Here is a 277,381-nt window from a genome sequence, read left to right as displayed (position 1 = left end):
AATGAGTAGTAAAGTCCTCTCTCGACGAACAAAACTAACACTCTACAAGACTCTCATCATGCCCGTCCTAACGTATGGCGCAGAAGCGTGGGCAATGGCAACATCCGATGAAGCGACGCTTGGAGTGTTCGAGAGAAAGATTCTGCGCATGATTTTTGAACCTTTGCACGTTGGCAACGGCGAATATCGCAGACGATGGAACGATGAGCTGTATGAGCTTTACGACGACATAGACATAGCGCAGCGAATAAAGATCCAGCGGCTACGCTGGCTGGGTCATGTCGTCCGAATGGATACAAACGCTCCGTCTATGAAAGTATTCGATGCGGTACCAGCTGGTGGTAGCAAGGGAAGAGGAAGGCCTTCTTTGCGTTGGAAAGATCAGGTGGAGAAGGACTTGGCTTCACTTGGTGTGTCCAATTGGCGCCGGTTAGCACGAGAAAGAAACGACTGGCGCACTTAGTTAAACTCGGTCAAAATCGCGCCAATTAAGAAGAAGAAGAACCTAAGCTGCATGACATGTGCACTGTCTCCCTGGCTGAAGCTTTAGCAATTGACACTGCAGTGAAGTGGGCTCAGAAAGAATTGAAAACGGAAAAACTAGTCATATGTACTTATATAGCGACAGTCGCTCGTGTTTGGAAGTTATCCAAAATCGGAGCTATCCTAATCACTTAATTGCATCAATTCATCAGCACCTGCACCTTCTTCACCAGGGACACAGAATTGAATTTTACTGGGTCAAATCACACATCGCTATTGAAGGAAACGAGCGCGCAGATGAGCAGGCAAAAGAAGCTGCATATCGCGGGGTCGATCTAGTATACACTGCTCCTTCTTTCTTTAAGCTATGCTATACGGCAAATACATCTTAAAATATTCGAGTCATGGCAGCAGGAGTATGCCGACGATACCACTGGCTCCATTACAAAGACTTTCTTCCCAACACTTGAAGATACTCAACTATACCGACAACTCTTTGGGATACCATTCAAATTGACACAGCTCTTTACTGGCCATGGTTTCAATAAGCCATACTTCAAGCGATCCAAAATCATTGACGAAGACTGGTGCCCGTGTGACCAACTCACTGTGCAGAGTATGAATCATCTTTTGCACGACTGCTCACGCTTTCACAGTGCACGACAGAGTCACGAAACATTTTGTGAACAATATGATATTCCAGCATTTAATATTAAACAAATTTCAAAGTATCCTGGTTTGATAACATCAAATTATTGATAATTTAAAAGACTTCAATACTTCAAACATTCCTACGTCATGTCTTAATCATAATAGCAATATAGTAGAATAATTTCATTTCTTCATTCTTTCATTTTATTTCAGTTTGTTTTGTTAACTATAAATATGTAATTGAAAAATAATTGTAATCTGTCTGAATGTGATATTGCACATATGTATGAAAATATTTGCCCTAAAACACAAAGTAATTGAAATAATAAACTACTCAAAACGCAGTAAGCGCGTAGAGAGCAAGGAAAAAAAACCTAAGCTGCTATAGTGCCGACTGGTGTTCGCATAGAACCTTCACAAATGTGTTAAAATTGCTTCGGTTTTCAGCCTTTGCCTTGACTAGAGATCACGTCCTGCTTAGCTCGGCTGCGCTGATTTCATCGTTAAGACCCCATAAGCTTCGGGGTGTCCACTCCTGCACGTTCGGCAGGAGGTTTCAGTGTATGGCCTACCTACCTCCATCCGTCGTCCGCAAGTATAGTATTCGTCTCTGAAAGCATTCGGTGCGATACCAGACTTGGTAGCAGAGGAAGAGGACGTTGAAAAGATCAGGTGGAGAAGGACTTGGCTTCACTTGGTGTGTCGACAGGGGCGCTTTGTTAAATGTTAAGCTGGGTCAAAATCGCGCCAATTAAGAGGAAGAAGAACAGATTTTTTTTTATAATTATTAGATTATTAGTTTGCTAAATATATAATTGCCACTGCCTACAAAATTACGTATAATTATTTTTGTTTTCATTTGTATTTAATTTTTTTACTACCTTCGCTGGCATTCATAATTTCTTTACGATATTCACTACAAAAAATATATCTTATATTATAAATTATTTGTCTCTGCACTTATAATTGAGCGATGTAGTTTATTTTGTAAATACGCCTGGATTTTTTATTAGAATATTTTTTTTATGGCACTCGTTCGTCGGTGATTTCCCTGCAATTATACTGTCACACTTCATTTCAGCGGCTAAGTCAGGGCATCAAGTTTTCGGTAATTATTAAATTTATTACAACATAAAATTACAGGTTTTTGAATCCAGTTGAAGCCAGAGAGCATTTATTTTGACATTATTTCATGTACTAAATTTTTGTCGGCAATATAAAAAGGCATATTAGCAGAGGGGTTTTTTCTTAGGGCGGCAGTTGTGCGCTTAACTAAAATTTTAATTTATTCATATCTTCGTAAAAATAATTAATAAAAAATTTTCTTTACTGGTTTCTTTGCTTACAAGCGGAGCAGAGTGCATTACCAGCGCCTGGCAGTTTAGGTTAAGTTGGGCTGGTTACAATTGGCCGGGTTTACATGCATGTCCTTTGCTTTATTATAGTCGGCAAAGGGTTTCACTACTCGGATCTGAAGCCCTCGCGCTTATACATTTTCCTGTTAAGTCTAAGATTCACTTCCGGTCTACTTGAGATCACTGTTGATCAGCCAGGATAATCCAAGCTAAGCAGTGGCCTAAATTGCAAGGGAAGAAGATGTACAACGACTAGAGAAACAACGCAAAGAAAGAAGAAATATGTATGAGTCAGTGCCATCAATCCGCTGCCAGAGATTGATTTAATTATCAGTATGAATTTCTCAGTTGTAGCCGAATGGTTGGTGCGTGACTACTATTCGGGAATGCAAAGGTTCGAATCTTCGTGCAAGCTGATAGAAAAAGTTTTTTCGAATAGCGGTCGCCCTCGGTAGGCAATAGTAAACCGGGTGCATTTCGGCTATAAAAAAGCTCCGTATAATTAACCGTTTGACGTTCAGAGTCGGCTAAGGTGAATCCAGGGGCGATTTGTGGGTTTCCAGGATTACTTTAAAAATATCTCAAAATTTTGGGATTACAAATTTTCGCTAATGAATAATACACTAGCAACAGTATATCAATGTGCAACTCAGACAGGCTTGGGGATAAACGCCGATGGAACGGAACCGATATGATACAATACTTTTTACTAGAAGGTACAACATTCCGAATTGTCACCCCCCGATGCGAAACGGCGTAGTACTTTGGAGTAATTTTGGATAGCAAACTATCATGGAAGCACAATATATTGGAGAGGAAGAAAAAGGCCAGTAACGCACTATATGCATGTAAAAGAATGCTGGGAGTTACATGGGGTATATCTCTTTCAATAATGTATTGTAGCACCAATAGCGGTAGTAAAGCCAATATTACTCTATGGTGCTTTAGTGTGGTGGACTGAATTGAGAAAAACGACACACAAAACATCTATGGAAATTTACAACGTCTTGGTGCACTTCGCACGACAGGGGCAATTAAAAGTACTCCTACGGCAGCACTTGAAAGAATACTCAACCCACCACCGATTGACATTGCGGCAGAAGGTCTAGCAGCTAGATCTGCCGCAAGATTTAACTCAACGGGTGAATTTACCTGTAAAATATTGGGGCATAGCTCAATAGGTATGAGTTATCGAACCAATACGGACTATATGACTCCGAAATACAATTGGGTGAAGAGATTCCAAACAACAAATGAAGGGGTGTGGAAAAGAGGTATGAAACCTAGACCCAGTACACTTAATATATTGACGGCTCGAAAATGATGGATGGAGTAGGTGCAGGGATTTATTGCGCAGAGCTGGACATCTGGCAGCCAATTAAGCTCCCTGACCATTGCAGTATTTTTCAAGCTGAAATCTTTGCGGTAGGAAAGGCTGCAGAAATAGCACTAGCAAGGACGTCGAGCAACTCCAACATAAATATGTACGTTGGCAGTCAAGCGGCAATAAAGGCAATAAACTCATATGAATTTTCGAATAAAATCGTTCTTAGGACCAGGAAAGCCATAGAGAGACTAGCCGCAGACAGACGGTTACACATCTGTTGGGTATCTGGACATAAGGGCATTGCAGGAAACGAAATTGTAGATGCGATTACCAAAAGCACTGTTTACATACAATATAATTCGAAAAAGAAAACGACATACTGAGACCTTTAAATACGATGACATACACAATAACATCGCTGCGGACATGAAAACATGGATAGACAGGAGGTGGAATAATCTGGCCATTTGTAAAACCGCGAAAATGATGTGAATACAGAATGCAGATAAATACGCCAGATTCTTACTAACCCTGTCTAGAAAGGAAAGAAAACCTATCGTAGGTATACGGCCAGGCCACAATTTGTTAGCGGCACTCGCATGCAAGATAGGAATTACAAACAAGGATAGCTGCAGATTTTGCAATGAACTGGAAAAGAGGGATATGCTGGAATACCTTCTATGTTCTTGCCCTGCGTTAGATAGAACCCGAATGAAATGTTTAGGAGCTCTACAATATGAAAGGTTAGAATGTCTCTCGGCCGCAGGCTCATTACAAGAAGCCTACTACAAGGAAACGTAAGGGCCAATCTCCATCTGGTATTACTAAGGACCAATAGGTCTATGTGATGGCTTTCAGTTAGCTAGGTCAACCTAACCTAACCTAAACCAAGGCGAATTCTTTCAATATGACGACACCAGAGCAGCTGATTTTGCGATTCTGTGTGTTTGTTGCTGCTTTAATTTTTCGTCTATATTCACAAAATCACTTTGGCAACAGCAAATACATGGAGAGGTGGTTGTTGCTTAAGTTATATCCTTAAAAAATTCCCCTTGGTATAAGTTATCAAACTGCAATAGAAAAAATTTATAAAAAAACAAAAAAAAAAACTAAAAAATAGTTATATACGAGTATGTTATACAGAGAAGGGGGGAATTAAACTTTTATACAGACGGCTCCAAGCTAGACGATAAGGTTGGCTACGGAGTTTTCTCGAAGGAATTAGGACTGGAACTATCCGTTCGACTACCAGACTACTGCAGCGTCTATCAGGCAGAGGTATTAGCTATAAAAGAAGTGGCTACATACCTAAATACGCACGCCCTAACAAAAACGATTATAAATATATTCTCGGATAGCCAGGCGGCCATCAAATCAATGAATGCGGCATTACTAAGATCGAAGGTTGCACAGGAATGCCGGGCAGCTCTAAATGATATTAGTGACGTATTCAAGGTCAGCCTTATTTGGGTTCCGGGACATAGAGATATTGAGGGAAACTGTAAAACAGATGAGCTAGCCAGAAAGGGTACCGCTCTCCAACTGCTGAGTGATAAAAGTACCATTGGAATACCCATGGTCACGAGTAAACTAATAATAAAAAACCACTTTATCCAAGAGGCCAATAGGTCATGGAGAAATGAAGATACGTGTCTAACAGCTAGGCTACTATGGCCGCAAATAAACAAGAAAAGAACAAAGGAATTGCTTAGTCTCTCAAGAGACAATATCTCGAAGGTCGTGGCTTGCTTAACCGGTCACTGGCTATTTGGCAGGCATTCCTCGAGGCTAGGAGTCTTCTCCCATGAATATTGCAGAAGTTGCAGAGATGAGGAAGAGGAAGAAACAGTTGAGCACTTCCTCTGCAATTGTCCAGCCCTAGCTAAAATCAGAGCAGGTTGTCTAGGTAAATACTTTTTTAATTCTCTTACAGAACTGTCTGGCGTGGGGTTGGCATCAATACTACGCTTCATAAGAGCCACGAAATGGTTCCACGAAGGAAGATAAACGAGGTTCCCGTGTAGCACAGTGGTATCACAACGGACCTGTAAGGTCTAAGTGAGTTGGTCGTGCAGACCGACTACCACCATAACCTAACCTAACCATGTTATACATAATATTAAAGCTATCGAAAAGAATATATGCATAGGCATATCTGTAAGCCACATAATTAACCATAGAAAATCATCTTATTTTATTGGAAAAAAAGAAACAAAATATTTGCACGAAAAACTATCTGCAATTGCATGCGCTCCATTAAGAATCCACACCCCTTTTTAGGCTACCATTACTTGTTGTGTTGTTACATACTCATGCAGCAGAATAAACATGTAAGTATGTTTGTGAGTGCCTTTAACCTATTTTTAGCACCTTAATGCTGCTACCTGGCACAGTTGAATTGGCAGCAAATCACAGAGTAGTCAAGATATGTATCAGGCACAAATTGGCAGCACAAATTAAATCAGACGCCATTGTGTCGCTTCACAGTCGAGTAAAATCAGTAAAACAACATAAATGACGTGTTTATTGGGTTGGTTTGTTGGTGCCCTCCAATACGTACTATAATTTCTTCGCAGTTTTGCAATAAATGCAAAACGAAAAAGAGCTGATGGAAGAAATACTAGAATTAAGCCTGCAAGAATTTCAAGCATTCCGTAAATTAATTTATACATTTACAACGGTTCTGTGTTTTACTCGTTTTGCTGCATTTTAATCGATCGTTTTCTTACGTATCATTTTAAAATAGTTTTATTCAATGTTGCATATGCCCACTTTACAGCCTCACTATTAGTGCTTTAGGATTGCAGTTCTTACAAATACCAGCGCAACTCACTTCAGATGGAAATCCTTAAACGCGATGAAACTGCAATTTGCGTACACAAATTTCATAAATATTTTTCAAAAACTTTTTTCAGCGCGCTCTATATATTACTAAGTTTTTATTTTATTTTTTATTTTTGACACTTTAGTGGATCTGCGCAATGTACAGCTTGCGACAAACGACAGTTTTGACTACTTTTCAAGGCGCAAATTACTAATTCCGAAAAAAATAATTTCATGAACAAAAATATACGTGCACACGTGCACACATACATATGTACATATATTCACATTTTTATACAACCACATTCACATACAATTTTTCAAAATATTATTAATGACCTTTTTGAGATGCAAGAAATAGCGACGTAAATTTAAATAAACAAAATTAATAAAAAAAAAAATCAGTGTACGCTTAAAACGTATAAAAATGAATAAGCTTACCTATAAAACATTTTTTTTAATCTGTCTAACATGACTTTGACACGACTTCGAAAAATACAGTAGCCGTTAGAGTATTTTCTTGTTAAATAATTAATTATGCTAGTGATTATAGACCGCAAAGAATCTGCATTCCTTTCCAAAAAAAAGTTGTACTTGATATACTGGTATAAAATATTTAATCAAGCAAGTGCTAAATTTCTTTCACATACACATATATATGTATTTAATGGGTGTTTCATTCAGTTTACCGACTTAGAATTTAAGGGGACCTGTATAATTTGGAATAAACAAATTTTTTTTTCATAAAATGTTAATTTTAAGTATTTCTTGTATTATAGATCGTCAACCGCGACGACTCTATTCTTGGCGTTCGAGCGCTGGGAGAGGTATAATTACGTTGTATTCAAACTTTAGACACGTTGTTTTCAAAACTATATTTTTCGAATTGGTGAACACGATAACTCGAAAAGTTATTGACCGATCTCCCTGAAATTTTGCACTCATGCACACATCTTTTTTATGATATTACTAAAATGAGAAGTAGCATGAAAAAGAAAAAGAGAATGCCGCTTCGTTAAATGAAAGAACAAAAGAGTGAATAGATAACTGTTGATACAGTTAGATTTTTTTTTTGTTTTTTGATGCATCATTTTTCGATTGACGGTTCATTCATTGGTCATTGAGAGTGAAAACGAGTTATTACGTAGAGTACCATTAAGGGCTTACATCGTAAAGTTTTGAAATAATCAGAATCTGTGAAATAAAATCAACCCTCAGCAGCATAATTGAAATAATTAAAATTAGAATAAAAGCATCTGAGATTTTCAAATTAAAACTGTGTTTATTAACCCGAATTCCATGTGGATGGGTCGTTCGTGTCCGGCCAATTCATTGAGAAATCATGAAGTTTTTATGTTTATGATAAAATATTATTAAAATAAAAATTTTGGAAAAAATATCTTCGGATATGTTTAGTTAAAGCTTAGAAAATACTTTATGAATTTTTTCTAATTTTCTGTTGGCGTTATATAGTAGAAATAAGCGCTGGGCGCCAATAACCCATCGACATGGGATTAATCCTTGTTAATGTGAACATCCTTGCTTTAGATTAATGACACCCATAGTCTTTATTCTCACGGTCGCTTTATTTTTCTGAAAGTCGTAGGCATTATTTTCCAAAATTTGTGCTCTCCTATACCCACAAAGCAATAATTAAAACAGAGTTTTCACCCTGTGTCGGCCATCTTGAACTACTTAATAAGTGCGGGATGTTCTCTTGGAAAAGTTTTTTTTTTCAGAGCAAATTCAAGTTAATTCATAATTAATTAAGTTTATTCATGCCCCGAAAGACAAGATGAAAAGAAAAGAGTAGGTTGCATCGTGCGGCACTTCATTGAAACTAGGCGAACAAATTTGCGTGACTCACCTCTCGGCAACGCTTTTCGAGATCAGGTTAGTTCGGTAGAGGGCGAAGTTGTCCAGTGATGTTTTTCCGATATCTATCGGAATTTTGCAAAGCTGGAAGGAAGCCGAGACGGCCCATCCTTTGATTAACGCTTCTACGCAAAGAAAGGAACAGAAAATCGCGTTTGGAGAAGTCAAAAATCAAGTCGATGCTCATTTAGTTTTACGATTCTAAGTGAATTGTCTACAAGGAGTTCGTGCAAACGGGTTAAACCGTCAATGCAATTTTCTATCTTGGTGTTTTGAAGCGTTTGTTGCATCGCTTCCGTCGAATTCGCCCTGAATATCGCGAAGACGGAAGGTGGCACTTATTGCATGATAATGCACCATCTCATCGGTCCACTCTTGTGACTGATTTTTTGACTAGAAATTGCATTTGAACCATCAATCACTCTCCGTATTCGCCTGATATGGCTCCCTGTGACTTCTATATATACAGGGTGGTCCAAATAAGACCTACTAAGGAACTTTTTCGTGGCAGAAATATAGTCGAAGGTTTGCCGCTATTAGAAAAAACGAGTTCTTCATTTTGGTCTCTCACCGAGATTCGAACCTACGTTCTCTCTGAATTACGAATGGTAGTCACGCACCAACCCGTTCGGCTACGGCGGCGCTGCGACTCTATATATTCGGAAAATTTCCATTTGAACATGAAAGCGAAAACGTTTTGCGTCCGTAGAGGCCAACCAAAAGGCTTGTACCGACATCCTGAAGGACATTCCGGTCAATGACCTGAAACACTCTTTCGAAAAGCTTTTAGATCGCGCAAAACAGTGTATCGAAGCCAGAGGGGACTATTTTGAATAAATAAACTCGAAGTTATTAGAACAAAGCTCCAGTCGTTTCTATTTCAGCTCAGTTTTGTTTATTTTGGATTTCACCTTGTAGTTAGCGGAAAATTTCATTAGGGGTCTTCTCAGACAAAAACACATAAAAGCAGCGTGCGATAACGGTCAAAAGTACACCATTCATTTGTTCCACCCACCCTGCCCCTATAATTTAGTTAAACATAAAACGAAACTCTCAAGGAAACCGCAAATTGCACTGCCACCAGTTGTTCGTTCAGAAAACCAGAAAAATGGCGAGAGATAATCCATCAAAATAGCACATATTTGGTTAAAAAAAAACCATAAAGATTAAATAAAAATATTTATTATATATAGTATATATATTATAATATTATTTTGCTCAAATTTTCAGCGCTGCTTTTGGACACACCAGTCTTCAGAAATTAGCAAAGTAATAAATATTTAGATACCACCAATTAAAAAATGCGAAAAAAGCGACACAAGAAATCAACAAAAAAGTATTTACTAAACGCAAAAATATATATGTGTGTGTGTATGGTAATTATGGCCACTCCACTATTTTGCTGGTAGGTATTCCCCAAACACCAGCCACCAGCCACAAGACACCTCTCACATTTTTCCATTTCTCCCTAACCACTCTTTGCATAGTTAATTTATTTACTAAGCGATTTTAGCATACAATTAGTAAGTAAATGTGACATTTCGCACTGTTTGATTAATAGTTAGCGTAAGTCTTGGGCGCCAGATCCCTGTGCGCTCCACAAAATCGAAATACTTGTGGATTTAGGCGCATCGTTGCGGTTTTACGATTGGGCGACCGCAATTTAATTTCTTTTCGATGCTGGGTTTTTTGAATTCTGCGTTTTTTCTAAGCAGGGAAACGATTTCAAAGCAGAAAAAAATAAAAAAAAAAACAAAAAATAAAAATAAAAATTTGTGGCGAAAACGCGCTATGCAAATTTGTCAAAAATACCTGGTTTAATTAATTTTTGAAAGATATATCGATTTGTATGTAACCATAAAACATCAAAAAAAGTGCAGAAAAATCTCACAAAATTATTTGTCTCATGACCAAAATTTGTGTTGGGAATTTCCTGAACTCACAGTTGGCGGGACTAATAAATGATTTAATTGATATCTGGGATCTTCGCTCTTTACGAGTTGTTATAAGTGTGGCGGGGAGTACAAACGCAATGAATGGAATGATAAATTAACCATATTAGCGTTACAGCTTCATTATCGAGTGCTTGTTGAAATTTTGTTTATGCGGGAAAATACCTACAATAGTTGGGAGCAGACCACAAAAGTTATGCATTTGTTGTTGTTCTTTTTTAGAAACTGAATTAAATTTCTAATGGTTGCTGTGTCTGGCTGTGAAATGAAGTAGGCTCTAAGAGTTGCTCAATATATTCTTAATAACGGGTGTTTTCTTAGAGTTGTAAACATTTTTCTTCGCGCGAAATACAAAACTTTCAATTGAAATTGCCAACATTTTGGCTTTATGGGCTGAAAATTTCTCGATATTTAATAGTCCAGCGTAAGTGCACTTGCTTGCCATCCCAGAGGTTGTGGGTTCGTATCCCACGTGAAGCACGGTCCACGCACTTTTCCATATTTACTTACTTTCCCTCTCTCTAATAATTTTCCATCACAAAAACATTTTCAGACCCACTCCTCAAGCCCAAACTTATCCTTTCCATCCTATGGCGACGCTATAACTATTATTTATGTTTGGACATAGGTCCTTGCGACGTCTACTACAGCTGCCATGTAAAGGAACACATTTCGGTGTCGGATTTATTGTGGGGAGAAACTTCGTCGCCAAGTACTATCGTTCACTTCGATGGACGAGCTCTTCGCAATAATCCACATCAAAGCCCGATTTTTTAACATCTCGCTCATTTGCGCCCACGCGCCGACGGAAGAGAAGGACGATGAAACTAGAGATGCCTTCTATGAGCGTCTGGAACGTTCCTATGCTTGGTGACTTCAACGCCAGGGAGAGAATTTTTAGTCCCACAGTCGGAAAATTCAGCCTGCACAACGAAACATCCGGTAACTGACAGAGGCTGATCGACTTCGCCGGGGCCCGAAACATGGTAGTCTGCAGCATCAAATTCCAGCATAAAAAGATTCACCAAGCCACCTGGCTGTCTCCTGATCGAAAAACACGAAACCAGATCGATCATGTTGTGATAGATGGAAGACACACTTCTAGTGTTTTAGATGTACGTACGATCCGAGGACCCAACATCGACTCAGATTACCTTGTTGCAGCCAAACTACGCACACGCCTCTGTACAGCAAAAAACGTACATCTACCTACACAAAGAATGTTTAATATCGAAAAGGTGCAATCACAACAGACAGCCAGAAGACTCGCCACTCGACTCTCACTCCTGCTCCCAGAGAGTACTGCCCAACAAACCGACATGCACGAGCAATGGAGCAACATTTCTCGTTCTCTACGTACCGCCGCCGAAGAAGAATTATGAGAATTAAGACTAGTTGCCAATCCGCATTAGTTGCACTTTATCCCCGACATAATTCCGGTTTAAGTCGTTAATCCCGATTAACGCAGCAGTTCGTCTAGGCTATAACATAGCATTGGCAGTTAAAGCAAAAACACAACGACGAATATTTTAAACTCTCCTGTGAGTGAACTGTTTGGAATTTCGTAGTCAAGGCAACAAAACAGCCAACTGAGACCCTAATCTCAGCTGTGCTGCTAGTTAGCTGAATACTTGTGCACAGCAAAGCAAAGTCACAGAAGTTTTGAAAAGAAGAATTGCATTCGCAGCACATCAATAGTAGATATTTTTTAAGAAAACAAAACAAACAAAAAATATATATATAATAGATAATTACCATTTTCGAGTAAAAAACATTTTTTTTTTAATATAATATAGTATTGTAGAATAATTAAATTTTGATTTTGGAAAATTAAATAAAAAAAAAAAAAAGAAAAATAATATAAAATGAAATAAAAAAATCGAATTATATCAAAAATAATAAAATAAAACAAAATGAACTAAGAAAATTTAATAAAAAAAACATATAATAATTAATATTTTTGAGTAACACGAAAGAGTTTTCTTTAACATGAAATATTTTAATTGAAAACTGATTTTTTTAAATAAAAAAAACATAAATAAAACAAGAAAAATCAAATAAAATGCTGTAAAGTGAAATTAAATAAAATCGAAGTAAATAAAAAAATAAATAAAACTAGAGGTATAATACTTTGTAATAATAAAAAATAAATGAATTTGGATAAAATGAAATAAAAGAAAAGAAAAGAAAACACAAATTAAAATTGAAGAAAAAAAAATAAAATCGAATATAAAAAGAATTCAATAAAACAAACTATAATAAGAAAATTTATAAACAAAAACCATATGAAATAATACATAAAAATTATTATTTTTATACTTAAAAAGAATTCTAAAAAGTATTACTTTAAAAACAAATTATAAAAATTGTTTTTATACATATTTAAAAAAAAAATTTATTTTTATGTTTTTTTTTAGTATAAAAAAAATAAGTTCGTAATGAAATAATTAAATTTTGTGTGAAATTTTGTAATGAAATATATAATAGATAAAAAGTATTATTTTTATACTTAAAAAAATTATTATTTTTATATTTGTCAAAAATTATTTTTTGTTTTTGTACTAAAAAAAAATTTTGTAATCAAATGATTAAATTTTCTGTGAATTTTTTTATACTTTTTTATTTATATAAAAATTCTTTTTTTTATATTTTTTAAAAATTATTATTTTAGTATCTTTCGAAAATTATTTTTTTTTTTTATTTTTCAATAATAATAATTATTATTATTATGTTTTTTTAGTATAAAAAAAATAAGTTTGTAATGAAATAATTAAATTTTGTGTGAAATTTTGTAATGAAATATATAATAGATAAAAAGTATTATTTTTATACTTAAAAAATTATTATTTTTATATTTGTCAAAAATTATTTTTTGTTTTTGTACTAAAAAAAATTTTGTAATCAAATGATTAAATTTTCTGTGAATTTTTTTATACTTTTTTTATTTATATACAAATTTTTTTTTTATATTTTTTAAAAATTATTATTTTAGTATCTTTCGAAAATTATTTTTTTTTTTTATTTTTCAATAATAATAATTATTATTATTATGTTTTTTTAGTATAAAAAAAATAAGTTTGTAATGAAATAATTAAATTTTGTGTGAAATTTTGTAATGAAATATATAATAGATAAAAAGTATTATTTTTATACTTAAAAAATTATTATTTTTATATTTGTCAAAAATTATTTTTTGTTTTTGTACTAAAAAAAAATTTTGTAATCAAATGATTAAATTTTCTGTGAATTTTTTTATACTTTTTTTATTTATATACAAATTTTTTTTTTATATGTTTTAAAAATTATTATTTTAGTATCTTTCAAAAATTTTTTTTTTTTTATATTTTTCAATAATAATAATTATTATTATTATGTTTTTTTGAGTATAAAAATAATAATTTTGTAATGAAATAATTAAATTTTAATTATTCGTATGCCTGAAATATGCGTAGTTTCTTGCACCTATTTAGAAGCATTTTATTAAAGAGGCAAGAATTACAGAAAATCTTCGTCGTGTCAGCGAAGCCCCTTTTATTTTCGTTTTTTTGCATGAAAAGAAAGAAAACACAGATGTAACTTATTCATGAAGCTTTTTTTATATTTTTTATAGCAATTTGCTCTAGTGCATTTTTTTTTTTAATTAACAAAGAGCAACAGTGTTCGTGGAATCGACGAATATGAGACCCCCCTCCCCCGGTCAGGTTTAAACCTTTGCTTTCAGTTTAAATTTCAAAGTCTGAACTATTTCACAATACAAATATGTCCTAAAGAATTACTTAACATTTATTTGTAACCTTCATTTTTTTTACATAACTACACCGCTTCATTTATACAAATTATGGCCCCTATTATGAGTTGGATTCGATCTTCGATATTCGTTGGTTGTCGAAGATAGAAAATCGAATGTCAATTTGGTATTATGAGCGGTGCAACCTTGTCGAAAATTTCGTTGCATACCGAATTTAGAGTCGAATGCAATTTTGCTATCGATTGTGTAGCGTATTGTGGGAAAAGTTGTTAAAATGTAAGTTGTTTGCGACTATTCATTGTTTTATAGTAACCAAATAATAAAAATATACTAACTTTGTTAATTCGCAATTCGCAAAAGGGATTTGCACCCCAAAGTTCAAGCAGCAAAAAAATGGGAGGAATTTACAACGGAGCTGAATTGCTTAGGACCACCAGTTAGAACGGCAGCAAAATGGATTAAGGTTAATAATGGTTTTTTTTGTGATGTTTATAGAAATACATTTTTATTTTCCCTTGGCAGGTATGGGCTGAAATACGTAGAGGAACTAAAATACATATTTTTTTTGAATGACGAATAATTGAATAAAGAAAATTTATAACAAAAATAAAACAGAAACTGTGGCGTAAAGGTTTCTAATATATTTAATACTTTTTAGATTTTTCTATAATATTCTAAGAATTTCATTTCTTATGTTTTCTGCTTCTCCGTTATTTGACTCCACTTCAATATCTTCAGCTTCATCGTTGAGGGTCTCATCGGATAACTCTTCATCCGTAAGTTGAACATTATAAAACAAGCAAATGTTGTGCAAAGCTGCACACAAATTAATAATTTGTGTTGCTTTTTTTGGAGAATAGTGAAGAGCTCTTGGCACGGGTGCACTGCTGCAACTGGTTTTCTGTACTGGACAGTAGGTTCATAAACGCCTCTTTAGATAATCTAAAGATCTTTAAAAAACTCTAAGGAAATTTCTGTAATATTAAGTACGTCAACACATTTTGAAAATACTAAACTTGCTCAGTGGAAGCCATTTCTAGGGGGTTGAATGCGACCCTCAGCTGTTTTCTACTTCGAGCTAGTTCCACTAATCTTTCATCGTCTGATGAATCGTCGAACCACAACTCCGTTGTACTCATTTTCACAAAAATACTTTTTTTAACTTTTAAAAATATTGTTAGCAAAGAATTTCAACACAATCGGTTTTTCTTTTACTTAGATTTGCTGTATCAGCTGAGAAAAAATTATCTATTGTAAATGGGTCGAGCGATCGAAATTCACAATAGTCCTATTCTTCAACGAATGAGCACCATAATACCAAATGAAAATTCGTTCGATCAGCACTTTCGACTATAGTCGAAGATCGAATGTTGCTCATAATAAGGGCCTATATTCCGTTCACTTTTAATTAAAAAAAAAAAATGAATGGTAGCCAGTTTGCGCCTAAATGCAGTAATATTAGCAGGCATCCGCTACTTGAAAAGCTTCCGCCGAAGACAAATTCCAACCAGTCTCCATTGCCTGCTTTTAGGCTGCACTACTTTAATTGCAAATATTTATGCTGTACTATAAATGGTTTTAATTATTTCCTAGAGTTTTTCGTGTAGATGTGAATAAAAGTTATTTCAGGATAAGACACCGCAAAATTGAGAGATACAAGATTTTTTACGGTTTCAAAATTATTAAAGCTGTTTATTTCGTAAAGCTGTTATAGACTATATAGCAGGGTTGGGCCCAGTGCACTAAAATACTTAATGCAATAAGCGGTTAGTTAAAACATTGCAAAAGTGAAGATTTAGTGATAATGAATCGCTTATTTTAACTACCACTAAAAATTATTGCAATTTAGAGGTAGCGCAAAATGCTTAACCCTGCTTTATACTGACATCGTTTTTCCATCTGCAAGAAAACTTCCGGTTTTCGTTGGCAGAGTATGCCAATAATAGCTATATTTTTGTTAGTCTTTAAAAAAAATTATAGTTCATTTACTTTAGTTTTAGCAGGTTCACAAAAGTGAAACAAAGTGGCAAACAGTTTTTAGAGCTTAGAAAATAAATGTAAAGTTAAAGTAGTTTCCAAACAGCGTCAGCCAAAATGAGCGTAAATACAAGTACAACAATCGATCTTTGCTAATTTAGTAGTTAAACAAAAGTACAATAAATGTGTGTCCCTTGTTTTGTGTTTTTTTAGAAACAATAAAATGCTTTCATTAAATTTTATAAATGTAGTTTTACAGCATAATTTTAAAATGCCAACAATTACATAACTCTCGCTCACAAAAGAGCTATAGAATTTTAAAAAGGCAAAAGATCTATAATACAAGTAAATACAAATAAAAATCTTTTTCAGTAAGCCGTAATACAATTCTAAAATGCAAGATATGCGATAATACATTTTGTAGTTGAATTTTAAATTATATGAACTCAAATAGTTTAGTTGACTCGTCTGTTAAAGTGCAAATCATATACACATATATATATATACATTTGTGTGTATTACATTTTCATAATATTTTATCTACTTAACGTTATATAAAAATATACTATTTTTTTCGTATAACATTTTAGTGCAGCAGAAATGTAAATTGAAAATTATAGCTTATTGCTAGTTTAACAAATAGTTAACAATGGTTCGCGCAAAATTGCAATATTTGTGCACAGCAACAAAATTATTATGCTACCATTTTTACAACGAGCTAGTAATTAGTTATAGCAATTGCCTAGTTAGTAACCCTAGTCACATATCAAAGTACAAATTACAAGTCTTTGTCAAACTAACTAATGTGTTTCGTCTACACAGCGCATTTACATACATATCGATGTTACTAAAATTTCCTTTTCAACATTTTATAGTTTTTAAGTTTATATTAATTTCGTGTTAATATTTACTTGTGTGTCTCACTTCAATATATAAATAATTTGCTCATACACGCTTACATGCTAAAATCTGCTATTTGGCTTCATATGTTCAACACAAATTGTGCATTATGTTTTCGTTTTATGTAATAACTGAGTCTTTTCAAATGCGGCTTGTACTACTCATGGTGGTGATCAAATGGTTTAGAGTTTCTTGAGTTGTTCGTAGGTAATGAAAAATATGATATTCCACGGTCCCATGCGCACCCATGTGGGTATAAATCCCTTGTAGAGCGCTAATATACCTTCATTGCGTACAGTCTGAATGTGCGCGTGTGTATAAATGTAATGCAAATACAAAACAATTGAAAAAGAGATTTTATTATGTTATGTTAACAGTGAACCACACCGCGGCGTGTTTGGTACTCACTTGCACCGCACAATCGAAACTGCCTTTGTATAGTTTTTGCGTGCTCGTCGCCACCGCCATGCCATCTGCAACCGTTAAGTGTCTTTGATTCATCAGGCGGGTCTGCAATATGCAAAACAAATATACATTGCAATTGCTTAGCTGTGCAGTTTACAAAATAAAATAAATATAACTAAATGCATACCCTTATCACATCTATGGGTGTCGAAGCAATCGCGCTGCCCAAACTGGCTGTAAAGCTGGAGCTGCAATTGGTAAACAAGAAATAGTTGAAATATAAGAGCAACCATTTTTCTTCAAACTATAGCACACTCACATAAAATGATTCGCCACATGATCGCCAAATTCATGCATCAGCTGCATTTTGCAGAAATCATAAACAGGCAACTCCACTGAGGCAATAACAACGGCACGTTGCGCGGTTGGTCCGACGCCACACCATAGGCCACGCACACCCTCATACCGATAGATTTCCAGGAATGAGCCAAGCAAACCATGCTTATGGGTACCCTTCCCGTGCACTTGCATGCGCACTTTCAACACATCGGTGGGATTGGCGATGGCCGAGGAGACTGCACCGCCTGTTGCCGCACACAATATATTCGCCCAAACGCGCTCAGCGCCGGTGTCACGATCAACCAGTAAACCATAATCATTAGCGTACTTTTTCAGTGTGTAATAAGTGCCGAATTTAATGGTGCCATAAGTAGCCTGACGCAGTACAGCAGGCCGGATGCTGTTAATGACAGAAGAAATGATTAGTTTATTTAAATGTATGATTAATGTCAGCATAAATTATTAGAAACAATTTATTGAATTGATAGTTTTTGAAAATTTTAGCAACTTGTTCACAAAATTGCTGCTGTTGTTGTAGCAGTAACTTTGCCCTGTCAGTATAGTGTAATCCCCGGTCGTGTTCGCCTAGCTTATCTAACGATAGGCCCAGGGAACTTGCTGTTTCGACAGGTTGGGTCCAGAGGGAGAGGGGTGTTAGATTAGTGGGTTTGATGGGCATGTGAAAAGGCGGTTAGTGTCGTGCGGCTTCCTTCACAGGCCGGACATATGTTTAGTATGTCGGGGTCGATTCTGGATAGGTAGGAGTTTAACCTGCTACAGTATCCAGAACGTAATTGTGCCCATACAAAATTTTTGTTCTTCTATCTCACCAAAGCCACAAAGCTGAAAATGAGTGAGTCTTTGTATTTATTATACATTTGATTTTATTATGAATGGTTGCAATTAGCGGCGCAACCAAACCTCCCATGCGATAGGTGCGCTGATTTATGAAGGCGATAATAGAAATTAGCAACCGCTTGGGCAGCGATAACAGATAAATCAGTATAATGAGTAGCTGTGTAAATCAATTTTATTGCTTAAAACGTGCTTGTTTGTAATCGAAAATTAATCTCGCCGTAATTACTTGCAAATGGGCATATGAAAATATGAAAAAAGATAAGATACAAATAATTTGAATGCATTAATTTATTAAGGCTCATAACTTTCGTTATCTCTACGGGCATTTTCCACATTAATGGCTGGAATGCGAGTATTATGAGTAATGAGCGGCTGCTCTCATGATTAATGTAACACGTGACACATGCTTTGCAAGCCTTATCTCAAGTGCTTAATGCCCTCAAATGGCTTATTGTTAGATTACCGTTTTACGCATCTTACAGTCATATTATTTATAAAAAGCCAAAAGCCAATGAGAATTGAAAACATTTAATCGCTTTAAGCATAGACTGGCATAATTTTACCCGCTGCGTTATCAACTGTGAAGTATTCATTAGGTAAACAAAAATACCCGCATGTGTTTATACTTATTAAAAAAGAGTTGAAACAATAAATAGCCACACAACAAAAAAATGTATAATGCAAATACATCGCAACTGCAAACGGAGTATTTACTTTAGAAGAGGCTGATTTGCGTTTTGCTATTGTACATTCTCAAGTACAAAAACTTGATTTCATACATTCAAATTTTGTCCACAAACATATTTACATATGTGTGTATATGTATACAAGTTGATAAAAATTAATCCATACTTTCTATGCACGCTCACGAATGTACATGTACTTACCCCGAGTAGAGTGCACGTAATCCCTCTTCTTTTGAGATTTTTATGAAGGCATCGGTCATGCCACGATATCGCAGTTGCGAAAATGTTTGATCAATTTTTTGACCTTGAATTTGGAGGCGCGTTTTGGTAGTGTCAATCGGAAAAGTACCTATAGGATGTAGTGAGAGAAAAATATTTGAAACAAATATGACTTATTTTGAAGTAAGTATTCACAAGCATATAAATGTATAAATAGCACAAATGAACAGAACACAAATAAGCACGAGATAAGCGGTGTGTCGCTCAATTATTCTAGCAACAACGTCAATTATCGTCGCGCAAAATTACAAAATCAACTACCTACACCATTGCCATCCTGCAATGCTTGTTTACACACTTGTATGTAACTTGAAGATGTTCACTATGCACATGTAAATAAACACAGCACGATGAGCAGTACTAAACTGGAATAAACAGGTACACAACCAACTGTGCACAACTGCATACTCCTTGGCTATTGACTGTTTATTTACAATTACCTGTGGTTCTAAAACACCCCAGCGCGATGCTAATGCATTGAAGCGACAATTTTCTGCACTTACCAAATTCAGCTGTTATTGATGCTATCCCACCATAAACGAATGGCTTCCAGTCCTTTACCTCATTCATAGGCACTTGCTGCTTCAGTCGTGACTGTGTTTGTTGTTGTTGCTGCTGAAGGTGATGGGGTTGCGGCTGTTGAAAATCCGTCGTCGCTGTCCCTACACCTTGCATTACACTTGTCGTATATTATTTTCTATTTTATTAATATTTAGCTCCGCTTATATCGCCGCTTTGTTTCCATTTATAAATAACCACTGAGCACGTTCGCAAATTTTCAATACCTATACGGTTAAAATATTTTCGCAAATATTCTTTTCAGTCCGTTCATTCACGGAAAATACCATCAGCTGGTTATAGTGTGGTATGTTCACTGAGTAGCTATTGCATAGGGTTGCATTTAGGTCTATGAATTAGAATGTAATATGCCAGTTTTATGTGAATGAAAATTTGACAATACGTTTAAAAATAACTTTTTATATAGGTTTTATATAAATGAGAGTTTGCTTAAATATTACTAAGGTTATATAAAAAAATACACATACACATATGCTGTAATTTAGGAACTATTTTTCAATGCAAGTCAACTCTTCTTTCAAACGAAACAAAGTTCTAATGAGGATTTATATATATATGTATTTAATTGTCGCGTACACCCTTTTTGGATGTTTGGCCGGGCTCCTCCTCCTATTTGTGGTGTGGGTCTTGATGTTGTTTCACAAATAGAGAATGAGAAATTATACAAGGTTAAATTCGTGTTAAGAATTCACAACATTTATACTAGTTCTTTTCAACGTGTTCTGATTTTGAATACTTTTTAAACGTTGCTCGCTCCTTATTTTCACTATGAGAAAATTTTAAACCAAGGCCAATCAAGACAGGTAATAGCAGTAATACAAAAACAAAATTCACAATTTTTTCTGCAATCTGGTGGTTTAAGTGTCCAAATTTCAATCTGATTGTACAAAAAAAAATAATAATAATAATATAATACCACATACATCTTGATATGTTTTGACGTGATAACGTCTTATAATTCGATTTAGCCGGCTGCACGCACGAAAAAATGTGTCGTTACCTTGCTCATTTGTCGTTACCTTGCTCATTTGTCGTTACCTTGCTCATTGTCGTTACTTTGAATGAACTGCAAGCGCGGAACGAATGACAAAGCAAACAGAGCAAACGAACGGCAACGTTCGACATCTTGCTCTCTCCTACTTAAGTGAGCGTATATATGTATGTATATGCGCATATGTACATATATAAATTCACATATTTGTATTTGCATATGCCTTCTTATTGATTATTATTAATTTGATTTACTTGAATAATTTAAAATAAAACCGAGTTTGTTAATAATACCTGTTGTCTTAATGTTATTATTATTAATTTTTTTATTATATATGAAGGAAAAAATGTATGGTAATATTTACCACATACCTTATAAGATATGTTGTATACTAATATATGTATACATATATGTACATATACAATTTCGCGCAATTCTCAAAAAGAACAAATCTATATGTAAAGATGCATACAAATCATATGGACATATCAAATATACGAATCTATTCCGTACGCAAGCAAATGTAAGCTAAGTGCTTGAACTGCAAGCGAGAGCGCGGAACGAACGACAAAGAGCACAATCGGCCCCCGCGTTCGGCAATGTTCGACATCTGGCTCTGTCCTACTTGAGTAAGCATATATATGTATGTATATGTATGTATATGCGCATTTGTATATAAATTCACATACTTGTATTTGCATATGCCTTCTTGCTGTGTGCATGGTAATGAACCATTTCTCTGTTGAGAATAGGACGATGATAGGAAAAATAGGAAATGAAAGGGAGTGTTTCGAGTGTAAAGTGTCTTGAAAAAGGCAAATCGATGATGGTGCCTCTTAGTGTTGTTGACTTATTAACGTTTGAAGCATAATCGAAATTGAAGATATCTTTCATGAATTTGATAAATGTTTCGTCATTTTTCACGTTTGTGTAAATGTAACTTGACCTATTCCATTGCAATTCCATTTACCTCCTCCTCTATATCCATACAAAATATCTATCAAACAAATAAAATTAAAATTTTGTTTTGAAAATTGCTACCCTTACATCAGTATTTTCTTATGACGTTGTCACGTTAAACTATCGTCAGTAAACCGACTTTACAGACAACCTCTTTTTTCATTTCATTTCGCCCCATAGCTGTCAAGACTTGTCCTCCAGAGCAATTTTCTATCTATTGATATTTACTTACTTAGCTACAATCGATGGCCGTTTTTGCTCACTACTAAAATGTTGACGGCGGTTAAAACACCAAAGACAGTCATGTCAGTATGTCGATGTCGGCGTAAAGTTCGTGGTTACATCTTATTCTATATGCATCATTCACTCGAAAAAGTTGCACTGACTGCTCGCATCTACCTTTCCACGTCCCAACCAATCACATATGAAACGAATAGTTTTATTTTTAAATATTTTTTTGGTATATTTTTCACAATTCTTTATTGTTGTTTATTTATGTCTGTGTGTTGTTTGTGTTGTTTTATTTCATTTTAATAGTATTCAGTTTATATCGTTTTTAATATTCATTGTTACTTCAATTGGTACTTATACATTTAACAGCAATTCAACACAAAGCTAAGCAATTCATTTTTATTTGTTCTTCATTTCTATTCTCTTTTTGTTGTTGTTTCAGTTAATCCATCCACTCAAATGCATATCTCAATTACATATCTATGCTTTATAACTGCTCTTCAAATACAATACAATTCAATTTAATTTGTTTACTTTTATATTTTATTTTCATTAATAATATTTATTTAATTTATCATATTCAACTGTATGTATACGATTCTTTATAATAATTAGCGCGCATACAATAAAAATTCCTTACATTTTTGTGTTTACCCTTACCCTTACAAATGTTAAAAATTAACAGTTAATTAATTAACTTTTCACTATGCTGCGGTTTCCTATATAATTTCTTAATATCAGTGCTTGCTAGTCCTTTGCCAACTACCAACTACCAACGGCGATCTGCCTTATCGACTTGTGCGCGCCTATTTTTCTACTACATATTATTCAACTACACTAGCGCGCATAAGTTGTGCATCCAACTACCTTATCACTTAGCTGTCTTAGCTTAAAAACTAACAAATATGTATGCATGAGTACTTGCTAACGCTACAAACATACACACATCTGTAATCTTGAAATATGCATGCATGTGTAACCATGTGATTATTACTTTTTGCCCCGCCTATAACTTTTTATCGCAAATAATACGTAGTATTGATACGCACTTTGTTTACGATATTTAGTTTTTTTCAATTCTTGCATGTATTTAGTTGAAATAATACTTTTTTACTTTAATTCTTAAATCAGTTTACTAAAATTAATATTTTTTTTTATTAAATTTGTTAAAATTGTACAAATACTTCTTTTATTTTTCTATTGTACACTCTTACACTGTAATTTTACTTACTTTTTTTTGTTTTTTGAAAGAATTCACTAATTAAATTTAGATATAATCATAGGTTTTTAATTAAAAAACAAAATAAATGCAATTAATCGCTTTTTCTCAGTAAACGCTACATCACTGTTTGAGTCGACTGACGCACACATTTTGCGCTTACTTGCAGCCACTTACATCATCTACCAACTTCATGCCTTATGCTGCTAGTTCAGTACAATAAATTTATTAGAGTTAATTTTCTAGCCGCAACTCAATGCCATTTATTTGCCATTTTCCGTTCCACTCGTTCAAGAAACGTGACTTTTGCTTTCATTTTTTTTCCACTTGTTTACGTGTACGTTTCACATTTCATTTTTAACTGGAGATGCCTTTTTTTCATACATTTTTTCATAGTTCGCCTAATTATTTGTCTAAATATAATATATGTAAGAGGGCAAATACACAGAAGGTAATTTTTTTCGGTAATATAATATTTTGAAATTTTTTTCACATTCATTATTTTCTGCAATTGGTACGTTGATATTTCTTTGGTAGTAGCAGCCATCTCAAAAACTACTTTCATTTAGTTCGTTTTTATTAATTTTTTCATTTCTTAATTTGGTAATCTTAATCATGAAATAAATGATTCAACGATTACAGATGGAAAAAAATGTATTATAGAAAGCTGAGTAGAAAAAATGGAGCCACTGTGATTAATAGGATTTTAAGCAATTTTAATTTCTTTAGCTGTAGTGTAAGAACATACAGATAGTTTTCTTTATCCCTACTTAAATAAAATTTCTAATCTGTATAATTAAAAGTTTTTTTACGAGCTGGAAATAAGTTTTCAAAGGCAAAAAGTAGAAAAAATCGCCGTTTTTTAGTCTTTCACATCACATCTTTCAAGCGAATTTTACTGAGCTAAAACATTTAACTGAAATTAAGGTAAGATGCATCTTACTTTGACAAAAACAAGAAAAATATATAAAAAAAAGACGAAGTTCAACTGTAAAAATTTATTTTATTATAACAGATTATTTTTATATTAATAATTGATCAGTTTTTTCGGCAGTTTTCTTTTTTTACGAATGCGATATTCTGGAAAACGAATGACATGGCGATTGCGCGGAAGAAAAAAATAGAAATAATAAATTATTTTAAATATAAAAATTGATTGCTTTCATTTCTTTCAAAAATGAAATTCGAATATCAAAATCAGTTGTTGAGAAATTCAAGAAATTTGTTTATTTTAAACCATGAGTTTAAAAAATCAAACACTTTAACTAAATATCATTGCCACAGAATTTTTTTGACGCCTAAAAATCGCACATGTAAATAATAAAGTTTGCTTTGAAAAATTAACTTGCCTTTATACTGCGTTTACACTGGCGTAATTAAACATCTTTTTTGATTTTTTTTTGGGTATCGAATGGAAAGCATTAAAAGAAATATCGTATTTTCCGCAGATACTAAAAATATAAATTAAATTATATTTTTTTAAGAAAAAAATATTATAATAATAATTCGAATTTACGGGAATATTTTAAGATCGCTGATTTCTTCAAACCCTAAAGGAAGGCGAATAAGTTAGAAGTCTACGTATGAGTTTTTTTTTGTTTTTTGTCAGGACAGACTAGCAAGTACAGTATTCAGACACAATTAAGCCCATTGTACTGCACTACGTATAAATCCCGTTTTTCAATTATGAGTTGAGAGTTAAGCACGAAAACGTAGATAATCTACTTATTTGTGCACCTATTTTAAGAATAGCAATCTTTGTCAATGTATTAAGCCCATAGAAAACACGCCTTCCATCCAACTTTATAATACCATGTGCTCATATATGCACTTTCTCATTACGTAACTAAAAAAGCGGACTAGCCATACAACGTAACATACTATACAACTTTACGACGACATAGACATAGCGCAGCGAATAAAGATCCAATGGATACAAACGCTCCGGCTCTGAAAGTATTCGATGCGGTACCAGCTGGTGGTAGCAGAGGAAGAGGAAGACCTCCTCTGCGTTGGAAAGATCAGATCCTTCTCCACCTTGGCTTCACTTGGTGTGTCCAATTGGCGCCGGTTAAACTCGGCCAAAATCGCGTAAGCGGTTATCGCACAAATTAAGAAGAAGAAGAAGCCATAAAAAATTGCTACTTTGGTAATCCAAGTTTAAGAATTAATCTTAGATTATAACTACAACTTGGAGTGTGCAACTCTGTATTATAGATTATTTTTGTGTGAAGTTGGGGAGAAACTTTAGTAAATAAATTTGCGAAGTAAAGAGATCCAGTTGTATTTACTGCACAAATTTAGTAAGAGGTTAGCAAAGATTTCAGAAAGGTTAACAAATATATTTCTAATAAAATAATTATTAACAACTTCGCATTTCTGACAAATTCTTACTACTCGCGCAATTGCGAAATGAATTACAGCGTTTCTTTGGCTTTCTTCGGACATATGTATGTATGCCGGATATCATATTCCAAAAATAAATTCCGTGAAATTATCACCAGATTACAATAAAAAATAAATTCATTTCAACAATATTTCGGCCGCCGTAGCCGAATGGGTTGGTGCGTGATTACCATTCGGAATTCACAGAGAGGTCGTTGGTTCGAATCTCGGTGAAAGCAAAATGAATAAAAAACATTTTTCTAATAGCGGTCGCCCCTCGGCAGGCAATGGCAAACCTCCGAGTGTATTTCTGCCATGAAAAAGCTCCTCATAAAAATATCTGCCGTTTGGAGTCGGCTTGAAACTGTAGGTCCCTCCATTTGTGGAACAACATCAAGACGCACACCACAAATAGGAGGAGGAGCTCGGCCAAACACCTAACAGAAGTGTACGCGCCAATTATTTATTTATTTTATTATCATTTTAAGTTCTCAAGCTTTTAAAAGAAAACACCCGGTGTAACAGATAACTGTCAAGGTTGCATTTAACCCTCTGTTATGCACCTGGGTCTGGCCAGACGGGCTTTTTTGATTTTGGACGTGAATTGAACATATTTCTATTATAGCTAACAACTTCAGCCTCCAGGTAGGTGGATGAGACGGCGGACCACTTTCCGGGTGCCCAACCGAAAGATTTAAACAAAGTGTCCAATGGAGGGCTAATTAGTTTTTAATCTGATTGTGTAAACGGGTAAATTCATTTTCGAAATCAGTGAATGTGAACATACTATTAGCCAAGGAATCTGCGAATTGTATTCATATGGTGAATTTTGGTGAGCGCTTCCCAAATACACATGTAAATATTTTAAATTTAATTTAAATAAATTTCAGAAAGCAAACGCGTACATATTTATTTAAAAACAAAAAAAAAAAAAACAATCATACTAGTTACTATGAGACCACTTTCGGGAGGCGTGTGTTCTGGGTAGGCAATTGAAGGATGATGCATTTATAGTTTTACTGAGTCCAAACCTTTGCTGAACCAGGCTTGAACTATGTCCCAATGTTCTCTTTTAGAGAGACTTAGACTCTGATATTAGAGGGCGTCCTTATGCTCAGCACTTTAACTGCAGACGCCTTGCCACATGCCTTAAAATTTTGTGTAGTGAAAAGTCAAGAAAAAATCACAATCTTTTTTGGATGGATGTTAGTTCGTAAACTTCTCGGTGAAAGGTAAGTAGATAAGATGATAGAAAGTAGATAAGTAGATGAGTTCGAGAAACTAATGGGTAAAAAGTTAGAGTTCTGGAACATCGAGCTCGAACTTCTTCTACGCTCCAAATGGCTACACAGAGATGTGTGGATGGCGAACTTTAGGTGGTTTGACTATTTGAATGCAGCAGTTTTGAAAAGAGTTCGAAATGAGATAGAAATACTAATTTTTTAACGCTAAGCACTGAATTAAATATCAACTGAAAAATGCAAATCCACAAAATAATAATCTTTAGCTCATTACTAGTTGCACGGTTTCATTCTTAGTTGCACTGTTTCATTCTTAGTTGCATTGTTTCATTTCTAGTTGAAACATGCTTGTAATAAAGTGGTGCATGAAAATTTAGTGGAAATATTCGCGAGCATTCTTTTCACTGAACGGTAAATAAAAATGTACGTAATCATCTGTTTAAGGCATTCGACACACGCCAGTGTAAACGGTTCATTAGTGCTTCACCATTTCAATGATATTTAATTAACAACTTGATGTTAGCCTGGTAATTTATTTGCAGTAAAGTTATAAATCCTTGTTTGGAAATCATTTTTGAAAGCAACACATCACTTTAATGTAATTCATATTCATTGATATTTATTCCATTTGCAAATTTATTTTTACCGGAAATCACGTACATACATACATATTTTTTATATTGTATGCATATTTTTAACACAGTTGTTACATTTATCTACTTAATAATTTAGCAAATTTAACTACTTTTTATGGTTTTATTTTTAGTAAAGTGTTAATTATTTGCATTTACTACTTTGCCTTATGTTGCCATATGCCTTTTGTTTTTATTATGGGGTTTAATTTTAATATTCCTGTAAGTAATTTACTTTTTTAATTTATGCGATTTTTTTTAAATATTTACTATTATTTAATTTGTATATCCGCATGCTAATTGATTTATGTTTGATACAACAAATATTTAATAATTTTTTGATGCTCATTGACTACTGAAATTTCGCATAGAGCGTAGAGCTGTACCAACATATGTACGTTTTTTTTGAAAAATGTGTCCAAAGCTTTATTTGTTTTTATGAAAACTGTTTTGTAATTTTCTATATTTGTTTATGCATTTTCGAAAATGTTCTTTTTAGTATTTCAATTTAACATTAAAGGAAACTATGATAAAGTATGACGCTAAAAAATGTTTAGTAAGGAATAAGAAATATTCGAAAATTATTGCTATTAAATATGCAAAAATACCTTACAATTTACCCAAAAATATTCAGAAGTGGAATTCTAACTGTTCAATGTATTGGTTTTTGACCCTGTTTCAAAAACAGAGGGTCTTCAGTTTCACTATTTTTGTTTTTTTTTTCTCTTTTGAATACGATTTATCAAGACTTTCTTAGCTTAGCTTACGCCCTTATTTGATTATTATAAGTAGTTTTTCTTGCTTTCACATTTATGTACCATTTTTTCCATTACACTTAAAATTGACATCCCACTGATATTTGGCTTTTATTCAAGCTCCCTTTTAAATGCTCCATGTTTGAAGGAAATTGACATTTAAACAGATAATTAATATTATTGACAGCTGACAACACCTACATATGTATATTGAAGAGCGAAAATTGACAAATTATTGACAGCTGTCAAAACGACGACAGAAGGTGTAGGTATTAAAGCGAAAGAACAACTTTTAATAATTTAATTTTTTTTTCAATTTTTACTTGTTTTCTAATTTGAAGAAGTTGGAAATATACTTGAAAAAAATATATACAAATATTTAAAAACACATTTTGTTTTAGTTAGCAATAAAAAAAATTTAGCTAAATTTATATGCACTGTAAAACTGTTCGTCACATCACACAGCACTCCTGAACATCCAAACTAAATATTCTTTTTGATATTTAATTTTTTAAATTATTTATTCATCTAAATTAGCGAAAACCCTAAATAGTCTAGGAAATTATGAAATCGTCGGGCTTAAATTACGCCTGCAAGTTTATATGTATGTGTTTACGCAACATTATTTGAGAATGTGTTAGTTTAATAAATTTTTTAGAAATATAATTTTTTATCATTTATTTAGTTAACAATTACATTAAATTGTTTTTTTGTTTTGTTTTGTGTTTTACAAAAATGTTCTAACGGCGGGAAGTACTAACGTTTAAGCTTTATTCGCAAAAAATTTGAGTTGATTCAGTTTGTATGTATGTTTTAGTTATTTTTGCGCTTAAGTTGCAATTTTATTGTTTCAGTAGTTTTAGTTATTTATTTACTTGTGGTTTTTGTTTTTGTTTTGGTTTACCTGGATACATACTTTTTATAGCTTAGACTAGTTTGCTTTTCCAATATTTTGAAGCTTAGCCACTTTGTTTATATTATCAGTTATCGAGTCTACTATCCTTTAGGCTTTAATTTTTTTAATACTTGTATGAATATTGTTTAGTATTTAGTAATTGTATGTCATTTTAGTAGAAAATAGTTTATTTTAAAATATTGTAGCGTATTTTTGGAGAGCGCGATTTTTTCGTTTGTTTGTTTTTAGTTTTATTTGTATGTCCGGTTTTAATTGCCTCTTTGGTTGTCTCATTCTTAAAAATGTTTTGGTTTTTGTTTTCTTTTTTTGTAAAAAAAACTGAACTTGTATTGTCATTTGTGTCTCATATTTCCCTTTTCTTATTTTAGTGGTGTTCATGTGACTGATTTGCTCGTGCCCAAGCATGATTGATTTCTTTTGTAATAAGTGATGTAATGTCATGTGATGCGATTATGATTTGTCGCTTGTATCGAGTAGAAGCAACCTTTGATAACTTTTCTTATGAATTTATTGAATAGAATATATTCGGCCGTAGTCTGGTTTTTATGAATTGAAAATCTCTTGTCGTACTTAGTGCATAAGCGAGGCGATATTTTCGATTCGTGGGAAAACAAGAATATGGCCTATTGAGTTGGGTTACTGAGTGATGTGAAGAACGTTTTTCATTAGTGCGATAAATAAATAAATGCATGTTGCGACGACGATCGTTAATGGAATGTAATTTAGATTAAATCATGAATCTTGGTGTTGTTGTAAAGCTCAAAGGAATAAAGTAATATTTTGAGTTTATTTTAATTACCCAGCTAGCAAGTTGTGATGCCGAATATAGATGGTATGATGCGCTGGATGGCATTTTACTCTATACAAATTTTGAGTTTTCTTTTGTTTTTTTTTTTTGCTCTTTTGTTTGCAGAAATGTGGTGATAACAAGATGGTGTGATATAATTTTTAAGTGTGATATCTAAACCAGATGGCTTGCTAAACCAAAAAAAATATTTCAAGAAAATTTTGCAAAATCTTATGAAATTAAGTTAAGGTGAGTGATACATTGACCCAAAATTCATGAATTTAGCTTTTTTAATGAGATGAGTTACTTACTTACATACATATAAAGTATATGCGAGTATACCGTTACGAACACTGAAATCCGGTTATTGTTTGACGTAACCAGGAATTAAGGAAATTTAAGTTTGCCAAATACAATTTTTTTAAACTCTCTTGAAGACAGCAGTTCATTGGGCAAAATACAGTACGCGAAATAATTATACCACCTTAACACTTTGATCAGTTTTGATATATTTTTTCTCTTTTTTATGAAAGCTAACTTTTTATTCATTTTTTAAAAATAAAAAAAAATCCTTCAATTTTTTATCCCAATTCCACGGCTTTTAACTAGAATTTCGAGATAATTTTTTACAATACAGTTTTACAGTTAATTAAAATTTAAGATAATAAAGTGCAAGTTTTCATCAACAACAACATCACATCAACACAGTTCGGGGCGAACCATTGCTTCCCTTACGATTCGCCTCCACATCGCTCGGTCTACTGCTTTGCTTTTGATATCAGACATGCCCATAGTTCGTGTGCCTTCTTCTATGTCATCTTTCTGTATTTTTCTTGGCCAACTTCTTATTCTATCGCCTTGTGGATTTGTCTCGAACATCATTTTTACAGTTTTATTCTCTGCGCTTTAATGTCTTTGATAACAGCGCAAGTTTTAAGTTGCCAAAAAATCTCGTTGATTTTTTATAATCTTTTTTCCTGACGTTGTTGCATGTTTTCTCCTCACCAGCAACCTCAAACTTGTGCTTTATTACACTAAAACTTAATGGGTTTAAAAACTGTGTGCCCTAATTAATATAATTTTAAACGTAGTTCGCTTTAAATTTTGATGAAAATTTGTCTAATTTTTGTAAATCTTATGCAAAGTTTGAAATTAGGATTAATATGACCTTTGTCGAATGAACACTGGTTGGTTGGTTGGTTGAAGTAGTGATTCATGCAGAATCCAATTAGCGCTCGACTGAACGCTATTTGTATAAAAAAGGTAATTGAAATAAAAAACAAAATAAATAAAAAAGTAGTCAAAACTTGTCAGTATGCTGAGGTGCTATAGTTTTTTCGTGTGCTGTATAACAAAAACCAGTTCAACGGAAGTGCGACCGTTCGAGCGTATCAAGTGTATTGCTCTACAGGATAGCTTCAAAACTATTCTTTACTAGATCATTAGCAGCGTGTTCATAGAAAAAGATCGTGTGAAGAAGTTTCAGGATATTGATTTGAATGAGTGCTGATTCACCAAAAATTCACTTTTTATTAAAAAAAAACTGCGTCAGAAGCGAGAAAGAACTACGGAATGGGATTCGAGAACTACGAAATATTGAGCCAAAGGCATTTTAGGCTTAGCCATTTTTATTTAGAAAAAGTCAAATAAAACCTTATTTTTTCGTTCTACGACTGTTGCCCATTCTATGGTTGCCATTCCCGTCAGAAATAGTACGGCTAGCGTATAACGGCTAAGCTGAGAAGTACTAGAATGTCAATGGGGTTACTAAGAAGTTTCTTCTTTAAATGCAGAAGAAAATTTAAAACCTTCAATTACATGCAGGTTTCGTAAGTTAAAGATATTGTGTGATGATGCTACGCCTTGTATTATACTAAATAAAAATGTTGTTGTTGTACTGATTTCAATGCCAACAACAGTATGCAACTTTCTCGTTCACATAATGTGCAGAGATTGTTGAAGTTTTATTTGTTATTTAGCATTTCAATTGGCCGTGAAAAAAATTTAATGAGGACCTGAAATTGCCTTTGAGATTGCTGTTAATTGAACGCCATGTGGCCGATAACGATAATAAAATGTCACACAATTATAGATATCAAGTTATGAATAATGCGCATTTGTAAGCAGGCGATATTTGCTCACGTGATATGCAGACCTGTAATGGGCTAATGAGCGATACTTGATCGTGGATATCATTACGTGATGTGAAAACATGTGGTGATTTATTATGCGATATTTGATATTGTCATACCATTATTTGATGATGTTTATGAAGTGATATTTGAGCATGCGATGCCATTTGATAATTTGCCTCAAGTGTTAGTTGATTATGTGATGTCATCATGTTATGTGAAAACTTGTGATGTTTTATCATTTGATGACCTCAATCGATGATGATGATGTCTATCAAGTGATAGTTGATCATGTGATGCCATAATAATACGATGTTAATCAAGTGACACTTGAACATGTAAAAACTTGTGATATTTTATGAAGTGTTAAGATCATTTTTAAGCGCATTATGCAAGAGAATTTTCAATAATCGATGCTTGATGACCTATAATAGTTTAAAAATACAGTTACCTGGTGCCCCTATATCGGTAAAATACTACTCACGATGACAGACTGATGTGAACGTTAAATACTATGAGTTGACTTTTTTCCCAACTCTTTTAATTAATTATTTTGATATTGAACTGCTATAAAGCAAAGTGTTATGAAGTATATGGAATATGGATCAAATTGAGCTGTGTTTATTACTTAATGCCCTGCCATTTATTTTGCTGCTCTGTCAGGTGCCATGTATGTGTGTGAAATACATAGATTTGTTATGCTATTTGATCACATGTAATTGAATAGTGTGATATTTAGTCATACGGTCGTTTACATATGATCTTCTAGATGTCATAACTATAGTTATTTTGCATCATGCGATTTTTAAAATGGCTATTGATTTAAAGATAAGGGTCACATGACTCATGAACCAGGCAATTATTTTATACATATTAGTTTGTGACATGGGTATGAATTGGATTTTGGGAAGTTTTCTAAGCATCAACTTAATTTTTTAGAGTTTTCATTTGTGATGTGTTGATTTATGAAACTATGTAGAAAGAAATGCAGAAAATGTAGACATCTTTTTGAATTAACAGAAAAAGCTCTACTCTTGTGTTTTGTATGAATCGAATGTACCATAGGTACAACATGGCTTAGGTACATAGGCATGTATGTTATACTAGAATGGCTAAACAATTTTTTTTTTTTAGATGTTACCCCCTAAATTTGTTGGATGGCTAAAAAAAATGTCTATATTTTTCTATTTATTTTATATTTACCCATTCCTCCAACGCTTTGAAAATTACCATTGAATTTCCATGGGGAAAATACATTTTATCATAAATTTGGCATAAAATGTTTGCAGTATTAAGCACCTCTTTTAATTTCTCTTCTTAAACGCCCAAAACATAATGATCGAAAAAAATTATAGGGGCCCTGATAAACACCTAAAACTAAAAAAAATCTTCAAAATTAAAAATACAAGATTTCTTTTCTTTTTGGTAATAATTTTTAAACTCAAAATTTAAAAAAATGTTCAAAATTAAATATAAAAAAAAATTTTTTTTTGTTTAATTTTTTAGATATTTGTGAAGGGAAATTAAACGCCTTATGCTTTGTTTGAAAACATTTATTTACTATGTTTTTTAGGGACACTGAGAAATACTCAAAATTTGAAAAAATGTTCAAAATTAAAAATACAAATATTCTATTTTTGTTTTGGATATTATTTTTTAATTTTTTTTTATTTGTATAAGTTTTTAGATATAATATATAAGAGAAATTGAACGCCCTATGCTTTGCTTGTAAACAAATTTTACTATTTTTTATAGGGACGCTGAAAGCTACTCAAATTTTAAAAAATGTTCTAAATTAAAAATGCAAAATTTCTTCTTTTTTTTTGGTATCATTTTTTAGATATTTGTGAAGAGAAATTAAAAGAGGAGATAAATAAAATCGATTGGAAAATTTTTGAATATTCCAAAGGAGCTCGTTTGGTCATCTTCAAATGTTCGCGTGATGTGTAAATATTAAATTAAAAAAAGGCCATAGAATTAATTTAGGGTGTGGCATTAAGAAAAAAACATACTGTTGGGGTCACTCTAACTTATAATCGGTATGAATTTTTCGATTTATATGAAGACAGGAATAACACCTAATTGGAAACAAAGTTAGAATAAGTTCTGATACTAAGTTGAACGAAATTTTAGATCCGTAAATACTTAAAAATATGTATTTTTTATGTGTTGCAATTCTCTTTTACGGTTTCTTTCACGCAGCAAGAAAATTCTTTATGCAAATGTCTATTAAATATTCCCTCAAATTGAAATAATAGACGACTTTATAGAGCTCTTATGCAAAAAATTAAACCTTAACATTTTTGATGAAAATGAATAGTTTTTTCTTCTCTCTGACTCTGATCATCGATTAGGTTTTCATATTGTTTTTTGTTTAATTTTTTTTTGTAGCTCTTTATTATTTTTAATTTTTAATATTTTCCTTTTATGTTGTATTGTCAACTATTTACATCCCTTGTTTGTGTTTTTTATTATAATATTAAATTGAGTTTTTGTTTCTCTCTGTTTAACATTAGCCATTTCCTGTCTGCTACTGTTAGGGGGTTTATTCAAGTTTTGCACTATGTTATGATATCCAATAACTGTTTCTGTAAATTTGCAGTGTAAGTGTTCATTTTCGAAATTATTGTTGTAGCTAACAATTTCGTAGAAAATTTCATTATTGCACTGCCCTGCGTCATATCCTCCAAGTGGGATTTTTTACAATTGTGATTTTTGTTTTTTAGTGTCTTATGCTTTTTTTAATTTTTATTTAAAAACGTTTTTATTCTTTTGGAAGTGGCTTTTTATATCATTGCCGTTGACATTGAATTGTAATACTATTGGATTCGATTTTATTGAAATATTTCCTGATTTAAGCCGATTTCGCTTAGCAGTTTTCATTCTAAAAATCACTTCTGAGCTTACTTTTTACTTCTGAGCTTAGCGTTTAGGTTGTGCTTTTGTTGAACTTTTATTTTGGCATATTCGCTGCTTTTGTGCTTTCATAACTGTGAGTTGTAGTTTTTTTTACAGCAAGTGAACAATTGAAATTTCGAGCTTCTAAAGAGAAATTAAAACAGAAACATAAAATTTAGAATGAATAAAAAATATGAAATTTGCGTCTTTTGACAATTCAAAGAAGTTTTGAATATAAACTTTTAAAAAGTGCTTGTGCCCTGCCACAGTGCAAAAAAGTTTTCGCAAAAGCTTCCATAGTTGGTTCATTCAAAAGTTTATAATTTTAAGCTTGAAATTTAAAACTTAGAATTTAAAAAAGTTTCCCTTATAGCAAACGCAAATTTACGTGAAATATGTGTTGAAACAACTTTTTCCTCTTTCACTAAAGTACCTAACCAGCAAAAGATTTTGGATTGAGCTTTGAAAGTCCTTTTTAACTACTTTGACCGTTCCAAAAATCTCTCAACAACCTCGCTTTTAGTGTAGTAATATATTTGACCTATTAAAAATCAAGATCGCTTTCACCCTATAAACAAGCTTCCCGCCTAGCAAGTAAATATGTGCCTACAGTTTAATAAAATAATGATATGCTACACAGCTCTAATATGTCATCGAAGGGGTTTCTCTATTTGCTCTTTTAAAAATATATGTTTTCCAACCTTGAAAGCTCAAAGAAATGAGTTTCAAAACAATCATTAACTGTAAAGTTTTCTTCTGCATGAAAGCTGATTTGCATCTCTTCTTTCTACTTTCTTCAATTTTCTGCTTGGAATATAAAAGCACAAAAGCTCCAAAATGCGCTTTCTGTTAAATGCGAACGCTTTTACTGATTTATTTTAATTTTCACGGATTTTTGAACCCTGCTTTATAAATAAGAAACTTTTTTTAGTTGAAAGATTTCAAAAACCTCTAATAAAATTTCAAAATGTTCTAATAACACTGATTGAAGTTAAGGGTTTGAAAGTAGCGAAACAAAATATTATTAATTTATTTTTATTTGAAATGCATATGTTTTTTTTCTATGTCCATATATATAACAAAAGCTCTGCTTGAAATAAAATCCTATTCTTTAAACTATTTTAAGAATTTTCTTTACACAATTTAAATTATATTAATTTCTCAATTTATTTCATTGCTTATTGTAAAAAAGGAGCAAATCTTAAACTAAAACTATCTGCTTAGCTTTAAGTTTACGACGCTTCATTTCATTAACTCAAGTATTTTGGGCTTACAATTAAAATTTTGCGGTACATTTTTATTACACCTTTTTCCTAATACATTTACTGTTAAATATATTTAAACCAGAAATGTTTCAATAAAAAAAATTTACTTCAATTTAAATCAATTACAATTATATTTATTTATTATTATTTATTTATTTAGTATTTTATTTATAGTTTATGTACAAGTTGCGTTGATTATCCGACGAAAAAACCTCACGCTTCATATACTTGCGACAAGTACTTGATGAAGTTTTTTGTGCTCAACGCCAAGAGATTTGGGTACTATAAATCTCTTAACGATCACCCTGCGCGTAGATGCCCACTAAATTTGTTGTTGATAATTAGTATACAGTCCTGCAATGAAGAAAATTTGCCATTAGTAACAACTAAAAGAAAACGTGTAGATGGGAAAATGAAAACAAATTAAAAATCCGAAAACTGCAGCAAAAGTTGAATATGCGTGAAGATTTTCACAATTTGTGGATTTTCACCCGTGCACAAGTTTATATTTCTTCAATAACAAAACATCCATGTTGGAGCCACTTGTCTCACCTAATAGAGTTTACGTGCTTGTACACAAATGCTGTTATTATTTTAGGTTTTCATAAATTTGTTCATCACTTCAAAGTGCATTCCTCGAGCTTTTGCATTTTCTGCGTAAAATTCGAATTTTTGGGGAAGGTAGAAAAAAAAGTGGTTTTTCAAGGAAAAAAAAACTCTTCAACTGGGTAAAAAAGTCGCTTAAAAAAGTTTTTGGATGTTTTTTAGTTTACATAGAAGATAATTACATCAAAATTAATAATCTTTTTTTTTTTTTGTTTTCAGATGAAAATTGCAAGTTGTATCTTGTACAGAAGTTGGATACAGGCGCTCTGGGAATCTATTGATAACTCGGCTTACAATATATTGTTGGAGATTGTACAAATTTTTTTTTTTAGTTCAAATATATATTAAACTATCCCCAAAACTTCATTTGGCTAATTGTTTTTTTCTCATCCTACAACGCTTCGCGAAAACTACTGAATTTAGGACATCTAATTGGCCCGCCGGCCTTAATGTATTGCTCTTTCTTAGTTTCATAATTTTACTTCAATTTAATTAATTGTTTTTTATGCCCTCAAACTTCAACCTCTTATCATACTTACTTCATTTAATGCCATGCAAAATCCTTGTTTTAATTTTAAATTAATAAAAAAATTCTCCTGATGTCTAATTGATCATTCACTTATGCTGCTTCTTCTCAGCCTCCTACTCCTTCCCCTAAACGAACCACTCATCCTTCTGTGCAGCACCGACAGCTGCTGCGGCTGCTGCTGCGGCCGCTGCATTTTGATTACCCACAGAGATGTTCGTTTGATTGAGACCCGCCGTTGCGACGGCAGCGGCTGACGGATTTGTGTGTGAAAGATCTTGACCTAATTGACGGAATTTGCTAAGCACCAAATGGGACGGACTTTGGTGGCCATCTTCGATAAGTTGCGTAGAATGCGGTGGTACCCGTATGGTCCCGCAGGGTGATGCCAGTTTCCCGACGTCGGTGGCAGTTGTGTGTGTTCGCGCGACAATGTGCCGCCATGATGATAATGCAGATGCTTCGATGAGCCATTAGTTTCGGCGGTATGATGCACTGGAAATCATATTGAAAATAGGAGTTATATGATTTTTCTTTCTACCTTTTTCTATTTTACATCATATGTACTATACTTAGTGGAGGCAAACGACTTACTTTGTATTGCTGTATTTTGGTTGAGATTTGTCTCATCCTGACGCCGGCAAACGCATATCGAAATGCCTACAATTACGGCGCTCAAGACTAGTACTATACCGACTACGATCAGCACAAACCATGTCATATCGACACCGAAAACTGTGGCAGCTGTTTCGCCTAAGAGTTTGTAAAATAAAGTTTTAAATTTGACTAAAAATAGTTGGTTGTAATCTTAACATTATGTATACATATAAATGTGATGTATGATGTATGCCAAAAATTCTTAAATTTAAAGACCCACATAGGAATGAGAGTATTAAATTTCCCATCTAAAGAAATTAGTTTGGTCTGCTATGAGAATAACTGCCATCTGAGGGTATATCAGTGCATAACACAAGTAAATCACTTAAAAATTTAAGAGGTTTAGGAATTATTGTAATTATATTTGTCAAGAGATCTATCAAATTGATGGATTATGGTGTTCCCTCCCACCAACTATGAAACTAATGAGAGGCCCATGCAAATCAATTCTCACCACCGTTCCGTTCCGTAGTATCGTAGATTGTTGTTTCATCTTGTCAGCTGATACAGACGTACGGGCGTACGTTTACGTTGGTAAGTGTGAGCACCATTAGGCGAATATACCTGTACTCCTGTACTATTCAACTATATAACTTTTTATGAGATAGCATTGCGTTCTTCGCGAAAATTCTAGCATCATTGGCAACATCAAGCATTCGGTCAACAACAAAAATAAGTTGTTGGTCAGGTATTTACTGTAATTTTTAAATTATTTTGATTTTGTCATTGCCTTCGTCCATTCCCTAATCAGTTATTAAATAAGTAAACATTTCCATACTCCCTTTTATCTCCCTCAAATTGTATATATATACATATTATTGGCGCGTACACCCTTTTTGGGTGTTTGGCCGAGCTCCTCCTCGTATTTGTGGTGTGCGCCTTGATGTTGTTCCACAAATGGAGGGACAGTTTCAAGCCGACTCCGAACGGCAAATATTTTTATGAGGAGTTTTGCCATTGCCTGTCGAGGGGCGACCGCTATTAGAAAAATGTTTTTCTTAATTTTGGTGTTTTCACCGAGATTCGAACCGACGTTCTCTCTGTGAATTCCGAATGGTAGTCGCGCTACGGCGGCCGCCGTATGTTCTGTGCAAAATAACTACGGCAATAATGCAGCAGGTTATCAGGTGAGCATCAGCTAGTGAGTATCAAGCCAGTAGCAAGGGGTGTTTTCAGCGCACTCAATAATTACAGGATTATTGCGTGAGACTGTCACCTTTTTAAGTTTAACGTTAAAATCAAAATGTCAGAAACATCATCACAGATACCGTCGCACCAGTAATAGGTTGGGCATGCTGCCACTAACACTACAACAACCCTCCTTCTCGGCTGAATTCTACCCTATAACCGTGGCAATATTTCATCAAGGTGGAAAAGCGTTTATGACTTTTGACACAACAGGTATCTGCGTCCAGGTTACGCTGTTATCTTCCGCAATGACCTGTTGCTGGTACTCAGCTGATACATACAACATATTACATACAAAATATGGACATAAGGATTAAAACTTCGTTCCATTTGAACTTAATTTTGCGTTAAAAACAATAATTAACCAATATCCAGCATCAAAGTATTGTAGTATTTATTAAGCCAAAACATATGTACTTTATCTCTTCCATTTCTACGCCGAAGTGACAAATTTTATACTGCGCTTGATTACTAGTGATGACCATCAGATTGTCAACAATGTACTGACAGAATGTGACCTTGGCATTGGTGCTGCAATTGTGAGACAGTAGATGATGCTATCTCATAAAAAGTAACTCTTCCGCAATTATCAAAGCTCGAACACACAGCTCCAGTTCACCCATGTTCTCCTATTCACACAAAGAAGTTGTCCTACGTTTTCTTCATTTTTCGTCCCAACAAAATTTCTACATACCGCAGAATACTCTACAGGCAGTCAAGATTCATATCTCTCAGAAGAAAAAATCTTTAGCTCCTGTTTGTAGCTACATTGTAATGGCTTGCTTCAGTAAAGTAAGTATCTTTCTAACATCCATATTCACACTTGAATCGTTTTCTAGTCTTAAAGAGTACTTAATCAAGACAAGGTATCCCACTATGATTTTATCTGGAAGGTTTTGGGTGGGTAGTAGGATCTATTTGTTAAAATTTTCATAGCATCATTACTTTGGTGGAGTCTAACCTGCGAGTGCTTTTACAGATGAAAGCTTACTTATACCTATATTATTAGAGCTTTCATCGTTTTTTTGTCGTTTGTTTTTTTTGAAAAAAGGGTTAAAGCTTGAGTGCTTAAACATACAAATGCTTGTGAGCTTTCATAGTCTTTTTTGGTTTTTTTCCGCAAGGCTCTTAAATCTTTGCCTTTTATTTACCTACTCAGCTCAACTTTATAGCAACCCATTAAAGTATATAACCTGCTCAAGTGTGCATACTGCCTCTTATACTCCTCTTTAGATAATACGAGCACATAATGAAGACTGCTTAAAAAATACCCATTCAAACAAGCTTCTATTTTTTGTATTTAATTTTGCAGCTTACTCACACACATCCGATTTTCATACTTACTTTGGCATACCGATTCATCAGAATTGTCACCACAATGATTAATGCCATCGCAGAGTAAATCCGGACTTATGCAAAACTCGCGCGCTGCACAGGTGAAATCATTGCAGGTGTGCTCTGTGCATTTGCATATGCAAAATAATAGAAAACGTAGCGAAAGAAGAAAAGACAAACAGTGAACAAATCCGATAAGAAATTTTCATCAAGTTTTGTTTGAAAAATATAAAAAAAAAACACAGAAAAAAAGGAGAAGTGGAGATTGCCACTTCAGCTCTAAAGCTAATTAGCAAGTTGTATGAGTTAATTTAAAATGAAATTTTCAAATTTAGCCAACTTTTAAGTGTTTGTGATTGTGACTGAGAGTTTATTAAATGTACGCACTTGGATCCTTCACCGATGTTATAACCAGCTTGAAACCGTTCGCATCAGTACCCCAATTGTCCGTAACATATTTTAGTGTGACAAAGTTTGTGCGCGTCAATATGGAGCTGACCGTTTGTTTAGTATTGCGGCAGGAGATATCAACCTGAAAATAAAAAAAAGAGTAAAATTAATATAATTTAATTAATATAAATTATGCAAGAGAGAATTGGCAGGCAATTTGAAAAACATATATTATATCATTGGGGACTAGCCTGAAAATCTTACGGGGTGTAAACCATATATTAAAAGTTCCTACTCAGGCCCTTGGAGTGTATTCAAGAGATAGATTTTTCGAGAGGTTAATGAACCTTTCTGTGTTAGCGGCGTATATAAAATGCACTAAGCACAGATATATATACGAGCTCTCCCTCCCCCACAAATGGAGGGATCTACAGTTTCAAGCCGACTCCGAATGGCAGATATTTTTTTATGAGGAGCTTTTTCATGGCAGAAATACTCTCGGAGGTTCGCCATTGCCTGCCGAGGGGCGACCGTTATTAGAAAAAACTTTTCCTTCATTTTAGTGTTTCACCGAGATTCGAATCTAGGTTCCCTCTGAATTCCGAATGGTAGTCACGCACCAACCCATTCGGCCGCCTGAGTACAGATACAACGAGTAAATACACTCTAGCCCGAAAAGTATGCTTTGCGGTTTATCCCGGTGGGTATAAAGGAAGAAGATGACCTCCTCTGAAGGACTTCAGGTTACTAATTAACGTCGGTTAACATGACCTATTTGCTACTTCTCTGCTCGGTTCACTTAAAATTCACAAACAATTTGTCTTTGTAAGCAACAACAAAGTTATGGAGCAAGACTCGCCATTTCTTTTTTCGTTTTATATGAGGTGTAAAAGCAATCGAAAGCGTTCGCCTACAGGAATACCGGTTTGGTAATTACGTCTGGAGGCCGTTGTGAACAATAAGCTCAATCGTCAGTTACATTCGTCTGCTGTTCCTCTTGCTGCATTTTATCAATACGGCAGTTATTCTTGCTGCTGCGTTCGTCTAGCATAGTTCCTTCGGCTCCAATCAATGTCGCGAAGTTCCACGATAGTTCGTGTTACAAAAGCTTGTACCGCTTTTCACTTTTCATGTGACTCCAGCTCTTGTGGTACTAGATTGTTGGGCTTTAGAAACCCATCAGTTTTGTTTGCTAGGCTATAGGGTTCCTCAGCGAACCGGATGCAATAAAAGCCCACATATTCGACAGCCTCCTCTTCGTCCAAGCATCTTGGGCAATAAGGACTGCCAGTAAAGTCTAGGCGATGCAGATAATTTTGGAAGCATCCGTGTCCGCTTAAAATCTGCGTCAGGCAAGCATCAACAATCAAGATTCGCCGCATACCTCATTAAATTGGTATAACCCACTATTATACAAGCAAATGTAATTCTAGACAGGTCTATTCCAGCGCTTCCAAGATATGTTTATTTATTCCAGCTACTTCATCTATTCGCCACTTACTAACGTTTGACGAGAAGAGAAGATAGTATTTTAGCCTTAGTCCCTTTTCGTTCCATTTGGCACCTTAATCAAATGTTGATGCGTCGTTCGCGAAGAGATTTTTTCAAAAAATGTTTATTTTAATAATATCTTATCATAAAAAAATGGTATGAAATATGTACCGTGCAGTAGTTTCATAAAAAATTCATGATTTCTCAACGAATTGGCAGAACACGAATGACTCATCGACATGGGATTAGGGAAAATTTAGTTGAAAGGCAATTTTTTAAACCCATTTATCCGCAGACGTAAGCTTTATTGCCCTTGTCAAGATTGGTGGATATACAGTCTGTGTCAGAAGAAAAGAACCAGTTTTTTCTTATGACTTCAAGATATATTTCGTTGTGCTTATTGCTGCGTAATAGTCCTACTCAAAACCACTGTTCTCATAAAATCACATTGAGAAACAACAAAACAAGAAAATGGCGTCACAGTATTAGACTGGCCTTCCCAGTCCCCAGATGCATGTGAAACTATGAAAACGCATCTTGCCGGAAGGCCAGTCCATGATTTAAAGCAACTCGTGCGTGAAGTTCCCAAAATCTAGTTCTGTTTGTCGACGAGCTACACAGAAAAGCTGGTTCGAAGCATGCCGAAAGATACCAGGCTATACTCAACACCGATGGAGGCTAGACGGCTTATTGAGTAATTGGGATTCGTAGTTTTGTACATACTTTCATGTAAAAAATTTTTAAATATATAAGTTTTATACTTCATGAATAATCGCGGTTCCTTTTTTTTGACACAGACTGTATATTATTGATGTAATTGAGAAATAATTTTATAGAAGTTGAATTCAGACCATCAGAAGGGCACTGAAAAAATATATTCCGATATTCCCAATAGTGCTACGTATTTCTTGTATCGTAGATGATATTTCACGTATATTCGCAAGACGACCAGTATCACAGCAATCATTTCTTAGATCAATATTGCATCACTCGTAAAAAATGATAAATCGCATCATTTGCTGAGGGTTAAAATTCGACCTACTCTTTACCAGAACATTTGCATTTTCGTGCCTTCATTTTGATTTCTCATAGAGAAACTTAAACTCGTATTACAATTCAATGACCAATCGTTTGACTCTCTTTGATTCATCAAAAATGCATTCAAGCGAACTTTTGTTAGTCCCTTCTTATAAAACTACAAACTGCCTGTTAGCATGGCGCAACAGATTAACCTGCTCGCTTGCATCTTTTCATTTTATAGCCGTAAAATATGCAAAAAACAAAAAAAAAACCAAAAACAAATTAAGCAGTCGCTGCAGAGTGCGCTTGACAGCCGAAAAAGATACTTTAAATGTACGTACATATGTACAAATTGATTTTCATCGCATAGCTTAACGTTGCCTTTCGGCTTTCACTTTTGTTCCAGCTACGCTTTGATGGCTTCCTGCTTCGCTACATTGTCGTCGCCGGGTTTACATTTTAAATCATGTCAATGGGGTTTTCACAATGATATGAGTTCATCTTTTTGCTCTACTATCCCTCATACACACACATACGCATAGAGAGTGTTCACCTCTGTCTCTTTCATGCCAACAGTATGTATTCCATAACAATGGCGAAAGAAATTGAATCGAATGAGGAAGAATATACCCAAAAAAACCTTGAACCAAAAAACGTAAAGCACATAAAACTTGGCCAACGCCAAATGGAAGTAATAATAAAAAATCATAAAGCTCACAAAATGAAAATGAAAAACAAAACGGAAGAAAAACAAACTAACACACAAAATGAAGAGCTGCAAAAAAAAAAACAAAAATGGGGAAAATGTATTAAATGAAATTGTGAACATAGACAAGCAGATGAAAGGGGCGAAATTGGGATTAGAAAATCTCGAGCCTGCAACTGTCATAAAAGCCATAAAGGGATCAGCAGCAGCGTTCAAACATATATAGGTAAGTATACATGCGAAGCACAGCTAGTAGTGAGCGGCGACAAGCGAAATGAAGAAGAATCTGCCATTTTTACAAAATACACTGTATTTCACTGCTTTAAATGAGTACTAGTTAAGAGTATCCAAATGAACAGGCGCATACTTGTATATGTGTAGAAACAAATGTATGTATGTATGTGAAGCCACCAGGACGTACATGTGTATGTAAGCACTCACGGCGATAAACAGCAGTGACACAGAAAATTGGGAGACATAATGTTTTTAACACAAATACACATGCATACAGACGTTTACTACGAGTAAGGAAGTGTGCGTGGGCGTGTGCTCACCTCGTTCTCTGCGCTTGTTGAGCTTAGCTGTATGGGCATTTGCGGCTGCTGTGACGAGTATATAAACAGCTTAAAATTCTAATTATAAAATAGGCGCACACACATAAATACATTGCTCACATATATGTAGAGATGATAAAAGCATAGCCACAAATAGCCGCACGATGGTGGACAGATCATATAGAAAGATACATACGCACACATTTGTACTTGTAATTGGGTAAAAAGGCGAACGACCACAATGCAGCGGGAAGCACACGAAATATATCACCGGATGACTGAGAATCCACAAAGATTTTTGAATCATTAATAAGCCACAAATGCAAATGCTATAAAGCGAAAGAAAATACAAAAATGATAGTTACATACACATAAATGGCAAAGAGCAAAGAAAAAAAGGAACATTTTTGAAAGAAAAAAATTAATTAGGATTAACTGAATCAAGAATAAAGCAAGTCGAGTGTCAAATATACAAGAAAATAAATGCTAAATATATCAATTACAAAAAAAAACAGCCCATTGAATAAATTAAGACTCTAAAAGTTTGCTCTAAATGGGCACAGGCAAGCGAGATAAAATAGCCTTTTTTGGCTTGCCCAAAAGCAGCTGCAACCGGTTGAGGTCAACGGAAAGCATTATAGCGCCAACATTGACTAAAAATTTTAGTGGCTTATATTTAGGTACTTCCGTGTGACAAGTTTATCATATTGTTGAGCATATAAGTTAGCTTAAAAGTAGTTAAGCAGCTGACAAATGCTAAGTTTATTCGGTTATTCAAATTCCACTAAAAAGGAATAAGAGTTCTACTAGTCCAGCCTAGCAAAGCTTGGGCAATGATCATATCCGATGAGGCGTCCCTTGGACTGTTTGAGAAAAATATTCTGCAGAAGATTTTTGGAACTTTACAGGTTGGTGACGGCGCGTATCGTAGGCGATGCAACAATGAGCTGTATGAGCTTTACGATAACACAGTCGTAGCACAGCGAATAAATATCTAGCGGTTTCGTTGGCTGGGCCATGTCGTCCGAATGGAAGAAGAGAAAGGCGTCCTCTACGTTGGAAAGATCAGATGGAGAAGGACTTGGCTTCACTTGGTGTGTCTAACGGGAGCCGGTTAGTACGAGAAGGAAATGGCTGGCGCACTTTGTTAAACTCGGCCAAAATCGCGTAAGCGGCCAATCAAGAAGAAGCAGTCAAGGCTTATATAATAATTTTAGATAGCTAGGTCAACGTACGGTACCATCATCACGAGTTTCTGTTTATCCTAAATTCCACCTTGAAAACATAGAGAGCTGTAAGTTTTCGATTCCTATACTCATATGTTATGTATTTTACGTAAATTGAGAGCCGTCAGAAAATCATGCTGCAATATGTTTTTTTTACCTCCTCCAAATATGCTCTAAAATTGATTTTTCTTACAAATGTAAAATATACATAAGCGCATTAAAGCGATAATAAAGGTAAAGCAAACAAAAGAGGGGAGAGTTCCAGCGCTAGTTTACTGGGACGGCAACCCTTGGTCGGGGGAAACCGAGTCATTCCGGTATGTAGAACCGGCTGCCATGGGAATGTTATATCGAAGGCCAACCACCACCTATTGTAGATGAAAAGATTCAGCTGCCATCGCGAGACCCGCGTAACTTTAGCTCAATTACGATCTGGATATTGTAGAACATAGGTGAAACTCCTACTTATCCAGCATCGGCGCCGACATAGTCAATTTATGTGCGGCATGTGAAAGCACACAACGCACAATACTAACCAGCTATTCTCATGCCCTCTCAAATCCACTCAGCTAACTCCCCTCTCCCCCTTGGCCAAAACAGCACGTTTCCTGAGCCTTCCGTTAGATGAGTTAGACGATGACGATCGGTGACTACACCGCGACAACAATAACAACAATAAAACAAACAGACAAAAGAAACAAAGTGTTGTATATATGGACGATGAAAATTACATTGGTGCATTTCTGATGACGTGCTGAGTAAAAACCTCTAAGTTTCTATGAACATTAAATTAAGGGGTCTAGAAATTTCAAAAAATCGAATTTTTTGTTTTTTCGATATTTCGAAAGATAGTATCTTAAAAATATACTGTGAAATTTTCAGGCGGAAATTCTCAATATTATAGCTTCTACAGCTGCTCCTGAACTATTGGGTTGTTCGGAAAGTAATTTCGTTTATTTGTGGATATATCGAGCTTCGAGGTTAAACCCAGGCCTTTCAGGTGGTCATACAAGTTGAATTCCATAAATTTAACCACTAACCGATGTCACGTCTTGTTATTCGCCGGTTTGCATCAACTTTATCGCGTCTATATCAGCTTCAACCGGCCTTCCAGAACGTGATGCATCTTCGACATCAAAATTGCCGGATCGAAATTTTGCAAACCTGTTCTGGCACTGACGTATTGTGAACACATCTTCTCCATACTCATTGGTTAATTTATTTCTTGCCTGAACAGCATTTTTACCTTTTCTATGTTAAAAATGTAAAATATGACGAAAATGCTGCTTATTGGTCTCCATATTTAAAAGGGCACTGTCAAAACATATAATGACAATGCGAGTTAAGTGTGAAGTTAGCTGTGAAAAAATACAATTAAATCCTCTGTCGAGAAAAAACGAAATTACTTTCCGAACAACCCAATAGGTAGAGAGCGGTCCGCGCTCTCTTAAACTCATTTATTTCGAAACGACTTTTTCGTCCTGGTGTTGTCAAAAAAAAAAAAACTATTCAACTGAATCGTCTGAAGTTTTAATATGTTGTTCACAACATCAATGGCTATCGCCCGTACTAGAACCTTATTATTATTTGAATTATTTCGAATTTTTGTGATTAAAAAATTGGAAAAAAGCTCGAGTTTTTCAAAACCGCTCCATTTTGTAATTTTTTTTTATTCTAATAAAGGGACATAGCTACAGTAAAAAAACTTCCTGAAAGTACCTCAAATTTTCGAGTTCTAGACCACCGGGACCCCTTAAGTCTAAGTTTTATTTAAGAAAACTTTAAGTAGGCAAAGCAAAGATGAAAAATGTCCGCTCACTAATTCTACTGATTTGTTATATCTGCTGATTTGTTAATGTGTTGCTTACTACTTTTTGGTCTATACTTTAGCCTTAAGTAGACTATCGCAGCCGCTCTTGGTGGCTCTGATAGCACCTACTCTATTACTTCTGAGATTTCAAATAATCCACTTGCAGGCACTTAAGTCACGCATTTTAAATCATCTGTCGTGCATAACAACCCCGGCCTCTATTAGAATGAGTCAGTGTTTTTGTGACTGACTCCACTTTATTTTGTATCAGCCTTGCAAGCGTAGCTTAGTCGAATCTTAAATTGAAAATTTGTGAGTTCTTACCTTCAAGTTTTCTTCAATTTCCAGAATGAATGTTTATATTTTGTTCAGAATTAATATTCTCTGCAGGATATCTATGCACCAATCATATCCTATTACCCACCCACTGAATAAACATTGTGGCTAATATTTCAAATCCACTATCACCTCGAGACACACCCCGTAAATCTTGCAAGCGACAACAAATTGTCAGCTTCGTTGGCGCCTTTGAAGTTAAACGAACATTGCAAATCACCAGGAGGTTATCAGTGTGAATACTTACAAACACACACATGCATGAGCATACAAATGCATATGCATATCTAAATGTGGCAATGTAAGTGTGGAAAATACATTGCTCTACATTTGCCGCCATACCTCCTATACGTACATACATGCACATATTTAGACATGGTTGCAACCATTCGTCATTGGCATAGTAGTGCAATAAGTGCCATGGCCTGACTGCTATGCTGCTTCCTATGCATATTTCTGTTGCAAGCAAGCATAGCGCAGAAGATGACAGAAGGAAGTAAGTAGGGATGCCTTGTAAGAAGAATGGCTTAAAAACAACAGCGTAAAAATGCAAAAACAACAAATGCACGAACGTTCGCTTGTGTGGTTGTGTGTTAATACGGAAGCTGCTGCAATTTGTTGCAACAAATATACGATCTAATGTGGATTTTATACTGCACCCACAGCCTGCAGGTAATATTTAGAATGCGGCGTCAACTATGCTGTTATTGCGTATGTATACATGTGTGTATGTGTGTGTGCAAGTGATTTTGTGGATTATGATGAAGGAGATAATGATCTCGTTCAAGTATTTTTGTTTCTGTTACTGCTACTGCTATACCTGCTGCAGCATAGTGGATAGCTGAAAATAATCAAAGTGCAATGATGACTCTGTCTCAGGCGGATGCAACACGCCACGACAGCGATGCCCGTTGTTAGTTGTTATTATGCAAATTGTTGTTGTTGTGTTTATTTTTCTCGCTTCCCCATTCTTAGAAACTGCTACTGCTGTGCTGCTACTGTTTGCTCAATTTCGCCATTAGATTGAAACTCATATTTGTTGTTACTACTGCCATTGCTTGGTATGGTGGCGCTATAATGGCCATGTCTATGTAGATGTGAAGACTGACACAACGCTATTGTGCTCGCTCGTTTATCCTGTTTGACTGTCTGTAAGCACGAGAATTACTATGTATGCAATGTAATATGCACCGTTGCAATCTCTCCCACTTTCTTTTAGTTTTCGTGTTTTTTTGTTTAGAAATTTTTATATTCTGGTAATACCGCAAGGATGCTGTATTGTCTATACTCGTGCTCGCTTGGGCTGACAGCTACAGCACTGATTTGTTGCTTCGTAGAATTCGTTCTATTTCAGGAAGTTAGTGTTCATACTTACGCTTAGCGGCAACAGTGTTGCATATTTGCATGTGTATGTGTGTTGCTCTTTTATATATTTATAAGTGATATTAATGGCACGCGACAACCACGGCAAAAACTAAGTTAGAGCAGCAGAGCTATACAAAAGTGTTGAGAGTTGGAAGGCATTCAGTAGCGCTACTTCAAAAGTTGTGTTGTGGCATTCTTTTATGTAGGTAAAGAGTGATTGTGTAGAATTAAAAATTAAAATAAAAACAAGTATTGAAAAGGCCGCCGTAACCGGATGGGTTACTCCCTGACTACCATTTGAGAGTGCGTAAAACAGCAAAATGATAGAAAAATTTATTTTCTAATAGCGGTCGCCCCTCGGCAGGCAATGGCAAACCTCCGAGTGTGTTTCTGCTATGAAACAGCTCTCCATAGATCACTCCATTTGCGGAACAATGTCAACATAAACACCTAACAGAAGTGTACGCACCAATTATTTATTTATTTTTTTGGTTTTTAAGGAAGAGTCTAAGCTTGGATAAAATCTAACTTTATGCTTGCCCTAACTACTATTAATTTAAACTCCTACTTTTATGATTTCTTCCCATATGCGCTCCGTTACAAAATTATAAATATATCACTATTTTTTGGTAGAAATATAGTTCATATTACAAGAAAAACCAGAAATTGCAGGGACTCAAACTGCGGACAAAATTTTTAAGATTTAGAAAAAAACCATTGTTTTTTTAAATTTCATTAAAATTGTTAACTTTTTGACCAGAATTTTTAGAATTTTTCTGAATGTGTGGTTTTCAAGCCTATTAAATTTTAGTGCACATTTTTCTAATAGCGGTCGCCCCTCGGGATGCTTGATATAGTAAATATTACAATCATTCTATTGGCAACTACCTATGTACAGAAGGTTATGAAAGTGAAGCAAAATGCATCCCACGCTTTTAACTCTAATTTGAATTATTCTATTTGTATCTTAATTTTTGTTATAATTCTGTTCTGAGGTAGTTGACTATGACTGATCGTTTGATTTGCTATTACTTCATTATAGGTCTCTTGATCATTATTATTTATTTTTTACTTTTTAGTTCGATTGGCAATAAAAGCGTGTTTTTAGTTTTTTTAAACTATTTTTTATTTTCTACTTTTAATTCGATTAGCAAAAAAGCGTGCTTTTTATTATGAATGAAAATTATTGTTATCATTGCAGCCAGTGAATTAATGATTCGATATATTCGTGTTATATTTAATTCCTTTCTTATCGACTGTGAGTCTAAAGCTATGCAGTTATCGGCCGTGATAGAAAAAGGAGACCGTGGATTATATTGACACAATCAAAACGAGATGTAAAGTTCCAGTTTGGTTTTTTTAGTTCATTTTTGTTGTGAATTGTACTTTAATCGATAAAATTTTATAAATGAAATTATGGTAATGATAAATTCCTTGTTTATTTGCTAAAATTTTGTTCCGTAAAATAATTTCAAAATTTATGTTTTGATTATTTTATTGTATTGTAATTAACAAAATTACATCTTATATGAAAATTATTTCCTCTTATATGAACATTGAATAGAGTAAATTTGCGTGTATGAGACTTGTAGTATCTACGCATGTGTAAAGACTATACAAAGTGAGAATGCAACTACCCTGAAAACGTTTTAGCCTTCTATTCGTACTGCAGTGCCGCGTGCCCGAGCAAGTTCGAATTCGAAAGAGTAAGTCGAAGACTCCCGAAATCAGTAAGAGTAACTCGGAGAGTGCAGGCATGCGCAGTCCGCGCGTTAGCTCTGTCCTTCTTACTCTTCTACAGAAGATCTAGTAAAAAAAGAAAATATTAATCCTGGCAATCCTAATAAGGATAATGGAAAACTTTTATCAAATTATTGCATTGTCATCGGTCCTTGATAGGTGTGCAAAATTCCAAGTCGATCAGATTTTTAGAAGCCAGTGAAAATTAACCTCAAAGATTCCGTTACATACATACATACATACAACCCGAGCTAATAAAATGTGTTGAAAATGACATTAAATGTCCACGATGAGCACCTCTACAGGTAAAATTCGCCAAACAGTCGGTGCATGAATGTCTAATTGTTGAAAACGTCGAGATATCGATGTTGAAGGTTGTCCAGCAACACTTTACGCTACAAATCCTCCAATTTGTGGTCTACCAGTCCTTTTTCTATCTTTGACAGAACCAGTTTTTTGAAATTTTTGACCAATCTTTGAAACGATTATTTCGACACAAAAAATGACATAAAAAAGGTACCGTCTAGAAATTTTTCACTACTGACATCTAGACATTACTTTTGAAGGACCCTTTATGAATAAGCAGGAAGCACGAAGTGGAATTTTTCGAAAATTTATTCCTTTGAAACTAAAAAGTTATTTAAAAAATTTAATTGATGAGAAAAACTGAGTATGAAAAATTATTTTATAAAATACATACTTTCGCACGCATATGAAATTTTTCCCGGTATAACTTTATTGTACGGTGTAATAAATTTGAGTAAATTTTTCATTTTTCTTTATTATACAGAAATATCGCGTGTTGAAGGCAACTTTAAAGGCAACAGCGAACGAGGACTGGGACGGCACGTTTTCACGGCGCAAGATTCAGCTGTTCAGTAGTTCCAGCATCAAAAAATATTAAACAATTATTTCAAAAAAGCAAAAAGACCAAAGGACTTTCTCTCACAATTTCACAATTTTTCATACATCAATAGGTTAATAGGAAGTTATACAAGGTGGCGCAATATTTAATTACCCTATCGGAAGGTTTATAGTCTTGGAAAAATGGCGTAGTACGTCAATTATATTTGACGCTTATGAACTAGACAGCTGCAGTATGCAAAGAAATGGAGCACGTAAAGGCCAAAATAAAGATTTCCATCACTCAAAATCATTTATTGTATTCAGTAAAAAAATTAAATTGGATTATTAATTTTGCGCCACCTTTTATGTAAACGTTATCAAGACAAAACATCCTTGATAGTAATTAGTTAGTCTTGTTACCCCAGATGTGTGACCATTTCTTATAATTAACTTTCTAAAATGCATCCGTTTTTAATAAATTTTCGTAAGAGTGGAACAATCAATCATCCATATTCGGAGCCCAAATCACGATTCAAGTTGTGAAATTTGACTAATATGCATGGAAAACAATAAATGTTGATACTCATGTGTGTAACTTGTTGAATATCTTGTTCGTTTATGCACCTCCTATGGTGCCCATCATTAATTCACTGTGCAAAGCAGTGAAAACACTAACCACAAACACAACGAAACTAATAGCAGACAGCGAGTCTGACAGCCAAACTAGTTCGCATAACCTAAATCTTTTATGCTTTGTCATGCAACAATGGCAAAGTAGCAGTGGTTCTGTTAACAACCGCTGCTGTGGCAGCAACAAGAAAGCAACATTAACAAAAAAGTAAACTACAAAAAAAAAAACCAGATCTGTATTTTCAGTATGTCGAGTAAGGTGCGCCACCGGTAAGAGAAAAAGCCTTGAAATAGAAACTAAAGAAAGCAGAAAAAAAATTAAAATACAAATCAGAAAGAATATCTGTACGCTTAATGCAAAAATTTAAGAGAAATAAATGCACTGCGAGTACTCGTACTTTTTTGCTATTATTATTTGTTGCTTTTGTGCTTATTGCACTGGTTAATATTTTTTGCTGCTGATGTCGTTGTTGGGCTTGTTTCTTTAGCCTGTGTTATTATTCTTTTACTATTGCATTAAAATGGAATTCATTTTCAAAGCCACATATTGTGTTGCGGACATGACACAGTGGGCTCGCAGGTTATTTGAACCAGTGTTTTTTTATATAACATATTAAAAAAATTTAAAATAAATATCAATAAATATTAAAAAATAATATTAAAATGGGCAAATAAAAAACAAATAATTCTCCCTTCTTGTCACAAATTAATATACAAAATTATTTGGCGCATTTGAGTTCTATAAAGGGGTTTCCAATAAGAGGTGCTATTCCCGTAAAAGATAAATGGTTTCGTTGATTGTATGGCACGTAGCGCCGTCCTTTTGAAAATAAAAGTTGTCCAGATCAATACCATCCAATTCCTGCCATAAAAACTCGTTAATCATCTCTCGATAGCGAAATCCATTCACCGTAACTGTTGCTCCAGCTTCATTTTCGAAAAAGTAAGGTCCAATGACTCCGCCGGATCGTAAACCGCACCAAAAAAATCACACGTTGAGAATATAGAGAGACTTTCAACAATAACTCTTGGATTTTCTGGGCCCCAGATCTGACAATTTTGCTTGTTGACGAAGCCACCGAGGTGGAAATGGCCTTATCACTCAAGATGATTTTTCGATGGAATTGCGGATCATTTTCATGCATTTCAACGACCCAATCAGCAAAGTCCCGACGTTGTTGATGATCGGCCGGCTTGAGTTCTTGTGTTAACTGGACTTTATAAGCCTTACGACCCAAATCTTTATGCAAAATACGGTGTAATGACATTTGTGGAATGCCTTATTCCAAAGAACGACGAGGAGTGGACAAACCTGGGGTTTCTTCAACACTTTCGGCTACAACAGCAATATTTTTGGCTGTTCTTGAGCGACGTGCACGGGTTTTATTCTTCACATCACTAACTTGTCCCAACAGCTCGAATTTTTCACCAATTTCTGTATTGCGGTCCGACAAGGTGCTTTACGATGACCCAAAAATGTTCGAGTTTTACGAACCGTCTCTGGCAAATTTTCACCATTTTTATAGTGAATTTTAATAATTTTAATGCATTGTTTAAGCGTGTATCGTTCCATTTTTATTAATGGCGTAGTTTCTACTTGTCAAATATCAAAAAATGACAGCTTCAAAAGCTATATCTACCGAAATAGTGGGCTATTCAAAATAACACCTGTTAGTGGAAAACTCTTTATAATTAAACTAATGGTGGCACCGAGAGTTCGCGCCAAAAAACGGTATTTTAAGGTATTTTTTTTACTGCATTAATAATAAAGCCTCAAATGAAAAGCCAAAATAGCAAATATTGATTCCAAAGTCAAGCGACCACGTTTCCCATCTTTCTGACACAACCTAACTATTTCATGTCTTGGGTAAGCCTCTGCAGTTCAGACCCCTCTTTGCACAAAATCAACTACTCAAAAGTTCCTGGGTTCCTCGTCCTCAGAATAACTGCCATGAAGTCAGTGAGAAACTCTAAACTCCTCGCTACTAAATACAAAACACTAACGCTAGAAAAACAGTTCTTGGTGCATGTGACTCGACTTTGGAATTCTCTTCCACAGTTTAAAATTGCATTTAGTATCTACAAGTATACGCGAACTTCAGAAATATATAATGTTAGCTCTAAGAGAGATAATTTTAATTCATAAGTAATGTAAACTTGATTTGTTTTTCTATGTAACTTAAAATATATTTTTAAATTTCATCATGAAAACCATAGCCTAATGTGTGATAATTATAAGGTTTACCCTTTTTTTGTTAGGATAGAATCTCTAAATACATAAATAAAAATCAAAATAAAAGCAAAAGTTAATTAGCTACAGAGCCAAATTGTCACTTAGGTAAGGCACACAATGATGAAAATGTTGTACTCCACATAATTTCATGGTAGAGTGTTTGTTAAGCGGAATTGAAATTGATATTTGAATAGATCGAGACAAGTAGCACCAAGAGATTTGATGGTTTCTAAAACACTCAGGCTAAAAAAGCCTGGAAGGAGGGTAGAAGGTAATGAGAAAAGTATCAGAGAAAGAGACAGAGATAAAGGTAATTAGTCCTGTGAGAGTTTTCCAGATTCTTTGGCAAATCTGTAAATATCCTCCAGTTTTAAAGAACGCATATTAATCATTCTTTCAAAACTCGTTACCTTGCTCTAGCAAAGGCCTGACACTCACAGAGAAAGTGCTCAGTGCTATCCGTCTCCTCCAAGCAAGACAGACACACACACATTGGCTCCTCAATGATTCCAAAGGTGGTCATATGCTGACCCCATGGGTTGTGTTCTATAATAATACCGACCATCAACCGAATGTCTTTACTTCCAAGTTTTATTAGAAAGTTTGAGAGTTTTCTGTTCGGACTTGACACAAAACACTTTGCAGTTCTGCAGCATTCTAGATCGGACCATCGCTCTTTATGTGAATTGCATAAATAATCTCTGATCCAATTCATGATTCCTGCGGAACGGATTCCGATGATTGGTTCTGGGTTCTACGGATGGCCAATTCATCGGCAATTTCGTTTCCTTAAACTTCGGAGTGTCCTGGAACCCATATAAGTACAAGCCTGTTCTGTCTTGCGACAGAATTAAGCTTCTTCTTACATTATTGAACAATCTTTGAGGTTTGCTTCGCATTCTCCAGGGCTCTCAGTGCAGCCTGACTGTCACTGAAAACTCCAATCTGTTTCCCGCTACATCTCTTCTCGATTATCGATTCAGCTACTTTCAGGATGGTAAAAATTTCCGTTTAGAAAACAGTTGCCATTTCACCCATGTTAAGTGGAAAAAATCAACCAACTGCTCGCTTTTAAATTTTTGGAAGATCTTCATATTCTCCAGTGATTTAAAATGTGATATTTAGCGAAATCACAATATAGAGATCCACGACAATCGGTTCTATGGTACCGGAACTACCGAGATTTATATCCGGCCAAGAACTATTACTCCAGCAGCATCCCCTCAAAAATTATAATAACTTAACTCAATTAAACCAAACGCCAAAGTTAACAATCTGCAATACGCTGATCTTACCCGACCAGACTGATGCAGCCATTCTTAGAGTATTCGGAATATCTTCGGTCTTCTACGTGTTGACGATAACTACTACCGCCGAACGGACCACGAGCTGCTGAAGCTAAACGACTATGTAGACATAATTAAGCGCATCAATATTCAGCGCTTGCGTCGGTTGAGAAACGTCGAGCGTATGGTTGCAGAAATTCCAGCCAAGTAGGTGTACGGATAGTAAGGTAAAGGACAACGACGCAGGGGAGGACAGTACCTGCGATTGAAGGACCAAGTCGAGGTAACCCTATCTTCGCTTGGTGTAACGAATTGGAGAAGGCGCGCGCAAAGTAGAAACGCCTGGCGAGACTTGTTGCAGTCGGCCTTATCCGGTAACGGGTTGTGATCCTTGATCGGGCCATATAAGTAAGTATGTTAAGTAACACTTTTTATAAAAAATATTTATAATGGCTAAATTCTCGACCAGTTTGTTAACCCCGTTTTCAAATAACAATCATTGAATGTCCGATTTTTTTTGGATTTCGGGATTAAGAATTAACGCTTCTTTAAAACTAATGCTATTTTTATTTTTAGAGCGGAAATGTTTACAAACAAATACATTTTTTTGTTATTGTGATTATTTCGATGCTTAAAACAGCAAATACCTGTTCCCGATTTTGTTCGGCACTTCGGGATTAATGATTTCCGTCTTCCTAATTGAAAATGTGGTTCAGAGTGTTGTGCGCTTTATATCATTCATTGCCTATAACGGCCAAAGTATTTTTTGAGTGTTAATAAAATATCTAATTTGCCAGCCTACAGCTTAATATTAAACTGATTTTTATTTTCACAATATTAACATTTACTTTCGTTTAATGGTGATAATTCAAAAATTCATATTCACAGCATCTTTAGCTAGTCAAACTACGTTCATAATCAGACAAAATTTGTTAGCTAAATTCGATTTAAGTATTCGATCACCTAAGAACGACGTAAAGTGGGTAACGCATACCGGTTCAAATAAGCTCGGTTCCACTGTACATACATACACATACGTACACGTTTCTATATTAGTAGTTGCTTGTTTGTTGTCATAGTATTTGTTTGTGTTAAGTATTGCAGTAGTTACTATTGCAGTAGTTACTGTTATTTTCTCGCGCTTTTATTGTCATAGTTTTGTTGTTTGCATGGCGAAGCTGGTTGCTCTCAAATACTTAGCAAAATTTTTACTTCTACAAAAATGAACTATAAAGAAAACAAAGGCTTAACAGTGCATGGTTAATACAAAGCCGACCGAAACGAAGGAAGTAAGATTTTTTGGTAATTTTATTCTTTTTGTTTACTTTTGTACGCATTTATGTCTTCTTGCAAGTTCAGACTTGCTTCCTCCTGCTTACTTATTTCCATATTTACGCGTGAGTGTGTCTCTGATGGCCTTGCGCTCTTCCTGGCCTGGGTAACTTGGTTGCAGATGCAGCGGACTCTGTATTAAATTTTTTTGGTTTTCTTTTACGCTAACTTATTTTGTTTTTTCTTAGTTTGTTCATATATCTCTTTCCGATGTTTATGCTTATTCGGACGTTGAAAATAAGCAACTTTTGTGTGAGTACAAAAGAAAAAGTGCGAACACAAAGAAAATCAGTGTGTAATATTAGTGTTTTACTTCCACATAAATTCCTTGTTTTAATAGCATCGCTAAACAAAGCAAGAGGAAAGAAAATCCTTAAACAAATGTAAACAAGTAACTAGAATACTTATGTATACAGACATATATTTATAGTTGTATAATATAGAGTTGTAAGTTGAACGAGCTTAATGGTTCTAAAATGTTGTTAAAACAAGTATACACAACTTTGCTTTGAAACTGTTGCAGGAGGGCCTTAGTAAGTTTAATGATGTTGCTGTGTAGCAACTTAGTATTTAAGGCCACTATGATTGGACAGCTTTTAATCAATGAACACGGTATTAAATCAATGAATGCAGCTATACTAAGATTAAAGGTTGCACAGGAATGCCTTGCAGGCCTAAATGATATTAGCGTCGTATTCAAGGTCAGCCGTATTTGGTTTCCGGGACACAGGGATATTGAGGGAAACTCTAAAGCCTATGAGCTAGCTAGGAAAGGTATTGTTCTACAACTACTCAGTGACAAATAGCCACGAGTAAACTAATAATGAAAAAAAAAATTATCCACGAGGCAAATAAGGGATGGAGAGATGAAGGCACTTGCGAAACAGGTACGCTACTATGGCCCAAATAAACAAGAACAAGACAAAGGAATTGCTTAGTCTCTAGAGATGATATCTCGAAGATCGTGGCTTGTGCCACCGGTCATTGGCATTGCTTCACACTAGGAGTTTTCTCCCATGAGTATTGTAGAATTTTTAGAGATGAGGAAGAAGAAGAAACAGTTGAACACTTAGATTTAGCTAAAATCAGAACAGGTCTTCTAGGTAAACTTTTTTCAGGTGTCTTACAGAACTGTCTGGCGTGGGGATTAGACCAATACGCTTCCTGAGTTAAGGTATTCGACAAGTTTTTTTCAAAATAAATTTTTACATTGCATGGTTAAAAGTGCACTACACAAACGTACATATTTAAAACGCTCCATAAGAAACAAGCCGCATAACAACTGCCAAAGTTCTCATGTGGCAAGTAAAGATAGAGCTCCTTGTATGTTGTGTTCAAAAGACCTAGCAGAACAATTTTATATTTTAACAACGTTTCAAAATATCGACAACATAATTTCAAGCCAGTGCACAGTTTTATTCAAAATGTGAGTGTATTGAAAAAAATGTATGATGAAAGGCAATTTCAGAGGTATTTGCACACAGAATGACAATTTTATGCCAGTTTAATTAAAAATTAATTAAAAAAATGCGCTTCTGCAGCGCTAACTGAAACAGTCATTGGAATTAATTCATGCTTCACAGCTAAAGGAAATTTTTTATCTTTATAATAAGGCAAAAATAATTCAACAATATTTATTACACACTAAATGTATAGAGCATTAAAAAAAACCAGTCCCCCTTTTTTATTAAAAAAAACTAAAAAGCCAAATAAAAACGTCTCCTAACAAGGGCAACGGCAGAGTGGACCAAAGTCAAGCATACATTTATGAGCGCAGCGGCTTTTAAGGCATCAATTGAAAGTAAGGAAAACTACGCTCGACAAAACATAAAAAAAATCTGTATACTTATAATATTTATTTTTTGCTTATTTTCTTCTTACATAAAACCCACTTGCACTTGGTTGCTTTTAGCTGATATTCACATTATTTTTCCCTATTTTGTTTTGTTTTTTTTAATACCAACTACTTTGCAGTTGCTTTCCATTTTCTCAACGCAGTCACCCCTTGCTCTGAGTGCCCTTCATTTGTGCATTTTTTGTATCGTAACATTTACCTACTTAACACTTTCGCACAATGTTAAGTTCAAGCACATTTGCTTATACACTTATATTATTTTGTATGTATTGTGTATGCGTAAAAATGTTAAAATGCATAAATATGCAAATGCTTTCGTAGACAGTTACCAACTGCCATTTTATGTTTTGATATTTTTACCCCAATTTTTTGCTGTTTCCCTTCAGCATGTCCCTCGCTTCAGCATTTTTATACAATATTTTTTTTTTTTTTGCGTTTCCTAATGCAAAATACTTTTTCATACTTTTGCAATTATCCGAAAAATCTGCAGCAACAGCCGCAAGTCGTTTTGTAGCTTTTAAAGCTTGGAAGAGTGAAAATTGTATAGATGAAAAAAGAGTTAAGACTAAGGAGGATGAGGTTTGATTACCTGCACATTATATATGCAAATGGTGTGAATGGTGGAATGCATAAAAATTAGTATTTTTTCAAATGAAACTTAATGGCAGTGCTAACTACTTGAAATTCATTTATGAAAGGTTCTAACGAAGATAATGCTTATAATTATAAAAAATTATTTTTGTAGGCAGTTGGGTTCAAGATAAGTACATTTTGTAGCTCTTCGAATATATAAATATCATTTTTATTTTATTACAGGGTCAAAAAGCGGGCTTCAAGCTTTTTAAAGAATTAATTTTATTATTATATATTTTACAAAATTAAACATAAAATAAATCACTTTACTAAATTACTAGTTATACAGTCTGTGTCAAAAAAAAGGAACCGCGATTATTCATGAAGTATAAAAGATATATATCTAAAAAGATATTGCGAAGTCGACGTTCAATGGTGTTGCTACTCACATCTATTCCCTTTTTAGCAAGAATTGGGTGGGCTTGACGTAGTCGCAAAGAAGGATCCCGCTCAAAGAGTTGGAAAATCACTTTATTCTGCTTTTTTGTCATCACTCGCTTGAAGCCGCGCTCGGAAAAGTCATCAACATTTTTGTTATACCGCTAATTCTACATCACAACAAACATTTCTTGATTTTTTAATTACTTTTGCAGCCGCCTCAAAACGTTTCGCGTACTTCTCACTCATTTCTGTTTGGTTGCGCTTACGGGAAAGTTTCGAACGACACTAACCTGGGCTAGCACTGGGGTCGTAGCCTTTGAGTGGGCCTACCTGTATTATGCAGCAAAAAGCAGAACGAAATACATCTTGAAGTTACAAGAAAAAAAAAGACAGTTCTTTTTTTCTGACACAGACTGTAGTTATAATTTATTTTATGTAGATTATTATTAACGACCACAATTTGGGGATAATGGGGATGATTTGTGCAGTTCCTTCTTAATTCTTTAATTTTTCGGAGTTCCTTTCCTAACTTAACAGCCATCACGCCAATTTATGTGGTTTAATTCGGTGGGGTCACCGGGTTAGGCCTGAGTTGTTGAGGAGTTTGCTAGCTTCCTCATTCTCGTGCCTTTAAAGCCTGAAGAAGTAGGCTTCTGCTGGCTTTTTAACTTCTTCAGCGAACGAAAAGTTTTTGAGGTTACCATGAATATCCTTATTCTAAACGAATGGCCGCCGTAGCCGAATGGGTAGTGCGTGAATACTATTCGGAATTCAGAGAAAACGTAGGTTCGAATCTCGGTGAAACACCAAAATTAAAAAAATGTCTTTTTCTAATAGCGGTCGCCCCTCGGCGGGCAATGGAAACCTCCGAGTGTATTTCTGTCATAAAAAGGCTCCTAATAAAAAATATCTAGCATTCGGAGTCGGCTTGAAACTGTAGGTCCCTCCATTTGTGAAACAACATCAATACGCACGCCACAAATAGAAGGAGGAGCTCGACCAAACACCCAATAAGAGTGTACGGCCGATTATGTATATATATATATATATATATATGTATATTGGGGCACGTCGCAGTATTATTGGATAATGTTTCACTTTTTGTTGGTTTACATGAACCAACTTGGTATGATTGGTCCACCACGACATATTATACAATTTTCACTATTTAACTATTTTTTATTTAATTTTTTTATGGCCTTATAAAAATGTATTTTTAACTAAAACAAAACCATAAAACTTGTATACAGGAGATTAAGGTCTGGGGAGTTCGACGGCCATTAGTTCGGTGTTATGTGGTCATGGACATTTTTAGCCCTCCAATCTCGTCTCGCCCTCGCTTTGTGTGAAGGAGCAGAGTCTTACTGATAGATTTATGGGCTGTCATCGCGTACACTATAAGTCCTGGGTAGATTTCACTCCAAATCCTTGAGTAAAGAAGTTTGGTTGCATGACATGCCCTCTGTTGCTCACAACATTTAAAACCGAACAGTGGCTGGCAAAACAAATTCAGCTCAGATACTTGCCTAATGCTGAGGCAGCTGGTAAACCAAAGTGTGTAGATATATAAGAAGCTCGTTTGAAAAGTCCGTGCAAAGTCAGAGAGATGGTACTACTGGCACGTATAGAGATTAGAGATTATGTTTAGTTAGTAGCATCATTGAAGAACACACACCAAGTTTCAGCCAGATTGGTTTATCTTTTTGTGTGTGGCATTCGTTTGAATCGAGTAAGTCGAGTGATTTTCCTTTTCCATCTGCTCAACGCACGAGTTCACGCCTCAGTAGCCGTGGTCTCAAAATTAATAGAAATAGGGTTCCAACTTGTTCCACATCTCCGCTTTTCTTCAGACTTGACTCCCTTGGACTACTATTTGTTCCCCAATTTCAAGAAACGGCTGGCGGGAAACAATTTTTATTCAAACGAGATGGTCATTGAAGAAGGCTTGGAGAAATTCAATTATTCGAAAGTGATGAACAAACTATAACAGCTATGGATGGAGTGTTAAAACCTAAAGGAGACTATGTCGGAAAATAAAAAAGAGTTATCCCAAATAATTAAGTAGTTTTTATTTCAGCTTAGACTTTTCAAATGACTCTCGTATGTTGAAAAATAACTTACCGTGAGCCAAAGTGGACAAAAAAGTAAGAAATGCGGTTCAACTGTATATATACCTTTATATAACATAACTCACTCTCTTACTCTTTGAATTTGGCTCCATTGGCATACTTTGCTGAGCAGACATTTTACTTTCACTTCCTATGCAAATTTAATTAATTTACACTAATATATTTTTTTATTTTCCATCAGTCTGCTGGCAAATTAACACGCTTATCCCCATTTCAGATTCCACACATAATATTTTAATGCGGCTACAACATATTTCAAGTTCCACAAATACTTCTTAACTCATACAGATGTCAATAAACCTAAATATTTTATATACATTTGCAGCTTCATTTGTCTTACACAATTAAGTCAATAATGGCTTAACTTTTTCTAGTAGTATTTCCAAGTACAAATACATTCGCACATGCATATGCCATACATGTAAATCTACGTATGTAGCAGCATTACGTAGCACTCAGCGCATCAATTTTGTTATGTTGCGGTTGCTGCGACTGCTGGCATTCTTAAAGTGGCTTTGTTGCGCACTAGAAATAATCTTAAAATCACACAGTAACAGTCAACTGAGCGCGCATGCATATACAGGGTGGTTGAACATATGTTTCAGGTAGGTCGTGTTTGCTGATATTTTAGTTTGGATGGAATTTGTTAGTTGACAGCTGATAGTCGAAGCCGAAATTTTACTAAGGACTTGGAATTCGAAAAGTACAAACTTAATTTTATCACTCTTTAGAGAAGACTGCAAAATATTGGTTGGGGTACTGATGGGACACAGACACTGGGATTAGTCCATAGCGATGCGTGCAACACATCGTGCGAATAACATTTCTTGGTCGATTTTTAATATTCCGTTTGAGCTTCCTGCCTAGAATGAAGTCAATGATATTACACTTGTTTTGAGGTTGTGAGATGCACACCGCTTAAAAGAGGTGTCTGTTGCGCCAATACTAATTTACTATGGATAATTTAGTATCGTAACGGCATACATGCAAAAACTATTAAACTAAAAATAGCCTTATTGTGCGATTGCTGATAAAATTGCTTGAGGGAGCTTCCTTCATTTCTCACTAGAAGTGGACACCTGATCGACTTAATTTTCAATAAATAACTTACAAAATTATGTTCAAGCAAAAATATAGTAAAAACTATCCTCCTGAAATGCACTCTGTATAAATACATGTGCAGTTTGTTTGTGGGTAGCGTTCCGGCCCCTACGAACAAGTCAGCAGACGATGAATTTGCCCCTTTTGCTTGTCAGGAAAGTCGCTTTCACCTTTTGATGTTGCAGTGGCTGCAGTGGTTGCTACATATGTGCCGGTATTGTTATTGCACATCTTATTCTTATTCTTCGCTGTTTTTAGTTGACTGCTGCTGCCACCGCTGTGTTTTGGACATAACACCACACCACACATGCGTTGTGCTGTGGATTGGTGACAGACCGCAACACTAAGCTACTTGACTGTGTGCGGTTGGGGTTGGCTTAGATGTGGCCGAAGTGCATAATACATACATATTTACGAGCTTATTCATACACGTTAACATGTAAGTACTAGCACAGGTTTGTACTGCTTATGTGAGTGTATATTTGCGTGTGTGAGTGCATATTTGTATGCTCAAGTGCTTTGTTTTTATCATTATTATTATCAGTTATGCTCGCTTGCTCTTCGACGCGCTTAAGTATACACATACCCAAAAAACTATAGTTTTCCAGATGAAAAATTATTCAAGTCATTATAAAAACGTAATCTTTTGAAGGATTCTATGGAAACATTGTAGTTTTTCCAATGTAACCAAAGGTGCTCAGAGTTTCTAATTATATACAAATATATGGCATTCCTTTTTCAGGACCTTTGAGGTAACTCACGTACGTACATAGATGTTGAAGTACAATTCTCTTATTGCATCGCCCTTCTTCAAGATTTGAAAAGGATTATAGTTCTTAACAAAATACTGAATTTAGGGAATTATGTCTGGCTCTGAAGGTTGAACACATTTTTTTTTTAACTTTTATAAGTTTAAACCATTTGAGCCGTTTTGAAAAACCCTTAAGGATGCATATTGAATATTTTCAAAAAATAGTTAGTCTAAAGTTGAAAATAAAAACGATTGCCACACTCACATCCAACCGACGCCAGGAGCACAATTCGCTGGTAATGTTTTGGCGCTGGTTCAAGAAAGACTTAAGCTTGTTAAAGGTGTGGATATAAAACTGTTCCCTCCAGAAAAGGTGCATCAGCTAAATAAAAACTTGAGGTATACCCTAATCGGTATTTTATTGGCAGGCGATAGCCTTGAAAGCCGCGAGGAAAGAGTAAAGCTAATTGCCGCTTGGCTAGAAATCGAATAAGTTTAAAATTGTATGCCTAGCAAAACTTTTTGCAATATACATTATCTGGTGCTAAGCCACAATTTGTAGCATAATATTTAAGTTTGTATATACATATATATATATACATATATAATTGGCGCGTACATCCTTTTTGGGTGTTTGGTCGAGCTCCTCCTCCTATTTGTGGCATGCGTCTTGATGTTGTTCCACAAATGGAAGGACCTACAGGTTCAAGTCGATTTCGAGTGGCAGATATTTTTTATGAGGAGCCTTTTCATGGCAGAAATACAATCGGAGGCTTGCCACTGCCTGCCGAGAGGCGACCGCTATTAGAAAAAACTGTTTCTTCATTTTGGTGTTTCACCGAGGTTCGAACCTACATTCTTCTCCGAATGGTAATCACGCAGCAACCCATTCGGCTAAGGCGGCCGTCCACATTTTAGGTTATAAATTTTAAATATTTAATAAAAAAATGTTACATACAAAATTAAGTGGTAACTCTCTTATGTGAGTTTGAAAAGTCAAAATGTTATTTAAATTATTAAAATAATGATTTTCATGATCAAAACTTGTAAATAATTTAAATACCTAATTGATGAAAAATTTGTATAGTTAGAACTAAGTGGCCACTCTTTAAAAATAGTTTTTGGATTAAAATTTTTCAAAAATTTAGTTATTAGTGAGATAAGAAAAGTACATTTAAAACTAAGTGGCAACCCAGTATAAAGTATTATTTCGAATGCAACTTTTAAATTATTTAAATACTTAATAAAACAAAAAGTATTTAAATTAAGTAGCAGCTCTGTATAAATAGTACCAGAATCAAACGTTTCAAATAACTTCATATAATTAATAAAAACAAGTTTAAAATAAATAATAAAATAAATAAAATTTAATATATTGTAATAATACAAAACTTTTGAATAATTTAATAAATAATTGAGAAAAACATTTAATATAAATAATCTATTGAAAAATATTTCTAGATTAAAACTTTTGCTTATATTAAATCATTACTAACCAAAGTTGTATATTTAAAATTTAGTGGCCACTCTGTTTACTGGTTAAAAAATAGTTTTTGGTCCAAATAGTTTTTGGATTAGAAAAAATTTAAATATTATAAAAAAAAATGGCACGTTTAAAATTAAATGGTAACCCAGTTTGAAATAATATTCGGGTTGCAAATTTTAAATTATTTATAGTTTAGTATAAATTTCAATTAAGTGGCAGCTCTGTGTAAAGTAATACTTGAACATAGCCCTTTAAATAATTCAAATACATAATTAATAAAAAAAAACTGTACATTTGAAATGAATTGGCAACTCCGTTTATAATATTTTTTGTAAATATACATATAATTAATAAAAAAATTTAATTAATAAAAAAGTTTAATTAATAAAAAAATTTAATTATTGTAATAAAAAAATTTAATTAATAAAAAAAATTGAATTAATAACAAAAATGTTTCTAAAATTAATTAAAACTTGTAAATCATTTATTAAATAATTAATAAAAAAACATACTTTTAATATTAAGTGGCAACTCCGTTGAAAATTGTTTATGGATTAAAACTGTTAGGCAATTACATTTTTACTAAAAAAAGTGTTTTATTTCAAATTAAGTGGTAAATCTGTGTAAGATTTTTTTTGGATTGAAATTATATAAAATACTTCGCATTTCACAATGTATACACATTTGTTCGCAACCCTGTTCAAAAATATTTCTTTCTAACATTCTCAAAACCTTTAGTTGGATAAACATTTTGTCGACTCTGATTTACTTTTAATGCAAACTCCACATGAATTATCTCAGGGATAACAGATCTCGGGATACTGAAGGCAAAATTGTATGTATGGGGTTACGCCACTCTAGCTATTGTAAAAAAAAGCAGTTTTTTAAGGATTTTTTTTACATTGAAAGAAAGGTGCTAGGAAAAAACTTTTTAAGTATATTATTAAGCATGTATTTAAGTGTAATTACAAATATTTTTATTGAAAAATATTACAAAATGGCGCCTTTGGAGTGAATCTCTGAACGCGCCCTGCGAAAAAGGCACTTCACGGCACGCAGTACAACTGACGTAAATGTCCACCTAAACCAAATTAAAAAAATTCTTCTCAATCGACGTGAGTATAGCTGTAGAAATACGTACGGGATTTTAGAAATATTGAAATTTGTGTATTTTGCAGATGTTTGAAGTCAAAAGTAGAATTTTTCATCTAAAATGGAACCGTTAATTGTTTATAAAAATTTTTCTAATTAATTAATAAAAAAATCCGTACGTATTTCAGTGCGGAATAATGTTCTAAAGATCCTTGTACAATTATAAGTGAAAATATTAAAAATTGTTTGTGTTATGCTCCGTGCAGTTTTGAAAAATGAGGTTTTGAGATAAACACGGTTTAAATTTGAATAGTCGTGTCAGAGACGTCAGAGGCGCTCGCGCAAAAGTGCGAAATATTAGAGATAAACATTTTTTTCACGCATAGGACTTTTTGTTTTATATTCTAAAGAGTTTAAAGCATCCTTTAAGCAAAAAAAAAAAATTTCGATATTTTGAAAATCCTAGAGTGGCCTAACCCCTTAAATCTATATAATCGTTTACGAGAAACCAAATACTGCGAGATAAACGGGGCCTTATTTGTATTGCTTTTCTTTCAAATATTTTACATTCAATGCGGCCTATCTGGTTGAAACTAACTCAACAACCATTCGCATAAGCAATGCAGTTGTTTAGAGTTTCTCAACGCGAGTGCGCTTTGCGGATTCATTTTCAGCAATTTAGAATTAGAACAAAACATAAGTACAGTTTTAAATATTCCAACTCTAGTGCTATTTATGTTAAATAAGCGCTTTTATAATTTAAAATTTTTGTTTTCATAGATATATTGGGTTGGGGAATAAAATCATAGCGTTTTTTATTTTCGTTTGTTTTACAACAGCAAATAAGTTTGGCAAAGGGCAAGTATTCATTCGATAAAACTCCTTCGGCTCTACAAAACTATGTTAATTGTGGTAAAAGTATTTACTAAAGTAGAATAACGTGAATATTTTGAATATTTGAATTTTAAACATATTTTTTCGATTGAAAGAAAATTAAAAATTATTATGTAGACTATTTACCAGCAATTATAATCACTCACTAATCATTTACTCAAATTCGAGATGATCGTGTGCAACATAAATTTGACAATATATGTATGACCCATACACTGAAGGGATGGCTAAGCTCGCATTGAGGAAAGACCTTTCTTAAAATTAACAAAACAAGAAAAAAAAAAAAAATATATAAAAATAGTTATTGGGTTAAAGTTTTAATAATAAAAACGAGTTTAAGTAAAGCATATAAGTTTTGAAGTCATGCGGGGAGCGTCCTAAAAATAGGTCAGTGATTTTACCGTAAATAATATAAAAACCTATGTACTTACACTTAAAGTTTTCTTTTATTCAAAGCCACAGCTACCTTCTTACCACTAAAACCGCATCATAGCAAAGTTACAGTTTCGTCAAAGTCAAGCGGCAACTTTTGTTTACTGGGTACCTATTTTCTTATTCATGACACACATACACACACACTTTAAAATATTTGCATGCAAAAAGGAGCTCACCTTGCGGTCGAGGGCGTATTAATACAACAAAAACCATCAGAAAATCAGAAGCCTTAGCTCACAATAGGCAATATGTGCAAGAACATATACATCTAAACATACATATATGTACACGTGAGTAGGTATGTATGAACGCATATTAATGTAAAAAGTTCTTCGTTGAGGCCGCCAGTCAACTCTTCGCTAGTCAACTAGTCAGTAAACCAACCGCATACACAATCCGTTTGCATTATTGGCGCTTCAGTTGTAGTAGCGTATATGGTGTTGTTGTTGATTTTTGCTTTTACTGCTTCCTTCCATACTAAAAGCTGCTGCTATAATTCCACTACCATTGCTGTGCGGAGAAATGCTTCACTATTTTCCTGACTTTCTATTTTTTTTTTATTTTCTACTTGTTGCTTTTGTTTTTATTTCCTATTACTTTCAGCGTAATGTTGCTATTTGTTTATGTGTATGCTGGTTTTTGTCTTTGTTATTGTTTTATAGCTACTCCCGCTTGACATAGAAAACCGCAAGCGGAAAAGGATGTGAAAGTATTTTTTGCTTGTTGTTGTTGCTATGGAATTTATCAAAAAGATTTCTGAATAGATTTACCTGTAAACGCACACATCCATATACCTGCATAGAGTACATATTTATACAGACACGCACACACGAAGCTGAGAAATAACAGCTAAACCAAGTTGTGTTGAGATTGAATTAAAATTGCATGTGTGGTTGCTTTTACTGTTATCCTTTATTATATCTGCAGTTTGCTGGGGTGTACGGTGCGTATGATAAACGTGCGTTGCCAACTATTTGCAAGTTAGGCGGTGGGTGAAGCGCTATTAAGCAGTGCTGCTGGAAGTATTGTAGAATTATTTCAAGGATGTTATGTGTATGTGTGCGCGTATGTATTCATATTTTTGTACGTATACATTAAAATCACCCATGCATAAGTGTGTGTATTTGTTTTACGAAGCAGCTTGGGTATCTTAAGCACTTAATACTAAGCTGCAAATGAGATTATGCATTACCTTTCGCAGTTTTGTTTTGCTTTATGGTTTTGGTAAAGAACCAAAGACTGAAATGGACATGTATGGAGGATTAAATTAAGCTAGTTGGGTAACAAAAGAATGGACAAACACTGAAAACTAGTAGGGATTTTTCCTTACACAGATAACACTTCTCTAATTGCCCATACCTAAAGCCTTTTCCGACGCTTTAATGAAAACTTCGTTAGTACTCCCTTCTAAAATGCGAAGCATTAGCTATACGGGTCTTCGATAATATCAAATTGGACACAGAATGCGCTGGCAACTCCCAAAATTGTTTTGAGATAATTCGCGTTACTCCAGATATAGCCGGCATTAAGACTTAGTTGACACATCCATCTGAGGTCGATCATGACCTATGAGGTAATTTGTGTGCTCTCTTCAAGCGGCTTATCTTATTCTTACTTAGAGGCATCCGAAAAGTTTTCCCAAAAAGCACACCTTTACTTAACTACTTAATTCTTAGTATTTATTTAATTTTTTTATTTATTAGAAATATAATTCTGAATAATTAAATTACATTACAAAAGTAGCTAAGATTATCGGCCTAAATTCTGAATATTTCCATTTATTTATTAGATGTAGACTTGCTAAGCTCACAAATGTTTCCGGACTATCTAAAAACCCACACCTTCTGCGCTCTATCTAGACGTAGACTCGCCATTTTGGCAAATCAATTAGAATATCTCGGCTCTGTCGAAATTAAGGATCTTACAAAATTTTCGAGAAGTACACATTGGTCGACCATGGCGGCCGCCGTAGCCGAATGGGTTAGTGCGTGTCTACCATTCGGAATTCATAGAGAGAACGCAGGTTTAGATCTCGTTTAAAAAAAAAAATTAAGAAAAACATTTTTCTTATAGTGGTTGCCCCTCGGCTGGCGTTGACAAACCTCCGAGTGTATTTCTGCCATCAAAAAGCTCCTCATAAAAATATCTGCCGTTCGGGGTCGGCTTTAAACTGTAGGCCCCTCCATTTGTGGAACAACATCAAGACACACACCACAAATAGAAGTAGGAGCTCGGCCAAACCCCAAAAAGGGTGTACGAGCCAATTATATATATATGTATATATAATATATAATTAAGGAGGGATAAGGGCTAGTTTCCCACGCGGCATCATAATGGACCATGAGCCTGAGCCTGAGTGTGTCCTATAGTGGACAACTCCTGCAACCTTACCTAAAACCTTTCACTAGAATCTCAGTCTATAATACCGCTATATGACAACCGAGGTAGAGAATTTAGTATCGGCTTCATATAAATTTACGACGATTTCCTCATCTATTCTCGATTTATATATCAGTTTACATATCAAGGTTCAAATGTTGGGAAACAATTTCTATAGCCTACGTGGTGTGTTAACCTAACTAGGAATTTTATGCCAATTAATATTTTTTTATTTATTGAATCAGATATGAAACATTTTTCGAGTACAGGGTTTATTTCAGCGTACCTTTTTCGAATTTGCCTTCTTATAAGAAGAAATAAAAGAAATTGAAATCAGAAATTCCCTTCGAGACTGCCAGTACTTGCATAGCTACTTGGAGTTTATTTATCATTTACAATGCAAAGACTGCAATCAACTGGGATGAGATGCTATTCACTGATAGTGGTAAATTTTGCGCATTGCGGGTGATCATGCCGCTATGTCGCAGCTCAAAATCTTCTATACCAGTTTTTAACTTATTTTGTGAACATTATCGACGTGATAACAGTCAATCATAAATTACCTCCTGATCGATTTCGCTCAACTGTTCGTTTTTATAGGGGAAGAATGACCGGCTATGTATGCCATTCATGGGATAAGTAGGGGACTTAGCGTTGATAACATGAATTAAGCCCTATTAAGCCATATTTAATGAGATTATGAATCTCTATTTGGAAAATTTCGAGTTTAAGTGGAATATTTCTGCCAAAAAGACAATAAGCTGTGCACTGTTTATATAACGGGCAATAAAAATTCATCAAAATTTGAACCTCTTTTTTTATACAAATTTTTTGTACCATTTTTGATTACAAAAAATGTTTTTTTATTATAATATAGAATAAATATACAAGACCGCAAACAAGAAAAAAAACGTCATAAATCAATGCGATTTGTGAGTCACTTGAAATTTGCATTGTAATAAATGTTTAAATTAATTAATATAAATTGAATGGGCTATTAAACTACATACTGCAAATTTTTCTGATTGAAAAGTGTGAAATTCTGATGAACATCTTTGGGGTTTTTTTAATTCACGCAAAGTTAAAAACTTGGTTTTGTAGATTTTTTTAGAAAAATGAACTTTATTTTCCAACAAAAATTATTATAACTAAATGAGAAACAATTAAATTGTCAAAACTTGCCAATTAGTTCTCGCCCTTTAGTTGTTTAACGCAGTGTATTTTTATGCAAAATGTGCACGTTATATGCGCGAGTAAAACTATTTGAGTGCTTGATTTATCATTTCCGATTGATGATATAATTTCGAATTATTTCATTCAATATTTAGATGCTAAATTTGACATGACGAATTTGATTCTATTATTTAACAACGACAAAAACGTCCCTTGGGCTTCCAAAAAAAAAGAACAACGAAAAAAAATTAACAAAAATTTCAAATGAGCGCCACTATTCTATGAAATTCATTCATGTCCATTGCTCATACGCCCGGCTAAATCCAACTACTAGAATTTTCGTCGCATTGGGTTTAGCTAAATGAAGCTTAATTTATGACATCAAAATAGTTAAAAATGTTTTAGTAACTATAATAAATTTGCTAAATACTGATTAGTGACAAAAAGATAAGTTTAAAGAAAAAATACAGAACATAGCTTAAAATCAAAAATATATAAATGGTGATATTTTAAGAGCTACAGCAAAGTTTTTAAAAAAAAGTCAAGTAAAATTCAGAAAAATGCATGAAATGTTTATTTATATCGATAGTACAGTCCATATAATTTAATGTTTGAAGATTCTTTTAAGCAAATGTTCCATCCGCTTAGTCCAATTTTGGCATACTCTTTCCAATGTTTTGGCCACAAAAAATAATCTAAAGGCGTTATTTCGCACGATCTGGGTGGCCAATTGACAGGTCCCGAATGTAAAATAAACTGTTCACCGAACTCGCCTCTCAACAAGTCCATTGTTACGCGTGCTGTGTGTCATGTGGCACCGTCTTGCTGAAACCACATGTCATGCAAGTCAAGCTCTTGCATTTTGGGCAAAAAAAAGTTGGATATAATTTCACGGTAGCGCTCACTATTCACAGTTACGTTAGGATTCGCAGAATCTTTGAAGAAGTACGATCCAATGATACCTCCAGCCCATAAACCGCACCAAACTGTGACCTTTTCTGGATACATTGGTAGCTCTTGCAATTCTTCTGGCTGATCTTCACTCCAAAATCCACAATTCTGCTTATTTACGTACCCATTGATCCAAAAATGAGCTTTGCCGCTAAACATAATTTTTCGACTTTAAACTTTCTTAACAGAACTAACAGAACACGCAATTTTATAATAAAATGCAATGATTTGCAAGCGTTATTCATTTGTAAGACGATTCAAACAAAACTTGTAAACATTCGTCGAATTTTCATCAATGCTTCAAACTTTTTACTCAGAATTTTTACAAAAATTTCAGCTACGTAGTTTTATAGATCATCAAATTTCGATATAATGAAGTGCAAGTTTAAGTGATTCAAAAACCGCGTTGATTTTTTTTAATTTTTTCTGCTGACGGTTTTCTTCCACTATAAAAATATGTGAAGTAGGCATTAAATGGAGAAACGGCACAAGACCGCGACCGAAAAAAGCTCTCAAAAAAAAGTGGGATTCTTGACTAACTTTAAATTTGCACTTTTTTGTAACAAAATTGAATGACTATAAAATTGCATACTTGAAAATTTTTCAGAAATTCTGATTAAAAAGTTTGAAATTTTGTTGAAAATTTGCCAAATTCTTACAATTTTCCGTACAAAGTTTGAAACTTTGCTTTATATGGTTTTTGTTGCAGTATTTGTATTTTTTTAAATAATAATTGAAATTAAAAAGTAAATAAATTAAAAACTGTGTATGGAACATTGCAATCATCTGTTAGTGTACACATCATAAGTAACGTCGAACGTCCCGGTCTCGAAAGACTAAGCGCTTATGACATGGATCAGTAATTTCAGTTTATTTGGTTCTGACAAAGCTATATCCAAGATAGGTGCAGTCAAGAAAGTGTCGAGTCAGTTCCTTTTCGCGGTGGAGTGAAACCGAAAGTTGGGTCTATCGACTAACAAGTTCATGGTAGTAATTGTGTATGAGGTGAACAAAGTGATTTACTATTTTTTCCATCTAATTTGTCTTTGGTATTATTAATGGGATAACTGATTGCCACTTTCTTCTAGAAAACATGCATTTTCACATCCCTCAACGCTGTCTTCGGAATAATGCATTTTTTCTTGAAATAAGTTAGAAGAGCCTTAAGAGAACTAAATTCCTTCTCAAATTCTCTTACTATTTATTTATTTCGTCTAAGCGATCAAATCGTGCTACCTAAACCTTCAATTAAATCAACCTTTCAATAAGTACAGGCAGGGATCGTTGGATATATCCCTGTATTCTAAAATTGGAATATTGAACAAACATATTTACTACCTAAGGCCCGAGAAAAGCTTATACAATGACTGTTGCGCAATTGGTGATAGTACAATCAAGGAAACAAATCACAATTTGATGAAAAGTTTTGAGCAAAATCTTTGATTGGTCACGAGCTTCGATTTTATAGCGACTTAGAAGTTGGGAGCAGCATAACATATTCACTTAATCGCAACCTCTTTTTATGAAGAAATACCAGGTGGGAGTAGCATAGGCAAAAGGTCAATACTATAAAAAAAGAAACTGCTAACGTGTTTACTAAAAATCGACTGAATAGCTATGAAAGTTGAATATGTTGGGCTCTCAGGCAGGTTAATTTAATTTGTTTTTAAACTAAACACAACACTCTTAAGTTTTCATTCAAAGTACATCTTAAAGGTCCGTATCACTTCAGCTTTGTCGGCACATCAACGATCTATGAGGACGACCCGGGAAAAAAAATAAATCTAGTCGTAGCAGATTCGCGGCCAATTGGCATTACCACCAACACCGTTACTCAACATATGCAGTAACCAAATACCTATTGTCTGAATATGTGTATTACACTATGCGCCATATAGCAAGATCCGCAGATCAACTGAATTCATAACATTAATTTTGAATAAAAACCACCTTCAATCGCTACTTGAATATTATCACTCAGCCCTCACCTGCATTAATCTCATTCTTCATACTTACGCTTAGCCATTTGCTGATGATTTTTGTTTCTAGTTAGGAAAGCAGTAGACTGCTTCTGGAATTTGTGCCCATGCAATGCTACACAGTATCGGTATTTATGCAATATTCTCAACACCATACTAGAATTAGCCAGCACACCTTTGAAGTAAACTCAGATATAGAATATTTGCAGGAATGCTTGTCCAAATTGTGTTGCCTTATATATGGAGCAGCTGTTGTTACCTTTGCACAGCCGTACCAAATCACTTTTGCTTTCTATTACTTATATCCATATGCAACCAAAGGCGCTTGTATCAAAGTGAAATATTCAGCTATTTTTGCTGCGGCATTGACATCGGCATCGTTTTGTTGCATATTTTCATCTTACAACATACAAAAAGTTTTCTTCTCGACCAAAACATGCACATCCATTCGTGTGAATGCTACAGGAAATTCACCACTTCACAGGCATATTTGCGTTGCAGCTTCTTTGCATTTTCCTTACTCGAAAGCAAGAAAGAAAGTATGTGGCATGAAGCAAGGCCAACCAACCCCACAGCTAAGTCAGCTCAATATAATTTATCTTGTTTTTGTTGTCATTGTCATCGTAGAAGATTAATGAAGTGTATGTGTTAGAGAAGCAAGCAAATTTTAATATCAGCATTTTTATGTTCTCACACACACGCACACGCACATACCTACATGCGAACACTGTACAGCCATTTAAATTCAAAGATTTTGAATTTCACTGTTGACCGAGTGGTGGGGGCGGCGGGTGTAACCGCCAACTTCGTCATTATTACCGCCAAGCTGATGCAAATAAATGAAGCAAGTTTTTATTAGCTTCCCTAAGCTGCTGCTACAAATCTTAATACTTGCCCCACTATATACGCAGTACTCAGGGCAGCAGCAGTCTCCGCTGTTTGTTGTTGTTTCTCTTAAATCTCGTAATTTGCATTGTTGTTATTCGCACTATCACTGCCTCTCCCCCACCTTATCACAAGTGCAGCTTCTACTGTGACGTGGTGTCTTCAAGCAATTTGAATACAAGTCACTCACTGTGCTTTTATTGTTCTTCTAGTTGTTATTGATGTCGTAAAATCGTTTATGCAGCGTTTATGTTGGGAAAATGCAGCTGTTTGAATATGCAGCTGCATATTTAATATATTTATATATGTTCACACATACATACAGACGCACATATGCATAAGCATTTGCCCTTACTTGGATGCGTGCGTGTATGTTGTTTATTTTCTGTGCGCCATTTAACACTTTGCTCACAAATGCTTGGCACCGTGGCGAATACGTAACATGTAGATTAGTATTTATCGCTTGAGTGACTGTTTTTGAGGAAAAGCACAACCTTTTGCGGGTAATAACTATAAACATAGTAAACGCTATAAGCTGATGTCATGTGGGAATTTATGTGAAGTTTCATCAAAAAAAAACACGCACACATACACTCATTTATTTTGGTACTCCGCGTCGATAGAATAAAATAAATTATGCTAAATTCGTGTGGTAATCAAAATGCGAAATTGGAAATAAAGCTTTCAACTTTTTTGGTAGCTTTGAATGATTTTAGAATTAAGTTTGTTATTATTACAAACTAGCTTAGCAGCAGCCAGGTTGGTAATAGCTTCTTGGAATCAATAAAGCTTTAAAGCGGAGTATTATTTGGTACAACAACTTCAAGAGCGAAATATTTATAGTGGATGTTTCCCTTAGGAAGTGATATTATATGTTGATTCTTTTTAGAAAAAGCTTCGAATATTTAGAAACACCCAATCCAGACATGGCTGACGAAAGCGGGTGTCGAGTTAACGCAACATATAACAGAAGCCCTGTTAATAAGCAGCAGAAAGGTGCGTGAGGTTGCCAATATCACAATCGGAGGACACGAAATCGTCTCTAAAGCTGCGCGGAAATATAATATCTCGGCATTATGTTGGATGCTTATGGACTTATCTGGTCTGATGCGCTGGATAAAACCTCATACGCACACGAAATGAAATTCTTGTACCAGCTTTGCGGTGTAAAAGTATGTAACGTATTTCGTACTACATCAGAGGAAGCAGCGCTTGTAATATCTGGCCTTTGCTCAATAGATATTTTGGCGTGGGAAATGGCTGAAGTAAGGCAAGTCCTCAAGCAGTGAAGAACTGGCAGAATCGGTGGAGTAATTCACTGAAGGGAGGTTGGACCGATTGACTTGATTCCGGCTGTACGAAGTTGGTTAGACAGACGACATGGGGAATGGATTTCCACCTTACGCAAATAGTAACAGGACATGAATGCTTCAAATTTTATTTACATAAATTTGGACATGAATACGGCCCATACTGCAACTGCTGTACAAATTACGTTATTGAAGATGCAGAAAATATTTTTAGCATCGCTCAGGAGCTAATGATCGACCATAAAACAGTTTTAAACCATTCGGGCAAAAAATTTTACGCAAAAATAATGGATCTATTTTACCTCAAACAAATATCATAAAAGGTGATACAAAATTCACCCTTTTTTATTATCCAGGCAAAATTTCGTACGCGCATATATTCTATTCTTTCTTATATAGCAATGCCGCATATATTTTTATTTTTTGATTTAATTTTTTTAAGGACTTAAAAATTTAAATAGTTCAGTTATTTTTTTACGTTTTTATAAAAAACTAGAAAAATAAAGTTACGGTGTGTTAATGCATGCGTAACATTTAACATTTATTTTATTTAATTTTTGAAAATAATTTATCAAGAATTTTGAAGGATATTTAAGGATGCATTTTTCAAGGGCATTAATGTATGTACTATATGTACCATATCGCAAAGTAGCAAACATTTTTTAATAGCTAGATAAATTCTCTTTCGTTTGATAAACATAATAATGGCATATCATAGAATGGGCATACGGTGGCGCAAAATTAATCACCCTATGGGGGTGCCGGCCGCCGTAGCCAAATGGGTTGGTGCGTGATTACCATTCGGAATTCACAGAGAGGTCGTTGGTTCGAATCTCGGTGAAAGCAAAATTAATAAAAACATTTTTCTAATAGCGGTCGCCCCTCGGCAGGCAATGGCAAACCTCCGAGTGTATTTCTGCCATGAAAAAGCTCCTCATAAAAATATCTGCCGTTCGGAGTTGGCTTTAAACTGTAGGTCCCTCCATTTGTGGAACAATGTCAAGACGCACACCACAAATAGGAGGAGGAGCTGGGCCAAACACCCAAAAAGGGTGTACGTGCCAATTATATATATATATATAATTTTTTTGTTTGGTAAAGAAGTTATTTAAAAATAGGTCGAAAACAGAGGTGAATATGAAAAAATGTCCATCGCTGAAAATTATTTTGTATTTAATAAAAAGGTTATCCAAAACACAAAAACAGAACAAAAAAAAAACAAAAAAATTGACGATTAATTTTGTAATAAAGGGTGATTTTTTAAGAGCTAAAGGAAAGTTTTTCAAAAAAACACAAGTAAAATTCAGAAAAATACATGAAATTTTTATTTAAATCGATAGTACAGTCCATATAATTTAATGCTTGAAGATTATTTCATGCAAATGTTGACCGCGACTGCGCTTCAAATGGTCTATCCGCTTAGTCCAATTTTGGCATACTCTTTCCAATGTTCGGCCGGTATCTCACATATAAATGCTTTAATGTTGTATTTCAATACGTTAACTGAAGCAGGCTTGTCTGAATAGACATGAGCTTTAAGATAACCCCACAAAAAATAATCTAAAGGCGTTATATCGCACGATCTGGGTGGCCAGGTCCCGAACGTGAAATAAAATGTTCACCGAATCGTCTCTCAATAAGTCCATTTTTACGCGTGCTGTGTGGCATATGGCACCGTCTTGCTGAAACCACATGTCACGCAAGTCAAGCTCTTGCATTTTGGGTAAAAAAAAGTTGGATATAATTTCACGGTAGCGCTCACCATTCACAGTTACGTTAGGATTGGCAGCATCTTTGAAGAAGTACGATCCAATGATACCTCCAGCCCATAAACCGCACCAAACTGTGACCTTTTCTGGATACATTGGCAGCTCTAGCAATTCTTCTGGCTGATCTTCACTCCAAAATCGACAATTCTTCTTATTTCGTACCCATTGATCCAAAAATGAGCTTCGTCGCTGAACACAATTTTTCGATGAAAAAGTGGATCTTCGGCCAACTTTCCAAGAGCCCATTCACCGAAAATTCTGCGTTGCGGTAGGTCGTTCGGCTTGAATTCTTGCACCAGGTGTATTTTGAAAGGCTTCACATCTAAATTCTTTCACAAAATTTTCCACGTTGTTGAGTAACAGAGGCCCAATTGCTGCGAACGGCGACGAATCGATAATTGATGGTCATTATTAACACTGGCCGGTACAGTTGCGATATTTTCTTCAGTTCGCACTCTACGTTAGCGTGTTGGTGGTTTGATGACCAATAATGTAAATTTGGTTCTAAATTTAGTCACAATTGCTCGAAAAGCCCCTTCAGTGGGTCGATTAAAGTGACCATAAAATGGAAGAAGCGCGCGATAAACTTTCTTAACAGAGCACGCATTTTTATAATAAAATTCAATGATTTGCAAGCGTTGTTCATTTGTAAGACGATTCATGGTTAAATTATAGACCAAACTGAAGATGTTTGACAGTGAAAACCGAACCAAACGAAACCAATTTTATAAGTAAGTAATAAATAATTATTAATAATAAATATTGCTTCTAGTGCTTCAATTGTGAATTCAAACACGTGTAATCACTGTGTCAAAATCCAAGTCTCTTCGTCAAGGAAATGTAAACTTCATAGTTGTTTTCAAATAATCGGCACTTGCTGGCACTGTGTTAGTGCCAATGCGCTGCATGTATAAGTATATATTAATGCACATATCCAACTACAAATACTCACACGCATGCACTTTACCAGAACATGCACAAAAACCGAATATGGAAGTGATTACAATCAGCATATTTGCGTGCTTAATTTGGCTAAAGTGTGAAAGGTGACAGCCGGTAAGCGACCAGAGTGAGCATAAAAATCGAGGTTGCTGGTTGGTTGTAAGTAAACAAAGAGCGTGCGACATGCGGGGAATTGCGCGCACGCAGAAAGTTTTAGTTTGATTAGGACATTAGAATTTTTGAGTGGATAATTTAATTAAATTAATTACTTAGCGCGCGCGACTTTTATGAGCGAAAATTGCAAACATAGGCGAGGGTGAGAAGAAGCAAGCGCCAAGTAGAAACAAAAGTGTAACAAAAAAAAAAAAACGATTGTTTAGTGCTGCTTGCGGCGCCGCGTGCCACAAAGCATAAAGCATTCGCTATTATATATGTACATAGTTCGCATACAAAGTGCCGACGTCGTGATGTGGTTGTTACTGCTGTTGTGGTGGTTTTTGTTCTGCTACTGCTGGTGGTGGCCCTAATGTGCTGGTAGTGGCAAATACGATTGTAATGAGTGTCGAAATGTTGGTGGTAAGGCAAGTATGCGGAAATTCGGTAATGGCAAAACTCACTGTTGTTGGTGTGGTTGTTGTTGGCATTACTGCTGCTTTTGTTGTTACGCGATACTTGCACTCCTATTCATCACCTACAGCCTGCTGGCAATGCAGGCTCGCACAAAACCGAAGTACGCGCCTGCCTTGGAGCATATCTGCCAACATGTGCACGAGTATGTGTGCGTACGTACGACATGGCATCGCATCGCATGGCGTATGAGTGACATTTTATTTAGTCTTGTGTAAATAAATGCGGTCGACTAGCAAATTTGTGGCGCGGACAATTTTTGTGGCAGTATATTTTGCAAACTGATGGATTTCGTTAGTTGTTTTGGCATATTTCAAGTTTTATCCGGTAGAGCTATGCTTTTTTTTTTGGTTGCTCTTAGTAAAAAATCAACGAGTTTTTCTATTTGGACTCTTTTTAATGGATGCTTGTGGTGGTAGGTACGCAAATAAATATCATAATCACTTTAGAGCTAGTTTAGTTTTCTAACAGTCGTTAAAAAATATTTTGCGGTGGCCATTTAAGATAGACTAACGGAAATTTTCTCGATTTTTTATCAAAAAAAAAGTAATTTGGAACAAAATATTTTGTAAAATTTTACTGAAAAATAAAATGTTTTCCAAGACAAATAGCAAAATACTAAAACAAACCAAACAAAAATTAGGTTTTTTCTATTTTTGTTGCTTCATAGTATCAAAACCACTGCCGATACAATTGTTTATTTTATTTATTCAGCGGTAGTCAGAATTTTGAAAAAAATGGAAATTTTGTGTGAAAATGTGAAGCGAAAGCGACAAATACTTTTCGGGTGATTCAACAACTAATAAAGAGCGCTCGGGCGCTCCGGAGCGTTCGAGAGCAAGTTGCTAGCAGCAGCTGCAAGTAACTTTAACTGCGTTTTTCTCAAAACTATGTTTTTTGAATTCATGATCACTGTAATTTAAAAGCCGCTTGGTAGATTTCAATAAAATGTATACTGCTTTTGAAAAACATTCAAAACTCGTACCTGATCGAAGGAGTTCTTTTTTTGAGAAATTTTGATTTTTTTTCAACATTTAATTGTATGTTTTTTTTGAAAATCTGAAAAATTTCGATGAAATTCGAAGTTTCATCTTGGAACATTAATGTTTATTTTGCCCAGAAGGGCAGCACAGGCAAAATCTCCCTTTTTAATGCAATGCCTCGAGAATGGCACTGGTCCGGAACCCGCAAGGGAGCAAAGGTCACCCAAAGATCACTTGGAGAAGGTCGATGTTACGCGGACTGCGCAAGTGAACAAGCATATAAAAAAAAAAACAAAAAAAAAATATTGCCATATACAAAAGTTAAGTAGAGAACAGATCTTCTACTTTCTAGAGGTTTGAGATTTAAAAAAGTTAAGGGGACAGATACCGGTAAAATTTCGAAAAAAAAAAATTTTTTTTCAATAAATGTTAATATAATCCTTTAAGAATAAAAAAAATTTAGAACGTAAATTTAAGTATTTCTTATATTATAGATCGTTAACCGTGACGACTCTATTCTTTGCGTTCGAGCGCTGGGAGAGGTATAGTTACGTTTTATTCAAACATTAGACGCGTTTTTCTCAAAAGTATATTTTTCGAATTGGCGTACACGTTAACTCGAAGAGTTATTGACCGATCTCCCCGAAATTTTGCACACATCTTTTTTGTGCTATTACTTTCTATATGAATTTACAAGTTTTCGAAAATTTTTCGAAGCAAAAATAGAAGAAAAATTCGCCCTAAAATTCATTTTGTTTCTGAAGCATTTTATTCCGTGATTTTTTTCCTTTTTTTTAAATTTATATTGAAATTATGGCATTAATAAACAAATCAATTTTTGGTGTTTTGTATTCAAGTCACTGAAGTCGATGCTACAATGCCCGCGGATTGAGATGTCTCGCTGTGACCTTCCTGGAAGAATTGGGTGTACATTCGCCATTTTAAATGATTAAATAAAATGTATATTATTCTAATGTATAATTAAACTGTATGCCAGTTTAGAAAAAAATATATTGACTTCTTCATTTTAAATAATTTGAATGAAAATCAGGGAAAATGTGGCCGTTTACAGGCATCTGCCCCCCTAAAAGGAGATCCTGCTAAGGTACATAGAAACTTTTTCAGATCTCAATTGTGCGACTGTTGTAGCCGTCTTTGTCCATTTACGCAGTGAGTTCGCAATCGAAGACTTTACAGTCATAAGCGGGCAGCATTTTTAAATATTTTCGCAAGTGATGTTAGCTAAAATACTATACGGTGAGGAGAGCAACCAAGAAAGGTAGTGGAGTATTTCACTCGTGTATAATTTGTGATGGTAGGCTTGTTCCCACATATTTGAACTTCAAAACTCGGCAACTCGTAGCAACACCTCTTTTGAATGAAGTTGTGCAATTTTCTTCTGAGATATAAAATTCTTAACGGAGTAATGAAATAATCAATTTCTAATCTTTTTTCATTAAAATGGATCTTATAGATGCAAGGAATAGATGACGTGTTTCCGAGATATTTAAAAGTTCGTATTTGTGGTCAGGTTTGGCTCATATTCGGAAGGAATAAAATTGAAAATCAATATTTTGCAAGAAATAGCGCTAGGCGGCGTAAGAATATTTATAAAAAATGTATTTAATTTCGTAGTATGAACTGATTTATTCCGATTTAAATCGAAGTGTGGGCTGGATAACTAAGAAATAATATATTTGCAGAAAATGAAATGAGTTGTATTGAGGTACAGATATTCGAACAAATATTTGCAGTTGAAGTACCATTGATGCAAACGTAATTTTATTTCCTCCAAATATATTATCGCCTTAGTATTCCACATAAAAATGCAGATCATATTATGTACTTTAGATATCTTCAGATAGGTTCTTATGATTTTGTATGCCATTTCATACTAAGGAGGGATAAAGTTCAGCACATCTAAATTTAGAAGGTAGGCCTTGCAACCTTTAAATTCAGAAATTAGCCTTGAAAGTGTTTTCGGTAGATAATATTTATATATTAGGTGCGCAACTAAGTTCCCGCTGTTTTTTTTTATGAAAATACAACTTTATTCTGAAAAAATGGTTACAAGTGAATCATTGAAAGTATTTCCCATCGCTGGCTACTACTTTCTCCCATCTTTATAGTAGGTCTCGTACACCGTCGCGGTGAAACTGTTCATCTTATTGTACATCAGACACGGATCAAGCTATTTTTGATGTCTTCATATGCTGGTCAGCTAGACCGTGCGCTATCGATCGGCCGCTTCTCGCGCAGTGCCTAGCCCAATCGCATCAATTGAAGTCAACACCGATCCTGAGTGGTTGTTTCGGTTGGTTTTAACAGTTCATAATAAATAACACCAACTTGGTCCCACCAAATACATAGCATAACCTTCGCAGTGTGAATATTTGACCGAGGCGACGACGTAGAAACATGACCGGGCGGTCCCCATGACTTTCTTTTCTTTAGATTGCTGTAATGAATACATTTTTCATCACCCGTCACGATGGGATGAAGAAAACCCTTCCTTTTTTCCGCTGAAGCAGTTGTTCACAGGCGAAAAAACAACGTTCAACATCCCTTGATTTTAACTCTTAAGGAACCAAAGTCCCTTGTTTCTGAATCATTCCCAAAGCATACAATCGCTTGGAAATGGATTGGCGGGTAACTCCTAATACTGAAACAAGCTCTTTGTGCTTTTGACACGGATCCTCATTGAGCAATGGCTCCAATTCAGCGTTTTCGAAGGTTTTTGACCGTCTTTCACGCGGACGGTCGTCAACATTAAAATCAGCGTCTTTGATGTGACGGAACCAAACTCGGCCCGTTGTTTCATTCAAAGCTGCATCTCCTTACATTTTGTTTAGCTCTCGATGCGCGTCAGTCACCGTTTTTTTCGAATGAAAGAGGAAAATCAACACTTCCCGCAAATAATGATTATTCGGCACAAAATCAGACATTTTTACAAAACCAAAAGTATATGATACCAAAACAAAATCACTAATATGTTGAAGACGTTTGTTTACCATTGAGCTTGTCTTATGACGTTTAGGTTATGTTAGAATCGACTAGCACACACTACTGGCGGCATCTACATATTAACAAACAGTGGTAAGCGATATCTTATTATGATAATTATTTAATATGGATTATTATTTTTTAAGAGTGTAATCAGAAGTATAACATGACATTCCACCTTCTCTCAATCTTTGCTAAATATCAAATAATTAATTAGTCTTTGTTAGTAATTATCATGCCAATTCTATGATTTGGTTACCGCATTCGCTTTGAAGTGCACTTTTAAGCGGCATTGCCATCTCGTACTTGTTGAATCGTCAGACGGTGAAGTTATACTTAGCCCGATAAATCTTTGCTACTAATCTCTGTTTCACTGTAACGTAAATTATGTATATCCTGGTTATCAACGTATGGCGCTTATATGCATCATCGGTGCTCTTAGAACTATACCCTCAGATGCTCTGAATACTCTTTTTTTCATATCTCCCCTAGACTTGGTTGGTAACACTGTTGCTCGGCTTGTCACAACTAATCAATAGCACAATTTAGGTGTTGGGCACTCAGTGATAACACTTGGTCTGGGTACAACTAATCCCGTTGACAATTGTTTCAATAAACCAGGTTTTAATAGGATAATTAGTACTACAATTCGCTACCTGGTCGAAAAAACTGCTTACGGTTCTTTACTGTCTGCTCAAAGCTTATCAATAAAGTTGGTTCTGATGTTTACTGTAAAAAGCCAAAAGTAAGCGTTTTGGCTCGTCTTCCTAATCACTGTAGAGTACTAAATGCCAAAATTCTAGCCATTAATGACGTAGCGGTTTGATTAGGCAAAAATACCTTTAGGGAAATCTATATTTATTCTGATAGTGGAAAATTTTACCAGACGTCTTCTAAGGCAAAACCTAGTGAATGTCATAAATTATTAGAAAACTCATCTATGTATAGCCGTCGATAAAATCTCTTTGGGGGATTGTCAGTAATTCCAGTATTGCTGGCAAATAACCAAAATGGGACGTCAGGTGCTCAAAGACGCTGTTAAATCAGTCAAAGAAAAACGTCTCTAGTTTAGTTGCTGTGATCACAGTCCACTGCCTGCTAGGTCGACATGCTCAAAGATCGTCTATTACAGAAGATGCAAGAATGAGAAGGAGGAAGAGTCTATCAGACATCTAAGTAAGTTGGTTTAAGGGCCGACTGCCACTTCTAGCTACCTCCCTATAATTTAACTGCCATTAGAAAGTATTTTGCTCCATTTAAGTAGTGGCATATAGGAGTTGAGTGGGATATTCTACTCAAGATAAATATATTTCTCCACCTTTTCCTTTGCCTCAGTTAATGGTTATCTGCACTTTAAATATCTACAAATACGAGCTCTTGTACAGACATCAGCATATGAATAAGCCCTTACAAGTAACACAAAACACCGACTCGTATTTATATGTTTATGCATAGTTTTCTTCCAACTTACCTTCGGTGTGGCCACAGCATGTGCCCCATCATACACGTACAGATGATCATTGCAGTCCAATTGCAACATATCGAAGCGTAACATGAAACGTTGTAATATCGAATGCGTTTGGAATGTGATGATGCAGTCCAGATTGCGTTCATTCTGCGACCAAAGAACAGCGCCGTCGATTTTACGATAAAGTTGCTGTAGGAAGTGATTCTTGCACAGAGCTTGCATGTAATCTGTAAAATAAAAAGCATACGAATAATAAGAAGAGAATGAGGTGAGATTTAAAGTTGTTATTCGCAAGTATGTATGTGTGTATTTTTGTATGTAGAAGTAAAGAGCGAGTAAATGGTTAGCGAAGATGCTAAAACTAAACCGAAGTAAGTGGCTTTCGTGAGAGTATGTGTGTGTGTTGGTAGTAAACTGCAGTGAAAAATGGAAGTAAGCTTTAACACACACACACACACCGAAACTAATAGTCGAAAATCACTGCTTAATACTTGCAAATGGCCAAAGAGTGGTTCCTGCATTTCGCAGTGCAGTTGATTTCATGGTTTCTGTGCTTTGCGGTCGAGTGCATTAGAATTTTAATGGCAAATAAAAAATTCATTTGCGCTGCGTTAGCGAAAAACTAACACGCGAACGCGAACCTATAAAAAACGAGGACTCTTTATGCGCTCAAGTACTTACATACACACACATACATAGTTATAAAGGAGCAGTCTCACTTACAACAACTTTTCCAAAAAAAAGTGTTTCCCTGCAGCTAAGAAATCAAATTCAGTTGTTGAAGGATATGGACAGCTCTTTTCCATACTGAAAGCATTTTTCAAGATTTATTATAAAAGTTTGGTGCGTTAGTTGATGTTTAAGACCTATGGCCTCACTAAAAAGTTTCAGTCGACGAAGAGCCTAGTGAGCCTAGATGCTCGACTTATTACTTTATATCTCAAAATAAGATACCCCAGTGAAGGTCCTTCTCCATGTTAAAAATGCTTAGCTTCTTTCCGAGAGATCATTGCGAAATGATATCGGCTCCTGAAAACAACTTTAATTCAAGAACTCCAAGTATGGAAGAGTGAATGGATAATGCAATTGCTCATATGTACTTATATATGCATATGGCTTGAAGAAATATGGTAGAGTAGACGTAGCTAGTCGATTTTCAAGCTTTGACCTTAGTGATTATGGAAGCAAATCTGTACAGAACTTTTGAAGGAACAGAACAGAAACTGCATATCTTTTGAATTTGTCAAGCAAAGTGCTGCTGAGTAGATTATTTCTAGAAAAGAAAGCTTTGGTATGCAACTGCAGGGTTTTTTTAATTTAAAGTAATTTTTATTACTTATCTTAATTTTTCTTTTATTTTTGATTTAACTAAATTTTTTTTCTTTCGTTTAATTTAAATGAATTTAATTTAATGTAATTTTTTTGCTCTATTTAATTTTTTTTTTAATATAATTTAATTGAATTTAGGTTTTTTTTTACATTTTGAGACTTTTAGTTTATTTTAAAACTTTATTATTTGTTTTTTTTTTCATTTTATTCCGTGTTTTGACTGAAATAGTTTTTCTTACATCATTTTATTCAATTTGATTTTGCTTAGTTCAATTTTAATTTAATTAAATCTTTTTTATTTTTTTTTCTAATTTTTATTTTAATCAGTTCCCTTAGTTTGTTTTATTTAACTTAAACTTCGCCATCTTTAATTTATTTTAAATAGCTACAATTATTTGGTTTTTCAGTTTTATTTTATTTTTTGATTTTACCGAAAAATTTTCCTTAATCTTTCATTTGACTTAAATTAATTAAATTTTCTTTTTATCTTATACTATTTTATTTTTTCATTTGTTAAGCTCGATTTATTTTTTTGTTTAACTATTTACGTTTATTACTGCTTTATTTTTACTACTTTAATTTATTTTAAATAATTTTTATTTGTTTTTTGCTTTTTTTTATTTATCTGAATGCTTTAATTTCGTGAAATTTAGTTTAATTTGATTTTAATTTATTTCTGTCGTCCTACTAAATTTTTTTAAGGGACTTAAATGGTTCACTTTAGCATCTTTCATATTTTTTAATTAAATACAATAGTTTTTGGAGTTTTTTATTTTGCTTAGTATATCTTAATTTATAATAAGAATAAATTAATTAATTTAATATAAATAGAATAAATCTTACTTTATTTCAATTTATTTTGTTCTTATCTTTAATGTTTATATTTAACTTGAATATTTGATTTTGATGTATTTAATTATATATTTTGTTTATTTATTAATTATTACTTTATTTTATTTTTTTGTAGTTTTATATCATTTTGTATTTACCTTAATTTTGTTTTGTTTCGTTTTATTTTACTTTATTCATTTTCTTTGAATAAATTTTATTTCATTTTAGATTGTTTAATTTTTTAGGTCCTTTTAATTTTTTTAACTAACTTAAATTTTTTATTTATTTAAGTTTCCTTATTTTATTTGACATTTCTTTGTAGTTGTATTTACATTTTTTATTTCATTTTATTTTTTTGTTTCGTTTTGTTTTTTCGTAAAATTTGGTTATATCTCACTTTATTTAAATTGGTTTTATTTTCGGTGTTTTATGTTTTTTATCACATTTTTTATTAAACATAATTTCTTTCGTTTCATTTAATTTTAATTTATTTTTAATGTATTTATGTTTATGTAATTTGATTCAATTTTAATTTGTTTCTTAATGTTTTTTAAATAGCTTTAGTTCTATTTAATTTTTTAGTCTTATTTTATTTCGTATGTTTGTCTATGCTTGTCAAGAAACTGCACCATTGGATGTTTGCGTAGGCGGAAGTGCAGTAGACAGGTAAGTCAGCTGAACATTGCAGAAAAGTGAATAAACGGACAAAGTAGCGATCTGAAAATGGCGCTTGTTAATTTCAACGTTCAAAATTCAGCTCTTGTTCCGAAATTTCATATGCAATAAATGAAATCGTAGAGAATGTCGCAAATGATTTCACTGCTACCATAGAGAGGGAGATGGGACGGAAGATACGCGCAAAGCTGTGTGGGTTGTACAAAATGGCATAGAGGAAAATGTGATGGAGGAAATTATGACTTGCATTGCATATTCTAGTCGTTATTTAACGCAAAAGGAAAATGGCTAATTTTGATGATGATAAGAGCGGAAATTTCGCAGAAAATTTCAAAGAGGAGAATTTAGAAAATATCCATAAATAACTATGCAAAGGTGGCAGGTATGTATTAAACTGGGGCAACTGATAATAAATATTATATTTTGTGCGGTAACTCCAATGTTTCATTAGTTTCAGGCTATTTTATGATAAAAGGCATGATTAGATTCTAGTAATTTAATGAGCTGATATATTAAAAAATTGTATTACATACTAGCCAAAGCTGGTATGCGTTAATACGCCCACATTTTTTCTAGCATGCGGCCCCATATGAGGCGGTATTGACCGGTGTTTACATCAGTCGCATGACGTAGGAAAGAAAGCTCCAAGTGAACGACAAAGCCATATTTGCTGTGCAGATCTACAAGTTAGTGCTATTGGAAGTTTTGTGTTTCCCTTTTACAGGTATTTCGTTGAATGTCAGAGTTTGAAAGTATGCATAAGTATTGTTGCTTCACGGGGAGGGTCATTTTCTCTGGAAGGTAGGCCAGCATCCCCACCAACAATAAATAATAATAATTTCGAAGCTTCTCAGACTGATGGACTATGCACTTCCGCTTACAATTGCTATTACGAAGTTCACGATCCACCTATCCTCAAGAGACGAGTGGGTACGGGACGATATATGACAGGGCGAGTCCATCTATGCATACAAAGATGGCTTAAAGCTCGAAAGTAGGGTGCGTGGAGGTGCATATTCCGAAAATATGGGGATCTGTTTCCGTTTTCGGCTACCCGACTACTGTAGTGTCTTTCAGACTGAGCTGAGAACAATAATAAAAGCCGTGACCCCGATACAGTGTGATGCGGTACCTGGAATTGATATCTATATTTTCAATTGTAGCCAGGCGGCGATAAAATCTTTCACAAAGCAGTCAATAACCTCGAAGATAGCTTGGAAGTGCCGCAAATATCTTAACGAGATGGCTGAGTCATTTCATTCAAAGGTAACGTGGTTTCCTGGCAATTACGACAGTGTGAAGAATTACAGGATCGATGAACTAGCGAAACTTAGCCCCAAATTTATTCATGAATATACAGGTAATGACACAGGAATACCTCAGACCTTCAAGTTACTTACTTTTGCGAAAATTGTATGAGTAGCGAACAAAAGATGACTTTATGAAACCCACTGCAGAATCGACCTACAATTGTGGCCGACTCTCAATGCTAGACGCACAGAATCTCTGCTAAGCCAAAATAACCACAGTCTTAGCACACTGATTTCCGCTATAACGGGCACTGCCTAATAAGCAGGCAAACCTAGAGGACGGGCGTGCAAACACGTGACTTCTGCCGAAGTTGTCTAAATGAGGAATAGGTAAAGACGATCTCGCACCCTTGGTCTGCTTTATACAGACGTAGATTCATTGCTTTAGGTAGACAACTAATATATTTAATGAGTTGAAAGATCTCTGCGCTGTGGAAATCAGGGACCTTCTAAAGTTCACACAGATTTTAGCAGAGGTAAGGACAAATTGCTACCGCGACATCACAATGAGCTATGCGCCGATTGTGTCCCATAGTGAAGAAATATATTTAAGAAGAAGCAGAACCACTGAAATTAAACAAAAGCTATTCCGCTTCCGCCAAAAAAACTACCAAATTCCTCTTTAGTTTTCAGTTTTTGACTTTATTGCCATTGTATAAACGAGATTTTCGGAATTAAAAAAAATAAAGATTTGGAAGTAAGAGAAAATAGTTTTCATGACTATTTGTAGCATCAAACAGTATCAGAATAAGGAGGCCTTTTCTAATTTTCTCTTTACAAGTGACTTTTCTTATTTGACTTTTGCCACAAGCTCCATATTCTCGACAATGTCAACACTAAATCCAACAATTGGACACTCCGCCAAAGAATAATACAAAAAATGCAAACTTTATTTGAAAGTAAGAAACTTTCCGCGCATTTTTTCCCCCTTCAGCATACAAACACCGACGGCTGTCACTTTTACTAATTCCCTTTTACACTCCTCCAGTTCTCTAATTTTTGCAAATCATTCGCGTACTTCAAAAAAAAAGACCGACTTTTTATTAGCAATCAATACGTATTGAAATAACACCAGCTAATTTTTCGCTGCTTTCCGAATTTAAGCGCATCATTAAACTTTTGTCAGTTTCAGCATATCAGAAATGAAAATAATAACGAAAAAATTTAAGGAACAGACAAATTCAGCGCAAAGTCAAAGATGGATCTACACAGTGAATAGCAGATGAATTGATTGAGTGTTTGAGAAAAATGGAAAAAAGTATGCATTGGAAATATTCAAAAGTTGGAAAAAGAGAGCGACAGTGAGGTAGATTTGTGAGTACAAGTGTGAGTGGAAAATACGAAGTGGCGGGCCAAGACAGCGGGTGCTAAGCGCAGCTAATTTCTCATAATGGCCATTGAGCGATTGAGTGAGTGTGTGAGTGGGGTTGAAACCTTTGCTAAGTGCAAAATTTGCTTGCTTTTCTGCAGGCAAAGAATGACGAGAAAATCTTGTTCAACTTTTTAAATATGATTTCTGTCAACGCAGACATTTAAAGTGATATTTGCAAGGGGTGTCAAAGTTGGGAAAGAAAGTTTTTTAAGCAAATTGAAGAAACAGAGATAGGCAGTGACTAAGAGACACAAGGGAAAGGACCGCTGGGAAAAATGAACCAAATTGCTGGAAAGCAAATACTTTGGTGGCGGCAAAAGTTTGCTAACTTCCGATTTTTTAATTGTTGGTATTAAATATGTCACCATGGCATATTAAATGAAATGCAGACAGAAAGATGCACACACTCAGAGATACATGAGTATGTATGTTTAGCAGTACGCAAATAAATGTCGAAACGCTGCTCCGTACCCCTTGTGTACCGGGTACTGCTGCTTTGGTTGAAGTGCTGCAAAAAGATTTTGAAAAATTAAAATTAAAATTAAAATAAGTATTTTTCTCGTATCACTCAGCATATTATGTTTGGTATGAGCGAGCTAGCGAGCGCAATGTGGAAAAATTAGTGTGACCCACGAGTGTCATAATGAATGTCATTTGAGCAATTAACGCCATAGTGGCGAAAGAGCTGAAAGGATTGCTGGAAACTTGCTTTGATGGCAGCTGTGGGACAGAAGGTTGTGCGTAGTGTTTGAAAAGTGAGTGAATTTGTAAAACTAAATATTGGTCACACAAAGTGGTGCAAAATTAATCATTCATTTCGGTTTTTGAATAATTTTTTTACTAAGAAAGTAGTTTGAGTAATGAAAATCTCTATTTTGAACTTTACGCGTTCCATTTTTGTCTAATTCAGAGGTGTCATATATGATTGAGGACCAACGTCTTTTGTAAAAAGTATAAATATCCCGATAGGGTCACTAATTTTACGTCACCTTGTAGTTTGATCATGATAAAGTTCATGTGATTGACCACCAACGCCGAATGCAAAAAGAATAAATCTTCCGAGAGGGTGATTAATTTTGCGCCACCTTGCAATTTGATCATAATAAAATTCCTTGCATACTGCTTTTATCACAATACTTAGGTAGGTGGTTATGTAAAATTTATTATAATCGTGTCACTGAAACTTATTTCTTACAAGATCAGGCTTGGCGGGCTATTTGAGCAATTTCTAGAAAGTTCGAAATAGCCCACTGTGATATCTGACTATCTCAATATTCAAGCGCAATCTAACGAGGCCGCATGTAGCCTGCCCAGCTGATAAAAATTGAACATCAAAGACGCATCTTCGAGGGTACCCAGCATTCGTATGAAGAGTGTTGAGTTAATATGCAATTTTCTAGCGTCCATATGGCCAACGATGTAATGCCTCATTTATATTCCCACAATGCTCAGTCAATTCCGGTCTGGACAGTTAGTGATGCTTTGCAAGTTAAGTGTAAGGGACTGAAAATTTTATCCGCTTATGAGAGAATTGTTGTTCAAGAGAAAAAAACTGTAAACAATTCTTTAGACAAACGTAACTAATTAAAGCACCTCGAATTAGTCTAATATGTACTAATTGAAATATAATTATATTTTATACCTTTAACTTGTAAAAAAGAAAAAGACTCGTAATAATCCATATTCTTCTCATTTTAATATTACCCCAGCTAAAATTATAGAACCAGAAACAAGTGCTTCTACATGAGCTTTTGGTAATCATAAAATATAAAAATATAGGAGATAGTACACTGTATCTCAATTGGACCACTTGCTGTTAGTTCATTTTCCTCAAATTGCGAATATAGCAAAGAAAATGGTTGAACTCGGACTATCAGATCATTTAAACCGTATACAGTGCCATATTCCAGGATCATCGATCTGTAAACATTTTATACCAAATTTTCGGAAAAGTGAATTTTCTCATATAAATACAAAAACAATTCGCAAAGCATGGCTAGCAATATTGCAAAAACATAAAGAGTTAAAAAAAAGAAGTGGGGTTCCTGATTTTGATCATATAGCAAATTTAAGGAGTAGCAGCAACTATTTGTTGTTTTTCTGTTTGGTCATCTTAATATAAGGAGTTGTCGGATTGTACTCTTTACAATATCGCTTCAACTTTTCTTTGTGGACCTATGTAAAGTGTAAATACGTTGTAGATAAACCAGCTTCTATTGAGACATTGAAAGCCAACATTACTAAAGTTATTCACGAGATACTGACCGAAGCCCTCCAATATTTCTATTATCTTTAAAAAATAAATGCCATAAATGGTTCTACACAAAAATAATAAAGATTACCCAATCAATTTTAATTTTACCAGCACATACCATCTTGGTCAAAAAGTTCCCGGAACAACCGCCAGGTGATGCTCTAATGCAATTGATTTGCAAAGATGGCCCTGAGGGCTATACCGAAAATTCAAAAGAGTTATAGAAATATTTCGACAGCTGGATCAAAGGCTGGCATAAATGCGTTGCTGTTGAAGAGGAGTACTTGGAAGGTGATAATATCACTTTTGAAGAATAAACTTGTATTTATTTTCGCGTGTATTCTTGCCACGGCAAAGCTTTTCATAAATATAATATCAAATATCTGCCTTTCGTAGTCGGCTTAAAACTGTAAGTCCCTCCATTTGTAGAATAACGTTAAGAAGCACGCCCCAAATAGGAGGAGGAGATCGGCCAAGCACCTAACAAAAGTGTGAGCGCCAATTATTTATTTTTTGTTATTTAAAAAAGTTATTTAAAAACAAAATTAGATGATTAATTTTGCGACCAGAAATGTATCATACGTTTCTGCATACGAATTTAGAGTTGGTCTTACGCTACAAATTCTAACGCAAAGGCAAACGCCGGTAAGGGGTAGTCAGAATTTTCAACAAATTGGATTTATTTTTATGCATTTTCTGAAAAATATTGTGTGAAAATTTGAAGTGAACCCGACATATGCTTTTCGAGTTATTCAAGAATTCACAAAGGGCGCTCGTGCAAAAACAAACCAAAACCATGTTTTTTGAACTGGTAGATTTCAATAAAATTTATGCTGCTTTTGACAAACATAAAAAACTCGTACCTGATTGAAGCATTTTTGTTTCAAAAATTTCGATTTATTTAAAAAATTAATTGTCGGCTTTTTTCTCGAAAATCTGAAAAATATTTCAGGCCGCTCTATTGTTAATTTTGAAAACAAAAAAAAAAGCTTCGATCAGGCACAAGGTTATCTAGTAATAAAAGTATATTACTTTCTCTTGTCTGATTGATTTTAGATAGATCTCCAAGGACTTCTGATGATCATCGCTAGGGACTTCTGGAGAAACGGGCTCCACACAAACAGCGGTAACTTTTACAATTATTGAGTTTCTTTATGAAATTTTGCTAAAGTCAAGTCGAAACATGATGTAGTAATGCCATGTTTTTATTTTTGTAAAATAAAGCAATTGACTAGAAAACAAAAATGATTGAAAATCATCATTTTTTCGGGCCTCTTACTACTCCTAACCCCATAAGTCTCCCGCTCTCATTCAATTTCTACTAATTTTTTATTTAATATTCTTCTTTCACCAATAACTTCTTGGCCATGTTTCACATTTGTTTCGCTTTTTGTTCTACCTCCTGCCTCTTGTAACCTATCTCCTTAACGTTTGAACTACTTTGTTCTTCAATGAATTTTTGTTACTGATTCTTAGTCACTCACAAGTACAAGCCACGCATAAGTACGCGAGCAAGCATTCAAGCGCAGGCAACCCTGCTTCACCCACTTGTTTCCACTCAAAAATATGTCTACTCAAAAGTTCATAAAGCGCTTTTTCAAAAACACTCTGCTACTTAGTATCTTTTTCTAACAACTTATTATTTAAGCAAATTCCATCAAGCGAGCGCTTAAGCGCCTAAAATTAAACATGTGCATGTATGCGACTATAATTGAAATGTAAAAGTTTTGTAGTTTTGCCCGCATCGTATTTCCAACAAAATGCAGCCAACACAAACATAGTTAGACTTAGTTACTATGTGGCACGAAATCACTACCAGCGTTTAACTTAATATACATTTTCTATTGTTTGTGTGGTAAATAGGGCAATGCGCACGTGTTTGATAAAAGTATCTTTTACGCGCCTGCGGTTACGTGGCTAAGTATAATCGGAGTAGAATTAAATTGATAATGGAATTATGCTTGCAAATATGTGTGTGTATGTATGTAAGTAAACAGTAACCATTGAATGTACCATAAATTGGATATTGCATTTTACTAGACCTAAAAAGGAATTTATTAAATCGCGTATCTCATTACAAACTCCCTATAACTCCGCAATTTTATGGGTTTGGAATTATGAAATACATATTTTGCGACTTTAAAATGTTAATGAAAGTAGTTGCTAATGGTAGCTGCCATAGCTGAGTTGGCTCGTGCGTAGCAACTATTCGATTGCACTTAGCTTCAAAGGCCATTGCGGTCTAGAGAATATCTAAATGGTTGGAAAAGCTTTCTAATGGCAAACAACGCCCAACTGGCTATGAGAAATTTGCGAGCACATTTTTGCCCTAACGAAAATGTTTTTATGAAAGTTCACTCTTATTATGAAGCGACATAAAACTGGACGGCCCGTCTTTTTTTGTAGGACAATATGATTGGACATTGAAAGCCTATTACATAAACCAGCTATTACGATTTGACAGAAGCATTATAAGAAAAATTTACTCTCCTATTCTGCTCGGAGACGGAATGCGTTACCACAAAGAAATTGATAAACTTCGTGCCTGTGGAGAATTGAATCAGTCTCGTATCGCTGATTTATGTTCCTGTTTAGTTTCTTCTCCAAAACATCTTACAAAAATTTAATTATATTTACGAAGCTTTTATTGTTTGATTTATACGTAAATTTTGTGCACTCACAAAGCAGAAAAATTTACTTGATTTTGACGCTAATGAGGCGTGAGAATTAACAGTTGTGAAATTTCAAATACTGTTGCTGTTAAGTTGAAGAAAACGAGGAGATGGAAGTTGATTGTGTAGCCGGAGGGCATTGGCGCAGTGCCGGTACAGCAGTTTTCTAAGTTTTCAGTTTGCGGTTATGCTAATTATAAACTCAAAATCCAAGCTTACAGACAGTGAAGACTAGTAAGTACTAAGAAGAAAAATAAACGATTTTTAAAGTAAAGAAAAAACTTTGCTTTCAAGTGTACAAAAATTAATCTTTTTCATGAAAATCGTTGGCAAGGGGCCAGAGGTGGTCGGACGGCTTCTGGGCGAAGTGTAATGTAATTAGTGTGGGTGTCTGAAGAAACAGCTATCGCATAAGACATTTGTTTCTATGCTTGTGAAGCTCACTCCACACAGCGGAATTGATTTGTTGAAGTGATGAATACCTCAACGCGTTGTTGTTATAAATGGCGTTCAAAGCTATACTGCTGCTATTCACTTAATTATGCTTTTTAACCTAGAGCGGTTATTTAATCTCTTTATAGACACTAACGCATGTACAAGGCTTTGTTTATACATACATACACATACATACGGGCAGCCTTCGTGCATATTTATATGTATATATATACTTTTCTTTGGCTACATGTTTGTATGAAAATTCAAATCAGCATAGCGTTGACGCATTTTCAAATTTAATATCCTCAGGCTTAGCGTTCATTTTACGCATGAAGCGTTAAGCCAAGAAATATTTTTCGTCATACACATACATATGTAATGTGTGAGAACGAAGGTAAAAAATCTGCAGCTGTGATTGAAGCCTTTTATGAAAATTTCGCTTACGGCAACGATTTGTAATAAGGTTGAAGGAGCTTCTGTGATATACAGATATATTTTGCATGCTTCATGAAACATTTCACAAATTTACATACCTAGCCGAGCTATTGGCTTGCGAACAATTTAGAATGGCTTCAGTTGTTTGACTAAATCAATTACTTAAAAGCATTAAATGAAGTCATTTCACCCAGTGAACAAGAAATGAAAAAATGTCGCTTTTTGAAGTATTAAAAAGTCAGAACGACAGAACAAATTCTGAGTGAATCATACAAGACGAATTCCACACAAACATAAGAAAATCACTGAGCATATTCACTTGTGAATTTGATTTTTTATTATTTTATATTTTTATACCATTAGTAATCATTATTCTAGAATTAAAAGGACTCCAATGCTTAGCAAACAATTTTTCTGGTTTTCAATATAATTAAGGACAACTTCAGAAAAAGAGCCACCTTTGATGAAAAAAATTGTTTTTTATTTTTATTTATTTTCTCAAGGCGAATCTATTAAAGGTGGTATCGGTAAATCAGCTGATTTAGTTATTTTCTTTCGTCGTGTCCATGTGGCTATCAGCCCAAAGTGAAAGAAGACGAGTTCATTCTTGGTGTTCTATATACTTTGCCAATCAAACGTACAAAATATTGTTGTTGGCCTAGTGCCATCATCTTTAATGAATATGCCTTGTAACCATACTACAGAAAAAAAGTTGTTTTGTTCTTTTTTGTACAATATTTTGGTTCATCTGATAAGCGCCATTCCGTTAATTTTTGATTATTTTTGCTGCCATCACTTACCCATGAATCATTATGGACAATGATGCCTTTAATACAATTTCATTGAAAAAATTATTGTTTTAGCATTTTTGGAAAAAATCAACAGTTTCGCCATAAGCACCTCTATAATTCCTCTCATCGCCAAAACATCAAAAATAAGACTCCGAGTCGATTGGCGACTGAGCAAGACACCAGTATCAGCTGGTATCTTTCTAATTTTTTCTGACAATTTTCTTTACTTTTTAGATTTTATTTTAGACCACAGAGGGGAATGGAAGACCATCATCATTCAAATCAGCGAGCACGGAAAGGAATGAGGAGGATTTTTGAAATATGAGAAGCTGATGCCTCTATGAATAACGCCTAGTTTATGTGTCAAAGTTGATCATCTATTCTTAAAAAGCTGCATCTCCTTTTCATCTGCTGGCGCTCTTCTTCTTCTTCTGGAGTATACCCAACCGAATGTTTGCTGCAGTTGTGTTTAAGGTTTGCTTATCGTATAGCGCAGAAGTTTGGATGATAATAATATCCGTTGAGGCGTCACTTGGAGTGTTTGAGAGAAAGATTCTACAGAAGATTTTTAGACCTTTCCACGTTGGTGACGGCGAGTATCGTAGGCGATAGAGCAAGGCGTATATGAGCAGCACAAAATAGACGCAGCGGATAAAGATCCAGCGGCTACGTTGGATGGGTCATGTCGCCCGAATGGTTAAAAACGCACCGGCTCTGAAAGTATTCAATATTGTACCGGCTGGTGGTAGCAGAGGAAAAGGCAGGCCTCTTCTACATTGGTAATAAAAGAAAATAATACGAGTAATAGTAATTTAACTTAAAAAAATAAATTTTTTGTTCAAAACTTTTTGAAATAAAAATTTTTGTTGTAATTAAAAAAACACAGTCCTCAGATTACGTAAGAGGTAAAGAACCTTAAACGTGGACCAGAACATCATCTAGCTCCGGCAAAACTTGAAAAGTAACAACGCACCCAAAAAATATATTAGTAAATTTGCGTTGACCGATGTCGTTTTTTCTTTGGGGTCATCGAAATCAAATGTTGAGTAGTTGTTGTAAATGAGTGTCCAGCTATTAGAACTTGAACCCAGAAAAACAGCTACCATAACATCAACTTCCTTTCACTCTATAGAGAAAAAATTGCTGCCTTGGTGTGCTAAATTCCATAAAAATCGCTTGCACGATTATTTGGCTAATCAAGAAGTTAACACATTTTTTTAGTTTTCATCAGAATTTTCTACTTATATTCTATTTCTACTTATTTTTCCTATCTTTGAATTTAAATGTTTTATAACGGTCCATGCGAAATTGCACTGGGGCGTGTATATTTTGTGCGCAATCAAGCTGCCTTTCATTGAAGGATTTTACAAAGGAACTAATATCAATTTGTTGCCTAACACTCCCGTTTCAGGTGGACCAGGTAAGCGCATTGAAATCACGAGCAACAAATAACAAAAATCAGCAAGACTGGTGATTGGCGCTTTTTATGTCTTTTGCTGTCAACAATGAGCCAACACTGGATGTAGTTGCGTGGGTTTTGTTAGCATCTCAGGTTGTCGTGGAAAAGAAGATCAAAGCAAATTGCCAATTACGCGAAAAACAAAAAACAAGAAAAGTAAAACTTGGAACAAACAAACTCACAAACATTCCCAGCTAAATATTACAATGTATACCTCCATGCAACTCGATGAAACAGAGAAGAGAAAGCATCGACTAGCTGCTGTAGCACGCAGAATGCCAGTTACAACTCACAGTAGCGCAAGAAAGGATGCAAGAAGCGCGAAAAAATTGAAAAAGCAGAAGCTTTGGTGTGATGTAACAGTCCCCAAAATGGTTGTAATGAAATTGTCGAAGTATACGCGAATGCACTGAAATGGATTGTAATGATGAGATATAGGTGGAATAGTATGATTTCGCATAATATGCAATGGAATAGCAGAAATCGAATAAAGAGTGGTGTAGAAGTGTTTGGTGTTATTGCAAATTCGCAGAATTCTCGACAATGCTTTAAAAACAGTAAGCTATTGTTAAAATGTAAGAATTTGTAATTTAAAAACGGAAATAACAAAATAATGGATTCCAGTTTTCTATTTCTGTCCCTTGCCATTCCTAATTTTTAAAATATTGCTGTAGCCTTATGTAGATTCCGCTTGATTCGTGCAACGGCTGCTCAAGTCAACCTCCTCACGCGTGAATAGAAGCCCATTTGCGGCAAATACTGCTATCGAATTAGATGCAAAAAGGTAATAAGAACCTAGTTTGTAATAAACTAACTCATAACTAATTTATTGAGTACTAGCTGCAAGACTAGTTTATTTGAAACCAACTTGCAACAAGTCTTCAAATGAATTTTAAAGTCAAAAAATGTATTTCTATCAATGTGAAACCAGTTACAAAATATATATAGAGTATCCTTCTATAGTTAATTAGTTCGTTGTTGCTCGAATGTCACCACCTTTTATGTATAAATTTGTCTTGATTCGGGCAATGGCAGCGAAAGGCAACATGCACACGCATGAGTAGAACCCGAAAATGGCGAAGACTGCTTTCAAATAACTTTAATTTAGATGTACAAAATATAGTTTGAAACTAGTTTGCAATAAACCAATTCGTAGCTAGTTTTTTAAGTACTAGTTGCGAAACTAGTTTATTTAAAACCAGCTTGTGACCAATGTTGAAGTGAATTTTAAAGTTGAAAAATTTATTACCATCAATGTGAAATTGGCTAAAAAATATATTTAGAATACACTCGTTTTGGGTTTGTGTCTGAAGGGACCTACAGCTTTAATCCAACTTCGAACAGCAGATATTTATTTTTATGAGAAGTTTTTTCAATGCAGAAATATACTCGATGGTTTGCCATCCTGCCTGCCGAAGGGCGACCGCTATAAGAAAAAACTTTTTCTATCAATAGGTGTTTCATGCACGAATATTCGATCATACGTACTTCCGAATGAAAGTCACCCATCAACCCATTCGGCTACGGCGGCCACCATATCCTTGTATAAATAATTAGGGAAAGCTCACTGTTTAATAAATCGTAGTATGCTGTGATCTGCTCGACCTGGAAAAGAAGCTGAACACGAAAACAATACATTTCAGTGCTACGAGGAAATTCTGGAGCTAATCTCTCTCAATAAATAATTTCAATAAATAATTGACTAACTCTTAAATATAAAAAATAAAAAACAAATATTTTTTTTTGCGAAACTTAGTAAACTCCTGCCTTTTTTCGCCCACCGATAAAACAAAGATGATGCGTATGCCATGGGGACTACATCCTTCGTGTCGGTTGAATGGCAAGAGGGCATTTGCTGGGCTTATTATTATTCTAATTGCTAGAGTCCTCAAAGTATTCGACGGTGAGACCAAATGGGAAAGTCAGCATGACTTCTTTTGGTACTTCAAGATAATGCCGGCTAGCCAGTGGACGAACGAAACGGCTGCGAAATCGTTAAGATGATAAACAGGAAAGCTACTTTGTGGAGAACATTTTTTCATCTTTGTGATTCAGAAGCTCTCTGGTATTACTTACTGGTACTTACTGTCATTCTAATGAGGCTCGACAATCTTTGGATACTCGAATATTTTAGGGTTACTGTGATCTTAATTTTGAGAGAGTATTTTTTAAAAAACGAATATTCTCTAAAGAGTCGGTGATAAGAGCGATGGTTTTGACTTCTTACGAGGCCTATTACTGAAGCTCATTTTCACGGGTTATTTGATCACTAGAGCGTATGGAGCCAATATGGAGGGGGTGGGATAGTTCGATACTGGTAAAATAGCACTGTACTAAGTTCAAATACACTCAATATGCCCTATCTTCACATATCTGAAAATCGCAGAGTGCTTTGGAAAACGTGTGGGTGTGGTAGATATACAAAAATACGTTCATCCACGTAACTTGTTCGTATAGGTATGTATGCAAGCGAGTTTTGTCTTTGCCACTGCGACGCTCAAATTGGAAATTGAATTAGTGCGGCAAAAGCAGGAAGTGGCTGCTAAGCAGGAAATTGTCTAAAATTACGTACATGTAATTTGTGATGACAACAATAACAATAACAGCAGCAACAACGAGTATGTACTCCAAAAATCAGTGCTCTTCGCCTCCCAACCAAAACACAACCAAAAAACAAAATTCTCTAAGCATGCCAAAATTCATTTAATCGCATTTACCGTTGATTCAATTTGTTGACGGTATTCCAGTATTTTTCGGCAAAATTTTGTGCGGTACCTTGCTGAGGTTGTGCGTTCCAGCATCGGCGCCTATAGTAGCCGATGTGGGAAACTATGAGACGCTCAAAAGCTCGGTTGCATGGCAGGTGAGCAGCGTTAGGTGGTTGGCAAGTAAGGACCAGCAAGAAGAGAGAACATTGTAATGTAATTTGTTTTTGCTACTTTGTTGTTTCTACGTATTGTTGCTTTTGTTATTGTCTATTGCTCATCGCAGCAGCTGGGCTTGTGAAGGTTAACACAGCACTACAGAGGCACTGCTGTTGCACTCAGCCACACTTCCGCCATATTTACCACAAAAAAATGCTAAGGAAAATTTGAAGTAAAAAATACCAAAGTGCAGGTAACTAAAATTTTTAACATTCCAACGGCCCTTCACATGTTGAAGTGAGTTTAATTCTTTAAGAAAATTCTAACAAAAATTTCTGGCATATTTCTTTTTTTAATATTGCTTAAATATTACAACAAAGCGTGTTAATTTAAGTTAGTCTGCAGCTTTATATTTTACTTAAAATCAATAGGTCGAAAGCTCGAATGCGGTGTTGATTTAGTGAGATTTTGGCATACGAATTGCATGAGTGTTTCAGAATTTATGGTAAATACAACTTTCGCTTAATGAATACAAGATTTTCATCTTCGAATGCCGTTTTATACGAGGTCTGTTCAAAAACTGAAGTGAATTTTCAAATTTCGCGGGCTACGTACATTCGACTTCGATTATTAGTTTTTTAGTCTAGCGTAAGTGCACTAGCCATACCAGAGGTTGTGGGTTCGAGTCCCATATAGAGCACGGTCTTCGCACTTTTCCAAATTTACCTACTTTCCCTGTTTCTAAAACCAAAAACAAAACAAAAAAGGAAAAAAATCTCATTCCTCAACCCCAAAACTGTATCTTTCCATCCTTACTCCCGCACAACAGTCAGCGCATTATTTGCATTTTGGCTGCTAAAACAAGCAAAAAACAAAGAAAGTCACACAGTTACACATTGCAACAGGGGCGCCAGCAAGAGGAAGCGGGTAACCGCGCTAATAGCGCAGACACACTACTTTAGCGAAGTCCTCAACCATCTGTGCGATGCTTCTGGGAGAAAAATGTGAAACACAGATGACGCTCCAAGCAGTAAAGAAGGCGTTGTTCCTAAGCAACGACAGGTGCGCATTCCCACTATTTAGGACTGGTAGCGGCAGGCTAATCAATAACCTGTCAAAAATTAAAGTAGATTAACGAAACCAACGCAAGACTGAGTGCTGTCGAGGTCATATGCTCCTGAGAGGCGTGAACAAAGAAAAAACAAAAACACTCGTCTCGAAGATATGTTCACGGCATAAATAGGGCAAGTGTCCTGCGTGCTCGGTAATTTTCCGCTATCGAAAATGGATCAAAGAAGTTGCATCAAATGTTGGCAGTGGCATACGGTGAGATATTCTGAGTCAAAAAAATGTTTACAAGTGGTACTAGTTTTTCACAGAAGGTCGAGATGATGTGAATGACGACGCTTGCTCTGAACGCCCTAGCACATCAACAACCGATATAAATGTTGAGAAAGTGAAGAAAATTGTTATGACGAATAGTCGAATCATAATTGGAGAAGTTGCTGAGGATATCGGTATATCGTTTGGCTCATGCCTTGCAATATTTTCGGAAATTTTGGGCAAGCAGCGTATGGAGCGATGCTCGTTCCAAAATTGCTGAATTTTCACCAAAAACAAAGTCGCATGAGCATCGCCCAGGAATTGATGAATGACGTCAACGATGGTCTGGATTTGCTTTAAAGAATCATAACAGGATTACTATTCGAAGATACCCGTGCACGAAATAACACTTGAAAGAAAAAGTTTTTTCAAATAGTGGTTCCGTCTCGGTAGGTAATGGCAGATCTCCGAGTGTATTTCTCCTCATTGAATCAACTGCCGTTCGGAGACGCCTTAAAACCTTAGGTCCGTCTGTTTGAGAGAAAACATCAAGACGAACACGAAACATAGGAGGAAGTACCTAACCAAAGGGTATATATGTAATACTATACATAAAAGTTTAAGTGGTTATGGGTAGTCAGAGGTCCGAAAAAATGATGATTTTCAATAATTTTTTTTGCTAGTCAATTGCTTTATTTTACAAAAATAAAAAATTTAGCATTAATGCAAGTGGAAACATGTCCACTTGACTTTACCTAAATTAAAAAAAAAAAACAGAACTAATAATTGTAAAAGTTACCGCTGTTTGTGTGGAACCCGTTTCTCCTGAAGTCCCTTGCGATGACCATTACAAGTCCTTGGAGATTCATCTAAAATCAATCGGACAAGAGAAATTAGTTCCATTAATAGATAATCTTGCGCTTGATCGAAGGTTTTTTTTTTTTTTCAAAATTAACAATATGGCGGCCTCAGGAAATATTTTTCATATTTTCAAGAAAAAACCGGCAATGCATTTCAAAAAAATCGAAATTTTTGAAAAAAAGCCTTTTATCAGTCACGAGTTTCTTATGTTTTTCAAAAGCAGTAAAAATTTGATTGAAATCTACCAAGCGGTTTTTAAGTTACAGTAATCACTAGTTCAAAAAACATAGTTTTGAGAAAAACGCATTTAAAGTTTTGCTATCGATTCCGGAGCGCCCGAACGCCCTTTGTTAGTTGTTGAATAGCTCGAAAAGTATTTGTCGGATTCACTTCAAATTTCCTCACAATATTTTAATGATATTATACTTTAAGAAAAGAATTAAAAATTTTATTTTTTGAAAAGTCTGACTACCTCAACCCCTTAATAATTTTAAAATCTATCCCTAAAACCTGCGAATTCTTTCGTGATCCTTTACAAATCATTCATTAGTTTACGGTATACATATCTAAGTAACTTTCCATTAATCAAACACAAAATTTTGAGCTTCCAACAATCACTGTTAGTTTTTTCGCGCTATGGGTTTTCCCCAAATCTCCGTATCTAATAAACATAACTGTTATTTAGCAATTTCCACACTAGTACTGTATCGTATTTGCATTTAAACATCCTGACACAACAACAGCTAACGCTTGAATGCTACAACTGATTTAATTCAAGTTCAAATTAAGCAGTCACAACCATTGTCCACAATCCATCAAATGTGGATTAAAAAGAGGAAGTAAATCTTTGCTGTAACGAGATTTCTCGTATGTATGTGTATATGTATGTAGGTAAATATATGTAGGTCTATACTATAAATGCACATATACACTTAAAGACATGTATGCATTTTCATAGCAATAACAAATGCTCCATAGGATGTTAGACATACGAGTAGGTGTGCGCGTATGTATTGGTTTTGTAGATGTATGTAGTCCAGAGCTACTAACTATCCCCATTTACTTGGGCAATGTTGTTAGTACCTATCTGTTTTTGTGCCGTTTATTTGCATAAGTGTTGGTTTTGTAGCTTGTAGCTATAGCTGCATACACGTTTTTACTCTTTATTTATTTTTTTTTTAGTTCGTATTAATTTTATACAAAGTATAGTTTTTGTTTTTTTATGTTGTTCTTTATTTCATACATATAAAATTTAAATAATTACAATGACATTATAAAAAATTACAGGCCCTATGTTCCACACAGGCACTCTAGAAGTTTATGATGATGATAATAAGTTACTGAACGAATGACCATAACATAAATTGTCATTGCGGAGGTATAAAAAATAAAAAAAAATTGTTTTTGGCACATAGCTATTTTTTACTTACTACTTATTGAAAAACTAGCCCTAGAATAAAAATATAAATTAATCAGAGCTTTATGATAACTACCGTCCAAAATCATATTTATATACAGGGCCATTCTTGGTTCACTCCAGCTTTGTGAGACGGTGCCGAGTCCTGTTGAAACGTCCATGGTCTACCACCAAAATGTTTGTCTGCCCACGACATCAAAGCAACCTCCAGAATACTTTTCCTATGATATTTCGCATTTACCTTGACATCAGGCTCGATAAAAAGGGTTGAAGAGCAGCCATCTGCGGTTATAGCGGCTCAAACCATTATCTGTGGCGAGTGCTGTCTCCCGGTGTCCAATCAGTGACTCAAATTCTCGTATGGACGATTGGTCAAATAAACCCTATCGCTTTGGGAGTTTGCGAATTGGAAATTGACCGCTTTCGGCCAAGCGAAGCAACTTCTTCGCTCTCTCAAGTCTGAGTTGTTGCTGCTTTGGTGTGAGCTCATGCGCCTTTTGGATCTTATAAGACTTGACTTAGAGATCATTTTTCAGTATGTGGTGAATGCTACGGTCAAATATAGGGTTTTTCAGTAAGAGCGCTTCAACTTTTGAACTTTTTTGAATAAAACACAAACGGTTTGACTTTTTTAACTAATTTTTTTTTATTTTCGAGTTTGAACATATACATTTAAGTATGAAATTCGATTTCTTTTGCATGACCACCGCGTGCACGTTTTACGAAGTCCAATCGTTGAACCCAATTTTCGACCACTCTTTTGTATCGGAAAAAAGTTGAAGCGCACCTATTGAATAACCCTATAGTTTCAGTCCCTTCGCCTTCACTTTTTGAACCATTTCACGTGACGTTGCAGTCTTTTGATGACCACCTCCATGACTTTTCGTGATGGTACCAATATCATTGTAACGAGCAATAGTGCGAGAAACAAAAACTTGACTTACTTTAAGGTGCTCGAGCTCACGAACAATCTCTAGCTGTGATTTGTAAACCAAATATAAGGCAATCACACTATTACGTTTGAATTTCATTACTGATTCTCTTTTTTCGTGCATCAGCTGCGCGCGCGGTCTAAAGTTGGTTACACTTCGAGTCCTGTATCTTGTATAAAAGATCTTATGTCCTATCTTTGTTATTTAGTTTTTCTATAAACTGTCAAATATGAGCCCTCTAGGAAGCAGAAGCCGAGGTAGAAAGAAGCTCCATATTCAAAGTTTTCGATAAATCTTGCAATTTTTTACCCAGTGTACACCAAGACGCACAATCTCTTCAGCAAGGATATGCATGTCGGCGTATTTGCAAGTAAAAATATCAGTTTTGTAATGAAGAAAGACAAAACTCTCTCTACTGACTCATAATTTTTCAACACCCCAAACCTGTGCACCATAAAACATAATCGATTAAAGATTTTTAATTTATTAGAAATCTAAGAGTTTTGCATATAGTATAGCCATTTAGCATTGACTGCTGCTTTAGAGACGGTAAGCTTTAAATCCAAATGCTTGGTGTAAGACAGTTTGCAGTTAAACAATACGTCAAGATATTTATATTCATTGACAGTCACTATATTTTAATCACGAAACTACCAACTGTATGATGCAGGACTTCTGGTATACACCCTAAACATCAGACATTTAGACTTAAAATATAGTTCATGTTGCTACAAAAGACATAAAATGCAAAGTTCCAAACTTTGTATAAAGTTTAAAAAAATTCAGAAAAAAAATAAATTCCATCAAAATTACAAACTTTTTAATCAAAATTTCTGAAACAATTTCAGTATACAATTTTATAGCTCATGAGATTTTGGTATAATATTGTGCGGAAATCTTTCTAAAAATTTTGAGCAAATTGCATTTTTGATGAAAATTAGCCGAATTCTTACAAAAATTTCATATAATGTCCAAAAATTTGATTTGCATGTTCCTGTTGCACCTATATATACTTATATAATTGGCGCTTACACCATTTATGGGTGTTTCACCGAGTTCCCCCTTATTCAAAGTGGGCAAAATCGGACGACCAACCACCACCATCTTCCACAAAAATATATATGTAATCGTATATGTAAATATTCCAAAAACACCCAGATTTTTCAGTACATATCAAAAGTTCTAAAAAAAAAGTTAATTCTTGAGCGAAGAGCCCTCCCATAACACATTAGCCCTCCTATGACATATTATTATCTTTTTTTACACTTTTCTCATAAGCGAACACCTTCCATAAGCGGTCAAATTTTTCAGTCACCTAGGTGTCCGCTTAAAAGAGAGTACAAGAGATTAAAATTGATTGAATTGAATTGAAAATCTATAGATCATTTGGAGGTTTTGAAATGCTCACTCTATGCTGTCGTGCCACAAAGGAATTTTCCATACCACACAACTTGATCTTTAATTTATTGCACTGTGCAAAAAAATTAAAGTTTATGAGCACATTTTTTAATGAAATGCTTATGCGTAGTTTAAAATGTTTGTTGCGTATACGCCCTGTTGCACTCACAAAAAAATCTCCCAGTACCCATGCGAAGCACGTTTTCTTGCACTACTTACCACTACAGCACAATTTATTTTTCTAATATAGTAAAGAAAGAAATGTGCGCATTTAAGTAAGAACAAACACAGATACATTTGCGCGCAAACACATACTTACCTACACATATGCACATACCTAACACGAAGTACAAGAAGTATGTACAGTGCAATGGCAATGCTTTTTGGCTAAGCAAACGGATGTTTTATTGGTACAATAGAAATGTATTTGTTTGTGTATGGAACATATTTAATGGAACATACTTCGATTTGTATATAAGTGTAATTGTGTGTGTGTGTGTGTTTTTTTTTTTTTTTTTTTTTTTTTTTTTTATGAGGAGGAAGCATCGAAAGCCTTACCCCGTCAGTGTGGGACTTTAACCCGAACTAAACCTCCTACCGTCAAAGTACCGATCCCCCCGGTACTACCGTCAAGTATTTCGTCGGGAGGCGGTTTGAGCGTTGCACTCAACGTCAGTTACTGTTCTGATGCAATATGTCACAAGCTGCATCTGCCTATTACCACCACTGTTAGGTCATATCAGAAGACAACCACCCCTGTCGGATCTATACGCCCCCTCCCCCCATGTCCCTGTTCGTTACCATAGAAAAGCTAGTTTCTAATAGTGGTATCGTCAGTTTACCTGTGTTTTCATCTCTGGATAGGTGTGCTGCTTCACGTTCTTATTTGACGTTCGCGCATCCTCCTTGCCTGCTCGCTATTTCGAAGTTGCTGCATTATTTCAGCAGCCATGTTTTGGACTTTGCTCCAATTGTCCTGGCTCATCAACATCAGTGGCACTAAATTCTCGGGCGTGATGCTGCTGCCAAGGTTGCCTTCTAGTTTAGCCCTTACTCTTCTGAAGCGGGGACACGTGAGAAGCACATGTTCTGCGTCCTCCTCAACTGCTGGTGTGCACTGCTCGCAGTATGGACTTTCTTCGTGTCCAAAGCGGTGAAGGTACGCTTTAAAGCAACCATGGCCACTTAGGATTTGGCAGACATAGAAGTCTACTTCTCCGTGCTTTCTCTGGAGCCAAGCTTCAACGTTGGGGATGAGACGGTGGGTCCACCTGCCTTTATTTGCACTGTCCCATCGCGTCTGCCATTGGTCCACGCAGCGGTGGTTTATGGATTTTCTCAGTGCCAGCTGATCGCATTGGGCTTGGTTGTTCCTCATACGTCTCATTTCATACATCTCCTGCGCTATCAAGTCGAGTGGGCATAGACCGGCTATGATGAGCGCCGCATCCTCTGAGACTGTCCTGAAGGCAGAGCAGACTCTAAGAGCACACAAGCGGTACGTGGAGTTACTACTTCGTACGTATGAAGCGTGTTGGAATGCATCGCGCCAAACTGTCGCGCCATATAAAAGGATAGACCTCACTACTCCAGCCAGGACCTGTCTTGCCTGCTGCCTTGGTCCTCCAATGTTCGCCATTATTCTAGCCAGGGCTGCTGTCGCAGTCGCAGCTTTGTTGCTAGCGTATTCCAAGTGGTATCGGAAGCTAATTCGGTGGTCTACCAAGACGCCTAAGTATTTTATGTATGGCTTTGACTCGATAATGCTGTCCCCAACTCTAATCTTGACCTTTTCAACTCTCTTTCGGCTGCTGATGAGTACGGCTTCTGTTTTATGCGTAGCTAGCTTTATACCATTCGCGCCTAGCCATCTTTGAGCCGCGCCTATAGCTTGTTGCGCGATATTTACAATTTCCGCGAGCGTTTTCGCGGTTACAACGATTGATATATCGTCCGCGAAGCCAACGAATGTTGCTCTCTTGTGTACCTTTAGTCGCAAAATGCCGTCGTACATAATGTTCCACAGGAGGGGCCCTAGAACGGATCCTTGTGGCACACCAGCTGTGACCTGGTAGTCAACAATTCCGCTGTCGCTGCCGTAACGTAACACCCTATCAGACAGGTAGCTGGATATGATACGCTGTAGATAGGTAGGCACTTGCATCGCGCGGAGGGCGTGTAGTATGTCTATCCATCTGGCACTGTTGAACGCATTTTTGACATCTAATGTTATTACTAGGCAATATTCTTTTGCACCACCTAACCATCGCTTGCCTTCAATTGCCTTTTCCGCAATTACTTTTACGGCCTCTATCGCGTCTGTGGTAGATCGCTTCCTCCTAAAGCCAAACTGGTAGCTTGACAGCTGTCCGTCTACATATATTTCCAGCCGGTTTTTAATCACAAGCTCAAACAACTTACCAATGGAGTCCAGCATACACAGTGGACGGTATTCATTTGGAGCGCAAGCACCTGGTTTTTTTGGTACAAGTACCAATTTTTGTAGTTTCCAGATATTTGGAAAGACGCCTTCTTGCAGGTACACATTAAAAATTCTCGCAAACAAGCACGGGTTTTGCAGCACGGCTTTTTTCAACGCAATGTTTGGAATTCCATCTGGCCCAGGCGCTTTTCGAGACGATAATTTGCTACTTAGTTTGAGCACTTCGGCTACATTTACCGCCGGGATGTTGGTGGCTGGTTCGCTATCTATCTTTCTCACAAAGTCAGGCTGCGGAGGGAAGAGTTCTCGTACAATCTGGTCCAAGAGAATTGGGCATGTTGGTTGTACCGTCTGTTTCATCTTGTTCCGCACTATTTTATAGGCTGAGCCCCATGGGTTATTATTGACGTCGTCACATAGCTCTTTGAACATATTGCGCTTGCTATCGCGAATGGCCAGTTTAAGCGCTTTACGCTTATTTTTGTAGTTGAGCCTGAGTTCTACAGTGTTGGTTGCATTCCGTGAGCGCTGACATAGCCTTCTGGCCCGATTGCATTGTGCTCGCAACTCCGCAATCTCGTCGTTCCACCAGTATGCTGGCTTACGTGTTTGGTGTCTTCCTTGTCGGACCATAGCGGTATCGCATGCTTTGGTGATGGCTGACCTTATCTCCGACGCTGCAGTTTCAACCGTGCATATTACCTCGGTGTTGTCGAAGGCTATCTCAAAGAGCTTCTCGTCGAAGCTTTTCGCTTTCCACCCATTTTGCCGTTTGTAGGGTATCGTGCCTACTTGAGCTTTTTCGATGGCAATGACTATTGCCTTATGATCGCTATGTGTGTAGCAGTCGCTGAGGTACCATCTTGTAGCTCTACTTAGTCCCCTGCTTATGAAAGAAAGGTCTATGATGGAACCAGTACCATTTTTGCTAAATGTGTTCTCCGTACCACTGTTGAGTAGAACAAAATCAAGCGCTGCTAGTGCATTTAAAAGCTCCCTGCCTTTCGGGTTTGTTCTCTTACATCCCCACTCTGCTGCCCACGCATTGAAGTCACCTGCTATGAGTGCCGCGCTTCTTTGCTTAGCGTCATTAACCAGTTCGTCCATGATACTGGCAAAGGTACACAAATCTGTACTGGGTGGTATGTAACAGCTGTATATGTGTATATTATCTATTTTGGCACGCACATAGCCGATTGTTGCAACTGGTTTCCCCAGATGGGTTGGGTTACTCCCGCAGCTCCATATGGCACACTTGCCATTTACGTTGCTGGCCCATGACGCCTCGTGCCTGTTTCTATATTGCTCGCTAAGTATAGCAACATCGATGCCCAGTTCGTATACTGTTTGGGTAAGCAGGCTTTGCGCTGCTTCGCAGTGGTTGAGGTTAAGTTGCAAGACCTTCATACTTTCTTCTGTTGGGCTGCTCTCTGGAATGCGGGGCATGTTCGCCCTCCCGACACATGGTTAGTGTCACTTTCGCCGTGCTGTAGACATAGCGCACACCTCGGCGTATTTACGCAGTTTTTAACCTTATGGTCTTGCCCTCCACATCTGAAGCACTGAGTAGTGCGGTCATCTTCGCTCTTGCAGTTCCTTGCCAGGTGGCCAAAATCGTGGCATTTGTAGCACCTTGTTATAGCTGCCTTTTCCCTAATGCGGCAGTAGACCCAGCCAATACGTATTTTGGATAGGCTTATCAGCTTTTGGGCGGATGCCGGTGGTAGGCTGATGGTGCATGTCTGCGTGCCACCGTATGCTGTATGCATTGCTCGAATGACTGATAGCGTAACTTTTCCGTCCGGGAGGCTATTTTTTATCGCCTCTAACACTTCTTCTCTGGACGTCACTTCATCAATATCCTTTATTTGTAAGGCCGTTTCTTGGGTTAGTGAGCGAACCTGTGCACTTTCGCCAAGGACACATTCTATTGCTGTCTTGAGCTTTTCAGTAGCTGGGTCAGCTTGCCGCTTTAGTTCGAATAATAATTCGTCCTTCGCCGTCTTTCTAATGCCCTTTACTATATGGCTCAGTTCCTTGAGGTCAGGTTGCGATTTAATTTTTTTTAACATTTCCGCGTATGAAAGTTCACCGACTTTCTTCAGGACCAATGCGTCAGGTTTCGTTGGTATTTTTTGAGTGGTTTTGGTCTTACGTTTGACCACTGTTGACCAGCCTTCACGTGATTGGATGCCCTCCACGCCTAGGGGCGCATTCATGTCTATCGCTGCCACGCTTTGCTTCTTTACAGCATCCCCCTCTTTTGGTTGGTTGGTGCAGTGTTGTTGCTCTTTGGGCCTGGCCTCTATTGCTCCTCTCGGCGATTCTAAGCGGATGCACTTTGCTATTTGCTGCGGCGAATTGGGCGCATCCCGTCCGCTATTGGCCGCCGTGCGGGCTCTCTTTGCATGCTTTTTGCGATCGTTCTCTAATTTGTCAGTTTGTGTGCTTTGATTGGCGCGCACAGTGGGTGGCTTAGATATGCTGTGCATGTCTAATGCTTTCTTATGCAGCCTCTCTATTGCACTCACCAAGTCTTTCATAGGAATGTTGATATGCCTCTGCACTTCCATCATACAAATGAGCTCTTTTATTATTTCTCCCATCACGCGTAGCGGCTCTCCGTTTGATTCTCGCTTTGTCGCTTGCTCTCTTTCCTCTTCCTTCTGCTGTTGCGCGTCGATTTTTTCCATGTTTGGAGTTTTATGCTCGCATTGGTGCTTTTCAGCGCGCTCTTGCTCAGAAGTGAGTATTTGTTTTCTCACAGGTGAGCGGGCGATTCTCGCTCGTCTCAGGAACGGATTGATCGTATCGCTCTTTTCCTTCGATTCTCCATATATGCCCGGAGACTCGTTCGGCATGTTGTTGGGTGGTTTGCTTATACCTGTGGGAGTCAGCTGTCATTCACCTGCGCGGCTGTCTGGGCAGATGTGCAGATGGTAATCAGCTATTCTATCTCTTCCCACCGACACTTTGCACCGCTCGCTGTATGTATATGTTTTCTTTTTTTTTTTTTTTTTTTTTTTTTTTTTTTTTTTTTGTGAGGAAAGTTACGCAGTTGCCTGGGCAGATGTGTTTTTAATAAGCAACTGTTCTCTCTCTCTCAGCAACAACACTTTTCACCGTTTGGTTTTTTTGGTCTTTTCACTCTTTTGGAGTTTGATAAAAAATTGCTAAAAAATTGCTGTGTTTACCCTTGGTTGGTCAGCTACACCTGTCATAGGCAATCACTGGGCACTGCCCTAGCTCCTGGGAGCACACTTGCACACTTTTTATCACTACCGTGGGACTTTTTCCCAAATTTATCGACACTTTTGCAAGAGCACTTGTAAAACACGTCTTTCACTGGACACTTTGCAAAACTTCAGTTGTGTGTGTGTGTGCTTTCATGCATTTGCACTCTAACATAAAATCCTTCAATCATTTCGATATGTGCTAAGGGATTATCCGCCAGCTGTGTTTGCGTAGCAATGCAATGAGTGTAAAAAATGTGAGAGAAAGCAAGGGAAGAATGTGACGAAGAAAGAGAAGGACAGAGATAAAGGGTTGCTAGGGAAGTAATAGATGATATAAGTGTACTTTTCTAGAAGTGCCGAAACCCACACACATACATACATGCATACCTATATATGCTCACATACATGTGTGAAATAGTGTTTATTTCTTTTTTTCTCATCACATACATACATACTTAAATAAATTCGTCTATCGCCGGAATGAAGACAGCGCTGTGACAACAACGGTGACAGTTACAGCTGCCAACTACTGAATATGGATGAAGCGTGCATCGGTGTAGTTGTGAGCAACACTATAACAATGGAATCATACGCCTGGCATTCGGGTAGGGCGGACAACTTGAGCTGCTCTGGAAGATAGATTGAAAGCAGTTTCATAGAGCGCACAACACAGTTGTCACTAGCTGACAGCTGACTGTGGTGCTGCACTGAGCGCGAGTGACAAGCTAGACCCTGATATTGCCAACATTATCGGCTTACTACCAGCCAACCCCACGCAATTCCGCCACATCTACAATTTGATCACCCACTTTAGTTCAGCGGCTCCCTTCTTTCGGCACAGTCGCAAGTTGCTCATCTGCAAAGCACTCAAAGTAGTTGAAAAATATTTGGCATTCAGCAAAAACGATATTAGCGACAAATGTATACCGCACATATGTGACCAAATGTAGCTTTGATAAATCTCTTCGAGTATTTTACCCTACTGCGTTTTTTCATAAGTCCAACTAAGCAGTGTTACTCAAATGTGTAAGAAAGTATTGAATGTGTAAATGAATGTGCAGCCTAAGTGAATGGACAAGTGAGCACAATTGTTGACTTAGATTGTTGTCTTAGAATGTAAGTGAAATACAAAAGCAAAATTGTATCAGAATAGCTGCGCACATTGGTATGTACATATACATAGCATATATATAGCATGATATTAAGACCATATTTCAGGTGAATATACTTACCAGTATATCACTGAGACTGCCGCCAGAGCCTACTGAATTTATGCGCGACATATCGGTAAATGGCTCATCGATAAATGACTCAATGACTTCGATTTCCATTACGCACACGAAACTTTAAGACACTATCGCCGGCGACCGAATTTGTTGTTATCTGCATATGTAACTCCAAGATTGTTTCATCAGACGGCGCTGTTGTAACCGTAATTACATATCGCTCAGTCAGAGCTGCCGACTATGCCTGCGTTAAATGTAAACTATTTCTATCCTTTTTGCTCAGAAAACCGTTACTATTTCACTATTCTCAGAAAACCGCCCGATGAGACAATTGCGTATGTACCACCAATGGTAAAAGCCGTCTAATGGGATAGGCCTCAATGTACCACTAATGATACATGCCGGCGGCAACGTGTTAAAGAGTTGTTTCTGACTATGATCGCCCCTGGAAAGGTATTAATAAACTTCTGAGTGCATAACTGCAATAAAAAACGTTTCATGGAAAGCAGGAAGAAACCTTTCCAAGGTGGTAGGAAATAGTGAGGCGCTCCGTTTGTGTGATAACTCGCATAATCTTTTGAGCGCTCTAGCCAAATGAATTGGTGCGGGACTACCATTCGGAAGTACCCTAAGTACTACCCCGAAATCCCGGGAACATACACCAATTTATGGAGCAAGTTTTTTCTAATAGCGAACAATGGTAGGCTTTCGTGTGTATTTCACGTATAAAAAATCTTCTCGTGAAAACCCATCTGCCATTTTGAAATAACATAAAGCTATGGGCTCCTCAAAGGGGGTGGAAAAAGATCAAAACGCACACCAAAAATAGGAAGAGAAGCTCGGCTAAAAAATACCCAATAAAGTGTCATACAAATCAAAGTTTCAGACTTCGTGCAAGATTTAAAAAAAAATCGTATTGTGCCTGAGTGATAATAGCAGCGAAATATATTTCAAAATTTTGGCTAACTATTTATTTTGTATTTAATAATATTTTATGCATTCCTAAAAATGTAATTTATACCAAAAAACACAGAAGCTTATAACATAACTTAAACATATAACTTCAACCTTTGTCCAAAATTAAAAAAAAAACAATCAAAATTTTAAACTTTTTAATCAGAATTTTTATAAAAACATCGAGTTGTGGTTTTTTCGAGTCGAGTTTTTTTGTTGTGGTATTGTGAGTCTTTTTTTTTCTAATAATTTTGAAAACTTTCTTTCTCGTATAGAGAAAATGAACAAGACCATAAGCAATAAAAATTATCAAACTTGCACTTCTTATAACAAAATTTTTCAGACAATAAAATTCCATGCTCGAAATTTTTCTTAAAATTCTGATTTTTTTTGATTCCTTGTTCATTCCTCTCGGGAGTACAGGGCCTTGACAAGACTTGTCTTGCGTTGGTTTCGTTAATCTATTTGATTTCTGACAGGGTAGGTGATTAGCCTGCCGCTACCAGTCCTAAGTAGTTGGAATGCCCATCTGTCGTTGTTTAGAAACAACGTCTTCTTACTGCTTGGAGCGCCAACTGTATGTTCCATTTTTATACCAGAAGGATCACACAGATGGTTGAGGACTTCGCTAAAGTAGTGTGTCTGCGTTATTACCGCGGCGGCCCGTTTCCTCCAGCTGATGCCATTGATGCAATGTGTAACTGTGTATTTTTCTTTGTTTAATTTTTTTTTGCTTGTTTTAGCAGCCACAATGCAAATAATGGGCAGACTATCGTGTGGGAGTAAGGATGTAAAGGATAAGTTTTTGGGGTTGAGGAATGAATTCTTTTTTTTTTAACAGGGAAACTAGGTAAATTTGGGAAAGTGCGTTTAGTGGGACTTGAACCCACAACCTATGGTATGGCTAGTGCACTTACGCTAGACTATCGTGGCCACGAATTTCTGATTAAATAGATTAAAATGTTGATACAAATTTTTATAATTTTCTAAATTTGCACAAAATGTGAATTTTGAAATTATGTGGCTTTTATAGGAGAATTTTTATTTATTTTTATAAAACAATAAAAAAAATAAAACCTTGCAATAAGTCGCTCAGCTATTGTTGGGAACACAGGTGTATATCGATTATTTTTTTTTTTAGCTACTATTGATATCGATATCGATAATTATGGTTTGGCTGCTGAGAGTGGCAAACTGTGTTTACCTTTCCGTTCAGTAAGGTTTGGCAAGCCATCCTGAATGGCTAAATTTTTCTTTCCAGAAAGTACACAGCTTAACATCAACGATATTTGTTTCAAACAACACGAAGAAACTTGTCATACAGCGCCCCACCAGTAACGCCATATGATCAGGCAATGTCAAGACATTTAAATGTTGCGAAATAAAGCAAAGTTTCATTGACTTTTTGATGCATGCAATCGACGCCAGCCTATAATAAATAATGGGCGAAGGGGTTTTTGCATCGCTTTCACAATCTTTCGTATAATGAACGGTGCAAAATAATTTATCCACTCTATTCTTTTATGCTACATAGCTGCTGGTTGTAACAAGGTTTTCACGGAAACCAAACAATGATGAAAGCACTGAAAGCGAGTATTGTTTTTTCCCCATTTCTGGGGGAATGTAGTGTTTGTTAGATCGTATGGTGCCAACTAATGCAACGAATTCGAATCTATGTCATATTTTACCATAAATTTCATTGTCAACTATTTTTCTTCAACTTTCTTCGAAATAAGTCAAAATAAAGAACAAAAAAATTTCTTTTTTCACAAACCAAAATATTTTCAACTATTATTTTTGTTTCCGTAGGTAGCGCAATGCATGCCAAAACCAATAAAAAATTAAGATATTAAAAATATATACCTACGATACTTATAAAAGAACTATAAATGTGGCACATTTTCCACATATTTCCATATAAATGCATTTAAAGACATAGAGGTCCATCCAGAGCCAAGCTGCCCAACTGAAGCTGTAACTTTTGAAGTAATTTTTTTCGTGCTGGTCGAGGATCCTTTCTAAAAGGTTATATCCATAGATTGATACAAAATTAAATTTTAAGAAGCTCAAGTCTTTATGTTAAATTCACATTCAGAGCTGAAAAAGGTCTGGCCAGTACTGAGCGTCTAACAGAGGGTTAAAAAAATGCAAAAATCCAGCAATATTTCTGTTTTGTATTATCGTTTTAAATTCTCAATCTCTTAAAAAAAACTACCGATATTCGAAAACATTTTTAAAATCTACTGCCTTGAGAGGCCGGTAGTAAAATTTAGCCATATTGTTTTATTTTTTTGTTTTTTTGCTATTGTTTAGGAAATTTCTGTCCTCTTAAAAGAAGTTTTATGAAAGTTGAATGAAAGGACAGTTTGTGGATTGAAATGCTCTGTAAGAGTTTTCAGACCGAAACTCATGGGTGCTAACGTGCGTAGTTATAAGTCGTTTTTATTTAACTTGCCTATTTTTTTTATTTTCTGCTGACAACCAACGGCCCATTTTGTTTGCCTTTATTTAACGTCAACTCTCCTTCTAATAGATTTTCTTTCGCTTCTTTCGCTTTGCTTGAGAATGTAGAGCGATGCACTTTTCCCCTCTGGGAATTACTTTTGTTTCTATGTTTTTTTATATTCTAATATCTTATTACACTTCTCTGGCTCTTTGGCAAATTTCAGTATTTTATATTTTTATTTCCATTTTTATGTGTAAATATTGAAAATAGAAAACGAAATCGACAATATCATACACTTACAAGCGCATATCCACACATAAGTATATTCATCCAAAAAGCAACGTTCACTTAATCCCCGAATGTGCAGCGCAATTGCACTCAATACTACAACAACAGCAGCATCGACTACTTTGGTGACACAGCATTACATACGCAGCATTTGGGTAGTGCCAGGAAAGTGGACTGAATTTTCGTTAGTAGCGCTGTAGAGCTTGACGACGTTGACATAAATGCTGCTGCCATTGCCATCGCCGCCACCGCTACCAGAGCGACTGACTACTTTGCTTGCCTGGCAGTTGAATGGCGAAATCAAACGAACTGCGGCAAATGGCAAAGAAGCGATAGGTAGGTCAGGAAGGTAACACGAAAGCAGCGGAGTACAGCAAAGGAATTTCCATGGCGAAGAATGAAGTGCTACAAAAACGAGTGTGTGTGGGTTTATGTGTGTGCAGCAACTGCATAAGTGTACAAGTAATATCAGTTGAATCAGTGGAATCAGTAGCAAGCGGATGACGGTGCATTGCAATGCTTTACAAAGAAGCTGACGGCTGAATTTGCTAACGCTGCAAGTTGTGTTGGAGCTGCGCGAACAATTCTACCTGTAACTACATCTCTGTAAGCTCAATTCTTCACACACACACTCATACATGCATACTATGGCACCATACTCACTACTAACAACTTTATTGCCGCTGCAGCAACAGCAGCAATTGATACTTACAAGTGTAACGATTGCAGCATGCAACAGCAACAAAGAGTTCAAGTTGAATGTGAGGCGAGGGGATGGTCGGATGGGCAGGTGAAAAGATAAGCGTGTGACATGCACATCAAAGACTACACCGGCTGTCACATGGGGAACGACCAACCGAAGTATCAGTGATGTGTCAGTGGGGAGCAGCCTTCAGCCTTCTTCAGCTAGTGACAACAAAATCGTGACTATCACATGCACACATACAAATACGTATTATACTCTACATACAATGTGCATGAGCTCGTTTATGTAGTAAGAAAATTTCAATCGCAGTTAGATTGATGGCAGTTATGCAGGATAAGGATGTGTGCGTGTGTGCATGAATTTAGGTGGCTGCAGCAATCGATTGGTTAAGGTAAACATAATTTGCCATAGTCAAAACGTGTACGGAAAGTTGAATAAAACTGAGTTGCTGACTGGATAGAATGTTAGTTACTTGTAGAAATATATGTATATTTGTGTGTGTATGGGAGAATGTGGCAGGTGAATAAAGTTTGTGTTAGTGAAGTGCAGTTGGGTGAAACATTAAGAGAGAATGCAGTGGCTTAATTAATTTCGATTTGAAATTTTGATGAGAGTATGTGCTTGGATTATTCAATAAACTGTAAGAAGAAAAAAATACACAGAGCCAGAACTGTAAACAATGGCAATAGATTGTTGAAAAGTTTCACTAATGTTCGTGATATGTATTTAATAGGTTTTTTATGGTATATATTAATTCGCATTCCTACGATTTCTTCTCATATACAACTCGGCAAAATTAAAAACCCACCACTGTTTGCATATAAAAACATAAGAAAAAGATAAAAAAATTAAAAATAAACAAAAAAATAAAAAAAAATTAAAAAAAAATTTAAAAATTAAAAAATAAAATTGAATATATTTCATACTGCAATAATTGATTGCGTTTACACTGACAAATCTAAAGCAATTGACAAAATGTCGCATGAGCTTCTAGTAAATACGTCACCTTGCTTGGGCTTCCACTCCACCTTTCTCCAATGGTTTAAGTCATATTTGACAGGCAGACGGTGTGTGGTAAAAATTGATGGAATTTAATCGAACCATTTTGCTGCTGCGTCAGGTTTCCGCTAAGGGAGCATCTTAGGACAGACCACTTCTTTTTGAAATTTTTCTCAATTACACAAGCAAATGTTTTACCTTTTCGAATTTCTTGCTATTCGCGGGTGATTTAAAAATTATCCGATCTGTTAAGGGCTCAGTGAGTGCTCATATGCTTCAACTTGACTTGAACAATCTTCATCACTGGCCCGTGAATTCGCGTCTGTCTCTGAATATTGCAAAATATTTTCATTGAGCATTTTGAGGGGTCAACAAATATTTAACCCATCCTACACCATTTCTAATATTCTACTACAAAATGTAACAGAGTTTACGGATCTTGGAGTTTTATTCCATACGAAATTTTCTTCTCAGTGGCCACATTAATTTTATTAATAGGACTATGAATAAGTTCGTGCGGTTTTTTTTCGAAATTTGAAACTTTATTGACGTAAAATGGTGGTTACAAATTTAATATTCAAAATATTGTCCATCGCTTACTACTACTTTTTCCCATCTTTCTGGCAATTCACGGATTCCCTTTGTGAAAAATTCGGTCGGTTTTGCCGCAATCCACGAATCGATCCATTTTTTGACTTCATCGTAATTACGGAAGTGCTGGTCAGCCAGGCCATGTTGCATCGATCGGAAGAGATAGTAATCGGATGGCGCAAGGTCTGGACTATACGGCGGGTGGGGTAGGACATCCCATTTGAGCGTTTCTAAGTATGTTTTGACCACTTGTGCAACATGTGGCCGAGCATTGTCATGTTGCAAAATAACTTTGTCGTGTCTATCGGCGTATTGCGGCCGTTTTTCTCGCAGTGCTCGGCTCAAACGCATCAATTGTCGTCGGTAGACATCCCCCGTAATCGTTTCATTCGGTTTCAGTAGCTCATAATACACAACACCCAGCTGGTCCCACCAGATACACAGCATAACCTTCAGGCCATGAATATTCTGCGCCGACGTCGATGTTGAAGCATGGCCAGGGTATCCATACGTTGCCCGACGTTTTGGATTGTCGTAATGGACCCACTTTTCATCGCCAGTCACAATTCGATGCAAAAAACCCTTTCTTTTGTGCCGTTGAAGCAGTTGTTCGCATGCCATAAAACGGCGTTCAACGTCTCTTGGCTTCAATTCATATGGCACCCAATGGCCTACCTTTCGGATCATTCCCATGGCTTTTAAACGTTTGGAAATGGTTGATTGATCAACTCCCAAAGTTTTTGCAACCTCTTCTTGCGTTTGAGCCGGATCTTGATCGAGCAATTCCTCCAATTCGGTATCCATGAACTTTGGCGGCGCACCCTCGCGTTCTTCGTCTTCCAAGCCAAAATCACCACTTTTAAAGCGTGCAAACCACTTCTGGCACGTTCGCTCAGATAGAGCATGCTCACCATAAACTTCCACCAAGATACGATGACTTTCGGCTGCTTTTTTCTTCATATTAAAATAATGAAGAAGAATTCCCCGCAAAAACACATTATTTGGCACGAAATTCGACATTTTCAAGTGTGGTAAAAATATTGTTGTTTACGCTTCAAATAAAAAACTTATACTGACGTTTGTGCCTTACGACAGTAGCTCTCCAATGAATGTTTGGAAATGTGGATCGATGGAATAATAATCAAGTTACGCCATCTGTTGTAAAACCGAAACGAACTTATTCATAGTCCTATTATTTCAAAATCGTATTCGGTTCTAGGCTTCATCCATCGCAATAAAACTGAATTATCTGATCCGTATACCAATGAACTGCTGTTTGCGGCTCTTGTTCATTCTCATCATTTGGAGACCTTACGACCAACTTTCGATTAACAGAGTAGAGCGCACTCAAAATATATTTCTTAAGCAGGCATTATTTTCCCTACGATTTGTGTCTCATGTTCCATTCTACAACTCTCGGCTAAGGCTAATTAATTTATAATCTCTAGAAAATAGAAGAACAGTCCGTGTGTTGCTAATGGCATCATCGAGTGTCCACTTTTACTTGAGCGTATATGCTTTAATGGTCCATAAAGAAGTCTTCGCAGTTTCTACCCTTTTTATGGGGAAAACTTTAAGACTGAGTTTGCTAGTAAAACATTTTTTGCACTCGCACCGCGAAGCTATTCTTATTTTATAAGAAAATTAAATTTAGTTGCTTAATATTGTGCTTATATTGATTGCTAGCAATTTAGTTGGTTTTCTTCACATTATTGCCTAACCTGTAGGGCATTTTTTACTGTAGATTATTAACATAAATAAATAAAAACCATGTAGCGCAAAAATTTAAACTTTGTACAAAAATTGTAAAAAAAAATTCAAAATTTAACCAAAAGCTTTAACCAGAATTTCTAGAATTTTTCCAAGTGAGCAGTTTTATAGTCAGCTAAATACAAGTTTCAAGTGACTTCAAAATACCATCTATTTTTTTAATTTGTTTTCGCTGAGCTGTCACGCCGTTTCTTCTATATAAAGTACATTAATGATTTTTTGAAATGGAAAAAGGTCAAGCTCTTGTCTATGCTCCTTTGGCGGCCTTTGTAGAACGCAGTGCTTAATGGTGAGCCACTGATGCCAAATTGCCACGGCAAGTTACACGTTTGAACACCGATCTATTGATGAGCCTGCAATTAACATACCCCAGGTCATTGCTGGTTGACCACGGAATTGTCGTTCCGTTACCCGACCATGACGAGGTGAGAATGCCAATATCACGGCTAAAGAACAACAAAGCCGCGGGCGCCGACGGACTGCCGGCTGAGCTATTCAAACATGGCGGCGAGAAGCTGGTAAGGTGCATGCATCAGCTCCTATGCAGAATATGGTCGGATGAAAGCATGCCTGCCGATTGGAATTTAAGCGTGCTCTACCCAATCCATAAGAAGGGCGATCCTGCAATTTGTGCCAATTTCCGCGGGATTAGTCTTCTAAATATCGCCTATAAGGTTCTAGCGAGCGTATTGTGTGAAAGGCTGAAGCCCACCGTCAACCAACTGATTGGACCTTATCAGTGTGGCTTCAGACCTGGAAAGTCTACCATCGACCAAATATTCACAATACGCCAAATCTTGGAAAAGACCCATGAAAGGAGAATCGACACACCCCATCTTTTCGTCGACTTCAAAGCTGCATTCGACAGTACGGAAAGGAATTACCTGTAAGCCGCGATGTCTGAATTTGGTATCCCCGCAAAACTAATACGGCTATGTAAGATGACGTTGCTCAACACCAGCAGCGCCGTCAGAATTGGGAAGGACCTCTCCGAGCCGTTTGATACCAAACGAGGTTTCAGACAGGGTGACTCGCTGTCGTGTGACTTCTTTAACCTGATGTTGGAGAGCATCGTACGATCCGCAGAACTTAATCGCTCAGGCACAATTTTTTATAAGAGCGTACAATTGCTGGCGTATGCCGATGATATTGACATCATCGGCCTTAACAACCGCGCTGTTAGTTCTGCCTTCTCCAAACTGGATAAAGAGGCAAAGCGATTGGGTTTGGTGGTGAACGAGGACAAAACGAAGTACCTCCTGTCTTCAAACAAACAGTCGGCGCACTCGCGTATCGGCACCCACGTCACTGTTGACAGTTATAATTTTGAGGTTGTAAAAGACTTCGTGTATTTAGGAACCAGCATTAACACCGATAACAATGTCAGCCTTGAAATCCAACGTAGAATCTCTCTTGCCAACAAGTGCTACTTTGGACTAAGTAGGCAATTGAGCAGTAAAGTCCTCTCTCTACGAACAACACTAACACTTTACAAGACTCTCATCATGCCCGTCCTAACGTATGGCGCAGAAGCTTGGACGATGACAACGTCCGATGAAGCGACGCTTGGGGTGTTCGAGAGAAAGATTCTGCGTAAGATTTTTGGACCTTTGCACGTTGGCAACGGCGAATATCGTAGACGATGGAACGATGAGCTGTATGAGCTTTACGACGACATAGACATAGCGCAGCGAATAAAGATCCAGCGGCTTCGTTGGCTGGGTCATGTCGTCCGAATGGATACAAACGCTCCGGCTTTGAAAGTATTCGATGCGGTACCAGCTGGTGGTAGCAGAGGAAGAGGAAGGCCTCCTCTGCGTTGGAAAGATCAGGTGGAGAAGGACTTGGCTTCACTTGGTGTGTCCAATTGGCGCCGGTTAGCACGAGAAAGAAACGACTGGCGCGCTTTGTTAATCTCAGCCAAAATCGCGTAAGCGGTTATCGCGCCAATTAAGAAGAAGAAGAAGGTCATTGCTCAAAATAAAACCGGCGCTATGCAACATAGTCTTTAAAAATTGGAACTTTCTGAGCTGTGAAACTATGCGCATTCAGAGCGTACATTTAAATGAGCGGCCAAAATGGATATTGAAATAATTTTAAAAATTTCTAAAAAAAAGTAGTCAGCTTTTTTTGAATGAATTTCGTGCATGTATCTTTCATATAAGAAATATTTTCATTAATATCAGCAATACAAATCGTTTGATTTTATTTGGACATGGCCTCATTGGAAAAACTCATATAAGTACATATCTATGCTCTTCTGATGAAACCACTTAAGTTTTCTTAATATTTTTCTCGGCCTGGCACTAAATTGTTTTGAATTTCTCGACATTTTAGGCAATTAATTATTTATAGCCGCAGTTTAGTAGCCATCTTAGCAAAAGTTCAATAAGGAATTTAATTTTTCAATTCCAAATTGGTATTTATTGACCTCAAATCAAAATCTCTTAAAGTCATAAGAGTACAATTGGTTTTGTCGCAAGTCCACAAATATATGCAGGTTACAGTGCATTTCTACCCAACTGACTATCACTATCATCATTAAATGACTATCAAAAAAAAAATTAGTATTATAGTTTAAAAGTTTACGTGAGCTATACAATTATACTGTATAACAAAATGGGACGCAATTACAATAGACAAAGAGCTGTAGAATATCGAGCCAGCCGCCGTTTTGAACCTAAACGTCACAATTTTTTTATGCAGTGCCTGGAAATATTCTTAATTTGGGCTCAGATTAATCTAAGTCATTTGAAAACCTTGTAAAAAACTACATTTAGCACGATTATTGAGTCTAAAAGTATTTTATTTATTTATTTATAATTGGCGCGTACACCCTTTTTGGGTGTTTGGCCGTGCTCCTCCTCCTAGTTATGGTGTGCGTCTTGATGTTGTTCCACAAATGGAGGGACCTACAGTTTCAAGCCGACTCCGAACGGCAGACATTTTTATGAGGAGCTTATGCATGGCAGAAATACTCTCGGAGGTGTGCCATTGTCTGCCGAGGGGCGACCGCTATTAAAAAAATGTTGTTTCATTAATTTTGGTGTTTCACCGAGATTCGAACCAACGTTCTCTCTGTGAATTCCGAATGGTAATCACGCACCAACCCATTCGGCTGCGGTGGCCGCCAAAAGTATTTTACTCTGTTTAAAATTTAATGGCGCATATTTTTGCAGAATATGGCAATCCAATATCTCTTACCCCTGTGGTTCATTTTGACGCTTACTTTCAAAGATCTTCAAAATAATATGTTTACAGGGTCCATAGAGGGTTAAAATGTTCCAAAAAAATATTCCCCGGAAAAATTTAGTTAGGGTCTCTTCAGACAAAAATAGCGGTAACGGACAATTTATGTACCAAACGGCAAGTATGTAGTCCAATATTCTGAAGCACTTCCTGCCCCATAACTGCCACACCGCATTCTATATTTTTTTCGCCGCTGCACAGTGTTATTAATTCCTACACAGCCTGTAGAAAGCAGAAGCACAAGTAAAGTCTTAAACAAGAGTGAATCACTGAAATCGAAGTGTTAAATATGTATATAGTCAGAAGAAAAAATTTGCGGTCAGCATTGGCATAGCGAACTTCGTCGAATCCATTAAATAAGACATCAAAATGTAATATGATATCAACATTGTCGCTGTTAGGGTCCCTGACAGTCTTAGCACCACGCTATCGCACAACAACTACAAACACGTGCAACAGCAAACAACTGCGGCGACACTGTTCCACGGAGACAATAGTGATGCCACAGTGAGCGACATGACGGCCGGCACCAAAAGGCGTTGAGCGAATAAGCACGTAAGCCAAGTGCGAGCTGTTAGAGCTTATGAACTTATGTGCTACAACAGCAACAACACATAGGGCGACAACTTCAACTGCAACTAGAATAGCAATAGACCAACCACAGCTACAATTACCACAAGAACAGCAACAACGAAGACGTTAATAATGGCAAATGCAACAATAACAATGACGTTGACGTTGAAAACCGCACCACACACAAAACGCATTGACGGTTACAAAAGCAGTGGCAAATTTGAAGGCAAACGACAGAGCAGGCCATACTCGTATGGTTAGTGTGTTGGTGTTGATGGTGGGGAAAGTGGTAAGAAATACGAGTATTATACATACATATTTAGTGGTCGGACATGCGATGCTTGAACGCGAGATGCGGCAAGCCTTTGACAGCCACTATCGAATGTACCAGTCGATTGAACGCTTGTTGACAAAAGTAATGGCTGAAGATTGTAAAGCAAGCAAATGAAGTGATGAAAATGGCAGAAGAGTTGGTGATGTTCTTGATGGAGACGAAAACGGCTATATATATGCAGGTATGCAGGCGTATCTAACTCAAAAAAACAAGAACGCTGTTTGCTTGAAGTAATGAAAGATGAGTGCTGCGATAGTTATCTGTTGGCAATGGGACTGAAAGTCAGTCATGTAAAGCGAAGTGAATATGGTATTCTTACAATAGAATTGTTGTTGGATATAGATTTTTCTTACTTACATACATATGTACATACATACTGTATATACTCAAGTATCCACATATGTCAGTCATTAGCAATTCTGCTTGCCAATTAACTAAAGGCTAAATGCGTCACTTGAACTTCTCATAACAGTTAGAGGGTCAATGGAGCTTCTGCTAGCATTACTATAGCAAGAACAAGTTCATAACTTTGTTGGCTTTGCAGAATAAAGTAAACGTGTGCCTTTACACATACATACACTCATCTACGATTAGAAAACAAATGGTCCATTCACAGCCGTAATTGTGCCAGCAAAAATATGTGAAATTTCAAAGTTTATCAAAATTTCTTGAAACAATAGTATATTTGTAGACTTTTGATAAAATAACTTAGATCATAAAGCGCTAAATTTTATATATTTGTTTGAGGAAAAATAAATCTATTATTTTTGGGCAAATCGTTTTATGGTCGATCTTTAGCTCCTGGGCGATGCTACGACTACGAACATGCCCGTCAACTTCGATTAAGTCTGTGATTTGATCGATATTTTTGATTTTATCGACATTTTTTTTAACATCAAAAACGCCTGAACGGAATTGAAGAAATCAAAATTGCACGTAATTAGGCGTTACAGTATCGGCACCATAAACACCATTTCAGAGGAATGTTTTGCATTTTGGTCTTTATCAAAAAAAAATGTGTAAAATGCCCCGCATTTTTTCTTTGTTGACTTCCATTGTTATCACCCTGTAAATCGCAACTGAATTTACCGAGAAAATAATGGATTTTATTTCCCCAAACTAATATAAACTAAGTCACTCATAGCTGAAGGTTAAAAAAGTTGGGATGAAGCTATATTTTATGGCTAAAGGCCAAGAGGTCTATGCGTGGTTTAATGCCAACCAGGCTAACCTAACCTAACCCATATATTATTTTTTTTTGTGAAAAATCTAAATTTTTCGAGCTTAAAAAAAGTGCAAGTTGCTTTGAGACAAGTCTCGATAAAACAGGAGAAATGTGAAAAAATATGTGGGAAGGCAAAGTGAAAAAAAAATTTATAAACATTTTTAAGAAAAGTTATCTGATAAAAATAATATACATAAGATACAAATTTTGATTTTATTTTTAAATGCAATTTGCATTTTTTAACGTTTTGTTGGTTTTAATTGCTCGCCACTCTGCGAGAATTAAAAGTGGAAATAGGGAATTATTTTAGGAAAAAAAGTTTATTTACTTTTAGCTTTTGTTTGAAAGGTTAGGTTGGGCTTGGTTGATCCTGTAGATCGCACATAGACTAGAAATTGTGACACCAAATGTTCGTATGGAAATTTTAAGAACTTTATATATTGTCTTTAATACACAGTTTCGATAGGCTGCTCAGTTTTTGATCGACCAGACTTTCCAAGGTTGAAAATGATGCAGAACTTGAGCAGTTTTTTGTATTTAGCTAAGTGCGGAGCTAAGGCAGAGTAGGTGTTCCAGAGTTATTCTTGCATTGACTTCATTACACGTTGTTGTTTCAGTTTGGCCGCGTACGATGAAGTGGTACAGTGTCCGGCCAGTATTCCCAATACAAGCTTACACTCTTTCCTGGGAAGAGATAAAATATAGTTTGTAGGCCTGACATTGCGCCTGCGTCACATGATTTTCGCTATCCTGCATGAGCATTTATTTGTAAATCGAGTTCGTAATTTGTTTGCCATTTTATTTGTCTAAAATAGATAACGTTTTTTGATTATTTTTTCAAAAGTACAGTTTTTTATGTTAATTTTTATTATTATTTTTTTTTAAATACACATACATATGAACCGAACATAGTTTTTACAGAGAGGTTAGGTTAGGTTGACCTGGCTGGCTGAAAGCCATCACATAGACCTATTGGTCCTTAGTGGTACCAGATGGAGCTTGACCCTTATGTTTCTTTGTAGTAGACATCTTGTAATACGTCTGCGTCTTTTGCGAATCTAAGTAAACTCTGAAGCTCTAACCCCAAGAGGCATTCTAACTTCTCATATTGTAAAGCTCCTAAGCATTTTAATCTGGTTGTAGCTAATGCAGAGCAAGAATATAGAAGGTGTTCCAGAGTTTCTCTCTCTTCTAGTTCATTGCAATATGAGCAGCTATCCTTGTTTGTAATTCTTGTATGCGTGCGCCGCTAGCAAATTGTGGCCTGTCAGCATACCTACGATAGTTCTACTTTCTTTTCTGGCAGAGCTAGTACAAATCGGACGTTGTTATCTGCATCCTGTGCACACATGATTTTCGCGGGTTTTTATAGAGAGATAATTTTTTATATTATTAAATTTATTGAGATACATATTTAAAAATGTATAGAGTCATTTAAAAAAAATAAAAAAAAAATGTAGAGCAATTTTAACTGAAATTCTTAAAAAATTAATTAAATCCTTAAAGAAAAAAATTCATATAAACTAAACAGAGCTTTTTAAAAAAACAAAAACAATTTTGTATGCAAGGTGGCGCAAATTAATCACCCTATTGGAAGATTTACAATTATTAAAAAGTGGCGTCGTACGTCATATGTAACCATAATTGACACTTGGGAGCTGCAGTAAGTAAAAAGAAAAGAAATGAAGCGCGTAAAGGTCAAAATAAAGATTAGCATCACTCAAAGCCATTTTTTTTTTTTGATTTAGTAAAGAAGTTATGCAAAAACCTAGTTAGATGATTACTTGTATTGTATTTGCAATTTGATTTTATAATATACCAAAATGTGTCAGAAAGTTTCAAAAAGAAAGAAAATTTGCTTCTGAAGATAAAACTGAAACTATTTTTTATTGTATATTACTTTATTTATTTATTCAAATATTTATAAATTATAATATTACACAATTAGGGCAACTACCAGACTGGATTTGTTTTATTTTATATATATTTCTTATATATATTTATAGTAGGGCGGGTCGATTTAAAAATCGCTCATTGCTCTGTGAAAATCGTATTCTAGGGATCAAAATAAAAAACTTTGCCGAAGGAACCATACCTCTAAAACGAATTCTGATGTCCCCCAATTTGGGATAGAGCCAGCGATGGGCAATGCTTTCAATGATTCATTTGTAACCATTTTTTCAGAATAAAGTTGGATTTTCATCAAAAAAACAGCGGGAACTTAGTTGCGCACCTAATAGTTTTCCACATATAATAGCATATTCTCCTTTTACATAAATTTCTTTCGGTGTAAATCTCCTGTTTAAAATTTTCTGAGCACCGCCTTTAATGAGACGACACCAGTGTGCGCTGTCAGGCCACCGCATGCGACATATGACAGCTGATGCCTGATGCCTTTAACTATTTTGTATCTAGAAATGTGCACACATACATATTTACTTATACGCTAAGCTTTCCAAAATTACAAATCAACGAAAAACAAAACTACACTTCGTGCTAAAGCGTCCAAATGTAGGAAAATCAAGTGATTTCGTGGACGTTCACGTACTGCTCCGCAAAACTTCATCAAAATCACAGGCACTTGAGGTGGCCATTTGAAGTTCATTAACAAACAAACAAACGCACACACATAAGGCACCTATGGCCACGAACATCAGATACACCATATACGAGTATATGTATGCAATACATGCATATATGCACACTTTTACACACACACTTTGAAAGGGTAACATTTGTAGTTATAAATGTTTGCTAGCCCAATTTGTCCTCTCTGCTTGTGCACAAGTGCTCGTGTGTGAGCACAGTTATTTGTGTGTACCTATGTGTGTGTGTGGGCATGTCTGGATTTATGCGGTCTGCATTGATATATGGTCCGGCCCTTTCACCGCCCATTGCCGTCAGCATGTCGTCGATGCCCATTCATTCCATCTTCGTGTGAAGTGTCTCAAATTACGCGCTACGTGATTTGTCAACTTGGTGCTGTGCACACGCAGACGCACTCTCACACTGTACACCAATAAAAACATTATCAGGCCAAACTATAGACGACATCGGCTGACGCAAATGACTGTAATGATTTGCAACATGATTTGCAAATTAGTAGCAAAAACTCGGTTGTTTTTCACACTACAAACTCTCTCTGATTCTGGTCCAGAATTTACAACCAAATTCGTTGCTTTGGCTAGCCTAGTTGTTTTGCTGTCTATCCTATTTTCGCACAGGCATCGGCTAGAGAAGGCCCATTCCGGTATTTTTTAAGTTCCAAAAATTTCGGGATTGTTGGAAAATGTTTGGGAAATGTAATTTCTTACTTAAAAATGCTCTTTTATAGCAAAAACTGATTTTAACTTTGTACCAAATATGGATAAGTTTGAACAGTTTCCTTGTTTTTTATATAAAAAACGGTATTTATATGGGTGGTATGTCCAAAGTTGATCAAAAAGTTCACGGAACAACCGCCAGATGATGCTCTAAGTCAATTGATTTGAGTTCTGTTTTTTCTAATACATAGTTAGGTTGCCTTATCTGTGGTTATTTATTGGTGGTGTCCTGTCTTGAAATCTCGGATATGAAACATCAATTGATAGAAAAAGATTTTTCTAAAAGTAATTGCCCCTCGAATGCTCCTTAAGAAATGAGCAAGCTGGTTTTCGCCCTCACCGAAGTTGTGTCGACCAAGCCAACACACTTCGTATTATAGTAGAACCATCAGTTGAGTGGCGCTCCCCACTCTACATGCTGTTCGTAGACTTTAAGGCTTTCGGCACTATCAAACGAAACGCAATATGGCTGGCACTGAGTAGAAAGGGAGTTCCCGCCAAGGCAATCCGTCTCATGAAAACTCTCTACGAGAACTCCGAACTGGCAGTGCTTCACAAAGGCGATATCAGCGGTCCATTCACTACCAACGCAGACGTAATGTAGGGTTGTCCCCTGTCGCCCCTTCTCTTCGCCATCGTCCTTGATGACGTCATGGACCAACTGACCCTGCACAAAAAAGGCATCGCATGGAGTTTCACCAGACATCTTGAGGACCTGGACTTCGCCGATGATATCTGCCTCCTCTCTCACAAACTCTCTGACATGCCAGCGAAAGCGGACAAACTAGTCGCGCTGGCACGCACTGTCGCCAAGGTCAAGGCTATGAGAGTTAACCACAATAAAGCACGTCAGATATTGGTTGACGGATGCCCGCAAAAATTTGTCGAAAGCTTCTGCTACCTCGGCTGCATCATGACGGCAGATGGTGGAGCAAATGAAGATGTCAACTGCTTTCAGCTCATGAGTGAAGTAAGTACTGTTGTACGGAAGCGGAACATGGCTGGTCTCTAACACCATCACACAGAGACTACAATTCTTTACCAACAAATGCCTCCGCATCATCTGCAGAATATTCTGGCCAAGCACCATCAGTAACGACGCACTGTGGAGATTAAAGAACAAGGAACCCATAACACTGCACCGGAACCCGCAAGGGAGCAGAGGTCGCGGTCGACCAAAAACACACTTGGGAAGGTCGATGCTGCGTGAACTAGCAGATGCCGACATCTCATGGGACGGTGCAAAAACAACAGCATAGAACCGTGTACAATGGAAGAGTCTTGTCGAGGCCCTATGCTCCCCAAAGGAGTGAACAAGGAAAAAGAAAAAACTGTAGGTCCCTCCATTTGCGTAAAAATGTCAATACGTACGCCATGAATAGTACGAGGAGCTTGGCCAAATGCCCATAACAAAGGGTATAAGTCTGAATTTTATATTCATGTACCCAAAGTGGCGCAAAATTAAACATTTAATTTGGTTTTTGGATAATTTTTTTATTTAATAATACAAATTAAATAAATACAAATATTATTTTTACTTCTTACATAGTACAAAGTAATTTGTTAATATACTTGCAGTTGAAATATCTCTTTGCCCGTAGAAAGGACCAATTCCAATTCTAACGCTTACAAATCTTATTCTTTCTTACTTTTGTCGCCGTTCACTGACAGGAAAGCTGACCCCCTAGTACATAATTTCCAGATTCTTCGATCTTGGCTCGTCTCGGTGCTTAAGTTCGCAAATTTCACATCACACTGTATTTCTTTCGACCACATATGTTGTGGTTGACTTGGCTTCCTCGATGCCGTGGCTATATTTAACACCTTTTTTGACTGGATCAGGCTTCTTCTAGAAATGCCCATACCATCGAAGACAACTTTCTTGTATTTTTTGCTGAATCGGCGTGATTTGAAGACTTTCACGAATAAATCGATTACGGACTTTGTCCAGCGTTGTGACCGAGGTTGACCATATCAACATTTTCATTTCTGCAGTTCGAAGTTTTATTTCGAGTGACTTTCAGTTTTCTTTCTAGTGACTTTAGGCCAGTATTTGGCTCTGTATAACAAAGAGGGACGTACGGCGGTTTTATATATATATTTTTTTGCCTTTGAGGTGAAGTGGCATTCTTTTGTCACATAGTATCAGCATAAGAATTTTCCATTTTAACCCTATGCTGCACGTCTTCATTAACTTCTCCTACATATATTTCTTATAACGGAGCCTCAGTATTTAAACATAGAGACCTCATTTAGTGGGCTGCCATCCAATGAAAAAACGATGAAAATTTTTATTTTGAACTTTACGCGCTCCATTACTTTTCTGTTTGTATACTGCAGCTGTCTAATGTCAATAAATCTAATATGATTGACGTACGACGCCATTTGCAAAAGTTGTAAATCATCCAATAGGCTGCCTACTTTTGCGCCAGCTTGAATATAAACCCATTCACTTATTACTTATCATTTGACAGCAGAGCTTCTCAAACTATATCGATGCAATATTTTTCGAGTTAAGTTATTGAAGAACAAAAATGTTTATTTAAATTCCGGGACTAGTCCCGAATCGAAGAAATTGATATCCCTAGCAGCTATATACCTCTCCCGCTGCACTCCAACAGTCTCTGAGCGCTGTTAGTCTTCCATGTAAATATGCTTGCCCCAGCGCCTCCTTCTTCTTCTTCTCATACACATATATCTACTGATTATAAGTCATGCAACAGCCTGCCTCAAGTCATTAAGTCATAGACTTTTGTTAAGTTAAGCTGCTTAAAAACAGGTCACCCGAGCAACGTAAATACCTATACATACATACTTATATATGCACGCTCACGAGCCCATACATTCACATACTCGTTTCTATTGGCATCTAATTTTCCTTTTTGAGTATTTTGCAGAAGCTTGCGGTATTACAATTTTCCACAAGAAATATTTTTGCTCCTCTTCAAATTGTTTTATTGTGTTAACAACTTATTTGTCACACCGATTTGCATTTGAATAGTGTTTGGCAATTTTATAATGACCTATTCATTTAGGCCTGCAGTAAGTGGCTTTGAGTATCCAGCTAAATTTACACCTACATACTATATATGCACATATAAACACATACATATATAAACACTTACACACATAAATACATACATATGTACATATATAGTTCATATGCAGCTTATAGTGAAGATAAGTGCGAAACTTGACTTGTTGATCTATGATGCATGAATGCCCCATAAATCTAGATCGAAGGTATTTCAATAGATATGCCTAAGTTTTAAATGAAAATAACATGCGTGAGATATGTCGACTTATTAGAAAAACAAATTTCATTTAAAACTAACTTCACTTTTAACCAGTGGCCTTCAGCCTGGAAGCTTGGTCCATAAAACGAAAATAAATTCAATTGTGTCTTCGTTGTTCCATAACAATTTTAAAATGGATATCTTCTTATTTAACTAAATGTTTTTCTTTTCTTGTTTTTGCGGATGAGGAGGTTTAAAATGCATAAGGTTTTAGGGGTAGTCAGAATTTTCAAAAAATTGGATTTTTCGTTGTTGCATTTTCTTAAAGTCTAATATGTTTAAAACACAATTCGAACTTTAATCGAACTTAATAAAAGAGAAGTTTTTTTCTTGTGCAAACTGGGTCTTCTTTCATGAAATTTTTCCTTCTGCTGGTCTAAAAGGTTACAATAATGTTCAGAATTTATTATTTTACCAGTTTCCAAGTGATCCACAAACAAAATTCCTTTCCCATCCCAAAAAATTAATGCTAACCGCTTATTGGCTAATTTTTGGACACGAACTCGTTTCGGAAGTTCAGACCCGAAGAACCAGTTTCACACCACCCTTAAGCCTCTTGTTTTGATTTAAGATAATGGTAATAGACCCAAGTCTCATCCATAGTAAGGAATCGACGCACGAAATCCACTTTATCCTTTCGATATTGCCTCTAAATGTTGCTGAGAAAGTCACATTCAATGGTAATTTTGCTCCATTGCTAGCGAATGCGGACCCCCATTGTACACACAGCTTTCTGAAAGCCAATACTTCAGTCAAAATATTGCTTACACCGCCCAATGAGATGCCTAGTCCTAGGTAAATCTCTTGCAGGCACTCGACGATTTTCCTGTTTTTGGACGTGGGTCGCACCTATGCACGCATGACCCCGACTCCTTTGCATAACTGCCATAGGGAGCAGGGAGTACAGTAGTGCATAAGAGGCGTTAAAATGGCATAGAGTGGGGAGCAATGCCAAGATGATACACTAGGAAAGGGCTTTTTGTATGCAGTTTGAAACCGAAAAGGTTAACTTGAGAAAAAAGGTTGCAAAACCAATTAAGGTCACCGCCCTCCTTGATATTATACTTGAGCCAAAAAAAAAACTGGTCCGCTGTTTGCAATGAAGAAAATAAAATCATCACAAAATTGCGTTGTACGAAAATTTTCATAGAAAAACAAAGGGAAACGGAGCAGGGGTGGGTTTTTTATTGGGGTGAGGGTTTTTAATGCGGTGAACTGAAAGGCAAGTCACACACTTTGGCTTTCCATGCATTGTGCCACCTCTACAAAAAACAAAAAAAAAACTACTAGGAAAGGAATATACCACAGAGTTTTGGGCTCAAATACCCGCAAGCGATAAAATAAACTATTGCTGGATGGAGAAAAATATCGAACTTCATATAGGCAATCAGTTCAATGGGGAATCTATAACTAATAGTGAAGAGATTTATAAAGAGTTCTCTATTAATGACCGCTAACCGAACAGTAGAAAAAGTTCATGTACATAAATATGGTTTCTGGTTACTTAAGCCTTGAATTTCTTGTAAGTAAGTCTTGAAGCAAGATTCTGTTTAACAACAAAAAAAGAAAAAAATCAACTCAGTCACTTTCCGTCCGTCGATTGCGCGCTCGGGGATAACAACATGCTTGTATGCCTGCCTGTATATACATACAAAAATATATGCCTACATATGCCTGTGTGTAGTAGTTGAAATGATATCCGAAGAATGCCACATATGTATGTACATACATACATACATACACACAAACAGATGTACATGGCGACTTCAATATGCTCAAATTATGCATAAACTTTTGCTTGCTTTGCTGCTTTCAGCCTGTCATCTATCGTCTGTGTCGCTGTGACGTTTTGATTATTGTTCTACAAGGTTATGCATATACACAGCGCATACATGTGAGTATGTGCGCGCGTGTGTTTATAAATCTGGTATTATATGTATTTATAAAAATGCTGCTGGCAGCCAGACAGTAGTACAGGACAATTTAATATATTTATGGAATATTATGAATATTGTAAAAAATGTCACCAGTTCTGCTCGAGCGCGTTGCAATGAGTAAAGCGAACAAGAAAACTGATAGCAACACTTTGGACGCCATATTGGCCGCCAAAAAGTGTGCTATAAAAATACATTTGCATAAATTTAAATATACAGATGCTTGTGCAGCGCAGTTATACACACACACATACACATAAACATATGGAGGATAGACTTGCACATACACATAAATACATGTATGTATATGAAAAATAGTTAAAAATTGGATTTTAGCCTGATGAAAAAAAGTTGTTGCACACAGGCTTGGCAAACGTAAAGCTGTACTGTGCATAAAGAACGTAGATATGGTCCCGCATATATGGAAAGCATAGCAGGAAGACGTAGCCTGAAGCCGACAGCAAGAAGTCGATACAGACTTTGTATTCTTTTTTTATTTACTTTGAAATTTTTTCCCACCCCCCACTTGAGCCAATATTTTTGACAGCCTTGTACTATCACTGTTCGTAAGACTTTTGGTGTCGATTTTGGTCCTTTGCCATCGCTCGTCAAGCTAAAAGAAATACGTGCGTGCATATACTTACACTCTTAAGTATGTGGGTGTGTGTGTATGTGCGGGCGTACTTTTAAAAAAGTCTGCTTTGTCATGTACACCATATTTTCCAATACATCTTTTCCATCTGCTGCCCCTTCCCAAAGCTTTTGTCATTATAGGCGTGCATGGGTATGCCTGTAGAAGTGTACGGAAATAAATAAATTATGAAAATGTTCAATAGCTTCAGGATATTGGGGCGATGACATCCATGACGTGGCTGCAATAAATTTAAATTTGAATTTGAATTTTCTATTTATGTCTTGCGCAAAAAAAGAAAAACACAAGAAAATTTTCATATTTGGTTGCTGGGGTTTTTTCTCTATGTCGCAAATCCTCCCTCTTACTTGCACATACTCGGATTAAATGTGTGCTTAAACTTTAAAGGATTATTTCTAACCGCTAAGCGCGTGTTTACTTTACTGAATTAAGTGGCCAATCAACTTATGTCAGAGTTCGAGCGATGCCATATCCAAAGTATAGGATTATATCGCTTTTATGGTTCTGAAGTTATAATTATATTATATGTATATACTAGGTTGTTCAATAAGTTTTGCGGTTCGAAAAGAGAGCGTTGCTGCAAGTCAACATTTTTTTTGTTATGTTGGTGCACTCTTCATATGAAGGTATGAGAAGTTTCACTATTATCTGTCAATTCATTCTTTGTCGTGTACTATCGACGTGTAACAGTATTTTCTAACATTTAAAAAATCAAGTATCGTGCAGTGATTGATTTTAGTTTTATTTTTGGAAAGTGTAAAACCAAAGGAAATTTATTTACGAATGTTGAAATTGTAGAAGGACTTTTCATCATCAATTAGTACGGTAGAAAGATGGGTTGCTGAATTTAAACGTGGTCGTATAAGCCTTGAAAACGATCTACGTGAAGGGCGTACAAAAACAGCAACAACACCAGGAATCGAAGAAAAAATACATGATATCGTATTAAAAAATCGTCGAATGGCTGAAAGAGATTTAATAGAAACCCTAGGTATCTCATTTGGCAGTGTAAGCAATTATGTGGCTGAAGAATTGGTTTTCAGAAAGCTGTGAACAGATTTTAGAAAGTTTTTGAAAGGATAAAGTGGATTTTGTGCCGCAATTCATTCTTCAGTATGAGATTTGGGTCAATTACTAGGATTCTACAATAAATCAAAACAACAGGCTAAATAGTGGAATGAACCTGGTTCTTCTTCTCCGAAACGAGTTCGTGTCCAGAAATCGGCCAAGAAGGTGTTAGCATCCGTTTTTTGGGATGGGAAAGGAATTTTGTTTGTGGATTACTCGCAAACTAATATAGTAAAACAATAAATTCTGAATATTATTGTAACTTTTTAGACCAGTTAAAGGAAAAAATTCGTGAAAAAATACCCAGTTTGCAAAAGAAACTCAAACAAAAACTCTTTTTCATGAGGACAATGACAATGGCTAAAATCCACCGATTAAAGTTCGAATTGTTGGAAAGCCACCGTATTCACCAGATTTAGCCTCTAGCGGCTTCCATCCGTTTCCAGACCTAAAAAAAATGTGTAGCCCTTCCATATTCTCACTTCAGGATTGCAATTCATTAATTAGAATCCTCTTGAAACAACTGTATTGATGTGCGAGGAGTCTATACTGAATAATAAAGTGTATTTCAAACCATGAAATCGTGTTTTTCTTATCGAATCACAAAACTTATTGAAACTTATGCAAATACTATAATTAGCCATAAGGCCGACTGTAGCTGTAGGGTTTAGCCTTCGACAGGCAATGGCAAACCTTTGTGTATAGGCTTATATTTCAAACGGCTTCTTATAAAAACCATTTGCCCTGCCGAGGTGGCGTGAAACCATAGGCCCTTCCATTTGTGGAACAACATCAAGTCGAACACCGCAGATCGGAGGAAGAGTTCCGCTTAACACCAAATAAAGGGTGTAAGAGCCAATTGTATGGTAATCCGCAAATGATAGAATTTGAATCACTTTTGTCATATACAACGATTAAGTGTGAGATGTTTGTCTTTTTAATAAGAAATCTACAAAATAGACTTTACAAATCGGAATTAAATCAAAGCGTTTCACCGGACAATTGATTTTTTAATATGAATTTAAAACATGAACACTTATTTTCAATACTTTGTTTTTTTAACCATTACTATTTTCCTACATTATGCCTAAACATAAAGTACTTAAAAAATATGTTAGAAAATAAAAAAAAGTTAATCTTTAAAATTTGCCTTAAATAACGAAACAAGAAATATAAGCCCCGTTCGCACAATTGAGTAATCACAAAAGCATAACAAACGGATTAAATTTTAAGTATCCATTACAACATACACTCGCATACAAATATAAACTATATGTGTGTATGTATGCGTATACAAATGCAAACTAGCAACTAGACAAATAAAATAGCAAGCAGTAACACATACTATAAGTGTATATAGAGCCTAGAATCCCTGTAGGGAAATTATAAGCTGCCAACAAAGCACTTTAAAATTTCACCAAAGCACCAAGCAACCGGCTGCCGAGTTAGAGTAGTCCCATTTTACTTCCTTTAGAACCATTTCATTCTATTATGCGCGCGCGTCTTAATGGAAATATTCATCAGTCACTCAGTGCCGCAAGTGGTACTCACTCATGGTTACATTTCACTGTTGACAGTATAACAAAGCTGAGCGAGTCGTACTTCCTACAGGAATTCTACAAATCGCACAATAATTTCTGCCAATACAAAGCGTACAGTTAGAAACATACATACACGCACACACACACACATATATACATAGCGTACGTACATAGCATAACAATATAAGCACACAAAAGAGCGCCACTTAAATCGGAAATATTGATAAATGATCTGTTTGCGCGCACAATTCCCCATTGTTCACTGATGCGCCTAGAACGCAAGCTGCATGCTGCCTGCCGCCTCCCAAACCACCCACCTATTTCAAATTGGTAGTTTACAACTCACCTAAATACATAAGTACACACATTCTCATTTTCCCACTCAAGCAGCAGTCGCTCCGCCTCATCCGCTTTACTCTCCGACCACCATTCTTCGGCCATTTCCTCGACCTCTCATCCGATGCCATTCCACTCTTATTTTGTTTGTTTCCTCGTTCCAGCTGTCAATTGTGTAATGGTTGCGTTGCGGTCTTTTGGGCTGTTGGTCGGCTGTTCGGTCGGTCGGCAGTTCGATTTGTTGAATTGCCTTGTGTATTGGTCGGGTTCGTTGTGATGTTATGAGTAAAATGTATTCAAGGGTGTACGAGTATATTGGGGAATCGATAGATATTTATGTGAGGTGTGCGGTAGTAGTTGATAAAGTAGTCAAAGGTGGAGGCGAGAGCCTGTCGTTGGGTGTTGGCGCATTTGCTTTCGGTACTTAAAATGTTTATTCACAAAAATTCACCTGTCTATGTGGGTAATATATATGTGCAGCGTGCCGTGCACAAAAGCTTACATCAGAAAAGTTGAAAAGTTTAAAGTTTTACAACTCTCGCCACGAACTTCGATAACATAAGAAGACGCTGTGAAAAACAAACAGAAACGGCACTCAGGTGTTCTTCAGGCAATTCCTTTGCAATTTTTTGTAGGTAATTTTTAAATTTGCCACTCTCATACATGGCGACGCATTGTAAATTGTAACTGCATTAGTAGGTCTCATAGATGAAAATTTCGGGTGTGGTTTTAAAATCTTCAGAACTTAAAATGATAATACACAACATAAATGCTGTTGGAATGCATTTTTATTATACAAAGTCCGGCACTCGAAGTGTAACCAACTAAAAAGGCTATACATTTAGTTCGGAAATTTACTTTTATATATTCAATTTAAAGTAAAAAATGTGTTAAAATAATACAAAATTAAGAATCAATTTACTTTTGCCTGATATGACCAACTTTTGCCTTGACTATGGCCATGAGATGGTCCAGAAACGAATCGCACTCGCGGACAATCGCTTTTTTCAGCGCCTCGAGACTGGTGAATTTTTTAGTTCGGACTTTGCTCTCCAAAGAGAATAATACATCGGATTTGCGTCTGGTGAATTAAGAGCCATTGAGTGGACGTTATAAAGTTCGGAACGTGGTTTTTTAGCCATTCTTGGTTCACTCGAGCTTTGTGAGACGGTACCAAGTCCTGTTGAAACGTCCATGGTCTGCCACCGAAATGTTTATCTACCCTAGGCTTCAAAGCAACCTCCAGAATACTTCCCCGTTAATATTTCGCATTTAACTTGACACAAGGCTCGATGAAAACGATTGGAGAGCGCTCATTTGCGGTTACAGCGGTCCACACCATTACCTCCTGGTAGCCAATCGAAAATCGACTCAAGTTCTGGTATGAACGGTTAGTCAAATAAACCCTATCGTTTTGCGAGCTTACGAATTGCTCAATTTGAATCATTTTCTCGTCAGAACACACAATGTTCGGAACACACAAACGAAGCAACTCCTTCGCTCTCTCAAGTCTGACTTGTTGCTGCTTTGGTGTGAGATCATGCGTCTTTTGGACCTCGTAAGGCTTGACTTTAGGATCATTTTTCAGTATGCGACGAATGCTACGGTCAGATTTTTTCAGTTCTTTCGCCATTTCATTGGCACTTCTTCGGGAATTTCGCTCAAGTCGCTTCTTCACTGTTTGAACCGTTTCACGTGACGTTGCAGTCTTTTGATGACCACCACCATGACGTTTTGCGATGCTACCAATTTCATTGTAACGAGTAATGGTGCGATCAACAAAAACTTTATTTACTTTAAGGTGATCGAGCTCACGAAAAATCGCTGGTTGTAATTTTTCAGCAAAATATAATGCAATCACACTATTACGTTTCAAATCCATTACTCATTTTCTTGGTTTGCGTTTACTCTCGGCAAAATGCTTCCGCGGGCTTGTAAACCGTACTCTGGACTGCCATTTAGCCAACTAACAGACAGCTAGTGCCCGTGCATCAGCTGCGCAGGCTGTCTGTCTGCCGAACCCTGATTAAGTTTTTCTGCACATTAAGTTCGTGTATTTAAAAAAATGCCTGCTTTTTGCTGCCTTTTTTAGAGTTTATATAGTATTTTGCACAATACATAATTAAAGGCTTTTAATATCTTCATTTATATTCTCTTATTTTCTACTCGCCTTTTCTGCAACACCTTCTACACCGAGCTAACTTCCGTTTCAAGCTAAACTACGCCATTTAAAAGTCGCCCAGCGTGTGACAGCTAAGTGCTCCTATTTTGTTTTTTTTTTCTGAAACACTGCATATGCCAGGATACCTCAGCGATTCGAGCACCTCAGGCAATAAAAATATATAATACTTAGTAATGGGAAAACAATGAGATGAACAACAAAACAACAGAGTACCCAAAAACAACAAGTATGCCAGAAAACAATAGGCAATATGCCGATATCGCTATCGATGTCGATGCCGATGTTGATGCTGATGCTGATGCTGATGCCGACGAGCTGATAAGCATTGGCGACATTTTAACCGCAATACGACGGCTGCTTTGATGGCGGTCGCAGGATAGTAAATGTCAAAGAGTTGGGAAAAAGGCTGAAGCAGAGACTGCGAGGTGTAAGAGTTGAGCAAAATAGAAACCCAATGCGAAACGGGGAGGCGTAGAGAGGAGGCGGGCGAAGGGTAAAGCAGAATATGCGCCAATCCATGGGGATATTGTCAGTTGATATTGATGCATGTTAGTATTAGGAACAAATAGTAAAAGGCGGAGATAAAGAAGAGGCGAATAGTAGAGTACAGGGACTGCAGGGTATTGCAGAGAAGATTGGAAAAAAATGCTTGTCACTTTCTATTGTATTTGGAGTTCCTATTTTCTCACAGCTGAGGCACAATGCACGAACACAAAAGCATCCATTCAGCAGAGAAGTGGTATAAATATGTCAATACGTATGTGTAAATGTGTAATAGACTGTTTGTGGAGGAACCCAATAAGCAGTGCAGTAAACAGAAGTTCCCAACACTTCTGAAGTAAGTGAAAGCAGATAGTATTTTTTATTCGTGATGATACCAGGGAGTACAAGTTGTAAAACAGATTAAAAGTATGGGAAATCCCATAACCAGACACTATTTTGCTCACTTTTTTTCAAAACTGGTTTACTTTGGTAGGCTTAAGGGTAATAAAAAGCAATTTGAAAATTAAAAAAAGAAATTGTATGATTTTAAAATTTATTCAATGCTGAACATTTTGTCATGACTTTTTTTCAAATGAAATATATTTGGTTCCTTTCAATATTTTTTATATATTATACGATAACATATAATTCACAAAAATTTTTTTTTGCAAAAGACAGAATATTTTTGTTCAACATTTTATTTTATTTTTAATAAAAAATGTAGCTTTTAGTTAAAAATATTTGGGCAAAATAAATTTTTTGGTGGTTTTTTATGAAAATGAGTGTATGTGTACGCTTAAGGCTGATAAGAGGTGCTTTAAAAATATTAAAACCAAAATTTATAGTTTTGAAATCTATTCAATGCTGAGCATTTAAAATAAAATGAATGCATGAAAATGAATAAAATAAATGAAATATTTTTGGTTCCTTTAAGTTTTTTTTTACATTTTATAGGATAACACAAAATACCCAACATTTTTTTTTTGTTTGCAAAGAGATTGAACATTTTTGCTAAACATTTTAATCACTTTGGGTTTTCTTTAAAATTTTTATACATTTTATAAGATAAAAGAGAATAATTTTTATATTAATGTTTAAAAAATTTTTTTTTTTAATTTAATTTCTTTAGTTAAAAATTTTAATTTTCTGTTAAAAACTTAATCTTTTTGTTAAAAATTTTGGAAAACAATTTTTTTTTGTGTGCTTTTTCTGAAAATTGATATATTTGTAGACTTGAGACTGAAAAAATTAAAAAAAAAGAATAATTTTTAAATGTCTTCAATGCTGAACATTTGGGTTTCTTAAACATTTTATTTTTCTGTTATAATTTGTTTGGTTTTTTTGTTTATATTGAAAAACAATCACCTTCAGGTGTTGTTCTTATTTTTTAATTAATAGCTGAGATTAGTATATTATGTATCAAAATTAAAAATTATATGAAAATTTCATAATGGGACTCCCACAATTTTTCGTGTTATTCTAAATACTTAGAATATTGTTTGTTATATCAATTCAAAAAATATCAGGGAGCATTTTTCTTTTTTTTTTAAGAAAAAACGGCAAAAAAAATGTTTCTGTTGTCAACAAATTTTGGTTAATTCCTGTCGAAGTACTTCGCTACGTAATGGTAATCTAATTAAATAAATGGTAATTATCACTCATTTGTGTGATTTCTTTTTTTTGTTTTTTAAGAATGCAGAAATCATCATCAGCTCTTCTTTTATGTTGTTTAAAAGATTCATGGCGATATCTATTAATATGAATCCTTTTTTATGGAGTTTTTGAGTTAAGCTGCTCTTCCAGCAAACGAGAAAAATCTGTTTTTTATCATAAGTTTGGGTTTGATCACAGATTATAGACTTTTGTCTCATAAACCGCTCGAGTCCAATGCCAATAGTTGACGCAAATTGTAAACAAGGAGCAGAATATTCTTTTTTCAAGAAAAAATAAAAACAAATTTTTTCAAAAATTTCTCAAATTTTTTCAATTTTTCAAAATTTTAAAAAATTACTTTTGAAAAATTTTTGAGGAAAAAAATTTTGAAGAATTATTCAAGAATAACAAAAAAATTTTTTTTTAAATTGAAAAAATTTTTGAAAATTTGTTATTTTTGAATAAAATGTTTTTCAAATTTTTTCAATTTTTCAAAAAACAAATTGTGAAAATTTTTTGAGAAATTTTTTTAAAATTTTTTAGCTTACAAAAAAAAAAAATTCTCAAAATTTTTTCTCAACAAAATTTTTTTTTCTCAAACATTTTTTTGGTATGCTATAAAATTAAAAAAAAATTGATGGAAATGAACCGTAAGCATTTCAGTTTAAAAAAGTCCATACCAATTTTTTGAATATTGAATAAATCGCAAATAAAAAATTTTCAACATCTTTTTTAATTTACTTTTTGTCAAATAGTAACGGAACTCGAAAGGATATTAAAAAAACGAATGTTACAAATTCTTTCCGGTTGCGATACTTTTTAGTAGTATAAAATTCATGTGTGTATGACTCACCAAAATGTAAATACCAAATACTTTATTGCATAGCAAAATAGTAATGTGAGTACTTGCAATAAGCAGCACAATAACAGGCATGTGGCAATGGTGACACAATAAATGCAAAAAAAATTGAATCAACATTACACACATTTTTAAACAAGAATTGCACACACCACCGAAATAGACAGAAAGAATAATAGTATCGAATCCAATGTAAATGAAATACAAATAAATGCGAATTGAACAAACTGTCAAAATAACATGGCGCGAGCGGCAAGGCGTGAGAGGTGTAAAATAATGGCAAAGACAAATGTTGATACAAAATAAATAGGAAAATTGCGCATCAAATAAAATATGTCATTATAATAAAATGCCATTTGCCATAGTGACGAGATGACGGCGGTCATGGAAGTACGGCAGCTGTAGTAGCTATTTGACAGAAAAAATCGGAATACCAATAGTAATGAACGCAAACCGTGAAATGACACAGGCGTCGAATTTTTCCTACTTTCGAACTTCGAATGTTGCGGGCGTTACATATTTGACCTGTAGCGCTGACTTGTTGGAACTATAGCTCGGGCATATTGATATATTCAAGCTCTGGCTACAGAAGAAAACTCAGTTAACGTTGTTCTAATTCCGAGATAAAATTTGTTAAGTTAGGTCTAAATACAATGTTTTACGAGCCACCAAATCTCTTGGGATGAATTTTAGGGATGAAAGCGACCCTCACCATCCTCACAGAGCGTAAGCACTGGTATATAGGCCAGTGCCACACACGCAGTGAAGATTTTCTTCAAGGCTGCTGTCATGGACTCTGCGCCCTCCTTCAGCATGACAGAATATATATATGCCATCTGGTCCGGGCGACTTGTAGTCGCCAAAAGATTTCATGACAAATCGAATGTTGGCCTCATTCACCACAGATCTGGTAACGTACCAATCATGCCGAGAAGGTGTAGCAGCTCTGACAACCACCTCTATCAATAAGGGCTACTGTCGGCCGATGTTTATCTGATTATCTGGAAAGTGAGATTCCATCAGCAAGCTGAGTGTCTCACTTTGCCTCTCCGTGTAGGAGCCATCAGATTTCCTTAGTGACCCCAGCTTTGCAGTTGTAATCACTCTCGCTGTCATCAAACTTTTGCCATCCAGTTTGCAAAATTTTCAATGCCGGACCGTTAAAATCGATTGGTGATTCAGTAACATATCTGGAAATGCCATTTTTATATCAATCACATTTTTTGGACATACACCTGGCTTAGCAGTATGAAGTGATCAAGCAATCAAAGAACGGCGCTGTATTGTACCATTAAACCAATAAGTTGCATGTCGTGAATCGGTTAGCGCTATTTTCTTCGGACAAATTATGCAGAACCCAAACACCTGCTTTGTTTGTTTTACGAATTTCTTGCAAATGTTCTTGGATAGTCAACCAAGGTTGGTTTTGAGTATTTGACAGTTTCTCGATTGTCTAATGAGTGGAAAAGGCCAAAATTACCAGATTCGAACTTAGAAAACCTCCTTTGGCATTTAGGAATATCCAAGGCACTTGGGTAAACATCGCAAATGTTTTTGGAAGAAACTGTTGCATTACTACCCTTGTGAAACTCCAAAAGCATGCAATGGCGGATAGGAATTTCTTCTGGTATTGGGCTAACCATTTCGCTCCAAACAGCAAAACCAAATATAAAGTTTAAGTTTTCACAACTAAATAAGTCATTTTCAGATTAAAATGTGTCTGTATGACTTGCACTACGCAATGTTCTCATAACCGGTAGGGAAGCATTGACTTGAGCTGAAACAACATTACTTTTCGGTTACGCTAATATTTGCCTTCATAATTTGGAAATGCACTTAATTGTGAACTGCCCTATACTGTTGTGTTCGTAGTCAGCCGCAAAGAGCTACTGATGAACTTCACAAAATTTATGATATTTAGACCCGCTATATCCGCAGGCGTAGCGTAAAAATGAGATCCCAGATGTCGAAATCTTTGTCAGACGAGAGCAGGGCAGCTGAGAAGAAGGTGTTGAGATGATTCCTCTCGTCCTCCAGACAGCTTCTGCAGAACGGACTTGAGGCAATCCCAAGTCTCACGGCATGAACACCTAACGGACAATGTCCGGTAAGGATACCCACCAAATTCGAGAGCTGGGGCTTTATTAGCCTTCGGAGTTCCCTCGAGCGTCTCCGATCTACCCGTGGCCAAAAAAAGCTCCCGAACTTGCACGTTTACTCACTAGCCCAGCAGTCGCTGAGTTGACTCGAGGCCCATCTTTCCTGGAGCAGACCACAGGTTCTTAAGGGAACCCCAATTCTCTTATTTCGCGACAAAACCATCTCCAAACTTCCCTGTCTAGCCAGCTCATCAGCCCAGCAGTTTCCTTCTATGCCGCTGTGACCAGGAGCCCAAATGAGCTTGATGTCGAAGTATTCGGATGCAATCGAGAGAGAAGCCAGACATTCACCATTTTAAAGTACGCGCGACTTTTTCTTACAAAAAATAATGAGGAGAATCCTTTGGCACAGACTACATGAAAATGAATGAATATGAGCAATAAAACTAATTAATTGCCACCGCATGCGCCAAGTGTATACTTACACACACGCACACATACGAAGGGAATATGTACATACAGACACGCAGAAACAAGCAAGCGGAAAAACGATGAAGCGGTCGCAGAAAATCACAATTTACATGCATATTACACAAGCAAATTACAAATTACAAATTAAGTATTACGTATACGCCGCGTGTAACCAGTCTTTATGTTATGCCGTGTGCCAACCAAACCCGATGGGCAACACGTACGTGCAAACGCATAACGCATACTTACTTATAAGCCGAGTAAGGCGAAACATTGAGGAGAAGAGGTGCGAGGTGAACCAAGGGGAGACAAATGCGTGTAATTTCCTTGTATTCATAATAAATTATAATTTGAATCAGAATAATTTAAACTTTACTGAAAAATATTGAAAAATATGGGAATGAATGGAAAAGAATAGAAAAAATAAGGCAGAAAGAGAAGCAGTGGAGCAAAAAGGAAGAAAAGTTGAAAAAAAAGTTGAAAAGTAGGCTGTTGAGAAAAAGTGCAAGTGAGCGGTTAGACGATGCAAATACCTACAAAAAGAATGCCCAAGGTAGACTTAAGCAAATATTAAAATAAATGAATAAATAAATACATAAAAACATATGTGAGGAGAAAACAGAAACGAAACGAAAACCAGCTATTTCCTCAATTGGAGATTTTTCAACTATAGAATCTAAAACGACTAATTGCCAAAAACAGATAACCCGCTCGTTCTAAATAAAAAAAATTGGAAAGTTGTAATTTTAACTGAACGTAGAAGGCGTACGACCATACAGGCATACATTTTTGTGAAAACCATTAAGATTAGCAATACGAAAAGTCATAAAGTAATGTAAAGAACCGAAACCAATCCCATTTTCGGCTTTAACAAAAATAATATAAAGCAGAAAACTAAAAAAGGATCCAAACTAAAATCAGAGAACAATGGAACGGTATAAGGGACCTTAATCAGTCCAAAAAGTTTTTGAACTTCAATGCCAACAGAGCAAAATCTGTTCTAACCCTAGATAAAAAGGGCCTCAGATTACTCGGTGGAGCACTTACAGGTGCCGGTAATAAACACTTTAACCCAATAGGATTATCTAGTACAAGTATGGAACAACTGTGAGGCATTAGGCCATAGGAGAGACAGAATCCTGGGCGCGTACCTACTAGAGGAGGAAGACCTACAATTGCCCCCTCCTAAGGGGCTGGTTCGATTCCTCGGTATACTATGGTACATAATTAGAATTATGTAGTTAGGCGCGCACAATAGATCAATCTGGTCGCAGTGCATAAAGGCCTTAGCCTAACCCGTACAACCATTACCATTATCAACAGCTAGGCTACTGTGGCCGCAAATAAATAAGAAAAATACAAAGGAATCGCTTGGCCTTTCAAGAGAGGATATATCGAAGATCGTGGCTTGTATAACCGATCATTGGCTATGTGGCAGGCATCGCTGGATATTAGAAAACAGAGCAGGTTTTTTAGGTTAATATTTTTTCAGCTCTCTTACGGAACTGTCTGGCGTGGGAATGGGATGAACAGCGCTTCATAAGAGCCACAAAATAGTTCCACCAAAGGAAGGTGATTTTCCCATGTCGCACAATGATATCACAATGAACCTATAAGGTTTAAGTAAGATGGTCTTACAGACCGAGCACCACCATAACCTAAGCATTGGCTCATCCGGGGTTGTAAATGATATTATGATGACAATGAAGTCTAGTTACCTGTTCCTTAAACTAGAACTCTACACCAAGCTTTCACGACATTGTGGCTCTCACCACTATAGCAAAGCAAGGACTGATGCTCTAACTTTATTGCTTTGCAGGTTTGTTGCCAATTTCCAAATGCCTTGGTATTAAGCGACCTAAAATGTCAAAAAATTTTAACTCTTTTTAAAAACTTCATATACCCAGCGTACTACACCATAACTAACCGCGACAGTCAGTTTCACTTTACCGGCACGACCCGGATTTATATTCCGCAATGGACCGTTACTCTAGCAGCATTCCCCAAATGTTCATAGGGAATGCTTTTGATGTTATAACAACAAAAACCACATACAGTAACTCAAATACATTTTCCACCAAACTGCTTTCATTGAAGCGTTTTTTTTTTTATCTACCTTCCAACCGTCATCTCAACGCACATTATTTACGAACTTCACACCAATATTGCCATTTACATAAATTAATATTGTCTCACCCGAACTTTCACAGTAATTAACATGAAAATACTACCACATATAATTACTTATTTGACACGCCTACTCATTAAAAGCAGCGCATGTAGCGGCGTCTGTTGGCTTTGGTTTCCTTTGTGTCTTTATTCCGCATTTTGCTGTCATGCGTGCTTTAATTACTCTTCTTTATCTGTTACCCTTTTCTTGCTGTACATATATTTATTATTCTACTTCCACATACACACTATTTTCTGCTCCTTTTTATTGCATTCATTCTCTAACTTTTGTAACTGCCTTATGAATCCTGCTGGGTATTCTGTTTTTATTTTGCGGTCTTTTATTGGAGTGGTCTTCAAATACATACTAATACGTCTGTTCTATTAGTACTTCGTGCGTATTTACAATATTTAGGAGTAGGTATGTACCGATGTACTTTCAAGTGCAACCCTGATTTGGCGGGGCCTTTCGTACGTACTTCAAACTTCAATAGAATTAATTATTATGATTTTTCTTCATTCTGTTTTGCAGTTTTATGAAGTTGTTAGCTACTTTAGTATTCTGATAATATTTCGTAAAAGTTTCCCCAAGTAATTTTTAAACGAAATGTCAAATGTAACCATTATAAAGTGAAAATGGAGAAGGTCGGGTTGTAGTTGTAGATGGGTAGAAAATCGCGCAAACGTCCACAAGACCTGCCCTTCGCTCCCACCCATTGCCACTGCAACTTTTTTCCACACATAAAATACATTTCCTATGTATACTTTTTTGCTACGACATATTTCTAGTAGTTTTACTAGCAATTCTGTGCCTTCTTACAGCTTCGCATTCCGCGCAGATTTATAATAATTTCTGCTACATTCATGAAAACACTTTTTGCACTTGGTTTCTCCGAACTGGTAATGCCCTCGCGTTCCCTACAATACTTGTATATAAAATATATATGTACATATGTACGTTTATACTTGCATCTGGCAACAATATTTGCAAAGCGAATGGGCGGCAAAGTGTGTTAATGACACAGCAAAGTTGTAGTAAATGTTGCAGAGTTGCAAAAACTGTACGATGCCTGGCACCATCCACACCAAGACAGCGCACAGTTGCAACTTGCATACACAGTGCATATTTTCCTCATAATAAAAGCAAGCAAAGTGGAGCACAAATTATGGCAAATCAACGGATAATAAAGAATTTTTAATTTTGCAATTTAAGTACTTATGCTACTTTGACTTACAGCCATTGCCAAGAGAGTAATGAAATGTTCATCAGAATTTTTGGAATTATACTGACTAGTGCTTAATTGTATATAAAAACATTATAGGTGCATATTTCTACAGTCGGAAACAGAGTAAGTTTATTATCGAAATGATATTACCCAACGTATATGAAGAAACTTTTCTCAAACATTTGAAACTTTCATGCTCTGGTTGATCTTAAATTGTAAATACATTAAAAATTTGAGTTCGATGTCCGAGAGCGATTTCTCGTCAAGCCATCCAAGTATTTTCAGGATTGCCGTCAACTCATCTAAAAATTGGTTTATTTGTTGGCGAAGTAAGTTGGAAAAAAAATGGAAACAAATTAAATAACTAAGTTTCATTAAATTTTAAAAATTTACGTGTCTAAATTTATGAAGTGAAATATCTTCAGTTCCTTTTAACATTTTTATAACTTTTTTAATTTCTTAAAATAAAATATACTTGCCAAACAAATTTGTTCTGGAAATATCTTATTTATTTCTAATTAGTTAGCGCAAAAGACTCAGTATTCAGCATTACCGGAATATTCAGCTTCTTTAAAGTATATTTTGTCCCAGGAAAAACAAATATTTACAAAAAATATATTGAAACGAAAAATGTAATTTTTCCAAAAAAAAACAAGCTTTCGGTTTAAAATTAAAAAAAAAAATTATCAAAACATATAATTCTTTTCAAAACAAATTTTTTTTAAGTAAAAAAAATTCACAACACATATATATTACTTTTTCCTAAAAAAATTTGCTTAAAATATGTATTGACTTGCAAACATTTTTTTTTTTCAAAATAATTCAAATAATTTTTTAAAAGGCTATTTGGTCTTATAAAGATAATTATTCGATCAAAACTTTCTACAAAAGATATAATTTTTTTCAAAAACGATTTTTTCAAAAGTATATTTTGACATTGGAAAAAACATTTTCCTATAATAATAATGTATCGATCAAACTTTTCAACAAACGATATAATTTTTCCAAAAAAGAAAATGTTTAACAATTTATAATTTTTTCCCAAACAAAATTTTTTCAGTAAAAATTTTTGAAAAAAAAAATTGAACAAAAAATATAATAATATATTTTTCGAATAAACCTTTTAACAAAAAATATAATTTATTCAACCAAAAGGGTATATTTTGCCTATAAAAAATTTTTTTCGGTACACATTTTTAACAGAAAATATATTGTCATTTTTTCCAATACAGATTTTTTTAAGGTATATTTTGTCATAGGAAAAAATATTTTCCTAAAAAACTAAATTTTCGATCAAAACTTTCAGCAAAAGATATAAGTTTTTCCAAAACATAATTTTTTAAAAGTGTATTTTGTCCGTTAAAAATAATTTTTCGATCAAAACTTTCAACAAAAGATATAATTTTTTCCCAAAAAGAATTTTTTTAAAAGTATTTTTTGTCCAAGGCACAAATATTTTTTGGACAAAAAATGTAACACAATTTATATTTTTTTCCAAAAAAAAATTTTTTTAAGTATATTTTGTACTATAAAAAAATTTTAATAATATAAAGTTAACAAAAAATATTTGTTCCAAAAAAAATTTTTTTAAGTATTTTTACCCTATAAAATTAAAAAAATTCTGTCAAAATAATATAAAGTATCAAAGATACTTCACTTTAAATAACTCATTGCCAAAATTTTTAGCATTGAATAATTCTCTAAATTACTAAATTTTTGTTAACATGTTTTTAGTTTACCTTATGTTGTCACTCAAGCGCACAAGTAAATCAATTTTTTGAAGAATTTACGACAATGTCTAAAATACTTCGATCTCTCGGCATGGAATCGCTACTAGCCAAATTCTTTAACTAATCTCACAGCTTTGAAAAATCTATAAGTCGGAACTTTATATCCAATAAAATTTTCCAAATGATCTCGAAAATATAAATAAAAAATTCATAAATTCATATCGAAAATAATTTTCCGCTTTTTAGAAATTGTTGAGTCGGAAGTTGATATCTAGCAAAATTTCCTGAGTGATATCAAGATAAAAACTGTAAAAAATTGTATCGCAAGTTGATATCTAAAATCATTTTCCTATTGGTCTCCTTAGAGAAATGTATTAGTGCGAAATCGATATCTAACAAAATTTTGCAATTGATCTAAAACAAAAAAACACAAAAAATAGATTTATACGTGACAAAATTATTTTCCAATTGGTCCTACACCTTTGAACAAGTTCAGAAGTGAAGCAATCAACATTCTCATAATATGCTTGACAACAGCAATTTTTAGTTGGGTCATAAATTCTAAATTCATACATGAGTCGCAAGTTGGTAGCCTACACTGTTATCATTCAAAAAGGTTGAGGAAGACCCTTTTCTAATAGCGATCGCCCTGCGGTAGGCAATGGCACCACGGCGTAATTATGCCAATGGCATAAAAAACCATCTGCCGTTCGGAGGAAAAACATTTGTAGAAAAACATCAAGACGCACACCACAAATTGGAGCAGGAGCTCAGCCAAACATTTAACAAAGGGTGTACGTGCCAATTATATATATATAAAATAATGTAAAATATATTCTGAAACTTCCTCAGACTCCTGCAAAATCCTCCCAAGTAAAGAGTAACAATTCTCAAATTCTTCCAATTACATAAGTGCTAGAAATCACTCGGAGAACCTCAAAGAAGGAGTCATAAGCCGCTTCAATTTACTTTTTCCCATTGATTTGCGCTAATGATCGGCGGCGGTAAACTGAGATTCCCCACTAGGTAAATTCACACTTTAATGTTGACTGGGTAAAAATATACCGCATTGTGGATATATTCCCAAATGCTGGGCTTCTGAACAAATGGGTATTGTACGACCGTAATAGAAGAGTTGTTGCCACTGAATTCGTACACAATTTTGAGTACTCATATTTCGTCAACAACACGCTTTATGTCTTACCATTTTGATACAAATTTGCAAATGCTTTCAGAGCTCTCACTTACCTACTATTTACTTTTTTATAAAGCAGAAAGCTGTATAAGACAGTGCCATAAAAATATGTAGTATATTGTAGTACTTGGGTAAGGACTCTCTGGTGGTAGTAAACATTTTTATTGAATCTGGTTTTTACTGTTGCAAAGTGTGTTTCGGCAAGGGCCACCCAAAAAGAAGAAAAAAAAAACAAAAAAATTGAATCAAAAAATATAATTCACAAAATGTTACTTTCTTCCCATAACACCCATTTCCCACCAATAACAAGCGGCATAAATTTGATTGCTACTGATTCCAATAACACATCTGTCAAGCTCTTATTGCAATAGCGCAATAATTGAAGTTCGAATTGTACACAAAAATAATATTGAAAAAAAAATCCAAAAGTATTGTTTTAAAAGTATGGTAACATATGTCCAATTTAACGAATGCGATTTCGAAATCAAATAATTCTGCTGAAATGGAAAACAATTGAAGCATTTTTAGAGCTGATGATTACTGCTGATGAAAATTGAAAGACATAGGGCAATAAAGTGCGAAGGCGATTATCGACGAAGCAAGTTGAGCTTCTCAAAGGGAAGAAACAGTTCTAGTAAATTTATAGTAATTTTTTTTGGGAATAGGGTCATCGTCAACTTACGACTTATGTACGAATTTATGACTCAACTGGAAATTGGTGGATGAGGATGTTGATTGCACAGGTTTCAGATGAACTAGAAAATTTTGGTAGACTCAAAATCTTTCAAAGGAAAATGGTTTTCGATATCATTTTGTAACTTATAAATTTATTTATTTTTGTGTTGTTTTTTTTAGATCAATTAGAAAAGTTTGTTAGGTATCAATTTCCGACCCATACATTTATCTAAGGTTTGATACCAATTGGAAAGTGTGTTTATATATCAACTTCTGATACTATTTTTTATTTTGTTATCACTTAGAAAAGTTTTATTGGATATAAAGTTCCAACTTATAGATTTCTCAAAGTTTTGAGATTAGTTGAACAATTATGCTAGCAGCGATTCCATGTCAAGTGATCGAAGTATTTTAGACATTGTCGTAAATTCTTCAAAAACCTGATTTATTTGTAGGCTTGAGTACTTAAAGAGGCAACTCAGTTTATATCTCTCTTATTCACTTTTTGCAAGTGTGATGCAAATTCTGAGAACAACAACGCCAACTCTAGATGCCATCAACTATATGAAGAACTTTATATCGCCTGGCGAGACGCTATAACAGCTCAGCTCCTGAAAAACTGAAGTAGCGACTTCATTGAAAGAATGCATCGCCAGACAATATTGATTTGAAACAATGAAACATTGTCAGGCGACTCAATAAAGGCGATAAAAAACTTCCGTTCTCCACATAAGGATTAAAATCTTCACAGGATTATAAACAAAAGACTTATAAGCCACGCAGAAAGAGTTCTTCTAGAGTATCAATGCGGAAGTCAACCTGCAAAGTCAAAAATAGGCCAAATTTTTTCTCTCAAAGAGTGCATGGGGAAACGTTTTGATTAAGCTGCAGATGCTGTTTAATGATTTTAAGCAAGCTTTCGATAGTATCAAATGATATGACTATTCACACAATATTTTCTAGACGTAAAATCACAGACAAACCAACCAGAATAGTGATTATGACTTTGAAATGAACTGTATTAAATGATAATGAAATATAAGACAATAAATCAGAATCCTTCAAAATTAAAGCTGAAGTAAGACAAGAGGATGACGGCCACCGTAGCCGAATGGGTTGGTGCGTGGCTACCATTCGGGAGCGCGTAAGTTCAAATCTCCGTGCATAAAATAGCAAAATTATAGAAAAAGTTTTCTCTAGTCGCCCCGTGGCAGGAATGGCAAGCCTCCGAGTGTATTTCTGCCATGAAAAAGCTGCTCATAAAATACCATTTACCATTCGGAGTCGACCTAAAATGACCATTTATGGAACAACATAAAGACGCACGCCACAAATCGGAGGAGGAGATCGCCCAAACACCAAATAGAAGGGGTGGACATATATTAAAGACGATCTGGACATATATTAAACGGAACTACGCATACGTGAATGACAAAGCAATTGTCAGCAAAAACATTCACGCCCTATCCAAAAACTTCGCACGAATTGCAACTAGTAGAATTGGCTTTGAAATGGAGAACGGAGATAAAACGAAATATATGATGATGTCCACACGAAATAAACGAACATCAGACAAACTAAACATTGGCTATTTTTCTTTTGAATTCGGGGAATCTCTTACCGACTTAGGCCTCAAACTAAATAGATACAATTCAACAAGCCTCACCATCAATGAGAGAATTTAAGCAGCTAAGAAATCGTAGGCGTCACTATCGAAACTCTTCAAATCCGTATCATCATTAGAGCAGTATTTTGCTATGAAGTTGAAGCGTGGACACTAATTTAAGCAGATAAAGCAAAACTGCAAACCTTCGAAAGAGGTCACGGCGCGTGGCGAAGCTACAACTTTACTCCATCTTTCAGGCAGCATACGGATTCCTCTTACGGAAAATTCGAGTTCTTTTGATTTGATCCATTCATTGAGCCAATTTGCGATGCTCTCGGAAGAAGAGAACCGCTTCCAATAAGGACTGACTGTATTGATCGGAACAGACGGATGCAATGTCTGGGGAATACGGGGAGTGGGACAAGATTTCCCTTTTGCAATGCAGTCCTTCTAAATATTTCTGGACCTGTTTAACAACGTGTGGCTTAGCGTTGACATGCAGCAACATCAGCTTGTCATGTCTACCGTCCCATACCGGCCGCTTTTCTTTCAGAGCTCAATTCAAGCGCATTAGCTGCAGTCGGTAACGATGGTTTCATATGGTTTAAGGAGATCATAATAGATGGCATCTTTCTGATCCCACCAGATAGATACACAACATAACCTTCGAATCATAAAGTTTTTTTTCGCTGTCAATGGACCTGGCTCACCTGGCATGCTCCAACTTTTTTCGACGCCTTACCTCCCTTTACAAGTTATATTTGGTGGAGCGTAATTACCATAAATATTGATCAATATCCGACACGTTTCAGCTGCACTTTTCTTTAAAAGGTAATAATGACAAACAGCAAATGCTGTTTTTTCAGGACGAGCATAGAAATTTTTGACGTCAGATAAAAAAGGATCTTTACGCTTCAAACGAATGTCAACTACAGCGATCGAGACCTCACATATACACCTTCAAACCATCAGTATATTACTAAAGCGAACACAAAAATATCAGCAGCGACACCTATTTTACGAGGGCGGAAACTTATTCCCATATCCAATACATATTTTAAATCTTATCTATAACAACCTGTGGATATGAGGTGTCCATTTATAGTGAAATTCTGTCTTCTAACAGCCTCTAATGCATCCAGACTATAGTCTTGGATAGTTAGACTATCTACCTTTCGAGCTCTGCATATTGCATAATGTATTAAAAGAAAATTCAATATTTAAAATTCAATAGAGACCAACAAAATTCACTTCAATCAACTCTTCTGCTAGAAAATCAGAACTAATGCAATTGAATAGCTGAACGCAAGAATAAAGCAGAAAAATATTCATCAAAATGGTATGCACTTTTTTGAGTTACTTTTCCGAGTATTGTTCTTTTTTCCAAGCAAAACTTCTTAAATTAAAATCACGGTTTTTTTACAAACAAGCGCTTGATGTAATTATGTTAAATTAAGCCGATTAAGTGGATTACGTACGAAATTATGTTAAAAAAAAAAAAACAAAAAAAAAACAGAATGAAAATTATTTATTTGATTACATAATTAAAATGAATTATGTCTGGAAATAAAAAAATGGAATGTTAAAAATCAATTGCACACATGAAATATGTATGTAACTATGTACACTCGTATTATGTATATTCGGTAAACAATGAAAAAGCTATAAACTGATAAAATAAGTGTGACACGTAATTTCAGTGATATAAATTCGAAAAAATGGCAAACAAATTACGAAACATTATTTGTATACACGCATAAATCTTTTTACAAAATAAAAAAAATATAAGTGCATATTACAACCATATAAATATAAGCCTGAACCCGTATGAATATGTGGGTAATTTTTTATTTGCTGCACAACAAATTGCACAGCAAATATCCACAACTACGGAGGTTAACCTGAAAATGGACAACAAAAAATGCGACATGTCCATGTGAATTGTGATGTGAGAGTGAAGGGAAAGCAAATTGATTTCAATATTTTTGATGTACGTCAAATTGCGAATGGAGATCAATGAGCGTGACAGACAGCAGACGGTGTGTTACATATACATACATAGGTATACCCGGTAGGGAAATGAACAAACTGAGAGAACTTGTGTTATGTTTGTAGATAAGTATTTGTAACCCCAACTGTTGATTTTAGATCATAGGCGCTACATGATGTCTGCTTACAATAGCAATCAGTTGAAAGTTGGTTATAAAAAAGTACTTTCAAGTTAGGCCATTTTGAACCATTTCGGAACTAGTTACTTTGCAACCAATTGGTAAGCACGCTTGTTTTAATGATGACAGTATTTTTTTATTGATGTCAGAAAACTATGTGCCAAGCACATTTCCTTTAATAACGGCTGTATTTGCCATCTGGTAACCAATCAATATACGCATAAGAGTATTTAAGGATTTGAGTATTTCACAACATTTAAAGTTGGCCCTTTTAAAACCACTTCGCAACTAATTCCTTTGGAACCTATTACTAAGTACACTTACTTCAAAAATAGTTGCCCTTTATCACTAGTCACCTGGCAATTGATATTATGTACGTATTATATTAGCAAATAATTAAACTCTGATTATAGACACACATTTTTAAGTTAGTCAGCTTAAAATCTGGGGAAAATTATTTACTTGGATCTAGTTTGTAACTAGATAACTCATGTATTAATTGGATTTTAGGTCAGCTGTGAAAGAAGTTTAAAAAATTATTATTACGGTTTCACAAAAATCGTGTTCTAAATCAATTTGGTACTAATATCTTTAGAACTAGTTTGCAAACTAGGTGGTTTTAGGTGCAGCCCTAATCAATTATGAGAGAAGCATTTTTTTGTTTTTTTTTTTTAATTTTTTATTAACGATTCTGAACATTTTCCAGAAGCGTTGTACTATTGAAACTAGTACATAAAAAAAGATACTAGTAAGCAATTTTCCTTTGATAACTTCAGAGAGAAGCTCATGATAAAAAACTCACCGCTAACAATTTTCTAAATTTCTAAAACAGTGCGAAAGTAATTCATTCGAAACTTGTTAATTTCAAACTAGATATTTTGAAACAAGTTATTTGAAACTAGTTAATTTGGAACTAGTGAGCTAGCTAGCAGCTAGAATAATTTTCTGCAATTCAAATAATTTTCTGCAATTATGTGAAAAGATTTAATTAATAATAATTTAATCATAGTTTTACGAGGAATATTTCTGCTATATTCAGAATGTTGAACAATTAATTTACTAGGCTTAGAACATACTTCAAAATCATATATCAAACTCAGCCGAAGAAAACCTTCACGAAATCTAGGACTAATACCTTATCGACGGGAGAGTTCGTATTAGAAAAATATGACCTAAGAACGAAATGAAGTGTAAGAAGAAGGACGCAAGGTGATGAGAACAAGCAAAATTATACCAAAACTCCAACTCCTACGGAACATGCAGTAGTTGGTGCCTGGACTTGTTTTAGGTCCCACAGCTAATATTATTTTATTTTAATTTATTTTTTTTTTTTTGTAAAGAGTATTAAAACTATAACCAGCTTATTTTAGTCCTACAGGGTATGCACATACGTATATATGCGCATGTACATACTTTCGATCAAGGTATTTATGCATAAATATATATGCCCGTGTGTATGTATGAGCAAATACTTGTAAGAGCCCATGTCCTTTCCTCGACTTTGCTAATGTAAGCCGTTCAAATGGCACCCCATTCCTACCTCTTCCTTCTTCTGCTCTCAGCCAGCCATTCCGTTCATAATGTACACTCCAAAACTGCGAAGCGCCGGAATCGCCTGCCGAATGATTTCAAGCATTCAACTGTCCAACCATTCAATTTTATTCAATGCAATAAAATGACAAAAAGCACACTTGTCAGCAATTTGCCCACATGTCATACGGCATACGAAACAAAGCTAGCAGAGGCGAAACGTGGCGAGGCAAGGCAGCAGGAAAGCAGGAAGGCGTTGTGCCGGACAAACAAATTGTGAATGAGAGATGGAGGTGGGAGACAGCCTTACAGCACATGTAGCTGACTACCACAGCGCACATCAATGGCCGTAGCCAAGTTGTTGGAGAAACAGCAGTAATAATAACAACAACAATAACAAAGACAATCATGAGCAGTCGCGCACCACAAAATGCCTTGTAAACATGCGTCGTAAATGCGTGCAAATGCATGCGAATTTGCTACTTTGTTTGTGTATGCAAGTTCTATGTGTATGCGTGTGAGTATACATATGTATGTGTGTGTATAGCTGTGTGTCGAGGAAACAAACTTTATACTTGTTATTTTCTACTTTGTTGCCTACTTTTGTGCGTAGGCTTTGCACTGTTGGTTTTCGTTTGTATTTTTGTGTGCTACTTGATATGATACCTTTGAATGTTGCTCTGCGGCAGCATAATAACAAAGTGGGCAACAATAATAACAGCAGTGACAAAAAAATGCTACAATAATAACAAAAAATGTGTCTAAACAGAAAAAAACAATTCAAATGAATGCGTATAATCGAAGGTCTGACGTAGTAAGAAATTAGCATTGGATGAATACGTGTGCAAAGCTGTGTGTGGGTAGTAGTGGTAATAGTACAACGAACTAACAAAAGTTCACTTAAGTAAAGGAGAATGCCCCAGTATATAAGTGCCCGTAACTTTTTGACAAAACGGTGGGTTGCAAGGGTCTAATAGATTCCAGATAAATACAGACGCTAAATTTCTGTGAATAGCGAAATATTTTAGCTATGCTGTCTGTCCATCCGTTAAGAATTAAAAGCAAAAACCTTTTAAGTCGATATTTTCTAAGCAATACAATAAGAATCTCAGAAATTTATTCTATTATTGATCATAAATTTTAACATTTCAAAAAAATGATTAAATATCAAATTTTTGGGATAATAAATCACAATGACTACAGTCTCATCTTATAAGGTGTCTAATTATTGTGAATAATTCACAACTGATTAAAACCCATCTTTTCCAATTAATGTACATATATTTGATTGAATGTGTCGAAGGTTTTTGTCAGTCTCTATTCTAACCGTTCTCTTACAATGGTGGTTTTGGCTGAGTGGAGATGAGATTCTACCAAATACATATTGTATATTGTACGATATTGAGTCCAGCGTAAATAATTCAGTTGTCTTATATATTAGGATATACCTTTTTGTTAATATGAGAAATCTTCTATCGATATTAAGCTGTGTGAGATGGAGAGGCAGATTTATATGTGCCTGCAGCGACAGCCTCATGGCCTTAGACAGCCGCCCAACCCATGGAATGCCAGAGTAAGAAAGTAAAACATACGAAACATTTCAAATTTTTGTATATTGTATATATTCTGAATAGCAATTTAAACCACTAATTTGTTGACCAGTGTATATTTCGGATGAAATGAGGATAAATTACTCTCAATTTTATTTCCAACGAGCTAAAAATTCACTAAATCTCGACGAAGACATTTGACCATTTTATTTAATCACAAAAAATGCACATACAAATACTGAAAAAATGCGAAATAAATTAAAAATGTTTACTAAATCACTTTGCAATTTTTTTAAGTGTATGTATAAATATTTTCTTTTGCTTAACTATTTCACCGAACAAATACTTATAAAGTTAAGTAAGTATGTTATTCAACTAGTGCAAAAGTGGTTTCCTAGGTCCTGGTCGAAGTAAATTTTCACTGTCACACTGTGCTATTATTCCCTTTTTTTTTTTTAGCTCAACAAGTCTTCAAACTTTTGTTGGTTGCCCCATAAGCTGTACGGCTATACACTTTTGCATATACTTCTACATGCGTGGTATGTATGTATGTGGGCCAATGTACTTATATGCGAGTATGTATGTGTATGTATTCATCTAAATGGTCAACAATGCGACAAGGAAAAGCTCAAATTCGGGCGAAGGCACGTGTGCTTAACAAAAAAAAGGTATACAAATGCTTATGTTGCACACACATCCACACATTTCCTCGAATAAAACGTGGGCGTGTAATTGTATTCAGTTCATTTAAACTTAGGTGAATAAGAAAAATATTAGAACGAATTCTTAGTGTAGACATATAAATTATATTCATTGTGTGAAACTTTGAATTTCTTGCTTAAGTTAGTTTTAAAATAAGCAATAATCCAAATTAACAGCTGAAGCCATATACATTTTGAAGATTTTAAGGCTAAGCAGTTCTAATTCAATTCCATTTACTTTATATTATTTTATTTTTAGAATTTTTTCTTCTGTTTATTTATTATTATAATTTTTTTTTTTTTTTGTTATTTTATAAAACATTTTCTTGTAATTATTTTTTATTTCCATTTTTCTTATTATTTTTTATTTATTTATTTTTTGTTTTTATACCATTGCTCCAGGATTTTTCAATTCAATTCTGTAAGAGATTTATGTAAAATACTCGAAAGACTTCCTTAAAAAAGTTAACTTATTACGATAAAAGAGTGGGAATCCAGATTTCAAAAAAAAGTTTACTCAACACCACATATTAAATTATTTAAACGTAGAAATGAAAAAAAAATTTTGAATGAAAAAATTAAAAAAAAATTTTTTTTGTTTACCAAGCTGTTTTGTTTGACATCGTCGATTGCATGAAGATCGCCCTATCTCAGCTATTGATTCAATAATGCCCTATTCCAGAAGTTTGTTGAAGAACGCCCTAGCTTAGATCAATCAAATTCTGAAAAGGGCGTTCTTGGATCATTAGTTGAAAAGAATCACAATGAAAAAGATCCATCCAACCATCTTAGCTTACATATTAATAATAAATATTTAATTGATAAAAATTGATTTCTAACGTAAAAATTTCGAACAAATTTGTTTCATACCTTCATCTCCAATAATAAATTTTTCATTTAAAACAAAAACCAAGTAAAACAAACTTATGTTTACTTTTTTTAATTAAGCTTACAGATTAAATAATTTCTACTGTTGAAACGATAAAAAAGTAGAAATGATGAAAAACATGTTTTGAGAAAATATTTCCGAACAAATTTTTCCATACTTTCGTTTACAAAACAAATATTTTTTTTTTCATTTCATCACATTAAACTTGGTTTGCCTTTCTTCTGGTTGTAGCTTCAACCTTCTCCGCGCTATATCCCTACATTCAAGGAGATGATGCATTGAACATTCTAAGTTTATCCTTTGGGAGTGTTCTAAGTCATTTAAACCTCTTTTGATTGTACCTTCCAAATAAGAATTTCACCTGGCGTAGCCACATAATTTGATGCCAACAAACCTCTCTTAATCTTAGCTCTTCACTCCTAAGTTTCTAAGCAAGGAAGCGCTTGAGTTCTTGTCGAGGCTGCAGCCTCTCTCGCCAATACGTCCACTACTTCGTTCTCACTTATACCTCTGTGTTCTGGAACCCAAGATAGCCGTATGCGATTGTGGACCAGTGAGAACTAAATCTCACAGAGTAATCTCTGGATAGCTCTTAGCAATTCCATGTTCACTTTTCCTCTCCCGAAGCCTTCCTTGGTAATATTCAAGTGCGTGACTGATTGCTGGATAACTAGATTTAATAAGCGGGGTCAGCTGAAGCATCACCTATAAGAGCTTCAGCTGTCTCGTGAGACCCAAGTGACACTGGCACAATTATGTTCTTGATATTGTAGCTGGAAACTTTGTCTTATTCAAAAGTGAGCCCGGCATACGTCTCAACATATGTCCAACATGCAAGGATACCCCGCATATCACTAACCATCTCTTCACATGCCCACCTGAACCGACTCATATAACACCCATTTCCCTCTGGTTCCAACTTGTTGAAACAGCTTGGTTCCTGAGTCTACACTTCGAAGAAATAGAGGCCTCGGCTCAATATAAAAAACACACAACTTTCAAGAATTTGGTTGATGTGATTTCAACACCTCACAATTTCATGAGTTACCCTTAATTTTGGAAATATTTTCTTACAAGGTTAGATTAACTCAACTAATGATGATAAACTACCAGCTGGTATGCTATCCTATCAAACCGGCTATCCAAGTAAACATTTGATTTTGATATTTCTCCGCTGATAGGCATTTTTGAAATGTTCACGAGACCAATCAATTTTTACCTGCCCGAACGGAAATTCCTACACACACAATTTAAGTCACGTATGTAAGCGTGTGGGTGGTTGTTGTTTTTCGCCAACCACATGTGCCTGTATGTATGTATGTGCACTAACGCAAAACAACAGGTTACATTAAGCATTTTGTCGCTACACTTCCGACTTTAATCAAAATGATATTCCTTTATCCATCGTGTCGATATATATGCGTGTGTAAAAATACATACACACATATGAGTATAAATAAAATAGTTTCACCCTCATTGCTATTCACAGAATGTTTTGCTAAATTTGACAGGAAAACTGCGGCAAAAATGTTGATATATTGAAATTAGCTGCGACAAATGGATGGATGTGCAATCGTACAAATAAAAGCATAGATAATATTGATGCATAAGCAAGTGTGGACGATGGCAGTGGTGGGTGGCATTCAACTAGCAATTCGATGGATCGATTCGGGCATAGAAAAGCTTAGACTAAAAACTATTTGATGCTCGGCGCAATGCTCGAAATTTCTCAATTTTTTGTTTTGTTGCAAAAAGGCAAATGCGATATGTGCCCTAAAGAGGAGATTGAAAAAATAAGCTATTTTTGCAATTTGGTTTTTAGAAAAACTACACGGGTCGATAAAATTAATCGAATATATAATAATTTACCAACAAATCAAAAAACAATTTTTTATAAGTATTCGTAGAGCTGAATTCGAATGTTTTAACTTAAAAGTGCAAAATTTGTGGTACAATTAAAGTTATGAAGCATCACAATTTCTTTATTTTTTCTAACAAAGAAATCTTTGTACGTACAGCATTTTAAAGTTTAAGTCTTCCCCTTGCTAGCCTTTGTTGAAAAAGGAATTGGGATAAGCGAAAACGGATGTTCGTGGCTCATATTACCGACTATAAGTTATACAATTTTTTGGGCGAATAATTTCCAATTTATGACTCTGTAGCGTCTCGGTTTTTGAAAAAAAGCACAATTTTTTATGATTACTTTTGTTTTTTATGTTAATATTTACATATTTACATAAAAAGTGTAAGAGGATCACGCAAGATTTTTTAGATAGGTTTTTAGTCGAATGTCAGTTTATTTCTAAAGCAAGAAGCAGAAACTGTGCAAACCAATTTTTTCTTTGAAAATGATTATTGGGTTATATACAGTTGGAATTTTCAAAAAATCGATTTTCTTTCTTAATGTACATACTATATATGTAAGAATACACATAGAAAATTTAATACCGTTTCGGTGAATATTTTCGAAGTTACACGCAACTTTGAAAAGGCGTTTCAGAGTGCTTGAAACTACAAGGCCGGGGTTTTCAAAGTCGGTGACTAAGACTACTCGAAAACGGCTAAACCGATAAGTCTCAAATTTTAAATATATTTTTTAGCAATTAGTTGAAGATTTTTTCTCGCCGATAAATATTTTTTTTATAAACCATTGAAAAAATTATTTTGCTTATTCCTTCGATTAATTACTAGATTTAACATTAGTGTAACGAAATCTGTTTGGTTTTTTTAATTTCAGTGGATCCAGTTCAGAGACATAGTGTGCGCAAAACGCCTTTTTTGAGAGGAGCTCCCGGAGATCAGCTGTAGCTTCTTTCCAAATAAATATTTTTAGTAGTGCTAAGTCTTAAAAAACCGTTAAAAAACATTTTAATATGTGTGCAAATTTTTAGATCAATAAACTTAAAAGTTTTCTCAGCAAAAATTCCGGAAAATTCGCTTTTTTCGGCCTTCTAACTGTATATAACCCCTTAAGGGATTATTATGACAATTAGCAGAAATTCAAAAGATTGCAAAAATACAAAAAAAAGAGTTTGACAAAATTTAAAAAAACTATTAATTAACTAGAAACTAATTTTTAAAAAATCAAAAATTTTTTTGTCTGAAAATTATTAAGGTGGCCGACTGTAAATCAATCAAAAAAAATTTGGTATTTTTTTATTTTTTATTATTATTTTGCCTGAAAGAAATTAATAAATTTAAAAAATAAAAAAAATTATTATTCATTTAATTTTGGTTGCCCTGAATGTCTCCTTTTTCATATTCGATATATTTTATGTGTCTCTTTTTTAAGTCATGCAAAACAAATTAAGCGGCTATTGCGCCAATCAAGAAGAATAAAACAAATTTCGACCTCAGTAAACAAGTGAACCACATGAAAAACACGTCACTATTCCACCACAATAAATTATAATTATAATAATTATATAAATTATAATAATTAATAATGATGGGATATATCTAACTTTTTATTCAGCTGAATGAATTTTTTTTTGTTACTGAAAAATTTGAGATCTCGGTATTTAACAAGTTCCTGTCTTATTAGCCCATCACCAAAACAAATGATTTGTTCGTCATGCGAACTTCGCCTCGCGTGTCGATTGGGTGGCAGGTGGCAGCAAAACTACCGTTGGAATTTTAGAATTATTCATTTTGAATAATTTATTTGGAATTATTATTTTTTATTACTTTATTATGAAATGTATCTACAATGAAGAACTGTTTTCCGAAATTTCATTTATTTCATTCGCCCAAGGAAAAAATTCCGAGCTATAGTTATTTTTTTCGCCACTTCAGTGGCCTAACCTCTTAACCTGCCACAGTTGTACTTGCCACACCAATATTGTATTTATATTATTATTGTAAAGTGTATTTCAGAAATATCCATTGGAAATTCTACGGTCAATTACATTTTGGTTGAGTTGGCAGAAAATAAAATAAATAAACAAGGTTTAAATAACAATTATTGTACACTTATTGTATAGTTGGAAAATTGTGATGCACTGATATATTTGATTTACAAAATATATAATAAATATTTATGCATGTGAAGTGCGTAGATATTTCCTTGCTTGACAAATAATGCAGTTTTTCAAATTTTACCCCCTCAAACTTAGAATAGAATAAATAAGTATATAATACAATATAAATATATGGAAACAATTTATAAACTATATATCTTTAGGGCCACAGAACTCAAGCTGGCAGCACACTGTCGGGCTGCGCCAAGCAAAGTCCTTACTGGGAAGGTACAACGTCGTGGATACCTGCCGACGTAGGCTTCACTCCATGGTGCTTAAAGGCACAGAGGTACAAATGCATGCGTCAGAGCCCTAAAGCGTTAAAAGCCTTTACGGTAGCGTAAAATGGGCACAGTAGCCACCTTGATGTGGTTCGAAACCACCAGGAAATCAATATGTTTTGTTTTTGACCAAATAAAGCATAAAAATTTTACCTTGAACCAGACCAATTTTTACAATTTTTAAGAAAATTGACTGTTAATTTCATACTTTTATTTTATTATAAGCTTCGAAGAGAAAAATTTTTGTTGTGTACCAGAGTAATTTTAATTCAACAATAAAGATTAATTATAATGAGCTATAAAATATAAAAAAAAAATTAAAAAAAAATAACAAAAAATAGTTCAAGAGTGAATATTCTAGATTGGCCTTATTTTGTTTGCGAGAGTGGTAAGGCTGGCAATAACCTTAAACCAAACCGAATATATGAGGATCTCAAAGCTGAAAAGAAAAGCATCTGGCGTAATTGACATCGAAGACTTCAGTTTTGGGGGCGCATTCAAAAGTACATAACTCGTCGTACTAATAAGTAACGACAACAGCACGCAGGACATTATATCTGATCCTGGCGGCGAATTGTGCATACTACCCTAACATAAATCTCCTGAAGTCAAGTGAAGAAATCCGGAGCATGAATATTGCAGACGAGAAGCGCCTAAGAATATTTGAGCGCAAAACATTGCGTAAAGTATGTGGCCCACCACGCGAAGAAGATGGCGAGTACAGAATAAGATACAATAAGGAGCTGCTAAGTCTCTGCAATATTCTGGCCAAATATTTTTTCGAATGCTGACTTATGGCCCAAAACCCCGCAATCCTACTACAAAAAATCCGAAAGAGAAAATGGGACTGGATTGGCCGTGTTCCACACAAAGGAAATGGTGATTAGATTAGATTTGTGGGGGGTTGGACAAGTCCAAGCACTCGGGGAAGGAATAGAGATAGGAAGGATAAAATGTGGGTGGTAAGACGGATAAATTAGTTTGAGGACACTCTTCCACAAATCTCGTTGATTCATTGATGAATCTTAAGAGATCCGGATGAGGAAGAGTATGAACTATATCCATATTCAGTATATCGCAACCCAATATCCTAAGTCTGATTCTGGAAAGGGATAGGCATATCGAGCTGTCGACGACCCCCATGGCAACCATATGCTGACCACAGGCGTTGTGCCCTGTGATTACACCCACCAGTACTCTGTTTGGTTCTTTCACAAAGCACTTGGCTACTCTGCACGAGTTTAACCCAGACCAACGTCCCCTATGAGTAGACCTCATGAGGTCGTCAATCAATAGTTGAATCGATGCAGAATTGGTGACTTAACATGGGCCGCCATTTCCTGAAACTCCCAAGGAAGCCGCAGACGTGGAAGGCCAGCTATTACTTGGGCAGGATACGTCATCCGCATGGATGACGGTGAGCCACAAAAACTTTTGCTGAACTACAATATTTTATACTTAAACCTCAAAATCTTTATGCCCCGGTAGACCAAAAACAAATTGGCTGCATAACATCACCAAGGACCTGAAAAAATTAGGCGTAAAAAACTGGGAATCTCCTTAAGTGGAGGAAGATTGGTAAGGACTGTAACGCTAATAGTTGGTGAGGCTGATGGTGATTTTGTACTAGACTCCTTATCAACGAAAAACAGAAAAAAGCAAAATCTAAAAGCTAGGAATCGATAGCATCAAAATTTATGCATTAAAACAGAAAACCAAAGAAATAAAATAAATGTTGTCGACTTGTTTTTTATTACACAGTAGAAACCCGAAACTATCTCGTAGTTGGGATTTTCAATAGGATATAAGTTTCAGGATTCAAATATTGTTTCAAATACTTCGCGTAGATTTTAATATTTTATTTTTATTTTAGTGAGTTACGAGCATTTTTGTACACACCCACAATACCATTCATTGGCTTAGTTTAAGTGAGCGTTGTTTTCGAATAGCTACTATACATTATACATACATACATGCATTTGTATGTGTGCGCTAATGATTGTTTAAATGATTGAATACTTACAGTGTTTGCTCTTCTCGGCAGCCACTTGATGCAAAGGCGCTTGAGCCATTACTCCAAAAAGCATTAGCCACATTAGAAGCCATTTTGTAGTTGGTGTGCTTGTTTTTGTTGTTGTTGTTGCTACTTTTGTTGCAGAATTTGAACTGTCCGAATTTACAAAAATCGCTGTGGCCGATGTTGTTGCTATTGTAACACCAACTGTTGCCGCCTCCTTGTCTGCCGTTATTATTTGCTTAGCGGCAGTTTTTCCTCCAAAGTCAGTTTTTCTTGTAACTCCTGCCGCCACTGGCGTTGGTGGTGTTTTTGTTGTCATCATGGCTGCGAGCATCATTGGTAATTTCAAAATTGGCCAACCGTTTTTGTTCTTGTTTTGGTTATCTTCACCTCTGCCAATATGCGCGGCACAATTCCTGTAGGTTTTTGCTGCGTTTGTAATTGTTGTTTTAATTGCTGCTGCCTTTGTTGTTATGCTAAAATCATCATCATCAACGCATTGAGCCGCCACTGACTTCAATACTATTTTCGCAACCAAAACATTGTCAGCCAATGGCTCTGCTGCCGCAGCTGCTGCTGCTGCTTTTGTTGTTCTCTTCATTTCCGTTTTAGCCTCACCAGCTATTGACTTTTGCCGCTGTCCTGGTGTCACATATTTTCCATGCTTTTTCATTCGCTTTTCCGCCTCAAGCCGTGGTGGGTATACGTCGTTGTTGGCATGGCCGCCTAACGAAGGGGGCGGCGGCGGAGGCGGTGGCGGCAGCGGTGGCCCTGGTCCACACGATGTCGGCTGTAACATGGCGTCTATACGTCTGCAGCGCCGTTTTTATCGTTCAACTACCCAACCTAGCAGCCGCTCACTACTCGGCTGCTGCTGCTTCTCTTTTTGGAAAGCTACTCTGCTTGCTATATTCGTTTGCTTTTTCCTTTGTTTTGCTGCTTTTCCTAATTTCAAATTGCATTCGGTGTTATTTATTTGGTATTTTATTGTTGTTATTATTGTTTTTGTGGCACTCTTTTTAGTTTTGCCGTTGTTTTGTTATTGTTGTCGTTTCCTTCCTCATTGTAGAGCAATTAGGCGTTTTTAATTGCAATGACACTTGCAGATGCTGACGGCAATCGCATTTCAACTCCAGCGCTGTCGAAAATTTTCATAAATTTCCATCAGTCAACGCTTTTGAATGGCTGAAGTGTTGCATAGCAGGAAAGTGATGGAACAGTTAGAATGATTTCTTTGCTGAAAATGGAGATTGAAAACAAATGAGTTATCAGAAAGTATTGGTTAGTCGGTTTTAAAGCTGAAAATCTCTAGAACATTTCTTGGAAAGGGCATCACTCAAAAAGTACTGAACCAACTGAACTTTTTACGCCGTCATGGATGGTGTGTGTGTTACGCTCATTTTAGCTGGGTGTTTATTGGGAAAATAGTAAAATGAGTATTCAGATTTAGTTTGATATTATTCATCTACAGTTTGATAGATGTTCAAACACTTTTTAATAAAAACATACTTTTAATTAGTGTTGCCACCTATTTTTTGGAGTTGGTGACATTTTTACAAAACTTTATTAATTTAAAAAATATATATTTACATATATGTATCAGTATAAAGGCAAATAGAGCATAAATCAAATACAATTTTTAATAAGCGTTGCCATCTAATTTAAAAAATATATAAATTAACAACACAATTTAATTAGTTAAAAAATGCATAGGCCTCAATCAAAAGAATGAACAAAGCTTTAATGATAATTATGGGTGTATGGCGTTGCCACCCAATTCTAAAGAGTAAATTAGAGCGCAGTTGATTTAAATTATAAAATGTGGATATCACGCAAATTATGATTGAAAGCACTTTAATTAAAACGTTTTTTCAAGGGCGGTGCCACCTATTTTTTTTTTTCAAAAAGTGTTGGAAGTGCCGCATAATATGAATGAATTTCGCACGGTTTTTGAAGCGCTGTACAAAGGAAACAACCGCATTTGATTATTCACAAAATTATGTGCAGTCAAAGTAAGGGAACCAAAAAAAAGAGGGTGTCCTGGCGTGCATTATTCCAACCCTCCTGGTGATATGGAAAATAATAACCAAACGTATTCTTAATAATTATAGCTACCGCAATGAGCCTTGGACAAGTTAAAACAAAAATTTTTCACAATATGGTGGCTGTTTGAAACAAAAATTTTTTCCCCATATTTTTTCAACCGTTCCGATTTTATTTTAAATACTAAATGAAAAGTTACAGTCTCGAGCTAGGGCCATCCGATGAAGGAATGTATAAAGAACATCCACCCCAAATCATAAAATCAAACCTTTCCGCATTTGCCGATGTTGCCAACCTGGCAGCCTTGGCAAACCACGAAAATGAGACTAAGGATTACACCAGTCCCACATGACATCATTCGAAAAAGTTCGTCGTGGCTACGCTTGATTGCATGCATCTCAAAGATAAAATTTTCAATGACTACTTGTATGGTATTTCACCAATGGCCCAGCCAAATCGCACAAGTAGAAATTTTTTTGCAGAAATTGTTTAGAAAAAGTAGTGATAAAATCGATTCACTATTTGCCAACACTGTCGACTCAATCATCGATCATTTTTTATTAAGTCAAGCAGAAAAATAACTTGATTAATTAAATGAACTCCGAATAGAGAGGTGAGATCCCTTCAGCATCAGCTGAGCCCTCTCGAAATAAACACTTCCCTCCGAGTGAAAGAAAGCGTTTCCTTAGATATTTTTTTCTTACCCCACCTAAGGTCAGATATTGTGGCAAAAACTATTAATCAAAAGAAACCATTTAATGTCCAACAACGAGTAGTACAAATACAATGGTATTTCTAGTAGTACTATAACAGCCTTGTAGGACAAGAAACTTTTGAAGGGTGCTAAAAGAATTTATTGCCTTTTCATGTACTACACCAAAAGAAACGAAGTTTATGAAAATATTTTTCTACAATCAAAATATTCAAATCCCATTTGCATTGAAAGTGGAATTTGCTGCCTCGTTTAACTGTCTGGCACAAATATTTAATTCGCTGACAGCTGATTGCCATTACGCGCATTTCCATCCAAACGAATGTCTATTTGCATACATACATAAGTGCGTAATAAACGTGAATATGTTGGTGGATGTGTTGATACATTTTACAAGTCAGAGCGTAGCGAAATACTTACATTATCCAACTGCTTATAGCAGTAAATCGGAGCGAAACCTTCAAAGTTCATTGCATTGCGTTGTGTCGCCGCCTTAATTGCGCGCACTGTTGTTGTGCACAGCTATGCGAGCAAAAATAATTTTCTATGTTTCTATTTTTGCAGCTCTAAGGTTGCCATCATTTTCAATGGGGCAAAAAAAATATATATTAAATATGTGCGATAAATATTTTACATAAATACATACATACATGGGAGCGCATATTCGAGGATGTACTATCGTCGTTTGACAAAGCGGTCGACCACTAAACGCACCCACAGCCATTCGAGAGCCAACGCATACAGTTCAAATATTTACATGGAAATGCACAAGCAGCGAAGAGCATGAAGTCTCTGTAGTTGAGCGCTGAAGCCATATTGGCGCCAATCCCCCAAACAAATTAAGAACGAAAGTGACACTTCAGCAGGCGTTGCGTATACGCCCCATATAGCGAGCAATAGCAATAAACAACAACAGGTGGTGGCGCTTAGGGGGTTTTGCATTACAGTGCAAGCCAGCCAGCCAGCCAGCCAGTCAGTCAACCAGCGAACTAACTAGCCAAGAGACCGCATAAGCTAACCAACTAACTATCAAAGGCGAAAGATATTTACCAACAAATACAAAAACAATCTGGCAAGCAAACCGAACCAATAGTCAATCAAGTCGACCATTCATTTTCATACAACTTTCAACCACATCAGCTACGCTTTATATGTATATGCACATGTGTTGTATGTATGTGTGTACTCGTTTATTTGAAAGTACCTGTAAACAATTCACTTTTGAGTGAGTCAGCCCAATCAACTTCCCAAGCAACCCAACTATTCAAGCCAAGGCTGTTGTGGTCATTCCGAGTTGTTGCAAAGTAGGGCATTGACAATGAGCGCATTCTTCGTACAGATGACAGTAGAACGTAGCAGACTTGTCCGTGTATGCAAACATTTAAGTACTTACTTGTTTGAAGATGTGTGGATATTCTCATTTGCTGAGGAATAATATTAAAAGAGCTTAACAATTTATTTTCTTATGTATGCTTTGCTCCAGTGTGAACCAATTTTATTTTATTTCAATATTATAAAAATTGCAGTATTTATTACAATATATAATAGGTCTATTTATAAGTTCGTGCGGTTTTACAACAGATGGCGTAACTTGATTATTATTCCATCGATCCACATTTCCAAACATTCATTGGAGAGCTACTGTCGTAAGGCACAAACGTCAGTATAAGTTTTTTATTTGAAGCGTAAACAACAATATTTTTACCACACTTGAAAATGTCGAATTTCGTGCCAAATAATGTGTTTTTGCGGGGAATTCTTCTTCATTATTTTAATATGAAGAAAAAAGCAGCCGAAAGTCATCGTATCTTGGTGGAAGTTTATGGTGAGCATGCTCTATCTGAGCGAACGTGCCAGAAGTGGTTTGCACGCTTTAAAAGTGGTGATTTTGGCTTGGAAGACGAAGAACGCGAGGGTGCGCCGCCAAAGTTCATGGATACCGAATTGGAGGAATTGCTCGATCAAGATCCGGCTCAAACGCAAGAAGAGGTTGCAAAAACTTTGGGAGTTGATCAATCAACCATTTCCAAACGTTTAAAAGCCATGGGAATGATCCGAAAGGTAGGCCATTGGGTGCCGTATGAATTGAAGCCAAGAGACGTTGAACGCCGTTTTATGGCATGCGAACAACTGCTTCAACGGCACAAAAGAAAGGGTTTTTTGCATCGAATTGTGACTGGCGATGAAAAGTGGGTCCATTACGACAATCCAAAACGTCGGGCAACGTATGGATACCCTGGCCATGCTTCAACATCGACGTCGGCGCAGAATATTCATGGCCTGAAGGTTATGCTGTGTATCTGGTGGGACCAGCTGGGTGTTGTGTATTATGAGCTACTGAAACCGAATGAAACGATTACGGGGGATGTCTACCGACGACAATTGATGCGTTTGAGCCGAGCACTGCGAGAAAAACGGCCGCAATACGCCGATAGACACGACAAAGTTATTTTGCAACATGACAATGCTCGGCCACATGTTGCACAAGTGGTCAAAACATACTTAGAAACGCTCAAATGGGATGTCCTACCCCACCCGCTGTATAGTCCAGACCTTGCGCCATCCGATTACTATCTCTTCCGATCGATGCAACATGGCCTGGCTGACCAGCACTTCCGTAATTACGATGAAGTCAAAAAATGGATCGATTCGTGGATTGCGGCAAAACCGACCGAATTTTTCACAAAGGGAATCCGTGAATTGCCAGAAAGATGGGAAAAAGTAGTAGTAAGCGATGGACAATATTTTGAATATTAAATTTGTAACCATTTTACGTCAATAAAGTTTCAAATTTCGAAAAAAAACCGCACGAACTTATTCATAGTCCTATCCTCCTATTTGTGGTGTGCGTTTTGATGTTGTTCCACAAATGAAGGGACCTACAGTTTCAAGCCGACTCCGAACGGCAGACATTTTTATGAGCAGCTTTTTCATCTCAGAAATACACTCGGAGGTTTGTCATTGCCTGCCGAGGGGCGACCGCTACTAGAAAAATGTTTTTCTTAATTTTGGTGTTTTCACCGAGATTCGAACCGACGTTCTATCTGTGAATTCCGAATGGTAGTCACGCACCAACCCATGCGGCTACTACTTCACTTAATTTTAGTATGCAAATTTTTGGTTTTATTTGTATTTTTATTTGCATCTTTTTTATCTAAAGCAGTGACTTTCATATAACGACAAGGCCCGCCAAAATTGGACACAATACTTCATAAAAGCTCTAATCAAGCGTAAGAAAAATTTAAGATTCGTTGGGAGCTACATAAAAAATTAAGGTCGAGGGATACTGGATGGCGTTTCCTAGTATAAAAATATCTTTTCATATGCAAGAAAAGAGAGAAAGGAGATTTGCTAAGGACTATGATATCAGATAATAACTGGATATACTACGATAGACCAAAAGTCTTCATGAAAAAATTGTTATCTAAAACCTGGCCAAGCAGAATCATCAATGTATACAGCAGTTTGGGTAAAAAGAAATCCATTATTTTCTCGGTAGATGGCTATATTGATAGATATCTCGTAAAGTATCAATCAACCAATTTAAGGCTTATGCTCGTTGTCAAAGTGACATTGTACAATACAAAAAAATCTTGTTTTGTTTTTTCTTTTTGTTTCTTGCATTCATTTGTGATCTACAGGGCGTTAACAGTGGCAGTCAACACAGAAAAAATTCGGTACGTTTTCCATTTTTTCTTTGATAAAGGCGAAAATGCAAGCCAAGCCGCTGAAATTCTAAATGGTGCTTATGGTGCCGAGGCTGCAACAGCTGATTACGTGCAATTTTGGTTTCGTTGACTCTGTACAGGTATTTTTGATGTTAATGAAAATGTCGAAAATGTGCATAAAATCACGGAAATAATCGAAGTTGGCCGGCATATTAGCAGTCATAGCATCGCCCAGGAGGTAAAGATCGACCATAAAATAGTTTTAAGCCATTTAACCGAAAATTAAATACAAAAATAATGGATTTCTTTTGCCCCAAACTAATATTCAAAAGCAGTAAAATTTAAAAACACACGAATAAAAATATTTGAAACCATGCAAAAACTCTTTGTAGTCCATACTTTATCAGTGCCAGCAAAGTATATGAGATAAACGGAACAGTATGATTCGACTTAATGACTTTCGAAAGTGACGAGTTGTGGGCATAAAACAAGAAAACGGAAGAAAATGCAGTAAAATTGCAGAGCTGAAATAATAGAAAAGACACGAAAACTGCGGCAAGACTGTTGGAAAAACGACACGTGCGGTAGCTGGATGGCTTGGCTTATGAAAGATGTTGGCCTATGGTAGAGTAGTAGAAGGAAAGGAAAAGTCGAAGATAGCTCTGGTGGCTGAACTGAAACTACAGTAGCAGAAATATTTCAAGAACTGGATAAAACGCTGCAATAAGTGCGTTTCAATTGATAAGGAAGGCGATAATAACACTTTTGAGGAAACTTGTATTTTGAATTTTCTGAATATATTCCGAGAACTTTTTAAACATCCGTTTTTGGTGTTTTGCCGAGCTTTTCTTCTTATTTATGGTGTGCGTTTGCCGTTTTGCAGAAATGGAAGGACGTACAGCTTTAGGTCGACTCCGAACAGCAAATGTTTTTTTCTGAGGAACTTTTTCATGTTCACAGCTTTAAGTCAAGCCGAGTGGCAAAAGTTTTTTTTACGTTTTTTACTGAGGAGTTTTTATAACAGAAATACACTCGGCGGTTTGCTATTGCCTGCCAAACGGCGAAGATGCATAAGGATTTGAACCTACGCACTCCCGAATGGTAGTCACGTACCAACTCATTCGGCTACGGGAGCGACGAGAAGAAGTGCCACAGAGTTTAATTGGCGTTTTTTAAAAAAACAAGTCAACTTTTCAGTGTGAAAAATACCAGCTCTCTCCGGCATCACGCGACTTACTCAAGGTTTTTTAAGGCTACATTTTCTTGGGCATGAATACTTCACCATTATCCACTCCGCCTAAAATAATAAAAATGGTCACCTCCTAGTTCTACCCAGTCTATGCTCCCAGCAATCAAAAACATACATCCACATTAAAAACATTTAGTGCCATTTTTTACCCGGTAGCCAATGTCGCCTGTTTAAAAACCAATAAAAACCATTCAAGTAGAGCGGAAAGTTGCAATATATATATTTTTTTTTGGTAAAGTTGTAAGATTTTCACATTTTTTTTAAGAATGTGTGAGAATGGAGTCAATTAATTGTTCAAAGAAATATTTACTATAAATCTAATTTGACATAAAAAAGAAGAAAAAACTAAGCAAAAGTCACTTTAAATATTAAACTGCAGTTTCTCTGCTGGGGTGGGTGAATCGAAAGACAAGTCTCACACTTTTCGGCTTTCAATGCTTTTTGCCACCTCCATAAAAAAACAAAAAAAAAAAATATGCCGACATTCCACACAGCAGCTCCATAATGCCCATCGAGTCGTTACTTACTCCCCGAAGAAGTGTCTATAATTTCACATTCGCTCATGCTTGCAATTGCCTGACGACCACCCCAAGAACTATAATAATAAAAAAAAATAGTGAAATTTAATTAAATACAAAATTGGGTCACTTACTCATTTACACATGCACACACACACACACTTTCAACTTACACGCACGCACACAGTCCACTAGAGGAAAAAAATAATGAAAAATTAGTTGAGAAAAGTAGAGGAGGTAAATGATGTCTAGCCTTGCAAAGGTTTTCTATTAAATTGGAAACACATTTTTTGTTTTTTTTGGTCTTCAACAGCCCAGAAAGCGAGCAGGCCATTGCTGTTGGGACATTTTAGCAACGGAAAGAAAAGTAAATAACAAAAATAAATAAATACATGAGATACGAGCATAAGAAAATCGAAAACCGAGAACCAACAATAGCAATCATGCAACAAACAAGCATCAGAGAATATGAGCAGCATGCGTGCCTAGCGCATGTTTCCGGGGCGCAAGCTAAGAAATGAAGAAATGGAGCTAAGAGCCACCGTCTTTTTTTGCTTTTATTCTTATTTTATTTCTTTTGCTTTGCTTTTCTTTGTTTTTGCAAAACTCCGTTGGGGCGCATACGGGTCAATCACATCCGCTTCCGTCGCACAACTCAATTTCAGCTACAGCTTCGAAAGCGGTGTAGCGCATGAACTTTAGGCCGCAGCTATTAAATTTATTAACAAAGCGAAGTAAGTTGCATAGATAAGAAGGAGTGAAGGGGGGTGTGAGAAGGCGTGAATGGTGAGATGGAGGATGTACAGTGGAAGCAGTCCACTGCAAACGTGAGTACTGAGCATCCAACTGCTCTGGCGATTTGTATCGTTGATAAAATTTACAGTTTAATAGAAACATCGAATTGAGTTGCAGAGCAATTGCTATTGTTGCTGCTTTTTTGTTTTTTGCTCTTATTGCACACCAGGCTGATGTGCTGCGCTGCTGTCGCTTTTGCCGTCGCCTGCTGTTGACATTGTCGCTGATGGCAGGGGCGGCAGCAATAGCGGCAATTCTTTAAAAGGTAGAGTCAACAAGTAACACAGAAAAAAGCTGAAAGTAATATAAATGGTTCAAGTAATCTCTGCCTGTGCATACAGACATATTGTGCCTGAGTATATCCAGGCGATGGGTATCTGAAGTGAGCAGTTCGCTTTGTATTGAGCCGAAATATCTTATCGATTAAATCGATGCGGCCCACCTCCATGCGCCTCAAGTCTACCGCAAAGGTTTACTTAATTCACGCAAATGCTCTACGTTCCCAGAAAGCGTAACTCGTGGGCACGCAGCTTGCCATAGCTGTGTCTATCTATGTGGCTGCGACTAGCAAAATCCATTGCGGTGTTATTAATAGTGGGAGAATTTTTTTTGTTTTTTGTATATGGAGAAGACACGGTAACCAAGGAGGGAAATCATCAAAATTCAAAAGCGAATTTTAATCGACTTAAAATCGCATTCTTTTGCACCAAAAGTTAATAGACTATAAAACTGCGTACTACATTTTTTTAAAATTAAATTGTCAAATTTTAATTGTCAGATTTTTATTGCCGAATTTTTATAAATTCTTTACAAAGTTTGGAAATTTCATTTAAATAATATTTATTGTAGAATAAACTTTATTTTTGTTAAAAAATTTATGAAAATCAAAATCACTAGAAAGAAATTGTCAAAACTTGTCAAAGCATTACGTTACTATTATTTTAGCCTTTACTTTATATGCAGTTGTTCAACGAAGTATGATCTATGTAAAAGCTTTTTATTTATAAGATTAACTATTATCATCATCATCATCATCGTTTGGCGCTATAGGTTCTTGTGAGATTTGGCCTGCTGGGGAGTGCACCTCCATGCCGCTCTATCCGCTGCCATTTCCTTCCAGTTCTTTAGATTAAGCTATTTCAGGACTTCTTTCATTTCATCTATCTTCCTCGATCTTGGTCTTTCTCTTGCTTTATTTGTGCAAGCATTTGCGTGCTGAATTTTCCTTTGGGCTCTTGAACTGCCCCTTCTCATAGCGTGGCGCAGCCATCGTATTCGTTGTGCTTTAATGTAACTCATCATTTGATCACATGCGCTATTCATCTTGTGCAATTTTAACTTGGCAAAATCTTTTTCTGAGAACTTTCCTTTGAAGTACATAGAAGGAGGCTTTCTGATACTGCATACTTAACTGATGTAGCGAATATAGCACATCTAAAACTAACGAAGCTTTGCTCCTTTATAAAAGCTATAGAATGGGTTAAGGGGTTAGGGGTAGTCAGAATTTTCACAAAATTAGATTTTTTTTTTGCATTTTCCTAAAGTTTAATATCTTAGAAATATTGTGTGAAAATTTGAAGTGAATCCGACAAATACTTTTCCAGTTATTCAACAATTAACAAAGGGTGCTCGGGCGCTCCGGAGCACATAGCAAAACTTTAAATGCATTTTCCTCAAAACTATGTTTTTTACAGTGATCACGAGACTGTAACTTAAAAACCGCTTGGTATATTTCAATAAAATGTATACCGCTTTTGAAAAATATTGAAAACTCGTACCGGATCGAAAGACTTTCGTTTTAAAAAAATCGATTTTTTTTAACAATTAATTTTCGGTTTTTCTTTCGAAAATCTGAAAAATGTTTCCTGAGGTCGCCATTTTGTTAATTTTGAAAAAAAAAACTTTGATCAGGCACAAGATTATCTTTTAATAAAACTAATTTCTCTTATCCGATTGATTTTAGATGAATCTCCAAGGACTTGTGATGATCACCGCAAGGGACTTCTGGAGAAACGCGCTCCACACAAACAGCGATAACTTTTACAATTATTAATTTTTTTTTTTGAAATTTGACTAAAGTCAAGTTGAAACATGATGTTTTAATGCTATATTTTTATTTTTGTAAAATAAAGCAATTGACTAGCAAAAAAAAATATTGAAAATCATCATTTTTTCGGGCCTAACCCCTTAAAAACTAACCCATAGTATGAGGATAAGTTCCAGTGGTTTCAGAATGGATCTACGGCAGGTCTAAATGTGTCATTGCAATAGCCGCCTCCTACCTACCTACCTTCCTTTCAAATGTTTGCACCTTTTTCTTATCTTTTTCACTCTACTTACATGTTTGAGCTCTTTTGATTTGAAGAGTTTTGTAAGTGATACGTATGCTCTATTAGCTGCTTGGATTCATTCTTCTACGGTAAGACTCATCGACTCTTCAAGATTAACAACTACGAGTAGAAAATAGTGCAAAATTTGTTACTTGCAGATTTGATGCGGCAAAAGTGCACCCAAGGAAACAAGCGACGAGTCGAGATCAAATAATTTTTTTTTTTTTCACAAAACGTAATGTCTTTATTTATTTCGTTGTGTTCTTGGCTTAATTTGTTTTCATTAAACATTTTTTTATTTTAATTAATATACATTTTTTTAATTCTTTTTTTTTTAATTTTTTTTTTTTAAATAATTTTTTTTTAAATAATTTTTTTTTAATTTTTTTTTTTTTTTTTTGAAATATTGAATGTGTTTGTTTCCAAGGTGAATTTATTAAAGGTGGTATAGGTAAATAAGCTGATTTACTTTTTCCTTTCGCCGTGTCAATGTGGCTGTCAACACAGAATGGAACAAGGTGAATTCATTGTTGTGTTTGTTTTCTACTGTCCCAATACTTTGCCGTGACAATCAAACATACCATACAAAACATTGTTGTTGGCCTAGTACCACCACCTTTAATGAATGCGCCTTGGATTTTTTTGTTATATGCACACATATACATGTGCAATATTTCTAATTTTGCTCACTTTCTATAAATAAAATATTGTAGGAAGGAAGAGGATTTTATGCATCCGCGCAAAAAATAATCTTGGTTGCGCACCTGGATCTACTGGTAGAAGTGCTTCAGACAAGAATTAATGCAATAATTATTACTATTGATTGGCATATCAAATTCTAGATATCAGTTAAACGTAGCTTAAGATATGCACATAGATTGGATAAAGAAAGAGTTCTGAGATTTTGCGGTTAAATGTCTTCTGATCTCATCTCTCATAACTCACGGTTACATAAAATTATTCTGCATGGCGATTTAAAGGTACCTAAATTCCTTAGTGGTGGCATTAAAAAAGTTCTTTGAAATGTTTGCTTTAATGAAACCAGTTGTGTGTTACAGTATACCAAAATAAAAGTAAAAGAAGAGCAAATTCAGTATATCCATCATAATACAGCGACGAAAGCGAAAAATCGGAGCAGGCCGTCAATAGCTTTTGTGCTGCTTATGGACCTAATACGGCATTGAACGCAGGATCAACAAGCTGGTTTCAAGGATTTCGTCCTTTTCAGCTCAACGTTAGTGTGTCAGAATGCACGTAAACTTTTGGTTTTTGTTCCCCTCTACCAGAGTCCATTGTCGGAAGCAAATTTTTTGTATTGTGCAGTATTTTTGTACTTTTCTTACTTTGGAGATTAAACTACAGAAAAAAATTGTGATAGCTAAGACCTGAAATCCTAATCCCACACGATATCTACTTTAAATCATAATAAATACCAGCCTCCATTTGGTATCGCTAGTGACCAAAAGGTCTATGCGTGGCTTAATACCTAACCCAACCTTTTTTTTGTTTTTTTTTTTTTGTTCACTCCTCTCGGGAGCATTGGGCCTCGACAAAACTGAGTCTTGCGTTGGTTTCGTTGATCTATTTTGATTTCTGACAGAGTAGGTGATTAGCCTGCCACTACCAGTCCTAAATAGTGGGAATGCCCACCTGTCGTTGTTTAGGAACAACGCTTTCTTACTGCTTGAAGCGTCATCTGTGTTTCACATTTTTCTGCCAGAAGGATCGCACAGATGGTTGAGGACTTCGCTAAATTTGGTGCGTCTACGCTTTACCGCGGTTGCTCGCTTCCTGTTGCGGTCGCCACTGATGCAAAGTGCAACTGTGTGGTGTTTCCTTTTTTTCTGCTTGTTTTAGCAGTCACAATGCAAAATAAAACGCTGACTATTGTGCGGGAGTAAGGATGGAAAAGATAAGTTTTGATAAGATACGTTTGGATAAGTTTTTGGAAGAGGTTGAACAGAGAATTTTTTTTTTGCTTTTTTTGTTTTTTAGAAACACGGAAAGTAGGTAAATTTGGACTATGATTTACGTGGGATTCGAACCCACAGCTTGTAGGACTGCAGGCTAGTGCACTTACGCTATACTACCGAGGCTGCCTAACCCAGCCTAAGACCCGAAAAAACTTATTTTTCTGATCTTTTTGCTCAGGGTTATGAAACGAAGGGTATTGGGCTATTAAAAAGTTAAATTTAATTTTTCAACTTTAATGTTTTATTTATCTCTCCATTTAAAATTGGCATTAATGTTTATTTCTCTAAGCTCAAATTATCTCTAAACTATACCATTTATTTACGTCACACATTTTAACCAACTTTTGCTCAGCTGTAATATCTTTAAACATTTTATTTCAACTTCCCTGGCATCCAAAGAACTATCTTTAAAATACTATAAAGTCAAGAAAATAGCAAGCAAAATATAAAAATAGGCAAAAAATTAAAAAGTTTTCTTGCAAGTGCTTAAAATGCTTTTTAATGCCACTTGTAACTTATACTATGTAGTATATAAAACGCTTACAGAAGAGGCAAAAATACAACGAGACTACACTGACAGCTTCACACAACCATGAATGTGCCCAGTTGATGCATCTGCCGCAGCCACACATCCACGCAAACATAAGCACATACACACGCACATGTGGAGAAAAATGTGTAGTAATGTACATTTAGATATATTGCCTCATAACGAGCTGCTCCAGCGCATAGACTAGGCATATCAACATTTCCATCGCTTGTGATGCATATATGTACAATATATGTGTATATGTGGTACCTATACATGCGTATAGTATACCTCTGCATGCGCTCACACTTGAGTGTGTATGGAATTTGTGTTGAAAACAATTTGCCTTAATATCCTTAAGGCAGTCTTATCGAAAGTGGCTGGAAATATCAGCATGAAATTGGCATTCAATTGTGCTAAATATTAGAAAACTAAAAGAGAATCCATACCTGCATAAAGACATAATCGAGATAAATGTGAAGTAACATCGTTTGTTGGAATTTATTAAATTTCATTCAAGAGGTGTTTGTGAGTTGGAAAAAAAATAATTTTCAAAAAAATTGGAATTGGAAAAGAGGCTAAAGAGAAATAGTTTAGTGTTGATTGCCTATGACCTGCATTAGTAGGAGTGCGATTGCAATTGCGATTGCGATGAAGTGGGAAAGTGGAAACAAATGTTTAAAATTACTCATTTTTTCAGACACTCGAGGAGTAAAATATTTGAAGAACAGTAGCAATGAACTATAAGAGCAACGACTGATCGGCATAACCCATAAGCCTTTAGTTATATAATCTTACACTGCATAAAGATTGGCTTTGTGAAAGCAATATAACCAACTAATTCATTCTGCTCTACTACAGGCAAAGCAAAAAGTCAGTATATTTCCCCAATATGCTGAAAAAATATAGTGAGTGTCTCCATCTTCTTGATTGAAGCGATTTTGGCCGAGTTTCTCAAAGCGCGCCAGTCGTTTGTTTCCCGTGCTAACCAGCGCCATCGGAGACAAGTGAAGTCAAGTCCTTCTCCACCTGATCTTTCCTCCACCTTCCTCTCTGCTACCACCAGCTGGTATCGCATCGAATACTTTCAGAGCCGGAGCGTTTGGATTCATTCGGACGAAGCCGCTGGATCACTATGTCTATTTTGTCGTAAAGCTCATACAGCTCATCGTTCAATCGCCTGCGATATTCGCCGTTGCCAACGTGCAAAGGTCCAAAAATCTTACCCGGAATATTTCTCTCAAACACTCCAAGCGTCGCTTCAACGGATGTTCTCATCGTGCAAGCTTTTGTGCCATACGTTAGCACGGGCATGATGAGTGCCTTGTAGAGTATTAGTTTGGTCGTCGAGAGAGGACATTACTACTCATTTCCCTACTTAGTCCAAAGTACCACTTATTGGCAAGAGGGATTTTACGTTGGATTCTGTATGTAAATATGTAAATATTGGAAGATTCTTCTGAGCAGAGGTAGAAAGGCTGAGGTGGCTGAGTGATATTTCTAGCCAACCTAACCAAGCCAAAGATTCGATAAATATAGGCGCAGCAATTTTTATGATCAGTCGGGAGATACCTATCGATCTCATGATCCGGGAACCAGTGGATGCGTCGGATTCCAGGAAAAAACAGAACCACTAACGGCGCAGAACAGAGATAACAAGCCATGAAGTGATGGCAAAGCCGATGGGACACTAAATCGAGTGGCAGCTGGACAGCGAAGCTGATTTCTACAATCGGCAAATTGATTCAAAGGAACTGCGGGGAAGTAGGCTATTTCTTGACTCAGTTTCTCTCTGGCCATGGATACTTCCGGAAATAGATATGCTGCATGGGTTAGGTAAGCGATCCCAGTTGCATACGCTGCTAAGCACCGAGGGATGACGCCGAACACACGTCCTTTAGTTGCGACAGATGACTCGTGGAAAGAGATGCTGAATGAGGAAGCAGATTGGCAACATCGCGCCGTACAATGTGATCTGCAAGATGCTTGAATGCAAGGACAACCAGAATGCGGTTGAAGGATACATTGAAGGCGTATTACGGAAAAAGAGATAGATCTCAACGCAGTACAACAAAGCGAAGCTCCACCGACAGAGCCATAAGATGACGAGCCTAAAGCACACGGCGGGCTACAAGCATGGTGTACCCAGACCTGGGTGAAGAGAACTGCTGCATTTCATGGACATCGTTCTTGGTCCCTCCGAAGAAATGCAGAAAGTAGTACCTAGAAAGGAGTCTGCCCAGAAGAAGAGGGAGGATTACTTTAGTGGCCATACCACTCGACGCAGCTGACGGTCGCTGTAAGTGCATTTTAAACCCTACCTCACCCATTAAAACAAAAAAAAAACAAACTGGGCACCATCCCATAGGAATTTATGTTGTGAAGTTAAAAATTATTGGGGATAATTGGATACTTTTTTGACGGGCGATGAGCTCCAACTATCCTAGCATATTCATAGCCGTGCTGGGCAAGTTATTTTTCTCGAGTAACTCTGGTTCACAAATTTTGATGGCTCAACCATTTCGGTAAGAGATGGGCAGGATTTCAAGGCTACTTTAGAGGTTACAGACTGTTTTTCGAGGGACTTCATCACTCTTTAGTTCTTTGTAAAAATAAACATATCATTATCCGGTATCGCGTCACACTATATTAGTGATACGGCCTTAATGAAGTAAACAAATCATAAATTAAAATAAGTGAAACCGTTATCTGAATATTGGTTTGACTCAAGACACGATATATTTTTTTAGTAAGCTATTCATGAGTTTCCTTAGGGCTTGGAAAAATGTGAACATAGCATATAAAATATGTTCCATTTGCTTCACTTATCAACTGACCTAAAACTTGGCACAAAGACATGTCCTCCATCACCCGGAAATTAAGTGGCCGGCAATCATACTTAAAATTTTGCCTTTCTCAATACGGATGATACTGGCACTTGCCAGTAATAATAATTCACTTCCTTTCGTAACCTTTTTTTCAAGCACTTTTCCTTCATCAATATTTTTCACAGAAAATAAATAAATTGAACTTTTATTTGTATGTCACTCATACGCTCCGGCCCTCCTACATGAATATGTAAATAGGTTACGTTAGTTCGCTATGTATATATAAATGACACCGATAAACTGAAAGGGAAGAAACCAAAATGCACTAAGTGACAGCAAGTGCTCTGCACTTTAATATAAAAGAAAGGAAAATAACCAAAAAATACAGTCATCAAGAATTTCAAATAAAAAAAAACAAAATCACAGCTATTTTTAGCACTGTCAGCTCAGCTCATGCATGTTTTAGATTGTGTCAGTTTGTAGAGTTAGACTTTTCAGGCTTACTAACTTTTTTTTATTTTTATTTATAATTTTTCTCTTTTGCACGCTTTTTGTTTTACGTTTTTTTTCTTTGGTACTTTGTTTATATTTATTTAATAAATTTTCGCATTTTTCGCTTTGATTATATTTTCCACTCCCAACAGTTACTGTCATGGCCACTCAGCAGAGAATAATTGTTAAAAAAAAACTTAAACAAAAATAGAATCACAATAACGCGAAATATCAGACTAACTAAAACTAAAACTAGTAGAAAAAACCACAACAACAATATATACTCGCAACAACTCTACACAGAACTATTTTAACTTCCTCCCCCTCCAGTAGCAAACCTGTTTCAATCTCACTCAACCGCCCGGCATTGGTTTCAACTCTTAACTTCAGCAGCCGCTCAAACGCTCCACAAAATCGCAAACAACAAGCACAACAAGATGTCGTTTGTTGTTGTTGGTAAAAGTTTTTCTTTTTTGTGGCTGTTGTTTGCATTTTTTTTTGTTTTTTTGCAATTACAAAATTGTTTCATAGTTTAATTAGTAATTCCAACATTTCTGTTCTCCATTTGTGTAGTGCCAACTATTTGTTCGTTTGTTTTTTATTTTTATTATTTGTTTTGATTTCTTTTCTATTTTTATTTCATTTTCAATATTCGCATTCCAACATTTTCCAGCCATTTACTTAATGCTATGTGAAAACTACTTTAGGCACTCACTACATATAGTACATACATTTAAGGCACCGCTACACGTTTTGCGCTCTCCGTGCTCGCCTACTCTGGTGCTGCTGCGTAACATTTTTCTCCTCTTCTGCCCAATTCGGTTCACCCTGCAGAACCTTTACTAGCATTACCTAGCATCCACTGTTGGACCATTTGGAGCGAATTGCATTTGAGTGGAAAAACAAAAACACAAATAAGGTAGGAGCTGTGTAGAGCGTTGAGTTAAGCGAGCGCACTGCATTTTCTCCGCACCACTCCTCAGCCATATTTGGTCATCGAGTTGAGTGGCCTGTAGTGATAGCTCACAGTTTGTGAGAAGTTAAACTGAATTTTGTAAGTGTGTGCTTTACTAATTTGATATCAGTTTGATTTAAATGTGTTTAAAATTATTATTTTTTTACATAATTTGGATTTTTTATTTTACTTTCACTTATTATGCTGTCTTTTATTCTATTTTATCTCATATTTTTATTTAATTTTTTGTTTTATTTTGATTTAATTATATTACAAGATATTTTTGTTTTTGTCATTTCCGTTTATTTTATGATATTCATTTTTGGTATTCAGCCAACAAACCTTACTTTTAAGTTTATTTATGTCATTTATTGATAAAAGACTGATAATAATAGGAATTATTATTATATATTTTTTATTTTATTTTATTTAATCTTCTTTTATTTTTCTTTCATCTTTATTTAATTTAGTTTTTGCTTTCTTTTTTATTGTGTTTTATTTTGCTTTACTTAAGTTAACTTTATTGAATTCTATTTTATTTTACATTGTTTTGTTTTATATGACTTTATATTATTTTTAATTGTTGGAGAACTAACTTTCTCAATTAAATAAATGACACTTGTATTTTGTTTTAATTTTCCTTTATGATTGTCTTTTATTTTTTCGATTACTTTTTAACAACACCAATACCACGTCTATGAATGAAGAGAATTCAACAGGAAGTGAGAGATCAATTTTCAGTGTTACTGAATATAGTTTCAGTGTTGCCAATATACTCTCAGTGTTACCAATTATACTTTCAGTGTTACCAAATATACTTACATATATAAGAGATACTTAAATAGTGTTGCATAATGTTATTATTTGAATGAGGGTATTCCAACATTAATTTTATTGTATTTCCTTTTTTTCATTTTAAATTAATTAGTGTTTAATTTTTTATCCCATTTAGTTTTTTAAATTAAATTTTTTCTTTAACTTTATTTCTTTAAGCTTATTTCATTTTACTTTATTTTATTTTATTTTTAATAATTTGTTTCATTATTTTATTTTAATTTAATTTCTATTTTTATTTTATTTATTGTACTTATTTATTTACTTTATTGTTTATTATACTTTGACATAATTTATTTTAGTTGGTTTCATTTTGTTTAAACTCAATTCCAGTTCATTTTAAATTATTAGTTTTTATTTAATTTCACTTCATTTTAAATAATTTTATTTTATTTTTTTATTGTCTCATTTTATATTATTTTGTTCGTTTCAATTTATTTTATTAAATTTTTTCGGTTTGGTTTATTTTGCGTATTCTTATATTACCTAAAAATTAAACTATATGCTCTTTTATTTTTAGTTTAATTTTTTTTCTAATTTTGTTCTTTTTTTGTTTTTATCTGATTCCATTTTTTGGCTTTATTTCTTTTAGCTTGTTTTACTTCATTTTAATTTTTTATATCTTTTTTCATTGTTTTGTTTTAATTTACTTTATTTATTTTTATTTTATTTTATTTTATTTTTTATTTATTTTTTATTATATATTTGTATTTAGTTTAGGTGGTTTTATTTTTTGTTTAATTTAATTTTACTTCATTTAAATTATTTCAGTTTATTTTACTTAATTTAATTTTAATTTGTTTTTTAATTTAATTTTAGTGTATTTTGTGAAATTTTTCTTATTTTCCTTAAACTCGATTTGCTTTATTTTGTTTCATTTTGTTTTTATTCCGTTTAGTCTTTTTCATTTCATTTTATTTAATTTTTATTTTTGAATATTCTTTTCCATTATTTTATTTTATTTTACTTGTTTTATTATATTTTTGTATTTATTTTCATTTGTTTTATTTTACTTTGGCTTAATTTTTTCACCAAAATTATTTAATTTTAGTTGGTTTCGTTTTATATTATTTTGTTTTATTTCATTTTCTGTTTTTGTTTTTGAATTAGTTTCACTCTATTTCAAATAATTTTTCTTTATTTTATTTGCCATCATTTTATTTTTTATTTTTTACTTTAATTCCACTTTATTTTATATTAATTTACTTTTATTAAATTTCACTTCATTTCAAATTATTTTACTTTATTTTCTTTCATTTTATTTTTTTCTTCCATTTTATTTTCTTGTATTTAATTTAATTTTTATTTTATTTCAATTCATTGCATACTATTTCATTATATTTTCTTTCACTTCAATTTATTTATTTATTTTTCTTATTTTGTTCTATATTTCCGTTTAATTGTTTCTTTCAACATATTCTTAAACTGCCTACCGCAGATCTAACTTTTGGCCCTTTCCCTACACTGCAATCTTTTCTGATTCTTAAACATCTTTTTGACGTGATAACGTCTTATAATTCGATTTAGTCGGCTGCACGCACGAAAAAATGTGTCGTTACCTTGCTCTTATTTGTCGTTACCTTGCTCATTTGCCGTTACCTTGCTCATTGTCGTTACTTTGAATGAACTGCAAGCGAAAGCGCGGAACGAATGACAAAGCAAACAGAGCAAACGAACGGCAACGTTCGACATCTTGATCTCTCCTACTTAAGTGAGCGTATATATGTATGTATATACATGCGCATATGTACATATATAAATTCACATATTTGTATTTGCATATGCCTTCTTATTGATTATTATTAATTTGATTTACTTGAAGAATTTAAATTAAAACCAAGTTTGTTAATAATACCTGTTGTTTTAATGTTATTATTAATATTTATTATTAATATTTTTACTATATATGAAGGAAAAAATGTATGGTAATATTTACCATATACCTTATAAGATATGTTGTATACTAATATATGGATATAAACATGCATATACATATACAATTTCGCGTAATTTTCAAAAAGAACAAATCTATATGTAAAGATGCATACAAATCATATGGACATATCAAATATACGAATTTATTCCGTACGCAAGCAAATGTAAGCTAATGTGCTTTAACTGCAAGCGAGAGCGCGGAACGAACGACAAAGAGCACAATCGGTCCCCGCGTTCGGCAACGTGTGACATCTGGCTCTGTCCTACTTGAGTGAGCATATATATGTATGTATATGTATGTATATGCGCATTTGTATATTATATAAATTCACATACTTGTATTTGCATATGCTTTCTTCCTGTGTGCATGGTAATGAACCATTTCTCTGTTGAGAATAAACGATGATAGGAAAAATAGGAAATGAAAGGGAGTGTTTCAAGTGTAATGTGTCTTGAGAAAGTCAAATCGATGATGATGCCTCTAAGTGTTGTTGACTTATTAACGTCTGATGCACAATCGAAATTGAAGATATCTTTCATGAATTTGATAAATGTTTCGTCATTTTTCACGTTTGTGTAAATGTAACTTGACCTATTCCATTGCAATTCCATTTACCTCCTCCTCTATATCCATACAAAATATCTATCAAACAAATAAAATTAAAATTTTGTTTTGAAAATTGCAACCATTCCATCAATATTTTCTTATGACGTTGTCACGTTAAACTATCGTCAGTAAACCGACTTTGCAGACAGCCTCTTTTTCCTTGACAAATTGCCCGAAATTGGGCAAAAACTCGTTCCTAAGTTTTTGGTAATTCGAGTTGTTTTCCAGGTTTTACATTTCATTGGCATTTAAGTGATACGAAAGGAGTGAAATGAAACTTCCTTTCAGAATTACGTGCCCCCACATACATACATATGCAATATACGAGTTGAAAAGGCATTTGCATTTGTAATACTAATCAACTGAGATGCCAGTAAGTACAGAAGAAGCACTTGAGCTGCAAAATTTCATTAAAAATTTTGTGAGAGTGCACAGTAAACCAGGAACCTACATACAATTTCTTCACTAGTAACAACACCCAAGCAAAAAGGAAACATAACTAAAATTACAAAATAAATGGGCAGGTTGAGTTATGAGAAAAGTGAACATTTTGCAAAGCTGCGAGTTTGGCAACAGACGGCCCAAAAATTCTAAATTGCATTCCAACGTAAGCCTAAGCCCTAGAATATTTGAAGCCTAAATTTAGAAAATGTATTCAAGTTTATAGTATCGTTAAACGAGAGCCGCAAAATTACTTACCTCTAATTCAAATAAAAAGAAAACTAACTAAAGAAGCTGTTTGAAACAGCTCATGCAGAATATGCAGATAATCTGTTTCATACAAGACTACTTTCTTGTAAAAGAAGTAATAGCATATGACAACTTTTCTGCTTAACCCCACTCTATCCCGTCATAGGTGAAATGGGTGAAGTACCACTCTGGCACTCCTCAAGTAACACTAAAGCGGCTTTTTGGTATCCCGTCATAGAGGCAATGGGAAACCTTGCTTTTTATCGAAGTATTTTGGACACTGCCTATCTATGGCTGAGCCAAAAAGTTTTTCTTTAAGCCACTAAGCCTTTTTAATGTACAGGCCGAGTTACTGAGCCACTAAGTATTTCTCTCTACGTGGCCGGGGTGCAAATAATACAGGAATTCCAATTTTTCTATTTACTTCTCTTGGGAATTTCTTCGCGGTACTGGTTTTTGTAGGAATACTCGTTTACTAAGGCACTTATATCTTAAACGACCTTACTGATACCTAAAATCCAGATTTACATGACGCATCACTAATTTATGTGACTGTGTATTGTCATTTTTTCATCCATTTCAGAATAAGTTTTAAAGCCACATTGCACACTAAGTCAACTCATAACAGAAAAACGATGGCATAGACACCTTCATACTATTAAATACTCACTTTTGCCTCTCTTCAACTAGCCCATACTTTCTCTAAACTATTCATCTTACTAAACATTATTGTCTGCCAGAGATCCATTGGTCATCTTTTTGCATTAAATATATGAAATTTCTCTTTCTTGTTGCTTAATACATTTCATATGAGACCTAATGTTAATTAGTTAAAATAGGATAGCAGCAGTAATTCAATTTCACAAGCTAAGCTGGATGGTGTACTTGTTGCAACATCAAGTGCGGTGCGTACGAGACCACATTCCCCACATATCTACACATATCATTGCAGCACTAAATAGTTTCGCTTGCCGCGACCACATAAAACCGAGTCAACTGAATAACGCGGAACAGCAGCACTACAAATTGGTAATGGAATCGTAACTTAGGCAACAGGTGAGTTAAATAGGATACCAGTGCAATTTTGTCAGTGGAGTCAGTGAGTGGACGTGAAGTGGAAGATTTGGGCTTTTGCCACTATGAAATTTCTGGTAGTGGTTGAGTGGAATTTCAGGTATAATAAGTAGGCAAGATTTCGCTGGAGTGCACAACTGGGCTTCAATTTATGAGAAATTTCATATTCCAGCATGCGTATGCAGGTATGTATGTGGGCGCGTAATTTACATGCGTAAATGTGTTCTAAATATGCAGTCCGCAGGTAATTTTGCGACTGTTGTCCTGCCAACCAGCCACTGCACTGTGGGATATTTGCAACCATACGGTGTACTTGATTTATGAACCTCTCAAGCAGTAGATCAACTGTCCTCACTCGCAAAATATATTTGCTCATATTCAAAATCCACCTGTATACTAAACATCTTGACATATTAGTACTTATATATTGCGATATAAAACCTACAATTTCATTCAAACGCCCCACTGTGCAATCCTACCACCTGTGGTGGCTTCAAAATTGCTAAAAATTTGCTACGAAAGCCTCAGCACAAACAGTAACATCCATATTTACATATTAGTAGGGATGTAGGCTGGAGAGAAAATCACTGATGGTGAGCTGGTTCAACTCACGTAAATTTGTGAATTCTTGTATTCTTCGTGTTTCATAGCCAAGTAGCGGATAAACTACGGATATGCGTACCTCGGAGACGCTATTCTTAGTAACTGATTTGACAATGAGATCTAGTAATCCAATAGTAATAATCTTCCGATGCCTGGAAGCTGGTGTGTAATAGAACAGGAAAGGATTCCTCGGAAAATTAGTACTATTGGATCCCGTCACTTGTTCTACAGTGTTCTTTTGGTGAACTGTTTGAAACTATTTGAGTGTACCTTCGATGGCATGAGCTATCCTGTCGATTTTCAAATCTGTTTCAAGGGAAAATTTGATAGTACTGTCTCCGATGTAATGAGACAGAGTCTTAGTGTAAAAGAGTATATGTGAAAGAAATTTTCCATTGTGAATCCTTAGACTAAAAACATGTCAGATTTCTACTTTAGGGTAAAATTCCAGTAATGTGGGTAACTAGTCATTGTGGTATTAGAGGAAACTTAAATTAACCGGCTGGCCAGTGATAGCTCATCTGCTGTCTACTTTAGCTAAAAACTATTTTTAAATGTTTATTTTTGTCGGGACAAACTGGCAAGTACAGCACTGAGACAACATTCTCTTTAAATCTACCCGAGCTTGTTAACACATCACTGCCAAAGACCTCAAGGCTCAATCGGGCGAAGGCCGGGCAGACCCACAGAAAGTGTTCCGCTGTCTCATCCTCCTCTTCAGATGCTGGGCAGAGTGCACTGTCTGAGATGCCTACCTTTTCCATATGCTTCAACCATAGAAAGTGGCCCGTCAGCAGTCCAACCAGCTGACTACAATCCTTTCAGCTTAATAACAAAAGGATCTGCGACAATCGGTCGGCCATGACAGGTAACAACAGTGTTGACCATCTGCAACCTCTCTCAGCCTGCCAAAGTCACTTGTGGGTTGAAGTAACCCGTTTGCCATTGATGTTTGCAGAAAGAAGTGGCAGAACGGGTTCCGAGCCTAAGAAATTGACTAAAGAGTCAGAGATCTCATTACCCGCGATACCCACGTGTCCCGGGAGCCATGTTAGGATCAGGATATTATGCCTACCGACATAGTTCAGCGCGGGTCAACAGGACTCACCTACCCTGGAAGTGGTTGGAGGGCTGTCTAAGACCATGAGCACAGCTTTGCTATCGCTGCAGATACATACAGATACCCCCATACATCTGTTTCCCACAATAAAGTTCATTGCTTCGGGAATTTTAGCTTATGAGCTGTGTGTTATTTCCTTTATGAGGCAAAATGAAACTTTTATGCAAGAGAACATACAAAATCCAACTGGGGAAAGGAGTTCTATACAGGTGTACTTCAGAAAGTCAAAGTCCTGATTATTAAGTAACCAACTTTGTCAGGTATTTCCCGGACATCTACTCAAAACGTGCTTAGTCCTATCCTAACCGGCTCTCAGCGGTTTTGAAGGAAACAGCTGATTTTCTAAAGAGCGAGCAGAATTCTGCTACCGAGTCCCCGATGACGTGACAGTCGAAATTACTCTCTCAATTTTGCTTCGGATTGCCAAACCTAGTATCAATCATCCTTTTGGTCATATTATGTATCAACAGCTTCAACCAAAAATCAACATATGACCGATTCCGACAGGCAGTGGCAAACCTTCGAGCGTATTTCTGCCATGAAAAATCTCCTCATAAAAAAATTTATTTTTTCCAAAATACCTGGGAAAATTGCCGCGAATATTTATAGTAGGATTCACATAACTTTTCGAGTTATATGTAAATACGTCAAGCAATTTGAGCAAAAATAAAGTTCAACGCCCTTACAAACCCAAGCTGCTCATCAAAATTAGTCGGTGAATGTAAGACAAAAGTGAGCAGTGTTGCAAAATACAACAAAGTTTGTCAGATTTGGGTTCCTGGACATTGTGGTCTTTCAGGGAACGAGTTAGCTGACAACCTGACTAATAAAGGTTTTGCAAGCATACCACTAGACCCTAAATCCTTTCTAGGTGTCACTTTTGCATCGATTCAACTGTGGATTAACTACTTCATGAGGTCTACCCATAGAAGACGTTGGTCTGAGTTGAACTCCCGCAGAGTAGCCAAGTGCTTTGTGAAAGAACCAAACAGGAAATTAGCGACCTTTCTCTTAAACCTTACCAGGAAGGACTTGAAAGTATTGGTGGGTGTAATCACAGGGCACTGTGGTCAATATATGGCTACCAGAAGAGTCATTGGCGTTCCTGTCTTGAAAATGAGGACTCTGCAGAGCGTTTTCTCTGTAGCTGCCCGACATTTTCTATAATAAGATTTAGGTTGTTGGGCTACCATGTATTGAGTGTGTATAAGGTGCATACTCTTCCTTTTTCGCGGAAATAAAATTCCTCAATAAATTTTCGGAAGAGTGACCTCAAAACACATTTTTCCGTATTACCATCCATAAAATATCTATCCTGTCCCTCTATTCCTTTTACTGTAGTCTATCTGGGTGTTGTACACTGGCATTTTTCACTGAGCACTTGGATTTCTCCAGCTCACCACAGATCTAATCTTATCTAATCTAATAAAGTGCAAATTTGACATTGCCAAACCCTTTAAACTGGTATTTTATTATACCAAAATGCAATGGACTACAAAATTACTTTAATCACTTTTTCTCTCAATTAAGGATTTTATCAGAAAATTAACTTGAAATTTGCTACCAAGTAGATTTCTTCAAACTTTGAATTGAAGATTCTACACGTTTCCAATTCAGGGGTTTCATCCACAACTATTTGTGTTTACCAAAATTTAATCACCTTTCTGGCAACTCTTCGTGGGAAATGTATAGTCCATACCAGAATGATTTGCATTTGCCGAAATACCGAAAAGATTCCCTACAGGATATATGTAAGCTAACCAGCGCAACACGCATTCATTCAACTGTGAACACAAACTCCCATATACGCACCCGAATTTAGTCATCACAGGCAGCCATGCAAGCAATCCGTTCAGCATGCCGTATACGCGACGACATTTGACCCCCCATGCATACAAGCGCATAGTTGTGGGATGCCATACCTGAATGTATGTCCAATCAAGCAGCCAAACCCACTAACCAACCGCTGGCATACCGAATGTCAATGTATCCAGCAACACACCAAGCTACGGTCACCACCAGCCCAACTCCAACTACCAACCCAGCACTCGCTTGTAAGCGCGCAGCCCACACGCAGGCACAAATGAAATGGCAGACCGCTCACTTTGGCGTTGACAGGCAAATTGAATTAAATTTGTTGTTTCTGCTGCAGTTGTTGGTATTCAGCAATTATTGTGCAATTCGCTAGTTGTTATATAGTTATTGTTTTATCAAGCATGCATTTTTTATTGCTGTTGTTGTTTATTGTTTTCGGGCCATGCATGATTTCGCAAATTGTTTTGCGAGCTGCGCACATCCCCTTAACTGTGCATATATATGCACACTCTCACATACACACATTGATGCTGTGACTAATCCACTTGTTGTTGTTTACTCAGCCGCTTGCGGTTGTTGTAGCGGTAAAATTTCGCAGTTTTTACTAATGTTGTTAGGGTTTGTAGTGTTGTTAGTTTTACCTGTTAAATTGACGTATGCCACTGACGACTGAATTGTCAACTTTACGCAACTTTCGTTGTTATGCTGACTAAAGTGAATGCGCTAACAAAATCCGCCACATTAATGAGGACCGATGTATGTGGCTTTTCGGCATGTTTGAGCTGGCTGACACGGTTTAGTTACATGTTCGTGTGTTGGAATTCGAAACGATTTGAAAAGTGAAAATTTTACGCTTTTCACGTACGCAATTAACCAGACATTTTCAAAGCGTGCCGTAGAACTAACATGAAAAGGGGGCAATGAAAGAAGTTCATAGGGAGCGAGTAAGTAATGGTAGGGGTGAGACACTAAAGCAACACTTATTAGTTGAAGTGGTTATGGCTGGTGAGGCAACACGTGCAACTTAACACAAACGTTTGCGGACGAGGAAAAAAGTGCACCACTCACGTGTTCCTGTTGGTCAGAGTGTGGCGTATATACTCGTGCATGTGTGTATGTATGTATGCATGAACGAATAATCGCTATTAGGCTTATCTCAGAATTACGCCCAAATGCCGAACGTGTCGAAATTCTGTGCGTGTGAAGAAAATAATTAGAAGCTCTCGAAAAAATCAATTAAATGAGGCAGGGAATGAATGAATAGATGCAGTAATAAATTAGCGAGCTGGAAAAAGAGTAGATGCCTATTATCAACTCACAGTCAAATTAACGCTTTTCGTCTTTATACTAAGATTTATTGAGGAAGTTGAGCTCAGAAAAATACTCTGAATCCATGGAGGGGCACAATAAGCCATATAATAGAAGAGGATGGGAGGATGGACACCTATTAGACGGTATAGCCTGTGGTTGGGTGAAAGTGAGCTTGACTCAGTGGATGTGCAGGTAACTCGTGCTAATCCAACTCATTTACGTCTCAGCGCTGCGGCGCTTTCTTCTACTTACGGAAGTAAAAAAGTGCCATTAATCTCACGGCTATAAAGAAAGCATCTGATCCGGGAGGCAACTATGTGGAATCCGATTTGGTTACGACGCAGGTGGCTCCTGCCTATGATATCACCGCATCCAAGAAAACCAAATGGGTTCTGCCCTGCACCAGTTTCGGAGACTGTTGGGACTATGGTTATTCCGAATTCGCGCTCAGAAAGCATCAGTGTACCAATGGGCACTAAAGAGGTTACAGCAGTAAATTTGTCAAAAAGGCAGAGAAAGTGGCAAAGAACGCGAAGACGGCAACAGAAGTGGAATATCGCTGCGGCAAATGAAGTTATGACGACTGCGGCTCAAGCTGGCAAGAAGAACAGATCTGGTGATGGTCTATCTGATCTGGCCAATTTGGCAGTTAAAGCGACGGCGAGAACACCGGTTGGTAAAAGGAAAAAGAACCAGATCGCAGTAACTACAGGAGGAGTCTCTTGCAGCAATCAAGTACCTGGCAGTAGGACCAACAAACCTAGATGAACGAGTGCCGCGGAGGCTAAGAGCGTAGGAACGTAAAGCGAGGACGGAACCGAGTCCACCTACTGATCCACTTTTAATTTTCGGAGGCAAAAATGCTGCAGCAGCAACTACCGGTATGATGCTGGAGATCTGCGGCGATGGACAGTTCCAATTGTCCCAAAAATAATTCGACTTTGTCGATAGCCAAGTTTGGGAAGCTATAGGGGAATCTAAAGATGTACCTATATTAGAGGGAATGAGAGCTTAGCACGGTATGAAGGTATTAAATGTGGCTGAGATGTCAGTTTTTTAAGGGCGTAAGTTTGTCATTCCGCAAACGAACAAAATTCAAAAACTGGTGAGGGTGAGCATGCTGATATCTGGGCCTCCAAAGGAGCTGCATGCGATCATTTCCAGCCATGCAAAACTGCACACAAGTCCTCACATAACATTAATTTAAGCACCCATGGATGCCTAATGGGCAAATACAGTGCTTGGGAGCTATAAAATGGAGGTCTATCCTTCATGAGTCAACGAATCAGATGCCTGGGGTACATGTACAGAATTCCCAAATGGAGAATTGCCAGTATAGCATTCCATGGGCAAGTGGTTGAAAACGGAGAGATAGAGGGAGACAAAACAAACTCTGTCCTGATGAGGGCACAGCCCACTTGCGGCAAAAGGGGCCCACAAACTGGAATGGCATAGCATCGGAGTGTAGAACTGTAGTTGTGGAAACAATTGTACAAGACTGTGGTGCTATTGATGATAATGATGATGATGATATCCTTAATAAAGAGGGAAAGGTTCGTCCGCCTACGTGTGTTATTGTGCCAAAACCGGTCGATTGCATTTTGTCAAGAAAGTTCTGTTGTCAAGACTTATTTGCAGCCAAGATAAAGTATCGCTTGGAGGATAAATTGGCAGAGACAATCGTTGTCTCGACCTATTTTTCCTACGTCTCTATTCTCTCTCCCACTACGTGGGAGTTTATAGAAGTCGTAAGATATGCTGAATCCATGAGATTAGGTCTTATTGTGGGACGTAACGCAAATTCACAGAACACACTTTGGTGTAGCATGAAATGTAAATTGAGGGCTTTGCTTAGTTATACAGAACTTTGGGACCAGCCCGACTTTCGTAACCAGCAGAACGCAGGAAGTGAATGATATGGCATTATCTAACTACAAAATATCAGATCATATCACTAATTGGAAAGTCTCGATAAAAATTCCCTGTCGGACGATCATTATATAAAGTTTAGACTTGCAGCCATGTCCAGGGAAAGGAATGTATCGGTCAGATCCATATCAAGACGAAATAGAGATGATCTGAAAAGAAGTGACCGTCCTCACGTAGTGCAGACATAAAAGCCGTTTGAGAAAGAATTCACAGAAATCCACTTATAAAGCAGAAAATCATTTCCAGGGAAATTAATGATTACAGATAATCTGCACATGAAAGCCATTCGTCGCTCAACTGGTCATCTTTTGGCAACGCGCTTAAAAAAAATTACCCTCGACAGATGCAAGCAGCTGCTTCGGTGGCACGCGGTCAACGGTCATGAAAATATTCTTTTCAGATATGACAAAATGTTCACTGTTGAAAAAGCTTTTAATAAGCAAAACGACAAAATCTGTGTTACAACTTCTAAAGACGCTAAAAATGTTGTTCCAAGGATTCAGCGTGGCCTTCATCTAGCCTCCGTAATGGTTTGGTGGGAAGTGTCTTGTGAAGGCCTTACATCTCTTCATTTCTGCGAAAAATTGGTTTAGACCGGGGCAAAAGTGTACCACCAGGATGGCTTAGAAGGCGTGGTGAAGCAGTTGAGCAGTACTCTCTTCAATGGAGAGCGTTGGATCTTTCAAAAACAATCCAGCAGTGGTTAAAAAACAATTTTCCTGGCCTCATAACCGCAGAAGATGGGCCGCCTGGAAGTTCAAATCAGACTGAATCCAATAGACCACAGTTTGTGCTCAAAATTGAAGAACTTGGCCTGTCGAAGGCCTCACAGAAATTTGGAGAGTCTCAACAATCTTTGGTTCGAGCAGCGACGTCAAAATCCATGGAAACCGCGCGTGCTGTAAAAGCTGGGTGACCTAATCGTTTAAAGGCTTGTGCATTTGAAGCAAATGGTGACCATTTCGAATGAAAATTTTAAGTTTGTTTTTAATATTCAGATGATTAAATAAAACTAACTTCATGAAAAATTTTAATTTCATATCTATAACGGACTTAACTTGTAATAGAACTCATGGCAGGATTAGGTATAAATTCTGAGTAAAAAGTTTGAAATTTTAATGTGAATTTGCCGAAACTTTGCTTTATAGGTATACGATTTTTGTTGTAGTATTAACTGTGTTTTTATAAAAGAATAATTAATATAAATAAGTAAATAAATAAATAGTCAAAAGTTCTCAATATTTGCTGCGCACTTCCTTTTTACGTTGAGTGTGCTGACTAAGTTCCACTGCCTTTATTTGCCTGCTTATGCTCCTTCCGAGGCAGCAAGTTATCCGCACCTGGCTGAGATAGGATTGGAAGTAATAAAGTAAATACGTTGTATTCCTGCCTTGAAATTGAAATGGAAATTTTAATAGGTCGAGTCAAAGAGCACCAAGAGATTTGGTGGCTCCTAAACCACTCAGGCTAAAAAACCCATTGTATTTAGAGCACTGGAAACAGGGTAGATAGTCGAGGAGGGAAGGAGAAAAGTATCATAGAAAGAGAGAGGAAAGAATAGAGACAGAGATGGAGGTATTCCTGCCTTACTTTTGCATATGTATTCTCCTGCTACTCAATAAGAGTCTATTTGACCATATCTTGCCTTGAACCGTCAGCCTACGCACATTTTCTTCTGTGCCTCCGAGCCTTTCGGACACCTTCTGAAGCACCTCATTGGTGCATATAATTTCAGTATTATTTATTTAATTAAACTCAAAAATATAACACTAAAATATGCGTATTAATGAAAAGTGTATTATTTTCTGGTATTCGTGAACTCATTTATATTTTCATTAAAAAAAATTAAATTTCATGCTTCGCTATCCCCAGAAACTCAACAATTATGCTCATCGTGTAGGCAGCTGACCATGACATGCAAAGTAAATATATTTTTTATTATATTCCATAATGGCCGAGGAGTAAATTATTGGTTTAATGCCAAACAATGGCCTAAGTTTTGAAACAAAAACCAAAAACCAAAAAAAAAACACAAAATCAAATGAATTCCATGAAACGAATAAAAGGCGAAAAATGAGCAAACAAAACATTACAACAAAAGGCAGCCACACTAAAACGAAAAAAAAACGTTGAAAATGAGAAATAAAAATAAAACGATTGTGTGACAAATTTAGCACAAAAAATAAAACAATAGTGAATGGGACATAAAAGAAACGAAGTGCGAAAAGCACCAAGTACATGGCGACTAAGCGGAACATAAAAAAAAGTTAAAAAAGGTAAAAACATAGTAGTGAATAATAACAAGATTTCGTTTCTAATGATAATAAGAATAATAGACGGGGACACAAACACACACACGCACACATTTGAATTGGGTTTAGGCCAAGGTTTGCCTTCAATTTTGAGCGTGCGCCTTGATGTTGGCTTACAAATGAAGAACCTCCAGTTATTTTTTTTTGGTGCTTTTTTTTTTGATAATATTTTGTATGAAAAGCTTTTTCATAGTAGAAAATTGCTGTGTGAATTGCGCTGGCCGCCCGAGCGGTGTTTATTGTCCCCCATACGACGATCGAACGCACGAAATCCGGTTTTTGTATTAAGCAAAAATAAACTAGCAAATGGCAGACACTATTCCTAATGACAAGAAAAAATATGTAACAATAGAAAAAATTTTGGCGAAAAATGAAAAGAAGCACTTTTATACTGATGTTTGTATACTCATTTTATTTTTCGTTTTTTTTGCACCGTTTCTCATTCTCAAATGTTTTTTTAGCACGGGCATTGTAATGATTTTGCATTTTTTGATCACACTAATTGAATGAAAAACCAACAATGTATTAAAATGCGTCGGTGGAAAGCGTTAAACAAAATGAATTCACGCACGACAATGGCGCTAGTAACGGTATTTGCAGAAAAACTACAATCAAAAAACACGCTAACAAATTTACCTGTGTAAACAAAAGCGAAAACCACTAACAGAGGTAATTGATAGGCTTCACACAGTGTTTCGAATTCACACATGAAATTGAGAAAATATAGTTTGAGGAAAAAGAAATCCATAGCATTATTTTCGTGGTATATGGCTGTAGTGATGGACATCTCGTAAAGTATTGATCAAAAAATTTAAAGTTTATTTAAAATTGGTTTCGTCGATTCCGTTCAGGCATTTCTGATGTTGAAGAAAATGTCGATAAAATCACAGAAATAATCGAGGTTGTCCGGCATATTAGTAGTCGTAGCAACGCCTAGGAGCTTAATATGGACCATAAAACACTTTTCAGCCATTTCTGCAAAGCTGGAACTAAAACAAGCTCGACGTTTTGGGTGCCACACCAATTAAAGGGGCCCGGTGGTCTAGAAATTTGAAAAAATCGATTTTTTGTTTTTTGTTGTTTCGAAAGTGTAGTATCTTAAGAATATACTGTGAAATTTTCATGCAGAAATGCCCAATATTATAGCTTCTACAGCCCATTAACTAGGTCCGCGCGCCCCTAAAACTCTAAACTCATTTATCTCGAAACGACTTTTTTCGGCCAGGTGTTTTCAAAATGAAAAAAAAACTATTCAACCGAATAGTCTGAAATTTAATATGTTGTTCACAGCATCAATGACTAACGCTCGTACTAGAATCGTATTATTATTTCCCTAATTTCGTATTTTTTTGTTAAAAAACTGGAAAAAAAGCCGATTCGTAGAGTGTCAAATTCAAAACCGCGCCATTTTGTCAAATTCTTTTTTTTTATTCTAGTATGGGACATAGCTACAGTTATACTGATTAATACTTTTTTTGGTTTTTGTGTTTCAGATAAATAGAAGAGCCAAAATGGACAACACCGTCCAGGTTTAATTTTTCGGGCCAGCAGAAATGGCCCACAGAAGAGGTGTTGCGTTCCATCAAGACGACGCAAGGCCAGACACCTCTCTAGGGACTTGCCAGCGAATTCTTCTTAATGGCCTCTATCGACTCAAAGCGCTGTCCGCGGAGTTTAATTTAAGTTTTGGAAAAAGGAAAAAGTCACAGGGGCTAAATCCAGTGAATACGTGGTTGTTCGAGTTATTGATATTTCTCGAGTTTTTGTTCAAAAAGTGTTCACAATATCAGCTTTGTGAGACGGTGCGTTATCATGAGTGCAAGATCCATGAGTTTTATTTCCTCAAATTGGGCCGTTTCCTACCCACATTCTCTCTCAAACGTCGCATAACTTCCAAATAATATTCTTTATTTACTACAAAAGTATTTGGAACGCATTCTGAGTGCTCAACACCATGATAATCAAGGAAAACGAGAAGCATGACTTTCACTTTTGAGCGACTTTGACGGGGTTTTTTGGGTTTCGGCTCATGTGGATAGCGCCATTCAACCGCCTGTTGACTGGTTTGCATGTCAAACTCATATACCCACATCTCATTTCCTGTTATGATGCGCTGGGTAAACCTTGGGTCCAAATTCACTAGCCACCTTCTTCCGATGAATTTTTTGAAAGAAATTCAACTCTCTTAGAACGAGTCGAGCAACCACGCGTCTCATGCCCAATTAATGGTGTTAAATGTTGCGAATTGATTCGTGAGAAACGCTAAGATAACGAGCTACCTTCCTCAAACTTAAATGATGGTTTTCCAGTACCATTTCCTTGACTTTGTCGAAGTTTTCATCCATTGAAGACGTTGATGAGCGAGCAGATCAGGGCAAATCTTCCACGACTTCTCGACCCACTGCAAAAGTCTTATACCACTCATATACCCGTGTTTTTGATAAAGCACACACCCCATAGGCTTTCTGCAACATTTTTAACGATTTGGCATACGAAATCCCGTTCAAAGCACAAAATTTAAGAAAAATTCTTTGTTCGATATTTTTATCCATAGTGAAAATCGCAGAGCACACCTGCCTCCAGGTAGACTGATATAATGGAATGCCAAAAACAAGCTAATTGACAGATCACGCTCAAACTCTGACACTATAGAGGAGAGCTGTACCAACACTCCAGTAAAAAAAATTTAGACATACAAGCATGTGTATCGCACGCTTTTTAAATGAACAATTCGCGATATTTTTTGGGCAGAATGTAAAAACCAAGACTTCTATGGGACCGACATTATGAAGCTATATTTAAAATGTCAACAAATTATATAACAAAACGGTGCATGTTTGTACCAAACCGGACAATCCGAAACATCTTAAATAATAGTTTTGAATTTTACGCAAAAATAATGGATTTCTTTTTCCCCAAAGACGCAATATTAAATAAAGTAGAAGAAGAAGAAAGTAAAATTATTCATCGTGACTTGGCAAACCTTATTGAACAGAGATGTAGGCACAGTTTGCCATTCTCAGCTGTCAAACAGTAGTTATTGAAGTCGATAGTTCTCTAAAAAACACCCGATACTAGCAATCAATTATTTTAAACTTAGCTATTCCCAAGTACTGCTATTATTTATTATTCCACTACTAATTTTGGTTATTAGTCACTGCTCGTATCCAACTGGTATTGATGCATTGAGTGGCATTTTTGCTTGCATGAATTACTCCTCACAATTCTGCGTTTCTTTCAATTATATTTATCTTCAATTTCTTTCTGCGCTTAAGTTCATATAATGAATCCATAAGTAAGCAAATGAAAAAACTATCGAACAATGCTGGCAGAAAGGAAATTAAAACTGAGCAGCTCTTAATAATCACTAAAGGGAACTGAGAGGACAAAACAAAAGCAAATACTTAGAAGTGGCTAAGGTAAGCTTACAAAATAGTCACAATTTTTATGAAAGTAGCAGCAGGTATGTGTGTAGAAGGGAGATAGAGAGATAGAGAGATAGAGAAATACTGGATAATACTGGAGTATGGCCGAGGAAAGCGAAATACTCTTTGCAAATTAGAATACTGAAGAAACGAATGCAATCAACAGAGGTAATAATCTGTCAATCAAAGACAAGTAGCGTAAATTCATTTCTGAGGTTAGCATAAATTTCATTTTGCTAAATAAATACGTCGAATGGTGTAAGCCTGATCTTCAAATGAAAAAGCGTTCATTTTGAATAGTAAATCAAAATGGTTTGTGAGTTTTAAAGGAAACATAACTTTTGCATGAAAATATAGGAAGGGGCAGAAATAATAGAACACTTTTGTTATTGTTATTGTCCAGCATTAGCTAGAGTAAGCTTGTCAGGAGAATAATATTTTTACTTTCTTACGGAACTATCCGATGTTGGAATAAAACCTCCCATAGGCTTCATAAGAGCGTCTAAATGGTTCCATGATGAATAAATACTGAGACTCCCGTGTTACACAGTGATGCCACAATGGACTTACACACAAAAACCTAATCCTAACCTATCCTGTTCAATCAAATCTAGTATCTTTCTAATCCTTTTATATGCTATCCTGTCTTAGCTTTTCCTGTTCTACCCTCTGCCTCCTCATGTTATTATATCCTGTCCTGCTACATCATTTCTGGGATATCCTATTTTAAAATTGCTATCCTATTCTATAATTTCTATCCTATTCTATCCTATTTTCTTCTTAACCTATTACGTCCTATCCTTTCGTATCCTATAGTATCTTTTCCAAACCCCTGCCTTTTCACCTGAATACCGCGAAGGAGGAACCTGGCGGTTAGTGCATGATAATGCACCATTTCATCGATCCACTCTTGTGACTAGAAATCGTATTTTAACCATAAATCACTAACCGTATTCGCCTGTGACTCCCTGTGACTTCGACCTATTCCAAAAATTGCATTTCGCCATGAAAGGAAAACTTTTTGCGTCCGAAGAGGCCATCCAAAAGGATTGCAGCGACATTCTGAAAAACATTCCGGTCGATTACCTGACATTATTTTCGAAAAGCTTTTAGATCACGCAAAACAGTGTATCGAGTCCAGAGCAAAGTCCAGAACAAAGCTCCTGACGTTTCTATTTTAGCTCAATCTGGTTTATTTTGGACTTCACCTTGTACTTTGTATATAAAAGTAAAAAAAAAAAAAAACTTTCAAAAAAAACAATTTTTATAAAAAATATATTTAACAGAAAGGAAATTACTAATTAGTAATGCTATCGAGTATTAAGTAGTAAAATTTTAGCAGAAAATTGAGTTTACTTTAACTACACTATCTCATCGTATTACATTTAATATATTTATCATATATTTTCCTCTGATATGCATTTATCCTGTCCCCTCTTCATACTTAACTCCACCCTGTTCCTAACTAAATTTTCACTTTAGGGATTAAAATTTATCGTTTTTCTATTATTTTTTTATCGTTTTCTTCTTCCCTCCAAACATTCACATAATAACACCAAGCAAATGGGGAAATGTAACGTACTGGGAATTTATGGAGTAAATCCAAAACGGACACAGCAATAATTTAACTTTTTAACAACAACAAAAATGGTCATTTATTCTTACAACAACAACATATGCAGTACAATTCACAAATCGGCAAAACAAATATTTTACGAGCTGATGATAGTTAGTTGAATTCTAGTTGAATGGGCGTGACACGAGGCTGGGTTCGGAAAACAGAGCGGAAGAGAGCATTGCTGTAAGTGGATAGGTGGGTGGGTTCATAAAGAACAGTTTGCCACATGCCACTCAAACTATTTACTGCAGAGCTACTTTTCGGTGAAATAGAGTACGAATGCCAAGCAGTTAAAAGCAAAGTAGGAAGCGGCGAGGCAGGAAGTTGTTGGAGTTGCAAAAAAGTGAATAGTTGGAAAGTCTAGGCAAGCGAGTTGCATATGTATTTTTGAACTAGTAACTACTTGCATGTGTGCAATTATATACAAGTATATATATATATTTTTATATTTTTATTTTGTTTCTTGCTATTGATATTGTCATTATTTGTAGCCGATATTATCGCTTTTTGAGTATATTGCTGGCAATTTTATTTCCGCTTGTTTGTGTAGCCAGCAAACTTGCAGTCCTACTACTGCCGCTAACATTTCTTTTGTTTTTTATTGCACGTATATGTTTTCGCATTTTGTTTTGTTTTGTTGTTATCACAGAGTGCTAGGCATAATGGCTTTTAAAGCGAACATAGATGCAAACGCGCACATATACATGCACTCGTACTGGTATATACGCACATTAGTGGCCGGACAGCCGCAATATAAAATCATCAACATAATTACAAATTCACTATTTCCCATTGTGGCTTTCCTGGCGCAGAGTAACAGCTTTTTTGTTTAGCCTTTTTGTTATTGTTCCAATTATTTACTATTATTACTATTTCAACCGCCATCCGCTGATTGCTTTCCTACATACAGTGCTTGTTTTTTTGTTTGTTTTGTAATGGCAGCGCTAATTTTTCAGATAACGCCTTGATGGCATTAGCTAGGCAAATCCTACGCTATTCGATCGTCGAGGCATTAAATAGCATAGAGCAGGGTAAATAATACATTATAAAGTCAAATACTTCAGTAGGTTGTTATTGTTGTAGCATTATTAGAATGAACGCTAGTAGTAGTAACAGTGAGTGGTTAAAAATCGCATGCATGGAAAGTAGAACGCGGCTAAGTGACGATCCATTCATAGTCACGTGAATACGCGTTGATGAACACGCACACATTCATATGACTTATATAAGTGCTCACTCAGAAATGACTAGTTGCTTAACTATTTTGTGTTCCTACTCTTTTCCATGTAAGCAACTGCCCTAGGAAGTATCAACTAACTGCAACCCCTACTCTTTCGGAATAGTTTGCAACTAGTGCTAAATTGGAGAGTTGAGGTCTAGTACGAACGTACCTTTTTCAATAACTTGGAATCAGCGCTGAAATTGCCAAATTAGGCATGTTTCTATGCGAATAAAAAATGTAGCCTTGCTCATATTAGTTCCAAGGCCGGAATAGCTGATAAGGTATAGCTTTTTAGTGTAGCAATCAGTGGGGCGTTCCGTACCACTCCTACTCTAGCGCTTAGCGCTATGCATAATTTGGCACCTGTGAACATTGTAGGAAAACCTACCGCTGCACGCGCCACAATCAGACTGAGGTGTTCGGGCCATAAGCTAGACTTAAGCTACGGACACTCTAGCATTCTTAAAATTTTGAGTTCATCCCCATGGTGCTGGATCATTGTACACCTACACTAGGTACGAGCGGACCTTTTTCCACTCATATTCTCTCAAATTTGGCGACAAGGTATGGCAAACATGTTCCCAGATGGCTCGAAGTTAGATGGAAGGGTTGGTGGGGGAGTATTCTGTAGGGGTCCCCATCAAGCTCAAATTCAGGCTTCCGGACCACTGTATTGTTTAAGGAAGTAAATATTTACTCCGACCGCCAAGCGGCAATTAGGGCCTCGAGATCGTTGTGTGTGCGTTCGAGATTGGTCGGAGAATGTCTGACTTCTCTCTCGATTGCATCCGAATACTTCGATATCAGACTTATTTTGGGTTCCCGGTCACAGCAACGTAGAGGGAAACTGCTGGGCTAATGAGCTGGCTAGAGAGGGAACTTTGAAGACGGTTGCGTCGCGAAAAAAGAACCTGTGGTCTGCTCCTGGAAAGTTGGTACTCGAGTCAACTCAGCGAGCGCTGGGCTAAGGCGCAAACGTGCAATGTCACGAGATCCTTCTAGCCATGGATAGATTGGAGACGCTCGAGGGAATTCCTAAGGATAACAAAGCCCCAGCTCTTGAATTCGGTGGGTATCCTTACCGGACATTGTCCGTTAGGTGCCCATGCGGTAAGACTTGGGATTGCTTCAAGTCCGTTCTGCAAAAGCTGTCTTGAGGGCGAGGTGGAATCATCTCAACACCTTTTTGTCAGCTGCCCTGCTCTCGTCTGGCCAAGATTTCGACTGGTGCAGTTCATCAGTAGCCTGTTGCGGCTAATTACGAACGTAAATCAGTCACTGTCGGCGTCATCGTAAGTGCATGGTCATCATCCTCTAATCCCAAGGCTCATTCTTCCTTCCCTCTCCTTTCGCCTTTCCCCTGTATGGCATCACAATGGACGAATTTTGAATAGTGTGTTGCCCAAGCTAAGGCAGCCATTTGCCCTAACCTATCCTAGTGTTTACTAAGTCCCTAGTTCGATGGGAAAAATGTCGATTCATATTACTTTTGTTTTTTATTTTTATTTTTCTATCTACTAGAATGAAACACTTTAATTACAGCACAAATTTTATATTTAAAAATTGATGTTTCACCAAACTCCAATGATGGGACCTGTAATTATATGTTTGGTTGTTTTTTATAAGGTACTTTTCCATGGCAGAAATAACTCGAAGGCATTGCCTGCCATGGGGCGATCGCTATAAGAAAGAACACAGGAGATTTGGCAACCGGGTCCAACATGAAATTTTTTAAACGAAAAAGCATAATTTCTGTTTGAGAAAAATAAATACTTAAAACATTTTCGTCTAATCAGCTTCAAAAGTTAGGTGTAGATAATCTAAGTGCAAAAATAAGTGGCTTTGCAATTCAGAAAATAATTTTTAATTAAAACGTGCTTAACTTAAATTTGTCTGATAGCTACATTCTATTTTTCTTCTTCCTTAGCATGACAGTCCAGTGTTTCCGCAATTATCTTGCTCCAGATTTCTCGATCCGCCACCAGTTTTTGACGTTCATCTCTTTGAGCTCGTCCATAATCTACCAATCTTTTCTTTGGTCTGCCCTTAGTGCGCTTCCAATACGGTTGTTTCTTGAAGGCACGTTTTGATGGTTTTTGTTGTGGCATTATTTCTTCGAGTTCAAGCCACATCCTCTTCTTATTTCCTACTACTTATTTTTATTTTACAATTAATTACCATTTTCGAATATATAAGAGTTAGGTGGCAAGACTTTACACAACAAATTCTAATTAATGATTTCTTCATTTTTTAAACAAGTTTCGTTTGATACGTCTAATTAAATTTAATTATTAATTAATTTTTTTTAATTAGGTGGCAACACCATTTAAAAATGTTATTGAATTTAGGCTATCTTTACCTTTACACATATATACATACATATGTTTATATATAATTTACACCTAATATATGAATTATTGTAATTGATTTTTAATTTATAATTTATAAAAATAGGTGGCATCTCCTGATAAAAATATTTTTTTTACTAAAACTTGCTTTTCATTTGATATTTGCATCATATTATTCAAGTGAAATTTGTGATAAGTAGCTATTTTTCCAAAGCAGGTGGCAACGTTACAAAAAAAATTGTTCTTGAAAATATTTGCCTTCATTCCCAAGATGTCTATTTGCATGTGATGTGTCTATTTTTTATGAATCAATTTTTTTTAATACAACCAGGTGGCAACTAGCTGAGTGCTACCCAAAAACCACTCGCTATAGACAACCGACTGAAAATTTTGTGTGGCCCGAGCTTCAAGGAATATACATCTTCTTCTTCCCAATTCCTGTTATCCCCGGAGGGAAAACACTACCCTGGCTAAATTCTTTCAGTCACAGTTCTATAACACCCTCAGTTTTCCTCTAATTTGCCTAAATTTTTGACATAAAATTACGTCGTTAACCTTTTTATCATAATATGCAAACAACACAAAAATGGGTTAAAAAAAATCGGTCAAATGAGCCTGAAGCGTCACTAGTTCCAAGTTGCCCTGTCTAAGTCCTCTCAGTCAAAGTTATACAAGCCCGTCAATTTTCCTCCGTTTTTCTTAAAATTTTGACATAAAATTACGGCAACATTAACCTTTTTAAATATGCGAGAAACACAAAAATCTCTCCCAAACTGTGTTTTTGACTTAATTTTCTTCTAATCTCAATGCGAATATGCACGCAATTAACCTTATTTTAATTCATATCTCCTTTACGCACTTTCACTACCCTTTAGTGGGTACACTCTTTATCTTGACCCTCTTCATATTTCATGTCCTCCTATAACAGTGGCTTCCTTCAGCCACTAATACATACGTCTGTAGTTGATATCACTTAACGCCAACCACAACCATAACCGTAAACCCTTTTCCACAAGTGACTGCCCATTTCGTTGTTTTTCCAACTATTGTACTTTTTTATATTTTTACAAAAGCGACTTTGTCTGCGCTATTGGTAGTTTGAAAAATTTGTGCAAATCGCTTGATAGTCACATTTAACTAAGTTTGAGTAAGTTTTATTCGCATGCCATTGACTTACGTAATTGTGTGTATTTGTTGTTATTATTGTACGTATGTAGTCCACAATTCCATTTGCAGCAATATGTAGACCTTGTAACCATTACTTAAGCCTTTGTTTATGCTCGTAGAACAAATTTGCTTATGTACGTATTGTTTATATATATAAATATCTGCATATACGAGTATGTGTGTGTGTGTGTGTATGTCACCGCACATATTTTCTTCTTTAATCCTGCAAAAGTGATTAAATGTGTGACATAAAAGTCAAAGCAAATCCGGCATGCTTTTAGGCGCTTAACTATTCAGTTATTATTTCCGATTGTGAATGAAAAGAGACAACACAAACACTTTTTTGGGCAAATTGACGAAATAGACGGATCAAGCCATTCGCCGGTTGAATGCTTTTCAATAACTATGCGGTAATATTTTTTTATGCAAATTGTGTTATTCGGATATATGTTGTTTTTATATTTGCCTAACGCGGAAGTGAAGAATACAATATGAGGATTTTACACACTTTTGCCTAGAAATAGATATTTCTCTGCTTTGACTTCGTCAAATTTGTTTTTAGCTCATAGTAAAAATCGTATACGAAATTTAGATGTTCGTTGTCTATTTTCACAGTAGCTGTCGCTAGCCGTGCATGTGTGTAGGATGGGAATCATCAGTCATGACATGCGCAGGAGCTAGAGAAATGTGGGATCATCTCGTATCTTACTCTGTCAAAAACACACTTCACTTGAAAGGCTAGATGACATCTCAATAGCTAAACAGAATATCATCAAAAGATATCTGCATTCTATCAGACAGCCAAACTGCCTTATGGGCGCCGGATGCATTCCAAATAACATCAAGGAGTGTCTTACATTATCGCCAATCTCTTAATGAGATAGCCAGACGTATTATCTTATGCTGGGTTCCAGGCCACATATCTCTGTGGGAGTTGTAAGGCTGACCAACTTACAAGAGAAGGTATCTGTATGCCAAACATAAGTAATTTTATGGAGGTATCTCTCGCAATTTGTAAGCTTCTTATTAAGGACGCACTAATCAGTTCTGCAAATCAAAGAAGGATTTGTGTCAATACCTGTGAAATTGCCAGGCAAATATGGCCAAGGCTAAATCTACGTCTGTCCAAGAGTATTATAAAATTGAGTAGATTTCAAATTAGGACCTTAGTAGGAACCCTCGCAGGATATTGTCTCATAGGAAATCATGCAAGGAGATTAAGCGTTTACATGCATGATTTCTGTCGTAGCTGCAGGAATGCGGAGGAGTTGGAAACAATTGAACACCTTTTTTGTACATGTCCGGCTCTAGCCAGAAGCAGAAACCGATATTTAAGAGCGTACTTCTTAATGAATATAGATATTCTATAATACATATACACTTTAGATGTTAACAACCTTTTATGACTTGTCAAAAGCTCAGGATGGTTCACTATGGAAAGGGAAATGTAACCCCTGCGGCTCACAACGGACATATTTAGTAGTCTAAGTGGCATCGCTGTCTCTATGTACGATGCGGCTGCCAAACCTAACCATCCTAGCGTAAGTACATTAATATTTTTAGATTTTATTTTATTTTGAATTCCTGTGCTCCAATCGGAGTTAAAGGAAAAAATAATAATAATAATTGACATTTTTTGAAAACTAAATTTTTACTCTTATCTCTAAGATCTTCTCTACCTACTTTTGCTTATGCATTGGGCTTCGAAGGTCCTTTCACCCAAAACTCTACTGATTCAAGTAGAAATTCAACTTATTCTAGTTCTAGGTTGTTAAAATAAAATATACAAAACAAGTGAAACAGGAAGTTGTTGCTTTTATTGTAATTGCATTCCAGGCCACAACACCACTTAAAATATTTTATTTGTTCCTTTTATACGTATTCTTGTTGGCTGGTAAATAAATAAATTGCAAATGGCAATAGTACGTGCCACATACATACATATATACGCACACACACACATATGTATGGGTCATGCAAACAATTATACATACACACATATAAACAGTTATACAGTTGCTTAATGGGAGAAATTGGCGGGAAAATAAAAATGAAAAAAATTAATGAGAATAACGGAAATAAGTAAGTCCATAGGAGTGTATCGACTTAAGGCAGCCATACAAGTACATGTACACATATTATACTTATATAAGTACACATATGTATGTATGTGTTAATGCAAGAAAGTATAAAAAGCAATAAAAGTTCAAAGAAAAAAATTAAACCCATAAAACGAGGTGTGAAATCGTAATCGAAAAATACAATAAAATTCATATGCCGCCCTTCTCTCACTCTCCTTTTAACCAATACCAGCACAGTTTGTGGTGTAAGAAGAACTGCACACACAACGAGTCATCGTACAAACTTACACACAAATAAATCCAAGGTTTATAGATGTATCGTATGTGTGCATTTGCTAGCTGTACATTCCACACATACATATGTGCATGTGTATGTGCATGTATTTATGGCGAAAATATGAAAAGAGTATTGTAATACTTGCTGTGGTTTTGGTTTTATCGGCCAACTAAAATCAGCGACACGGAAAATTAATCGAAATAAATAAAGAAGACTTGAAGAAAAATAAAAGAAAAATAAGAGAAAAGCCAAACGAAAAAAGTTATAGTGTCAACAATGTCGTAGGCGAACAATGTAAGTGGAAAGTTGATCGCGAATAAGGATATAAGTACAAAGGATACAAAGGAGCAAGTGGTAAGTAAAATACTCGTAAATGTATGAAGGTATGTATGGACGTTCTTGGCACTTTCTAGTATTTTGTAAGCGCCCCCAAAGTCACCAGCTAAGTACTAGCTGCCCATTATTAAATCCAAAAATTTTTAGCACATACATATAATGGAATGCATGTGTATATATGTAGGGATGCATGTATGTATGGTCATCAGGGGCAGGTCAAGGCGCCGGCAGGTCGACGAATAGAATAAAATAAAAAAAGAAGTTAGTTTAAAAATCAGCAGTAGTTCAAAAAGCAAGCATAGGTCCACGTGAGTGGAAAAATCTTCTGACTTTTGAACACTGACGGTGATGAAAGTTCTGTTGTAATGCTTCTTCTAACTTTACAAAATGTTTTGAAACATTTTGGAGCAAAATGTTTTTGAACCAGAATGAGTCCAATTTTTATTACAGCGTCTCAAATCAGCTTGAATTTACGAGATAAAGTACGCTCTTTTGTTTTCCTTATATGCTTGTTCACTCCGCTCGGAAGCATAGGGCCTCGACAAGGCTCTTCCATCGTACACAGTTCTAGACTGTTATTTCTGGGTCGTCTCATGTGATGTTAGCTCGCGTAACATCGACATTCTCCAACTGATTTTTGGCCGACCGCGACTTTTGTTCCCTTGAGGCTTCCAGTCCACTGCCATTTCTCGAGAGGTGTGTGACCTATCTATCGGCACTTTCTGCGTTTCATTTATCATAGGATGGGTCCCTTATTCGTTAATTTTCAAAGCGCGTTGTTTTTGGTGGTGTTGGGTCAGAATATTCTGAAGATTATGCGGAGGCATTTGTTGAGATGGATTGTAGCCTCTGTGTATTGATGTTGGAGACCAGCCATGTTTTATTTCCGTATATCAATTGACTCATGAGCGGAATATTCGCAGTTAAGAGCTTTTGAAGATTTGCAAACTCACCCCTAAAGTATGTATGGTCCCGAACATCGCTCTTGCTTCGTTTGGCCTGCAGTTGACATCTTCATCTGCACCACCGTCCGTCGTGATATTGCAGCCGAGGTAGCAGAAGCTTTTGACGAATTCCACTGGACACCCGTCAACCAGGTCTTGATTTATTGTGGCTGACTTTAATAGCCTTTGTCTAGGCGATGTTGACCTCCAGCCCGACAGTGCGTGCCTGCGTAACTTGCCTGTCCGACTTGGCTTGCATGTCAGTGAGTTTCTGAGAGAGGAAGCAGTTGGCATCAGCGAAATCAATTCTACTACAGGGTGTCCGGTGGCAGAATTATTACTTAAAAGCGAAATTAAAAAAGAATTACTAATGATAAAAATTTACCAATACGTCGGATATACTATTTGAAACCGGCCTCCGGGGTGGCACGGAGTACCACTCGCTGAAGAAGCGATGTCGGGATGCCATTAACCTCGCGAACGATATTTTCTCTTAGTGTTGAAATGAGCGTTGGGTCTGATTCATATCCTCTACTTTTGAAGTCCATAGAAGTAAGATCGGCGACCTGGGTGGCCTGCACATGTCATCGAAACTAGTCATAAAGCTGGTCATCAAAAGACTGTAACGTCACGTGAAATGGTTCAAAAAGTGAAAAGTCGACTTGAGCGAAATCCCCGACCAAGTGCCAATCAAATGGCAAAAGAACTGAAAATATCTGACCGTAGCATATGTCGCACACTGAAAAATGATCTCGAAGTCAAGCCTTACAAGATCCGAAAGGCGCATGATCTCGCACCAAAGCAGCAACAAGTCAGACTTGAGGGAGCGAAGGAGTTGCTTCGCTTGGCCGAAAGCGGTCAATTTCCGAACATTGTGTGTTTTGAGCATTTCGTAAACTCCCAAAACGATAGGCTTTATTTGACCGATCGTTCATACGAGAATTTGAGTCATCGATTGGCCACCCGGAGACAGCACCCGCCCCAGGTAATGGTTTGGGCCGCTGTAAACACAGATGGGCGTTCTCTAATTGTTTTCATCGAGCCTAGTGTCACGTTAAATGAGAAATATTATCGGGAAAGTATTCTGGAGGTTGCTTTGAAGCCGTGGGCAGACAAACATTTCGGTGGCACACCGACAATGGCTTTTAAATTCACCAGACGCGAATCCGAAGGATTATTCTCTTTGGGCCATTTTGGAGAGCAAGTTCCGAACTAAAAGATTCACAAGTCTCGAGGCGCTGAAAAAAGCCATTGTCCGCGAGTGGGCCAAAATACAGCAGCTTGCAGTTCGTTTCTGGACCGTCCCAAGGCCATAGTCAAGGCAAAAAAAGGTGGTCATATCGAGCAAAAGCAAATTGATTCCTAATTTTGTATTATTTTCACAAATTTTTTACTTTGAATTGAATAAAAGTAATTTTCCTAACTTAATTTATGTCCTTTTTATTGGTTACACTTCGAGTGCCGGACCCTGTAAGAAAAAACAATTTCGCTAATATAAGGTGGCACAAAATTAATGACCCTATCTATAAATCTTCCATACTTTGTGCAAATGGCGGCGCGCATCAATCATAATTGACACTTGAGAACTAGACAGCTGCAGCATAAAAAGAGACAAGCTGCGTGTCTCACTCCCAAAGTAAAGATGTCCATCACTCAAAATATTTTTTTTCTTATATTTAGTAAAGAAGTTATTCAAAAACAAAAATGGGACGATTAATTTTGCACCACTTTGTTCTTCACAAGCACCTTGTTTCATTCCATTTCGATCCACCCTTATTGGAAAATCGTGTGTACGGCATTGTCAGATAATTTCATATAATTCAACACAAATCATTTTCCACCATCTGCCGCGTAAAGGCGACAAAAAGCTATAGGTACCTAAATTTTCAAAACAACAGCAGGACGTACACCACAAATTAGAGGAAAAGCTCAGACAAACATCTAGAAAAAGCATACATAAGTATACACTTGTATATATAAGTGTAAGTATATATACTTTTAAGTATTACCCACAATCTGTGGCGTACACGCACCTCCCTCGAACACCAGGCTTCGTACACTAATTTCTCAATCTTTGGTCACTGCTCGACTTAAAGTGAGTGCACACTTGCTTACTTTACTTCTTTGCTCTATCAACCATCTTTTCTCCCTCTGATCCCATTCTTTCTCATCCCCTACGCCACTCCATGGGGCTTTGCGTTTTGTTCACCAATAACTCATAATTCTTAATGCTTAATGGATTTTCATTGTAGGTCTTTCGAATTTTTCATGCTTATTGTTATTTATTTATTTTTTTTTTGTTGTTGGTTCTTACTGCTTGTCGGCGGTTTTCTGCCGCTACTATAAAAGAAATTTTATTTTTGCTTTTTGAAAAGTTTTAATTTTGAATGGTTTTGTTGGTTGTCTTTGGGTGATAATGCATCGGCATTGAGATATCGAACTAAATCGGGTCAATGGAATGTGCCAAGTAAAGAAAATTTAGTGATATAACAGAGCAACTGCTTTTGGGATATTGTAAAAGTCGTAAAAAAAATGAAAAATAATAAGTGTGTGGGAAACCATATTTACTCTACGTTTGGTAGAATTTTCGTAAGTCAGCTTCACTTATTTTGTCTGGCTAACCGCAGGTATATTTGTATGGAATACATGCAATTTTTGCTTTTTTCTCTTCTTGGCACTTTTACAAACAGAAATCCGAAATTTGACTGTTTTTTGTTGTTAGCAAATTTTCCCAAAAATTATTTTTGAGAATGCTGCTGAAGTGACAGTCTTCGGCTACAAGTTTGGTTTTCCTTTCCAATATTTTATAAGATAAAAATTTATAAAACAAGAGATAGGTGCTTTCTCGTTTCTATTTTCTATCCACGAGTGCTACAAGAAAAAATGAAAATTCTGAGATTTTTTATATTAAATAAACCATTTTCATTTATGGCTTCTATTCGTTTCCTTTATCATTATCGGCGAATGCCCGACATTTTTTTATATGGAGAAAATGCGCAACACCGTCAAGGGGAAAAAATATTAAAAATCAGCTGGATTTTTTTTATCTTCAGATTTGCATTTTATTGTACTAAAATATAATAAACTCTGGAAGTGCATACCAGAAATCTTTCTAAAAATTCTTACTAAAATCGTTAAATTGAAATGGAAAATGGAATTTGAGGAATTTTTCCCATTTTTCCAATGGTTATATAAACTTTTAAAATTGAGTTTATATGATTGTTCTTTTTTGATGATGAGCTATACTTTTATAAAAAAAATTATTAGCATTGAAAAGCAAAAGCGAAAAAGTCAAAACTAGTCAAATTGAACGTAATTCTTAAGTATCTGACAAACAAAAAGATATTATCTATAAATACAATAACAATAACAATGAGGTAACTACAATACAAGCGTGAGAGACTGAGAGAAAAAGAAGTAAGCTTAAGGCAAACGGTACTGTATAGCAATAGAATAACTGCTGTGCAAGATATGGATGCACTTTGTATAGGAGATAGAGAATAATGGGAATACAAAAAAAATTTGAAATATTGATTAAAATTGTCATTGATCAAATTAAAGAAAAATCTAAACCAAAGTAGGAAAACTGTAAATATGTAATTCATGAATTAGAATTGCCATTATGTTGCTCACTAGTTAACTAACTGATTACAAGACGTCTTCGTTTCACCACTTCTCTGCTCGCTATGTTTAGGCTTCGCTCGCTTGTAAAATTCTTATGTAAGAGCAATAACAAAGTTATCGAGCCAGATTCCCCGTTAGCGAAAATGGTCCTAATACTAATGTAACTCACTATTTTCAGAATGGTTTCGGGTTTTCAGTGCTCAAACTCTCTTTGCTGCTAATAGGCAAGTTTCACTAGACCGCTTTCATAATAAAAAGCTTTCGTTGGTTTAACTTTGCGAATTCTCTTTTGATGTACCGGTGGTTTTCACACACCTTACAATTATTAGTTTTGAAGAACGAGAACACAAAGGGTGTTGACAAAGCACGAGCACCACAAGTAACGAATTGAAGCAATAAAAGCTGTCCCGTCTTATAAATACTCATTAAGTGCTTCCAAACAAATCTAATATTTGTAAGTAAGTACCACTTTGGCATTCCCAAGTAGCACTAAGCGCCATTTTGAGACCTCCAACAGGCAGGTCTAGTATTTACAGCCCGCAAGAGCTTTTGTAGTAATGGAATGCCATGAGGGATTTAGGTTTGCCCACTGCCCCAGAGTGTCGAAGAAAGGAGCACTCAGTAACCTTAATCGTCTAGCTACCAAACCCGGACATTTACAGAGAAAGCGCTCAACCGTATCCTTCTCTGAAAGATGCCCACAGCTTCTGCAATGGGGGTTGAATGGTAAACCTAGCTTTTCCACGTGTGTGCCAATCGTCCAATTACCTCTAAACATAGCTACTAGTTTGGAAATTGAATGGCGTCGAGTCCCCAGGACTTTCTGTGTCCTCCTTCTATTGTACTAGGGCCAAAGGGTTTTCCAAATAGCGCATGAAGAATTGGAGCTCCATCTTTTCTGCGCTTTCCTGAGAAATACGTTCTGCAGATCTCCTTTAACAATAGTCAGGGGGATGCCGATGACCACGTAGGAGGTCTCTAAGACCAACTGAGTTCCCTTCCTTGCAAGCTCATCAACAATTTCATTTCATAGGAACATATCCTATGTCCTGGAAACCAGATCAGAGAAATGCACACCCTGCACACCCAAGAGATTTGACCTTCTGGTTATAGAAGTCTACTAGTTTGGATCTACACCATGGCGTCGTCAGACCCTTGATCGCTGCTTGACAATCGGAGAAAATGTTAATATCTCCTTCGTCCACGTTCACTAAGCAAAGACTTCTGCCTGAAATACACTACAAATACACTTGGAAAGGTTACCCTAGTACGACCCTTAAACTTCAGTTTGCGGATAGAGGATCTGTCCGAAGTTCAGAAAAATACAGTGTTAACTGCCCTAAAATGCCACCAAATCGCTTGGGAGATTGCCTTCAGAGGTCAGCCTCCTTTAACCTGATTGTACTTTGAGCAGCACATACTGTCTACTGAAAGGAATTGTCGCTCATGTCTTGAGAGTATTGGCATACCCAATCATGTTTCTGCAAAGGACCGGCCGTTGCAACACTTCAACTTTTTATCGATATTTTTACCAAGCAACTATGTGCGAGTCAAAGATTCCTAGGTAAAGAAATACCTCAGCAAACTTTACGTATTTAAGTTTTTTTTCAGATATAGTACCACCTAAGCTTTAACCACCGAATTAACCAATTATGGCGAATATAAAAATTATTTATATCAACTTCTACCAAAGCAGTCAGCAGTCAAAAGTCATGGCAAAATAAGGTCAAAAAGTTGCAGGTGAAGTTATATAAATACATAAATCAATAATAAAAGGTAGATTTTTCAATCACACTGTATATGAAAAGTGTAAAGAAACAATAAAGAAGTAAGCAAAGGCGCAAAATTATTACCTTTCACGATCAATTTATATTAAATATTTAAAACTGTTGAAATTGTAATTTCGCACGTTTCGCCTTTTGCTACATTCACACACTTACATATATTTACATTCATAAAGCTGACCAGACATAGAGTAGTATAGTTGTATGTTTGCATTTACGGGTATACAAGTATCGGTAACTGGTCCGACAGAGCACTCCCGCGAGTATTGCCACGCTTTGCCACTTTCGCTTAATGGCCAAGTACCTGGCTGGTTGAGTCGTTATTGTTGGCGGCAAAGAAAAGTCATTTTGAGTTTTGCTACTGGCTACAATTTTCCCCCTTTTTTTCATCGTATTTTTTTCGTTTGTATATATACATATATAGAATGCCGACTGTTTGTGCCTTTTCTTTAATTTTCCTCTTGTTTGTTTTATTTTTTTTTTTTTTTGTTTCTTTATTTTTTTTCAGCGTCCTTTTTGTTTTTCGCGCGCAATTTGTGCATTTGTTTTATTGCTTGCTGTTCATCAGCCGTTTTAATTTTTGTTTTTATTTTTATTACATGAGTGTACCACTTGTTTATTGTTGTTGGGCGCACAATCCACACTTAATCGCATTACAACGACTGCACGCTGGCAAACACCTGTGCGCATACAAACGCACATACACGCATACGCACACAAGTACACAAACATTGGCACTTCAAAAATAAATCCATACACATTCACATATATATAGAATACATAAATTTGTGTATATATGTATGTATTTTGTAGTTGTAGGTTTATTTGGCTGGAAAAGTTAAAATGCCAGCTAATGGAATAGATTGTGGCGAGTTGGACTTATGAAGGCTTAAACTTATACATACTCATACCTGCATACATAAATGCACGCCCACATCAATTCCTTGCAGGAAAAGTGTGAACTAGTGAAAGAAGTTTTTAGACCAGATCTGATGCGTTTAGGCCAATTGTGAACTATTTCGCAACTAATTTTGTGAGTAGCGGGCCCAGAACTTCTTGAATGGTACGCCAACCATCATCATCAAGTAGCTCAGGGTTAACCTTAGCTTCGTCCACAATCTGCTTCCAATATCCACGTTTCATAGCAATAAACTTCCAGTTCCTAACTCGTAGCTTTTTTGGTCAAGTCAGGTTAACCTTGAACGTCCTCAGGTCCGAGTCGTTGGAGAGTTTGTTGTTGAAAAGGATTTTTGAGGGCGGCTGTCCTCCATGCGCACAGTGTGTCCTAACCATCGAAGCCTTTGGGATTTATTGTATTTAACAACATTTATCTTCTCTCCGGCATTAGTTCAGCAATTCCTTGTTGTAGTGTATTCGGCTTCGTTGGCTGATTCATGTCGTCCGAATGGATACAAACGATCCGGCTCTGAAGGTATTCAATGCCGCATCAGTTGGTGATAGTAAATGAAGGCCTTCTCTGCGTTGGAAAAATCAGGTGGAGAAGGACTTGGTGTGCATGGAAAAGAAACGATTGGCGTGCTTTGTTAAATTCAGCCAAAATTGCGTAAGCGGTTATCGCGCCAATCAAAAAGAAGTAGAAGAGCTGGAGTTTACATTCACGTGTTCGCAGTTTACACTTCAGCTATTATGTGTGGGTGTACTATGCTTTGTTTCCTGCCAATGTTCTGTCCTGTATTGCGTCGCGAGTACTATTGTCCTTTCACACTCCCAAATACTTAAAATGTTGAACTCCCTCAAAGGTAAATGTACCGATTTCGATGTGAGGAATTCGTCTCTCTGCACTGCGTGTGATCTTCGGATATAAATGTAGTTTTACCTTCATTCTATTTATATTCTAAGGCCTACTGCTTTTGCACGACTTTCAATGTTGCAAAAGGTTTCAAATAGATAACCTTGCCACTATGGGGATATGGTCCGCACACGCGATTGTTTTTCCTGAGCGCCAATACTCTACCCAATTGGCTAATGTGGCACCAACAGCAACGTAAGTTAGAACACAGATTTATTTCTCATGGATATGATTCGTAGTCCTGCCTCAAACTATCGAAAAAGAGATGTAGAGTGAACTACATCCCAACTGTACAATTCAGTATTATACTCATACCAGTTCCGAAATAGTGAACAGCGTGGACAATTGGAACTTCCAAGAGAGTCGCCGTGTAAAACTGACTAGTGCCTCACATGGAAAAGAGAAGACGTGCACGAACTAAGTGTGGTGCTGAGTTCCATAAACGCAAACCAGTTCGATACTAGTAGATCGCCCTACAGGGTTTTTGTACCGTTGCGCAATTGTATGTAGGTTGCCTTAATTTAGTTTGTTGCTTTTGTAAGCGCAAATTTACCAATTGTATGGTGTTGCCAGCTGCTTTAATGAAGTTAAAGGATGCAAGAGCGTACCTGATAAAAATAAGTTAAATAATAAGGGGGAAGGGGGATGGGGAGCAGCATACGAGACTGAGAGACGGAGAAGTAAGCCGAAGACAAATGGTGCTGTACGAATATAGTAAAAGAAGAGCGTCGTTACTGACTAGATTTACAGGGCTACATAACAAACACTTAAGAACTAAAATTAATTAGATAGTTTATTTGACAAATAATAATAAGGCTCAATAAGTGACTTAAACAGAGGCCTTAGCATCGCAAAATCAAGATTAAGACTTCTAGAAAGACGATTAAGCTCTTCAAGTCCCCTTGTAAGAGGGGCGCAATTAAGGTAATTAGATCTGAAAACTTCAACATGAAATGGATTAAAAGAGCGAAGTACTCTATTCTTCCTCATCTTGATTGGCCTTGAAGGCCTTCCTCTTCTTCTGCTACCACCAGTTGGTACCGCATCGAATACTTTCAGAGCCATTCGGACGACATGACCCAACAAAGCCGCGGGATATTTATTCGCTGCGCTATGTCTATGTCGGCGTACAGCTCATTGTTCCACCGCCTACGATACTCGCCGTCACCAACGTGCAAAGGTCCAAAAACCTTTCGCAGAATCTTTCTCCCAAATACATCAAGGGACGACTCATCGGATGTTGCCATCGTCTAAGCTTCTGCTCCATATGATAGGCCTTATAAAGTATTAGTTTAGTTCGTGTGTACTCTATTAGGCTTACTGACGAATGCATTTCTATACTTATTTAATTCAGTAAGCCTTCAATTGGCTGTAATTGATAGTGGGCATATTTGCACCTAATTTACTCTGTTGCAAAGTTATAAATCTGCACAAATTTTACTTAAAGTCCGAATTACTTTTCATAAGCGCAGGAAACTGAGAGTACTGGGGTAGCCTTGATTGCCTGTCCACCTCTAGAAAGATATGATTTACGTGAACTCAGCTGTGAGAAAGCCCACTAACTTGCAATGTGACGAGATCCTTCTGCGAGGCGTAAATCTGAATCTCTCGTGAGAGTTTTGAAGGCTAACAAAGCCACTGCCTTCGAATTTTGTGGGTGTCCTTTCGGTGTATTACCATTAAACGTACAGGCAGTGAGACTTTTTAATACTTGGTGTCCCTTTCGCGGCACCTGTCTGAAAGATGAATTACATTCACCTCAGTAACATCTCCCCAATAGCGCTGCTCTTGCGGAGCTAAGATTTTAACAGTTTGTTCCTAATTTTTCTCTTGTGCCATATAGGCTAAAGCCAATAACAAAAAAGCTTGACGGAAAGGAAAGCCAAATCCGCGAGCTTAAATAAAAATATGCCTGCCAAGCTGTGTGCAATTCAATGCTGAGTGGATTCAAGCGTTCAAGCGTTCTCAAGGAAAAGGTGGGTCGCCAAATTATATAGAAGATCTTGAAATATTTTCAGAATATGTCAAACTAATCTCAGAGCAACATCTTCTACCTCGCCCCAAGACTGCTTGAAATAAATATGCTCAACGAAATGTATTGATTAAATTATTAATTGAACTAAGTAAGGGATTTCCATATTTCATTTAAAATAAGTAAATTCTCAGATAAAAATATGCGGTCTTAATGTTGTACCCTATATTTTTGCTTTGTATTACTACACTTTTTAGAACCAATTCTCATATTTTTTCATAGTAGATTTTATTTACTTTTGTACTTTTTTTCTTGTGTTTTCACTTTTTTCGGTTGCCTCTGTAACGTTCGATATTCTGTTTTATAGCCCTTTGTGTTATGGTGCCAGACTGTATTATCGTTTTTTTGTTTTTGTTTGCTTCTGTTTTTAGTTATTTTTTTCTTTTTTATTTCATTTTATGGTGTTTGCCTTTGCACTCGCCTAAGCCTCATACTCTGTAGAAGTGTGATTATTTTCGCTCGTTCACTTTTTTAAGGTTTCCTTGACTTTACGACACTTCTTAGCGCCTTTTCGTACATTCAGTGCTGATGGCTGCTTTTTTTCCTTTTTAAAGAACGCTTACGAACAGAAAAACAGTTCAAAATTTAAGAGTAGCTGTGTGGAAAAATCAGATACATTTTTTTTTACTCTATTCAAAAATTTAGCTCCACTTTTATTTGCTAGTAGAGACTATTAAATTAGAAGACATATGAAAAAGAAAAACTCTAAACTAGGTTGGTAGCATTTCACGTTTGATGCAGGTGAAATCGTTTGTATTATATTTTGAAGCATTTTATTTCAACGTGAATTCTTAATTCTTGCAATTTTTTCTTCATATTTCAGATTAGGTTAAACTAACTTGCCTGATTAACATTGATCTCTACAATCAATCAGATAATCACTATACGCCAAGTTTTGCAAAAGACTCGTAAAAAGATAATCGCCACACACCATCTTTTTGTCGATTTAAAAGCGGCATTCGACAGCACGAAAAGGATTGGCCTATATGTCGCGATTTCTGTATTTGGTATCACCGCAAAACTAATGCGACTATGAGAAATAACGCTGCCTAATACCAGCAGCGCCACCAGAATTTAGAAGGACCCCTCCGAGCCGCTTGATACTAAACGAGGTTTCATACAAGGTGACTCGCTGTCATGTTACTTCTTTAACCTGATGTTGGACAAAATCGTGCTAGTCGCAGCACTTAATCGCTCAGGCATAACTTTTTATCAGAGTCTTAATAACCGTGCTGTTAGTTCTGCCTTCTCCAAACTGCATAAAGAGGCAAAGCGAAAGGGTCTGGTGGTGAACCAGAACAAAACGAAGTACCTCCTGTCATCAAACAAACTGTCGGCGCACTCGCTTATCGCCACTCACGTCACTGTTGATGGTTATGATTTCGATTTTGAAAGATACTTCGTTTATTTAGGAACCATCTTTAACACCGATTGCAAGCATTTGTAAATCGTTTCCTCCGCGCAATAATACGCACTTGATGCCAGAAAATTGGATAGCGAGCGCTGAAGTGAGCAGAAGATACAATCAAGTTACAATCGGCGTCGAAACCCGCAATAGGAAGTGAGCATGGAATGGACACATCCTCAGAAAAAAGAAATATCAAAGATGGACCTAGAATGGAATCCACAAGGGCATAGACGTAGGGGAAGACCAAGAGGATCCTGGCGACGCTGTCTGCATGACGAAATAACTCGCACCGATCTAACCTGGACTCAATTGAGGCAAAATGCAAGAGATAGAAATATGTGGAAATCATTAACTTTGTCACTATGCGCCACATAATCGGCGCTTAAGCAAATAATAATAATTAACACCGATAACAATGTCAGCCATGAAATCCAACGGAGAACTAAGTAGGCAATTGACGACGAACAAAACTAACAGCTCTACAAGGCTCTTATTATACGCAGAACCATGGACTATGACAATATCCGATGAAGCGTCGCTTGGAGTGTTTGAGAGAAATACTCTGCGGAAGATTTTTGACCTTGTATCGTATCGTAGGCGATGGAACAATGAGCTATGTGAGCCAGCAAAACCGTCGGGTCTATGTCGTCCGAATGGATACAAACGCTCCGGCTATGAAAGTATTCGATGCAGCACCAGCTGATGGTAGCGGAGGAAGAGGGAGGTCTCCTTGATTCAATATTGAAGCTTTTATTTTAACCGGATCGCACTTTGATTTTAGCACTAGACAATTAAAATACGATAAATACAAAATAATTAAATTAAAGTTCACTTTCTTACTTTAAACGAACTATTCTTACAAATATGACATATGTGCATTAGGGTGTATCACACTTCAACGTTATTTTGATTCCTTTCACAAAATTTTGGGTTGGGTTTAGTATTTGTGGATTATGAGCGATGACTGTGTTGCGGTTGTGTTAATTGCTTTATGTTGCTGATGAAATTTATCCGATTTTTAATATCAAGGCCTGCTATTTCAGTAACAAAGATGTCGAGATGGGTAAATCTTAGCCCCGCGAGGTCAGGACAGCTAAGGATAAGGTGCTGAGATGATTCCACTTCATCTTCCATACAGTTGAGGTAAAAAGGACTCGAAGTTATTCCAAGTCTCCCAGCACGCATACCTCGCGGGTAGTGCCCTGTGAGAACATCCACGAAGCGCGAAAACTCAGATTATAAGCATAGGGTACCATTTTTTGGACATTTGTGCAGATAAGTTATAAGAGGAGATTAAATAATATCATCTGTAATAATTTTTAGGGCAAAGTGTATTTTTCTATGGAAGTTTAACAGTAATTTTCAAAGCGTTGGCGTCACTTCATTCCTTTTTTTTACTTTAAAATAGTTGCCTCTCTGTTTTAGTGGTAGAACAAATTCAAGCATAGCATCAACCAATTTTTTTAGGCAATTCTAATGTAAAGTATTGGGTTGAAGAATAAGTTCATAGCGTTTTTATATTTTCTTTTATTTTACAACGATTTGTTTGCAGTTTGGCAAAGCCTAAGTATTCATTCGATAGAGCTCTTTCTGCTCTATAAAAATATGTATTGCATTTTTTTAGTTAATTAATTTTTTATTAGTTTTGAGCCTTAGAAATGGAACACCCAGGAGGCAAAAATCAATATTTTCGACATCTGCCCTCTTTGCTTTTCATCGAGTTTAAAAAGCTGCAGCACGCAACATTTGCAACGTGTATGGAAAAGGAGTCATTAGCGAGTCTACAGCACGAAAATGGTTTGAAAAGTCCAAAAATGACGACTTTGACGTCGATGCACGTTCCGCAGCGGAAGGTCTTCTGAATTCGATGAAGAACTTCTCAAATCACTTTTGAAGGAGAAAATGAACTGCGATCATAAAACGTTTCTCAATCACCTTCATTTAATGGGACTTACCGAAAATTTGGGATGCTGGGTGCCCTACAAGCTCAACGACACAAACAAAGAAAGTTGCCTTCAAATTTTTTCTCAGCATCTCACCCACCTTCGAGCAACACGCAGTCATAAACAACGCCTTTTGTACCGAATCGTCACGGAAAGTAGTGGCTGGATTCAGGAGATACGCCAAAGCCGAGAGTGCAGCCGGATCCTCATCGAAGGAAGATCATGATATGTGTTTGGCAGGACTGGGAGGGCATGATGGGTAATGGGTAATGTTCGAGAAGAATGCCACGGTCAACAAGGAGCTCTACATTGCCCAGCTACACCGCATGAATGCCATATTCCTTCTTGACAACGCCATGCCCATGTTGCACAAGTCGTCAAAGCCGCACTCGAAGATCTCGATTGGGAGGTTCTTCAGCATTCGCCGTATTCTCCGGACCTTGCACCGATCGATTGCCACTTTTCCGCTCCCTGTTAAACCATATGAAGGGTGTTGCCTTCGATAATAAAGAGATCCTTAAAAACTGGCTCAGCACCTTCTTTGACACCAGACCAGGCAAACCAAATTGATCGAAAGGTGGGAAGTGGATATAAACAACCACGGAGACTATATAATTGATTAACTTATTTTTAAAATTATTGTTTTTTGTGTAAATAAAAGTTTTTGGTAAAAACGCTACGAACTTATTCCCAATCCCAATACATTTATTGTTTACATACAAAACTTTTAATGACATTAGAAAATTTTTTATTAGAAAATGAATAAAATCAGTAAATTAGTATAAGCAACTTTTGGTGCTGGAAGTCAACATATTTCGATGCTCGATAGCCTAGTCACTATTCTCATAGTTTAGAACAGAGTTGCCGGCCATTTAAAAGACTGTGCCGCCAGAGCTCTGAACTATTTTATTTTAAATTATAAACTAAAAACAGAAATCTTATATTGCTTTAAAAAAAATTTGTGCGAGCGACAAAAACAAGCAGCCATGCGCCAACACTGTAGCCGCTACCACCGGCGTCGATGACTTTTTGACTCGCCTGCGAAATTACTCATTCGTTTGCACTTGGGCACACACACATACAAACTAACAATTCTTTACATGCATATACATGCTGACAAGAGCATCCACACCTATGTATAATCACGTGTACCCCCACGTCACAAGCAACTGACATATGAATGTGCATAGCATAGCATGTAGCATAGTGTGTATCTGCATTTGTTGGTAGCAAATTTTTACTTAGTAACTTGCGAAGAAAACGAAAGAAAAAAGTGAGCATAAAACAAAAACACCCTCACCAATAAAAAGTAGCTTCGACATGCCAAGCAATTTTGACGCGCCATAAATGTACATACATACATACTTATACATGTGTATGCACTTGTATATTGGCATCGTATTGGCAGCTAACTGTATTGTGTATTGTATATTTGTGTGTTTGCATGCATGTATGTATTTGTGTATGGAAACATTACAATAAAACACTTTACGCCACTTAGTTTTGGCTACATTTCCTTCCTCACTCACCTCTCTGCCAACAATGCGATGACGCTGGCACTGGCGCTGGCATTGGCAGCAGACTTTGTCATCTTGTTGTCGCTTTGTTTCCTCGTGCAATAGAATACAGTTGTGTTTGTTCGCAATGGAGTGTGACCACATGCATACATACATACACTTGTATGTGGAAAATAGGAGTGCATGAGCAGTGTTTTGGTACATACATACATACGCACATATGCAAATATATAGTAGATGTGTGCATTTGCTGTTTGTTTCAAAGTTTTGTATAGAAACAACAGAACAAGACTTGAGACAAAGTGAATATTGAACGATGATATTCAAATAAAGAGTAGCCTAAGGGCTTCAGTGTTTTTGTCTGTTGCTACAATACATAAATTGGGTGGTTACAAAATGTTCACAATTTCTTAAGAAGTAAGAAAAATCTCCATAATAGAGCTATACCTACATATATTTTTGTTTTTTGTGTTTTTAGGAAAGCAAAAATAACTTTCATATATTGTACATACATACATATATATTTCGTCGAAGCATACAACTCAAATAATTCAATCGGCAATTTATAAAGATTCTCAAATAAATCATAGTTAAAAACAATTTTAGTTAGTTGTCTACTTCGAAAACTTTGAAAAAAATGTTTACTAAAGTCCCATGTTTAGAGTCCCAACTTTCGTAGCACGAAACGAATAACCGATTGCTAGCCGAAAATCCTTTTATTTTTTTTTCGTGGGGACAACTAGCAAGTGCAGCACTCAGACATTAATTAAGTCCATTGTACTACACTTGGATTCCCTTTTAATTTTCTTTAAATCTACCCGATCTTCGAAGAAATCTGAGTAGATTTTGTGGTGCTAAGGACCTTGGTGGTCTCTTCTAAACACATCAGCCGCAAATCAATTTGGATTTAGACAACGCCATAGCTGTGAGTCGGCGCTTATTTTAGTGATCACGAGGTGGAAATCAGAGCATTCGAAACAGTCGACAGAAGCATGGAAATATGGAATGCAGAGAGTTGAACGAAAACGGTGCGGAAGTTATTGCTTAAGGGGTTAACGGTTGTCATTTACAATAATTTTTTTTGCTAGTCAATTGCTTTATTTTACAAAAATAAAAACATAGCATTAATTCGTCATGTTTCGACTTGACTTGAGCACAATTTAAAAAAAATAAATTAATAAGTGTAAAAGTTATCGCTGTTTGTGTGGAGCCCGTTTCTCCAGAAGTCCCTTGCGGTGATCATCACAAGTCCTTGGAGATTCATCTAAAATCAATCGGACAAGATTTTTTTTTAAATTAATAATATGGCGGCCTTAGGAAATATTTTTCAGATTTTCGAAAAAAAACCGACAATTAATTGTTTAAAAAAAATCGAAGTTTTTGGAAAAAAAATTCCTTCGATCAGGCACGAGATTTTTAGGTTTTTCAAAGCAGTATAAATTTCGTTGAAATCTACCAAGCTGTTTTTAAGTTGCAGTGATCACCAGTTCAAAAATTCATAGCTTTGAGAAAAACGCACTTAAAGTTTTGCGAACGCTCCGGTGCGCCCGAGCGCCTTTTGTTGAAAAACTCGAAAAGTATTTATCGGATTCACTTCAAATTTTCACACAATATTTTTAAAATATTATTCTTTAAGAAAATAAAAAAAAATACAATTTTTTTTTAATTCTGACTACCCTTATCTCCTTAACAAAAGGAAATTCATGGCGGTGAGAGTAGCTCAGGGAGCGATACTGGGAACACTTCTATTCCTCATATACATCAATGACATAGAAAAAGGATTACGTGGAGTAAAGATCTGCCAGTTTGATGATGATACTCTGTTGCATACAACTGGTATTGTAACGCGCGGATGCATTAAAAGAATAAATGAAAAAATTAAAACTTTAAGTTAACAAAAGTAAGGATATCATAATAAAAGTGTAGCCAACTTCAGACCGCTCGCTCAGCTGATGCACGGGCATCTTAAGGTAAAGAAAGTTTTTGTTTTTCGCACCATTGATCGTTGAAATGATACCGTTAGCATCGCGAAAAGTCATGGAGGTGGTCATCAAAAAACTGCAAAGTCACGTGAAATGGTTCGAAAAGTGAAGAAGCGACTTGAGCGAAATCCCCGACGAAGTGCCAATCAATTGGCGAAAGAACTGAAAATAGTCAAAGTCAACCCTTATGAGATCCAAAAGGCGCATGATCTCACACCAAAGCAGCAACAAGTCCGACTTGAGAGAGCAAAGGAGTTCCTTCGCTTGGCCGAAAATGGTCAATTTCCGAACATTGTGTTTTCTGACTAGAACATTTTTCAAACTGAGCCATACGTAAACTCCCAAAATGATAAGGTTTATTTCACCAAGAATTTGAGCCATCGATTGGCCACCAGGAGGCAGCACCCGCCACAGGTAATGGTCGTTTTCACCAAGCCTGGCGTCAAGGTAAATCCGAAATATTATGGGGAAAGTATTCTGGAGGTTGCTTTGAAGCCGTGAGCAGACAAACATTTCGGTGGCACTCCAGAGACGTTTCAACAGTACTCGGCACCGTCTCACAAAACTCGAGTAAACCAAGAATGGCTAAAACACTACGTTCTGAACTTCATAACGTTCTCGCAATGGCTCTAAAATTCACCAGACGCGAATCCAATGGATTATACTCTTTGAACCATTTTAGAGAGCAAGGTCCGAACTAAAAGATTCACCAGTCTCGAAGCGCTGAAAAAACCATTGTCCGCGAATGGGCCAAAATACCTGCAAGTCACATTCGGGCAGCTTGCGACTTGTTTCTGGACCATCTCAAGGCCATAGTTAAAGCAAAAGGATGTCATATCGAGCAAAAGTAAATTGATTCTTAATTTTGTATTATTTTCACACATTTTTTACTTTGAATTGATTAAAAGTAATTTTGCAAACTAAATTTATGTTTTTTAATTGATTACACTTGGAGAGCCGGACCTTATATTTAGTAATCGAAATCAATTCAATTTTTTACTTGTTGGTATAAGGTGACACTGCGAAGCTATACTCATCTTCTAATAAAATACTTTACTTGGGCGAAGAAAACTCTTGTAAAAAAAGTAAACAGTCACTTGCCATAATTCATCATCTTCTTGTCTCTCGAACTTTAATTATTGCTTCCTTAACCGAGAGCATCATTAAGGTCCACCAACACGGCCAATGCAAATAAATTACTGATGATTCCTACTATTTTTTTTTTGTTTTCGTTTTTTTTTTGTACAACCTGCCACTCAAAATGTTGGGTTCTCCAGCGCAAAGTAAACTTCAACTCTCGTACTCACTTGGTTACTTGGACTATCACCGCGCCCACAGTAAAGTACCGCCGCTCATTGCATGTCACTTCCACTTAAATTTTTCTTAATTTTCTAGGTGGCAGTAAGTATGGGCTGCGCAAGCACTATAGACTGTTCAGCAAGTATGGGCTGTTTCAATCAGTAAACTTGCCAAAGCACGTCGACCAACAGACCTGAAGCCTTACGGGCACAAACGATCTACCAACTAAGCAATGAAAAAAAGCAACAACTGCGCACCAAACTGTAAGCAAAACTCAGTGAAAAGAAGCAAAAAACAATAAAAAACAGCCAATGAGAGGATAAAGAAACATGCCGACTATACGAGAATGTCGTAATGTGGGGGGCATAAAGAAAATTAAACTTACATTTTAGCAACGTTGATAAAGACGCCAATTCATGCCCGCTGTCAACATCCTATGCAGCAGCGGTGCGAGCAGCATCAGCAGAAAACATTAACTATGCGACACGAGTAGACTTCTACACCAATGACTACTAAGAGCCTAAGAACCTATCAAATCATTCCACAACGCTGCACCAACTATAATACTGCCGTACCCGGGGCACAGAGGCGCATAGCAGAGACATGTCAGGCGAGACTGCAAAAGAGCGAAATCAGATAGACGCGGTGACAGACGGAAATACAAGCAAAATTACATACACAAAACAGACATACAAAACGGCTGACGAGAAAGATTCAAAGGCAGAGGCCGAATTACTGCAGCAACATAAGGTCGCTCGAAAAGGAGCAGCGCAAGAACTGAGGGCAACAAAAGTGGGGGTCAGCTGAGTTGGAAAGAACAGTAAAAGATATATTCAACTAGCAGTGTTTGCGCTGTAAGAGGGGCAACAACGTCGGGGCAGTGGGTGTAAGTGGCACAACTTTTAAGCGACACACGAGCAACTTCCCTAAACAACCAGAAGATTAAGTAAACTAAACTAAAGACAACAAACGACAGCGCGGAGGAGAAGTTAGCCAAACAAAAAAAAACTGACAGCAATGCGGCGGCATATACTGCAGAGAACACAAAAAAAAACGATGATACTAAGCAAAGAAAAATATTAAGCGAAAATAGACGAAAATTCTGTTTGAACTACCAAATGAGATGATTTCATTTTCGTGAAAAAATTTCAGTAATGAAAAGAAAAAAAAACAAGAAAACTAATATTGTATGAAAGCAACGACGCCTGAAGAAAAAACGTAACGGTAGACATACACACACGTACCACAAGCGTTGACGGCCAACAATGAACAAATAGTCGTCGTTGATGAGCATGACAACAGGAGCAGCCAAGGGTGGGCGGTCGCATATTTGCCCGCCGATGCGATAATGTGTGCAAACAGAATTAATATCATAAGCGTAGCAATGGAAATTGAGGCCAAAGACAACTGGACGAGACAACTGGAAAGAAATAAAGTCAAGCGATGGAGACAGCCGCAGAAGGTAGTCAAAGATGTGATACTTGGACATGAGGTCACGCGCCATGACGCAGCAGACATGTGTGTCTGGAGCGTAGCAATTGAAGCAATTGAATTAGAACGAGCGGTCAATAAGGAGGTGAAGACATGGTTGGCAAAGAAGTAAGGCAAACAATAATCAAGAAGCATAACTGAGTCATAAGAGACGAGCAAGAAATACAAACACAAGGAGTTGGGTGAAGGTGGCTACGAGAGTTTAGCAATAAAATTTGTGTGGGTAGCAGAGCCAAGACAAAACTACCTAATACTTGCGCTGGAAGTTTTTCGACGAATAAAATTTAAAACAAATGAATATTTAAACAATAAATGTCTGCTTATTAGGTTCGTTGACCACAAATTGTGAAACAAACAACTTACGATTGTTTTGATGGGAAAAGGCATATATTTAAGGATTTTTTTGTGGATACAATTAATTTGAATATTTAAACAATATTTTTCCAACTTTCATTGCAATTTATTGAAGATTCAGCGAGTGGTAATAAATCTCCGGGGGCGTCTCGAAAAAAGTGCGTCATAATTCGAAACAGAATCATCAGAAACAAAAAAGCGAAAATTCCATTTTTAGGGTAAATTTCACTCGAGATATTTCTGAGAGAATATTTTTTTTTCGATTCTTAAATTTATGTTTTCTTTTTTTTATGAAACCATTATTGTTTTCTTGTTTTTATGAAACCAAGCAACTGATTTTTTAAATAGGCTAATTTGTCGGTGGTCGCCGTAACCTAATGAGTTGGTGCGTGACTACCATTCGGAATTCAGAGCGAACGTAGGTTCGGACCTCGGTGAAAACCCAAAAATGAAGAAAAATATAGTAGCGGCGGCTCCCCGTCAGGCCCTGGTAAACCTCCGAGTGTATTTTTGCAAGCTCCTCATAAAAAAAGATCTGCCGTTCGGAGTCGGATTGAAACTGAAGGTCCCTCCATTTAAGGAACAACATCAAGACGTAGAGAGTAAGAGCAGGAGCTCGGTCAACAACCTCCTCATAAAAAATATCTGCCGTTTGGAGTCGGCTTGAAACTGTAAGTCCTTCCATTTGTGGAACAACATCAAGACGCACGCCACAAACAGAAGGAGGGGGTCGGCCAAACACTCAAAGGGGTGTACGTGGGGAAAAACTAAAAAAAATCGATAGGCTAACAAAAAGGTAGATAGAAATTTTGTATAGCGAAGGGCTATATTTTAAATATTAAATGCAAAGCTCGTTTTCTAGAATAAAGCAACTTTGTACGTCCAATAGTATACCCCTCATTTATAAATCAGTACCAGTGCACATTTCATTCACGAGTGAGCAACTTACAAAAAACTATGTCTTTCTGAGACAGTGTAACGGACATAGGAATCTGCATTTATATGAAAATATAGAGACACACACCAAAAATTGGAAGAAGAAACTCGGCCTAAATACATGTGAAGGCCAATAACTGAATGTTTAATTGGCGCATTTGCCATGAGAATCAAGGAAAAGAGCATAGAGGGTCACAAAATGGCATTGAATGGTAGTCATTGTCGCTAGTTTGATGGGTTTGTAATGATTACTTTAAAACTCGTCGCACTCTTTGAGTGCGTAAATATACACTATTACAAATGGCACAAGCGTCGTGTAATCTAAAGCGTATAAAATAGGCAAAAGTGCGAATGTGAGCATTGCAGGATATCGTATGTGTGTGTGCATGGGTGGGTGTGGGAATATGCGCGTACTGACCATTTATGCGTTTTGAGCGGATTGGGGACTGAGATGCCTATGATACGCACGTACAATATTTGATAGTAAAAAAATTTACTTACTCGCTACGCACGAACTGTTCATTAAAATAAACGACTAAACGCAGCAAAACCGCTAACCGAGGAAATTAACACAAAAAAACAGTAGTTAGCTGGAAATTTATGACAAGGACAACGCAAGCTACAAGTGCGCACTCGTATTTCTACAATATGCATGGTTGCATGACTGCAAGGGAGATGGCATGATGTGAGTGTCATGAGACAATGTTTTTAAAGTGCATATCCAAGACATAAACCATATGCGGAGAGAGCAAGCCGAGTATGGCATGAGCGCTGGTTACAAAGGAAGTCGGAACGTAGCTGAGCGTAGAGAATGTGAATTTGAGAACTTATGAAATGGTAGAGACAAAACGCACTCGCTAAAAAACAAATACTAGAGTGCAATTACCAAATAATGTTACATGAGAGCGGACGCATAACTTTACAGTAGACGGTATTTTCTGCATTTCTACTATTGCCGTTAATGCCTTGCCCTCTCACTTCTCACACTATTTTGCAGCAGCGAGCAAGTCGTGTACTCGTATACCGAAATGTTTCATATGTAGGTACAAGTATGAGTAGGCATACTTTGTTGTCGCATCAACGGACGGCCGCGAACGTTAGTTAACATTTAATGTGAAGGCTTTTCAAATTGGGGGCTGAGAGGGATGGTGTGCTCACTAACTCGTTCTGTATAGCTGTGTGTTTGTGTATCCACTTGCGGCTTACTCCCAAACTCACTCACTCGCTTACTCGCTACTTACTCACACACTCACTACTTACTCACACACATACGCACATGCACACATGCCGACAACCGAAACGACACGTTGCAAACTTACTCACGGTAATGATGAATGAGATTTACCGTTCCAATTTTTCTTATTGTCCTTGTCGTCGTCGTCGTCGTCGTGGTCGTCGTTTGCTAAGATATTTGTTTTTGCGCCTTTTAGTTCAGTGGGTAGGTGAGCGCATGGGTGGTTGGTTGGTTGGACGGCAATTTTCGTTATACGATGGCTTGGTGTAGGCGCCACAAGGCTTACATATGTACATACAAACGATACTATGCACACATTTACAATTGAATGTATGTATGTATGTGTGCAGTATATAGTCTTTTAGTGTTGTAGTATTGTGTAATAGGTATTGTATGTCCTCGCAACTTTATTGTTGTTACATGCATTTATACGCTTTATTTGTATGTTTTCTACGTTCACTGACAGGATATGCCTTTAGTTGTTGTTGTAGCTGTAAACATACTAACAAAATTGCATATGAATTTTGTCTACACATGCCTGCACACATACATGCATACTAGCATACATACATACATACAGACGTTTGTAAACGTATTTGGTCGCTGTTACGTACGTCTGCCTGTGCGCGTGTGTATGTGCGTGTACTGTTGAAGGAAAATTGAAAAGTGGCAAAATGCTTTTGAGAAGTTTGCTTTGCTCTTTTACCAACTGGTTTTCTTTGTGTTTTTAACAAACTGTCTGCGTCTCCGTCTATTTCTCTGTCTTTTTAATCTGTAAACATGTTTGTATGTATTTTACAGTTAACCATTTCCTTGCCTTTAACTTTACTCATGCTTAAACCCAATTTTGCTTTTGATTAATGATTTTATTATATTTACTGTTATACCTTTTGTAATTGCTGTATCTTGCATCGGAAGTTCGTTGCTTTGAGCGCGCTGTGTATAGCAGTCTTTTAGGCGCTAGACCGCATTTGTCGGAAACGGAAGGGATTTTATGCAGTTCTTTTCTACTTCGGCCGAAAAATGGTATATTTTCATTAAATTTTGTTCACACAAAACATTTACTAGAGACTAGCACTGTTTGTAGTGTTTCCGTATTTTCCATTTACAGCACTTGAATATATTTGAAAGTTATATCTTTTTCACAATTTTTTGCTCCATAATTCAGCAACTTTTGCTTAAACATATTTGAAAATTAAATATTTCTCCATTTTTGCCCACTTCCAAAAATATTGCACACTTTTCGGGCTTATGCGAAAATGCTGCCACTTTTTGCCGTTTCAATAATTCAGTTAACTGTTATTTTAGCATTTAAAGTATTGTATTTCCTATATTTCCTACATTTGGATACTTCACTTTTAAATTTAAAAACACGGGTTAGGCTTCCGAAGTTACAGCCTCTTCTACCATTTCGTAGCACCTACTAATTCAATAATTTTTTTCGCAAATATTTTTAAACACATTTTTGCTTCCACTTCACTTTCTGTGCCATTTTGAAAACATTTATTTAATTGCAATTTCTCACATATAAATTCAACTTATATACACGCCGCCTTTTTTTTAACAAAAGACCGTTTTTCAACGCCCGTCGTTGAGTACAGCACACCGCAGCGTCCCAGCAACGAATACGAATGCGAGTCACTGTGCCGTGTCGAGTCTGGCAAAATACCGTTAAAGTTTTACTAGGCAATGCTTACGTTGAGAGAGCAAGAACGAGAGCGCACATCTAAATTAAACTCAACCGTTACTTGGCTGAAGTTATAACGGTATGCGCTATCACTGTGAAACACACACTCGGAGAGGGAGAGAGAGACAAAGCGAGCAAGAAAGACAGCGCCTGCTAGTTACTATGACTGCACTCGCTACTCCAACAATTCGTAGTAAGTCTCAGAAGTCGCCAATTTTTTTAATCTCCTTATTGATTAGATTTTTTCACTTCAATTACTCGTTACTCGTTCGAGCAGAGTTGCCAATTTTTTAGCGCTTCTTCAGCTTATGGTACGTGGTAAGGCCCTTACCTTAGCTGGTTAGAATAGCATGACTACAATTGCGCGCAAGCAAGTTTGTCAACCAAAACCCGTTAAGCGAGAACGAGCACATTAGCGTATACACAAACAAAATGTCACTCGCTGCATGTTTGACAGCTTACTGAAAATGTAAAAAAGAGTGAGTTTTTTTCTGAAAAATGTTAGTTCCAACTTATTTGTATTATATTTCGCATAACATTTTGTTCAATGCTACTTTCAATTTATACAATTCACATAATTTTTCAGCATTCCGCGCTTATTTCATTTAGTCAGCAGCGCCACTTTGGCGGCTCGCTGCGTTGTACATCCTGGCTGTGTGGCACACCCGCACTTGTGCTGGTGTGTTTTTTTTACTCTTAATATTGGTAGTGGGATTTTGGACGATTTTCAGTATTTATTCTATTTTACACTTGTTTTATTTCAATTCTTTCAAAATATTTTTTTCCAAAATTATTTTTATTTCTCGCTTTCCCACACATCTTCTAAACTTTTTCACAATTCAACTTTTGCCCTGCACGCATTTTTCTGCTTTCTTTTCATTTTATTCACTAACCAACAACCACCATTACCAACAACAACCAGCCGTTATGGGGCAGCGCTTCCTCTTTCTGTAAAATGTTCCCTCAATTTTGCTTTTTACCACTCGCCAGCGCCAACTCAACCATTCAATCAACTACCCCTCTGAGTGTGCATGTTGCACTCTCTCCGTGTACTGTTAGCAATAACGGAACTTTCAATGCTATACAGATGACTATGGCTCGCTCTACTACTACATACACATGCGCACTTATTTATGTAGTATCCTTTTCCGCCTGCAACTCTGTCGATATATAACAGAGGCACACGCACACTTTGCTATGGCGCCTCTGTTAGTTTTATGGCGTCGGTTGCCATTAGAGAGGTTTTTATACTCTCTTGTGGTGAATGTTTCCCCCACAATTTTAATAAACAATTTCCGAAGTTCGAAAATTTTAAAAGTATTTTGACTGAAAAGAAATAGAACTATCTCTGCAATAGGTGATTAGATGTCCAATAGCTTTCGATTTCTGGAGAACTCAATCATACAACTATTGAACTATTTTCATTATTGAAAAATCCTTTCGGTCCCGGGCCGTGTCTTTGAGTAGGTAATCATTGAAATATACCCAGCCAATGCAAGAGCAGAAGCATCTCTTCTACCAGCTCTGTGCTGAAGGAAACCACTATTAGCCACCCGATATGTTCAGATCTCTGATATTACTGGTTCTTCTTCTTGATTGGTGCTTACGCGATTCGGGCCAAGTTTAACAAAACCGTGCTAACTGGTGCCAGTAGCTGGAAACACCAAGTGAAGCCCAGTCCTACTCCATCTGAGCTTTCCAACGCACAGAAGGCCAACGAATCCGCGGGATAATTATGCCTATTTGGTTGTAAAGCTCAAACAGCTCATTGTTCCAAATCCTACGATGCTCGCCGTCACTAACGTGCAAAGATCCAAAAATCTTCCGTAGAATCTTTCTCTCAAACACTCCAAGGGACAGCTCAACGGATATTGTCATCGTCCAAGTTTCTGCGCCCGAGGGGTGACATCTACAGGGTTGAGGATAGCGACTTTTCGAGGCGATGAAAACTACTATTCACATGGATTTCGAATCTGTTGCTCGATTGCTAATAGCAAACTGTGAATTTTCCAGTGGGAGAAAAATATTCCTGCCTTTAGTAGTGAGGGGAGGGCTCTTAAGAGGATTGATGAAACTGGAGGTCCTTCAAATTAGTCCTAAGCAATCGTAGGCAGCGAACACAAGTCTTTTCTTTTCTCTTTCCTGTTTTGCTTCGCAAGGTGGAGCCATGAATGAAAAGCCTTAGATAAGCGCAAACTAAGTTACAGAGATTAGAATGAAAAAGTATGGGTTTTTCGCAAAAAGCGCTCGTGCTCTGAATTTGTTTAAAATAAACGGTTTCGGTGATATTTGTGATATTGTAAGTGATATTGAATATAATTTCGTGCAAATGGAGCGTGCGACTCATAGTAGGTATTGCATACTAATTGCCATTTAATAGTGGTACCTTCGCATAAGGCGGAATCAATTTCATAAAGCACGCAAGTTATGTCAACTGTCAATGAAAAACTTATACCTGCCACAAATTTAAGTCTGATGTCTGCGTTCATGGCTCTTGATGGTCAAATGTAGATAGTTCCACTTATACTTCATTATTTATTACCAATTTTCATAAACATTTTATTGTTAGTATTTTCCCATATTCTTTGCCACCCCCACCAATAGCACATTTAACTTTTCATAGGCTTTTATCTCTCACAGCCATTCTTCATTAATTTTTGTCACATAATTACAACATCAATTTCGTAGCTGTCGCTAAGCGTATTTGTTTGTTTGCATACAACAAATATTCCAGCATAGCCGTTTATCATTGAACGCCTGCCCATCAACCCCATCAATATGAAGTATTAACTGTAAAATTTGTAATGTACTCTCTTTTATGGCGAGAAATTGAGCACAACGAGTGAGCGGCGTCAATAGCATACTTCGCTCAAACCCTCCAGCTCTGTCTCCGAACAAAGTAAATTAGATTACAAGCATTTTACCATAAAATGTTGTAGCTCTATAGAGCAGACTGGCATTATAACTGTTAAATATGGCAGAAGTTTTGCTATATATCTATATTTTTTCTTTGATATTTTGTAGAAACCGTTTCTAGTCCCTCTCCCTGTCTCTTCCTCCTCCCAATTAATCTACTGTAAGAAAAATTTCAAAATCAAAAAAAATTACGTTGGCATATTTTAACTGCCAAAGAGTCCTCTAAAGCTAGGAGTCACCACTTCCACATGCCTCTACTTCTTTTGCAGCTCGCTTTAAATCGTTGGTCAATTTGGATCGGACCAAAACAATTCCATGAAAAAGCTCCTCATAAAAATATCTGCCGTTCGGAGTCGGCTTGAAACTGTAGGTTCCTCCATTTGTGGAACAACATCAAGACGCAAACCACAAATAGGAGGAGGAGCTCGGCCAAACATCTAAAAAGGGTATACGGGCCAGTTATATATAGAGGGTTTGATTGAAAAGTAATGAGCCTTATTTTTTAAGCAGTTTTATTAAACATTTTGGCTTATACAACTAATATCTTCTTCTAAAATTCTAAAATCTAAAATTCTTCAAAATAGAACCCTGGAGCGTCAATACACCATTGGTAGCGGTGCTTCCATTGCAGGAAACATTTTTTAAACTCATCCGCCGGAATCGCGTTCAATTCAGCTGTCACAGTTTTTTGGAGTCGAAACGCCTCCCCTTCAGCTTTCTTTTCAGGCGCGGGAACAAGAAAAAGTCCGGAGGGGACAGGTCTGGGCTGTAGGGAGGGTGGGGAAGCACCGGAACTCCCATCTTGGCCAATGCAGAGGTGCAGAGGAAGGCGGTGTGGGCCGGCGCATTGTCGTGATGAAGGGTCCAATTGTTGACGAGGTCGGGCCGAACCCGGGCGACGCGGTTTTTCAGCCGAAAGAGCACTTCTTTGGAAAATGCCGCGTTTACAATGCTTCCTGGAGGTACAAACTCCTTGTGGACGGTGCCTCGAGAGTCAAAAAAGATGATCAGCATAGTATGGACCTTGGATTTCGACATGCGCGCCTTCTTGCGTCGTGGCGACTGGCTCGTGATTAGTCCCCGTAAGCCTCCTTGAGTAGCCCAATGGTTTCGGTACTCGTTTTGTTTAGCTTTAAGCAAAGTTTGATCGAGTAATGTTGCTCCAACCATCGCTGCATTTTTGCCACTGCAAAATCCTAACACACTTTTAAAACAGCTTTCACGCGCGGACTGCACCGCTGTTGCCAGCGAACTGGGACCGGTTTCTAGTGGAAGGGGAAGGTCCAACGATCATTTTCCGATTCGGTTGATCGCTTGGCAGACGCTCCGCGCGGGAAGGCTCATTACTTTTCAATCAAACCCTGTATATATATAAAACAATTCGCCACATACTTCTCCCTTTAGATTACTTTTGCAAATCATTCATAGCAAGTAAAGAAAGGTTCTTCAAAAGTATGTCCTTCCACAGTTTTCGCGAGACTTCTTACTTTTGTTATCGATCCCTCGATACCGAAGTGAGAGAGCTCTTCTCCAGAGCATAATTGCAAATGCATATGGGATGACAAGGAGCGAGAAGCGATCGCTATTAGAATCCAACCATTTCCATTATTTAAGAAAGCTCCTCCTCGAATTTGCGGTGCGCCTCTTAATATTGTTCTACAAATGGAAAGTCCTATCGCCTCCGAATGGCAGATGGTTTTTATGGGAAGATTTCTCATGGCATAAATACACTGGGAAATTTGCCATGGCCTTCCGCGAGGTGCTCGCTATTAGAAAAAACCATTTCCGTCATTCCGCCAGTCGGTTATGGAGGCCGCCAACCTTACCGTACCTTCAATTGTTTACCGAACCCAAAATAGTTCCTGTCGAAGGCTTTCATTATTTCCCTGATCTCTATGCTGACGAAATCTTTTTCAACGCTATAATTTCGACAAAGGAAACTATTGGTTCCGTTGTGTGTTTTTAGGGGTATCAGCCTTCTCCACAACTAAACTCTCTTCCTTTCTTTTATAACTGCGCTCGAAAACTGCGCTCGTGATATGGCCAACGATGTTAATAAAGTCAATTTCACTTCAAATTGCCAACATAAATGTGAGCCGGCTTCATTAATTTCGAGCAGCTGCGAGGGGATTATTCACAATTCTAATGCATTTTTAAGTCATATGAATTTAACAAAAGTGTCAATTTTAGAAATACCGTCTAGGTAGATGCATATCTGTTATTTTTCTACGTACTATTTAGACCCTTTTTAGCATACTTCGTTATTGATATACGTTAGATGGTGGTTTCTCGACTCCTCAGTTGGGAGTACTTAAACCTACATAGACTAGGATGAATTTCACTTCTATCTATATTACAAAAATAGGGGCTGCTTTAGTGAGCTCGCAAGAAATCGACGATAATTTATAGTAGAGAAGCCTTTCGGCCTATAAAAACTCCCGCCACTGTACGACGCTATACTTCTTATTCGTCCGAAAATCAAACCCCGAATTTCCCAATATCATATTCTTTCCCTGGAGAATGGAATGCAGACTCAAAACTCAACTCAAAATATACAGCTATTTTTAAACAACGTTCAAAGCTACTCGAGATTGACCTGATAGCAATTCTTGAGTCCGCTGTTTCGCTCATTCATAAATCCTCTAGTAAAGGTAGAGTCTATTGCAATTTAGACTGACAGCGTAAGACCTCGAACCTTTCGAGCTCTGGGAGAGCTCTGAATGAGTTGGCCGCGAGATACACCACGAGTTTTATAAGGATTTCTGATTACAGCGATAAAATTATGACATGACTTTGATCAACTTACCTTCGTTCTAACAACAGTCGGTTCTACGTAGCCGAAACGGCCCAGACTTATATCTGGCCAAGCACTGTCACCTCAGCAGTTTTGCTTCAAAAACCACAAGAGTTTGATCAGGAGACTCCAGACTCCGAAAAAGTTTACTTACAATTTTATTATATTTCTATAAGATATCTCTAACATTTGCCATTTAACGCTCATAATAGCACTTGAGTCCCAGATCTCTCTACAAACAGAGAGGAATAACCAATAAATCGTGGTACGAGTTTCGAACGCAAAAACTTCGCTTACTTCGAAACTCTAAACAGTTAGCCGCCAAAATTAACTCGTAACTCGCATTACCTCCCTCCATCGGCTTTGTCCGTTCAACATGCAGCGAACCATTAATCGTAATCGTCATCCACACACCGGTGCTGGTGGCAACAGTCGCTGGCGTGGTTGCGGCGAGTGTAAATACTTGGCCAAATGGTAGAGAACAAATAAAAAACGAATTCAGTGGGAGGGATTGGAGGAATCTCGAGGGAGGTGTAATTGCTGACGTTGGATTGGTGAAAGGCTACACCTTTCAATGCTTATCAGATGGAAAGCATTTTACGAAGCGTGTGCAAGCGCATAACAACAAAAAAGCAAACGGAACAACAACAATAGTACCAAAAGTAACAACACCACTAAGTACTTTCATGTGCGCAGCGAAGGTTAAGCCAACAACAGCCCAAGCAACAACGACAACAGGGACGAAGGCGACGACATTGATGGCGAAGGACAACGTACAAACAAATATAAATGAGTATACACACACACACACTCTTACTAGCATGCAGTTGAGTGGCTTTTTTTTGGCAGGAGGGGATATTAATGTCGTCATTGACTGTGAGATTTTACGATGCAACGTGGGATTTTTGACCGGAGGGTGGAAGAGATTTCAGCTCAACTCAATTGACTACCAAACGTAAAGTTAGCCAAATGAGCAAAATCGATTTTACGCAGAGCGTAAAATGCCAAACGAAACAGAGCAAAGTGGAGTGTCAAAATAAAAGTGGAATTGTTAGTTGAGGCTTGAGTGCATCGATGGGAAGAGTAAGAGAGAAAGCGAACTTGAGTCAGTGTGAGTGGGAGTGAAACATATTCATGTACTTACATATATCTTCTTGTGCATGAGAATTTATGTGTGTGTATGTATGTATGGATGTTTTATTAATAAATCGACTGTATCGGCAGGCAAGCTTTTGCACTCGTATGTATGTGCACCTGTGTGTGCAATAATAGCAGAGCGGGGTAGGGCGAAGTTTTGACTTTTTGTTTGTTTTTTGTTAAATTTTTATTTTATTTCCTTATAAAAACAGAGTTTCTGCTACAACAAAAACTATACCTATAACTTACATTTTCGAACTCAATACAAAAGTTTGAAAAATTCAACAAATTTTCAAACTCTTTAGTCAGCTTCTTTACAAAAATTCTGGATGCACAGTTTTATATATTACCACATTTTTAGAGTATTGTAGTGGAAATTTGAAGTTTTTTTGAAATTCGAGCTTCGTTATGTGGTAGAAAATGCACAACACCGCCAAAACTTATCAAAACTCAACGCGAATTCCGAGCCACTTGAGCTGGTCGTCATCCTTCTCTAATCCGAAACCCCAATCTTCCTTTTCCCCTATTCGGTTATTCTCCCTCGGTTTTCCACTGTATGGTTTTACAATGGAGGAATTTCATTCTTTCTATAAGTGACACTGAATGCTAACAACCAGCCATAGAGTAAACATAACTGTAATAAAATCTATCAGAATTGAGTGAGCTAAAAACTGCAGACCCTGAATTTTTCTAAAACTGCGACCAAAAAGTTTAAAGTTTTGATGAAATTTTATTAGTTATTTTTTTAGTTTCTTATAAAGTTTGAAAATTTGAGTTTTATTGACTAAAAAGTTTCAAATTCCAATGAAAATTTCCGAAATTTTTTTTTTTTAATTTTTCATAAGTTTTTGAACTTCGAGTTTTATGGTTTTTGTAGCATTTTTTTTAAATTGAGTGAGCTACAAAAATGCATTCCTGAAATTTTGTCGAATTCTTTTTTAATTTTTTACAAAGTTTGACTTTGAGTTTTGTAGTACAAACTATGTTTAAATAAACGATGGATACTGCATACTAGAAATTCAAAAGACTCCGACTAAAAAATTTGAAATTTTTACGAAAATTTGTGGATTTTTTTTAAATTTGTATAAAGTTTGAAACTTTGAGCTACATGGCTTTTTTTAGTATGAACTATTTTTTTTATACCATAAACAAATTTTTATAAAAAATTAATAATAATAAAATGAATTAAAAATATTTTTATGAAAACTTAATAAAATATTTTTATATATTAAATAATTAATAAAATTTTTTTTTAATATTTTGAAAAAATTAATGAATTTTATGAAATATTGAAAAAATTAATAAAATATTTTTATAAAAAAAAATAAGAAAAAATTGTTTTTATAAAAAATAAATAAAAAGTTTAAAAAAATTGTGGAATTTTTTACAAAGTTTGAAATTTTGAGTTTTGTAGTATAACCTATATTTTAATAAAGGATGGACAGGCTACTTAACTGCATACCTAGAACTCTAAAGACTCCGATTAAAAATTTTGAAATTTTTATGAAAATTTGTGGAATTTTTTGTTAATTTGTATAAAGTTTGAAACTTTGAGTCACGTAGCTTTTTTTGGTACGAACTATTTTTTGTATACCCTACAAATATTTTTATAAAAATTACTAAAATATTTTTATAAAAAATTAATAATAAGTAAATTATAAAAACTTAATAAAATATTTTTATAAAAAATTATTAAAATACTTTTATAAAAGATTAATAAAATTTTGTTTGATTGTTTATATATATATTTATAAAAAAAAAATAAGAAAAAATTATTTTTATAAAAAATAAATAAGAAGTCCAATAATTTGCAATATGTCGCGCTGCTATTTTTATTAACAGAGGTGTATGTACATACAAGTTCATGTGAACACTTCTTATTGGTATGAATGAAGTTGCACGCGGAAGGCAGTTCAACAAAGGCAAAGCCAAAGCCAGTAACAGCAGCAGCAATAACAAAAACAATTGCGAAAACCAACCAACAACTGAAACAGCAAACAATATGAGCAAACACTTTAATCATGACAAGCGTACGGGCCACTGTGAAAGTGGAAAGTCGGTGAGGGGCTGACGGATGGGCTTTTGGAAAGTTAAGTGTGGTTGCTGCTTTGCTTTTGGCTCTTTTACGTGCGCTGTGCATATGTATTTATGTATGTATGTGTGTATGAAATTATAGTGCCGTTGTTGCTTTTGTTAGCTTTGTTGATTCGGTAGTTCTTGCTTGTGTAAACACATACACATACATGCATGTATGTGCGTGCTACTTTTGTATCATATTTTGTTTTTGCTGCTTGTAATCCTCGGTTTTTGGCGCTAAATTTCGCAGTGCTTGACAAAGCCACTCACACACACATATTCGCATATACTATATACATACATACTTATAAACACATATTCATTTGTTTACTTCCATGTGCGTCTGTATCAATTTTCTACGCCTGCAATTATGCAACTGACTCTTTACTCTTATCACTATTTTTACTCGGCGCAGTTGTATGCGTAAAGGAAGCCCTTTCGATGCATGCGCGTCGCCGGTGGTAAGTTAATTTCTGTTGCTTCCTGTCTTCTTTTTCCTTGCGCCCGCAACTGATGTGCTGTTAGCTTTGCCGCTAATACAATTAAAACAGATAAATCCAATTTCAAACAATCGCGCACCCTTTAAGAACAAGCGGAACAAACAAGTTTTGGATTTTCTTGATTTAAAATTTGCAACTAGCAGCTGAAATATGTATTTATACTAGGTGCTGCAAAATTAATCATCAATTAAGTTTTTGAATAACTTTTTCACTAAATAAAAAAAATTATATAATAATATATAATATTTTTTTTACCCACCATTGCTTGTCTCTTTGCTTACTGTAACTGCCTGTATACTCACAGGCGATTAGAGTATTAGTGGATTGGAGTATTAGGGCCAGTTTTTCAGTACTAGTTTAATTATGCTTTCCAGTCAAACTAAGTTTAAGTGTCCAATTCTGTGAGCTTAAACTCAGCGTAAAAAGCACAAAAGTTAAATCGTCAAAGAAAATCTAGCTGTCTAGCTATTATTTTATAGCGCTAATGAGCCTCGGACTCAAAGAACTATTGGATTAAGGGTAGTAATGAACCCGAATAGAAGGGAGGCGAATAGAAAAAAGACGGCGACTCAAGTTTGCTGAGCCTTGGGTCTCAGTGGACTCTCGAAAAGAGTCTTATATTGATCAGAAAAGCATAAGGCAAACTGTGATTGAAAAATAAAGGCAATGTATACTTTAAGCATGCCTCGGTAGTCTAGCGTAAGTGCACTAGCCTGCCATCCCAGAGGTTGTGGGTTCGAATCCCACGTAAAGCACGGTCCTCGCACTTTTCCGAACTTTCCTACTTTACCTGTTTCTAAAAAACAAAAAACAAAAATCTCATTCGTCAACCCCAAAAACGTATCCTTTCCATCCTTACTCCCGCATTATTTGCATTGTGGCTGCTAAAACAAGCAAAAACATTGCAAAGCACATTGCATCAGTGGCGACAGCAAGAGGAAGGGGGCAGCCGCGTTAATAGCGCAGAAGCACCAAATTTAGCGAAGTCCTCATCCATCTGTGCGATCATTCTGGCAGAAAAATGTGAAACACAGATGGCGCTCTAAGCACTAAGGAGAAGGCGTTGTTCCTAAGCAACGACAGGTGGGCATTCCCGCTACTTAGGACTGATAGCGGCAGGCTAATCACCTACCCTGTCAGAAATCAAAACATATTTACGACACCAACGCAAGTCTGATGCTGAAAACAGTGAACGACGTAAACGCAGTCCTCTGTCCGCTGTTACGATCAAACTAATGAGAACCCCATGTAAATGAAAAATTCCTTCCTTCCGTATCTTAGTATCGTAGATTTTATTTCACGATATTTGAAAATTCCCGTAAAGCTGATTGCTCTCTCACCACACAGTGTTGCCAAGCTGTACATTTCGAAATCATTTACAAAATAAACTTAGAAAAATTATAATTTTTATTAAAATAGATATAGATAAATGAACTATTTGCATTTATTGGTTTTCGGCTTTGGTTTATTAAACAATGAAAAATTGTAACTGATAACGCGGATGTGTGAAAAAGTGTGTAAGCAAAAAAATCAGTGGCAATATTGTGTGGATACAACCAAACACATACACACACACGGGATGAGTTTTTGTGCTCGTTAGGGGCTGCGGTAAGGGACTGCGTATGTCGTACACTGTTTTCAGCATGAGTCTTGTCGAGGTCCTATGCTTCATAGTGGAGTGAACAAAGAAAAAAAATGATTTAAGTTTACCATTTCATAAGCCATTTGAGAACTGTAGAGATGTCCCAGGCAAAAGAAAAATCTCAAACTGCTGCATACTTACAGTCGAGGAGACTGAGAGTTCCAACACGCCTGCACAATATTCAAAAATATCCCTTCAAGTGGAACTCACAAGCCAAATTATTCGCTAATCTCGCAGCGATCAATGCCTCAAGTCACTACCCAATCTCAGCAGCCAGTAAATTACCTATTTCACCTCATTTACCATCAGTTTCTACGCGAAAAGCTTAAAGGCTCTACAGAAATTGCTTTAAGGAGCTTGACGCCTTTGTAATCGTTATATTGAGAAAACACACAAGACGCATGCCAAAAAAAAAAATTCAAAAATCAGTGAAACTCTTGAGCCACTTTCAACTTTCACTTCATTATATTAAAATATAACGGAATATAAAACTGCATACTCAATATTTTCTTAAACATTCTGATTGAGATGTTTTGTAAATGTTTCACAAAGTTTGAACTATGGATTGGTTTACTTGGTTTCTTCTTCGTCTTAATTGGCGCGATAACAGTCGTTTCTTTCTCGTGCTAACTGGCACCAGTTGCATATACCAAGTGAAGCCAAGTCCTTCTCCACCTGATCTTTCCAACGCTGAGGAGGCGATATTCTTCCTCTGCTAACACCAGCTGGAACCGCATCGAATGCTTTCAGAGCCGGAGCGTTTGTATCCATTCAAATGACATGACCCAGCCAGCGTAGCCGCTGGATCTTTATTCGCTGCACTATGTCTATGTCTTCGTAAAGCTCATAGAGCTCATCGTTCCATCGCCTGCGATATTCTTGATTTACTAACCTCTAAATATACTCGCATTTTCAGTAGGGAAGTAGACAAAACCGCCAAACATGAGCTGGCGTCATGTCCAGCACTCAGGCATAAGCGGAACGCGCACCTGGATAAACATATTTTCTGATCATAGGGTATATAGATAAATTATGTAGTGCAATACATCTTCTTTTTCTTCTGGTCCTCCTCGTGGGATATAGAGCATGGCGTGTAAATCCTGCTCTCTGCTTCCTGGAATCCTTTACCGACTTAGCGCGGGCACAGTCTGAACAATGCAGGGAACGATGAACGACTGTACGATTGAATGATGCGAAAGCAGAGTAGTCTAAGCTAGATGAAGCGAGAACTACATGATCTTTGTGACCATGCTTCGAAATACATCAGTGAGCCTGCGTTAGCTCAGACGTAGTCGACAACGATAGTTGAAGGCAGATGAGGACCAGCTTTCTTCTTTCCTATTCTGAGCTTCTTTAACATATTTGAAGTCAAGGTAAGGATAGGTACTATGGGCTGCACCAGGGTCTTTGGTCACATGGAAATAGCGACGGATGAGGGCCTTATAAGTCAAACATCAGTGGTCTGGATGAGTAGACTCCGTCTCGTGAGAGTCAGGAGGACCTTATCGAGACTACAACGCACTGCGGCCATCTGTTGCACCAGAGCTTTTCCACCTACTTTAGGCCCGGCATTAGATGCTCTGATTAGTCTACCACCAGTTGTTGTTGCAGGCTGAAATACAATGGGAATTGGTACGGCCTTTGTCCAGCATTGAACAACAGAGTAGGCATGCACTTCGATCCATACCCCTTGACTCCATGCCATCCAGAGTCGTGCTTGACAAGAGATAGAGTGTGGTGTTGCCAGAGGCTCAACTGTGGTCAAACTCAGAAAATGAGCCCGCACTGTTCTCGCATTTTCATGGATGGCTCCAGGACCGAGCATGGTTCCGACTCTGGTGTCTGCGTGGAATCAAGCGGGACAAAACTGTGTTTCAAGCGGAGGTGTTTGCTGTTCAAGAAGCGATGTACTTTGTTATGGAAAACAGGGGGGGCGGCCGATATATATATCATGGTCAGACCCTGTGTGGGAACTAATGGGAACTGTAGGCAGCTGGTTGGACTGATGACGGGCTACTTTCTATGGGCAAAGCACATGGAAAAGGTGGGTATCTCAGACAGTGCACTCTGCCCAGCATAAGGAGAAGAGGATGACACGGCGAACCACTTTTGATGCGTCTGTCCAGCCTTCGCTCCAATCAAGTTTGAGGTCTTCGGCACTGGTGTGTTAAGAAGCGACCTTGCCATCCCAAGATCTACTCAGACTTCTTCGGAGGTCGAGTAGACTAGGGAATTCGAGTCCAGTACAATGGACTTTATTGTGTCTGAGTGCTGTACTTGCTAGTCTGTCGCGACAAAAAACAAAAAAAGAAAACAAGTCAACGGTGGCGTTCCAAGCCCCAGAAGAGGGTAACTGGAAAACTAAGGCTCTCTGGAGTCTACAAAGGGGGCAAGTTCCGCCACCAGAATAGATATGAACAGATTAGCTGTTCAAATGCTTATTTATTTATATTGCTGGGTGCGTACATATATATTATATATATTTACATAATCACAAGTATCAGTAGTAAAATAATATAGTGAGTACTCCTCCATACTTTACGCTTTCTCTTTACAAAAATACTTCCACATTTAAATACATATCTCATATCTCCCTTCATACATAAACACTATTCTTACATACATACATTCATATATTATAAGAATCTCAAACCATCCCTCGAAACTCGCGTCCACACACACACGTAATTTTACTCATCGCCTGCTCACTCACTTTCTACCTTCAAACTTTTTGCCCATGGGAGCACTCGCTTGGCTAGTCCACTGAGTGCCAGTTTATGTGGGGTCGTGTCGCTGAAGGTAGCCAATGTAAAAAGGGGTTGAATGATTGATTTCGTTAACGGATTAAAAGCATTGCCGCCGGTAGGTAACCCACAGGCACGTTCGTATATACATACATGCATGCATGTATATAATTGCATACATAAAAACTTATGCTCAGTTACAAGGGAGCCGTTTATGGTTAGTGGCCCCGCAACAAGAGTTCACAACGTGGAATTCAATTGAATCCTTTGAAGTTACTTCACGCCCGGAAGTAACAAAAATCGAATTTATGTGCGACTATACGATGTATATATATATGTGTGTATGTAAATATGCACATGAAACAAAGACCACGCACTCCGACACATAGAAATCACAAATTGAAATGGCTTGCAAGCAAATTTCGCAAGAACCACAAAAATTGCTGCACCAAGTCATTATGTGGGTGTCGGATTGGCAAAATAATGATACTACTATGGCGGGTGTATGTGTGAGTGTGTGTGTAAAAGTCTATGTATTCTGTAGTTACCATTGCTTACTCCTGACGATAGTCAACAGAAAAGATGATAATTCCTAATCAAGCGCACAAAATTTGTACTTATCCTTGTCTCATTAGCGATAAATGCATACTTGGGGGGTGGGCTGTTGGCTGCTCTCTTATGGGAAGTGCTATAAAATCAGCTTTTGATAATTCTCAATTACTTTTGCCCTTTTTGAAAAATTCAACCATCTGGGTATGGAATTTCGCTCCACTCAAATTTGTATCTCAGCTGGTTTTCTGAGGATCTCGGCATCTATTTTAGCAATAGCATGAACAATATTTAATTGTAGACCCTAAATTTATGCTATATTATCGGCATACCATACCACAGCACCTCACAAATAGATCTAACGGTGTCAAATCGCAGCTCCGTTGTTGTTAACTGAGTTCGATAATCGTGTGAATAGTGCGAAAAAAACAAACGATTAACAGAGGACTTGTGTGTCCCGTATCGCCAAATTTTCTGCATACATATCTACGCTTTCCAAACTAATGTATCGATATGCACCAATGTGCCAATATGACTTGCTGGAGGAGCCGGTGCGAAGGTGCTGCAGAGTGATTGCCTACGCGGATGACGTGGCACTAATTATTAGTGGAAAATTTGTGGATACTCTGTACGATTTGATGCAGAGATATCTGAAAGTAGTTATTAGATGAGCAACTGATTGCAGCCGATCGGAGAATCCTCTCAAGAGGAACTCGTCCTATTCACGAGGAAATATAAAATACCTAGAGCTCAACTTCTCTCACAACTTCTCTCAATAGGGGGCGCTCCGTTGGTGCTTTCCGACAAGGTGAAGTACCTAGGTATAATCCTTGACGGTATACTACTTACGTGGGAGCCCAACATTAAGGAGAGGATAAAGAAGGCAACAATCGATTTGTATGGATGCAAAAGCGCTATTGGCCGAAAGATGGAGCCATTCGCGTAGAGTTGTATTTTGACCCAATGTTACCATTATAGTGCCAATTTTGTTATATGGTGTCATAGTTTGATAGAGCTCACTAGATAGGACGACATCGGTGAAGATGCTGGAGAGAGCTCAAAAGATTGCACTCACTGGAATCAGCTCTAGCTTTTAATTTAATATGAAATGTGGTACCTGCAGACATCGGAGACAGAATTTCCGCTGCCCGTACGGCTCTCAGACTGAGGGATTCAGGCTATATGCTCAACCTCACTTATGGACACTCAAGTATCCTAAGAAACTTTAGGTTAATCCCCTTGTCGACGGACCAATGTACACCCTCGCTTAGTCCAAGCAGAGTATTCTGCACTCACATTCCATCCAGGGAGGAGTGAACGGGGACTACACTCGAAAGCAGGGCCTAGTGAACTTGTTCACGAATGGATCGAAGTTGAAGGAAAGGTTGGCGGAGAAGTATACTGCGAGGAGCTCTCCATCAGACTAAAATTTAGGTTACCGGCCAGCCAGCTGATTGGCGAACTAACAGTCAAGAAAGTAAATATTTACTCCGTTAGCTAAACGGCAGTTAGGGCTCTCGGCTCAATGATGGTTCATTCGAAACTAGTCAGGGAATGCCCGGCTTCACTTTCGATTGCATCCGAGTTCTTTGATATATGACTCGTCTGGGTTCGTGGTCACAGCGACGTTGCGAGAAACTGTGAGGCGGGTGAGCTGGCCAGAGGGAGAGGATTGGGATCCCCTAGACCGCCTGTGGTCTGCTGCCGGAAAGATGGGATTAGCGCCAACTCAGCGAGCGCTGGAAAGTACACAAACTTGTAAGGTTGCGAAACACTTCTGCCCTGGTGTGAATCGAACCGCTCTAGCGATCTTCTGAGGTTGACAAAATCTCAGCTCTCGAACTTCGTGAGTGTTTGAATTACCTCGAATCCCACTCATTGGGTAACCATTTTTAATCTAACCTTAACTACACATCCAATTCGGTTACGGCGGCCGCATCAAGAAGCTCTTATAAGAGCCACTTTCTCGAAGAGTTCCCGAGTCATAAAGCTCAAACAAAAAAAAAACACGTAAGGGAGCGCCCCCAGAAGCTCAATTCACAATTTCTGGTTCTCCTTATTATCTGTCCCTTGACTCTTCCTAAGCTAATAAAACATGCAGCGAAGAGATTAAGAAAATATTTCTCTCCTGTGCATTACAAGAACTCATTTGGTCGCCGAGTGAACTAGTGGAGCCCATCTAACAGAGACTGGTTTGCCATGTCTTTCGTTTGAAAGAAGATGCCTCGCGCAGCAATGATAGAACAATGAAAGCAAGCCGATGAAAGCGCCAATGGAAGCACCAAGTATAACTTGCCCAACTTTCCAACGGAGAAAATCAGCTGATGAAATTTCTTGTTACCAATGCAAGCCAAATATGGTTACATACTCACTTAAGAAGAACAGGAAAATTGTATTGCTCCAAATGATTTTTTGAGTTTACCACTACATATTTCGAAATTCCTAAGAAGGGAATATTTTCTACTTTAAAAATTAATGCTCACATCGCAAATGTCAACGCATATAAATTGTTGTTACTTGTTAATCTTAATTGTAATTGATTAGTAATATTAATGTTAATTAACGCATTTATGCGTATAATGAAGCGATTAATGTTTGCATGTCTACATTTTTAATCCAAATCATTCCAATTCAAATGGCATTGAGTGGCAAAAGATCTCAAAAATAACAAAAAAATTACTTCAGTCAATTAAATAATTAAGGCCTGACACGAGTACCAGACGACCGTCTGTCTGCCTGCTTGTCTCACTGACTCAACCCACTTGGCAACGCTTCAAAGCCACAGCATAAGCGGGGCAAACACTTCTAGTGGTGCCATGAAGACACACCATGACCCCGCATCAAAAACAATGCGCACAAGAGCCAAAATTTCAAAAAGACAATTTTTGTGTGTGTGTGTGTGCATGTGCACGACAAATGTGCTTTCTATATGTACTACAAACCTTCTTCAAATTTCCACATGAGTGAATGATTGGCGTCGCCCGCTCCAAACGGTCACCCAGTTTGTGAAAGAAGCCAAATGGTCAAGGTTTGCAATTGAATGTAGAGAATGGAGAAAAAGTGAAAAGAAAAGAGGGCACATGGCACTCACACACAAATACAAATTCACTTGAGTACACTAAGCCAAAAAATATCAATTGTAATTACCTTGTTTTTGTTGCTACTTTTTACGATATTTGTCGGTCGCACATTTGGTTGACGGTGCGGTTCTGTCTACATATTGGGTCGTTCAGTCGACCATTTGGCTATGCTGTGGTTACTGTTTTTTGGAATTGTTTTTGTTTTCAGGTTTTTTGTAGTTGTAGTTGTTTTTCTGGCTGCTATGGCGTGTTTTTGTGCTTCTTGTTATTGCCGCTGTCGCTCTTTGGGCTATCGTTAATTATAATCTACATTTAGGCGGGCAAACTGGCTCTTGGTTCTTTCGTGCTTTCAAACATTTTTACCACACTGTTGCTGGGCGCACATACTTTATTTTCAAAGTTTTCTTTGTTTTTCGCAGTTTTTTTCCTTTTATTGCTTTTTTTTTGGTAAATTTTGAGCGCTGCGCCAAGTGTGTCGCGCTGGCACTATGCGCAGACACATTTCACCACAAACATTTATTTTTTCTTCTTTTGTTTTTGGCCGTCGGAAATATTTGGAGCGTAAGAGTGAACTTTTTACATTAAAATTTAATTAGCAGATAATCGTTTTGTAAAGTTTTTTTTAGATTTTTTAGATTTATATGATTTTCATATTATTACGTCCTTGCAAGATTTGTTGTTGTGGTGAGGTATTTTTAGAGCAGCAGCGGAAGCGTAAGACTAAAAATTTGTTTGCAGGCATACGATTTGTGGAAAAATATGCTTTTACGCAAGCGGAGGAAAAGAAAGATTTGAGTTCAAGTTGGATGCAACAGATATTTGGTGATTAGCTTTAAATATTAGATGAATATCAGATAAAAATTAAATTATATCTCCACATGTGCACTGGCGAGCATAGTTGAGTACTTCGAAAGAGTTTTGTTAGTCAAGACTTAGAAAAAATTTTTCATAACTTACCGCACCAGAGAAACGTGGAGAGATCAGGTGCAAAAGGACTTGGCTTCACTTCACTGTCCAACTAGAAAGGAACGATTTACGCGTTTTGTTAAACTCGGCCACAATCGCTTAAGCGGTTATCGCGCCAATCACGAAGGAAAAGAATAATTGTGTTACAAGTGGTTGGAGCACCACTCTGGCACTCCTCAAGTAGCACTAAAGTGCCATTTTGATACCATTATGAGACCTCCAACAAGCAGATGACTACAGCCAGCCAAAGTTGTTGATGTTTTGGAGAAGATTGGATGAGATTTATGTTGGCGCACTGCCCAATTGTCTCGAAGAAACGAGCAATCAGTGACCTTATTCGTCTAGCTACCAAACCCGAACATTTACAGAGAAAGTGCTCAACAGTCTCCTTCTCTGAAAAGTCCCCACAGCTTCTGTAATGGGGGCTGAATGGTAAACCTAGCGTTTCCGCGAGTGTGCTGATCGTCCAATAAGCGGTAAACACAGCTACGAGCTCGGAAATTGAATGGCGCGGAGACCCCAGGACTTTCTGACCACTCCGTCTATTGTATTTGGGTCGAAAGGTTTTCGAAATAGCACATGAAGAAATGGAGCTCCATCTTCTCTGCGTTTTCCTGAGAAATAAGTAGTGCAATTCATCTTGATAAATAGTCAGGGGAGGGTCGATAGCCGGGTAGGAAGTCTCTGAGACCAATTTAATCCCCTCCCTCGCAAGCTCACCAGCAATTTCATTTCTCTCTTTGTTCCTTCATCGTTAGAGCCTTGATCGCGGCTTGACTATTAGGAAAAATTTTTGATATTTCCATCCCATGTTCCTTAAGCATTTTGCATGCCTTCAGGATCGCAAAGACTTCTGCCTGAAAATCACTTCCAAAATTTGGAAATTTTAAGGAAATATTGAGTATGGGAATAAGTTTCCACCCTCCTAGAGTAGGTCTCGCTACTGATACTATTTTTGTGTTCGCTATGGTAATATACTGCTGATTTTAAGGTGTATAAGTAAGGTATCGATCGCAGTAGTGGACATTCGTTTGAAGCGTAAAAATCCTTTTTTGATCTCACGACAAAAATGTCTATGTTCATCCCGAAAAAACAGCATTTGCGGGAAGCCATGCTTATTTTTTTTTTTAAGAAAAGTGCATCTGAAACGTATTATTGATAAAAATTTACGGTAATCACGCTACATCAAATACAACTTGTAAAGACTGATTTCAACGCTTCCAAAGTGGAAATTTGGACGTGAGTGATAAAAGGCGCGAAGCGGCACCGAAAAAATTCGAAGATACTCAACTACAACAATTGTGGGAAGAATACGCATGTCGAACCCTTGATGATATGTCTAGAGAGTTGGATGTTGACAGATCAACCATCGGTTGGGAATGGTCCAGGAAACAGGTAACTGCGTGCCACATCTATTGAAGGAGAAGGAGAGATGCTTCTTGATCGTCTAAAAAGAAAAGCTTTTCTGCATCGCATCGTCACTGGCGATGAAAAAGGGATCTATTATGATAACCCTAAGCGTCGAAAATGTTGGAGCCTGCCAGGTGAACTAGGTCCATCGACAGCGAAAAAAAATATGCATGTTTCAAAGGTTATGTTATGCATCTGGTGGGATCAGAAGAATATTATCTATTATGAACTCCTTAAACCATCGTTGCAGACTGCAGCTAATGCGTTTGAACCGAGCCCTCAAAGAAAAGCGGCTAGAATGGGACGGTAGACATGAACAACTTATGTTGCTGCATGGCAACGCCAGGCCACACGTTGTTAAATCAGTCCAGAAATATTTAGAAGGACTGAATTGCAAAAGGGAAATCTTGCCCATCCGGCGTATTCCCCAGGCATTGCACCTTCAGATTACAGTCGGTTCCGATCAATGCAGTCAGCCCTTATTGGAGAGTGGTTCACTTCTAAAGAGAGCATCACAAACTGGCTCAATGAATGGATCAAGTCAAAAGAACTCGAATTTTTCGTCAGAGGCATCCGTATGCTGTCTGAAAGATTGAGTAAAGTTGTAGCTTCCAATAGCACATACTTCACATAATATAACGTATTATTTAATTGTTTAAATTAATCGTAACTTTGGCTAAGAAAGGACGGAAACTTATTCCCATACCCAATAGATAAATTGGCTGATTTAGAGAAAACCCCTGCTCAGACTTCCGATGCCAGCTTCGGTGCAGATTTTCCTCTCGTTCCAATCCTGCCTATTTGGAAATATTTAAATTTGTTCCAACATTTCAATAATAATAAATAATTGGCGCGTACACTTTTGTTAAGTGTTTGGGGCGAGTTACTCATTCTCATATTTGTGGCGAACTTCTTAATGTTGTTTCACAAATGGAGGGACCTACAGTTTTAAGGCGACTACGAACGGCGAATGGTTTTTTATGAGGAGGTTTTTTATGGCAGAAATACACTTGGAGGTTTCCCATTGCCTGCCGAAAAGCGACCGTTTTAGAAACAACTTTTTCTATCATTTTGTTTCATCCACGAAGAATTGAACCTACGCCCTACCGAATAAACTCACGCACACACCCCTTTCGGCTATGGTGGTCGCAAAATTACAATAAATTATGAAAATTTCGCACAATCTGACACCACTTGTCACAAGAAAACTAATTATCAGCTCAATCAGCCAATTAGAGTGCATTCTTCTGAAAGATGCGGCTTCACATGCAAACTTTTGGATTTGATATGGTAGCACCATTTATTTTAATTTTCTAGGACTAACTGATGCACGCTCGTATACTCTCTTTATTTGCCTTTCACTGCGCTACTCCCCCCACCCTTCCCTCACTCAGTATTTATTCCCGCTTGAGGTGGTCGCCTGGCTGCCAGCAACCGATGTTAAATTCATTCAATTTAACTACAAACGATAACAGGCAATTCAAATGAATGGCCATACACACGCTGGCATGTGCGATCATTAATCACCAGTTAAGTTGGCGACCGATATCAAGTCGACCACATAGTATTGCCCTCTCTGCCAGCCGGACCGTCACTTTCACAAACAACCACCAACCTACGTCGCACAACTCAGGCGGCTTGAGGTGCGGGAAGTTTAACTACTCACAATACTTCAACAACTGATAACAAAGCCACATACACCTATCAACCAAAGAATAGGTGGTGGTGGTAGTAATCTTTTATTGTTGTTATTGTTTTAGTTGCTGAAGTGCAGTGTAGTTGGTGTTGTTTGCCTTGTTACTATTTTTAGTAACAAACAAAAAAGCTTCTTTCAAATAGGCAGTCAAAAACTTATACACACACATACATACATGTATACATGCATATATTTACATTTGAGCAGATGATGTATGTATGTATGCTTGTATATGCATACATATTTATGTAAGCACATGCGGGCTTAGAGTTCTAACGTTTTTGCCTATCGCTTGGCATACGCCCGCGTGACGTGCAAACCCCATGCGCCGCAACTCTTTATGGCGCATTTGACGGGCTGCTTATCGTAACTTATGTGGCTTCGAATGTACCTGCTCGAGGAAATCTACTGAAATTCGGCTAAAAACCATTTCGCTTGCATTTTAATTCCTCTGGTATTCGAGCCCTTAAGTTAGTTGGCGTATTTCCATTTTATCTTTTTTTAAGTACTTACATTTTTTTTATTTTGTTTTTATAATAAATATAATTTTTTTTTTGTTTTTTCATTTATATACAAATACAATTCATGCAATTTTTTCTTTGTCTATTGTTATTTAAATTTTGTTGCTACAAATTTTTATTCGCTTTGTTATCGAAGTGTTAAATGGTTTCAGAGCACTTACATACATACGCATGTACATATCAAATCTATTATGTAGCTGTTTCGCGCGTGATTGAAGTTTAATTTGTTGCTCAACGCATTTGACAAGTAAACACCCACATAAACAATCAAATAAACAATTAGAATAATCATTTATGCAAAAACAATGTAAGTGAATTGTTAACAACTTTGTTGTTGTCCAATTTGTGTTGTCGGATGAGAGAAATTAAAAAATGACTTTATTTAGTTTTGATAAAATTTAAATGCGTGCCAACTGCTTTCTTAATGCCGCTTGATTCAGTTGGCGCTTTACGAGTTAGCCCTTTCTTGTTTATTGTTTGGTTTTTGCTATTTTTATTTTTGTTTTTTTTATTTTACGCGTATATTTATCATCGACTATTTGATTTGTGTTGCTTTTGTCTTTCCATTACGCTTCATTAAGTCTTTATAATGGGTTATTTTATTGATTTAAATTATATTAATCACTTTTCATTGTTGACTAGCTCGCGCGACGCCAATAAATTTAAAATAAATAAAAAAATATGGCGATTTATTTTGAATTGTAATGTAAGCGGTCACAGCTTAATGAAGAGTAGCCACTGTCGTGCTGAGACAAATTCGGAAATTATAATTTAAATTAAATACAAAAAACAAATACAACTCTGCGGCAATCAATGGTTTAAACGTATTATTTTTAAAATTACGTATAGTATTTCCTCAATATTTCGACTTTTGCTCTAAAATACTTCCCAAGGAGTCCCCTATCTTCCCCTACTCCCTATGCAATATTCTTAATGGCCGAACACCCTAAAATATCCAATCTATGCCATATAATCCAAAGTACAAAAGAAAGGTATCGTAAATCTGTGCATACTCGTACACTACAGAAGTACCAGATTTATTAAATAGTATTTTAAATGACGCGCCTTGAAGTTAATACACAAGGTGAAGTCCAAAATAAACAAGAACAGGAGCTTTGTCTGATAACTTCGAGTTTATTTATTCAAAAAAGTCCCCTCTGACCTCGATACTCTGTTTTGCGCGATCTAAAGAGTGTTTCAGGTCATTGGCCGGAATGTTCTTCAGGATGTCGGTACAAGCCTTTTGGATGGGATCTGGCGTTTCTTAGCCAAATGCAATTTTCCGAATAAGTAAAAGTCACAGGGAACAATATCAGGCGAATGCGGTGAGTGATTGAAGGTTAACAAGAGTGGATCTATAAGATGATGCATTGTCAGGCAATAAGCGCCAGCTTCCTTCCAAACGCGCCAAAACGCCAAGAATTGCATTGACATTTTGACCCGTTGCACTGTGGTCAAGTAGCCCGGCGTTCTGGCCAAAAATCCCAAAATCGAAAGTTACCGTTTGAGGTAAAGCTTCATATATTCGTCAACAGATGGCACTGGAGCATTAAAATCCAAAGGGACAGATGTTTACATTGAACAGATGTTCCGTGGTGAACGCTCAAACTTGACATTTGTCGGGAATCGCGCGCGACAGTACGCATGCACGTTTTCGAGCGCCACACAAAAATAGTTGCAAATTCACCATTTTTCAACGAAAAAGGGCAAACTAAAATGGATGTTGTTCGGAAAGGTACGTACATTACGAAAATACTTTACTGTAGCCATATTGTTCTATTTTTAGAGGCAATATTAATGACGCAATACAAGCTTTTTTCCCCCCTTTTTTTTCAATTGCACTTCTTCTCGTAGATAATTATTTTTATTGCCACGAATTGCCACGGAGATATTTACGTTTCCCAGTGCAGAAAAGTATACAGATTTCGAATCCGTTTAGATCTTGCTCCCGCGCTATCCCCGCTCGTCAAAAATACGCTTTCTTTGCAGCAGGTCGCTGCCGAGCTTGAAGCGCGTGTTGGGGCATTTGAGCCGCGGGGGGCGATCGAAACTGGCTTTATTTGTGTGTATGCCTGGGAAATGTTAGGAATGAATGTAATATATGCAGAGTGTTTATTTCTACTTTTATCCCAATTTCTGTAGTGAATATTGTTATTAAAACAATAAATAATTATTAATAAATGCAAAAGAGTGCTAAAAATCATGTTTTGATTATATTCAAAAATCATATAATAATAATAATAAAATAATTAATGTAATAAGTATTTTTAAATGGTAATTAAATTATTATTTTAAAGTAATTTTTTTTTAATAGGATTCAAGAGCAAAATTTTTTCATGGACAAGGATGAAAATATTCGATGCCATCCATGATGTTTTTCTGTCAGAAAAATTTGATAATTTAATAGAAATTCTCTGTAATAAACTAATGGACGACGCAACACCTTCCTTTGTTATCGAAAAAAATCAAAAATGGCTTTGATAAAAGTTATTTCGGTTTTGAAAAAGAAATGGAAAAATGCTCGCAGTACGGAAAATCGTTTTCTGGAGAGTAATAAAAGCTGGTTGGACGATTCAACGAGCGTAACGGTGAATAGTTTACATAAATTTACATTAATGTAAATATATTTATAGCAATTTATATACATTAATGAAGTTTTCATTAAACCAGATCAACTTTATGGATCTAGAAGTCAGTGCTGATGACAGTTTGAAGTCAACGACACCAAGGAACAGTGGTGGGCGCGGGCGTCCAGAAACTTCTTTTTCGGAATCCAGTGATCGCTCAAAGAGAAGGAAAGCTCAGAAATTGCGTGACAGTTACAGTGCATTTTCGTACGCCACGAAAATGGTTCTTCGTGAGTCTGGAGCTACCTTAGCATCGAAAGTCGTCGCAGATGTTACCACCACATCTCCCATGCGAGCAAGCAAGTACATCAATGCCATGAAGGCTAAAACGGAAACACAAATGTCCCCAAACACCGCTTTAGCACTCGTATTTGATTCGAAATTTACTAAGTCTCAGTACATAAATATGAGACACATCACGCAATTGCATAATTGTAAAGTTTTCCCCAGTTACAATTCCGTTTTAAACGCGAAAAAACTATGCTATCCCGAGGATATTTCTATTTCCGAAAACTGCGCACAAGTTAGATTGCAATCACTTTTGAATCATACAGGGCAACGGATACTAGAACTCCAAAACGATGTCTTACATACCATGAAAGCCAGCATTTATGAAAATTTAACGCTCGTTGTAAAGTGGGGGTTTGACGGAAGTTCCGGGCAAAAGGAGTATAAGCAAAAATTTTCCGACCCTAATAACTGCGACACAAATGTTCTCCTCACTTCCCTCGTGCCCCTGCAACTCATTGGCTACGACAAGGACGAATACGATGATGTTGTTATTTGGAAAAACCCGCGACCCTCCTCTCCATGGTATTGCAGACCTATTAGATTGCAATTCATACGCGAAACCGAAGAATCCACACTTGAAGAGAAAAATATTGTCGACGAACAAATCTCAAATCTGAAACCTTTGCAGGCAGTGATAGACGGAAAAGATTGTAAAGTAGGTTTTAAATTGACTTTTACAATGATTGATGGCAAAGTCTGCAATACAGTAACTGGCACTAAATCTGCAATGAGATGTTATATTTGCAATGCGACATCGAAAAATTTTAATGATTTGGAGGCTATGCGAGAGCTGGAAGTTGATGATTCAAAATTAATTTACGGATTATCTACATTGCACTGTTGGATCCGATTTTTTGAATGCTTACTTCATGTTGGTTATAAACTGAAAAGCGAAAAATGGCAAGGTCGTGGCGAAGATGTTAAGCTTTCTTTGAAGGAAAGAAAAAGTTTCATTCAAAAGGCTTTCAAAGATGAATTAAACCTCCTCGTTGATCGCCCAAAGCAAGGCATGGCTAACTCGAATGATGGGAATACGGCTCGGCGTTTTTTTGAAAACACTGAGACGTCTGCTCGCATTCTAGGAATCAATGTTGAACTCATCAAACGATTTCATATAATTTTGCAAGTCGTTTCTAGCGGGTTTCATGTAAAAGTAGATAGCTTCGGCCAATATTGCGATGAAACCGCCGATTTATTTGTAAAGTTATATCCGTGGTACTGTATGTCGACAACTGTGCACAAAGTGCTGTTGCATGGCCCGCGAATAGTAGAACTGGCTATTCTGCCAATAGGACAGCTCTCCGAAGAAGCTCAGGAGTCACGAAACAAAGACGTACGAAATTATCGCGAACACTTCTCCCGCAAATGTTCGAGAGAAAAAAATATTGAAAACATTTTTCTCCGACTTCTAGCTTCTTCGGATCCGTTGATTTCTAGTTTAAGAAAGACTCCTCCCAAAATAGGAAAAAGTTTGTCACCGGAAGCAATTGCCCTTCTCAGTTATGAAAGGCATGATTTCGCAGATGCTGAGGCAGACAGCATCCTTGATGTAAACAATGACGAGGAGATATGAAATTAAAATTTAAGTTTATTTCATAAATAAATGTATGATACGTCACTTTCAGTTTAAGTGTATTATTTTTCAAGACATATTTTCCCTCCTTTTAATGTGGCATATTCTTTTGAAAATCGTACGTCTACTGTCGAAATCAGCGACCCCAAAAACCTTGGTAATGTGAATTTCAGTAAAATCTGAAAACTTTTCGCAAAAACTGTCCGCCATTTTGGGTCCGCCATTTTGAATTTTGAAATTCTGATCTCATATTCACAATCAGCGACCCCAAAAACCTTGGTAAGGTGAATTTTAGTAAAATCTGAACACTTTTCGCGAAAAATGTCCGCCATTTTGGGTCCGCCATTTTGAATTTTGAAATTCTGATTTCATTTTCAGAATCAGCGACACAAAAAACCCTATATGTAAAAATGTCATCAAAATCGTACTATTTCTCTTTGACTTATTGTTTTATGACCAAAACGTCTGGCTACTTGACCACTGTGCGTTGGCATGAACTCCTTGTGGACAATTCCCTTGGCATCGTAAAAACAAATGAGCATTGACTTGATTTTTGACTTCGCCAAATGCGATTTTTTGTGTGGTAGCTCGTCTGGGGCCTTCCATTCCAGTTAATATTGCAGAGGAAGTTCTCGTCTTTTCTCGGCTCTTTAATGAGGTCTTTCGAATATTGAATTCTGAGCAATTTTTGCTCCTCAGTTCACTTATGCGGAATGAAGCCCAAATGGTCAGATAAAATGCGATAAATCGATGTTTTGGAGATATTTAACTCCGATTCCAGGAATTTCAACAATGATTTCTGTTCATTTTTGATAAATTAACGAACGCTTTTGAAGGACTTTTCGGTTATTACTGATTTTGGGCGGCCCGTATGTTCATTGTCATTTATGCCCTCACAGCCGTCTCTGAAACACGTAAACCACTCATGAACTCTGGCACGAGATAGACAATCATCGCCATAAACTTTGTTCATCAATTCAAATATTTCGGTAAACGTTTTACCAATTTTAAAAGAAAATGTGATATTAGCTCTTTGTTTGAAACTCATTTTTGTACCGATGACAAAAACGTACCGACACTTTAGACGCAATAACTTCGCTTCCACTGAACCGAATGTTACCAAGCTTTCATTGGAAGTCAGCTAGGGATGTAACTTCATTAAAAACATGGCGCCAGTCTTGTTTATTATGAACTTTAACTTATAAAATTTATATATGTGGGTCAGAGGCCCGAAAAAATTATGATATTCAATAATTTTTTTTATAGTCAATTGCTTTATTTTACCAAAATAAAAATTTATCATTAAAGCATCATGTTTCGACTTGACTTTACCAAAATTAAACAAAAAAACTAGAATTAATAATTGTAAAAATTATAGCTGTTTGTGTGGAGCCCGTTTCCCTAGAAGTCGCTTGCGGTAATCATCACAAGTCCTTGGAGATTCATCTAAAATCAGTCGGATAAGCGAAATTAATTTTATTAATAGATAATCTTGCGCCTGGTCGAAGCATTTCTTTCAAAATTAACAAAATGGCGACCTCAGGAAATATTTTTCTGATTTTCGAGAGAAAAACCGAAAATTAATTGTTTAAAAAAAAAGTACGATCAGGCTCGATTTTTTTATGTTTTTCAAGAGCAGTATAATTTTTATTGAAATATACCAAGCGGGTTTAAATGTAATAGTGATTACCAGTTCAAAAAACATAGTTTTGAGAAAAACGCATTTAAAGTTTTGCTATCTGCTCCGGAGCGCCTGAGCGCCCTTTGTTAATTTTTGAATAACTCGAAAAGTATTTTACGGATTCACTTCAAAGTTTCACAAAATATTTTTAAGATATTATACTTTAAGAAAATGAAAAACAATCCACTTTTTTGAAAATTCTGACTACACTACACTACACTACTGCAAGCGGCTTCTCTCCGCTATGGCTACGCTAGGGCCTTGTTCCCACTCCGTTCCTTCAGGGACTACCTCTACGGCAGCGAGGCCTCTTACTGGCAATAATCCCAACCCTGTCATAAGACAAGTTGAGGACGACATACCATCAACGCCTGATGCCAGCAGTAGACCCCTCGTCGCAACAAAATTCTTGGGAAGCAATTGTAGAGCCGATGAGCTAGCGAGACTCGGCACCAAATTCACCGATGAGTACATAGACAATGACATAGGGATACCCTTAGAAACATGTAAGCTACTCATCCTTGAAGAAATTGTAAGAGCAGCGAACGAAAAATGGAGTAATGAAACCACCTGCAGAATCACCCGACATCTGTGGCCGACTCACAATGCTAAACGTACAGAATCTCTGATAAGCCAAAATAAGCATAGTCTTTGCAAACTGATTTCAGTCATAACGGAGCACTGCCTAATAGGTAGGCACGCCCAAATGTTGGGTGTTCAAACACATGACTTCTATAGAAGTTATCTAGACGAGGACGAAGAAGAGTCAATCTCGCACCTACTATGCCACTGCCCTGATCTATCCAGACGCAGGTTTACTATTCTAGGTACACAATTTTTTAATAAGTTGGAAGATCGCAGTTCTGCAGAAATCAGAGATATTCTAAAATTTCTGAAAAACATACACTGGTTTTAGGAGAGATAGGCATCACAATGGGCAATGAGCCTGAGTGTGTCCCACAGGACAACCGCTTCAATCTAACCTACATAACCTACCTACCTAACCTAACCTACTTCAAAATTCGCTATTTCGAGTGCTTTTTCCCATACAAAATTTGGGAAAAACATTTAAGGAATTCAATTAAGTGAACGTTTTTCGAACTTATCTAATTAGCACTGTAAATTTTGCACAAGCGAATATTGTATGTAAACTTCATTATTAAAATAATGTAAACACAAAAATGCATACATATCCACATAACATTTACATACATAACATTTACATTCCATTTCCATCTGCCACGTTTCTCTTGTTGCATGTACTTTATTGTCACAGTGTATTATTTATAAGCTATTTATTTGGATTATCGTAATTCACTTTGTGTCAATAGACATACATTTTAAATGAATTAATTGTTTCCGATGTGAGAACAACGTTTAAAATATTTATTGAAGTAGAGTAAATACTTGACACTGATACTGATATTGAATACCTACCGAGGTCAGGTTATGACCCCTCACCTGTGCGATGGAATCAACTTATGGAGTAGGGCTGAATTCAAAATTAATTTTTTTTTAGTTTGCGGAAACTAACCACATTTCCACTCACCTAACACCTCTTTCCCTATGATTCGGCCTGATTTGTTACAACAAATACAGAGTTTAATAAAATTATATTTTTTTCAAGTAGTTCTAGGGTAATAAAGACGTTGGCTTTTACTGTCATGTTCCTTTTCTACGACACCTATTTGCTATGAGAGTTGCCTTTTATATTTTGCGTCTTTGCAACACTACATGATGAGCTGTAATACGATATTTTTTATAGAAAATTTAAACTTTTTTAGCATAAATTTACATATAAAGTTTTCACTTACTAGTTTTATTTGCTCTTTTTTTAGTGAACCAAAAATTCAACTCGCGCAAAAGAGGGAATCAACTCGTGAAAATTTTCGTGGGATGATTTATCACGATTTTTGGTCTGGATTATCAAGACAGTCGTGCATTGATCAACTCACTTCGGCTTGTGGTGTTGAAGGACCACACTTAGTCACTGTGAAATATTGGTACACCGAGTTCCAACGTGGCCGTGGATCCATGCAGGATGAATTTAGTGAAGGTGGTCTAAAAAATATTTTTGTGCCAGTCGATGCTGTGGATCAATTGATAACGCAATGTCGTCGTGTGGCATATCGAGTGATAAAGGTATTCTTGGACATCAGTGGGACCTATACATATTCAATATTGCGTGAAAATTTGGTCGCCAAGGAGGTGTTTTGTCTTTGGATACCGCATAATTTGATAACTGCCCAAAAAAGACAATAAAGGAATACTGAAGAAATTCAGCCGCGTTGGTTCAAGACACGTCTATGACATCGTATCAGATGATGAATCTTATATCTATGTCCATGAGCCGGACACAAAACAGCAGTCGATAGTAAACTTCATTATTAATCATGCTCCAAGACGAATTTAATCCAACAGAAATGATTCGCGGAAGAAACACCTCAAAACAAATGGTCGCCAGATTTTTCGGAAAATTTATCATGTCGCAACTGTTCCTCAAAAGAAATTTAAAACAGTATATTCTGAGGAGTAAGAGATGCACAACCATTTGTTTGTCAGAAGTTTTCAAAGCATTATTGGTTCCGGTGGTCGAAATTTAGGGTATTTTCAGGTTTTTTTTCAATACTTTTATTCAACTTCTTTTTATTTAACTTCTTTTACATACAAAAATGTAATTTTTTGTAGTTTTTTAATCAAAAACATACGAAATAAGTGAAATAATAATATGATTCTAGTACGGGCGATAGCCATTGATGTTGTAAACAACATATTAAAATTTCCACATTCGGCTGAATTGTTTTTTTATTTGACAACACCAGGCGAAAAAAGGCGTTTCGAGATATATGAGTTTAAAGTTTGAGGTACAGGAGCGCGCTGACCGCTCTCTACCTAGTTAATGAGCTGTAGAAGCTATAATATTGACAACTTCCGCATGAAAATTTCCCCTTAAGGAAAACCAACCGCTGCAGACGAATTATTCTCCACCAAGCCAATGCGAGTTATCATCGTCCGCCTTACAGCCCTGATTAGGCACCTAATGATTTCTTTTTATTTGCGAACATCAAAAATAAAATGCGAGGTCAATGCATTTCAAAGCCTGAAAAAACTGGCTTTTGTTTGAGGTAGTCTTGAAAGCACCAGAGAAGGCATAGAAAAGCTGTCCTGTGAGTAGATGACCGTCGTGCAAGCATTCCATATATTAAGTTTTACGAGGTGTTAACCCCATTTAATATCAACTGCTTTTTTGCATGTATACAAGATTAAGTCCAAAATAAACATGACTGGCATCACAAAACTGTTCTTGATGGCGCCATTTTTTAATGAATTAGTGCGTTGGAAGTTACATCCCTAGCTGACTGCCAATGAAAGCTTGGTGGCAGTAGGTTCAGAGGAAGCGAAGTTATTGCGTCTAAAGCGTCAGTATGTTTATGTCCTCCGTTCATAAATGGGTTCTGAGCAAAGAGCTAATATCAAATTTTTAATCTAATAAATAAATTTAAAATTGGCTTACGAAAGGTCTGGGCACATTTCATTCCGCACAAGATAATTGAGGAGCGAAAATTGCTCAGACTTCAATATTCGAAAGATCTCATTAAAGCGCCGAGAAAAGACGAGAACTTCCTTTACAACATTGTAACAGGAATGCAAGGCCTCAGACGAGCTACCACACAAAAAATCGCATTTGGAGAAGGCAAAAATCAAGTCGATGCTCATTTGCTTTTAGGGTTCCAAGGGAATCGTCCACAAGGAGTTCGTGCTAATGGGCCAAACCGTCAATGCAATTTTCTATCTTGGCGTTTTGAAGCGTTTGTTGCATCGCATTCGTCGAATTTGCCCTGAATACCGCGAAGGAGGAAGCTGGCGTTTGTTGCATGATAATGCACCATCTCATCGATCCACTCTCGTGACTGATTTTTTGACTAGAAACCGCATTTTAACCATCAATCACTCACCGTATTCGTCTGATATGGCTCCCTGTGATTTCTACTTATTCGGAAAATTGCATTTGGCAATGAAAGGAAAACGTTTTGCGCCCATAAAGCCATCCAAAAGGCTTATACCAACATCCTGAAGGACATTCCCGTCAATGACCTGAAACACTCTTTCGAAAAGCTTTTAGATCGCGCACAACAGTGTATCGAAGCCGGAGGGGACTTTGAATAAATAAACTCGAAGTTATCAGAATAAAGCTCCGGTATTTTCTATTTTAGCTCAGTCTTATTTATTTTGGACTTCTTCTTGTATAATACAACGTTGGCCTTCTTCGCTCTCTCCTCAATATTAGGTTTCCAACTGAGTTTCCTATCTAATATGAGTCCTAAATACTTGACGTTCTCCCTCAAAAGAATCTCCACACCCTTAAGAACTAGAGGGGTGATTATAGGAAGCCTATGTTTCTTTGTAAAGTTCATTCGTTCAGTTTTTGCTGGGCTTATGCGAGTCCCCTACTCACCGCCCAGCTTCTAAGAGTAATATGTGAGAGGGTAATTTTTTTTTTGTGAGTAAGGTAGGGTTCAAAGTAGCTTCGCACTTACAGCGACCGTCGTCTACTGCGTTGAGTGGTGTGGCCACTAAACACTCCCTCATTTCCTTCTGGGAATCACCTAGTGATTGCATGCAAGTAAAACTTTTCTGCATTAGTAATTATTTTGTAAAACTGAATTTTTTTAAAGGGGTTAGGGGTAGTCAAAGGCCCGAAAAAATGATGATTTTCAATAATTTTTTTTGCTCGTCAGTTGGTTTATTTTACAAAAATAAAAACATAGCATTAATACATCACGTTTCGACTTGACTTCAGCAAAAAATCTCAAAAAAAAAAAAATTTTATTGGAAAAGTTATCGCTGTTTGTGTGGAGCTAATTTGTGGAGATAATTTTCAGATGAGAAAAAAAAACGGCAATTAATTGTTAAAAAAATTGAAATTTAAAAAAAAAAATACTTCGATCAAGCACGAGTTTTTTATGTTTTTCAAAAGCAGTGTAAATTTCATCGAAATCTACCAAACGGTGTTTAAGTAACAGTGATCACCTGTTCAAAAAACATAGATTCATCTAAGTTCTACTATCGATCTCCTGAGCGCCCGAGCGCCTTTTGTTAATTGTTGAATAACTCGAAAAGTATTTGTCGAAATTTGTGAAAAAAAAATATTTTTTTGAAAATTCTGACTACCTCTAACCCGTTAATATATTATGACATTTTTAGAAAGTTTTCTTAAAATTTATTATAAATATATTGTAATATAATATATATATTATTAATATATAAAATTTTTTTTTTTGGTGTCGAAAGTGCCCATAGCATTTAACTAAAAATAATTTTTTTTAAATGATTATTCATTTAACTTTTTCCAACAGTGTTTAGGGGCACACTGTGAAATTAAAATCAACTTCTTTTCGACTTAATTTGTTTTGTGATTAAAATTGTTTCGTCATAATCACCAATTGAATTTGCTTGCATGTATGCAATTATCAGTCGAATGCACTTTATATCCATCATAAAAATTCTTGTAAAATAAAAAAAATAATAATTTGCATACAAAGTAAAACGGAGCAACGGATTGAAGTGGTCTCGAAACTATCTTTTGCCGTGCTCGAACTCAAGACTTGCAATATGCATTTCCCACGCCATTCAATAGCCAACGTACAATACTTAGTACTGTGCTTTGCGCGCAAATCTTTGGGATTTAATCAAACTAAACGGCGTATCGTTAGCCAGCGAGACCATTCCAAACACGATAACGATCGCGCAATTTGTCTTACAATAGTTGCGACGGTCATTCTTAGGACATATGCCACACAATCATTTTACATAGTACAGATGCAAGGAAGTAAGTTGATGTGTGCGCGTAAGCCCCCGACCACCTCTTCACTCTACAAGGGGCGCTTTTTCTTGATGTGGACAAGGGCACATTGAGTGATAAGAAAGCGATAAGCAGCTTTTAATACGCGACCGTAGTAGCAGCAGTGCAGGTAAATTCACCTATTTTAGTGTGTGTGTGTGTTTGTGTATGTGGTTGTATAGTTTTTGCTTCATTCAACGAACAATTACATGCATTTGTTTGTTATCAAATTAGTTTATCAATGCATTTCGCTGACGTATGATTGATAAGCGTAAGCGCTTGTAGAAATAGCGGGTCTATTTATAAATTCTATCATTGTAATGTTAACACAACTATTATTTATTCATTAAAGAGTATCAAATTTGTGAAAATGAACTGGTTCGGCCGGGAATCGAACCCAGACATTCCGCGCTTGAAAATTGGAGAGTAGCACAACCAGACGTACTTTTATTACCTAACTGCAGTTGAGCAGGTCCTTCAGCTCTTAATCTCATAAAATTTCAAGAGGTTGTTTCCACCGCTACTATGAAGGCACGGCAAACTAAAATTTTACTTAGAATAGAAAAAGTATCCAGATTTAGAAAATATCTATTTTACTAACTCAGTCTAGGACAGGTCATAGAAATAAACGCGCCAGAATCTTAGATGTTACTCCGGGAAACTTGCGACTGTTCGACTACAAAATTACCTCTACACGCTCTATTCTGTTCCGACTAGAATCTCAGAACGGCATGACGTCTCGAACCAGGATGCTTATCCACGGCTGTTTTCAAATTTCGTAGACCGTTCTAGGCGAAAGTAAGTAGAAGAATTCTCTCCGAGGATGACTCACTTAACTCAAAAGTTTGCCTCCTTGACCACTACAGCCACATTTCAGACCGACTGTGCGAATACCATTTACTCGAACAGCCAAGCCAAAATCACAAAAATCGAAAGGCAAGCTTAGCTTCGGATGAGCAAGAGAGAAAAGTTCAGGACTATTCGTGATATACTCTATCCAGGGCGATACTTAATTCCACTATCTTCTTGTTAAGACCCGCTCAGAGTGAACTTATCGATAGAGCAAATAACAAATGGACTACGCGGCTTAGCTGTTAGACAAGTCAAGATTGCATAGAAAGATCTAAGTTCCTACTTCTAATACATATTGATCGTTTCTCCATGGTAGAAGGCTTAAACAAATTACACTGTCTGTTAGGTATAGACAGTAAGAGGCTGGGTTTTCCATTCAGCGATTTACAGATACTGAAACGAGCAGGGGGGGGAAAACTATTGTATACCAACTCTGTCCGCCCTGATCAAAGCCCCACACCTGTACTTCCGTGTGCACTTTTTCGAATAGTTAGCAAATTTCGATTGAGCAAAAATCCCAACAGGCGGCCGTCTTTGCCATCAAATGGGTTGGTGCGTGACTACCATTCAGAATTCACCGAGAACTTAGGATCGAATCTCGATGAAACACCAAAATGAAGAAAAAGTTTTTTCTAATAGCGGTCACCCCTCGGCAGGCAATGGCAAACCTCCGAGTGTATTTCTGCCATGAAAAAGCTCCTCATAAAAAATATCTGCCGTTCGGAGTCGCCTTGAATCTGTAAGTCCTTCCATTTGTGGAACAACATCAAGACACATGCCACAAATAGGAGGAGGAGCTCGGCCAAACACTCAAAAGGGGTGTACGCGCCAATTATATATACAGTCTTACGCAATTACTCAATAAACCGTGTAGTCTTCATCGTTGTCGAGTATAGCCTGGCATCTTCTTCATGCTTTGAACCAGCTTTTCTGCGTAGCTCGTCGACAAACAGGACTAGATTTGCGAACTTGACGCACGAGTTGCGTGGACTGGTCATGGACTGGCCTTCCGGCAAGATGCGTTTTCATAGTTCCCCACACATTTTCAATTGGTTGGCAGTGGTTTTGATGATGTGGGACGGTAGGATATGTTCGCTTCCATCAGCCGACGTTCGCTTTGCGTACTTTTCATTCATTTTATATAAAAATCCCAAAGGTAAAATGGTCAAGAGCGCGCTCTTCAGTCATTCTACGCAAAACTGTAATTTGATCTCCTGTAACTTGATCTTCCGGTATTAAAAAGTCTTCGCTACTATTCTAATCAGCCACTCGTACGGAGTAATAAATGTTCACCCTGCCGGTGTACATTTGACAGCAGATCGTCGTTCTCTTTGTGTGAGAATGCCTATCTCCAATGGTCGGTACATCGAGTTCCTCCTTTACTGTGGAAAAATGGTAGCACAAAAGATCTCTTAGGTCGAAGTGTCGCTCATTGGACACCCTACAGGTATAAGATGGAGTATAAGTCACCTTCTCCATATTTCGAGAGCTGGTGTTTTTTTCGTTACCTACGACGCGAATTTCCTTTCCGTTCAATTATTTCAATAAGCTCTCTTGCAATCAGCACCATTTTCGAATGGTTGATGGGGACTTCCGGACTTCTCTCTGAAATTTCTCTCAGTATATCTCCACGGAACGAAATTAATCGCTTTAAACAATCGCTTGGGAGATATTGCAAACTTTTTTCCAAAGTCAATGTTGTGTAGCCCAAGCAGTGCCTATATTGAAGAGGAGTCAAAATAATTTTTCCGACGAGGAGCATTTTCACTTCGGCGAATGCTTTAACAAATAAAACTGCCGCATCTGAAAATCGGAATACCCGCACGTGATCATCGAGAGGCCATTGCATTCTCAGAGAATAACAGTTTGGTGCGGATTTTCATTAGCGCACTTTTCTTTGAAAATGCTGCTGGAAACGCCGTTTCAGTCAACGATGAACACTACAGACACATGAAGAACGATTTTTTGTGGCCGAAAATTGAAGATACGAATGTGGACGATCTTATGCGCGCCAAGTTCAGTAATCGTGTTATCAGCCGTCTGGTTGATGTCAATTAGTCAGCTCTTAGCTGCGATTTGAGGCCGTTATACCTTTTCTTATATGTTGCCGTAAAGGACTCATATTATGTGAGCAATCCATCAATCACTCAGGCCTTTAAAGCGAATATCAAGGAAGCCACTCGTGAGATAGAGCCAGAAACTATAACCAAGGTGTTTGAAAACTGGATTAACAGGATACGCTACTGCAAAACCAACCGAGGCAGCCGCATGAGTGAAATCCCGTTCCATAAATAATAGAAATGTTAGCTCTTTCGAGTGAGCCAATAATGAACAAATAAAAAATTGATTTTTGTTAATTTCTTTGAACTTTTAAAAAGAAGCCATACTGTTTATAAAGGGTTTTCCAATAAGAGGTGTCATTTCCGTAAAAGATCAATGGTTTCGTTGCTTGTGTGACACGTAGCGCCGTCTTGTTGAAAATAAACGTTGTCCAGATCAGTACCATCCAATTTCGGCCATAAAAAATCGTTAATCATCTCTCGATAGCGAAATCCATTCACCGTAACTGTTGCTACAGCATCATTTTCGAAAAAGTTATGTCCAATGACTCCGCCGGACCATAAAACGCATCAAACAGCCACACGTTGAGGATAGAGAAGTTTTTCAACAATAACTCTTGGATTTTCTGAGCCCCAAATCCGACAATTTTGCTTGTTGACGAAGCCACCGAGGTGGAAATGGGCCTTTTCATTCAAGATGATTTTTCGATGGAGTTCCGGATCATTTTCATGCATTTCAACGACCCAATCAGCAAAGTCCCGACGTTGTTGATGATCGCCCGGCTTGAGTTCTTGTGTTAACTGGACTTTATAAGCCTTAAGACCCAAATCTTTATGCAAAATACGGTGTAATGACATTTGTGGAATGCCTTATTCCAAAGAACGACGAGGAGTGGACAAACCTGGGTTTTCTTCAACACTTTCGGCTACAAAAGCAATATTTTCGGCTGTTCTTGAGCGACGTGCACCGGTTTTATGCTTCACATCACTAACTTGCCCCAACAGCTCGAATTTTTTCACCAATTTTTGTATTGCGGTCCGACAAGGTGCTTCACGGTGACCCAAAAATGTTCGAGTTTTACGAACCGTCTCTACCAAATTTTCACCATTTTTATAGTGAATTTCAAGAATTGCAATGCGTTGCTTAAGCGTGTATCGTTCCATTTTTATTAACGGCGTAGTTTCTACTTGTCAACTATCAAAAAATGACAGCTTCAAAAGTGACATCTACCGAAATAGCGGGCTATTCAAAATAACACCTGTTATTAGAAAACCTTTTAGTCCTCAGTTTCTGCTGAAATTTCTATTTCAAGGGTAGTAGGCCAAATAAGCACTTTCCATACTTTTTAAAACATTTACCTTGCAGTTCAGCTTGGCGCA

General features: G+C 36.5%; 2 protein-coding genes across 3 annotated transcripts; both read right to left on the bottom strand.

Moving 5' to 3' along the window:
• Window positions 1-16,131: 16,131 nt before the first annotated feature.
• Window positions 16,132-20,518, bottom strand: LOC128860087 (mitochondrial uncoupling protein Bmcp). Its single transcript, XM_054097339.1, has 6 exons — window positions 20,162-20,518; window positions 19,581-19,728; window positions 17,816-18,235; window positions 17,684-17,744; window positions 17,500-17,601; window positions 16,132-17,390 (listed from the first exon to the last, which is right to left on the bottom strand). The coding sequence occupies exons 1-6, from the start codon at window positions 20,331-20,333 to the stop codon at window positions 17,274-17,276; spliced, it is 1,020 nt and encodes a 339-aa protein (XP_053953314.1). The 5' UTR covers window positions 20,334-20,518; the 3' UTR covers window positions 16,132-17,273.
• A 13,705-nt stretch (window positions 20,519-34,223) lies between these two features.
• On the bottom strand, window positions 34,224-239,644 carry LOC128860086 (uncharacterized). 2 transcript variants are annotated; one of them, XM_054097338.1, is made up of 8 exons: window positions 238,245-239,644; window positions 170,210-171,440; window positions 86,156-86,379; window positions 41,349-41,493; window positions 40,971-41,084; window positions 38,376-38,534; window positions 37,795-38,276; window positions 34,224-37,003 (listed from the first exon to the last, which is right to left on the bottom strand). In XM_054097338.1, exons 2-7 carry the CDS (start codon window positions 171,000-171,002, stop codon window positions 38,065-38,067), a joined length of 1,647 nt encoding a protein of 548 aa, XP_053953313.1. In that variant the 5' UTR covers window positions 171,003-171,440; window positions 238,245-239,644; the 3' UTR covers window positions 34,224-37,003; window positions 37,795-38,064. The 2 variants fall into 2 exon arrangements, with proteins under 2 accessions (XP_053953313.1, XP_053953312.1); XM_054097337.1 differs by lacking the exon at window positions 238,245-239,644 and adding an exon at window positions 188,072-189,255.
• Between the last annotated feature and the right edge of the window lie 37,737 nt (window positions 239,645-277,381).

The sequence above is a fragment of the Anastrepha ludens genome, chromosome 4 (genome assembly GCF_028408465.1).
Source record: "Anastrepha ludens isolate Willacy chromosome 4, idAnaLude1.1, whole genome shotgun sequence".
NCBI classification, from domain to species: domain Eukaryota; kingdom Metazoa; phylum Arthropoda; class Insecta; order Diptera; family Tephritidae; genus Anastrepha; species Anastrepha ludens.
The sequence above is the reverse complement of the archived record's forward strand: the minus strand, read 5'-3'. Positions and strand labels throughout refer to the sequence as shown.

What these genes read in the sequence shown, in the direction of transcription:
- LOC128860087 (XM_054097339.1), bottom strand. Translation starts at nt 20,333, where the DNA reads ATGCAAGGTGTAGGGACAGCGACGACGGATTTTCAACAGCCGCAACCC. An exon ending in ATCAATAACAGCTGAATTTG is followed by an intron (nt 19,729 to 20,161) that starts GTAAGTGCAGAA and finishes TACATCCTATAG; the next exon opens with GTACTTTTCCGATTGACACT. An exon ending in GTTTCGATTGTGCGGTGCAA is followed by an intron (nt 17,391 to 17,499) that starts GTGAGTACCAAA and finishes GCGCACATTCAG; the next exon opens with ACTGTACGCAATGAAGGTAT.
- LOC128860086 (XM_054097338.1), bottom strand. Translation starts at nt 171,002, where the DNA reads ATGTTACAGCCGACATCGTGTGGACCAGGGCCACCGCTGCCGCCACCG. An exon ending in TGCCGAGAAGAGCAAACACT is followed by an intron (nt 86,380 to 170,209) that starts GTAAGTATTCAA and finishes TTTATTTTACAG; the next exon opens with ATTACATGCAAGCTCTGTGC. An exon ending in ATGCTGTGGCCACACCGAAG is followed by an intron (nt 41,494 to 86,155) that starts GTAAGTTGGAAG and finishes TTTTATTTTCAG; the next exon opens with GTTGATATCTCCTGCCGCAA.